The sequence below is a fragment of the Grus americana genome, chromosome 4 (assembly GCF_028858705.1).
Source record: "Grus americana isolate bGruAme1 chromosome 4, bGruAme1.mat, whole genome shotgun sequence".
In the NCBI taxonomy this organism is placed as follows: Eukaryota; Metazoa; Chordata; class Aves; order Gruiformes; family Gruidae; genus Grus; species Grus americana.
In genome coordinates, this window is record NC_072855.1 from 35,257,824 (window position 1) to 35,504,379 (window position 246,556).

General features: G+C 37.9%; 2 protein-coding genes and 1 pseudogene across 16 annotated transcripts; 2 read left to right on the plus strand and 1 right to left on the minus strand.

The window, feature by feature from the left end:
• The first annotated feature begins 24,797 nt into the window (after positions 1–24,797).
• Positions 24,798–194,041, plus strand: SORBS2 (sorbin and SH3 domain containing 2). 13 transcript variants are annotated; one of them, XM_054824383.1, is made up of 30 exons: positions 24,798–25,526; positions 49,313–49,433; positions 109,224–109,273; positions 116,788–116,880; positions 118,449–118,475; positions 119,453–119,577; positions 120,560–121,177; positions 128,388–128,867; positions 133,762–133,906; positions 136,205–136,380; positions 141,511–141,577; positions 142,669–142,713; positions 143,930–144,116; positions 147,237–147,351; positions 153,145–153,228; positions 155,337–155,393; positions 162,002–162,054; positions 162,745–162,932; positions 165,137–166,699; positions 169,756–169,844; positions 172,097–172,143; positions 173,468–173,582; positions 173,679–173,807; positions 174,796–174,999; positions 178,305–179,072; positions 180,166–180,276; positions 183,951–184,058; positions 187,663–187,712; positions 191,156–191,262; positions 192,009–194,041. In XM_054824383.1, the coding sequence occupies exons 3-30, from the start codon at positions 109,264–109,266 to the stop codon at positions 192,068–192,070; spliced, it is 5,823 nt and encodes a 1,940-aa protein (XP_054680358.1). In that variant the 5' UTR covers positions 24,798–25,526; positions 49,313–49,433; positions 109,224–109,263; the 3' UTR covers positions 192,071–194,041. The 13 variants fall into 13 exon arrangements, with proteins under 13 accessions (XP_054680358.1, XP_054680361.1, XP_054680359.1 ...); XM_054824384.1 differs by lacking the exons at positions 24,798–25,526; positions 49,313–49,433; positions 109,224–109,273; positions 165,137–166,699 and having other exon boundaries at positions 169,753–169,844; XM_054824385.1 differs by lacking the exons at positions 24,798–25,526; positions 49,313–49,433; positions 109,224–109,273; positions 165,137–166,699.
• On the minus strand, positions 40,463–40,980 carry LOC129206493 (histone H2B type 1-M-like; annotated as a pseudogene).
• A 15,752-nt stretch (positions 194,042–209,793) lies between the features above and the next one.
• Positions 209,794–233,311, plus strand: PDLIM3 (PDZ and LIM domain 3). Of its 3 annotated transcripts, XM_054824407.1 has the most exons (8): positions 209,794–210,204; positions 215,608–215,759; positions 217,493–217,577; positions 224,077–224,144; positions 227,423–227,686; positions 230,335–230,462; positions 231,552–231,663; positions 232,473–233,311. In XM_054824407.1, exons 1-8 carry the CDS (start codon positions 210,112–210,114, stop codon positions 232,660–232,662), a joined length of 1,092 nt encoding a protein of 363 aa, XP_054680382.1. In that variant the 5' UTR covers positions 209,794–210,111; the 3' UTR covers positions 232,663–233,311. The 3 variants fall into 3 exon arrangements, with proteins under 3 accessions (XP_054680382.1, XP_054680384.1, XP_054680383.1); XM_054824409.1 differs by lacking the exon at positions 227,423–227,686 and having other exon boundaries at positions 209,799–210,204; XM_054824408.1 differs by lacking the exons at positions 224,077–224,144; positions 227,423–227,686 and adding an exon at positions 223,445–223,632 and having other exon boundaries at positions 209,801–210,204.
• Positions 233,312–246,556: the final 13,245 nt, after the last annotated feature.

Sequence of the window (246,556 nt, forward strand, 5' to 3'; positions counted from 1 at the left end):
CTTGAATCATGAGATGAGTAAATTTGTGTTGATCTGCAGTATGTAATCTAAGCCTATTTTCTCTAAGGGTCAGTGGCAATTGGTAGCAATAAAGAATATCAGGATTTTTCACAGGGGTAAGGGATATCTCTGGTACCTAAGGCATCTTAAAACAGAGTTCACTAAAACAGGATACTTATCTGGCCCATGTATTTTATAAGCTGTGTGAACAGCTGACTGATTCTAGAACATTAAGACCCTTTTAAAATTTCCAAATATTTGCTTGGGTATGGGGGGGCAGAGCAAGAAAAAAAACCCTGAGGTTCACAAAAAAAAATCTTTTGCCTTTCAGTCATATTCTAAAGCTCTGTAGAGCATTGACATGGTGAAAACAAAGCATTTAAGCTCCCTTAGGAGGAAAACTCCTGTCTCTGGTTTCTAGAATTCAGGCATTGTCTTGTTTTTCTCTTTGCTCTTTCTTCTGTAAATTGGGATAAGGTAACTAGACCAAAACTTCTGTTGAGCTGAGTAGTTTCTTTATTGTGACAATACAGGAAGCACGTAAATGATGAAGATGCTGAGTGTCATATTCCCATACTCAGGAGTCACTTATGAGGACTTTAATATTAACGTGGATTCCTGTGGAGTAGTAATTGATACTACCAATTTCTAGTAGCATATGAGCATGAAAATAAGAATACTTTCAGGAAAGGCTACAGTTTTTAAAGGTTATAGTCTTTATTTTTGAGTCACAGGAGTGTTAAAGCCTAAGGAACTGTTTCTCTGAACTGGAATTATATTCCTACAATGAAGAATCCCTCTACTGAGGAAATAGCTATATGTTCTGTAATTATTCTGGGTATCCATTAGCCTGAAAAGTTATTTTAATTATGGTTGCTTAAATGCATTGAACACCTCTTCCTGTGCCTAAAACTTGGTCAGTACAACTTCATCTGTCTTCCTTGACATTTAGCAACAGCTTTCTGGTATAGTTGTCTAATTTGTCATGTGCGGTATCAAATTCAGAAACTAGTTTTATTAATTCAAGTGATGATTCCAGTAAAAAGTGGAGCTAGCAATTGCTCTCTGAACATACAGCAGAAATCTCACTTTATTCTAAACTACTTGGAATGCCTTCCTCCTGAGCAAGGGAGGGAGATGTGGCCCTATTGCTTGTGTTGTGTCTTGAAGTATCTTACTGTCTCACACAAAATTAACTAATTTCATCTTTCAAAAACTATGAAGGGCGAAAATGCTTGTTTGAATATCAAGCTTTGCCCCACATATGTGACTTGAGTACTTCATGTTCAGAATTATTAAAAAAAAAAGTAGTCCTTCAACATCAGGTGATCTGTTAAGGGTTTTTTCCCTTCAGCACATCCTATTTGCTATGTTAGGAACTGCATTTTTTCTTTTTAAAAGGCTTTTAACATACTTGTACAGATTAATCAAGTGTTTAAAACTTTGATACAAAAGAAGTTGTCAGCCCAACTGGTTAATACTGTGGTTTCTGGTTTAGTAGAAAGTGGAGAGAATCACTGTCTGAAACTTTCCATGACTTTCACCTATAGGCAATCTTAGCAAACATATTTCATTCTCTGAAAGAGGCCTATCTTTGGTTTTCTCTCTCATCTAAATTAAAATGGAAGTGTAAATAGCGTTAGCTTCACAGAAGCAGTTTTTAGTACTTAATATTGTAATAACTGGTTATGTAAAAAGAATCTGGCTAGGACTACTGTGGAATGTTAAAGGCAGTCTTAATGTTTTCTAGATTACCTCTGTGGAATATATGCTTGCTTTGGCAACTAAGATAACCACCTGCAGATCACAAATACTTGGAACAGATGTAATTTTAGTTTTTCTTTATTTATTATCAGTTTGGTTAAACTGCTGTCTGCTTCTTTTAAATATAAGTGCATTTCTTCCCCCACATCTCAAAACAGTTGTCTTAGAATACTTAACACTAAATAATGTGGTATTCATGTTTTGGAAAATCAGGAGTGCTTTTTGAGTGTTTACTAAGTCTGGTTTGTTTATTTCTTTATTTTTCTGGATAGAATATGGGTCAAACTTTATTATTGACTGGCTGGACTTGTTTGGTTGATTGCTTCTTAAAGGAAATGAGGAATTATTTTACTGTCAATAACATATAGTCACTCTGGTCTTTGTTGTGCTTTGTCTGCCCTCTTGCTTGCCCTTACAAAATGGCAGTCCATTAAGGCTATCACTGTTGTTGGGATACCAGTCATTCAGGGCTTTGGACATTCCATACAACTTGATTAGTACAGCAAATGCCAAAGTAACTTTTGTTTTTTCCGTCGGTGCTCCAGTAACCTAACCTGGAGAATCGCAGGATTGCAACATAACTGATGTTTAAAAGGACCTCTGGAGACTGTCCAGTCTGATCCACCCTGCTCAAAGCAGGTTGAGCTAAAGCTCAGAACGGTGTCTAGACAGATTTTAAGCATCTCCCAAGGCTGGAGATTCTACAACCTCTCTGGGCAACCTCCTCCAGTGTACAATCACAGTAAAGTTTTATTATGCTTAAGTGGAATTTCCTGTGTTTCAATTTGTGCCTATTACTTTATCATTCTTTCCCTGGATACCACTGAGAAGGCAAGAGGAAGGGAGACCGAGATGTCCTTCAGCCTCTGTGCTTTGACTAGCTATATTCTCTGCAACCACATACTCAGCCAAGTTAGCCTTGTTGTTTTTCAAAACTATGCTTGTTACATTTATGTATTGTAATGGTCATTTACAAAAATTATCTTTAATGTCTTAGATAACACTGCACTGGAAGTATTTGTCTTGTAGACTCAACTATTTTATCCCACTGATACGGGCTTCATCTTTATGATGAAATACCTGCTTAAATCTGGAAATGGTCTTCAGTTTTTATGAAGATCAATGCCTGTGCTGTAATGCAGAGGAATTCTTCCATCCACTGTCATAGCAAATACCATTACTATGTTTTCTAGTGCGATGTCTAGTATGTTGTGACATACTTTTGCATGTCATGAATCTGTTTTCTCATGGTGGAGTCGTGAACTGCAGAGTTCTTTACCATTAGCAAGATTGCAATGCTCATGTCTAGCTACCTGTAGGCATAAATGTAAAATAGGTTTTTATGCAAGCTTTGGCTGAATCCTGTAGTATGGAAATTGTGATCTGGAAGAGAACACTTCACGCAAATAAAAGTAAATGGTTAAAATTAATATGTATTTCTAACCTTCAAATTTTCTACAGTAATGAGTACACTTGAAAGCAGCAAATACTGCACACAGATGTAAATTAGTCACCTAAACTGTGTTCCTTTTAGCATGTGGCTAACATCTAAGTGGCTTCAGCATATTAAGAACCAACAGTAGAACAAAAGTCTAAGTGGAATACAAAATGCTATTAAAGTTCCTTTTAAAATTGAAAAACTGCATTTAGTAAACTGATCTCAAATTGTGTTAGCAAGAATATTAGATATATTTGGTTATGGTAGAGCTGGTGGACAGTCACAATGTTTTTTTTCTAGTGATGTTCAAGACAGACTGTAAGTTTAATGTATTTTTTGAGATTGCACACTGTATAGTAATAACAGGTAAAACCTAAAAGCAAACAGAAACCTTGTTATTACCACAGGAAACCTTAGAGATGGACCTAGCAGATAGTAAAATGGGCATGCTGATGTATTGATATATTTTGTTGCTGAAATCTGACTTGCTGCTTTGGTGCAAGTGAATGTTGTAATCATAGCCAATAACTAAGTAAAGAGAATTAAGATGCAATATATATGATAGTTGAAACAACAATGCAATTTAGCCTTCTGAAAAATGCAGTCCACTTGATTTTCTGTTATTCAAACTAACTTCATTGGATTTCTCACATTATCACTGAGGCAATCACATATAGAAATACACCCAAGTGTGTGGGTGGTGTTTTTAGGATCAGGAGTAGAGAACTGGAGTTGCTACCATACCAGTGACTACCTGCTGTGAAACCTGGCATGCACTTGCTTTCATTCTTGGAACTGCTTCTGCAAAAGCTGTGCTTCTGAGAATGGTAGGAATGAGCTGCTCAGCCAGGAATGCTGATTTGCCCAGCATAGTGATATACTCCCTAGAAAAGCTGCCTTTGTGTTTAAGGGATGCAGATTAACACAGATAAGAATTAGGCACTGTGTTCATGAGTCATTACTTGAGCATAAACAAACACAGATTTTAGTGCACTTAATATTTGTATTTCAGTGTTCAGAAATGTATATATTTAAAAACTAAGGTTTGAATGGTATAATGTGATTGTGTGGTAGTGATTATTGAAAGTCCTCAGGATTGCTTAATTTCCATGTGCATCTTGGCACTAATTAAGATTAGTGTGATTGGAAGGGAGCCACAGTGATCCATCTTGACTGAGGAAACTGCTCAACACCTGCTATGTCAGTATCTGGTTTATGATGCTAAGCCATAGTCAAATGAGTCTTGGCCATGATTTCTGATCACTGGTTAGAGCTACCTGTCATAAACTATGACTTCAGTAATCCAGTTACATGAGCAGAGATAAGAATCTGTGGTCAGGACAACTTCTAGCTGAGGAAAGGCTCTTCTAATTTTTATGGCTTTTGCTAATAATTCATTAATAAAAAAGACATCTATGTGATCAATTGTACCGGTGTATCAGTAATCACAATACCGGGAATCCTGTTGCCTCAAGTCTGTAGAATATGGAGCTTTCCTCTCCTGGGGAGGGGATGTGTGGTTGCCTTATACTTTACACTGGCAATACAGGACTTCTGAGGGGAGTTCCTGTTAAGGAGAACTAAGTTTAGCTACTCCAGGATTTTTTGTAGTGATATTTTACATGTATTTTTTTAACTTTCAGATTAAGATATTTTAACTCAGATTCTAGACTGGCTAGGTTGAAATAATCAGTGAGAGGGTGATATAACTTTATGCCGAAAGTTGTTCAAAGATCAAAGTTCTTTTGCTAGTCTTTCCTAAACATACTCTGATCCCTGAAGCACAGAAAGATACAGTGCATGTAAGAAATGCTATATATTAGTGATGCTCAGTAAAACCATTTGGTGTGCTAGAAATCATAACAGTAAAAGCTTTGTAGCATTTTAGTTTTCTGACCCTTAATAGCTGCTGTACTACAAAAAAAGGCAATTACAGTTCAAATTTTCTAATTTCTTACAGCTAAACATACTTGTCTTCTGTTAAGGCTTGAGTCCTACCTCTTGAGCAGGTGAGCAAGAAACTGAGGTAATTGCTTTAAAGAGTAAAATTCAGAGCTGAATGTTCATTTTCTGCTCATCCTGATTGTACAAGCTTTCCCAAAAATGAGGTGGCAATTCCTTATACAGCAGGTAAGTGATGAAAAATACAAATCCAAATTCACTCACTGATTTAAAGTTTTGTGATGTTTCAGTCTGTCATCATTGCTTTATTAATACATTTAGATTGAGTTCTTTCAGATAATCAAATGTATTAATACAGTACAGAGTGCAATGGCATCCTTTTTTTTTACAGCAGACTTAATATGCAATTGTTATATAGATTAAGTACTCTCCCATTTTACAGTTGTTCTTGAGCTACAAGTGTTGTGAGGGAGTGAATTTTTCTGCATTTTAATTGATGTATTTAACTGCAGTAATACCTAGGCCAACCCCACTACTTTAAATTGTACCTCTTGTTATATACTATTGAGAAAAAGGGTAAATGTTTGCACTGGCTAAGGACAGTGATTTTGCACAGATGGGGACTGGGATGATATTTAACCTGTAGGATGTTTTCAGTGATCATGCAAATCTGACTATAACTGTAGCTTTCAATTTCATTACAGCATAAGACCTGGCATTTTAGAAAAACAAATGTCTAGTAAAATGTGATGGAAGTAATCCAGAAGGAAAATGGAACCTTACAATATTACAAGTATTTTTCATTACTTCCACCTGTAGAATATTACCATTATGAATACTGGGTACCTAGTGAATGCTTTTCACTGTATTAATAATCTAGATTTTTTAATGGAACTAACTGTTTTGAGTGTGTATGTAAGGATATTTAAGAGAATTAAATTATGTGTTTGGAAAAGGTAAACTTATTTCTAAGTATGTTTTAGGATTGCATCAGCTTTCAGTTATGCCACAGCTTTTTATAGCTTGACTAGTGCTAATGATCTCATTCTCTTAACTTGATGATGGTAATAATGGAATCCCTTGATTAACTAGAATGGCAGCTCATAATTGATATGGTGGTTAAAATTAACAGCAGTGCAAGAAGTTGCCACCCTGTGCTTTGTCTTACTTCATACAACCAAATGACTAGAATAGGATGATGATATGATTTAAAAAAATCACTAGAGAATGTCATAATAAGGCTGTGTACAACTTCTTTAGAAAAAGTCTGCACTCTTTATTTTTCCATAACACTTAATGAGATGGATCCTATATGGACAATGTGACCAGAAACACCACCAGTATTTTGACTTCTCCATAGACCATACATAGTGCTTGCAAGAGAAGCACTGCTGCTTTCAAGGATAGCTGAGCTCCCCTGAGAGGGAAAAGACTGGACTAGTTTATTTGTAAAGGGAAATTTCAGAATTGGTACACTGAGATCTGGATAACTCCTTTTAAAGCAGGTAAATGGCTTTAGGGATCTTAGAAGTACTGTCTCTTTGGGTGACTGTTAGCTTAGTTTAAGTTAACATAGATGGGGAAAAGTTAGTGTGGTGTTACCAGTTCTTCAGGTTGACTGCTACTCTGAAGTCTGTCCTGTTTCATGCCCTGTTCCAACTGAGAGCAACCAACAGGCAAGACTTGTCAAATTGGTAAGGCACTTGGTTATATTTCTGTATTTGCTACAAGCTTTGCAATGCTGAAAAAGTTAAGTGTGATAATATAATTTTACAGACAGTTTATTAGGATGGAACCAAATTCTTGTTAAAACAGACAAGGATTTTTGTTACAGCTAAACTTTTTTAAAGCACTCTTCTGCACCTGCATTTACTTTTGACCATCAAATCACAATAAGAAGATGCCATTAAGGAGAGCAGAGGCTCTTCAATAGCTTCTAATAACTGGCAGAAGGGATCTTAACTGCATCATCAGTGATAATCTGAGCATCTTTATAGTGATATGTAAATCAGCATGAAATTATGAAAGCAGATATGATGGTACCCTTTTACAGTAACTGGAAGACTTACAGGTGAGTGTAAAGGAGACACTTCTCTTGCTGAAATGGTGCTGACACAAATTTTGAGAGGCTAATGATAAACATCAATTAACACAATTCTGAAGTGTATGAAACTTGAAGATGCTGAAACTAGTGCAGGACTTCTGCAGAAATTCAGAGTAGGTCCTTTTGAGTTTAGCATATCAAGTGCTGACTTCTCATCATAGTTTTCTATACACTGATCTAGCTACTTACCCAGTTAGGGCTCCTACCTACCACTTAACCAAATGTTAGTGCTAATTCTGTTGTCATCTGTAGGTGGGAGCCCTAGCAGTAGAAGAGGCTGAGTTGTTTTTCTGTTCTGTTCCAAAGTATGCTCTTAGCAAGCCAGTCTTTCAACAGACTATATCTAAATTAAGCTGGTGAGTCTCAGAATGTACATATCACTCTGTCTATAGACCTTTAATGAATGCTGAAGTGTGAAATTGTAGCTTTATGTTGAAAAAAAAAAAACCAAAAAAACCAACTGGGAGTCTGCTCATTTGTTTGGAATGCACAGTATGTGATTATATAACTTGCTGAACAGGTGACATCACTGACAATCAGAAAAACTACACTTCTGACTGATTTCTGTTTGTGGTATTCCAAATATCAAAGATGAGGGCTATACATTAGTGTTTTTATGGTAGTATTATCAACATAAACTTAGTGTTTTTGAATACTTCTGGCAGCAAAAGTACTATAAAGTTTTGACACTAAGTTCTGACTGTGGAAGAATTTCAAGAGGAAAAGGTAGAAAATCTTTCAAGAAGTAGCTATTGACTGGAGTCCAAGTGTTTGAGAGCAGTGGATATTTAGCTCAGCTGATTTAATGGACACATGTTCTTCAAGATGTGGCAAATAATGAATGGATGCCTTTCTTAAACAGCTAGAGTTCTACAAGAACATCAGTGTGAGGCAAGTTACAGTCAGTGATAAGAAAATAAATTATTCCATAAAGCTAGCTTTTCAAAAGCTTAGAATTTTGTTTGGCAGATTGGTTTCCTTGAAAATTCCTTATGATTATCACTAAACATCATGCTGCTGTCATTTGACCTTCTAAACACTAGAGCTTTCCATTTGTTCAAGGACCATGGTAACAGATTCAGAGTTCCTTACAAAGAGGGCGTGCATTATCACTCTGACTGCTTTCCCTTGTTGTAGAATGCTTTTCAGTGTTCTGAAAGTGTATGCATTGCTGTTGTGTAAATCTTCAAGTTATCAAAGCAGATGCTTATAGGAAGGCTTGGTCACTGGAGTCCTGCTGTTGGAACCTAGGGTACAATTGTATTATTGGTAGAATATGAAAAAGTAGAAATGCAATGGCTATATTCACACTCCATACATCTTGTGCAGGGTCTGCCAGCTGTTCCTCTTCAGGAAACAGGAAGCAAAGAGCTCATGTTAGGAAATAGTGATTTCCTTGCCCTTCCTATGAGTGCATCTGAGATAAAAAGCTTTATTTCCAGTAGAATTTATCTTCAACTTAATCTAGTTGTTTGGTACGTGATCTTTCTATCATTCACCTGTCGGATGTGATAGAATATGGCTAATCCATAGACAAACCACATTTTGATGTGGCTTTATCCTTAGCAATTTACATGCTTCAGGGTAGTAGCAAAAGAGTCCTGATAACTGTAGCACAATTGTCCAGAGGACAATTGCTTGCAACTGCCTCAAAGATAGACAACTGTCTTGTAAAATTTGGGTTTCAGTTATTGTACAAGAGTGAAGTGCAAGTTCTCAGCATTTTGAAAATAATCTTGCATCAGTATGGAATGCTAGACCAAGTTTTATTTGGAGCATGGGAACACACATACACCTGCCTACTACTCCTTTGAAAGGTGTTACATGTCCAGAATCAGAGTAACTGCTCTGTTCAGAGTTGTTATCAGTAATTCAGTTGTAGCTGCTCATTAAGATTAAAGGTTTTTATCATCAGCTATGGAAGTTCACACAGCTACTTTAGTTGAATGGAGGTTGTACTTACAGTACTCTTGGAACACAAATCCTGATGCCTTATGAAAACATCTGTAGTGCATAAGGTCTTGGCCTTGACATACATCAGGTATCACTGTCAGTGTAACTTATGTCTCTCAGTTCACCTATTTCTGCTGCCAGTTCTCATTAATAAAGATCTATAAAATCTAAAGCAAAATATAAAAAAAGGAGAAGAATCCTAAAAATCATGGCCTCTTCTAAATAATTTAATTTTTTTTGCATATCACTCTATAGTGAGATATGTATGTTTATGTGTTCACTTACTACCTGTAGCCACTTGGAAAATAAATGTCTATGATATTAGTAAAAGGGTTTGCTTAAACTTAAAATTTAGCTATGTGATTACTGAATGTTGTCCTGAGGTTTCTTGGCACTTTGAAAATTAGTTTTATTATTCAGGAGATCAAATTACTAGAACTTAATGAAAGGTTTTGGAAAACAAAAAAAAAGCCAAAATCAAGTCTGATTACTTGACAAGGTATCTTTTAAACCTTTGCAGCTTTAAATTTTTATTTCAGTAAGAGGACTTAATTTAAGGACCTGATGGCAGTGCACAGCTTTGGGATGATACCTTTTTCCTCAAACTTCTACCTAAATTCTAAATCTGCAAGAAGGAAACTTTCTGCTTTATACAGTGAACATCTACCTCCCACAGGCTTTTGGAAAATGCTTTTCTCATATGGGGGAAAACCCATCATACTATCACTTCAAGATGCTTCTCTATACTGTGAATCATGCTTTTCATACTCTTTTCATCTTAGAAAATTTTTTCCATTCAAAAAAAAAAATTCACCTACACTTACATTGGGGACTCCATGATTACAGTCAGAACAAAAACCCCAAGTGTACCTCAAGGTATACCTCAAGTATGTGTTAAAAATAAACTCTTAGTAATTAGCTGTAAGTGAACTTCTAGTGCAGAAGCACTGAAAATAATCATTGTGGAATGTGTTTTTCATTGCAATCTACAAAAATATACTGAACAATGGATGAAACTGAAATTCGTTTTTTGTTTTCTTAAGACTGACTCACTACCACTTATTGTCTTGATCCTGCAGTTCTTAAAAGTAAATTGTCTGATGAGAAACAATGTGTAAACAGGTAACAGATTTGTCTTTTTTCAAAGGCTGTGAGTCATTCTATAGGTGATAAAATTTTCATTCTCCTTGAATTTTCATATCTGTTTGAATCCCTCATTCTTCATAGCATTAATTATGAAGTCTCACTTTTCCAATCATGTATCAGATCATTCTAGTTGGAATACTAGTTCAGCCTCCATCACTGTCTTTTTATTCTGACAAAGCTGTGGCCACTCTGCACCAACAAGGCTACAAAAGCTTTTTTAAAAGCAAGAGAGTGTTTTAGTTTTCTGAACTCTTACGTCTTGTTTCATATGGCTGTAACCAGATCTTTTAAGTTGCAAATAAGTTCTAGATGAAGTAGGAGAGAAATAAGACATGCTTACAGGCCTTAGGCGTCAGCATTACTGTTCTGTAAATGTACGTAAATCAGATGATCTAGCCTGGCTTAGACCAATTTAATAGAGCAATGCTCAATAAGTGCAAAGAGATGAATAAGTCTGGGTAGAACATGTGCAGCCTTTAAGTGGGCTCTGGCTGTGGTCCCCAACTTTTAGGGCTTTCCTAGTGTAACAGTAAATGATCTGGAACCATACAGCTGTGGTTCAAGCCCTAAAGCTGTAATACGGCTGACAGCCTCCTAACTTGGTAATCACTCATGCCTTTGCAGTGAAAAGGTGGTAGTGTGATGGAGTACTGTCATGTACTTTGTTGCTGCCATTAACAGAAGAGTCAGGATTTGGGTTTGCATTCTGCTTCAAAGTGAAGGTTAGCAGTGACCGTACAATGCATTTTCTTCTCCTTGTGGAATACTGAGAAGGGGTGGAGAAAATAAGTGGTTCCTGTTTTCTGTGCCTGGGAAAAGGACTTTTACAGGTTAGAGGTGGAGAGAGGAGATATGCCCTATGTTTTCTTCTGTATCCTTGAATTTAGAGTCAGACTCTGGTAGTTTGAGGATTTCCACATTGGTATGGGAACTAGGAGTGTAGCCTACAGTTAACTGTATAAATACAAACTGGCTTGTGCTCCTACCTGGGAAACTGAATTCTGTTTGTTAGGACCAGTATGCTAAAAGCACTATAGTTCTGTCTCCTCATGCATTTTCAAAAGTCTAAGCTCTTATTTCATTTAGAAGCTTGAACATTTTTTCAGTTTTGACCTTGGCCAATGAAAAAAAACCCCAAATTTGGTTCTTGTAAATGTGATAGTGTATTCAGGGTTTCTCTAATTAAAAAAAAAAAAACCCAACAAAAATGCACTGGGAGGAGGAGGAGATAAGTCATCAAGCTTTCTGATAACTCACTAAATAAAAGGGAGGAAAATATTTGGAATTCTCCTCCAGACTAAAAAGTAATAAGATTTCTCCTGTCTGTATACTTTAGTCATGTTGAATATAAGGTCAGGTTTATTTATACACCTCTCTACATCAGAGTTTTCAGGCTGGAAGTTAAAATGCAAAGAGCTTCCAGTGGAAGCAGTGATGGCTTTAGAGGCAAGGAACTGGGGCTACTGATTAAGTTCCCCTATGGAGGGGCTTGAGGCTGGTATTGATTGGTATGTCAGATCACAGGGACTATCTGAGGAGGTGGACAGAAAAATGGTGAAAGATGCAGGAAGCTAAGATTTCTCAATGTGGCAGTCATAGACCGATGAGATGATTTTGGGCATATTACTTGTCTGTACTTGCTTACCTGCCTCAAAAGTGTCAGTATTTGTCTTTGAAGTGCTTCTCTGTTGTGCTGAAGATGCAAAGCACCTAAGGTGAAAACATTGTTCAGTTTTTTTCAGGTTCAGGTACTTTGAGGTTACTGAAAATCTCTAGAAATCTTGAGCTGTATTAATGCTAGCTAGCTACAATAACAGGCTGCATGCATGTTAAAATTGAGTTCTGATAGGTAGTCTGAAAATGGTATCTTAAGGTATATGTGTATTCTAGATACAATCATACAGCATGTACTTTCACACCTAGTGAAACCCTTACATAGGACTGGTGAGTTGAATAGACTTAAGTTTAGCCTGGCTCTGGTGAATTGCATACTTAACAGCTAGCTTTGCAATTTGAGAAATATTATAGAAACGTTATACCTTCATCTTGATTGTCATCTCTTGCCATAAAATTCAAAGTCAAGCTTTTTCTGTTCATTTTTGGCACTGAGACATCTTTCTGCTGAATGAAAGATAAGCTATTCAGAAAGGATACCAAATTTTCATCTTGCTTGTTCTGTTTTGTGACCCTGCTGTGAAGAGGAGGTGTAATAACTTCCTCCCTGTTCAGATACATTCAATAGAAACCAGATAACTCGATGCCAATTCCGTTTTTTTTATGGGTGAAGTTACAGGCCTGTCCCAAAATGGTAGTGCATGCTGTGCCACTGTCCTATAGTCAGGGCCAGAAAGAATTGTTAACCTTTCTGCCTTTTAATCTTTAATATTGCTACACTGGAATTAAAAGTAGTTACTCAACAAGCATGACAGTGCTGTAGCTTCTACTAAGCAATGAAAATGCTCTAGCCAAAGGTGGTCAGTTATAAATTAAAAAGAGCATAGGTTTTTTTTCTGTTTGCTTGTTGCAGTTATTGAGATTTGCACTTAAGAACGCTTGTAGATTGAGTCACAAATATCTTTGATTCTCTGCTGAGAACTAGAGAAGATGTAGTGTTTCCTTTCAGGAGTATCATTTTGCAGACTGCTGCTTACTGCCTTCTGCCAAAACAGGAGTTGGAGTTCAGTGTACTTTGTGAAGCTTGAGCAGCACAATTATGCAGTGTACTTGGGCAAGAAACAAAGGGAAGTTTTGACAACTGCTATGCACCAGGACTTTTAGTCTGCATAATTATTTTTCTCCCTGTTTTGCTAGCCTAAAGTCTTACTAATCAAAACTATGTTTATCTGGAGGGCCCAAGTCCTTGATTTTTGCTTAGCAAAATGTATTTTTAGAAATATGGCACTAAAATATTTGCAGAAACTAGAAATTTTCCCCAGAGCTGCTGCTCTGGCATGAAACTTTTGTAGTATTACTTAAAGAATTTCAGAGGATGGAAATGCCCAGATGGCTGTTACAATTCCCTGGACATGCCATTCCTCAGCATCAAGAAGAGTGGTGGAGTTGGGATTCTCTGCTGTTGTCTCTCAGTAGTGTTTGAGTACTGAATGCATGCATAGGTAAAAACTGGACCTGACAGCATTTAAACTACTGCAGAACTCCCTAGCATAACTGCAAATTAACTGTTCATGCTCCGAAACAAAAGCTGAAGGAAGGTTGATTTAGATTAGATGTTAGAAAGAAATTCTTTACTGTTAGGGTGGTGAGGTACTGGAGCAGGTTGCCCAGAGAGGTTGTGGAGGCCCCCCCCTCCCTGGAAGTGTTTAAGACCAGGTTGGATGGGGTTTTGGGCAACCTGGTCTAGTGGAGGGTGTCCCTGCCCATGGCAGGGGGAATGGAACTAGATGATCTTTGAGGTCCCTTCCAACCCAAACCATTCTATGATTGAAAATTCAGTCCGTACATAATCTTTCTACAGTATCTTAACTGACTAGAAAACTGTAAAAGACTCCATACAAAAATTCCATAATGAGAAATCCCAATTAATTTATTATGCTGTTCCATTTAAGGATTTTGTTAGAAAAAGCTAACTTGTTAAGTAGGGGGGATACGGGCATAGAGATTTCTTCCGTTCTTATAGTTCTGAGATTAAAATTGAAGCCAATGCTATTTGGAATTGAGTTGCCTCATTCTTGTAAATTCTACATTTGGGAAAGCCAGTAAGTGGATCTTGGGAGGTAGTATTTTCATTTCACCTAATGCACAGCAAACTTCTCAAGGGATGTACTAAATAACAAACAATTCTTTTTCTTGGAAAGCTAAGTATCCTGGTAACAAATTGGTTATCAAACAAGATGTATCAGATACCAGTTTTGGTTTTTCAGCAACAATAGTTAAACATATTGCAGTTTTATCTTTTAAAGGGGCGTTTCCTGAGACTCTGGCAAGCAAATTCCCACTTTTTTGAGGCACTTTAGTTTTTAAAAACTACACAGTTTGTACTGTTTTCCAGATATTGTCACAGCTGTCTGTCTTATGCTTTCTATCTGCAGTTTTTATTGAAACTGAGGTTTACTGTATCAAAAAATTTAAAATACATGCCTTCTAGAACCTGAAGAGTTTCTGAAGGAATTCAAAATCGAGTTGGAATTTTGTGATGTAGGTGCTCTTTTTTAGCTATTCAAATGCAGAGATCATTGTACTACCAAGTCACCTATTAGGTACTTAAACAGTAGTCTTTATTGATGATATTTTCAGGATTGCAGATATCTAGTGTTTCGGTATCTAATGTCTTACAATTTACCTATTTTAAAAAGACATCTGCTGTGCTGTGTTGTTGAACGCTGCCAAGCTTGATTGCTAGCCAAGGCCTGTTTGTCCTTTAGTCACTGACGGTTTCGTGACTATGCTCCAGAGATGTGACAGATAATCAGCTGCCTCATGCAGTTGGTAAAAGGTAACCCTGACCTTTCCTACAAATAATTAGTGTCAATTATACTCCCCACCTACATCCTTTTCTCCACAGTGGGGGAAAAAAGAACATGATGCTTTTCCTTATTATGTTCTGGTGACATAATTAAAATTAGCAACTCAGGGATAGAATTTTCTGTGTAAGTCCTGAGTACTGAACTGTATCAGCTGGGAAACTAGATTTTTTAAGGTATTTTACCTGTTGCATGAATGGCAGGGTACTGGTTTCTAAAAGGAACAGATACTTGAAAGAAATTAAAGGTGAGGAACAAATCAACTGTGAAGTGGTCTTGGGTAGATATGCCAATAATCAACAGAGAAAGTCAACAATGCTTGAAAATTATTATTACACAAAACAAAGTATTTGAAAATACTATACTCAACTTATTTCATTTCATAGACACTAAATCAGAGGGTTGTTATAAGTGGCACAGACTCTCGGAGGCCTGTAGCTAGTAGTGTGCCCCAGGGGTCAGTACTGGGTCCAGTCTTAGTCAACGTGTTCTTCAATGACCAGGACAAGGGGACAGAGTGTACCCTCAGCAAGTTTGCAGACAACATAAAGCTGGGAGGAGTGGCCGACATACTGGAAGGCTGTGCCGCCATTCAGTGACACTTGGACAGGTTAGAGAGTTAGGCAGAGAGGAACCTGATGTTCAACAAAGGCAAGTGTAGGGTCCTGCACCTAGGGAGGAATAACCCCAAGCACTAGTACAGGTTAGAGATTCATCTGCTGGGAAGCAGCTCTGCAGAGAAGGACCTGGGAGTCCTGGTGGACAACAAGTTCTCTACATGAGCCAGCAATGTGCCCTTGTGGCTAAGGCAGCCAATGATATCCTGGTGTGCATTAAGAAGAGCACAGCCAGCAGCTCGAGGGGGTTATCCTCCCCCTCTACTCTGCCCTGGTGAGACCACATCTGGAGTTCTGGGCTCCCCAGTTCAAGAAAGACAGGGAACTAGTGGAGAGAGTCCAGTGGAGGGCTACAAAGATGATGAGGGGACTGGAGCATCTCTCTTAGGGGGAAAGGCTGAGAGAGCTGGGTCTGTTTAACCTGGAGAAGAGAAGACTGAGGCAGGGAATCTGATCAATGCTTATAAATATCTAAAGGGCAGATGTCAGGAGGATGGGGCCAGACTCTTTTCAATGGTGTCTAGCGATAGGACAAGGGGCAATGGGCACAAACTGGAACCCAGGAAGTTCTGTCTAAATATGAGGAAAAATTTTACTTTGAGGGTGACAGAGCACTGGAGCACAGGCCCAGAGAGGTTGTGGAGTCTCCTTCTCTAGAGATATTCAAAACCTGCCTGGATGTGATCCTGTGCAACCTGCTGTAGGTGATCCTGCTCTAGCAGGGGGATTGGATTAGATGATCTCTAGAGGTCTCTTCCAACCCCTACCAGTCTGTGATTCTGTTTCTGGTGATCTGAGACTGATTCTATTTGGAGAAATCAAAAATCTAATTTTTATGCTGGAGAGGAATAAATACCAATAATAATTGAAAAGCAAAAACTTGGGCAATTATTTTTTTTTTGTTGTATCAGAGAATGGTTGAGGTTGGAAGGAACCTCCAGAGATTACCTGGTCCAACTTCACTGTTTAAGCAGGGCCACCTAGAGCCAATTGTCCAGGATGATGTCCAGAAGGCTTTTGAATATACCCTATGATAGAGACTCCACAATCTCTCTGGGCAACCTATGGCAGTGTTCAGTGACTCTCACAGTAAGAAGTGTTTCCTGATGTTTAGACAAACACTGTCATGTTTCAGTTTGTGCCTATTGTCTCTGGTCCCGTCACTGGGCACCACTGGAAGTAGCCTGGCTCAGTTGTCTTTATGCCTTCCTTTCAGGTATGTGTACACATTGTTGAGATTGCCTGCCCCCAAGCTTTCTCTGGATTAGACAGTCCTAGGTCTCTCAGCTGTTCCTTATAGGAGAGATGCTCCAGTCCCTTAGTCATCTTTCTACCCCTTGGTTGGACTCAAGTATGTCAATGCTTCTGTTGTACAGGGAAGCCCAGAACTGGACACAGTACTGCAGCAATGCAGGTGTGGCCTCATCAGCACTGCATAGAGGGGAAGATCACATTCCTGTTTGAATATTTCAGCTTCCCCTCTTTAGTGTTAAGTCTAGTTAAGTTTGTGGTAAATTATCTCCTTAAATGTAAGTGGGGTGCTTGATGGAAAACTGGCAGCAGACTTTTTGAAGTAACCCTGTTTCATAGTTTTATACCTACTGCTTTAACGCTGTTCAAGACCAAAAATTAAGACAGAGTTGAAAATTGCTTGAGGAAAAAAGTGGAGTGAATGTGAAGTTTAAGCAGCCCAATCATGGCTAAAGCTAGAAGGCAACTGGAATCTAGATGTATTGCCACAAAAAATTGATTTTCTTTCTAGGATAAAGGATGTATTTGGTAGGTGACTTGCTGAAGTTTCTAACGTGTTATTACACTAAAGAAAATAAGCTACCAGAAAAATACAAACTGTTAACCTCTAAGTGGAGGTAGATGCTGCTGTTATTTGTTTAAGCAGTTCTGGAATGCTTTGGCATTGTTTGACTTACTAGCACAAAAGAAGAAATGACCTCTTCATGAAAAGAATGCTGTGGATAAGCTGGTTGGTACCTTATCAACTTTGCTATTGTAGTTATGCCAGCCAGACATGCTAGTGTGACTTAGACATACTCTCCTACGGTATTTATACTTTGTCAGAGGTGTTCTGAGATTGATTTGTGACCTCATCTGGCATAGAGAGGTGCTGCCAAGTTCTCAGAATTGATAAAATGTAAGCCCGCTTCACAAGAGGTTTATTTAAAACTTCCTGGCTTCAAAGAACTTTGGAAAATATGATGGTTTACTAGCTTTATCATACCTATTTGCCACTGATGCTGTTACTCATCTGCTCTTCCCAAAATCTTGCTGCTTTCAACAAATGATAGCCTGCAGTATCATAGCTGATGGCATTTCTTTTTAGATGCTTTTGAGCTTAAGTTTTGAATAGTTATTTTTCCAAGAGGACTGGGTAGGAGAAGTAAAATCCTGCATGCAAGGTATAAGTTCTAGTCTGTAAGGGCAAGCTTTTAAAAGTACAGTGGTTAGCTCTAAGGAGTGTCAGAGGCAGATAAGGCTAGCCCAACAAGCTTTCTATGACTTAAGCCAATCTAATCAGGCAAGAACAACTTTGAGTTGAGAGCCAGAAGTATGGTTGTGTGTCTAGGGAAGTGTTCTCTATTTTTAGTCAGCTGGTTATCATCTGGCTCTCAGCATGATGTGATGTTGAAAGTGTGGGTTGGGGGAGCTAGAAAGAGATCAGTTGAGGCTCATTTTGTTACTTAATTTCTGCTTTGTTTTTCCTATGCCATTTTGAACAAAAGTAGATTGGTCAAAGTGGCATATTAAGGAACAGACTTATAGTTTGTTGGGTGGTAGTGCACGGGGTAGAAAAATAAAGGCATGCAGGTGGTTGAAAGAGATTGAGAGTATGTGAAAAAAAAGAATATAGATATGGACAAATGGATCTTAAAAAACCACCCACCCTAACTATTAGTGATGACTCAGCTATCCCTATATATTTCAAGTTGCAAGGAAATAGAATGGTTTGAATTTATTATTGGTTTGAGCCTTTGTTCTAAACAGGTCTGAGGTAGGATTGGTAAGGAGCTCCAGGTGTGGTGTAAAAGCCTTTTGCAAAGCATTTGTGCCAAGAACTGTGGGCAACTCTTGCAAATTCATGTTCCTGTTCCACTGGCAAACTCTTCTTCCTATCATTTTTTTATTTCTCACAGCTGTTATTCTATAAATGTGTAGTAATTAAAGTTAAGAATTTTCTCAAATGGGAGAAAAGGAATGCATGTCCCAATTACTAGAGTATGAAAGAGTAATCTATAAATGTAGTGGTAATAAGGTGCAAAGAAATGATATGAAGCAGGCTTTTGAAATGAAGCGACAACAGTAGATTGCCAAACAGGGATGGATACATAGGTTTGAGCCTTTCTGGCAGCTAGTCTCAAGGATTTGCAAATCTGAAGCAGGGAGAGAGTCCAGAGGAGGGCCACGAAGCTGATCAGAGGGCTGGAGCACCTCTCCTGTGAGGACAGGCTGAGAGAGTTGGGATTGTTCAGCCTGGAGAAAAGAAGGCTCCAGGGAGATCTAATTGCAGTTTACCAGTACCTGAAGGGGCCTACAGGAAAGATGGTGAGGGACTGTTTATGAGGGAGTGTAGTGACAGGACAAGGGGTAATGGGTTTAAGCTAAAAGAGGGTCGATTTAGATTAGATGTTAGAAAGAAATTCTTTACTGTGAGAGTGGTGAGGCATTGGAACAGGTTGCCCAGAGAGGTTGTGGAGGCCCCATCCCTGGAAGTGTTCAAGGCCAGGTTGGATGGGGCTTTGGGCAATGTGGTCTAGTGGAGGGTGTCCCTGCCCATGGCAGGGGGGTTGGAACTAGATGATCTTTGAGGTCCCTTCCAACCCAAACCATTCTATGATTTAAGGAACAGGAAGTGGTGCTGGTGAGAAGCTGCAGTTCAGCAGAACATGGGAAATAAGTCAGGGATGTGGCTTTAAGTTACAAGTAAGGAGAAGGTGATGAAGGCTAAAAATAGAGAAGGTCAAAGTTTTGGATTTACATATTATTAATGGAGGAAAGAAGGCTTGGAGACTAAGTGACAAACTCATCTTTCTAAATATCTTAACAGTGATGTTTGAGAAATACCTACTTTCAGTCTAGAGGGGTTGACAGTGTCCAAGCAGGGGGAAGAAGTTTTAGTCTTGGGTATTTGTCTATATGCTTCCCCTGTAAATTGCAATATGTGAGGAACCTATCACCGAGAAGTTCATAAAATTTTCACTTTAGAATTCTAATTGTCCTACTCCTGTAGAAAAGATGGGAAAACATTTCCTTTTTGTTATGGTAGCTGTCAATCTCATATTTGTACTTTTATACACAAGCACAGAATATACTGTCAGACTTGATAATATATGCTACCATGTGTGTTTCTCCAATAAATTGGGAAGCAGAAAATTTGTTGTAAAATTCCAAATTTCTTGCTCTAATAAAATTCTGGCACTGTTAGCATGAGCTCAGGCCTCTATCCATTTTGACAGAGCATTACTGCTCAGGCTGACCTTTGACATTCACAGGAACTCAGGCTTGTAGGGATCTGCAGTTCAGAATGGACACAAAACTTGATTTTTGGGGCGTGTTGGAAACTAGGTAGGCCTGGGATGTTCTTCAGTACTTAAATTTATCTGAATTCTTGCTTATGACTGTGAATTAATGTAGCTGTTTAATGGAGCTTGTCAGTATGTGACACAATCAGGACTGGAAAACTTTCAAGTGCAAATTGACCAGATAAACTATTAATTGTCTTGGCAATATTCTTGACATACTCTGAAAGCAGAGTATTTCAGTAGCAGCTTTTCATTTTTTGTTTTACTTCAGGTTACAGTTGATGTCTTTGTGATATTTCAAGAATTGGGAGGATAACCTTTAAGATGCTTATCTCTGTTAGTTTTGTTTTGAAGGTTTGCTATTTTCTGTTAAAACTGGACACTTAAGCACTCATTTTTGGGACAACCAAAATGTTATGTCTTTATGAGCTCAAGTTCACCTTTTTCTCTGAATTATTGTCCCAAAGACCTGAAAACAGAACACTCATCCATATGATAGCTCACATGAATTAATGTCTGCTCAATATATCATAAGATTTAAGAAGTTTCTTGGGATAAGTGAAAACAAAGTAATAGGTGTTATATGATATGCTAAATATGTTAATGAATCCAATTAGTAACCAAGCAAGTAGAAAAGGAAAATGAGTCTCTATTTCAGGCTCTTTTTCATCTTTACTTAAGATGCAGCTAAAATGAATCTATACATACAGTTGTAAACAGCAAAAAAAGTAGCTTAATATAGTTTTAATAAGGTTTCATATTTGAGATTAGGTAGTGATACCTTCACTATTGCTTTTTTACTAAATTATATTGGAAAGTAAAATACTAAATATGGGATGGGAAATAGTGTGGAAATTGCTCTAGGAATTCAGTAGCATCTTTAATACTGCTGTAAAACATAAGGGATCTAGTCTTGTTAGGTTAAGATACTTTCATCTCTAATTAGAAAAGGGCTTCAGGGTTTCCTTTTAAATTTTTTAAATATTTGCTTTTTAAAAAAATCATACTTACTTTTCTCATCTTTTCTATCCAATTTTATGGCTGTACTACTTGTAACGAGTAACATCTCGAAGGTCAGCTGTGCAAAAAGGATATATACTTCCTGTGATAAAACTTTCCAAAACACCTTTAAAAATGTTTCTGAAATGCTTTTGTGATTGTTTCATTTAAATGCATGCCACACCTTAAATCACCTTATTACTCTATGTAAATTGTATGGAGTTCTCTCTATTTGATTGAATCCACAGCACAGAAAATTGATCAGACTTGTTATTGGTGAGAACCTGAAAATACAAAGCCAATAGCTGGATTTGTTATAAGTCCTCAGTAGCTGGAGGAGCTACAAATAAGTTTGACTCTGGATAAAATTAACTCTTTATGTTTGAATTCCTGTTCACTCTTCTGCAGGTTGTTGTGGGTCATTAATGATAATGATGTCTTGGGAATCGGACATCAGTGTTTTTTCTCTGGACTTGTGATCACCTGGAACCTTGGAAAAATGATGCTGACTAGTCTATACTTCAGCATACTCACCTACAAATATTCATTCTGTTTATCTACTGCTTTACATTTAAGCAGGTTGACTAATATTTAAAAAAAATAGTCTTTTTAAATTGGAGACCTTATAGTGGTTTTTATTGATAGATGCTTACTTTATGATTAGAGCAGTCCAATTTGCCTTCATAATAGAGCCTTTTTCATTTATATATACCATGAAGTGACTACAGAAGTTGAATGAGGATCAGAAAGATCTGTGATTGTTAATGATATTCAGGATTGCTGAACAATAGGTGGTTTCCTATTTGGATAGTCAGATATATCTAGGAACAATTACAACACAACACAGAAAATAAAATGATTATTTTAATATAGTAATTGCTTCTTAACTAGGATCTGGTCTTTTGACATTTCCTGTCCATGGATGCCAATATCTTTTAATATTTGTTCATAGTTCATGCTTTTAAAACAATTTTAGAATGCAAATTTATTTTTCATGAAACAATGAATTTTAATGAAATGTATGCAAATAACAGTTCTTGAGTTGAAGTCCTAAGAATGAAATGTTGCTTTAATGGAGGTATATGTTTTATATTCTGTAGAGCTGGTTTGAGACAGCTGGAAACTAGTTTGTGAAGGAAAAGAGCAGGGATGGCTAAATTACAATGGAGAATATGTTGATCCAATATTTCTCTATAGATAAGGCTGACAATGCTTGTTACTTCTGTCTTAAAACTGAGGATTGTTAGCAATATTTTGGTGAAGGATGGATGAGTGCTAGTTTTTTTTCCACCTCTGATGGTTTTTGATGTGAGCACCTGTCCTCCAGGTACTACAGTGAGATCAGGAAGCTTATTTTAATTAATGTGGGAGTAGGATTTGAGCAAAGATACTAAGTAATGTGTTCTATTTTCAGCTCTGTTCTAACACAGCAGGCAAGTGCTTATCATCAAGCACTTAAATACTCATTGTAGGGTCACTATGACTCTGACTTGCACTTAAATTTTTATATAAGGAGAGTAGAGTAGCAGCCACCATTTCAGCTGCCTGATTCTGGACTTTTCTTAGACATGCAGACATACCAGTGTAACTGAGCTTTGAGGGACCTGTCAAGAGGGCTATTCAGTCTCTGGCAGCTGCACTGTGGGTCAGATTCCCATCCTTGATGTTGTGATTTCAGTGGATTTTGCCAGGAGAAATTTTATGACTGTGCAGAGCATGTGGCAGAAATTGTTTCTAAGGACTTCTATGGAGCTTTTAGGTAATCTCAGGTTCTCACACTTTCTGCTTTAATTGTTTGCTGAATTGAACCATAATCTGTGCTTGTGTTAAGCCTCTGTTAATTTCTACCTAATTGCTTATGTTACTGAAGGAGAAGGAAAGGTTGTATGTATATCAAGTCCCATGTGTGTACTGCAGGCAAAAACTCCATTGCTCTTTTAACTGGATGGAAGTGTGCCTGCATTATATATGTAGTTTTAGATCCCTAGAAATAGAAATATGAAGTTGTAGTCTTCAAACAGGTTTTTTATTTAAAAAAAAATCAGGAACATTTTTATGAAAATACTGTGCTTCTACTATGTATTAAGATACTTCTATAGGTATAGATACATAGTTACAGACAAACATCTTGAAACTTTTCCAAGCTCTAACCTATTGATTAAAAACTCATGAACTCTACTTTTTCAAAAGCTAGTTTTAGTCTGTCTGTAGAGAGTATTATAATAGTAACCATAATAGGTTAGTACAGTCAAGTGATAGAAAAACCTACTTGTGTCTTCACTTACTGAAGATTTTTTTTGTAGAGTCAGTGACTGTAGCAATGTATTAGGAAGCAAGGGACTGGATGTGCAGTTTTTCATGTTGCTTATTAACAAGAAAGTGAACTAATCGTGGTGACATGGTATACTTGTACTGCAGACTGGTTTTGTTTTTATACTTTGTGTGTAAATTATTACTTTAGTAGTTTAATGTTTTCTAGCCAAAAGCTACAGAATCAGGTTGTCAAATCAGCAGATGTCCTTTTTTGATCAAAAAGTAGTGTTGGACAGTAATCATAGCACAGAAAGTGTGAGTCATGGAAGCTGGGGTACTTTTGCCTGATACTGGCACAGACTCTTAGCCCTAACTGCAGTTTGAGAGATGTGGACATCCATCCCTCTTTTTGAAGAAGGCTAAGTGAGGAAGAAACCAGACTAAATTAGTGTTACTGTTGAGACATCTTTTTAAGTGTACTGGAATGTTTCAGCTCTATGTCAGAAATCTAAACAGAATTTACTTGTTTCCTGGTGAGTCCTGTCCTGTGTCCTGTACTGTCTCCCTCCCTGCCCTGGCCACTTCCCTCTTGTAATACTTTCAGAGAAACTAGTGCTTATATGATGGGAGGAGGGTAGAGATGCTGAGAGGAAGAAACATGTAAAGTCCACCACAGTGGACCTTAGTTCTTTGCCTGGGACTCCACTGAGACACCACTGCCCTTGGACCCTGAGAGCAGAACTTACACTTGGACTGCTGAGCAGCAGAGCTTTGCAAGCTGTGCTCAGAGGCAAAAAACCTGCTGTAGCCCTGGAAAAGTACAATACTGAACAAGGAAATGCCACAATTTGTTATACGTACTAAGCCAGTTGCTGTTTATGACTACAAATGGATAGAAAAATGTTTCTCAAACCAATTCTCAATACAATTTTTGTGTATGGAATGCAGCATGCTCAGTTTGAAAATCATTTAGAAACATTAAATATATCTGCAACCTAAAGTCCTTAGAGTGCTGTGTTTGCTTTCTAGCTTTTATTCCTGACTCCTTAGGTGATTGAGATGTGAGATAATGACAGCTCTTGAAGAGTGGGGTTTTTTCTAAGCAGTTTTAAATTGTTCACAAATGTCTCCTTTGCTTCCTACTCCTAATTGAAATGAAAAATTGTGTTAAGTAGGATAAAATTGGTGTGCATGGTGATTGCAATGTCTTTGAAACTTACCTAATAAACAAGAACCTTTAACTCTTCAAGATCAAGAAATGTGTTTATAAATGCTGGGATAATTGTGATAATGTCAGGGGTTAGCTTTTTGTAAACGAGTGGGGGTTTGGGCTTTATTGTTGGAAAACTAGCTGACTTGTATAATGGTTAACCCCGTTTCCTAAATGGAGATGATTACCCTGAGTGCTTATACTGTGCCCTGTCAAATAGTTTCTACCCTTAAATTTAGCCCATCAAAAGGGTGGTTTGCAGTACATGTTCGTTATGTTAATTTGCAACCTATTGGCCCGGATTGCTCGCAGCGGGCACTCATCGCTGCTACACCCTTGTAGATACGCTCCAAACTCAGTGTGCCCCACAGCCCGGGAGCAGGGCTGCAGACGGCCGAGGCCGGTTTCTGTCCCCTCGGCTGCAGGCAGCGCTGGGAGAGGGAGAACGGGGCGCGGGTGGCGGAGCCGCCCCTGCCGCCGCGCTGGCGGGGCAGCCCGGCTGTTGGCTGTTGCCATGGCTCCGGAAAGCCGGGGGAGCCCAATGAGCTGTCTGCGGCAGTGCTGAAAGGACCAGCCATTTTGCTTATGGAAAACAATGTGACACATTCTGCTGTGCTTTACCGGGGAATAAACAAAAATCTCGTCGGAGGAAGCAGGAGAAACGGGCGTATTAGTGAGTAATTACAGTGGCTTAGCGTGCTTACAAGCTGCCATTTTGACAAGCTGGTGACTGCCGTTCCTGCTAGCTGATCAGAGGAGGTGGAATGCAGGGTGATAATGCTGCATATCTGCTGTCAAGCAGCGGAGCGGGGTTTTGTCTTGTAAAGGCAAGGTTTCTCTGCAACGTTATCTCAGCAGCTCGCTCGCTAGCAACTCCGAGTGAAAGCCTGTGATCCAGGAGAAGGGTGTTGCCCTTCCTTCTGCTGCTCTTGTGTGCTGCTGCCTCCAGGAAACAGGCACTACCGAAAAAGCAGGTGTGCAGTTCATCTGGGCTCTGTGCTGCAGGCTGGGCAGAAACCCCTTCTCAGGCTTACGTGCTGCTTATTAGCAGATTGGCTTAGGAGCTTTTGCCTCTGGACTCTTCCACAAAAGGAAGCTGCTGTGCATCTCGGCTTGTGAGAGAGGTATGCCTTTGCATGCACTATTTCGGTTTTGTAAAATAAAACTGAGCAAAACTTCATGCAAGGTATATAAGCTTCTTTAGGTATCTTTGCATTTAAAGGTTGACTTTGGTCAGTGGCTTATTTAAAGTGGCTGCTGAATTAATTGTTCTGATTGCATTTTTGTTAAACATTTCAATGTGATGTTCCATATGGTTACTGATTCAGAAAGGTGTTTCCAATAGTTGATAAAATTTTATGCTTGCATTTCCTACTAAAAGAGAAGGATTTTTTCTTACTGTCCAGATAGCATGGGTGAAATAAAACATGATAGAGCTCACAAGCATATTTGAAAAGCCTTACATCATTGAGTTCATTAGTGGAATTCATGCATTGTGTTCAGCCTGAATGTAACTGGATTTAAATTGTCCAACTGCTGCTGTGCCGTGTATGTAGGTCATAATAAAAAGCAGCTTTTTCACCAGCTTTCAACGTACTGCATGCCCCAGTGCTGTGGTTGATTAGTTTGCGGTACTTCTACTGTTAAGAGTAGTGCTATTACAGCCAGCTCACACCTCCTTTTTAAAGATATTGCACATACCGTGCTAGACAGAGCACAACACACCCATTGTGTCCCTCTCTTTGGCCTTCAGTAAAAGGAAGGAAACCAGCACTCCACATGGAGCACAAGCACATTAATAGCACAAGATGGTTAAACTTTTATTGAACAATCTCAGTGATTGAAATAGGCTAGAGAAGGTAGAGAAAATAAAAACATGAAGACAAATGTAAGGGAATAATTGAAATGTGAGAAGTCTTCTAATTGGGACTATATGTTAATGCTATAGCTTTTTCAGTGCAAAATGAATTGTTCTGAATAGTTATTAATTGTATCTGCTTTAGAGATGAAAGCTGTTGTTAGTCCTAGGTCAATAAAACCACATTCTCTCAGTACTGATAATGTTTGTATTAAAAGAAGCATTTTATGAACTACCAACTGTATTCTCACCAAGTAATACAATTTCTGAAGTAGCTAATACTGAAATGCATTAAATTTTTCTAACTGAACCAAATGTGATTCACCTTATGTCTATAGGAAATGGAATAATATTTTGGTGTTAACTCTTATTAAATAATAACAACGTGGATTTAAATCACACTGAGAATGTGCCATTTGTTTGGACACTTGAGTGGGCATGAAATCAAGAATTTGAGGTCTGGTATCTTTATAGTTAAATTAGTAACCAGTGCTCTGTAATTAGGAGCCAAATTCCAATGTCTTATGTGTGTATATATATCCTGCAAGGGTATTTGGACAAGCATGTTCAGTAACTGTCCCCCAAATGAGAAGTTGCATTTGGAAACAGCAATATATAAATGGATTGCTACTATGCATTGTCTCCATCAGAAAAGCTCCATCTTACTTGAATCATTCTAGTATTTTATTTGGTGAATGCACATCCCAACTTCTTCTTGTATGCCTCTGTGTCAGTCACACAGTAAGTTGTTTAGAGAACTGCTAGCATCTGCTTTCTATGAAGTGGAATGCACATTTAGTGTGGTACTACATGAATGTTTATGATTAAGTCTGTAATTATGATGAAAATGATAAACAAGCAGAGCTGGCATTTCCTTTAAGGTGTTTGTAAGTTTTTAACAAGGAGTTAGAGAGCTTTTGTTATGACAATAAGAAATATGGATATAGCACTATGCAAGAAGTGAAGGATCTTGCAGTTCAAGGTGGACATACTCCTGTTATGAAGAATTTATGGCGTAAGAAAGCAAGTGAAGACTAGCTATGACTAATCACTGAACAGTGTGGACACATCAGGTGCTGATAGATGCTTTTTGTTAGTCTTTATTATTCAAAGCAATATTCTTTACTCCTTCCATTGTGCTTTTCTCCCTTTGTCTCTTTTCTCATATCAATTCCCAGCTTCCCTCTGTTTCCTTACTGTCTCTTTGGCAACATCTGATCCTCTCTGAGCTATTTGTAAATCAAATCGGTGACTGTCAGTAATGGTCATGGAAGTGCTGCAATAGAATCTGGTGTGGAGGAAGAATTTAAATCAGTTAGAGGTAAGAAACAGCAGCTAAGTAAAGAACGTATCCAGTATGAACTAACTCCACATAATGTGAGGTATAGAAGCATAGAATTGGGTCACTGATGTAGAAATTAAATGGGCAAGGAGGGATAAAAACATTTTTCACCTCATGATGAGCTGAAGTGTACTTAAAAACAGAAGGCTTACAAGAAGACCTTGACAATAACATGACACAAACCAATTTGGATGTTTCTGTGATGGAAGGGAAGACATCAAGGTCCAATTGAAGTCTAGAAGTTTTTCATGTTTTAGTGGAGCCACAGTTTCTATCCAAGAGATGATTATACATGCTTTTGGAAGGTCTGTAGATTATGTGAAGTCAGGTGCTCTCTTGGTCAGCAGGGATGTAAATAAGATCAGCTGTCATGCTTTAACATTATGGTCCCTTTGAACAGGAGTTTGGTTTTTTTGAGGCAGATGACCTTCAAAGGTGACTCTGGGCCCATGTGTTGTGCTCATAAACAGGATACTAACAAAGCAAAAGCAGGCAGATGAATCCTAAAATGCAGTATCATAGTAGCAGGTGCAAATAGTAATAGAAATGAGAGAACAGGATGATGAAAGAAGATAGAATCAAGTGGTGTAACAGTTTTTTTGGTATGTTGTTTGTTTAAAATAATCAGCTTTGAGCAAACAGTGATAGGCATCAACCAACCATGTGGTCTGTGGAACACAATAACCTTATGAGAGGGATAGTGTGGAAGTTCATTTACCCTCAGCCTATGGCCTGTTCTCTGTATATTTACAAATATGACCAGTCTGCAAGTAACAATGCAGATGGCATGTGCCCAGGGAACATGCTCAGATATTGAATTAGGGTACATCATATAATGTTACACTGCAGACAGCTGAATGTCACTTTCGTATTGGAAGGATCAGGTATTGAATATAATAGACCAATGATGAGGTTGCAGCTGGAGTGGGCAAATTGCATCAGATGTGACTGTGGAACAATATTTCTGTTCCAGTGAGGCTGTCTGCGCAAACATGGAAATAAAAGTTGGCAATTCCTGCTTGTTTGTAAACTAGAATTTTAGAAATGTATAGTTTGGTATTGTGTTCTACTCTGACATTGATCGTTTCCTATGTCACTATTTCAGTGTTGTATTAAGCATGTTACTTATTGTCCATTTTTTTCTTCCTTTGCTGTTGCATGTAGTGTATAGGTTCCTATTTGAGAGATGGCTGTACCATATATATTCGGTGCTCATTTTTCTTCAAATAGTGTGGCATCATTTCATGAAAGTGTTTTAACAAAAGTTGACCTTTCTGAAATTATGAAGCTTCTTAACATTCTAAGGCTACAACCAAAGCTAAAAAGACTTTCAAAGGCATTGATGTAACAGAAAACTTGTGTATGGGAGGGAGAATGGAGACAAGTAAATACTTTAAATGGCAGCATGTATCTTTGAGTAAAGGTATGCTGGATGACCACATTCTAGATGTACTCCTACTTTCAGTTTTTTTGAAGCATGAAATGTATTTTCTGTTCAGATGTATTGTTCCATAATGGTGATACATCATAGCTAATGCTGCTGTAAAGCAGGAAATTCCAAAGATGGAGCCTTTACTTCTGTTATTTCTAACTTCTTTCCCTAAATAGATTGATTTTTTTCCCCCATCTTTCTGTACTGAATAAAGATAGTGTTCTGATTCATCCACCCTTAAAAACCTCACCAACCACCATCAGGGGGTTGAATAGCACAGATGTGGTTCTGTGTTCTTAAGTAACCTGAGTAACATAGTACAGTTTTTAAGAGTTGATGCTGAAGATCCTAAGCGTCAAAGGATGGGGGAAAAAATATGATGGCAGGAAAAGCAACCCTTTCTCCTCTCAATCTTTACTTTGATCAAACTATACAGTAAATGTTTGTTAGCCTTTTCAGAAAACCGTTCATTATTCTATGTCTCAGCATTAAAGCTTTACTTATTTTATGACACTTATCTTGCATTTTATATAGAAGTGTTAAAGTAGTGTACAACTGAACTGTTTGATGGGTAACTAAAGCTATCCCTAGTTCTAGCTAATCAGCAACTGCTGCTAATTTGTCAACAAGCATAGCAGTTTTACTCTTTTGCTTCTTCAGGACCCAAAAGAAAAGGCAGAGATGCATGAGGAAACCCAAGGGAAATGGAATCAGTAACTAAAATTCTCATAGCTGAAAATCACATTTGTTGAGGCTTATAAAAACAGTAACATGCATTGATTTCTAAAGGTTGCATTTATTTATAGGATCAACAGTTATGCTAATAAGAATTCAGTAGCTGTGACTGAAGGTCAAAATAGGTGGAAGGGTCTCTGGTTTTTCAAGCAGTTTAAGGAACTGGACCCTTTTTTTACTGATTTTTTTTTTTAAGCAATGTCAATAGATAAGATCCCAGTTCAACTGCAGCAAGGCTGAAAGGTGGCTGTAATGCTTCCTGAGAGGCTTAAGGTTGGATGGTGTAGCCTATGATGAGAATGGAATAGGGACTGTGTCAACAGCAGGATGGCTATACTGTTCTTTTCAGTGTGTTGCCATGTTGTCTGAGGACTCATTAGCTGTAGCCTGAATGTAAAGCTTCATCACCATAGCATACCCTGAGTGTTATGTTTAATAAAACTACATATTCCTTACTAGGATAGGCACAAGTATGTGAAGCCACAGAAAGCATAGGTTGCCACCTTGCAGAAAGGCATAGATATTGTTTAAACATCATGGCAGTAGTAAGTGATGAATGTGTGGAAGATGCAACAAATTTTCCTGTGTCAATAGCTTATAAATATTGGTACTTGAGGTAAGACTTTGAAAGACAAATTAGCTTATTGTAGAGATCTGACAGGTGTTCTTGATGAAATATAGTGACTGGTCTCTAGGTTTAGTAATAAGGAATACCAGTAAGGAATAAAAATAGTGATTTTTGGAATGTAAATTGTAGAAGAAATATTAGTATTTGAGTTTATCGTATATAGAAAAGTCAGAATGAGTTATGAAAACAGAATGGTCAGATTTGTATTTTTACTATGATTAATTATAGATTAAGTGCAAAACAGAGTATGCTATACCACAAAATTTGTGAAAGTACAAATTCAATTCATAACTGTTAGGATTAAGACTGCTTTTTTGGTCTTTTGATTGGAATAAAATGCAAATATAAACAAAACATCTCATGGCTGTTTACAGCTGATCTCATAAACTGTTTTGACTTTGTGACTGGAAGAAGGATATCCAGTAGGACAGACTTCCTAAAAGCCAATACTTTGCCAAAGTTTAGTTTTAGGAAATGAGCACAGGGAGGCTGTCTATGATTCAGTTATCTAGACCAATTCTGACATCTGAAAAAATTATGAACTAGAAATTACACTTTACTACAGAGGTGTCTCTGCATATGAACAGTATTTTCGCTATTTTAAGTGACCACGAGGGAAAAGTAGTGATTCAGGGCAGTAGAACAAAGTGTGAGGTAGACAGTTAAATTGGGATACTTGAATGTTGTCTGCCTTTGTTCATTGTCTCTTAATGTTAAAAAAATTAGATATTATTATAAAACCAAAAATATTTCCTTTTTTGTAAGCATAAACATAATCTGAAATCAGGATACTGCTGGCACCAAGTTTTCAAGCAGGTGCAAAATGATATCTGTAAGGTACAAAATAGCTGTTTCTCACTGAACTTCGTGTTCATTTGAGAATCTCAAGTTCTGTATTGTTATGCAGATAATTAGAGCTTTTGCAGTTCCTTGAACTATGATAAATAAGGACAAATAAATAATTGGTATGATGTGATTATTAATTGGTGAGATTTACAAAGAATTGTATTTTAGGAAGGCTATTTAGTAAATCCTTAACACAGAATGTTTTCCTTTCTCAGATGAAGCAGCCAATATTGGGACATTGTAAGGGGTAGGTTAATGGATTAGAAGGCCTGAGCTTTAGCTTGGTATTTCAGCTGCTGTTTTTAAACATTATGAAACATCTATGGAAGTTTTGAATTTCCAAAAAGACTAGCTTTTGAGGCAATCCTAAACCGTAGTGATTGGCCTGGATGAAGTATATAATAATTCCCTTTTGAACATAGAGGTCACACTACTGACTTATGTGATTTGTGCTTTACACTTAATATCTTAAGCAGCTCTTGTCTGATTTAGGCATCAAGCTTGTATTTTTTCCTACTAATGGTAAGGATTTTTGAGACAAGCAAGCAGTAACAACACAATGGGATGCCAGTGGAAAACACTCAGTATGTATCACTTAAGTCACAGATTGATCATGTGCTTCACACTACTCCTGCTAGCCAGTTATACATTTTATACATTTTAATAAGCAAATTCTGTCAGAAGCCAGCAGTTGCCAGCATATTTTTAATTTAATTTAGTTTCCAGTGAATTTTTAATGAACAGGGAACTCTAAGCAGTGACATCCTCGCAGATAATCAAATTCACTGTTTTTCTTTTGAAGAAATCTGTATTTGTTGGGAATCTTGAGGAAATAATAATTTCTATGGGGCTACAATCAAATGGTTTCCTTTGAATAAGTAAAATATAAAAGGGGCTAATCAAATGAAGTGCTACTGTATGAGAGCTAAGTGAGATGGTGACAGGTTTGACAGCAGAATAAAGACTAAACCAAAGACTTTGTTTTGACATACATGCAAATAATCAGGCAAATTCAAGTCTTTTAACAGACTTCTTCTATAAGGGTCACTTTACTGATATGGATCGTGTAATCTGAGCCTTGCAGGTTATCATTCTACTTTTAAACAAGTTCAAGAGAGGTTTTTAATTCCTTATTTGCATAGCTGTAGATTTACAAGTTCACATGCTTTTGACGATGGCATTTGATTCACAGATGACTGATTTATGGTCTTGAGCAAAGGCCAGATTCAGGGCATGCCTTATTGTCAGGACTGCAAACTCTATAAAAGATTTTCTAGTTAACACATACTATAGTTAAGCATTAGGACGACACCTTCCAGCTTGAAGCAATGGTTTTATTGTGAGCAAGACAAAAATAATTGTAGAGATGTTATGCTAAATTAATCCATGTGTGAATTTGTTTAGATTTTTTAATATTTAGTGGTGTAATTATCTTAAAAATAATTTTCTGAAATGCAAATAAGTTACTGCTTAACTAAAAACCACAAATGAAAATAAACACATTAGTATAACTAAGAGCTACAAAAGGAACAACAGCAAATAGATGTTACACTATTTTTATGTAGATGCATTCTACTTCCAGTTCTGGCAGTCATTGTATCATTAGCCAGCAGAAGAGAAAGGGCAGATGAAGTATTTCCTGATGAAAGGATAAAAAGACTGTCATCTGAGTTCCTATTTGAAAGGAAACTATTTATGTAATTGTTTCTATCAATATTTAGATCATCACTATGCAAAGAAAGGATTGGGGTTGAGTTCCCTTTGCAATAGATGCTGAACATAAAATAGTTGCAAAGGTAAACTGAAGAGCAAGTTTATTAACAGGTGGCTTTGACCACTACTTGACCATGATGCTAGTGGTTTCCAGATTTCTTACAGCAGAAACGAAAAATTAAAAGTAGCTTGAGAAACAAGCAAATAATGGCTTTGTAGATACAAACTTGGGAAGTGTTCTTATGATAAAAGCCTACTGTTTCTTATGTGTAGATGAAACTTTTGTGGGTAAACCTGAGCAGATAGTGACCAAAGTTGTGGTGAGAGTTGTAAGAGGAGACAAGAAGAGAATTATGAAAGTGCTTGAGAGGGAAGAGTAAAAAGATATAATTGTTGCAGTGAGAAGACAAGGAGCCAACTGTATGTGCCCACTGTTCTGGGGCAGGACAGGTACGATGGCTTCAAAGCAAAAATCTGGACTGTGGTCTCATGGGGTGCATTTTGCATAGATCAGAAAGCATTACCGAAAACTGAGAGCCTTAGATACTCTTGTTAAATTGTGTGATGACAGAGGCCTAAACAATAGCATTCCTAATGGGGGACAAAAAAAACCCCCAACATCAGACTTTCAAAAGTGCAGTGGAGAAATCAATCCTCTCAGGAAAAGTTACAACGCACTGCTTAGGGGAGAGCAAAGGGGAAGCAGGTGTGAGGAAAAATGAGTCAGGTCCTTGAGGATTTCACATGCTTTGAGTATTCAAGGTCTTTTGTGTTTAAAAAAAAATACTATATTTGCATTGTAGTCAAATTTCTAACCTATGCACAATTTGTCAGGGCACCTGCAGATTTTCTTATTTTTTTAGTCTTCATATGTACACTTAAGAATTCCAGTCCCAATTTGCAGATTTGAAAACAATTTATCCCCTCCTGTGGTTTTATTCTGTGTTGCATTTTATTCTTGGGAGACCCAAATGGTCAAGTCTTGGCTGTCTGTAAGTACTTTAGATGAAGCATTATAAGTTTGATCCATGTTTTGAAATAGATATTTATGTGAATATCCAGTGCGGAAATGGGATGGACTCTCTCTAGCTGCCCTCCACCAGTGATGGAATAGCGCGATCCTGAGGGTAGGAGTCAGGCAGTGGGTAGTTCAGAGAGAAGTGAAACACTTTATAAAAGAACTTGCTGTGATGCTCAGTTCAGCTGGCTGTTGTTAGAGGGAACTTGATTCTCTGATTCTGAAGTCAGTAATTCCTAAACACCTATTTATACTCTGAGCGATCTGCTCCTTCTGCTGTGTCTGTGTATTTGCTGACAATTTTCCATTCTGGTTCCTGTCCAATGGTTTTGTACCAAATTATTTTAGCTGGGGCAAATCGTGTTAAAACATTAATGGGACATTTTGTGCATTTTGCTTTATATACCTGCACGTTAGGACTGCAAATTCTTTACGGAATATGTGTTTTTCTCATTGTGCATACTTGGTTTTCAAATCATTACTTGAGCTGGAAGTTTGAAGGTAGCTTGAATTCAAACATGGCTTAAAAGAATAATTATTTTGTAAGCTTTCTTGTGTGTAGTCCTCTCAGAAATCTATGTAATTCTACTGTTATCTTCAGTATTCTATAAATTTTGGTCAGATTTCTACAGACTTTATTGTCCAGTATGTTCAGGAACAGATTTTCTTTATGTTCATTAAAAGCATGTTTTTCTTAACTAATTGCAGATAATATTGTGAAAGCTTCAGATTTGATACCTAAAATTGTAAAAACATTCTAATCATATGTAAATTAAATCTTCTTAAAAGAAGCCACTCCTTTTGTTACTGGACTTATTTTCTGTAGCGTTGGCATGGGGGTAGTTTTTACTGAGGACCTTTTTAAAGAGCTGAAAGTTTGGGCGTTTATAGCTCTTCAGTGCCCAACAGCAAATAGTTTTGTTAATGAACTTTTTTAGGGATAAGTTTGGAACTATACTGTGAGGCCCCTACCCACTTTTGGTGGGTACAGTACATGACTGTAAAAATTATACCCTTAGATTTGCAAAGCTGTGAAATGTTATTTTCTCTTTATCATAATCCTAAATTAGTCTCTTCTGGCTGCAAGTGCTGAAAGTAAGATTCAAGTTTAGGCTTGTAAGAATCTAGTCTGAGGAAGACTCTGAAAAGCAAGGTCATGACTTCAAGGTAGTTGTTCTTCTGTGACTTACCTCAAACCTGGGTGTATATAGTATCCTTTTCAAAGACACATTCTAAACAAGGAACTTAAAATTTATTTAAATATTTCTTTGAAGAAGGCAGAGATAAGTTGAGCAAGATGAAACTTACAAATGGAATATTGGAAAGATTTAAATAAAAGATGAAAAAAAAAGTGTTGCACTTGTGTCTGTCACTTGAAATAATGATTATTTTTTAAAAATTCACATAGACATTTAAGTCTCATCAGTAAGATCTGTGTTGAAAAGGTTGGAGCTATCTGAATGAATTTGCTAATCTTATTTACAGTATGTTTATTACTGGAAATGGCTTTATGTGTATATATACACATAGTTTATCATATTTTTTGATGGCCTGGAAGATACATAATTATGCTTCCTAAAACTTGATGAACATCAGAAATTACTTCCAAATTATGCTGTGCATTTCAAGCCGGGATCCTACAAGTGCTAACCAGACTTGAAAATTGAGGTCAGTGTGGTTTTGGTGTTTTATCATGCTTAACTTTGTCCTGCCTGTACCAGACACACCTGAAAGTTTGAAATGTCACCATTGAAATCAAGGTAAGGGGTCACCTTAGTTTCATGAAGAGGATGAATCAGGAAATAAGATGTCATGTTGTTGTTACAAAGGCAGTAATGTTTCAATATTGTATCCTAAGATTTTGTAAGTTCTTTAGGTATGGATCACAACAGTTGTTAGCATAGAGTTTTGTTTGTAGTTCAATGTTATTTCTATTTTTAAAAATACTGTAAAATTGAAGTACTTAGGAACAGTTTAGAGTTTGATCTTGACACATTTTTAGTTCATGCCACCAGTTTATCATAAACTGATTTTGTTATAAATAACAAAAAGCTGCATAGATACTATGTAAAACTATTAGTGACTTCCCCCACTCTATTGTGGTACTCTGGTTTCAAGCTATAGTTTTCAGATAACTGTTGATCATATGTCATCTCTTTTCACTGTGCTAATCAGAATGCAAAGGCTACAAAATTAACATAAAATGCTTTTTTGATGTTTTCTTTATGAGCAATTTGTTTAATTGCTGTAGGAATCAAATGTGCCTGAGCTTAAATTGCAAGTCGAGGGGTTCATAGCAGAAGTCAAGGAAATGCAAGGAGCTTTATGTGTTCTGGACACTAAATTTGTAATAATTAAGCTTCTGCTAAGAAGTCTAATATGTCTACTTTTAATGTTTTTATGTACAACATTGTAATTTGACAATTTTTTTATATCTACATTCTCTTTCAGGATAAGATAGAAAACTAGGATGTTAAATTATCTTGTAAAAACTTAGTAAAAAAATTTACCTTTCAACATCTCAGTTTTATTTTTCTGTGTATGTAAACTTTCAAGCCATTTTAGAAGCAGAGAATAGCAGAAGTCACTGGCTTGATCTTCTAGTTTTCTTAAGTGCAAACATTCATTAGTCTGTTGTTGCTTGTAGTGATCTTTGTCTAAGGATGAGAGAATTGAGAATTTCTCTTTTGAACAGGACCAAGCTGATGAAAAATTGAAAAGCCTTGAGGCAAAAAAGGGGCTTTTGAGCTTTTATTATTAATAGATGGATGACTTTGAAAAACAGATGATGTTAAAGTTCCGAGGAAGTAAACAATTTCTAGGAAGGGAAATCTGCCTTTCCCATATGTGGTGGGGTTTATTGTTTTTGGGTTGGTTTGTTTTTTTTTTTAAAGAGAGGAAACTGCCCAATAAGTATAAAACTTCAGGGTTACAAAATAGTATATTGACTTCAAATTATATTACCTTTTGACTTCCAGTTCTCACATAGCTTAAGGTCTGCCTGACCGTGATTGTGATATTTTCATTTCTCCTCTTCAAGCCTTCTATGTAACTTAACTGCCATGGGTTTAGGTTTATGGTATGAACACAGGTGCTGCTTCCTTTACCCAATGTGCAAAATACATATAGTCATATTGTTCCAACTGTCAGTTTGTTGCTGTTGAGAGTATTTTTGAGGACTTTTCTGTCCACCTTCCTAGTTTGCATTGGCCTCTGTTACATGAATTGGGGTCTCTTAAAAGGTCTGATTTTTCATAAGAAGTATACGCTACATCTCTCAAAGTGTGCGTAGCCCTTCAATGTGCATCATACTGGTTACCAAAAATGGACATAGCAAGGAAGCATTGTTTTAGAGTTGTGTTATGTAGCCTTATGTGTGGAAGAAATTTTCTATGCAAGGAGAAAGCCTTTGGTGGAAAACATAGCTACAGTTTTGGATTCTCTATTAATTAATGATGCTCACTGATCAGTAATGAAACTGTATTGAGGGAGGAGAATTAGGAAATTTTGCTAAAAATCAGTGTTACCCACAACAACTTCTGTCTTGTTGCTACTGTATTTGCCACTGAAATGAGAGTCTAGTTCTGTTAACTGAAAAATTAGTTCTGGCCTGCAAATATGTCAATATAGAGCAATTAACTGGCAAAACAGCTGTAACATCCTGTGTTGCCTTAAAAACAGCAAACATCAGCTTGTCTTGCCCCTGCTAGGGAAAAGCATGAATGTAGCTCAAACAAGTGTTTCAAACTAATAGCCTGTTCTGCAATTAATGGTGCTGTAGAGAACACAAATAGCAAACAAAAACTGTAAAAGAGCTTTCATTTTCACTTAGCTGAAGCAATACATGATAAATGACTACATATTAATATGCTTCTGTTAACAAGAAGGTAAAACAAATGGAAGCTCAGCACTGATTTCCTGAGCTGTTCTCCTAGTGGGCTAGGGCTACTTTGGGTGTAGAGTGTCCTTTGGGCAATGTTGACATTGTGCTAAAACTTCACCTTTGGAACCTGAAGCTGAAGAACTTTCTGGAAGCCAAGTCATCCTTTCCTTCCAAGCTACTAGTGTGAAGAACTGTCAAATTTCTGGGGACATTATGATCTTCAGATATAGAGAGATTTGAACAGGAAGGGATCAATTTTCTGCTTTAGGGACTTCCTGTTAATCATGATACATCATACTGCAGAAGAGGAGATTGCCCAGGTGATTTGCTGTCAGCAAAAAAAAAAAAATCATAACAGCTTCCTGCTGCTATATCATTCCCCTTCTCTAACATATTTAGGTAACTTACCTGCCCTCAAAGTTACAACAGTCTCTATTTGGATTGTCTGGAAAGCATTGGTTTCAGTAATACTGTAACTGGGGTGTCAAGATTTTCTAATTCAAAAAAAATCAGTTGCAGGTTCTCCAGGGTATGAAACTTTCTTGTACAATTATGAGCCAAATGTATGCAGCTAACAAGATACTGTACCTTTGGCCTTTCAAGACAGTATGAACATGCTGCTATTTAATAATATCTGGCTGTATACATCCAGTGATGATATTGTTCTGACCGATTGTAGGTGAACTTACGTGTTGAGTCCTTACATTTATCTCCTGATGTGTGAGTGGGAAAGAAAACATGAGGCAGCTACTGTCTGTGTCTCTCTGGGAATCACCAACAATTTGGTACATATTAAAGCTTATTTTTGGGGTCACGCTCAATTTCATAAAGCCTTGAGAGCCTTGATGTTTCTAGCTAAGGTGTATGTTGATACTGATCACGCTCTACCCTGAGTTTTCCATTCCAGCTCTTGCAGCCCTTAGAGCTTTTTTGAACTTCTCTACAGGAATCGTACATTCTCTACAGTTCATGCTGTGTATAATTTATCTATTGTCTTTATTGTGTAGGCCTAATGTTATAAATTAAGTCTGTGCCTGCCAATAGCATGAAGCCACAAGCTTGACAGGCTAGTTATTGGCTTATTAGAAGTAGAAGGGTGAGAAATGGCTTCACTGAGCTGCATATAGAGAGGGGTCCATGCTACCTTTAAAGAAAGCAGTGATTCAACTGTAGTCTCGAATAAGGTGATTTTGAGCTGGGTCCCAATCTAACATAGTGTTTTCTTTAAGACATATTATTTCCTTTAATGCTATATATTGGCTAAGCCTCACTGACATCTATGGCAGGCCCTCAAATTTGCTGTGCTGTCTGTGTGCAATGCAATATAAAGAAGGTGTGGTGTAGGCTGGCAGTTGGGCAGCTCTGGTCCTGCTTTTGACTTGTGTATGTGTGGAATTTGAGCTTGATTCTGTATATCTAAATCACCTGAACTTCTACATTTCAGGCTTAAATTACATGAAAGGACACTTTGGTTAGAGCTAAAAAAAAAAATAAAATAATGCTAAGGATAACTAAGTACTACAGTGTCTAAAGAAGTTGGGATATCTTTCTTGCTGGGATGTCTTCTGAAACAGGCTGATGAAGTATCTGTCATGAACGATACACTTACTCTGGGTTTTGCTGTTATGAAGCAGATGGACCAGATGACCTGGAGATCCCTTCTCTTTGATATGAGGGATTGTAGGAAAAATGACTCAAATTTAGTGTGCTGCTGTTTATGTTGCCCAAAGTCAGAATGGTTTGTGACTTCGTACAAGCTGACATGGCTTGGTTTGTAGCCAGATCTATTTTCACACCCTTCATGAATAACCAGCCTGTCACTGCTATCCTATCAAAAATTCCTTTAGAATCAGTCCATAGAAACAACTCCAGCAAAGGCATAAGAATGTGTGGCTTGGGGTAAAAGCATGTGATCATAAGGAGAGCTGAAGTTGACTTCAAGTTCTGCCGGAATGTGGTGCAGATAGAATCATAGAATGGTGTGAGTTGGAAGGGACCTTTTAAAGGTCATCTAGTCCAACACTCCTGCAGTGAGCAGGGACATCTTCAATGTGATCAGGTTTCCCAAAGCCCCATCCAACCTGACATTGAATGTTTCTCGGGATGGGGCATCTGCAACCTGTTCCAGTGTTTCACCACCCTCATAAAAAATTTCTTCTTTATATCTAGTCTAGATCTATCCTCTTTTAGTTTAAAACCATTACCCTTTATCCTATTGCAATAGGCCCCACTAAAAAGTCTGTCCCCAGCTTTCTTGTAGGCCCCCTTTAAGTATTGAAAGGCTGCAATAAGATCTCCCCAGAGCCTTCTCTTCTCCAGGCTGAGCAGCACCCCCAACTCTCTCAGCCTGTCCTCATAGGAGAGGTATTCCATTTCTCTGATCATTTTTGTGGCCCTCCTCTGGACTCACTCCAACAGCTCCATGTCTTTCCTATGCTGAGGACCCCAGAGCTGGATGCAGTACTCCAGGTGGGGTCTCACTAGAGCTAAGTATGGAGGTAGAATCACCTGCCTCAGTCTGCTGACCACACTTCTTTTTATGCAGCCCAGAATACAGTTGGCTTGCAGGGCTGCAAGCACAGATTGCTATTTTATGTCCAGTTTTTCATCCACCGTTATCTTCAAGCCCTTGGACAAAAGCACAGTTTAGGTCTTGGAGCTGCAGTATTTGCCCAATAGCTTTGGTGCCTTCAGACATGGCACTCTTGGTTAGGTCTCTGGGCAGCTCCTAGTGCGTGACAGACTCCACCTCTGAGGAACTGATGGTCAAGCATTCCTTGTGATATGCCAGACAACTTGCTTTTCCAGTGATACATTCAATGATGTCATTAACAAAGGAGTTCATGATCTCCACGGCCTTGATTAGGATACTGGTGTCAGGATGGATCTGCGTTAGCACCTTGTACTGATGGATGCAGCAGCTCTCCTTTCTACTATTCTTATCTTACTTGTACTCTCCTTTCAGATTTTGGTGACAGCATTTTTGGAGTCCTTGTTGGGAGCAGGAGCTGGCTTGGTAGGCTCAAGTATTTTAGCAGCATCTTTTTTCGCCAGTAAGCAATGTGAAGGTGAGCAAAGGTGGAGGCAGCGTAGCTGAGAATGGCTTGAGTCCAGTGGTGGCATGTACCTGAGCTCTTGAAATAACTACCTTCTTTGCAGCCTGAAGGACTGATAACTGTCACAATTGTATGAAACTGTGCACAGCAAGCTTGAAAGTTTGCTGAGGCAATTGTGTCTCAATGAGCTTTGGCTGACTTTAGCTGGTCTTATGATGTTAATATGCTATGGTGTAATTAGAGATAGGAAACCCAAATGCACATGTTGGGTCTTGTTGAAAACCAGATAATGCCTTTGACCTCAGTTTCTTGAAAACAAAGAAAAAATATTACTCCGCCAGTATTAGCTAGTATTCTAAAATGCTGCAGTATTATCTGCCCATAGCTGGGAAGCCTTCAAAGCTTTGCACAGTTGCTGATGCCTTTAGGTTGTGCTTTCAGTTAAGTGGATTATAGTATCGAAATGCATAAACTGAAGGAAAATTTAAGGAAAGACAGTTCTCTAAACTGCTTTTACCTGTTATTTGACTTCTAGTGAGAGGTTTTTACTCAGTTGAGTTGACAAGTATCATTCTCTTCATCCTAGTGTTTATTTCCTGAAATCTTCAGTTGCAGTAGGTCTGCTGTCCCCTGTCCCCTATCCCCTATGTTATGAGTAGCAGAAAACGTTAAAATTACTTGATTGGTAAAGCTAAGGACTGTTTTTCATACAAGTCCCTTATTGTTTTCTTTACTGAATTGGCAGCTTAGCAAATTGGCTGAACACCATTGTGTTAATTATTGAGAAGCCTAAATTCCTTTGTGGATTTAGTCATGGTAATTGGAATAGAAACTCAATACAGAATGCGGAGGTGTAAAGCTGGCCTGGCTGTAATCTGGTGGTTTAAGAAAGAACAGAATGGTATTAGTATTAGGCATTATTTGCTCTGTAACATAAATCTTTGTGAAGTGAAAGGAGGGAACTGGGACTTGTGTGTGTTCTGTGAATTTGTTTTGCTTTGCATGGACCAGCTAGCTTGAGACTGAGGGCAGCTGTGCACAGGAGCATGCATGCCTTCAGAGCCTAGTGATGGCAATTCTCCCTTGAGAAGAGGGCGCAGTCTTGTCCATGGCCAACTGTCTGAAGGTGTTAATATTTCAGACTGTATTGTTCAGGTGGTAATATTTCAGAGTAACTGGGGGAGTAACTCAAATTTTCCTTTCTCCTAGGTAAATTCTCTTTATTAAGCTAAAGAGACAAAGGTTTTTGCTGTGTAAGCCATGTGAAGTCTGTTATTACACTATGAAAGATGGACCAGTGTCCTCAAAAGACCAGACAGTAGCTTGATGCTTACTATTGTGTCAGCAAAGTGGGAGATGTGACTGTAAATCCTTCTGGAAATCTAATCCCACTTTCCAGTATCTGTGGCAGGTGTTTTAAAGACCATCAGTACAGTGGTTTGTTGGTTTTTTTTTTAAAAAAAAAAAAAAAATGGTGGGTTAACACCATCTTCTGTAGTTTTTATGAAGAGTGAACGTAAACTGAGAAAGTCTTATGGATGTTTGCACCTCAGAGGCGAGGTTGATAAAACACAATTTTGTAAATGACAGTTGATACCAAAGTGGTTTCTTCAAGATGACACACCACTCCCAGTTACCTAACGTGCTCCTGCTGGACACCAAGGAAGTTTACTGTTAAAAGAGATATAGATGCTTAGGAATTTGGGTATATGTAAAATAGATTTGGGCTCAGAAATCCTTGTAAGCAGCTAATTCAAGAAACCCAGTCATTTCAGTTGGTAAGTCGCAATGAGCATTGCAAGTTTAGAGTCCTAGCTTGTTTACTTCTCTGAGGTCTAGGCCTTTAGGGAAACCCTGCTCCCTAATGCCCCCAGCACCCTCCCAAAAAAACCTCCACAATCATACACAGTAGTTGAACACATTCTAGCAGAAAATTAGTCTGAAAGACAAATAACCTTGGACAAAGTTCTTGAAACAATGGACTAGAAGTGTGTATCAAGAGCAAGATAAACAATAAGCTTCTGTTCTCCATTTCCTGAAAAGGCCTTTTCATATTTATTTCCCATATGTCTTTAACTGTTTACTGTTGAAACAGAGGAAGTTAGTCTTACTAGTAAATTAGTGCTCTTGGCATATCAGTGTCTTTATCTAGTTTCATAGTGGTAACAGCAGTGACTTTTCGTATCATTAGGATAGCAGTTATATGGTTTGCTGCTGGTTATGTGAAATTGGCCAAAGTACTGGAATTGGTTGATGAGCAAGAGGCTCTAAATCTTTAGATAAATATGTGTTTAAGAGTGGTTTGTGGTTGGTTGTCTTTTAAGGCATTTGATTTCACTTCAGGCTGGAGAGTCTCTTTTATGTTTTAATGTATTTATTTGGTGCTCAGTTAAAGGTGTAATTTTTAAAGGATTCTGTGTTATATAATGCTGCTATTAAAAACATTAAAAATTATAACAGTTTCAATGACGGACAAAATGTTGGGTTTGAGTCCTTAGATATCAAACTGAAGCTGCAGCAGTGAAATTCAATCTGGTTTTGCCAAAGGTGACTGGCAGAAAATCTGGTGCTAGCCATGTTTCCTGCTTCTATTTAGAGAACAGATTAATTTTCCAGAGATGCATTGTCTTGATAAGCATCTTAGGTTGTTTTGCTTTTAGTGTATTAGATCTCAAAGAAGTGTAAAGAAGGTCACAAATTTGTGGACACTGACTCTGTATCAAAGCCTTTTACATCTTGAGAATGTCTATAAAGACAGTCAGTGACACTTTCTAGCTCTTTTAAAAGTTCTCAAATATGACAAGATTCCTGAAAAGCAAATTTTAAGTTGTATAGAAAGCTCAACTTACTGTGATAGCAGAGCTGCTTGTTTACAAAACTACTTTCACAAAAATCTGTCTAGTGATTTCAGTCACTTTTTTTATCACTAGACAAAATTTCATTATAATTGGAGGGGGCGGGGAGGAGCAGACTTAAATTCCAAACTCAAAAATGAGAACTGAATATAGCTAAAGACAGATGGTGTCTTTTAAAGAGAACACAGATCTGCTGTCTAGAGAACAACAGCAGAGGCAACTCTTCATCAAACATCTGCCATTTTGCACAAACATCAGTTGGTGTTAACGAGGTGAGAGCATGATTCTTTGTACTTGATGTCTTGATCCATGTCTTTCAAATGTGTGAGTTATTGGTAAAACACTTCTGTAACAAATTCAGTAGACTTCCTCGATTCTCTGCTGGATCAGAGATTTCGTGATAACTCATGGCTGGCTCTTGAGCGCTTTCTGAGAAGCACAAGCCAAAAAACCCCACAAATCCAAGTTGCTGCTTTTTTGGTCTTCCTTCCCAGTTTCCAGCTTTTCTAAAGAGTTATATAGGGATGAAACACTCTTATACCAAACCTGGAGAGAGAAGTTTAATAACTTTATTATTACCTAATGATATTAGTGAGGTGGGCCATCCACCATTAATTGTTTTAAGGAAGTGATGGAAAAAATTCTTTAGTCGGAGAGGGGTGCTCAGCTTTTTTTAATGTGGAGAGCTATTTGGGGAACACTGAGATACTGGAGAATAGACTTGATACACAGGAAACAAATGTGCTAACAGAGCGATTAAAAAAAATAATTCCATTGTATGGACTTCATAAACTTCACTCTCCTTTGAAAGTTTTGTTAAAGATGAGAGGTCTCTAAGCAGAGCTTCATTCAGTATGGGGATTATGAAAGTGGTGATAAATGCTACGTGTGTCACTTCTGCACTATCCATACAGGTTACAATTCATTGTCCCTGAGGGATGTAGAGTGTTTCCTGCCTCTTGAAATGTCTTGACAGAAGATTCTATTACTGGTTGTTCTGGAACAGGTACCTATGTAAGAGTAAGACTGCTTTGTAGCCATGCTGGAAGAAACTTTGAAGTATTTTAATGTTGTGACCATGGGTAGTTCATTGAGGTAACTTATTTTCTTTAGGGTTAGGAAAAAGTGTGAGATGTAACTATCACAGTAACTTGGCTGTCTACGTGTTCTGTCTTGCAATGTTGACTCCGATGTTCTGAAAGCTTGAGTCAATTTGTCTTTCAATAGATGATCAATCTTTTTCAATGTGTAGCTCAAATGAAACTGGTAGAGATTGAAATTCAGGATTTGTTGTTTATGTAGGGTTTTTAATGTTGAAGGTTTTTCAGAAGTTCTTTTTCATATGATGGTCTAGAAAATTTCCAAAATTACCTTTTTAAACATATTTAACTGAAGAAAACTGCATGTTTATTTGTATTTATTGTTCTATGTAGCATCAATCTAATATGACCATTCTTAAGCTACTGCTGCTACATGAGGCTGAGGCATGCACAATGACATAAGGCATCAAGATGTATTTAGTAGTAACCGGGCTAGAATGTCAAGTGCATAGATTTGTCCTAGTGAGAATTTAAGAAGCTTTTATGGTTAACGAGGCCCTATAAATTTTGGAGTAGAAGAAAGGAGCCGATGTAACTTTTTTTTATGCTTTTCTGAAGAAGTTTATATATAAAAATGAAGCTCTCATTACTGGGACATTTATACCAGGTTTCCTATGCTAATATATAATCCTAATACTCTAAATAGGAGAAAAAGTATAAATTGATCATTGATAAATAACTTAGTAGTAATTTCATGATAATTGTAAATGTTATGTCATAGAGCAGAAATGTCCTAAAAAATGAACCTCACACCAATTCTTAAGAAACAGACTTCTCAGGTACATGTTCTGATCGACTCTTGACTGTTGTCACCCTTTCATTCCTGAGCACATTCCTACTGAGCATAGGCGAAGGCCAATTACAACTCATCTGATGATGCCAAACCTAATGTACTAACATCTAGCTGAACTTCAGAAATTGAAGTGATGTCACTGGAGATTAATCATTTCCCATCTAGTTTCATCCTTTGGCTTTATAGGCATATGATGTATTTGTCTAAAGACACACATCCCTGGCAGTAGGTTTAGTTAATCTGTGTCTGTAATTTTTTGGTTTATTTTACATTATGTAGAAACAACTACAAGTAATCGTTTATATGATCCATGTGTAACTAGATATTCCATCCTGTCCAGGAGAATGGCCATGCTTCTTCGTAGCTCCATTGCTTTTTCAGCAGAAGAAGTTACTGAGAGCACACCTGAGATGTTGAAAAAAGGTTCATTCTTATCTGTAAGATCTGTCAGGATTGTATGTGTCTAAGACATTTGCAAGACTAGCTGAAGTCTAGGACAAAGCATGTTGTTCATACCTTCCATCCTGTTGTTCTGTAGATTATTTTTTTTCTGTAATCTGGGAAACACTCATTTCAGAGATTGAAATGGTCAATTTTATGAATGAATTCTTTTAAGAGACTTCTGCAAATTCACAGGGCATGCATTGTGAACGCATTCTCTAATGTTAAATGCATTTAATGTCAACTGTCACAGTTCAGTTCAAATTCAAGAAATGTGATTATTTGGAAAAAAAAAAACAACCGAACTTATCCGTGCTCCTTGTTTCTTCCTGGGGCAGATAACATACAATTCATTTAGACACGTTATGTTACTAGAAGGTATTCCACTACTATTAAAAGATCTGAATAGAAACTTATATAGAATAATACAAAGAAAAAAGTCATTACACATGGTTGTGCAGTGTTTATCTACGTAGTCTGAAATGTATGCAGGGAGACTTCTCAAAAGGGGGATTCTTCTTCAGCCATTCCATGTGAAACTTAATTATTCAACTGTGTTTGAAAGGTTAGATCTAGAAAAATCAAGTTTTCCCTTATATGAATCTGTGCAGTGAAGCAGATAGGCAGCTCTTTTTTTCTCTTAGCATGCTGAACAATTTTCTGTATCTTTCCTCTATCAAGATTCTTTCTTCTGGTTTATCAGAACTCTGTCCTGTAGTGTCTGGTCAGGGAGCTCTTGGAGACTTGCACCAAGTACCTACTTTAGCAGTATGAACTGTACACTTCTTGGTCATGTTTAAATTGTTTAATACCAACTGTTGATTAAATCACATTGCAGTGTGCCACTAAAGAAATTAGATGCTTGATTTTAATGTTCCTGATAGCCACAAAATGGCTATCAAAATGACGATTATCATCAGTCTCTGAAAAGTATAAGGTGATAATCTTGGTAGTAGTGACATATTTGTTTTACTAATAAATATACAGATATTTCTCTTTGAGACTTAGATGGTATGTATGTTATTTATAGCATCTAATGTTTACTGTAGACAAAGATCATCTGATTTATATCCAGTAGTGTTAAACCACATCTCAATATATACCAAAACAGTGCATTTGTCATGTTCAGTAAATGCTATAAATACTAACAGGTAGATTGTTATAGACTCTCTGCAACTGGTTTTTGTGTAAATGAAGCAACAAGGTACCAAAAACAGGTTAAGCGCTGATGGTAAATCAGCTATTGGTAAATCTGCCTTCTGAGAAAATGCTTCAGAAAAGAAATGTCGTGCTGCAAAGCAGTGTGTATTGTATTACTTCAGTAGTAAATTGATACTGCTAATAATGACAGTCTTCTATTTTCATATTTGCATGGTATTAGGCATACAGAATATTTGTTGATTTGGCTTGTAAGCATCAGATGAAAGGACTATGGATGAGCAAGGTAACGTAGCATCTGACACTAACGGCCTGGTATGCACAGGTCTTGTATTTATTTACAAACCATATTGCATGTTCCACCTGACCATTGCACCTCTCAGGCTGGCTATAATTCACGCATTCATATGTTGGCTGAAACATGAGTTACTGGAGTCCTTTAAATTTCTTTGTGGATCTCAAGTGAAACTGAGCTTTTTAACTTCTGTGAACAAGTTTTGTGGTAAAAATAATAGCCCTAAAGTAGCCATTTGGACTGGAGCAGCAATGATGATTAATTTAACCGATTGGTATTTGGAGTTTGTGGGGTTGTGGGGTTTTTGTAGCTGCTTTTAGCTACAGTAACACTAAAAATAGTTGGGATCAAATGGGAAGGGATGCTTTTCAGCTAATCCAGAAAGAATTTATGCTATATTTTCACACTTGGCAGCTTTTTCATTATTGTTATAAATGCATTGTAGCTAATGATTTTTATATGAGTCTTCAAGAACAAATGCTTTTGTTTTTAACAATGAGCATTGCTTTACTATTTTAATAGTTTACTAAGTAGCTTGTGTGTCTGGCATCCTGTTTCATGTATCAGTATAACTTTCAGATAGTTACTGTTCACAACTAAATGAGAAATTATGGTGATCCATGGTGTTCCAAAACACTTTCAAATGAGTGTGCTTATGAAGACTTGATTGGAAATTTTATAGATACTGAAAGATTTTGTGATTTTACTATGTCAGCCTGGTTTAGGTTTTGAGTAGAAAGTAACTTCAAGTCTTGCAACTTTTCCTTGAACAAAAGTAACAAGTTTTTCAGTGGCAGTGTCTAACAGTGTGGACATGTATGAAAAGTTGTTCTGGTGAAGCAAAGTACATTGTGTCCATCCGAATTGCTGAGATATATAGAGGAACATCTTGGAAGCTTCTTCCTGTACCAGAAGAAGCTGCAAAAAGTTAAATAGCAATGGTGGTTTTCCACTGACTTTACTTACCTGTGGTGTCTGAAACTTCAGAGTAACTAGCTTTTATGTACCCATCAAGATATTTTGGGGTCTTTTCCTATAGCCGTTAATTTGTATTGACACTTTACCTTTCCAGGTATTTTTACATGATGGGAGGGTAAACTAACTGGTTGGGGATGTGGCAGAAGAGGGCAGGGAGATCTTTATCATGTCACTGAATAATGGTGCTGGTAGAAAAAATGGAGTGCCGGCAGCTTCAGGTCACTAAGCTTCCAAAATAGCACTGGTGCTGAAACTGGAAACATAAGATGCAAGCTAGAAACAAACTACTGGCTTCAATCTTGGTAAACTGATTTGTCCTGTTCTCAGATACCTATACCAGCCAGATATGGTGCACTTAAATGCAAATAGAAGTACTTCCATCTCAGATGAGTCCTTGTGTAAAGAAGTCAAAGCATCTTCAGAAATGACTGAACTCAAAATGTGTTTTTCACATTAAAAATATCAGTGGTGGTTCATTTCCTCAGGTGCAGGTAATAGTCTTCAAAGTTCTAGATTTCCTTTTAACAGTATTTTCGTTCATCATCCACAGTGCTTGTTCCTGGCTCTTTCTGTTTTTTTAAATAAAAATGTGGACAATGAACAAAGGGTTTTTTTGCTATGGATTTCCTGATTTTTTTTTAGCTTGACTTGGGAGTCTGGTTATTCTGTATTGCATTTTCATTTTGATTGTAGGCAAGCCCGTTGCTGCCGAAAATAGCTTAAATGCACTTAGAACAAAAACATCACCCAGCAGCTCAGACTCTTTCTCTTTTTTGCAGACTCTTGTATGTGAGTTAAATTAATTTCTTGAGAGAAACCTTCATAAAGGGCTAAATAAACAAGATCTACGTATACAGAAAGTTCTTCTGCACTTGAGACACAGCTAAGCTCATCTGTCTGGTAAGTCATATTTTTCTTAAGTGTTTTTATTTCTTCCTCTTCTTAGAACTTGCATTCTTGAGTTTCTAATTAGAGTTCAGAGAAAACCATCTTCTGTTTGCTAGTAATTCTGCTGCGTACTCTGTATGAAGTAGGAAGACTAATCTGCAAAGGCGTTATTGTGCTGCTTTTGCAAACCTTAAAATAGTACCTATGATTCTGTATGATACTTTGGTATAAGTGGGGTTTTAATTGTTTATCTAGTAGTTTGTTCTCAGTTTGCTGTCATGAAATCATTAAATGTTTTAAAGCAAAACTGGTGATTGTTCTGTCTTGAAACTATTTACCTGTTTGTTCTGAATTTTGTGAAATAACTCCAGAATTTGTATTACAAAGTATATTCTGTGTTGAGTCAGAGTTTTAAAAATAAACTTTGCCAGCAGTTCATTCATGTTTCACTGCTTGCTGGTTTCATCTTGTGTAGATAAAATAGGTTCATGGTGTTCATGCAATGGTGTATTTTTCTTGCTGATGTGTATATTTCGTAGGGCAGTAAGCATGCTTGTCAGTAGTCTTAAATTTGCTAATATAATTCTGTAACAGTTCTGTTAAAGATATTTGTGGCTTACAGAATTTCTTCAGGTTTTGATTGTACTGTTTGAAACAAATCTTTTTTCTTTGATTATGAAGTATTAACTGAGTACAACCCAAACAAAAGAAAGTTTGTCCCCTACCTTCTATTTTTATTCTTTATTGTGATTAAAACGAAGAAAATCTCTGAAGAGCAGAAGATTTTTACTGTCCTTTGGCTTTTGTAAGCAGTTGGCTAGCATTAAACAGCAGCCTTTATATATACCTAGTCCATCTGATTACATATGCTGTGGCGCTTGTGCTTACCACAATTACTGTGTACTTACGTACTGCGTGCCCTGGTTCTGCATAGTTCATTGTGCAGGCTTTGCTATAGCCCTAACGTTAGTTTATTTTAAAAATATATTGAAAACTCATGCCATATTTTAAAAATAGTATGTTTAATATAGAACAGTAGTTATGCATTATATTTTCATAGGGAAAAAATAGATTAGTTGCTTTTACATAAAAGCTGTTTGGGAGCTTTCCAATTTGTTTAAATGTTAGTAAGAAGCTTTCCAGCTTGGGGGGGGGGGGATGGGGATAAAAAGAAAAAATCTGAAGTCTATGGTATACATTTCATATAACATATCTTTTTGTTAAAAATACAGAATTTTTATAAAAATCAGGAATTTTCTTTAGCAGTTTTTCAGAAAAAGTAGAAGCGAGTCTGGTTCAGTTGTAATGTTCGCAGTAATGTTGTATTCTGATATTTGAGAATGATAGATCTAATTCTACTTGTTCATTACAACAGCAGATATTGATAATGTAATATAGGTATCCACTTGAAACCAAGGGAATTTTGGTACCAGGCATGCTTTGTTTCAAATGAAACAGTTTCTATTCTTTTTCCTTCTTATTTTTAATTGAATTATGTTCTTTTTTCTTTTTTTAAGATCTTCCCTATTCCTGTCTTGCTGTCACATATAAAGCTGCTTCTCTGGTCCTGCAGATCAGTCACCCTCTCCTTTACTTCCTAAGTTCTTTTGTCCACACTCTGGTGAATACATCTTACATTGATGGTTTTCATATAAAAAGAATTTGTCACCTGGGACATAGTTCTGAAGAAGCTCAAGCTTCTGAAGGAACTTAAGACACTTCAGAGGCCATGCTGTAGTTACTGTTTGAGCAATGTAGAAATTTGTGATCCCTTAACACATCCAAAAGACATAGCTGGAGGAGAAATTAGGCTGCATAATAGACAAAATATTTACCAAGTATTTTCAATTAAAAGCAGTGCTTGAATTCTCTAAATGGCCACGGATGATCTATTAATGGTTATTTTTTAATTCATGTAACTTTGAAATTACAATGTAAGACCAAGTTTTTGCTTGGCACTTAATTTTTGATTAACAGACCTGACTTAGATGAACTTTTATCTGGCATCCTAACACAACACCAACATTAGCTGAGTGAACTTGGCTCTAAATTCAACTGAAGGGAGGAAATCTCAGGAGAGCAGTGGAATTTCTGTCTTTGAGTAAGTATACCTCTGCAATCATGGGGAATAAACAGTAACATTTTATGCAGGTTTCTGCTTTTGACAGTGTGTCTTTGTTCACTTCCCAAAGGTGGTGTCAAATACATTGGGGGGAAAAAAAACTTTATTTGGATTTTTCCGTAATGATGTGGTCCCAAGGAACCCATTAAGTCTGGAATGGCATAACACTGTTGTTTGTAATTCTTTGTGTGTGAAGAATAAAGGCTCACTCAGAACAATTCAGGTTACATAAATAAACATGCCCCCTCTTTATTATCTTTATGAACTCAGAGAGGGGGGAGGCAAGTGGATCTATAAGCTTTTTATGATGGAATTATTTGATTGGAATGCTCAGAAAATATTTCCTTCTTGCCAGTATAAGCATTTTCCAAACAATGTACAGTATTACTGAACTGTTACTTTGAGAAACAATAGATTGTGATAGCTTGGATTTCTTGTCAAGTAAGAGCTTCATGCTGATGAAGATCTTAAATTAATATGCTGGTTAGTGACAGTGCATCAGTGTTGTTTCACTGCGTGGTCTAAGTTCAATTCACTTAATGATGGCAACAAGGTTTTACGGAATCTGTTCCATATGGGATTCCAATCCATGAACAAAATTCCAAAGTGACAGGAATATATCAGCAGGTCATAGTAATATGTTGAAACTGCATGGGTTTCGTATTTGATGATGCCGGGGGAAAAAAAGGTGTTTTGAAAACTGGAGAGTAAGACCTGGTGATAGAGGAAATTAATCTGAGTGAAGGGCTGTCATGCAGGTCCCTCTTCCTTGCATTAACCTCAGGTAGGGGATACACCAAATTACACACGCTCTCAGCACCTCCGTTCTTACGTGAGACCTATGAGTTGTGTCTGTTACCTGGCAATGTGCTGTTCTGAGGTGGCAATAGATAGCTCTGGGCGAAGTTCATGATGTGATTCTGATATAACTTAGCTGCTTTAGAGAGGTGTTATTTTTGTGGCACCCTGGTTAGCTCGTGTCTGCAGTAACAAAAGATGGCAATGCCCTGTTACTGGTTCTGGGGCTTAGGCTGTACTCTGACCTTCTGAAAGATCCAAATAAACTAGGAACTGGCAGGATTCCCAGATTCTCACAGTAGTGTTTGCTCATCATCATTGACCTGCAGTTTGGAGGAAGAGGATAAAATTAATCACTTGACTAATAATCAAGTATAGCAGCGAGCATCTTCTGTCAGGATTACTAATTTTAACTCTAATGTTTAAACTTTTAGTTGCTTAACCTTTCTCAAAAACCCCTGTCTTGAGATAAATGTTTTTTAGATTCTGCAACCTCAAAAGTATTCAATTTCATCTTTTAAAAAACCAATGTAAAAGTTGACAGTCAAAAGCAGTTATTTTTTGCATATGAAACATACAGGAGTAGTTTTATTTTCACTTCTACCTCAAGCTTTAAGTTTCATTTGACTCTAACTTGTGTTTGAGTTTGAAAAATACTGATTTGGTAATCAGGTTGCATGATCATGATACATAGAGAATTTTCCTGTTTATCTACCTGTGTGCTTGTGCTTTAAAGAGAAAAGCGTGCTTATGCACTATCTCTTCCTACATAAGCACTTAACCGTACATCTAATAAGTACGCTTTAATTTATTTTCAAGGTGGCTCACGTAAGGCATTACCTGCTTATGTTTGTATGTAGGACTGCATTTGTCTCCATATATTAGTGGCTTAAGAATTAGTGTGTTTCATTAGTGGCTTATATGTCCCTAATGTGTGATGCTGTTTAGAAGGCTGTGTCATCTTTACTGCTGGAGCACTTAGGTTGCTTCCACACTTGAGACGGCTAATGACTTGTTCCACAGAAAGGTTTTTTTGTTCCCCATAAAAAAATCATTTAATATAAATGCATTTAAAAAGGAACTAACCTGATGCAAAGGAGGCTCTTAATGTTCTTATCTTCCCTAGTCTGTGCAAAACCAGCAGGTGACAAATACAGTAGCAGCTGCATCCTGTGGAAGCCAAAAGTGTGAGCAATAAGTTCCGGTGTGCAAGAAGCCTCTCAACTTTGGAAGTGCTCCATGAGGCGCCTGTATAGGATTTACTCACTTGTGTGATTCATCTCAATAGATCTAAGTGAACTAAGAGGTGAGATGCAACTGGATGTAGCAGAACTGTCTGTGTGACCCTGAATCTCTATCAGGTCTCTGGATCTTCTGGAAAGCAGCGAATTTCTTTTCCACAGTCAAAAGAAGTAGAAGTGACAACAGTGGAGATAAATAGTGTGTATCTAATAAGATACTATTATCTTATTTGCTTCCTGGGGGGAAGGAAGCAGAGGAGGTGAGAATGGGAAGCTAAGCTATGTTGCTATGTGAAGGAACAGTTGATTTGGAAAGCCGGTTCCTCAATCTTGATAGTCTTTCAGTACAGTTGAGTTCTTATCAGTAGAAGGAATTTTTCAATAGTTTTCATAGCCTTCAGTATATAGAATTAGCTAGCCGATCTTTCCACAGTGATGGTTAGCCAAATAAAGGCGGTTGGAACTTGCAGTCAGAGGTCTATTGGATCTCCAAATGGTGTAAAATCACCTTTTTGTTTCTACTTCTCCAGGTCCTGTACAAAGCTTTCTAGTGCTGAAAAGGGAAGCTGTGATAGTTGATTTTTTGAATGTTACAGCTCAGGCCCAAAGTAACAGTTTAAAAGTGAGAATAAAACTTATGCAAGACTTTGTTAAAAATGAGAATATGAAATGTGTGTTAGACAAAAAACTTAGATGCTATGGCTTAATGTCTGGGGACATTCTGGTGTACTGAAAGATTCTGCTTTTGCTTGTGACAGAAAGTGATTAAAAATGACCTTAGTCTTCTGAAACCAGAATTAAGCTAATACTGAAAGCTTTTTGAAAAATCTTCTTTAAAGTATGTCCCAACTGTATATGTAGGCAGGTTCCTAAAACGCTACCTGTGACATAAGAATTGAATGTTTAAAGCTCGATCACCAATTTGTACTGTTACCTCTTGGAGTAGCTGACAGTAATATATTCACACAAAACATTTTACAGTAATGGCTTTGAAATGAAAGATACTTTATTAAAATTGAGCAGATGTACAGGTTAATCTACTATTTGAACTGGAATTCAATTTTTTTTTAAGGGTGATGCTTCTGAAAAGCACCATCATCAGCTGCCCATTTAAAAAAAAAAAAGCTTGGAATTCAAAGGCTCAAAAAATGCAATTATGCGAACACGTCTGAATTCCTAAAGAGTGTATAGGTGTACTGCAAATGGACTGTGCTGAATTAGTGCGAACTCCAGAACTTGATGTCCTGTGAAGTTTGTATATGTTAATGGTTAAGGTTGCTAATAAGCTGGCCTCCCCACCCCTATCTGGATTTCCCTCCTTTATGGTAAATAGGATAAACATAAATCCACTGACTTGGAAATAATTGTTGTTTCTTGCTTAGTAGCAGCTGACTGCATGGTGGTTTTCTAGCAAAACGCTTAAGTGACAGGCGGCAGGTCAGCATGGTGTTGATCTGTCTTCCTGTGATCTTGGAAGTCTCATCCAAATGACTTACAATGCCTAGATTTCTGCAGTGAGATGTGCCAAATATTTGCTTGTAAAACCTAATGATTTGTCAAGAAATATTTGTATCTGTCTGGATATGTATTAAAATATATATAGTAGTAATAAGGAATGGGTAGAACAGCTGAAATGAACAAGAGCTGACTGCTTATCAGAATTTGAACAAAACCCGTTAACTTATTTCAGATTGAAAATACTGTTGTTAGATGACATTGGTAAGGAACATGCTTCTGTTAAATTTTCAGATCTTTTTATGCCTTGGGTCCAGGTAGAATGAAAATCAGTAGTGTCAAAATAAAGCTCTAAACTTTGAAGTCTGTTCCACTCTTAGCAATAGTATATGCTTGACCAAAACATTTATTTAAAGTTGGAGAACTGTTTCCAGTGGAAATCTGGGCTCCTTTAAGTTAGGTCCTTTACAGGCCAGCAAACAGAACAGTGCAGGTTTGAAAGACCTTTGAGTCAACTGGTTGAACTATTTATTACAAAATGTTATTTCATAACTTGTCTGTCAATTATCTGGCAAACCAGAGTGACCTGGACAAAAGTAATTCCTATTCTTACGGCTTTAAAAGATTCATGTATGTCTCTGGGCATATCAAACTGTCACAAACAGTTGCTACTCTGCACTTGCAGAATACTTGAGTATTCAGTGTTACAAATTCTGTCTGCCTGTCTGATCACAAATTGCATGACCCAATGTTTAGTTTGATCTTTGAGGATAAATAAACACTGACAAAATCAATAGAACACGGACAAAATATTTGTTGGGAGAGAATCACACTAAGTGATAGGTAGTGTAAGCATTTTAAGTTATTTTAAATGTTATTCCTTTTGTTTTGTATGAACTCAAAATACCAGCTTTAAGCTTTTGCATAAATTGCCACATCTAGATTGAGAAAAAAGTTTAGACTGATTAAGAAATTATAAATTTTTTGTTATTTTTGTTTCAGCAAAGATGTGCTTTCTTTGATCACATCCTCCTCAGCAAATAGAAATGAGGCATGTTTTACCATCAGTATCTCTTTCTGCAAAAAGAACATCTTTCCTATCTGTTATACAACTGTAATAATATTGGCATGAACCACTTAATTTAAAAACCTGAATCCTTCACAAATAACACCTCTGATTCTAGCATGGTAGGCACTGAATACTACTTTGTGTTTTGTGGAACTGATGGAGTTCTTATCCTCAGTTTTGTTCGTTTCCTCTCCCTTTCAGTTTCACACTTGGTGCTCTCATGCATCCATTTGAATTACATGAAAGCTGTTACAGCCAAGTGCGTTATCATGCAGCATAGCGGTAGGCTGTGTTCTATGCTGAACAGAAGACAAAATCTCAACAGAATTAAAAGTGCAACATCCTGCATGAAGTGTGTGCACCTCATCTATGCATTGATTTTTCTGGCAGTAACCTTTCTGTGTGTAAACGTTACCATTTTCTTTTCCCTTTGTAACTACAGCATCTTAAACAGGGGTGTTTGATGTATAGTTCTTCCTCTGTTGTTATCACTGTGTAATTTCACAATTGCTAACAACTTTCATGTTCCATTGCATGAGTTACTGTAATACTTCATGCTTGTAAATTCCTTTCTGAAAACTCACAGCAGTAACTTTCTTCCTCAAGTGAGGAAGAAAAAACAATTGCATGGATTAACTTTTCATTAAATTGTTTAATAAGCAATTTTGATAATATCCCCTAAATGCACTTCTAAGTCAATGGAAATGCATTGATTCTGGTACAGTTATTCAAATGATACAGAAATTTTCATATCACTTATGTGAAACTGATAGAAATTATTCCTGGAAATTTGTTGTAATACGCAATTAAGGAAAAGTCCATCCTATTTGTCACTGCTATAAAGGTGACGAAGAAAAAGAACTGGTATGCTCTTGTTTGGACAGTAATAAGTGTAATGAAGCAGTGATGGTAGCCCAGGCACTGAGAGTTACCTACTACTAATAATCAATGCCAGGATTGCTAGCATAACCATGCAAATTGCTGTCCTGCTTTGGGCAAGTGGACAAATAAAGAAAAGCTCAAAGTTCAATCAAACCTTAGTTTTTCATTCAGTTCTTTGGCAATTTATTCCATTTTACGCTGTTACTGGCTGTCATTGTCTCTCACACTGACACTGATAAAAGTCACTATGATTGTTTTCTGTGTAATGTTTGTGTACTGTATAGTAGAATTGTTCTATTCCACATAGAAGCAAGGAATGACAAATCATGTTACTTTGAATTAGAGACTAAGGGAATTACTAACCATAGATTGCTGCATTTTAATAAATGTTTTGACTCTAAACAACGTGTGGGGAAGTGATCAGGCCAAAAAATAGATAATAGCATATATAGGCCTAGGTTGCTAGTTTCAGTCTAATCCAGGCAAGTAATGAGCATGCAGGGTTTATGATAGCGTAGCAATTTGGTCTATGTGAAGTCAGTTAAACACTTTAGTCTATTTGACACAGGCACTTCTCTGCTGACAAAGCAGTATCTCCTGAGATGAGAGCTCATGGTGTTCTAGTCTGGCCATGGCCCCTTCTGTGTCTGGAATAAGCAAAGCATTTAAACCACTTTATCTCTATGTCCCTACAGGGTCAGCCCAAGGTATATTTATCAAGGGAAGCTAGGATGAGTTTGTTTTTACTATTCATTCCAAATGTTTTATGTGGAATAAATACAGCACTTATTTTTTTTTTTCTAGGCAATGTATGAGGCATAATTACATTTCAAAATCCAAGTGCATATTTACAAGACACATGTTGGGCTAATTGTGATTAAGTGAAGCTTCACACTGGATTTGCACACAACTGGAAGAGGTGTAGGTATAGTCAGATTATGGAGAATTAAGCTGATGTGTCACACCTCAATCTGCAATATAAAGACCTACTTTTGAACCGAATATCTTTAGATTTTTGTCAATAGGCTTTTTTCTGACCATAATGACCTGCGTGAGAATCATCTGATTTCTGAATTAGGGCACAGTTTTAGCTATGGGTATGGATTTATGGGAAGAGAAAAGGACAACAAGCTATAACAACAACAAAAAAATCTATTTCTCCATAAGAATGGGCTTATTTTGACACTTCAATTCAGGCTGCTCATCAAATATCTTTTTAGAATAGTTGTGCCTTGACAGCTGCAATAGATACAAAACTGAAATACTGGGGGTTTTTTTTTTTCTTGCTTTCAAATGGACTCCAGAACTTGATGACCTTTGCTGAAAATAACTTGACTAGCTGGAGCCATAACAAGACAGAACTATTTGAGGGCATGTGGTGAAGGTTCAGCTGTTTGGACAGTGTTTATCATTCCATGGATATGATAGCTAGACAAATAGAGGAAGCAGAAAATTGGTCATGAGGGTGAAATATAAAACTAAAAAAAAGTCTTCTCTAAATCATTATTTTTTTCTAACTACTGATGAACTTAAGAAATATTTCCACTATTAAAATATTGTTACTCAAATGCATGCTGCATTTCCTCATCTATATTGCAGGTGCATATAGCAATGTTGATAATTTGTGCTCATGCTGATGGCTGAGAGAGGTCAAACTAGGTCTCTAGATTTTTCCAGTCTAGAGGCAAGTCAGTGCCCTAACTTTAGCGCTGACTTCATCATTTTCTCTCAACATTACCATTATTGGTCAATGTTCAGTGACAGTTTCAGTCCTTGGGTTACAAGTACATTACCTGCTGAGAAAGCCTACCATAGATCTTTGCTTGTTAATAATTGACTTTTTGTAACTCAACCACCAGTGAGAACATGTTTAGCATTCTTTTGATCGCGTAAAGGGTTTCCTTCACTTTTGTATTTGCTGTGCCTGCCTACTAAGATTCTGGTGAAAAAACAGTTTTTTCGTAATCAAGAAAAATATACTGTTCTAATAAAGAATTTTACCAGAGATGTTACTGCTAGCTGCTTTATTTAAATGTGGTAGAGTGCTGCAGAACCAGGTGAGTAGGGAGCTGGATCCCAAAATTTTTATTCAGCAATGGTATACTTAGCTAGTAGTTAATTTCCGTCAGTGTTGGATTATCACAGGAGAGGTGGTAGCAATGACAGTAAACTTAATCTGTTGTAGGTCACATTTTCTAAATATGCATTATCTCTAATGCTTGAACTGGCTAATTAAGAGAGCTGACAATGATACTGCTTATTAGCAGGTGATTTTTTGGAATCTGTGTCTGTGCTCTTTTTGTTCATCCAATACATGAATTTCATTCTGTTTGTGAGGGAAAATGCACAAGTGCAAAATCTGCTTTTTGCTTAAATGCTAAAAATTCCATGTACTTTTTATCAAAATAAAGGTGGATTCAGACTCTTTTGAAATACATATATTTGTAACAAGAGGGTCCTATAAGAACTAGGAAATCTTTCCTCAAGATTGACTTAATTTTTAGTAAAAACTGTTTCCTATACTTCAGTGTGATTTGACAGACTTAATTGATACTGATGAAGTTATGAAGTAGGATGAATGTTGATCAAGATTGTAAGAAACTTTTAGCTGGTCTTGTGGCAGAGGATGTTTCTGCATCTTAGACCATTTGAGGTTTTGGGTTAAATCATCTTTAATTTTGGCATGATCCATTGTTTCTGTAATGGAAGCCTGCCCTAGAAAATACTAAACTACACTTTTGTGGTACTGTCAAATGTTCTGCTCGTTAATTGCCAGGATGCAATTTCACTGCCTGAAGAAAGGGTGGAGAACTTCACTAGCTTCATTAAGACCTTTGGTACAGTCATTTGTTTTTCTGAGCTGATGTTCTGCCTGTCAGCTTGAAAGTTTGAGTGACTTTCCAGAGCTGTGCCTTGCAGAATACTGGGATGCTACAAACTGCTCTGCAGAGGCGCGGAAAGGGCTGCTCCCTCAGCAGCTGTGGTGTGGCAGCCGCTGGTGTGCCTCAGGATATGAGCATATCCTCAAAGGTAACCTGGTAGCAAAACCAAGAGCAAGTCCTACAAAAACCATGCGTAAGTTTAAAGGGTAAAGTTAGTTATGTGTGTGGAAAGCCTAACTGAAGGGAAGGAAGGAAGCAGGAAGTTGTCTTGTACTTTTTAGTGGTGCGAATGTTTCAGTATTTCTCAAATGGACGCTTACCTATATATCTGAACACAAGCCTTTGCACATGCCAAAGAGATTCTCATAATATTGATGCAGTGTGACTTTTTTATTTCCTCCTCCCCACCATGGCTGCAGCACAGAGGGCCAGCTTTAAACTTGATTGAGTTTGCTTTTCTGAAAATAAGGGGGTTTTAACCTTACAGTGGATGTGGTATCTCATCTCTGAAGGAATTTGTCAGATGCTTCAGGGATACTTGGGTGAAGAGAGACACAGTTGCAAAGTAGACTTTGTCAGTTAAAGCTTTCATTTGCTTGATTCTTGCAGGTGCAGTATTCCAATATTCCAATTTTCTGCCATGTTTGTGTATTGTGCTGTGGGTACCCTGGTACTCAGTTTAGAAAAACTGACCCTATATTAGTCAGCATTTATTTTTCTCTTTCATGTCAACACATACCTAATACTGAGAATTAAAATAGTCCTTGTGGGGATTCATACTGCTAACTCTGCAACTTTGTTTTGAGTTACTATTTAAACTGGACTTTATTTGGTAACTTGTTAGGTTTCTTGTTACTGTATTTCAGAGATTGGGAGTAACTTTAATGCAGCAATGACACATCTTCAGTCAATACCAACAATAAAAACTGGTTTTTAAAACTGGTACTTTTTGGGGCTTCGTACTGCCCTTTTCATACAGAGCATAGGGTTTGTAATAAATGGACAGACTGTTCTTCTTTGGAAGTGCCAGGTGGATATTTCTTCTGAGTATGGCTCAGCAATGTAGTTTATCCCTGTTCTTAATGTCAGAATTTATTTAAATACCTTCATTCACCTTTGTGCCCATTTCCTGTTCTCCTTCCTTTGCTGTTACGGAGCAGTTAGGAATATTATTGAAGTCAGTGTCTAGAGCAGCATAAAGGCTGTATAGCTAAGAGCAGACTAAGACCAGGGATGAGTTGAACATTGTTATGATAAATTGCTAAAGACACTAAGAAACTACTCCTCCCATTCCTGCCTGTTGTTTTATGCACTTTCTTGATCCTGCTTAAAAAATTCAACATAATCTAGAGAAGGAAACTGCTTAGATTCTGAGACTGATACCCTGGCTTTGCTATGGGAATTTTATCAATTTTTCTAAATACGTGCATAAATTGCTTGTGATAATTGCTGGTTTGTGACGTTTCTTTGCCATGAATCATTATTAAATTCAATAGTCCTTACAGCGAACAGGGCAGATGTCTTCCTAGGTATGTTTCTGTTCCTTTTCCAAATTACTTGTTCATTACACATCTGTGATTGTGGTTAAAGGGTAACAAAGCAAAAACAATTAAAAAAGGCAAAAAACTGAGTTTCCTGACGCTGTAAAAGGTGGTCATCCAAGCACGTTAATGAGCTTGATTTGCTTTATACCTTATGAAACAAAATACTGTCAAGTTCTGCCACTTTCATACTGAGAATACTTTTCTTTCAAAAAGAGCCCACTGATTTAATGGCAAATGTGTAAATCTAAGGGAAGAATGATAGCAATTACACTGGGCTGATCTTGGTAGTCTCATTGCTATGTTTTTATACCGAAGTAGGTGTTTAAATCAAGTCGTGACTTGAAGGTAGGCTTTAGCTTGCTGGAATGTTTAATTTGAAATTGGTATAACTTGTAAAAATATTACAGGTTTATTTCTGGAACAGTATTTTATTAATTGTAATGTTTTATGTAGTAGTGTTTCACTGCACCATTACAGCAGGTGTGCAGAAAATGAGTTATCCAGATGACTCAGCCCTGCTTCAGATGATCTTCAATTGCAAACCCAGCTTATTGCTTTCTGATACTCTGTAAATACCAGGTGATGGTAGGCATTTGTCACCTTTTTTTATTACTGTTTGAAGCTGCAAGCTACAGAGCATTATATTAAAAAACAAAATTAGAATATTCTGACAGGAGATGGTATTATTTGGAATATAAAGGAAAGCTGCCTTTGAAAAATTTTCAGTGCTATATCACTGTATGATGCAACTGATGTGGCTAATCAGTTGTCCTTCCTAGAATTCCTTAGCTTGCCAGCTCTTTGGAATGATGAAGTCCTGACCTAGACAGAAATACTAGGCGGGTGGCTGACACCGAGGTGTCAGACAAGGTCTGCTGTCCAAGTGGTTGTGTGTTTTCAGTGGTGTAATTAAGCACGTTAGGCTAAAGATGTAGTGAACTCCTAGTCTTTGTAAATGACCAGCTTGAATATGAGGTCCATATGAACTACAGGCCACTACTGCTGCATTTTCACAATCAGTTTTAAGTCAGTATGACACTTATCTAACTGAAAATGTATATGCAAAAACAGGTGTTAGTTTTTAGTCTTAGTCACAGGATTAGTTCTCATTTGGACCAGTAGATGTGTTCAACTCACCCTACATCAAGCGATCAGTAGACCTGACACAGGAGAAGCAGAAGCGATAGAGAAAGGATATGCACCTTTCCTGTGGTGAAGGCATGATCCCAGATTGAGTTGAACCAACTTTAGAACTAGGTAACTTTTCCTACAAAGGCTACTGAGGACACAGAAAAAGGCCTTTTTTGTTCACAGCCTTCAGACTTAATATACCCTACTAGTGCATATTGTATACACGTGGAGTGTCCATTGTAAGAATCCTCAGATGTACAGTTTAACAGAATCTGCATCCTGAGGAATAAGAATTACATTCAGTAGTATTTTTTTAAACACTTCATACTCTAACTTTTATAGCAGAAGAGAAGGGTCGTATTAACAAATGATAACTCTAGCCCGCTTTGGGCCATTCTCCCTAGGTGGCTGCTTTTAATGTGTGAAAAAGCAGTGCTGTCAAAGGGCCAGGCAGGCTCTGATGTTTACCCATGGTTGCCCTCTGAAGAAGGCTTTGTTGGTCTCTTTCCATAGATGGGGAGAAACCTGGCTGTCCTCACCAGAAGTTAGCCTGAGTTACTTCTCTTTGTGCCACTGCATGGCCCACACAAACCTTTTTCCCTTTACGTCAGAAAGGACAGATAACCTAAAGATTCAAAGAAGTCCCTGTGGCATATTCTACCATGACTGTCGTGCAGAAAATAGCACATTTGCCTGGGCCCAAGCAACCACATGAAGTTAAAATACGCAATATGAAACCTCCTTGCGCCTATGTAGAGTAGTTTTCTTGTATATTTTACAATCTGGACTTTTTTACTACTTAGACATTGAGAGGCTTTTTCTAGAATGTGGGGCGGGGTACTTACTGCATGAGGTGCTTCATGGCTGGCACATGGATCTGCAGCCTGGTGGTGGGTCTTGCCTTGTCCCACCATGTGCACATCTCTGGATGACTTGGGGACCAGGGCATTTCATGGAGAATATGCTCTGTGCTGTAGTTAGATACACAGTAACTTGGAGGCCAAACTCTTCACTTTTCTTGAGCTGTGGAATACCTCTCACCTGAAGTCATTAATGACTTGCAATTAGTCCCAGAATGTTGGGGGGTTTTTTGGTGGTTTTGTTGGGTTTTGGGGGTTTTTTAAATAAAAGCTGTTACAAGGTTATATTTTATTTTTCTTTCCTCCTATCCTCCAATTTTTTCACTCTTATGTTTCAAAAGTAATCATTCTTAATGTTGTTAAAGTTTTAGTGGTAAAAGCTGGTTTTGCACACTGTAGCTGCTTGTGCGGTAATTTGAATGCTGCTCACTTCAGTGATAAGTTTATAACCTGATTTCATAAAAAGCTGTGTTACACCAATTAAGATGATGATGAACACTGGAATGGGAATGACTGTGAAGGCAGACACCTCTTCAGTAGTTTTTCTGCCAAAACAAGTCCATTATTTAACTATATCTTTTTTTTATTCCACTGGGAGACGTTTTTCCTAAAGGATTGTATTTAAGGAAAGATAGCTTAAGTTGGTTTTATATAGGATGCATTTATTCCTTTGTTCTCCTCAGGTGGGATCTAGTTGGGTGCTGATGACCTCTACTACTTGACCTACACATAAATAAAATTGCCAGCACAACTCCTTTCTCTGTTTCAGCACAGGCAGCACAAGAGCAGTGCACAGATAAAAACAGTCATGAGGCACAGGATTACAGAAAGTCAATAAAAGCACACTGGAGTAAGTCAAGAAGTCCCTCAAACTCCATTGTTAGTGCCCTGTTTTTTCTGCTGTAATTGTAAATTGAGAGTGATCGAAGTGATTGTGTTTAATACAAAGTGCCTTTTTTAAGCTGCTCAGGTGAAGTAATATGATGGAAGAAAGCCTGGTCTAAACAGTCATTTTACATCACTGCACATTATAAATTAGTAGACATGTGGTAAGCAACGGGATATTCATCACACTAGACAGCAGATGATTGTCAGCTTTCCCAGTCCCCTGAGCAGAGACAAGTATCCATTTATTCTTCTGTCAAGGCAACTGTACTACCCCTATACTAGGGTAGTTACAAAGCTGCTATTTAGTCATAAATGTAGTCATTCTTATTCTGCTTCCTTAACAACATAGTTTTAGCCTGCTTTTGTTGCAAATGATAAAATAGTGATGTAAAAACAGTCTTTAGCTGTTAGTTACTTGATATGTAACTCACTAATGCAATAGTAGGTTGGCTGTTGTTTTCTTAAAAAAAAAAATCACTACTGTGCCTTCTACCACCTTAAAAAGTGGAATGGGTTAAATATGGAATTCAAAAATAGAGATAGCAGTACATTTCAAACCCCAAATTAAATTTTAATATGCAGGAAATACTGAAGAACAAACAGATCCAAATTACTGTTTTAATAATTTTGCACTGGAGTTTTAAAAATCAAGAGTGTTCCTAGAATATAAAATATCCATAGCTTCTGTGGATATTTTGGAATCCCTTACACAAATCAGATACGTACTCCAGCATGTTCATTAAACGTTAAAGTCACTTCATATATTAACTTCACCAATCATCTTTAAAGTAGTGTCAGATATCAAAAATCAAAACTTTTTAGACTTGTACTGTGCATGCTGAATTTGCTTATTGATATCAATCATAGTAGTGTTTTCTGCTGCAGACTTCAATCCTGGTGAGTTAAGAAATTTCAGATGAAACAAGAAAGAAATCTAGCATGTTCTGCAATAGGTGAAAGACTTAACATGAGCAATGACAGGAAAAATATATACTGAAAATTTATTAATAAATGTAGAACATCTGAAAACCAGCAAAGTAGAAGCAGTTTGGCAGTGTTGATTTTGTTAAACCACAGCATGGTACTAAAGATAGTGAAGAGAATTCCTCCAGTGTTGTTCCTGTTGTTTCTTTAAGTTCTGCACAGGGCGGTATCCATGCTGAATTTTATCCCATCAGCTTTAGTGGACCTCAGGTGCATCTAGCAAGAGGGAATCTGTTAGTAGTTGTTGGGGAGGGTGTTTTTAGTGAAAACTAGCTTTAATTTTCAATTTTGGGGAACAAAGAGGGGAAAAAAAAGTGCAACTCTGTAGTGCAGGCACCTATATTATTAATATCCTGAAGGAGGCCTGTTTTCTTACGTGTTCCAGCATAGAAACACATACACTTAAACTATTGTCCAACAGATGGTCTCAGCCATTCTCTCTAAAAAAAAAAAAGTCTTATAAAATTAAAGATCTATTTTTTGTTAGATCCTGTGTTGCCATCTCTTGCCATTTCTTACACAAGTGTCTACTTGTGTCCCATGAAGTCTTATTTTTATATCTTCTGGTATTACCTGAGAATTGCAGCTTTGTTTAGATTTGAAATATCTAGCCAAAGCTCGAAAAGACATTCCAGTTGTTCCCTAATCAGAAATTAGGTTAGCTCCAGATACAGAAGATAAAGTATTTCATTTTAATTGATTTTTAATTTTTTTTAAGTTTTTAAATGCTTTTGCCTAAATAGCTGATATTGGTAATACTGCTGAAATGTGCTGTTTCTGGAATTGCTAGATGTATGCCTTAAAATAAATTAGAACTCCTGCAGGTGTCTGATGAAACAATTTAGAATGTTTAGTTTAAAGTAGGTTTTAGCACCATTCTTGCAAGTATTACTTTACGTAAGTGATTTAGGTTCTAATTTTCATCTATGGACTCACCTTGAGGGAGGAATGTTTGCCTCTGACTTTCTTCCTTGATTGGCTGGAGGAAAATGTGCAAAATGTACCCTCTTAGAAGGGTACAGGATTAAGTCCCCAAAATAAAAGTTCTCTGAGGCAGCAGCAGCAGTCACAGAAGCGTATGATGCTTCTCTCTTGGCATGACACCACTATGGAGCATGTCTCAGGGGAAACTCTCTAGGCAAGCGTGCAAATCCCTTCTGTGCTGGGGCTGCTGATTAAGATGGCAATTTTTAATTTTTTTTGATAGCTAGGAAATAAGGTGTGTACAGACAAATCCATTCCACAGTTTGAAGAACTGTGAATATTTTTGTGAAGTGGGGAAGTTGTCAGTTACTGTTCAATATGAAAGATTCTGAACCTGAGTGTGAGGTGTGGACAGAGAGGTGGGTAGAGAACTGGCTGAATGGCAGATCCCAGAGGGTTGTGAATAAGCAGCACAGAGTCTAGTTGGAGGCCTGTAGCTAGTGGTGTGCCCCAAGGGTCAGTGCTTGGTCCGATCTTACTCAACATATTCATCAATGACCTGGATGAGGGGACAGAGCGTACCCTGTGCAAACTTGCCGATGATATTAAACTGGGAGTAGTGGCCAACACACCAGAAGGCTGTGCTGCCATTCAACGAGACCTGGACAGACTAGAGAACTGGGCAAAGAGAAACCATATGAAATTCAGTAAGGGCAAGTGTAGGGTCCCACACCTAGGGAAGAACCACCCCTGGTACCAGTGCAGGTTAGGGGTTGACCTGCTGGGAAGCAGTTCTGTGGAGAAGGACCTGGGAGTCCTGGTGGACAACAAGCTCTCCATATGAGCCAGAAATGTGCCCTTGTGGCTAGGAAGGCCAATGGTATCCTGGTGTGCATTAAGAAGAGCACAGCCAGCAGCTCGAGGGGGTTATCCTCCCCCTCTACTCTGCCCTGGTGAGGCCACATCTGGAGTTCTGGGCTCCCCAGTTCAAGAAAGACAGGGAACTACTGGAGAGAGTCCAGTGGAAGGCTACAAAGATGATGAGGGGACTGGAGCATCTCTCTTAGGGGGAAAGGCTGAGAGAGCTGGGTCTGTTTAGCCTGGAGAAAAGACTGAGAGAGGATCTTACAAACACTTATAAATATCTAAGGGTGGATGTCTAGAGGAAGGGGCCAGACTATTCTCTGTGGTGCCCAGTGACAGGACAAGGGGCAATGGGCACAAACTGGAACCCAGGAAGTTCTGTCTGAACATGAGGAAGAACTTCTTTACTCTGAGGACGGCAGAGCACTGGAACAGGCTGCCCAGAGAGGCTGTGGAGTCTCCTCTGAAGATATTCGGAACACGCCTGGATGTGATCCTGTGCAACCTGTTGTAGGTGATGCTGCTTTAGCAGGGGGGTTGGAATAAATGATCTCTAGAGGTCCCTTCCAACCCCTACCAGTCTGTGAATCTGTGTAAAATAACAGCAAAGGAACAGCTGTGAAATTAGCTTAATACTTGACAATACTTGTTGCAATGTATTTGTCACCCCTCAGCCTCTTTCTCTCCAAACTAGACAAACCCGAAGGCCTTAGCTGCCCCTCCTAGGACATGCCTTCCTGCCCTTTCACCAGCTTTGTTGCCCTGCCTCTGGACACATTCAATATCTTCACGTCCTTCTTAAATGGTGGGCCCAGAACTGCACACAGTATTCAAAGGCTGCACCAACATTGAATACAGCAGGATAATCCCTTCTTTTGACTGGCTGGTTACGCTGTGTTTGATGCACCCCAGCATGGGGTTTGCCCTCATGGCTGCCAGGGCACACTGCTGGCTCATGCCAGCACCCCCAGATCCCTTTCTGCAGGGCTGCTCTCCAGCCACTCCTCTCCCAATTTATTATTGTGCCCTGCATTACTCCGTCCTAGGTGCAGGATTTAGCATTTCAACTTGTTAAATTTAATTCCATTAATCATAGCCCAATGCTTCAGTCTATCTAGATCCCTCTGCAATGCCTCTTGTCCCATGAGAGAGTCAACAGCACCTCACAGTTTGATATCATCAGAATTTCTTCCTTAATAAAAAAATAACCTGGCAAAACAGCTTAAAGTTAACAAGCTATCTCTTCAGTTCTAAATGTGAAATGAAGTACAGAGTATGTTGAGAAAGTATTTTATGTATGAATATTTAGATCTCATTTCAAGTGGCCCAAGGGCATTGAGTGGCTTTTGGTTGTCAGTTACAGGTTTTTGGTGACAGGGATGTATCTAATAGTCTTCTGGAAAGCAACATGGTTTGCATAATTAACTTTCCTCTTTTAGAATCTCTTGATAGAGAAGGCACATTTTTTCCATGCTCACTTATCTTTAAACAGAATTCACACCAGATTCTCAGAATTTTGTTTTTAAATCAAGTTTTGTGCTAAAAAAACCTCTCTTGTTCTGCAGCAGCATCTCAGAAGCAGAGAAAATCATTAGGTTTAATTAGGATCAAATACTTATTAAGCACTGGTAGATGAATTGCGTGTATTCAGTAACAGAGAAATTGTTTGTGGGTAATGTACTGTTGTGGTAACATGTGAGGCATGCATGATTGAATAAATCTGCACAGATTTTTTCCTTGTGGATTGTTTTTCATCTAGAGTAGCAGTTTTATTTACATAGTATATAATTTTTCCATCATTCTTAGGTATCTGAATCAAAATTTAGTTTGAAGACTATCCTATTAAATTGGTAGATTAAGGTGCCTTAAGGGTATTATATTTCCTCATACGTTCTTCAGTGTCTTTTTTCACTTGTAGTAAATGCAAGTATGGGGAAAGTGAGATGATGAGAAATGAGTTTACCCATGAAGAGATTGTGCACTGCATCTTTAGTGTCTGAGTGTAGTAGTCTGTGATAATGAACAAAACAAGAAGTATCTAAGAATCCACGTAAGAAAACTAAATATGAATTATAACCTAGACTTTTTGTATTATAACCTGTTGGCTAAATTCTGTCCCTTAATGTTAAGACGTGCTTCTTGTTGATTTACTAAAATTCTGTCACTAATAGAACCAAGTCTTATTCTCAAAACTTCAAGATGTGACCTTGAGTGTTTACAGCAAACACTGTTGTTCTCTTCTTATTGAGGGCTGGAACTATCACTCTGGTTCAGAATTGTCTCGTTTTCAAGCTACAATATTTTATTGCATCTTTAGTAGAGACAAATAGATAAAACTAAGTGTAATGGAACAAGATGGTATGGATAAGCTAATGGAGGAAATACTTCAGCCAGAAGTGGCCTGGACTTACTCTTCAGCTCTATAACATTCTCTGGACAGATGTCAAAACTTTACCTATGTTACAAGATTTCACAAGGAAGCCTTGCAATCAATTTTTTGTGTCAAATCTGAGTTCTGGATTAGTATCTCTAGATTCAGTGAGCAGTGATCATAGGGTGATCTGACTTCTTTTTAAAAAGAAATTTCAAAATTAGGGCTTTTTCCAAAAACCAAGCAGCACTGCTCAAAGGGAGTTGGTTTCTGTGCTTAGTCTCCAAACCTCAAATAAATTATCTTTGCAAACTAATGAAGATAAAATTAAGCGTTGCAGCCTGTGCCACCCTCAATACAATACTTTGTGGTTCCTGGTGTCATAGTCAAGATTACTTTTTTTTATGGCCAAAACGTACAGAAATGCAAATTTATTCATAGGATCATAAATGGTTTGAGTTGGAAGGTCATCTAGTCCAACCTCCTTGCAATGAGCAGGGACATCTTCAATTTCATCAGGTTGCTCAGAGTCCTGCCCAACCTGGCCTTGAATGTTTCCAGGGATGGGGCATCTACCACCTCTCTGGGCAGCCTGTTCTAGTGTTTCACCACCCTCATTGTAAAAAATTTCTTCCTTGTATCTAGTCTAGATCTATCTTCTTTTAGTTTAAACCCATTACCCCTTGTCCTGTCACTACAGAGGCTACTAAAAAGCCTGTCCCCAGCTTTTTTATAAGCTCCCTTTAAGTATTGAAAGGCTCCAATAAGGTCTCACCAGAGCCTTCTCTAGGCTGAACAACACCCCCAACTCTCTCAGCCTGTCCTCATAGAAGAGGTGCTCCAGCCCTCTGATCATCTTTGTGGCCCTCCTCTGGACTCACTCCAACAGGTCCATGTCTGTCTTCTACTGGGGCCCCCAGAGCTGGACGCAGTACTCCAGGTGGGGTCTCACCAGCACTAAGTACAGAAGCAGGATCACCTCCCTTGACCTGCTGGTCATGCTTCTTTTTATGCAGCCCATATTGTTAGTTTGTCAATGTGTTTTAAGTTCAGTCAAAACAGGTCAGTGCAAAGCCTGTTGCTTTTTGCTAGTACTGGCAAGAATTTTTATTTATTGAGCCACCAAGGACCTGGCAAGATAGGCATAGAAATGTGAAGTTTCCTGTGGCTTGTCTACCATCTTCAGTTTTGGGATGAAGAGCTTATTAGGAGATGCCTCAAATCTGAGAATTTCTTGTGTGCATCTGGAAGCTACTGATTTTGGTGGTGTTGGCTGCCTAATGCTATATACAACCAGATTCCCTTTGCCTTCATGTTTACCAAAGTGAATCTCATGAGATACTTTTTGTGGAGTGTGTTTATTACTAGTTTCCTAATTCCTTCTTATCAATATTTGGTTATGAGGTCTCCAGTTCTCTCAGTGGTTTTGGAAACAGTTCATTTCTAATTAACCTTTCAGTTGAAACTTATTCTCTTTATAGCAAACTTCAGATTGCTGCAATCGGCAAGAAGATTGCTGTTTGGGACAGTAATTTTGAGGGAGGCTTAGTTACAGACCTTACGCACTTACTTTCAAAGCTGGCTTACAGGATACCATGCTGTATTAACCTTTAAAGAGAAGTTAAAGATCTACAGTTTTTACCAAAGAGGGGGGAAAAATATGAAATACTATTCCAAAGCAACTTCTAGGTAGAGTTATGTACAGGTAAATAACATTTGAGATTGTTATGGTGAAAGTACCCTTTAATAGATAACAGTAATAAGTTTTCTTTCACCATTTAAAAAAAAAACCCCAAACATACTGGAACCACACAGTCTGTCAAACAAACACTGTATGCCTGTGTAAAGTTGAGGAAATTGTTTTCTCCACATTTGTGAACATACTTTTCTATGTGAGAAGACTGTCTTTCTGACGTTGCAGCCTTAAGACCAGAAAAATGTGAGAACTAAGACCTCTGTAAAACTGAAAGCATACTTGTCAATTTTTCCTCCAGGAATGTCTTTTCTGTTAGAAACATAGACTTAATATCATCACTGCTCAACAGCTGCTGCTTAAAAACTCCACACTGAGGGCAACAGCTGAACCACTCATACTCTGTGGACTAGATTGGAATAAGTGTTTGATGAGCCTCTGAGAATGATAGCTGGAAGGCAAAACTCATGACAGCTGGACCAGTGAATATAAAGACACTCAGACACTTATGCGTAGTGTTCTGCAAAGAGCAGCGCTTGAGGTCCTGGTGGGAGCATAGAGGCATACAGAATGTTTGTCAAGACACAGGATGCATTTTCAAACATGGCCTATAATTACACGCACCATTTCATGTATGTGATACTGATTGCACACATAATTTCTGGCATGCTGGTCCTCATGTTTACCCAAGTACGGAATTTACATGTGACTTTTGTATGTACACAAATTTTATCACTTTCACACACAATCATCTGAAAAACACTGAGGACACATTGTTTTATGTCCCAGGGTGTGTACTCATTTATGTGCTGGGTCAAGGCTGTTCCAAAATCATACCCTGCTGTTACAGCCTGTGAAGGGTATGTGTTTTGGTTATGAAAGAAATTATTGGACAAAATATTTAGCATGGTTAAATTATTTTTCTCAGTTCTTGTGTATTCCAGAAAGAGTATCTCAGATACTGCATTGATTTAAAGCAGATTCTTCAACTAGATATTGGTGATATTCTGTACAACAATGTGGCTAATGAAGCACTGCATGCTACCTTCAGGGCTATAGTTTGGCATAAAAACATGACCTTGACATGCTTTGAGCTGCACAATGAACTAGTCAATAGGAAATGACTACAGTTTGTAATCCTACGTAGTCACAGAAACACTATGTTCCCAAATACAGAGAGGAATAAAAACTGGAGAGTAAAGTGACTTATCACTCTTAAAATGTCTAGGTAAACTCTACATTTCCATTTGCTACTGTACAAAATACCCTTTCTTCGCAAGTTACGTATAAATGGAGATGATCGGACAGTCCTTTCAAGTGATTAATGGAATAGAGTCATATGCTAGCTCTTCTGATAAGACTTGGTTCTGGCAAGATACAGTTCAATTGAAATGCCTTGGTGGTATAACTTCCTGGTCATATCTGTATTGGGTCTGGCTGAGATGGAGTTAATTTTCCCCATAGCAGCTCTCATTGTGCTGTGCGTTGGTAGTTCGCAAGGTGCTGATAACACACCAGTGTTTTGGCTACTGCTGAGCAGTGCTGGGCGGGGGGAAAAGTTACAAGAGCAATTGCAGCCGGAAAGAGGAGTGAGAATATGTGAGAGGAAAAACTCTGCAGACACCCAGGTCAGAAAAGGAGGTGGGGCAGGAGGTGCTCCAGGCACTGGAGCAGAGATTCCCTTGCAGCCCCTGGAGAAGACCATGGTGAGGCTGGCTGTCCCCCTGCAGCCCATGGAGGTTGATGGTGGAGCAGATAGCTACCTGTGGGAGGACCCCACCCAGATGCCTGAAAGAGGCTGTGACCTTGTGGGAAGGCCACACTGGAGCAGGCTTCTGACAGGACCTGTGGCCCCATGAAGAGAGGAGCCCACACTGGAGCAGGTTTGCTGGCAGGACTTGTGACCCTGTGGGGTACCCATGCTGGAGCAGTCTGTTCCTGAAGGACTGCACCCCATGGAAGGGACCCACACTGGAGCAGTTGGTGAGGAACTGCAGCCCCTGGGAAGGACTCACATTGGAGAAGTTGGTGGAGGACTGTCTCCTGTGGGAGGGACCCCACGCTGGAGCAGAGGCAGAGTGTGAGGAGTCCTCCCGCTGAGGAGGAAGGAGCAGCAGAGACAATGTGCGATGAACTGACCACAACCCCCATTGCCCGTCCCCTTGTGCCACTGGAGGTGAGAAGGTAGAGAAATTTGGAAGTACAGTTGGGTCCGGGAAGAAGGGAAGGGTGGGGGGAAGATGTTTTTAAGATTTGGTTTTATTTCTCATTCCCTACTCTGGTAATAAATGAGATTAATTTTCCCCAAGTCGAGGCTGTTTTGCCTGTGACCGTAATTGGTGAGTGATCTCTCCCTGTCCTTACCTTGACCTAGGAGCCTTTTGTTATATTTTCTCTCCCCTATGCAGCTGAGGAGTGATAGAGTGGCTTTGGTGGGCACCTGGTGTATCTTTCACACACTCCAGGAACCTCCTAGACTGTTTCCTCCCTGCTGTAGTGTATTTCCAGCAGGCATCTGGTTAAGTTGAAGTCCCCCATGAGAACATGGGCTAGCAATCATGGGACTTCTCCCAGCTGCTTATAGAATATTTTGTCTACTTCATCCTGGTTGCGTGGTCTGTAACAGACTCCCACTCTGCGATCTGCCTTACTGGCTTTCCCCGATTCTTACCCATAAACACTCAACCCTGTTGTCACCATCATTAAGCTCTAAACAATCAAAATGTTCCTTAACATACAGGGCTGCCCCATTGTGGTGCCTTCCTTGCCTATTTCTTCCGAAGAGTTTATAGCCATCCGTTGCAGCACTCCAGTTGTGCAAGTCATCCCACCATGTTTCTGTGATGCCAACTATATCGTAGTTTTGCTGCTGTACAGTGGCTTCCAGCTCCCCATTTGTTGCCTGTGCTGTGTGCATTAGTGTAGATGCACTTCAGTTGGGCTACTGATCCTGCCACCTTTTTGAGGGGAGAAGCCCTAATTCCTACCTGACCATTCTCAGGTGCTTCCATGGTTTCTAACCCATCAGTAAATAACCCCTGTGCCTTTGCTGTTGCATGGCTCTCCATCTCCTACCTCCACTGAGATGTCAGGCTGAAGGACCTCACTAGCACACCGTGAGCTAGTGTGCTGGTTTTAGCAAGCCTGGTTTTACCCCCTTCCCTCTTCAAATCTAGTTTAAAGCTCTGTCCATGAGCCCTGCTAACTCCTGTGCAAAAATTTTTCCCCCTTTGAGACAGGTGTATCCTGTTTGTTGTAGTTTTGTTCATAACTTACAATAAACAGTGGGAACAACTCTGGAGTAGTGCATTAACTTTTCATTTCTGTTTGTCATGTGAAATGGCTGACTCATTGTAAAACTTTAAAAGTGCTTGAAACAGTCTTTTTACAAGTTAATTTCTGAGATGCTTTTGCAAATAATATGGATAGTTTTGAAATAGATTAATCTTTTTAAGTATGCCTCTGTTCTTAGAATGACAGGGTAATACATTAATTGTGATGAAAATGTCATTTTAAACAAAAGTATTGATACCACAGTACAATTTATAGCTGAATTAACTTTAAATTCTTAGCACTCAAAAGTAATGCCTATGGGTTTTGCTGCTATTTTAAGTGTGTTACTCCTCACTGCCCTTTTGGGTGGAAGCTTTAGATCTGTGCTTTTTCTTGGCAGACATTGACTTTAACTCTTCTGCCCAACTGGATGCATGTGAGGAGCTCTCAGGAGTAACTGTTGACTATGTGTACTCTTTTATTTTCTCAGAGTGCTTACAGCAGCAGAGCTGTAGCAAGGCTTTCAGTATACTGCTATACTTATATCCCATTATGTGAAGTTAAATATGCTATTAAATGTTTCCTGGTCTCAACAGGGTGCAGAGCTAGCCAAAGAATATACAAATTTGTTCAAAACGTCTACAGGCCTGGTCTCTTCATCAGCTCTTTCCCCGGTCTCTTTTTTGTTGTAGATGAGTCTTGATGTCTGGAATCCCCCTTTTGTAACAATCTGGTTTTCCCAATTTGTGATTTCTTTCACTCTTTAGCAAACTTTTTACTCCTCCTCTTTCTGAGATCTTTTTTCTAAAATAGCAACTGAAAGTGATTCTCAGTTACTCTTTTTACCAGTTCACTAGGTGACCTATGACTCTGATGTTTTTCCACCACTTTTATATCTCAGCATTTTGGAGGCAGAAGAGAGGTTAATCCTGAGCTTAAGCATCCCATGAGATTTGATTGCTCTCACCCAGGAGCCATCAAATGTTAGAGTATGTGTGTTGTCCCTGGTCTAGAACCTATGTGACATGGTAACTTATTCTGTGCTGTAAAAGTGTTAAAACCTCAATTAAGAGTTCATAAGTGTATACAGAGATTTCCCTGTGGTGATTGGAGAGTTTTATATGTGGCTTTGTCTTCTGAATACAAATACCATGTACATTGTAATAAGTAAATCATGACCATGGTCCTGATCTTTCATGCGAGTCTGATGTCGCTATGCTGTGTATAGATTTATTATACTGCTTATATGCACATTTCCCTCAGAAAATGTTTATAAATGTTTTATTTACTTAAAGTTGTAGGCTGCATGTAGATACTGTAGTCTTACAGTTAACTACTTTGAATGTTACATATAGTTGTTAAAAAAACTAGTTTCATTTATACTTTTTAAGAAGTCCAGATTCAAAACCTGAAGAGGAAATCTTGCTGTTATGAGTCCATGGACTCATCCATTAGCGTTTGTTTACATTCCCACACATTTTGGTGTTTGTGCTGTATGCAGGGAGATGCATAATTTTCCCTGGCTTCAAAAAGTCATGTAGTGCAAGAAGATGGGTGAGCTGCAGATTTTGTTTGTTTTAAAAACACTTTTCCAAACTCATAGCTTTGCCTTTGATTCTACAATCTTAGTAAAGAATTTGGCTAGACATTGAACATCTACATCTTTAGCCTTAGCAAAAAAATGTAAATAAAGAGGAAAAGGAGCTCTACAATTTAGCTGTGACGCATTTGCGTGCTTTTTCCCCTTAGGCTGCTCTGTTTAGAGTACAGAGGTACTCTTCCCTGTATGACATAGGCTAAATGGCTTCCAATATGTTACAGAGTCAGGCTCCCAGTCACTGCTGCCATAATTTACTTCAGTATAGAAGGCCAGCCTCTGCTGTATTCTATAGGGAACCTAGATGGAACAGTGAGCTTGAAGTTTCTGAAATTCCTTAAGGGCCTATGGAAGAAAAGTGTATGTGCAGCGAGGACTCGGATATCTGAACGAGCAGTGTGGAAGTGTGCTAGTTCTAGAACAGTCAACGTGTAAAGATGGCACCATACCTAAGCTAGTAAAATGTTGGAGCTATGCTACTTTTAAGATTAAGTTGTCTTTTGTGCTGTAGTATGCTTTAGAAACCTGGGAGTTTGGAGTGATGCCAGCTTGAGGTTTCTGTGCCATAGGCAATTGCATGTTACAAACATACACTCAGAAAGCTAGATGCACTGAACTCAGCAGTACAATTATTATATGTCCGGGTTTTTCAGGCGACTTAGAATCCAAGTCTAAAGATTGTGTATCCCAGTTCTGTTGTTTCTGTACTTATGTGCTTGACCTCCCTGAGAATTCTGCAAGAAATCGGATCGCAGGCATCGGCACTCACACATACATCTCTTGTTAAAGAGAATTTACCTGTGTGTGCTCGATCTTGTTGACAGCACTGTATCTTTTACTATTAGTAAAGGTTTAGTCAAATATTTGTTTACTCTTATTGGTTATTGTGTTCTGAATTTTATTTTATTCAGCACGAGTTTTTTCAGTGGTCTGTGTATTTGTTTGTCTTCGTTTCTCTTGTAAGCCTATCTGATATTCATGACATTGATCAATTATAGAAAGCAGTACCAAAAGAAGATACATAAAAGCTCGAGCCACCCCCTACATAGTTTTAAAAGCTGACATAAGGAATTGTCCATTACTTAATTTTATAGATAAATATTTCATTTCCTTTTTTAAAAATTAACAATCCTTTTTGTTTGATTTCTTTGAGTAGCTAGTGAAATACTTGTATGCAATACAAAAATACTAAATATACATAATGAGCTGTGTTTATGTGCATTCTTCCCACAAATACTATGTGTGCTGAACATGATGCCATCATCTTGTTCTCTCAAGGGCTTGAGTTCTCCGTCATCTATATTTTATAAGTGTTGTTACTTAACCCTTTGCAGAGGGTTAAGGGGGAGGGTCTGTTCTTGCAGACATCAGGATGCTTGCTTACCTCATGAAATGTATACTGCTAACATTTAAAAAATGTAAAAAGCAGTCAGCATACAGTTAAGTGTCTATAAGAGCATGACATTTAAAAGTATAATGAGCAAATCCAATACGTAAGATAGGAAGAACAAATTAAGAGGCTGGATAAAAGTGAATGTATCAACAAAATCTGGCATTTGGAATTTATCAAAGACAGAATATTAAACCTTAGCAAGCAATCTCTGTTCAGCCTTGAGGTTTTGTCATCTTGTCATTGATGTTGCAAGTTTCTTGATATGGCAGATACTTTGTGTGTGAAATGAGGTGGGGGAAGAATCTGAATAAAATTATTTTTGTCAGGTCTTCAAATGAGCCAGGCACCCTGATCTACATCTGCTGTTGTCTTTTCCTATTACCATAAAAACAACCTTTAATGTACTTTGTAAAGACAGAAGTGAGGCAGAACCATGCAGACAGGTAGCAAAGGGTTCTGTGTTTGAGAGCCCTTGGGCAAAAATATACTAATAAGAGTCTACGTAGTATTTGGTATAATTTTCCTTTATTGTGTATGTTAAATGCTTCATTTCCAAAACTACTAGTAGTATTTGACTGTCAGCAGAGAATAGCTATAAGCACATAAGTAGCCCACAATATGCATGATGTCCATCTTTAGAAACCATTTGTTAGGCTGTGCTGTGTGACAAATGTTTAATAGCATTGAAATAAATTTTTAATGCATAACGCTTTTATTACCCTAAGAGGAAGACTGTTGCACCCTTCTGAATTCAGAGGTGCATTAGGCTTGTATTAGGGGGTTTAATTACTTATATTTTGCAATAGATGCGAACAGTTTTTCAACATTAACATAATTTAATCTTTACCATAAGGCATGATCAGTAATGCAGTATCAAATAGTAACTACCAGCTTCTTAAATTACTATTCTTTTTATTCAATTTGACAACTAATTTGCAAGCTCCCCCCCACCTCATGTAATGCTACAACTTCTAATGTTCTCATGGCTGAATCCTCTGACTCCAGCTGGAAATGCACATTTAATATGGTATCAACAGGATTCTTTTGCATAAGTAACCATATTCAGTATATTAGGGGTCAAAGATATGAATGAGTTCTCATTTAATGCAAATAGGAAAAGAGAGAAAAGCAAAGTAAAAAAATAAGCTAGTTATTTCCACTGGGAATTTCTGTAAGTATGACCAATCAGATATGTAGGGAAATCTGACTTTATAGGTTCCCACCTAACAGGGCTGCCCCTTTGTAGCCACATACCAGACAAGGCGGCTTTGGATGCTTTTACTATATAAAGATATGTTCATGTCAAGGAGTTTGACTGACGTTTTTGTAAACTGCAATATTGTTTATTCTTAGAAAAGAAACAACATCTTGTGGCTAGATATGGAAAAAATATTTGGAGTGGACATTTTTGGAATGAATTAAAGAAAAGAAATAGTGTGTATAAAATGCTTGACAAAGCAGAAAGTATTAAAATGTCCCTGAGCCTGTTCCATTGCAAAACTGCAGAGTTAAAGCTGCTTTTCCAGTTCCTACAGTAGCCAAAAGTTGTTTAGGCTGCTTTTAAGATAAGCTGACTGTGCTCAGTTAACTGTTTGCAAGAAGAAAATGTCTGCTTTCTGGTATGTAAAATCAGTACTGGAAATCTGTTTAACAGGAGGTTTTTTTTTTTCCTTAGGCCTAAATCTAGCGGATTTCTACAGTGCACGCTTACTTTTAGCTTGGGAATAATCCCATCTTTATACAGAAAAGCATGTGCTTATATCTCACAGACAACCATGGATTTTATAAGAGTATAGTAAGAACTTTAAATCAGATCCCTAATATTTTTCAATGAGAAGGCTATGAGTGGAAACCTACTACAGGTCTGGTATTAGCCAGTATTACAACCTTAGATATTTGAATCAGAAAATTGAATTCTCTACAGTATGCACAGCATCTGTGTCTACTAAATACACCATAGTAATATCTGTAACAGGGAATACATCAACACAGTTGTTAATAGAAATAAAAATTATGCAAAGGCAGTAGTTTTTCTTTGCCTTGATTTTCTTAATTTCTCAACTTCTTGGAGATCTGTCTCATGTTGGAAAACTGCTGTGTCATATGGAATAATTATTCTTATTTCACTCTAAGCTTTTTTAATTGGGCTAAAATTGATAAGTAGGCAGTTCTTAGGCTGCTAATTCTATTTACCACTTTAGGAACAAAGTTCACCCTTGGCCGCCTTATCCTGCGTGCAAATTCCACATATTGTGCCTGAACAATTGGCAGCCACAGTGGGACCACAAGATGCCTAACAGAGGGTGCACAAAGCCTGACACAGTACTCCATTGCTTCCGAATAGATGCAGCCTCAGTACTGTGGTGGTACTGTAATGTAATGCAGCAGCATGACATAGTATTAGTACAAAGCCTTGAAGCTAGTTCTCATTTGAGAACCTGTGGAATTCAAAGGTTATTTTGGGACCTTTGTGTCCTTCGGATATGGCTTTATAAGATGTATAACAGCCTCATCTGTCTTAAGACAGCAAAGGAAACTTGCTTCAGGCTTTTCCATCATCCAGTTCTCAAGTACCTTCTTTGCCTACCTATCCTATTAGGGAAGGGTGGATTTTCAGCACAGATGACCGTAGTCAGAGCACTAAGATCAGCTGAGGTGGCCTTGCCTTTGGAAGGAGATAATCTGCCTAGGTAGTGTGCTGCCTGAGCCGCGTGTGCTGCAGCAAGGCAGGAGCAGTGTTTTGCTGCCTTTCCCTTCTGCTCGCCTCTCTGGTGCCATGTCAGAAAGCATTGTGTTGTTTGTCTAGTGCTTATGGAAAATGTCTGGTAAAGTGACTATGAACCAAAAAAGTCTGGAAATTGCTACAATAGTCATAAATTATTCCATCATTTGAGGCAAAGTCAGATGATGCTGTAGAGTTTCTGTAGTACTTGGAATTTAATACCTTTTCTGTGATTCAGTATTTGCTCTGGGAAGGAAAGCAAATTATAAAATAATAAGTGTCCATATCTTAGCATGGCTACTAATCTTGCTTCTGGTGCCTTGTGGCCTTTCTCTACATTGACTTAATTTCTTCTTTCATGAGACAGTAAAAATTCAAAAAACGTGCTTCCCTGCTTTTTCATTTAAGAGTCTTACTTTTAAAATTGCATGGGACTAGGACTTTCTGATACACCTTCTCGAGTATGATCTGAACATTTCCTCCTAGTACATGCAGGATGAAAAGATTTTAATGAAAGGGTTTAATGAATCTCATGAAACAATTGTTTACATGCAAAAAGTGATTTGCACGTATGCGGGCTGGGGATGTTTCTGAATAGGACCCACAGTCATCTAATTAGACACGCATGGTATTAGTAGGCATTTGTAGTACTCGCAGGACTAGTCCAAGGACAAGGGATCCCTGCTGAAAATTTTCCATTAAAAAGATAATTGCATAGCACACAACCTTTCTAAGAAGCCTGCCTAAAATTTTTCTTGTTTTTAATTAGGTACTGAGATCTAGATCTAAAAAGGCTGGAAATGGGGCGGGGGAGATTTTCTTTCCTGTGTAGTAGAACTAATTGTGCTGGCAGTGACTGTGGAATTGTGAAAAATTCAAAACAGAGGTGCTTTGCTTATAGTTTTATGACATGTTTTATGATCTGATGATCCTGGTAGAATTGAATGTTTGGTATATACTGATGAATTATTTCATATTTTACATTGCAATATGACAGAACTACATCTGGTGAGTTAATAAATACAGTACCTAGGTGTATGTTACCAGTACCAGGAGGTTCCAAACATCATTCTTTTTTTAAGATAAGATTTCTGGGAATCTTAATTCTCCACCAATGCCCTATTGGGCTCTGCTGTGTGAAAACATGTTAATTCGTGTTAAATGAATTAAAATATTGTCATCACTGTGACTGGTAACATCAGTGTGAGTTACTAAAACTGGATAAATAGTTTAAGAGGAGTTTGCACATTTTCAGTCAGACTTGGAGAACAACCAAAGGAGTGATTACGGGGGTGCTTTTGCCATGAAATTTAGATAGGACCTAAAAGAAGTACAGTGAATTTCAGGAAAGTCAGAGGGGCTCAGTGTAGGGCATACAGGCTGCTTATGAGAATTTTGATGATGTTGAAATAATCATATTACTCTGTCAGCATAACGAAGGAAGAGACGTAAAGATTTAGCTGTAGCCTAGTTATGAAGGGATTGAGAGAAAGATAGTGTGCACAGGTGTTATTATTCCATTAGAAGCCTTACATGATTGTGAGATGGTAGTGGCAACACACGATAATACCAGGAAGAAGGGAGGAGTTGTAAAGAATACAAAATATGCTTTGGCTCTTTATATTGTCTTTCTGCTCCGTGTGTAGCATGCTTACTGAAATAGTAGCTTTTAATTTTTGATGGGGAAAGCACCTCCAGATTTAGGAACAGCAATGGATCTCAAAGTATGTTCAGCAGAATTGTAGGATGGAAACTAAAATTGCTTCTCAAGGCCTTAGCAAGGACTGGAAGAGAAGAACAAAGTACATGTGATGTGGTATTGTATGGGTTCTCATTTGTTGCAAGTTGGACCTAGCAAAGATAAGTGGTTCTCTCATCTCTGGCCAGTACAAGAATGGCAAGGTACAGTCATAATACTGTTCCCCTTGGGCAGGGGTTGGGGAATCAGAAAGACAGTCTCTGGACTTAGGAGCCCCTGGTCCTTGCAGAGGGAATGGCAGACAGCTGATGATTCCTGCCATGTGCACGGCGCTGCATATACATCTGTGCACATGTGTCAAGTATCATTTTGTGCTTGTTAGGGGAGACCAATTCAGAAGACAGCACAAGCACAGAATAAAACTTTGGAGAATTAGTGATAGTCTCCTGTGGTATATTTGACGCTTCACCAAAGGTTTATTCTATGAATGCACAGGGACTACTATTTCAAGATAGGTAGTTAGCTACAGATGCAGATAGCCACACTATGGGATGTTCGAAAGGTGCCTATCCTTCTAGCTGCCGTTCATGTCCATGAGCTTTTGAAAATCCTAGGAAGGTACTTGAGTAACCCTTAAGTCATAAGAAGCAGATTAATATACATACGTATCAATTTTTACATATTGGAATGTAGTTCCTTGCAATAGTTGGCTCTTCCACCAATTTTTAGATAGCTGGGTATAGATACAGAAATAGAGATGTCAGGAAGAATTGCAGTAGCTTTTGGATGTTAATTTTTTTCTCTCAGAATAGAGATAACCTTAGTCACAACAAAAGAATGCAAATACAAAGGCTGAACATATGGCAATGAATAGAGAACTGTGAGTTAAAGCATTTGACAATTCTACTGAGAAAAGGAAAAATAGTTAAACTACCTATTTCTGTCTTTACGGCTTGCAAATGTATGTGGTAACCTGTGATGTGTTTAGTCTTCCCCTAATCTTAATTGGAGCATTGTTTCAGCAGACTGAAAAAAGGTGATTCCCCCCAATAAAACAAGGCTTACTGTTCTCTTTTAAAAGTGAGACAAAATTAGCTTCCTAATTAATAAGTGCTTTAAATGTTTTTACTGGAATGAAGGAAACAACTTCAGGCCTGTGTTTTAGTCATGTTTTGCCTTGACTCAAACCTCGTATCTGTTTTCAGCTACCAATTTGTGGGTGGGGTTTTTTTGCTACTTATGTTAAGAAACTGAGAAAATAGTCACTGTCAAAAATCAGTCAAGCTCCTTCCATCACAAATGCCCAGTGAAGGTGTATAGTGAAAGGCTAGCTAGGACAGTTGTTATATCCCTGGCCATTTGCCTTGCTGTGTTATTACTTGCATCGTGAGTGGTTTACATGATGTGGTAGCTTTGGCAGGTGATAAATTAGCTATAGCTGTTGAACATGAGTCTCAAAAGCTATTTACCAATGTGTAAGCATGGCCAATGTATTTATGTATCTTTACTGGGGAGAATGGGAATCTTTATGAATTTACTCTGACTGGACACATCTGTGTGGCCTGTCAAGCTGGTATACTAAAATTCCTATAATGCTCAGACTGGTCCAGGTAGGATTGTATATGGTGGCAGAGGCCAGTAATCATTTATTGAAAAGATAGTCTGTAATCACAGATTTTGAGTCTTTCGTTTCATGATTTTTTTCATGGATATCTCTGTAGGAACTTTTGTTGGCTAATGCAAAAACAGCTCTAAAAAAACCCACCACTGTCTTACATACAGTAGACTTAAGCTTGTACCAAAAATGGGCTTGTGCATATTAAAATTTTGTGTAAACACAGTATAAACAGATCCCAGTACAGTTTATTATAGATGAAACATGGGAGTTATATTCTAAAGCTGAGCTACAGAAAATGGAATTCTCCCGTACATCTGCAGTGTTCACTCTCACTCTACTGATGATACACAATGCAGTAGTTTGGGATGCACTCTAGGGAATGGCTAATCCCATTCTTCTTCACAAGCTCCTTTATTTCTGGCTGCCATTTTCTTGCTGAGATGGTCACAGTCATTTTATGCAATTTCTTATTGTACTGCAGTCTGTCTGGGGTGTTGTCTTTTTTTTGTCTTTCTCTTTTTTTTTTTTTTTTTAAATACAAAGCAGAAGAGCCACCCTTGGTTTTAACACTGTGTTCTCTTGATATGTGGAGTAATGCTATTCAAAGCTCTGGAACATCCTGAGTTCAGACAGGCTGCCCGCCTGTGTTTCCCAAGCACAGAGACAGAATGTGTGGAAGAGTTAAGATGTGGCTGCAGACCCAACCTGTAACTGATCTCCTCAAGCCCCATGATTTTAAAAGGCTACTTGGAAGATGTTGGTTAAGTTCACTTAATGGCTGGTGAAATCAAAGGGTTTTTTCAAAAGGTTTTTCTTTGTGAAGAGGGCTGAAGTATAATTGAAACTGACCTATACACTTAGGGTACTTACTGATAGTGTCATAATCATGCATCTAAAATTGAGGTAAGAACAACAATAAAAAATGTTTCACTATTGTACTTTAATGGGCTTCCTTCTATGTGCTTAATAAGATTAAACTCTCTTGGACTCCATGTCTTAAATAAAAGGTGAAACTCAATGGTAGTAACATGTTTCACTAGAATCATGAAGAGAATCACATCAATCATAGAGCGAATTAGGTCATGTGGTACCTCTGGAGATCATGTAGTCCAATCTTCTGCATAAAGCATTGACAAATCTTGAAGTTGGATCAGGTTGCACGAGACTTTGTGTGGCTTAGCTTTGACAGTCCCTAAGGATGGAGGCTGCACGGCTGGGCCTATTCTGGTGCTTGACTACACTTATGAAGCTCACTTTTCCAAGCACAAGATTCCTTGTTGCCTGTGTTGCAATGCCTGTTGCACCTTATCCTTTCACTTGCCTTTGCAAGAAGAAATCTGGCTCTTGTGTTCCCTCTGGCTCTTCTTTAAGTGTTTGAAGACAGCAGTTAGATCTCCTGGGCTTTCTTTCTTCAAGGCTGAACATCCACAGTTCCCTCAGCCTTTTCTGCATGTGTTGTGTGCTTTGTGCCCTAAGCTGGTTAGTCCAGGCTCTGCTAGACTCATTACAGTTTTTCAATATCTATCTAGTACTAGGGTGGTCAAAATTAGATGGAGTACTGCAGATGTGGCCTCACCCCAGGACATGATACAAGGGAAATGGCTGCTTCCCTTGACCTGCTTGTGATGCTTTTGCTAGTGTAGCTCATATGCAGGTAGGTAGTCCTCATTGCTCCAATAGCATGCAGCCAACCTGTGTTCAACTTGATGTCCATCCATGGTTCCTGGATCCTATTTTGCAGAGCTGCTCCTCAGGCTGTATATGCTGCATGGAGTTATTCCATCTCTGGTGCAGGACTTGGTCTTGAATTTCATGAGGTTCCTATCAGCCTATTCTTCCAGCATTGAGGGGTCCCTCCACTGTAACGCCAACTTTCCAAGTCTGGTGATCTCCATGAACTTGAATTTATTTGGTACTATTGCCAAGATGCCTAATGACCCATAAAAAACCAGCTGCGCTCAGTTTCAAGGAATGTTTGGGGTTTTTAATAGAGAGCCAAATTTATAAGACTGGTAACCTGTCTTTTTGTGCCAAATATGTACATAAAATTCCAGAAAGTTCAATACAAATTTCTGGCAAGTGTTTTTTCTTGCTCCCTTGCAGAGTATTTTGTTTCTTATATTTAACAAAATGACACTTTGCCAGAGTTCATATTGATTCTTTGTTCTCAAGTTGAGAAATGGGTCCAGGTACCCTGAGGTGCAGCGCAGTACCTAAAACCATATGGTTAATTTACTCTGAGATACTTTATAGATGATTTGTTTAAAGGAAGCCTTAGCAGTCTAAATTAATACAGTGAAAAGTTCATTAGCATGTGCTCTACATTGTCCCTCGTGGCTACTGCCAGTTAGTTCATGTCTCAAAATTACCACTTTTTTTCCTCTGGGAAGAATTTTCCAGGCTCCTCTCAAATGCCTTTTAAAAAGTCTCATCAAAAGCAGTGCAGAGAAGATGACTCTTATAAAACCACTGCTTGCCTTCTGTTATTAAACACTTCCCATGTCTGTCTGCCTGGAAACAGCTACAAGAGCTGCAAAGATGAATCAAAGATGCAATAGAGTAGCACTACTGAGCTAGTGGGAAGCTGTGATGGCTCTGACCTCTGAATGACTTGCTCACTCTGCAGCCAGTGGAAGCTCGAAACAATGAGTGCCTGTCCAGCTACACCCAGTTTTGTTTCCTGCTGTCAAACTTCAAGGAAATCTGCTCTGTGTGGGACAGCGGCTTCCAAAACGTTCTACAGCAGCCAAACGGTAGTGGCTGAAAACAGCACGACTTATCGGTGTTAATGCCCATCCTCTTTGTGTATGAGTCATACATGCAAAACTGTGTGAAATGAAATAGTTGCTAAACATAGTTAGCTGAGAGGCGTTGGAGTGTGGCACTTCACTATAATTTAGGTTTATGTTCACCCAGCCTAGCATTCTTGGAGAAAGAAGCAAGTGTCTTGATACCATTCTCACCACTGTGGGGATGAATTACCAACTCAAAGTCCTGTGGTGCGTAACTTTTTGTAAGAAAAATTTCAAAAGTATTGTTTTGGCAAAGGTAGGACTGCTTTTTTGTGACTCTCTGCATCTCAAGTTTCCTAGAGTCCTGTAGCTTGGCAGATGATGTGAGGCTTTTTGACGTAGCAACTTTCTTAAATAGCTTATCAGCTCATGTATAGTATAAAAATTCTCACAGATAAGAGATTGAAATCAGTGGAGGGAGAGGCTCTTCATCCTCATGTCATGGAACAAGGCTTGAAAGAAAAATAAGTGCTATTTACTTGCGTATGTGGTGGCATTTATGTAACAGGTGACAAGACCATTCTTGGTTGCTTCAGTGAAATAATGGTTTTGGCAGTGAAGTCCTCAAGACCTGGTTCAGATTTATAGATACACCAATAATAGTTAGCTCTTGGAAAGAATGAGTTTATATATTAAAAGTGTAGGTGAAGTTCTTAAAATAAGCTGTTATGGTTAGGTTTTCAGAGCACAGAAGCTGACGGAGCACAGCAATGCAGGAGCCTTGCTCATTCGTTTCAGGTACCTACTTCTACAACTGTGCTCATTGCATTCAGTTAAAAACTGCATCGTTTGCTCTTTCATGTGGAATTAAGTATTTAGTGGGCAAAAGGGAGTGATATGTTTTGTTGCCCTGATATAGCACAAACAAAAATAGTTTGCCTCTGAATCAGGCTGTGTTCATGTTGTGAAGTTGGGAAGCCATTAGATATACTTGGCGGTATGGAAATAGTTTTTCTGTAATGGGGAAAAGATTAAACCAGCATAAGAAATTTGCATGGATTTCATAATCCTTGATATGTACAATGTATTTTGCTCTTGTAAACTGTACTAAAAACTTGATGCATGGGGAGAAAAGGTGACAACGTTGCTTTCTGATGGTGCTAGATTTATCACAAACCAGGATTGTGAATTGTCTGAAATGACAAAACCCAAAAACTATTTTAGAACTTGTGAACAGCTTGCATCTGCTTTGTGGTGCTTCTACAAGCAAGTCGTCATATGGCTGCATTCAAAATATCTCACGTATGTCTTGTATCTGCTTTCTATGAGCAGAAAGGTAGAACTTATATATCATAATAGTTGTTCTGTCACCTTCTATTTGCTGTATGGTAACACAACAATATATATCGTTCTCCATTAATGTTGACAGGCCACTACAAATTGTGATTTATCCTAGAACGTTAAGTGTAGCCATGTAGTTCCATGGGTATTCGTAGGTGACTTACTGATGTGTAGGAGTATTTTGTATTTCCATAGTCTCTTAAGGCTTAAATTAAAAAATAAGAAAGCCTGTTATATGTTCGGTGTCATAAATGGTGAAAGACATTTTGTAGTATGTAATGTCTGTTTACACAGGGCTTTTTTGTCTGAAACATTTTTTAATAAATGTGCAATGATTAAGGGGTTGGATCCTAAACTAGAGTGAAGAGGCAGCATTGACCTCAGTTGAACTGCACTGGTTTATAATAGCTGAGGAAATAGCAGGAAGTGTTTACATTCTTCACTGTTTCTAAGACTAGAAGATAGGGAAAAGGGCTGTGACTGGAGGACAAACAGAAAAATTTATAGGAGTGTTAAAGAAAATAGTTCATTTTAGTTTGGGGTAGCACTCTTTCTTATTGCTAATATTATCCAAATAGGCATTTATTAACTCTGACTCACTTTTTACTCTCAATTTGCTTAAGCATTGATTGGGTACCTTTTAAACAAGGCTGATACACTACTCTTCTGCAAAACTTTTGAGACTATCAAGTTTAAGCACAGTTTCCTTACTTTGTTAGCAAAAAGTAGAGGACTTGACGCTGCATGCTTACACTAAGTGGAAAGTTTCTAACATGCAGCATTTAGTTCTATATGCTTATGGAAATGAACAATTTTTATGCATGAATGGGCAGCTTTTGTCCAAGTGCAGGTTTGCCTGATGTTCACTAGAAATGGAGTACATAATAGCTGCCTTCTGCAGCCACTTAATTGTGGTGGAGGATATGACTGATGTATGTATTTGTGTCTGTCTTGCTCATTAACTAGGTCATAACTTCATCTGGTATCAATACATCTAAAATCTACCGAACTGAAGCAAATCACCCAGTCTCTAAAGATGCTGAGTGGAGCGGAAGGATGAATTGTATTTGCCAACCAGCACTGAGGCTGTGAGAGACAATAGGATATTTAATACAAAATAGGAGTGCCAAAGGCACAGGGGAGCAGATAACCAGAACTGTAGGCTTCAAGAATGATTCACTTAATATTCAGAAGCATTTGCTGTTTCAGCATTTGTGCACTTCATAAAAAATTAAGTGGTTTTTGGATGGCATGGCCTTAGTTAATAACTCACTGCTGATATATTCATAAGGCTTTATCTGCCACTCTATTTTTATTTATGCTGATGTCACTCAGCTGAAGACAGTATGGAGGAGTCCTAGAGCAGAGATTCAGCTTATAACTTTCCTTAGACATCCGCAAGGTTGTAACCACATCTCCTACCACATCTAGTAATGGAGTGTTCTTGAACGTGACTTTTGTTTGAGAATTGCAGGCTTTCTTACTGGGAGAATAAATAATAAATCAAAACATGTTGAACTGGTGCTAAATAAATGCTGGCATTAGGAAGGGGAAGGGTTTGTTTACATAAAGACTGTCTTCACTAAAACAATTTATGTAAAACTTGATTTTGTGGCCTTTTTTTTAAATTGACTGACTGACTGGTTCACTTCCTGAAAGCTCAGGATGTGCAGGAAGTTCACTGACCTGATCACTAAAGAGCATTTTATGAAGCAGTCATTCTTGAGAATGCCTGCTTTCCATTGTCATAGGTTCTAGGTAGTCTTGCCTGTTGTTGCCTTCATTTACTTACTACAAAGGAGAGCTCTAAGTTTCTCAGATTCTCTGCTGCATCTTTTCAAGGGTGATACGGGTATTCAATGTGCGTGATCCTTTTGCTTGAAGCTATGTGAATCAATTTTGTAATCTGTAACAGGGATCTGTGCTGCAGCTGTATTTCACCTAGGATCAAGAGAAGTTTAAAATGAAAAGACACGGGAGGAGAACATTGAGAAAGACTTGAGAACTTAGTATAACTTCCACAGTCACCTCTTCCCCTACCCCAAATAAAAGTGTAAAACCAAATTTATCGTGTGCTATCATTGCAGTGCAACAGCTTGCTTCCATCCTAGAATACTGAAGGGTGAAATGGAAATACAAACTTTTCCATCCTTTTCATTGTGAGGAAGGTATAGGACTTAACTCCAAACAAGCATCAATGTATGCAAAACAAGAATGGTGGTGCTTTGGATCAATTCCATCTAATCACATACTGTGTCTGTGACTTTGCTTAGGAGCGAGTGCTTTAGTTAGGCATAAGACTTTTCACCAGTACTTCCTCTGAAGTTCCGATTACCAGTAGCTTAGGAGCCTCTTATAGTGGGTTTTGCATCTTGGATAGTCATTTCAATAGCTGCTGATGATTTCATTTTCCAGTGTGTACTTGTAGTGACGCACGGAAAACAGACTCCACAACCTGTGAAGTTGTAAAGTAGGTATGTTTATTCAGCGCTGGGCAGCACGGGGGGTCGTCCCACCAAAATCGTGCGCGCCTTGCAGCAATTCCCTTTGAGTTTTATACGATAGAATGTTACATATTCAAAAAGCACCTATACATATTCATGATCTTTCTGCGGAAAGGTGGTCTTATTACAATGAGTTCATTTCCATTGTCTCCGCCTTTAACTCCTCTCAGCTGCGCACGCGCAGTGCCTCTTGGTGGTCGTGGGCCGGGGTCTCAGGGATGAAGGCCGTATGTCTTCCTCACTGTGCACTTTTCACCTTCACCACAAAACTTACTCACACCGGTTCCTAATTAGCAGAGAATCCTCTGTCTTCATTCCATTCTGATTTACTACCTCCTTATCTTGTGATTGGTTACAAAAATGCAAGCAGAGCGAAGGGTCATCTTGACCCTTCCTTACACTAGTTCTTGTTAAAACATCTTACGTAAGGGTTAAGATTACTAGATATGTGGCTTAAGCTAGTTAATGGTCCTGCCATTTCCTTTAAGTGTTAGTTCTCTCTATCAGTAGTTTATGTAAATTTGAAACGAATTATTACCCTCTGCTCAGTTTTTACCCACTTCTTATTTTTACAGTTCTGTGGTCCAATTTAGTACACAAAATGTTTGTGTATAACCCAGAAGTTTGACAATATTGATTTGGTTGTACAGTATACTTCTTTACCACCACAATAAGTTTTTGAGCAATTGTAAACATGGAAGTATTATTCTGTTTATCTGACGCATATTCTAATGTCTTAAGTAAGATGGAATGTTTTTAAATACCAAGGCATCATACCACAGTAAGAATTTTATGTAGCAGTGTCATTTGCTTCTACAGTATGACTAATGGATCAAATCTGATGACAGTCGTCAAAGCAAACTAAGGCGGCATGTATTCCCCCTTTTTTTCCCCTCTTTAGTTCAGAGTGACACTGTTGATTTTCAAAATACTTGCTGTTTTGTGGTATTAGCGTTGGCTTACCATGCAATATAAAAATTTCTAGCAAGAATAATTTATCTGTTGTACTGTCTTTCATTGTAGTGGTTGTGTTGAGACAGCCAATTTTGTATTGTTATGTAAAGTAGTGAGTGCATGTGTCTCTTTAGTAAGAAATAATAAAATAATTACACTGAAAAACAGTGTGACAGACATAAATGAGTTAGAAAATGCGTAGAAAGTAGATGTCCCTTCCCCAAGCAACTAATGAGTTAAATTAGATGACTGTGCTCTATCAGAAAATACCAAATTTAAAATTATATACCACAGGTGGAAGCAGTGAAGAAGGCCTTCAAAAATGAAGTATGATCATAAAAAAAATCTGAAACAGCTGGTTTCAAGGAGGTAGAAATTATTATAAAAGGTATTGAGCAGAAGTGAGTAGGAGAAAAATACAGAGCTTATCTTCACTTTAAATCTGGTGTTTGCCTTGTGGTTTCTTCAAGGTAACTAATGCTACATTAAAACATGCTTGAAGGCAAGGTACTGTTGTTGGATCAGTATTTAAATTGAGGTGAATAATAGGGCACAGCTACAGAGCTGAGTGGAGTTGCATGGGAAATTGTTACCTTGCTTTACAGGACTTGTTTTGAAATATCAGGAAGTCTTCCTGACTTCCTAAGCAAAACAAAACCTTAATGTCAAATTTTTGTGAATGGAAAGACCAGATTAAGATTTTTTTTTTCAAATGCTTAGTTGCTCTTCTGGGACAATTTACTGTAAACTAACTTATTTCTAAATAAAAACTTAGACTAGCCTAAAAATTGAACAAGTCATTTGAGGGTGGGGGGGGAGTCAAAACAATCTCTAAACAATTTTGCAACTTACATGCAAAAACATTTTCCAGAATTGCTATACTTTCTTGCAATAATTTTTCTATGAAACAGCATTTTTCTAGAAAACATTGGTTTCAAATGGTAATTCTGACCTTATCAAGTTTACAAGAGAAATACACGTAGTGTTCATTAGCAGTAATCTCAAAAACAAGAAACTTCCATTCTTTAGCAACAGAGGTGATGCTTAAGAAAGGGATTCTGAGTAAGAGAGGGAGGCTTCCAAGGGGTAGAGCAGAATGGGATGAAATTATAGCCAAAATACCACAAAGTAGGCAGGTCTTCACAATCATACCTTTGAGATGAAAGGACTTTAGGAACTGCTGAACTCATGCCATTGATGGTACTTAGAGCAAGTGGAGGAGAGGAAAAAATTATGAGGTCACTTCAGAAATGAGGATAAGGTGTCAGGAAGGCGAGATAGAATGGGGTTAGAGGCATTGCTGAAAACTGAGCATGAAAAGGATTATAGCACTGAAGGGAAGTATTTCAGCAAGAGTGTAGAATAGGAAGAAACAACTAGACATGCATCAGCGATAATACAGATCATTTATTCTCTAAAACTGTTAGTTTCTCAAGAAGTAGATCAGTTCATTTTTAATTATTTGAAAAAGAAATCAGAACATTAATCTGTCTTGGTCTAAAATTTTCTCTCAGAAGCAAATTGATTCCTACTTGCTTATGCATGGACTTTCAGAATTAGCTCATTTTTTGATTGGAAGTGCTCTGATTCCATTTTATTTAAGTATGGGAGAGAACATCTTACTACCTCAAATGTCACTGATCTTTAGATGAAGTATGTACATCACCTGGACCAGTTGTAAGGTGACAGCTTTGTGGAGACATTAAAATAGCTTTTTACATTAAAAAAAATCCTTTTTTTAGGCTTCCGGATTCTTGTATGCTGTGTCTAGTGTGCAGCACCAGCAACTGCTGTAAGGAATGAAAAAGCAGTTGTGTTTTCAGTTCATTAACTTTATTATTTTGGCAGCTTTTCAGATAGCCATTTCATGACTTCAGAAAACTTCAAGGCTAGTTAGAATAATTTCTTTACTGGAGGAAAAAGATGTGTTTTGAAAAAATAAGTACCATGTGGTTTTAAACCCTCTTCCCTTTCCCTCAGAAAGTTTAGGTGAAATATCAGTAACTTAAGTCGCTCTAAATTCCTTACATCTGATTTAATGTTAGTCCTTTAAATGTTGAGTGATTGATTTTGGTCCTTTAAGAAAGGAGAAGCTTACTTCTCTGTCCATCTGCTATATAGTTCTTACTGTTTCATGTGAATATTTATGTTTAAAATGTCTCATTTTCATACAGTTGGGTGTGAAAGCATCAGAAAGGTCACAGTCTTACCCATCTTCTCAGTCTCTCTCATTTGTTGATAATGAGATTTGTTTACAGTTAAATTTCCATTTTTCAAGCTATTTGATGTAGCTCTTCAGAGGAAAAATTACTGTGACTTTTTATGCCACTTTAAAACCAGTGTATTAATTAAAATCATGGAATGTCATTTACTTAATGATAGTTTTTTCTGAACATTCCTAAACAAAATCAATGTGCCAACACATTAGCTTGTACACATTCATGTGAAATACATCTGTTCAGGTTGAAGCCTGTCTCCTTGTCATGTGAGTATGGGTTAGCATACAGCTGAAATCAGTTGTATTTAATAAACAAGTAATAGTGGTTTTTAAAATGACACACTGCAGTGCACTGTATGGTAAGTGACTGTAGTTATAAAACTATCATTAATTGTGTGGGAACTGAGAACATCTTCTAAGGGAAGGGCACTTAGTGTAGCCAATTAAAAAAAAACCAAACCTAGTGCTGTAAAAATAGCATTAAAATATCACATACACCAGATTAAGCTGAGGACATAATTTTAATAAAGTAAACTGACAGGTTGTTCATGAAGGAAGATATTCTGTGGTGCTCTGTTATGTTATCTGTCCTCTTTTTGTTATTCCCACTGCACTTGATGAGGTTGAATAGCTGGTATTGCAGCAAGGTAGGTAACTGATCTACACATTTTCATGAAACAGATACCATCTCATGTGCTAGCACACCATGAATTAGTTGTGACGCTTACAGCGCTGAACAGAGCCCTGAATAATACTTGTGGTGGCATCAGAACTGTCGCTGCTGCAGGTACGTTTAAACTTATCTGATAACCTCGAAGTAACATTTTATGAAGGACCAGTATTAAACCCACCCAGTCAATTAACAATTCCTATTGGCGTCAGCACTCCTGGGGACGTACCCTTGGCAAAATTTCAGTAGGTGGTTTAGAAAGCAAAATAGTCAATATATCGTGATACTAATGAAACAAACCCTGTCTTAAACCTTCAAAATATTCAAGCATTTTGTTTAGAACTGCATTATTAAACTCTGGAAACTAGCTGGCATGTGCTGATAGTACCTGTTCATTAATGAAGTCATTTGTCATTTCCTGGTTTAAGATCCTGTTTCAAGTTTCTCTTCAAAAGCTAGAGGCCATGATTCTACAATGTAATTGTTTTGTTCACATTAAAAATTCTGGCCACCTATAGCTTAACAAGATTAGGACTTGATGGGTGAAATACAGTCGTAAACTTTAACACAGCTTTGTTAGGAATGTGACTTTTACTTCCCATTACAAAAGTTGCGTGCCTCTGAAAAATCTGTTTGCAGATGCTCAGTAGAGATTTGGCAAAAGCAAAATATCTGAAAATCCATTCCCGTTGCATGTGAACAGAAAATTATGAGTACTTGAATGCTTCCAAGTGCCAGGGGTAGTACAGGGAATGAGTGAGACTATTTGTGTGATTGCTACTGCAGTGAGTGCTAGAGCAAGCTGAAAATAAGGTGACAGTGTTTGCTATTCTTTCAGACCTGCTATAGGCCAATCTTTGAAGACGAAAAGGCTGCCTGGCTTGAAGACTGAGGGAATAAGGGCAGTGACAAATTGCCTCTGACAGGGGGAGGGGGAGTTCAGTTTGGAGGGCAGTGGCAGGAAAACTCGGATTAAAGTGAGTTAAACAGAGGTAAGACTGGTTAGGAAGGAATCTGGCTGAGGGCCGCAAGCTGACTGCAGCTGCCTAACTCTGTTAGCTGGAAAAGGTGGAGGTTTGCCTGGTGACTCTAGAAAAGTGATTCAGTGTCCCTGTGGTGCGAGCTCATGAGACTCCAGTATTTCCCCTTCCTTTCAGAAGGAAAGAAAATCTAGAAGATGATGGGAGAAAGAATTGCATTAGTGTTGTGAAGGCTGCGTGTAGGAGATGCCAGAATTAAAGCTACCTTTGCAGCTTCAGTTTGTTCCCTCTGTGTGGGTGCGGTTAGTTCAATAGATTTATATCTGCTTGTTTCTGCTAATCTGTGACCTCACCCATAGCACAGGCTGGATCTCCTCATGGGATGCGGGAGCAGGTTTGGGGAAAGAACAGAGTCACTTGTAGACTTTTCAGGATCCTTCTTCCACTGGTTGACCCGGTTTGTATCGTAGTAGGGAATGAAGCAGGAGACTGAATACTGGCCCTGGTTTGTGCCCCTGCCACTTTGTTCCTGTGGTGGTGGGTGTTGTGCGTTGTTGTGGAAGAGCACGGCAAGCTCCCACCTGTGCCTGGCTGGCAGGCGCCCTGCATTGCACTGCGGAGCCCAGCCGCCTCTCAGGTAATTCCTAACTTTGTTCCGTGTTGGCTGCATGCCTGGCACAAACATCCGATTTGTGAAAGTGATAAGCACACAGTTGTGATGAAGGGGCGGGTTAGATTAACTTTTATTAATGTTCAAAGTATTCTGACCAGTTTGACCCAAAGTACCTTCAGTTCAGTTACCCAGAGTTACTGAAATCTTCATCCTTGGTCTGTCACTTCAGTGAGGGTACAGTGGCTTTCTGACCCAAAGTTAATTTGTTTGACATGCATAGCTGTTACAATGGTGAAAGTTTAAGGCAAACCTTGAGGAAAACTAACAGTTACAAATAAGGTTCAAGGCTGCATGCTGGGTAATGGTCAAACATGGCTTAGCTCTTCACAGGAAGAACATTGTTCTTTCTGTACACAGGCAAATTAAATGTGGTTGGTGTTTTTTTTTTTTTTAAACAATCAGAAGTTTTATATTACACCATTAAAATTCTTTATAGTTTAAAAGTTACATGTATGTGTAGATTGCAGGGGAAAGATACAGGTATGTAGGTACACATACAGGCACTTTCTCTATGTGTTTTCCCTGAGCACATTTTCTCACTAAGAAATACTGAGGGTTATGCTAGGTTCAAAAAAAGACTTAGAAATATTTCTTAGAAATGGGTCTTTTAATTTTGCAGAGTGTGTGTGGTCAGTGCAATTATGGCCTCTTTGAGCTGAATGAGAATTCCATTTAAATGTTCTTGGGGTTGTTATGAATATATGATATGGTTCATAGAATTATCTATTATTCATCCTATTGTTATTATACGGTCAGAACTGAGAAGAGGCAATCTTGTGTTGATAAAGGATGATCTTGTCTCTCACCTTCACTGTCTGAAATGCTGAACCAATGCACTGAGTGATTTCTTTCTCATCTAAGAACAGGAAGAATAACAAGAGTGAGTGTCACATGTTAATGCCTTAGCCCCACACTGGAAAATCAGATATTGGAGTTATATATTCAGATAGGTACATGAACTGAGCAAGGGGTAATAAAATAGCATGATGAGTGATTAACGTATTTAACCAAAGGATTTAGTATTTTATCCCATCAGTAATATATTCTCTGTGATTCCTGGAGAAAACTGAGAGAGGGGAAATCAATCCTCTGATTACTGAAGTTAAACATGGTAATTGTAGATTTGGCTTCTACAGAAATGAGTGCTGCTTGTAGGCAGAAAATGCAATCTTTATAAATTCTAAGACATAGCACTTGTATGGTTATATTGATAACAGTTTCTGTACCATATGCTGTATAGGTAATGGTTAGATTAATTTTTATCTAAAGAATTGTAATAGAATCTTGGGAAATATTTAAAAAAGTTTACAACAAAGTTTTATTTCAATAATGTTGGCACAGTTTTGTGGTTGTAGAATTTTGCAGTGATTTTTATTAACAGCTTTCTCATGTCTTCTCTTAGCAGCTGCTATTTATCCAGAGATCAAAATAGTGAGCAGGTTTAGTTAATGAAATTTCAGACATTTCCTTTCTATTTGATCAGCATTTTTTAAAAAAAATCTGTCTATAGTTTACTGGTTTTCTTTGTTTTCTTGACCACCATTGCAAATATCTGGAACTCATGTTCTCTGGTTAAAGAATCTCTCTTGGTTTGGCTGATCTTTTGAAATCTCCTAACTTAACATTGTTTGCTTACTTACATCATCCTAACATTTTTTTTTACTGTGCCTTATTATATATGCTGTCACAGTATATAAGGACCTCGAATCAAGGACCAGCATCCCATTTTTCTATAAGGCATACAGAGACACATCTGAATTAGCCTCCTTTCCCAAGAATTTATAATCTAAAATGAAAAAGTCACAGATAAAGGCAACAACTGAAATACAAGGAATCAATGTTTATTAGAACAAAGCAGCCTCCAGCCATCGAGAAAGGGCTACATCTTAGCAGAGACTGGGATCTCATCCTGGTATGTCTGTGGAAACAGCTGTGTGGAGACAGTCCCTCTCCAAAAGTGGCAAAGGAAGGGTAAGAGAAAACTGAACTCACAAAGGTGAAATGATCTGTCGAAAATCAATGGCAGAGCCAAGTGTAGGAACCACATGTTAATGCCCTATTACAGGGGATAATCTGCTATACCATATGGTACCTGGCCTAAAGAAGCCTCAGAGCACGTAAGACTGCATGAAAAAATAGTTCAGTTTTGTCCTTGAAATGTCACTGAAAAAGTGACAGGAAAATGGTTAGCATTCATAAAAATAAGCAAGTCCAATGCTGATTCTTTTAAGTATATGAGTAGATTTGATTGGCATGTGCAGCCATGAGAATGGCTGTAAGTTTAATAGGTTTAATAGTGCACCCATTTCATGAACCCCCCCCTCCACAAACAGATCTTAACTTGCAGCAAATGGGAACATAAATATCCTTTGTTTTCCTGATCTTATTGCTTAGCGGATTATTGGACAGTTCTGAGAAGATGGGCCCTTTTCCCATGCGTGGTTTTCAGCAGCAGGATTTGATAACCATCAGTCAAGGGCCTGATAGTCTCTTTCCCACTGTATAGGCAAATTCCATTTCCCTTCAAAGCCTGATTATTTTATTTTTTTTTCCCCCAAGGTCCTCAGGTTTTCCAGGTTATCTCAGTGACTCCTGCTTCGTGATCAGAACCAAGAATGCTAGAGCAGTCTACCTTTGGAATTAAAATTGCCAGACAACTGGCTGTCAGTAATAGAAATTTCTCCAATATATTTTAATAAACTATATTGACAATTTAATATAATTTCAAGGTGTAATTGCATGAAAGGCACGTGGAAAAGAGCTATTATATTTTTTCCTTCATCATCCTAAGTGTGTTCTGAGTTGCTTTGTAGATTCACATTTGCCTTTGAGTCATTTGTCAGCCCCTCAGATACTAGGCAGTATCGTTCAGGTTTCTCCTGTGCTTGCTTGTTCTCTTTCTAGCTGTTTCTGTCAACTGCTGTTGGTTTTTTCCTAATTTAAAAATTATTTAGTTTTTTCCCCACGTATCTGTAAAGACTGAGCTTTTTTTTTTCCTCTCCTAATTGTTCCTATACCACTCTTAACCTGTGTGAGTTTTAATGTGATATTGTTTCTGACTTGCTCTAGGATCAGTAAAGGATAAGCTCAGTAGCAGAAATCTTAAATGAGCTGGTGGACAATTAAGAAGTGAGAGGGGGAGAGAAAGATGAGCGTCCAATCTTTAAAAATTAACCAAACCTCTAGACTTTTGAAATTCAGTTAGCAGGTAGAGGTAGCTGATATTAACAGTTCTTAATCAACTGTTTAACTGTGATCCCAATTATAATTGTTAGTAGTTTTTTCTTTGGCTATTTATATTAGGAAAAATTGTAGGTTTTTTGCTGTATATAGCATTGAGACACGTTGGACTTCATTAGGTATGAAGCCAACTGAGAGTACAGTGTGTGTACTAGTGTTGTAAACAGTAGAAGTTGCATTATTTTGTGTATTATATGGCGAAGGGGAGCAAAGCTATTTGAAATGAAAATTGGTGATTGCACGCCTTGGGAAAGGGCAAAATATAGTATCAGCAAAACATGCAAATGCAAGCTTGCAAAGCTGATTATTATGTTTTTCATGTGTTGTGCATAAGGAGTTTTCCTTTGTTTTGAGAGCATATAGTATTGCTGCTGCTATATATCTTCTTTCCTGTAAACAGTTAAATCTCTAATGGGACTACAGTTATGCAAAGCAATGCTAAGATTTTTCAGAAATGGCAAAATGTGCTAAGAGTTAACGAGATAAACAGTGTAGTATAAGGCAGGCTTTATAGCAGGGAGGGAAGATAGAAATTTATAGCTTTTAACTTGCTTTGAAGCATCTAAATGCTGAGTCATTTAGGTATCAAGGTATTGTAGTCTTAATGTTAACAGAAGCTGAAAGAACTTACTCTTTGAAAAGGCAGCTGTGACTCTTGCTGAGTCTTACAGGTTTTTATTTAAGCACAGTGCCACTTAACTGTTACTTGATCTTTCTGTCACTAAAGTCTGATATATGTCACTATGAAGATTAAAAGGCTACAAGTAGTTCATTGAGCAGCAGAACTGAAGAAACCTTACGTCTGTTCAGATCACCAATGAATAAATCTACTCTAGCTTTTGCTTCACAACTGTGCTCCTTAATCTGAACTAAAATCTTCAGATCATTCCCCATTTTATTGCTCTTTGGTTCATGTCGTTGTGGGTTTACAGAGTAGATCTGCATACCCACTGACAAAGCTAAGCTGAAAGATGGGCTCAAGGAAAGTGCCTGACACGCTTCCTCTGCCGAGAGGCACCCAGTTTGCAGGGCTGATCTGAAGTCAAGCCCTTCGGTGGATGTCAGGCTGCAACACCTACTCCTTTGCTGTAGAAAGTCACTCGCACTCCTACTTGCAAATGTTGATGCACCCTTTGGAACTGAATCTCACCAAGGCTGTTCTGTGAGTTCAAACTGGATTAGTCATCAGAGAATCCATGCAGAGCTTGACATGAATGCTTTCATCATGGGAAAGGCTTGGGTTCAAGTCTGTACATTTTTAGACAGCAGAAATCTTTTGGTTATTTTTGTTGGTTGCCTGGTATCTAACAAGGCAAAATACGTTTGGGGGCTGGGGGAGTTTAGTGGCTGGGGTCATAATGTATGTGCATTTATCCATGCATGGTTTCTAACCTGTCCTGTATTAATTCACTTATGTCTAGTAATGCTAGGTGGTATTGCCTGTTTGGCTTTGATAAGGTCTATATTCTCCATGGGAATTCCTCATGGAACTTGTAAGCCTTCAGTGTTATTGAGACCTCTGCATATCAGTCAAACTTAGCCAATATTGGCCAAAAGTTTTAAGTATTTAGTAGAGGTACTGCAAGTTTCACCGTGGGATCCCCTCAAAATTTTATCTTAGAAAATGACTAAAATATACCTGTGAATGTCATCTTAGTTACTCTTTTAAGTTACAGGTATTTTTTTTTGTCTTTATAAGCATGTCACAAGAAGTTCAAAACCAAATCGTGCTGCTTCAGCATACTTACTAAGACTATATTAAGGAGTCTTATATCACCTCACACATTGGTCTGACTCTGTTAGCTAGATGTTACATTACCTAACTGTAGTTCAGGGAATCATATTTTTATATTTAAGACAAAACCAATGGAAGGAAACAAAAAAGGATTTTTCTGTCATGAATGAACACTATTCCCACTGATTATATTGGGAATGGTATTAACTTACACCAAAAAAAAATACTAATTGGAAGGAATTAAGGTGGAGATTTATGCATATTTAGTCTCAAATTGGTACATGTTACATACCTACTTGAGAGGAGCAGGAATGCATTGTTTGTCATACTGTATAAACATGGAAAATTTGATACTTGAAGTATTCAAGTGACCAGTAATTTGCAAAGTCCTGGAAATAAGTGATGAAACTAAAATTTGCTTATGCACCCAGTGTCTTTTGGTAGTTACTGAAGACTAGTGAACCTGATATTAACCCTCAAATGATGTATTTTAAACAGGAACATAGTTCTAATGATACTTGTGGTTCATGTCTTAAGAAGAATGGAGAAATAGTTGGATAATGCGTGTTCCATTTGGATCTTCTGGGAAATAAAAGTGTGAGGTAAAATTCTAAACAATGTCTAAGAGATTGACAGTAAGGTGAATTCTGGGTACCAATGCTAAATATTGTATTTACTAAAAGATAGATACTTCATCATGGTGAAAGGATTGGCACTTCCTAATCAGGCTTCTTTTCTGGTTACCAGTTTCTACATTTCCAAAGAGTGATCCAGAAAGCTGGTGTATTGCTAGTGCTACATAGTTCCCTGTTCTTCTATGGAGGAAACTGGGCAGGCTGTGTATCCGGAGTACCGGGGGTACAATGAACACCATCTTCTGGGGTTCCAGATGCTGAAATCTCTTCCTGAGCATCTTTCTGAGATGCCTTGCTACCCATCCCAAAGTGAAGTAACATATAAATGAATGCCACGGGCACCCATCTCCTGTATGGGCTCTGGCTACCTGACAAGGGCTCATTTGTGCACCTGTAACACATAAATGTACCTGACAAGGGAACCTTCGGAAGGACTGAGAAGATAAGATGCATAATGTGTTTTAGGCACTCTGTCTTGAAGGTGGAGGGTTTTGTAATTATCCCTGTGCACACTAATCTACTGCATATCTACTTCAGTGACATGCTCTCATACAGTAATCTTGAATCATTTCCAGCTGACAGAATGAGTTGATTTGAAGAAACGCAGTTCCTGTAAAACAGCAGCGAAGGAAGAAGCCAAAAGCAGAGAATGAAGATAACTACCCCTAAAGGCTAGAAATTTAAAATTTTATATTATTAAAAACAGTAGTAGATGCCTGAAGAAGAGGGTAAGAAATGTGAATTGCAGTCAGCAGTTAATGGGACTTTTTTTCTTTAAGTAATAGAGATAATGAAAAAAATCAAACACGACAAGCACGACTGGAATTATTAATAAAATTTCCTCTAGTGGTAGAGCTCTAAGGAGATGCAGAATATAAAAGCAGCAGTTTGTCCTCCTCCTTCCTTTTGCAGCTGTAAAAATAACTAGTAGAATGTACAGAATGTTGTCAGCTTGAACAACTTTCTTGGTATCCTCTTACACTTGCAGTTATGTTTTAGGAAAATGTTCTAATATTGAAGCATTTGGGATGACAGCAAGTACCTATTTAGAACTAAGTGTATAAGTTTGACTTCAGTTTGTTTTTCAGTAGTCAAAAGAATCCATATCTAGTAAAAATCATGCTACAACAGGAGAAATTTTAAGCTTCACACTTTTCCTCTAGAGAGAAAGTCTTTTAAGTTGATACTGATTTAAATACAAGTGTTTGAACAACTTCTACTGATGTTGTATGCAATAACAATTGCTTTAAAGAACCTTCGGTTTAGAAACATGTAGTCCTTGCTTTTCTCTCTCATCAGATATTTAGTTCATTTTCTCAGCTTCATGAAGAAACAGAGGAAAAGGAGGAGATAATACCAGTTTCTCTTAATCTTACATTTATGGCATTTTCAGAAAAATGACATTAGGATAAGAGTCCAAGGTCTGGAAAGCATTTCCTGTGTCGTCAGATTTATTCCCCTGCCTTCAGACAGGCATGTTTTTCACATACATTTGTCAAGTTCAGGCTCTTGGGTTTGACCACAGCACTGATAAAAGTGCTCCAGACCTTAATGACTGTCATGAATAGAAACTACCTTAGGATATTCAACTTAAATGTAAGATAAATGAAATGGTTAATAGTAGTCCTTGTGCCAACATTGTTCCTTTACTTCCTTCAGTTATGTCCAATCCCTTGATGTGTTCATAGAGAATGATCAGCCACAGACTCGTATGACGGATTTTCCTGTACCTGATGCTCTTTGAACTCTTACTCATGGGAAATAGAATTGCTTGTGATTTTCAAGACAAGATCTTACCGGTGCCTTGAATAACAATGTTAGTATTGTATTTGCTAGGGGAAGTAGGCTTCTAGGTCTGATATGTTGTAAGTTAAATATCCACCTAAGTTTGTTAGTAATACTGTAGGCAGTTGGAATATCTTCAAGTTTTTATTCATAATTACAACTTGGCAAACACAGCAAAAATCATAAATCCAACTTCCATGTCTTTTCTGCTGCCTTTCCGCGCTGCTTACAAATCACCTGTTTTCTACTAGAACATCACTCATAACTAAAATTTCTTGACAGCTTTAGCAGGGTAACTACCCATCCACTTCCTACCTCTGAAAGAACCTCTGCAAACAGAGATCTCCTCAGCTTCTCCTAGTCAGTTAAACCAATTCATGCTCTTTGCGGCCCAGACATGTCTCCTATTATTTTGTCTCTATATGATCCAGTAAACAGAGCTTTTGTATGTACAAATTTCCCTGATCATGTACTTACTGCTGCTGATGACAATGTGACCTATCTATTGCACTCCGGTAGAAGTTCATGGCCATGTACAAATTATTCAGACATCCCAGTTGTTTAATGACCTGATCAATACATTTGCAGATGATGTGCATAAGTAACACATGTACAATAACACTGCATTTAACTTGAAGATGTCTTCACAATCCTGTGAGCAAAATTTAAAAGGTAAAATTACAGAAACTATGATGGCAGTTGTTGGCCTGTGTTTTGTTCTTTGATTGTCTGTCTAAAAATACTTTAGAATTGGAGTATTCAGCTCCTCGCAGGGTGAGGCAACGTGATCTAGGGCAAACAGTATTTATGCTTATGTTTAAAATTAAGCATAGAAATAGGTCTGTGGGACCTACATAAAGCATATGCTTACTCATATGCTCAGTACATGCCTTGCTGGGTTGGATCTTAGTACAGGGTCCCTGCAATTTTGTTGTCTTCTTGTTGCACATTAATGAAATTGAAACATGGTGGAAGCTTCTGCAGTACCTTCTCAATTTTTTATTATAAGCACCATCTACCTATGCTCCATCAAATGTTTTTTCATGCAAACAATACATTTGCATATACACCTTCCTTCTGCTTAGGGGCTCAGCAGGAGAGACCTCTGCTCCCAAGTTGTTTCTTCGTGTGAGTCGCTGTTGACACAAGCTAAACATTTTGTATTCTGTCAAGCTCTTACTGCATTCTCATTGCCGTAGTCATCCTGCTACGGCTAAACATAGAATCATTTTGGTTGGAAAAGACCTTTAAGATCATCAAGTCCAACCATTAACCTAGCACTGCCAAGGCCACCACTAAACCATGTCCCTCAGCACCACATCTACACGTCTTTTAAATACCTTCAGGGATGGCGACTCAACCACTTCCCTGGGTAGCCTGTAACAGTGATTGGTAATCCTTTTGGCAAAGAAATTTTTCCTGGTATCTAATCTATAACATCTAACATCTGAACCAATTTCTTTTAAAAACTGAGAGAAATAAAATAGCTTCACTATTTTCAAGAACTAATACTTCATACTTTTTTTCCTCTCCATCACTGAATGTATGAGTTGGCATATAACGTATATTGGCCCATTGCAGAAATGAGAGTGGGAATGCTCTGTAGAGTCTTAATGATTTATGTTAAAAGAGTTTACTACCATATGCAAATTAGGATGTAGAATCCTGCCTGGTAATAAATATGTGTTTGTAGATCACCTTCCATGTTTGACTGAATAAACAATCCTTGAAGTAAAATCACCAACTGATTTGGCTCCTTAATTTTGCAGATACTTTGTCAAATAGATTACTGTCTCTAGCTCAAGCTGTGACACTGGCAAACAACATTAACGCAAGCCTGACACTCCTCATACAAATCTGGAAAGCTCCTGTTCTCTCCAAATATTTGAGCACTGCTGTCGACCTAAGACAATGAAAATCTATCATTTTCCAGCCAGATCTTACACATCTATCCTGCTGTTGATCCATCTGCACTCTGTATTGCAAGCCAATTACTCCTCTCACCAAAGGTCCTTGGGGTGTGGAATTAATTACAAAGGATGATAACTATAAAAGAGCACATACTAGAATTAGCTTTAAAATTAATATAAATACTGTATTAGCAAGCACATTTTCAAACCTGCTTTTCACAATATATTTTGTGAAATGGCAAGGAGTAAATAACAGGTAACTTAGAAGCTGTTAAAAAAAAAGTCATTAGTCCATTAACACTGTCTGGTTGATCTCTGTCATCTTCTAAAAGTTGTTTTGAATACCTTGGTGGAAAATATTTAGTTGATTCAAGTCAATCAAACTCACAATTTGCCCTCCAGTGCTCAGCACCAAGAATGCCTGTAATGTAACTGTAGGGGCTGCTGTTGGTGGAGAAGGGGGGTTGTAATAATATTTTGTCTTTGAGCCTCTTTCATGCTCTGACTATATTAAGTAGAATAGGTCAAAAATATTTTCAGACCCTATCTATGTGGAAGCTGCCAGCTAGTTTTGAAACAGCAATAGAGTCCGTATGCTCTGATTCAAAACATACCAAACAAGGTTATTTACTACCTTGCTCTTCAAAAGCCTTTCAAAAGCTGTGTTAAGCCAGCAGGCAACCAGCATTCTGGAGTTGCGCCCCCCCTGCCCCCCCCCCGCCACACACACACACAACTAGCAAGCCTGGGATTTCAAGGGGGTCTAGATTCCATGGCTACAGAGCAGGAGGCAAAAAGACCCTGAAAGTTACCCACAAGCTTGGATAGCTTTGATCTGATACTCCTATTTAGGACTTTGCAATATATTAAGTTATTAATATAGCTGTAAAGATAATTTTTAGAGTTTCTATATGTGCTTCCAAAAAAAATTTAAAACTCTTCTTCCCTTTTTACCTCCCACTTCATTCCAGAATTTTATGTGGAAAGGATATTCTAACTTCTGATGGTCTTTATCCTTAAGTAGTTATGGATTATGGTTATTAACAGTGATTAACTTAATTCTTTGAATGAGGTACAAGCAGATAATAGCATGTTAGTACTCATTTAGGCTTTGATTCACAAAGCACTTGCTCACGTTTATGTAGTTGATGTTTGGTTGGATTTTAGAGGTCCTACCTTATGGCTGTAGGCGCTCTAACATCTGATCAATAATGGAATTAAACCTCAAAGAGTAAAGACATGTGTCTTGTATTCATGAATAAACTGAGGGCGGGGAAACCTTTCTTGACTTCTCACTAACCCTTTTTATAGCTCTATATAATCAAGGAACAGGAGGGGTGACAGAATGGCTCCCTGCAGCACCCCACACTTGAGAATTTATCAGGAACAGAAGCAGCAATCGCAACTAGCTATCAGGGTCTCTTGGAGAAAATAGAGCAGGTGTCAATGAGATTCCCACAAGTCTCTTCAGTAGTGCCTCTCAGTGCAGAGTATTGCTGAGCTGAGGTAATCTTTGTAGTGTTAGCAAGAAATATAGGCAGTTATCAAGAAATAACACAGCAATATATATTATGTATTTAGTGAAACTGTAGTAATGGGTAACTGCAGCTGTATTCAACCTGACAGACCTATTTTTGTGCATCAGCGCAGTCATTCATTTCCTACTGCTACTTCTGCCAGATGAAGCCAACTGTAGAAGAATGCTATGAAGACTAATCCTGGATCTCCCTCTGCAAAAGTTAGGCATGCTACTGTGGTTGAACTTAGTGTCCTTTTACTTCAGCATCTAAGATCAGGTGTGAGCTCAGTAGAAAACCTGCCTGATCTAGGTGACTGAACAGCAGTCTCTGATTTTGCAAAATCATACATTCCAGTAGTGCTTAGTGTCTGCACAATAATTACAGGCATTCCTTCCGTTGCAGCATCAGCTAAGAGTAGCTTAGCTGATTATTGGGCATCCTTTTTGGCAGTGAAGAGTGTCTGATACTTCCAGTGGAACATCCATCTTGCCTCTGTCAGGGGCCTGTATCAGAGCTACTTACAAACCCATTCACAAAGAACAATTTTCAGGAGGCAATGAAGCAGGAACAGAAGTACAAAGCAAAGAAAGCCCTTTGCTCCCTTTTCCCACCTCTTTCTTGAAGTAAGGATCTTAAAGACTGCTTGAAATAAGTAAAATGCTAACAGCATTGGATCCTACTGCTAGTATCATTAAGTATTTGAATGCTACTTTAGCTCCCTAGTAGCAAAAAATTCCAAATAATTTTAGGTGAGCTCTGGCAGTTTATTAAATGCAAAGTCTTCTGTTTGCATGAGTGTGATTTATATTGCCTTATTTACACACGTACTTTTCAGGTATGCAAGACTAATTTGTTCTTCAGCAAAATGAGGTTAATGTGGAAATACTAGTGATTTGTATACAATCCCTTGCTGAGAGTCAGCAGCGCAGCCTGAGTTGTTCAGATAGAAAAACTCTTAGGAGGACAAAGCTGTAGTGCTAAAATTGAGTGATGTCTGTTAAAACTTGAGTAAGAGTTAAGCACGCTTTATGTAAATATATCAAAGCCACCTGCTAGAAATCACTTTGGCTCTGCAATGTTCCAAGAGTTCTGTACTTGTTGGGTCTGAAAATAAATATCATGTTGTATTTTGTAGCTTTGGTGACGTACCATTAGTGATTTAGTTCCAAGCTAAAAGAAGATTTGAAAATGGTGTCTCCTCTAGCAGCCTGAAAACACTGTAGGAATTTGAGGTTTTAAGAATATTATGTAACTGTTATGGAAATCCAAAAGTTCAGTAAAAGATAATTTATCAAAAAATTAATAAAATAATTTGCCTTAATTTTTAAAAGATCTTTTAGAAATTCTCAGAGGTAGTTTGCTGATAGCTGCAGCATAAAAGGAATGTAATAAAACTTTACTCACTGCCACGTTTCTGTTTCCGTAGTTCTCAAGAAGTTTAACGTGCATCTTTTTGTCACAAAACTGACTGAATAATAGCAACAGAGTTCAAATAGTTTCTGAAAAACAGTAAGTGTTTCAAGCAGTGGAGAACCTTGCCTTGTTATGAATACAAGAGAATACAGCAGTATACATGTTACCTCAGAGGTACAGTTAATTCAGGTTTCCTGTTCAGTTGAGCTGGAACTCTGTTTTGGTATTTTGTTTACTTGTATTAATTAGTATCTTGAATCTCCCATTATAAAAAGGGTCCTTCATGCATACCTTCCAACATAGTTGGGCGGTTTATATTTTTAATTTATTTTTTGAAGCTGTATTGCCTTAAAAGTACTGATTTTCTCTGTGTTTTACCCTGAATTTGATGTGGGAACAGTGCAGAGGGAGAATGACTTTTTTTAGCCCTCAGAATTTTGGCCTCCAGTGTGTCTGTGCACTCAGTAAATTACAGTGGGCAAAATATCTGTAACACTACAGCTGGGATTAGCTAGTATTCAGAATGCCATTGGAAACATTTTCTGCATTTATCTTTTTATCTCTGAAAGAACCTGAATAGAAGAGGTATTAAAGCTCTTGATCTGAAGATGAATCTAGGACGTAAACTGGCAGTAAATGGAAAATATGTCTAGTTTGTCCTCTGACGTACCATCAGTAGGTTAAAGTCCTCTGCTAATGTAGGATGCTGTGCTTTTTCTACACTTGTAGTTTGGTTTTGTGGGGTTTCACTGTTTGCTTGTTTGTAAGTACTGCATAGAGTTGGGATATCTAAATAGAGATTCAACCTTTGTATGCATTTTATGTTATTTTGGTGCAAATTATTACCTTTAAAAAGCACATTAATGTATAGTGACTTGATTCCCTACCTATTGACTCCATTGGGAGTTTTGAAATGGATTCCTGTGGGTGCCAAGAGACGTGCCCTGATTCTGTGCATAGCAATACAGTGAGCAACATCAAGAGTGTCAGTGTTGTCTGTAAAGACACATTAAATCACTGAATGAAAACAGATGCATCTCCTGCTTATAAACTGTTGAAAAAGACCTGGTAACTGACTGCTTAAAAAATATTCAGAGAAACCTACTCTTTATATCTTGCAGTTTGCACAAAGGAGTGAATAAAGCTTATAAGCAGCTCTTAAAAATGTTTCCCCATTCCTGCACAGGAATAATTTTTAGTTTATAGTTTCAAGACCAGAAGTCAATCACTAGTTTTTTTACCCCAGAGCAAGTGTTTACAACAGAGATACTAAACACTTGAAAATAGACTAGCTTATAATGGAAGTGACAGCTCATCTTTAACTTTGGAAGGACGAGCAGTACCAATTTAATTAAAGCTGTGTTAAAATAGGACTGTCATTTGTATCACAGTGATTCTCCACCCCTCCAAGAAGTCCTGCTGGCATTTTCTACCACACATTCTTGTCTTGTGCAAATTAATAGATCGTTTTATTTTCTGCAGGAAATCTGAAGACTTTTATAGCAAATCCTCCAGTGTCAAAATGAACACAGGTATGCTGCTTCTGTGAGATTTCTCTTTACTCTTCTGTGTTGTTCAGTAAGCAGAGAAGGTCCCAAATTTATTTACATTTTTATGAACCAACTGTACTTGAGTTGGTGCTGAACTCAAATTAAGCAAGATATTTTAATAGTATGTCTGCTTATGTGCATTTGTATTCCATATATAAAATCTACATACATTTTTTTCTATGTATGGATATATATGGAGATGTGAAATATACATGCATGTTTAGCTTTCTGTGCTTAAGTTATAAGTATCAGTTTTATATGTGTATGTTTTATGTACAAATATGTAGTATGAGGATATAACAACTATGGAAAAGTGGTGTTAAAGCATCACATTTTCCTAAGAAAATGCACATGCTTTAAAAATGCTTTGTTTTCATTCTCTACTGCCATTAAATTAAGGGGCATATAAATGCTACCCTTTATTATTAGCTACACTTGCATAATCAGATGAGGATAATTATTTTGTACTTAGGGGGATTTGTATTTTCTCTCAATTGCTGTGATAGGTGTATTGGACCAAATGAAGTACTCTATAGGAAGTTATCTTCATGATCTGTAACAGCATATTAATACTTGCTCCTGAAACACTGAAGTCAATAGGTAGTGCTGCTGGGTTTGCTAGAACTGGGAACAGGCCTCTTGAAAGCAGACTGGTCAAATCCTGGTCTCACTTGTGTCGGGTAAATTTTCAGTTGCAGTCAACTCTTTGTACTCCATAAGTGAACCGTCTGGTTTGCAGAGTAACTGTGGCACAAGGATAGACATACCCATCCTTTCTAAACCAGCTGGTTTTATCATTGACAGTAGCGCTGCACTGTGACAACTGCCATGACAACTTGAAATAAGCAAAATGTGTTATGTGGGACCCTAGGACCTGAAATACCTATGAAGCCAGTTTGGGTGCTTCAGCTCTAAGTCGAAGGGATTAGCTTTTCCATTATCTAGACCACTGAATTAATCAGGCTTCCTGGCTTCCCTTTGTCTCAGACAATGTCTGGAGCTCAGTGGGACCAGGTTCTTGGACAGATTTTAATACAAAGTTAAAATGTATTGGCTGACTTGAAACCACTACATTTGTAAATGTACGAAGCAGGAGAAACTAAATTTCTCAGTTGAGTTCATAGGGTTTTTTCACAGACACTAACCAGAGTGGTGTGCTTTTCATTTATGGGAATACTATTTGAAATTTGTACTATCCTCATGCATTTTTAGTGAAGACATCTTTCCTAAACATGTCAGTCTGTATAATTAAGGTAGTACTGAAATACTGCTTGCTTCATAGAACTGTAATTTCAGAAGTAACTCAGCTAATCATCATACATTTGACTGTGATTACATTGTGCATTGCAATCATATGAGTTAAATCATGTCATAGATGTTATTTTATAGCTTCCACTTTCAAAAATGTGGATAGTCTCAGAGCGGTAAATTGCCAGTTTGTGCTACTGCAGCTCTGAAGTACAACTTTGCTCTATGTTGTACTAAAATTTTTCACGTAAGCTAGAAATTCTCAAGGGAAGTAGATGTGAGATTTAAGTAATCTATGTGGCTGAATGACTTCTGTTGGGGATTGGGAGTCTTCTGATCACACAGGAGCCTTGAAAACTGACTTAAAAGACCTGAACATACCTGAAATTCTTTCCAGTTACCTAAGGATATAATGATTGTAAGCTGAACTTGAATCTACTCTGCATTTACACAGTGAAAACATTTTTCATCTTGTATATGCTTGATATTAATGTGCATGTTATTACCTGCACTAAAAGGAGATATTGACAAAAAATGTTGTATCTCTTATTAGTTCTACTGATCTAGATTATTTCCTGACTTAAAAAAAAATTCCAATGAGTAGGGTTTAAAAGTGAACATCTTGCACCTATCTATTGATAAAGCATCACTTTACTAAGGAAGAGAGTGACTGAGGTGAAAGCTGTTCTGCATGGTGTTCTGGTCTAGTTGTTTCTTTTTTCTTTTTTTAATGTTATATGTGTTTGAACATAAAAGGAGTCCTGCAGTTTTGATTTTTGAGGGTTTTTTCACTGCTTTTTAACTGGAATTTGTGCATCATGCAATTGGAGGTTATCAGATATTAGTGATTTGCCCCTAGTTTGTTTTAAAAATATGCATTTTATTAATTACTCCTACAGATAAACGAGCACTCTAGATTGGTGTCAGTAACTGCTAAGTGGCAAAGCTAGCTTATATGCAACTTTAAAAAGAAAAAAGTAAATGTACTGTGTAGAGCATGCTCCTCTAATCCAGTGTTCCCTGTGGCTGCAGACTTGGCAGTCTGTGTCAGCGAACCCTGTGGAAGATATTTTTGTCCACAGAGAAAATGTTTTGAAGAGCTTTGGTTTTCAATACTCTACCATATATGGGAGGGATTTTTTAGTATTTGATGTTAATTCTGTACCACATGTTAGGAAGGAATATTCGACATAAGGCAATGAAACATGTTTGCAAAAGCAAAGAAATAGACGTAAGATATAGGGGAGGTTTTCAGAAGTACCAAAGGTACTTTGGCACATAGTTCCCTTTGGTGTTCAAATGCTGTCATAATTTAAAAATAGTAGTCTAACAGAATGTGTGCCTTTTTAAACCCAGACTAAGCAATCATCAACAAAATAATATTTTAAACTATATATAGGGGTTTTCATCAACAAGTCTTCAAGTACTTTACATATTTGATGAGTATCATTAACTTCATGAGACATTCTGAGAAACTAAGTCAAAGAAAGCCTGAGCTACCTATGAAGCTCACATTGGATTCAAACACAGGATAAATGTATATATTGTTCATACACTATATGTGCATACATAGCTAATGTTGGGGGAGAGATAATTGCATTGAGGAATAACAAGTAGATACAAGTTAATATGCTAAAGCAGATTGTTAGTGTCTATCTGTAAATATTCTGGCAGAGTTTCACACAGATAATTCTTGGTAAATGCATCTAATTTTAAAATTATTAAACAAGTTAGCTGTTTGCAGTAGATGAAGTACATAAAGAGCAGCCAAGAGTGACAAAGTATGCAGTTCTGGAAGACTGCAAATATTTTGTGTTTGTTAAAATTATTAATGGAAGTCATCACATGGACTAATCTCTTACATTTTGTCTGGGAGACAAGAATAGAAATTCTTGGATCCCTGCAGAGTTCCTGAATAGATTGTGAAGCCACTTTTAGATCACTAAAGTAAATTAGGTGGGCTTGAGCATTTCAGGCATTCTACAAAAAAATTACTTCTTTAATCAGTATTTGTTGTAATTTAGCAGCATCAAAGAACTGAATAACAGTAGGTTTGCCTGTGTACTCAATGTTAGGTTATGTGATAAAGGCTCAGGAGCTCGGAGAAACAGTGGCAGGAGGGAAGCCCAAATAATAGCCTGCCCTGCCAGGCTGCTCCCGGACCCGTCACAGGCGCCAGCAAAGGCCCATCTCCACAAGCAGAAGGGCAGGCAGGAACCCAAACGAAGGACTCCCAAGGAATGAAGGGAGGCACAAGGGCCTCCCTTGCCCAGGCCTCTCCCAGGACTGTCCCAGGAATCCAGACATGGAATGAATGGCAAACTCAATGTCTGAGCCCAGTTGCTGGAAGGATCCACCTTGTACACGTGTACGTATATATTCTCGCTAGCGGACCTTTGTCCTGCTCAGCCAGAGAGGGGAGGGGGCTGAGGCCGTTGTACTGTCTGTGCTAGTGTGAGTGATCAATGTGGCCAGCCGCGTATGTATGTGGTGTATACGTGTGCTCTTGTGCATGTGTCTGCTGGGAACACATCTCCAGACTCACTACTGGTTGGACCTGGGGACATAGAGAAGCAGCAGCTTTGACTGTCTTGGACTGTTGGATCTAGCACTATATATTTCTCTCAGATCAGAATGCAGACAGGGAGTAAGAATCCCTGGTTAAAGACTTCTAAACTTGAATTCTCTGTGCAGACAAAGGGGAAAATGATACCATTCACAAGTACAGTGGATAGAATAATGATCAGCAAACATTATGTTTGGGTGCTTATTAAAAATTTCCTGCCCCCTGGCTGCTGTCTCTCACCTCTTCACAAGAGATCACCATCCCTTCATCTTTGCCAACCTGGTTTATGCCACTGCTTTTACTGACTCTCTGAGGCAGTCTTTCAAAAAAAAAAAAAAAAAAAACCACCATGTTCCTAAATGAAAGTGGTGGTGGTGGTGTTTTGAATTGGCTCCATTCTGCTTTGGAGCAGAACCAGACCAATAGACTATTTGTCAAATAGAGATACAGCTCACTTAAGGTGGTGCTGTCTGTCATAGGAGCAGTTGTTGGGATTGTGGATTTAGGGAGAAAGGGTTAAAGTACTTATTTGTGGAAAGAAACAGAATTAAGGGAGGGAGAGAGAAGGAAGTAAGGAAAGGTGAGGAATGGAGAAAGGCTGAAGAGAAAAATTGTACGGTGGGGGGGGAAGTTGGCAAAGGGAAAGGAACAGAGTGGTGAACGGACAAGAGGAAGAGAGCATCCAGAGCCCCACTGTGGAAAGCATTAGGATACATATACAAATACACATGTCCTCCTAGCTGGAGGACAAGCCACCACCTCATCTGTCTTTTCCAGTCAGTGGATGGCTCTTTCTTTTTCTCTCTTTAAGGGCAAGTCTGCAACATTGATCCTAGCATTCAGGAGTTCATTCCTATATGGTCCTTGCTCTGCAAGATATTGTCAGAAACATGTCTCATCACATAATCCCTACCTTTTCTTTCTCCTTTGCTTTCTGCAGTACCTGCTAAGGATGCTTATTTGTCTTTTCCAGATTTGATGGGAGTATGTAGGGCTTGCAAAAGAATATATAGGCACCCACTCTGCTATGTCCTGATTTGAGCTGGACATGCATTTTAGGTAGCTGTTTTGATTGTGAATTATTGTCCAATTTCATATTCTATTATTGCCTGCAGAACTTAGCTGATTCAGGTCTCCTTTGCTTCAATGTTAAAACAAAACCTAGGAAGACAGGACTCTTGCTCCTGAAGAATTTATCATGTCAAAAGCATAGAGAATTGTGCATAAGCGTATACATATTTGCAACATTTAATTTTTTATGTATGTGTACATTTTGTATAGATTGTTTCGCATATCCTCATTTGTTCCTTGAGTAACAGCTGTGCAGTATGAATTGCTTGTAGTTTGCAAGTGAAATGAGCAGATGATCATTAATTCAGCCTCCCTTACTATTTTTTAATTCTCTGTTCTCTAAACCTAGAACTTTTTTGGTGTTATTTGGACTTCAAGAATCTGGGTGGATGTAGTTAGTAGTTGCTGGAAATTTGATGGAGTTATGAAAAAGGAATACAGGCTGGAATAAGTCTCTTGAAATTCAACTGTGTAAGGCCATGCAGATAAGGGAAGCAGTTTGAAAACTGCCTGTTCCGAGGCAGCGTGCAGATACTTCTGATCTTCATTCAGATATGATGCCCTTGATTTAATGGGAGCCTGGCCTGAACAAAGGTGGGAAGATGGAGTCCATCGTGCATAAATATGTGCTTGCCCACGCATGTTTGTATTTTATTAGAAATTTTGCACAACTCAATATGGTATATTTGTGCAGCTGTGTCTTAATCGAGTGCTAATTGACTTATTTTGTACAGATACTGAGAATGTTATTGCAGGTACAGACTTGCATATGGGCTTCTATACGTAGGGGTAAATGTTGTATGCATTTATGTATATAGTCAGTTAGAACATCTATTTTGGCTATCTTATATGAAGCCATGTCAAACACTTTGTGAGATAATAGGTCCACTAAGAATAAAACTCTGAATTTCTTGAAATTACAATGATGAAATATTTGTAGTCAGTTTTCTCATTGTCTTCCTTTCCTCCCCCTTTAGTTTCTCTATGCTGAAATTCAGGAAGGTAGCTCTTGAAAAAATACAAATAAAGCATCACTTTGTTTGAATAAAAGATGTGACAGTATAACATATTGTTTGCCTGTTAGCTTGTATAAATCATGAAATATCCTTGGAATTACTTCTGGTATATGGGGGGGGGAATACAAGAATGGAAAATGTGATTGTAATTACTATTGTCATTCTATATTTATGTAAACGAACTAAACCAAATGTGCAGATTTGATAACCATTGTCTTTGTTTCACATGTACGACACCAATAATTAATTTGGGGTAACGTATTGCTTTCGACTATTGCTGACTGAAATCATCTGGCCCTTTGCCTTGAGACTTGGAATTGGCAATGAGTCCTTGGAACCGCTTACACCTGGGGCAGTGGCTCTGATGTTTGCCAATGTTAACAACTGCTTAATGCGTATCCTGCAAGACCTGTGGCCAGAGGGCTCTGCTATTTCGGGGGAATATTGGAATGAGCGAAGAAATACCAGGAGCTCACTTCTCTTGCAGACATGGGTTAAAGATGTCTCTCAGGCTCAAATTACTGCTATCATAGGAAATACTTTCTACTAATAGGTTGCAGGCCTTCCTTAAGCATAATTTTATAAAACTCCCTGTCACAGGACACAGATATAAAAAACGTTAGGGCCTCTATTGTAGTTGTGGTTCTTCTTGACTTCAGTGGGGCCCTGTATGAAATTTCACTAATATCAAATATGAAAATTAAAAGAATTACTATATTGAAGGGCAGAAAAATAGTCTACTTGAATATAATCAGGAAGAACGTTTATTAACTGGTTTTTACAACTATGATAGAGTTGCTAAAAAGCTAAGTTATGGAAAAGCTACCTTCTAATAATAACAGAGTATTTATAAAGACAGAATGACAGTTCCAACTGAGAGAGGAGCAATGAGTAAGAAAAGAAAGGAGTCACACAAGATCCAGAAGAAAGGTTTTTTCCACTCCTGGTTGTTCAGAATGATGATTTTAGATTTCTTGTTGTTCCCTTGGGATGTTATTGGGTTTCAGACATATATTTTTCTGTCTTCCGTTAGCTAAAAACAAAGAGGCAGGAGGGAGAACAAGGATGTTCCACGAAAATAAAAAAAAAAAAATTATGCCATCCTTAGTAATTTTGTTTCTTGAGCTTAAAGGATCCAAAAGATTGAACAAAAGCACTTCATCAGCTGATCAAACATAAGCTTAGTTTATGAATGGTGTCTTTCTAATGCTTACAATGAAATGATTTTACAGTGCATTATTGATTAATATTACTCTGGAATGCTTAATCCTTCATCTTGATTACTTGTTTGTTTTTACTAATTAGCTATAATTAAGCAGTCTTTCAGGTAACAGAATGTATATATTTCCCTAGTGGATTAAGTACTAAATATTGCTTTCTTTACTTATTTTGTGTGAGGTTCATTGTTGTTTAAAGCTTGTGAAATTTTATGTATTCTGCTAATCTGCAAAACTTGCAAATTTACATGTTCCTGCAGCAGTTCCCTAACTGCATGCTTATTTTCATGTATGTTTGATGTATCTCACACTGCGATATGTTGCATGTGCTTGCTCCCTTTGTCTGGGGCTGCTGTCTGTATTGTTTTGTGCTTCCAGATAGCGGTGGGTGTGCTCGCAAACGTGCTGCAATGTCTGTCACATTAACAGCTGTGAAGAGAGTTCAGAGTTCTCCAAACCTATTGGCCTCAGGTATAACGGCTAACCAGTGAGATCCTACTCCTGAATGGCTTTTCTATAGTGTTACGCATTCCTGCAATATTACTCTGCAAGGAGGAGAAGGGTAACCGTATTTTCTATCCTGCTGACAGGTCTGTTACTTCTACAATGCTCTTTAAAAAGTAGACTTAATTTCTCTCTGCCTATGCTTAGTAGCCATTAATGAAAAAAATTAGGAAGACTTAAGAAAAAATAGTTATTAATTTTGCCTTTGAGATATATATTTTGGGTCTCACATCTCCTGTTTTTTTCGAGATAATATGCCATGAAAAGTAGGTTTTGTTTATTACAAACTTTGTTTATTGCAACTTGCTTTAAACACTCTTCTCAAAGGAAAAGAATCTGAATGTTTTTGTAAAATGATTGTCAGAAGCCAGATTAAATTTAAAAATATGATTTATTAAGCATGTTTTCCTAAAAATATTTAAAATTATAAAAACATGCAGAATATTCAGTAGACAGGCAGAACTGCTTCTTAGCAATATTCATGTCTGGTATTGCAAAATTAAATCTTAATGGGTATCAGTTGCTCAGGTTCACTGGTGAGTTAAGTAGTTGTAGATATAAATAGAATCGTGAGTGATGTAGACTAATTTACACCAATCCGAACATGCAGCATTCACACCAAACAACTATAAAAGCTGAATAAAGAATGAGACAGAAAATAATTGCAAGATAGTCTTTGTTTTGTAGATCTTTTCAAATATAAGACTAATCCCTAGGAATAAGAACAGTTAGAATTTATGAAGCAAATTAAAAATTTGGTTGCAACTCTTTGTAAGGGTAGTGGAAGGGTTATTTGGATTACTGTGCATATGTAAATTTAAGAAAACATTGGGTTCTTCTTAGCAACCTTCTAACAATTTTTTATCATTTAAGCATGCAATACAGGTCTCTGAATGTCTTGCTTTATTGCACTCAATTAGTAATGAGTTCTCTTAGCACTATAATTATTGGACATTAAAAATATTTTTGTTTAGAGATGTCATAATTCTAGTTTCTTTAGGAGAAAAAACACTAATGTATCTACAAGTAATCCAAAAAACCACCAGAATTTCAAATCTGTTCTGTGCTGGCATTATATATGTATCAGTTTCTGTGTTTTGCTTTGAAGTGATGAAGAAAGCATCACACATTCTGGTGTGAAGGGGGAGAGAAAATCCTGACAGAATCTGTAGGCGTCCTTCTTAGTTTTGAATTAAACCTTTCCAGCTCATTTTAAAGGAATGATATTTCTTTTGATACCTAGATTTTAGGTGGTAGTATATGACAGTATTTATTGGGGGAAAAAAAACCCACAGCAAATGTTTGTTCATTATTTGCCGTCTGAAATAGCAGTGATTAACTCCTAGCACACTATAACCTTCTGTAGAACTTGTGCAATAAACATTGCTCAGTTACCTATGATCCAATATTCTGGGGTGTGCTTAGGTAAGAGGAGGGAATTAGGTAACTGAACAAAAAGACTCCTACATATTTTTTGTTATGTCATCATGTTTTTATTTCTTTACACAAATTAATACTGGATGTTTCTTTTTCAGGGTCTGATTCTCAGTCTCCAGATTCAGGTAAATAAAACGCTGTGTTATTTATGCATCAGTGTAATACAATGTAAGTGGATGAATTATAACAATCTTCCATTTATTTTATTTCATTACTCCATACATCCACATTCTTTAAGGAAAGCACCACTGAAATTGTAATAATAATTGCAAGTGGCTAAGACCTCAAATTCAGATCTTATTTGGGAAACAGTGTATGTTGTCAGAAAATGAATTGTGTGGGAGAATGCAAAATGCTTATTTGCCACCTTTAGCTTCAGTGGCACTTGCTATTTCATTTTTAGTCCCTTACTCAGGATTGCAAGCTCTGCCCACCCCACTTAGCAGCCTGCTCACATAATGTGTTACTTTTCCCAGCCTTTTACAATATTTTGTCTTCAAATCTGTAACTTGTTGAGGCAGGGATAGTATCTCCCTCTGTGTTTGGACAATGCCTTGATGGCTTTTCAGCTCTGAGGATAGAGACAAAACATGGTTGGTTGGATGGAAAATCAAGGTGTCATTCAGATTTGGAAATAAGATACATTATTGGAACAACTAATTGGGTGTTCTGGTGAAATTTGGTGAAACCAACTAACTTTACATGAGCTGGGATGTTTTTCAAAATCTGACGCAGCTGTGAAGTTCAAGAACCTGATCTGCGAAAGTAGTTCAGCCTGCTTTATACAAGGGCTGAAGCACCAACATCTCAAAAGGACTCACAAGGTTAAAATCCATAATCTGTGTGAATATTGTGGGCGGATATCAAACTGCTGCCAGCAGTATTGTTGATGCTCGAGTTATCTAAATTTTAAAGATAAATATTTTGTAAAGTGGCGGCTTTAGCCCTGTTCTTATAACTTCCATGGTGATAACAGCAGCAATGTCAGTTGTGTAGTAGCTAAACTTTTCCACAGTTTGTTTAATAGCTGGGTTGCTATGATGATAGCGGTATAGAGATCTACTAATAAAAAAATGGTTTGATTCTTCTTTCCTTACAAAAGCTTGGAGATCTTACAATGATGGAAGTAGAGAGACACTGAATGGAGATGCTAGCAGTTCATCTCTTACAGCAAAAGGTTTTAGGAGTGTGCGGCCAAATCTACAGGATAAAAGATCACCAACTCAGGTAAAACGGATCACACCAAGTTTCATGCTTTGGCATTTGTGTCTGGGTTATTCCTGGGGCATAATGTATATAGATGGCATACCCCTATGGAACATTGTCCTGATGTCTTACCGATAGTGTGAAGTACCTGTTCATATGGGTCGTTACAGACTGGTTTACTCCATAGATAAAGTATACTTCACACAAGATGCATGCCTTCAGGTTAATTACCAGAAATTGCTTTCAATGAACAAGACAGCCAGCTAAATAAAAGTAGGTCACACATAAATAAAAGCTTTCTAGGAGTGTTCCCAGACTTCAAAGAATATTTATTAATATTTTACGCTCTGAGAAATGCATCGGTCATCAAAATAATATCTGAGGATAAAGGTTTATTAATTATAAGATAGACAATGTTTCTGCCTGTTTTGCAGAACGATTTAATTAGAGCACACTAAAAAAAAAAAAAAAAAGACTTGACTTGGAAACATATTCATCTGTCCAAAAAAGATCAACATACCAATGTCAATACTGTCTCTGTTACTATTGTAATTCAAAGGTTTAAGAGGCTCAGTGTGTTTTATGTATGTCTGTTACCTGTGAATAATAGCTTGTTACCTGAGATCATGGAGTACATTCTGGAGATTACTTACATATCTGAACAATTTCACAGTAATAATTCTTATTCAGTGTAATAATTGTTTTTTTAAAAGAAAATGGATTTATTGCGGGCTCCCTTCTGACCCCAGTTCACTCTGAGCAAATGGAACATCTGGCTTTCTAAACACAAGCTGTACAGCCCGGCATGGCAAAAGGTGGTGGGAACCTGACCAATTCAATTGTCCATTGAATTGAGCAATGTTGGGATGCAGCCCCTTAAGTTGCTAGTTCCTTTACTTAAAAATAAAAGTCAAACTGAGTTATATCTCCTGCTAACATTTACTTTCTTTCTGTTTCTTCTTCAATGTTATTTTGCTGTGTGTGGATGCTTTTGGCAAATAAGGCACCTCTGCCACCCCCTAGAAAAGAAAGTTTTCGGAAAGCAAGAGTAACTAATCACAAGAACGAAATTAATCTCCAGGCAGTAACAACTGGTCCAGCCAAACGCCTTCCCACAGATATTGCCTATTACACTAATGAGAAGTCTGTCCAGAAGACAATGTCTTCTCAAACATCTAACACAAGTGTGTCCTATGCACAAAAAATCATTAAACCACTGACCTCGATCTCCAGTGCAGGCACAAGCACAGTAGCTGGTATTAGTACTGCTCTCCATCAAGGCCAAAGGCAACAGTCTCAAAAACGTAGGGTATCTACCCTGAAATTAACCCGGACACGTGACCCAGCGAGTAGCATTCAGTGTAATACACCACAACAGCTCAAGCCTGTTGAAGTGCCAGTATTTCCACAAAGGCCTGTCTCACCTGCCTGTAACCCCGTGCCTGAGATACACACAGCATCTCTTTCCATTCAGATAGCTCCCATCCCTGACAATAAAGCAGAGCCTGAAATCCAAGAACATCCACCTAGTACTTCTCCAGACACTTCAAAGATGTCTTCAAAGGATTTGGGACAAAAGTCTACAGTTCTTCCTTCTTCACAGGCTGCAGAATACCATGTGGTATATTTAATTTTTCCACCTTTTATTTTAGATCATTCCTGAATCACTTAATAACCCTCTGTTTAGCGATACTTACATTATCAAAATTAGACCTTGTATTTTCTGGGTAAAACTACCTGTGACATGGATCAAAACAGATCTGAACAAAACCTGAAGTTTTTCGAAGTGTATTAAAAAAAAAAAAGAAATTAACCCAGCTGAGCTGGAAGGTAGACTTCTTTGTTCCTCTGTGAGTACTTTATGGAGTGCAAATGCACAACAGGAAATTAGTGAATTGTAGGTGATGCATCTACTTAAGTGGCTCTTCCTAGAGGTGTTGCATTAAAGCGTTATGTTGCCGTAGGTGCTGGAAGGATCAAATATGGATAGAAGAGGGTTGGGTTGGGGGGCTTCTACAAATGCAGCTCTGCCAGTTTGCTAGGGCCACCAAAAAATATATTTTCTCAGTTGATGCTTTCTGCAAGACTAGTCACTGCTTTCTCCTGTGTGTCCTGTACAATGGCACTTTTTAAAGAAAATGGATTCATAAAATCTTTTGTCAGCCACCTCTACATGAAGCACAAGGCACTGAACTTTTAAGTCCCTCTGTTTCCCTTATACCCTGTGCCTACTGAGGTGAAAATTCTTTGCTAGGAGAAATGGGAGTATCAGGCACAGAGTATAGGACCAGAGGAGTCTGAGTAGGGTTTATCGCCATTCAGAAAGTTACCAAGTCAAATAAAACAAGCCTGGGAGCAGTAATAAAGCAGCAGCGAATACATACTAGGCAAAAGGAGAGCTCTGAATAAACTTATTTCTACTGTACTTTACCTAGTCATGTTAAGATTTTTCTATTTAAAAAGTTAATTATTCTAATGTATCTACCAATATACCGGCTTATCTGAGTTTGAAAGCCCTTCAGTTGGAGGTAGGGATTGCTATAGGTCTAGGCACATCTGCCTCAAAGCTTTGTCTGAGCAAGGATCCCATCATGGTGAATTTGTGTTCATCTAGTTCTGCTGAAATCGGTGCGGGCTACTCTGAAGTGAATACAGCACAATCTTAAAGTCCATTGACAGCCCCATTCTTGTCAGTAATAGTAACACATCTGCTCTCTGACTGTGGTTCTTTCAGAGCATCAGATTCAACCAGTATATCTGCATAAGCTACAGGGTAGTTTTACAAGCTGTAATATGTCAATTCCTCCCTTCAGCTGCCAAGCAAAAATTTTGATCAGAATAAAGCTCTCTGAAATCGTATGGTGACAATTTGCAATGCTCCTTTTGAAGTCACTCCATTAACAAATGGGTCCGCAGAAGAATTAATCACATTTATCCATCTCAAGATTAGAGACAAAACTATCATCTTAAACCCTTTGACTAGGCTACATATAATTTAGAACATTTTGAGAAAAACAAGTTGCTTTACCCTTGAGAAAAACCAGCTTGCTACTTAGTAATTTTTGTCAAGTAGAACAGGTCAGTTCAAACAAGAGCCACAGGAAAGAAATCATGTCAGAAACAGTAACAAAGGCTGAGCAAGAGCTTTTTCTGGTAGATAGGGTAAGTATGAAGGTTATAGGAGGGGCAGGCTTGCAAGCCTTTTAAATATGGGCATCAAGGGATACTGTCAGACAGTAGAAGAGGTGTAGGTGTGGCCAATACGTCTTATGCATCTATGTTTTCTTTTCACTGTTCAGCCTGTTAGCAATATGATGCATTATATATGCTCAGATAAAGCAAAGTGTTCTCTCAAATGGAAAGTAGTTTTATGACAGCTAAGAATCAGGGGAAATACCTTTTTTTATCATCCAGAACAATAATCAAACTCTAATCAGAATGACTAAAAATAATTTATCTTCTAACTACTTTTTTTTTTTTTTTAGAATTTTAAAAGTCAAAAATGCATTTTGCAATTTCTTTTTATTTTAGAATCTGTTTTAATTTCACTATGAGCTGACAAAAGTCAGAAAAGGAGCTATGACTTGTTTGGCAATTCTACACTTTTCTGCCTTTTCCTTGGTTTCAGTGTGTGGGAAGAATGATCAGAAATTTGGCAGCTGGGTTTCTTTGAATAAAATGATAAAAATTTCAGTTGATCATAGGGATCATTAAGGAATGTAGCCAGCTTTTCAAACTGTATCCATTTATTGAACTCTTGCCTGAAAAATTCAGCTGACATTCTCCCTGATGTTCAACTTTGAAATAAATTCTGAACATTAGTATGAGGAGGTGTATCTGGCATCACAATTGAGTCAGAGCTAGTGGGTTTTTCTAGCTCTGTGTAAAAATACACACCTAAAACTAGAGTACAAATCAGCGTGAGGTGGTGTAAAATTCTGCATCAGGTGAGGTCCCAAAGCCAAGATGCCGTGGGCTACAGTTAGAAATAAAGGCTACAGCTGTATGTCCAGAAAGATTTATTTTCTCTCTCAAATCTCTGGTTGAAATCTTGGAACTAACTATTGCAAAAATTATGATCCCCTTTAGTGCTATATCTCATGGTATTTGCAAAGTTCATAATTTCTCACACAGAGGCAAGTTAACTTTCAGTATACTATGCATGATAGTACTTTCATTTTGAAAATTGTTTTAAATTTGCAAGCTCTACAGGACTTTGTACAATGGTTAAAATACTTTTGTATATGCAGATCATAGTTTTTTATGTTAAGCTATATCTAGGGATATAGCTCTAGGGATGCTCTCAGAGTATAGATTAGGCCCACCAGCAATGTTCAAAGCTGCCACAGAAACTCTTAAAAGCCAAATACATTTAGGAAGGCACTGTAAAAACAAACAGCTCAAATTGAGGTAAGATTGGCCAATCATCACTTCTTAAGAGGTGGTGAATGAGAAATAATGTGCATGTGTGGGTATCTATGTGTGTAGAGTACATGTAGAACTATATTATGTCACAAAGTATGGAAAAATACAGCCAAGAGAGAGCTTGTAAGGTCCAAGTTCAGGCACAACAATTTTGCAGTATTCTTTAATGTATTTGCACTTCATCTTAGAGTTTATCTGCTGAAACTTTAGGAACAAGCAGAAGTGTGGTATGACTCATGAAGCGACATTTTGTAAACACTCCTACTCAGAGAAAGGTTAAACCCCTTAAAAGTATATATGGAAAGAGAAGCATTCAAGTTACTCAATATTAGGGGTTTTTTACATTATTACAGTCTCAGGAGATGTTGCTGCTCTGTACCATACTGCAGATATGAGAGAAACAACCTAATCTATTTCAACAGAGAAATTAGTATTTGTCAGTATGAGATGAAGGAGGTAAATTCTGTTGTCCAGATTTCTTGTAAGCAAAAGTTCTAAACTTTATAAAGAATTCCGAGCTGCACCTTAGTATTTTTATATTCATTTTGTTCCTGGGTTCATAAGTGTCCTCTTGTTCTAGATACTGCTCTCTAAAACTGAGGATGCAAAACATTTGTCCTGTTTGCTTGAATTCCATGGATGAGTGAACACTTCGTTTAGTCCTGGTATCCCGGAGGAATAAAAACTATTATACTAGGTGCTTATGAAATTGTTTCTTTTGCCAGCCTTATACCTGTAGACAAGTGAATCAAGGAAAATAAGCTTGGAATTCAAAAAACTCTGAATCAGTTTATCTAATACAGACATTACTGTTTGTTGGGTATTGACAACGTATTGAGTGATGCAGAAGGGTAAGGAGACAGGTTTCAATGTTTTGGGGACAGATGGCAAGCAAAGAAAATCAAGCACGTAATTTTCATTTTAAGTATCACTAGTGTGGTTTTGCATGAGGGCTGAACTCCACCTCCTTATACTGAGTTTAGAATGAGAGGGCTAAGTAGTAAAAACGGGCATAGGAATATAACTTGCAGCATCATTTTGGAGATTTTGACATGAGCTTTTAACAATTAAAAATAGAGGTATTTTTACCCATTTGTGCAAGCGTATGGGTGTAATTTGATTGTTGACTACTAAACTCTACTATATATTAACCAAATGAGTTTATTCACTTATCTCTGAGTCTCCTTATCTGTGTCTTGACTGTTGAAGCAAGGCCAGCACTTTGGTGTCATTGGTAATCTCACACCACTCCCCACAGATCTTGCGTTAAAATGATAGATGGCTGGTTTAAAACCCATACTAGGGTCACCTGTCTACCTCATGTGAATTGGGCAGAAACTGTATTCTTCAGGCCTGACATTTTACTATTTGATGGAAGGTGAACATTTCCAAGGACCAGCAGAAAGCTGTGCTTGAGACCTTCAATTTACTTCAAGACTGTGTTGACATTTATTTCTCTCTCTCAAGCATTGCTCCACAACCCAAGATAATTATGTAGTCTAACTAGTTTTTCATCATTCTAATTGATTAAGTATTTGTTTGGCATTTAGTCCCCCTGACTTCTGCTAGCGTTTCTTGTGCTATAACAATAACAAACCTAATCTGAAGCACGCTGAATGGAACTGGTATTAAAAGTTTTCTGGAATGCATTCTGCCTTATCCTTCTCGTATTTTTCACAGTGATGAAAAACATGGGTTTGTAGTAGCCAAACATATCTGTTTAGAATTTATCAACTATCCATGTTGAGAGAGATAGTTTTTTAAATTATTTAATCAGTTTTTTAAAATAATGCTGGTTTAAATCACCATTTCAGCCACTCTTTCCCAGAGTGATTGTTGCACCTATGACAGAATTCTAGAACCAGGCAGAATGTTCAAGTTTTACTCTACAAAGCTGAGAAACTTCATGTAGGGAATCAGTACCTAGAATTGTTGCATTCCTTCTACCCGCATTGTAAGAATGATAACTTTATATTCTTCTTAAGAATTTGGCTTGATGAAATCAGCTGTTATTTGCCAAACACAATTAACTTAATTCTTTAAGAATTCAATTTCACTAGCTCTCTGGATGCACCCTGACTATCTGTTCCTGTGTTGTCCATCCCTTCTTTTCTCAAGCATGCAGGAAATCTGTCAAAGCCAGGAGGCTTACGAGGTTTCTTAACTCTCCAAAATTTCCTGTTGCTTTAACAATTTAGAAATCAATTTACATATTTTGGCTCAGTCATATGTTATTTTTCTGAGAGGATATCTGGTCTCAAGAACTTCAGAGCTTCGTATTGGCTGTGCCTCATAGTTGCATTGTGATCTCCTGGTTTGTGTTTTTTGCTGGAGATCTTGAATTATGACATGGATGATGTTCATCATGAATGATGGATCTGTCTTCCCTTTATGTGTGAGGTGAAATTACTGTTTCTTGTATGTCTGTAAATGCACACATCTTAACACCCCGATATACTATGCTGTATAACCAGCTGTTTCACATCTGCATATGATTGCGTTTCATAAAGTTATTTTAATAGTATTCCGTTATTCTTTTGAAGCTTCCATTGGCAAATTAGTTATTTCTAAAAAGTCATATCTCCTTTTACAGTCAGGCACTCTAGTATTGATTTTCAGATTTACTCGATGGAAAGATTGTTTTGTGGGGTATTTTTTCAATTGTAGATTTGAAACATTGCTGTGAATAAGATTTGGATTTTACGCTGTTTAACTAAGTTTCTTCACTGTTTTAACTGCAGATTTTAACAGCAGCTTCTGGCTATTTTTGTGTACCCCAGAGGTCCAGTAATGCTGAAGAGTTCTTTTGAACCATTTGGAACAAGTGATGGATAACTGTTCACATGCATAAGATTCTTTTCTGAAATGCTTATTCATAGGGATGGTCCCACTGACCTCTGTAAGGTTATTTGTGTAAATTCTAGTTGATCTCAGCAAGAATTACAGAACTGGACCCCTAGTGACCTCTCATAAGTAGCACAGTCTGGGTTGTGTTCCAAGTCTTCCATAAGGGCTTTAGAAGATATTTTCAGATTTTGGATTAAAATGCCATTTTGGCATTTTAATCTGATGGCTTAAAACATTTTTGAATGATTAAAGACATCTGCATATTCTGAGCATAGGAAATAACCATAATATTTATTGGTAACAATGTGATATCTATGACTAAATGTTGTTTTTTTTAGTAGTAATTACTGCATATGGTATCTTACTGTCCTCTATTTTACAAAAATTTAAAATCCCAAACGCACTTTCCCTGCAGCTATTCCAGGGTTCCTCAGTCCTATCAAAAGTGAAACCATTAGTGCTGAAGTAGGCGGTATTTTGACATACTTCAGGAACTGATTGGAAGTTTGTGGCTAATAGGCAGTTGAGAAGGATCTGCGCAGCTGTTTAACAAAGATTTGATGCCAACATGCTTTTCATGTATCTTTAATTAAAAAAGAAGTTGCAGGTGCAAAAAGCCAGTTTCAGGACTAGTTTAAACCCAGTGTCCTGTGACTGATTTGAAATAACAGAACACAAAGCTCATACATTGTGGGACAGTTTCCAGAAGCGCTCTCATGAGGACTTTCCCTTATACTTTTAAGGAATTATGCCAAAGCCAAACAACTAGTGTGTTTTGTTTCAGTACGAAGTCATCCCTGTCCTGTTGTTGTGCTCCCAATCTTTGTTGTTCCTCAGATTTATACTAGTTACCCTCACAATCCTTGTGTCCTCTAATGTTGAAAAGACTCCTATGTGTACACCTTATCCAGTAGGCTGACAGGGTGCTTCCAGGGTGCTTGGAAATTCTAAGATCATCCAAACATTTTTAGTAGCGAGGCAGTGGAGATGATGTATTCAGTCACAAGAGGTAAAAAAAGTCCACAACCTACTGCTTGCAGGTCATATGAACATTCAATGTTAGTGGTTCCATTTAGCTTACAGTCCTGCCCCTCTGTGTAGTACAATTAATTTCAAAATGATACCTGTCCTTTCACAAAAAAGCAATCGACATTTACAGAGATCAGACTTGCAGATCCTTTTTTCCTTTTCCAAACAAAACGAACGTGATGTTCTCTGGCCTCATATTTATGTAAAGTATAAATAGTGTGAACCTTCTCGATGCACAACTGAGACCATTAATATATGCAGTATACTATGAATATTCATCCCCAGCACACTATGGTTTCTGGCATTGCTTCCACTAGTATTTGATGCATTCATTTCTGTCATGTTTTCCTACTTTAATATAGAGCGTGGTTGATTTATTTCCTAATCCATGTGAATGTGAACTTCCTAGGGCTGCTGAAAAACTTACACTTTTGTAATTCTCCTACACACAGCAAGAGGCAAAGGGAAAAGTTTTTTATTCATTTGGTAATCTGTTTCTTTTCTTATTTTTTTTTTTCCTCAAATCTCAGCTTGGAAACCAGAAAGTAACTGCCCCTGTGATGGAGGTAAATGCTTCACAGACACACAGACAAACAGCAACAGAAGCTTCTCCACTGCCTCTTCCTCCTCCTGTGGTACCAGTTAACAGAGCCTCTTTCTCACCAGACAGTGGCACCCATCTAGTACCATATTCTTTGGCAACGCTTGATGATTTTTTGCCTTCACGCTTTTATAAAACCCCAGCCCTTTCACAATTTTCATATAAGTGCCCATACCTAGCTTCTGAAAGTATTATCCACAGGAACGAAACAGCCTCTGTAAGCACAGATTCTGCCATGAGTGAGTGCTCCTCCCGCACAGTGAGTGAGTCCTCCACAGCCATTCTAGATGAGCTGCAGACTTGTAGCTATGATACTACTGACTGCTCTGAAACACCTTCCCCAACCTTGAGCCAGATGTCTGCTGTGTCAGATGGCACCACCTTAACCAACACTGCTGCCACCTCTCATGTAATTATCCTTCCTTTTTTCCTCCTCCATTTTGTTCAAACAGGTTGTCAAAGGGGAAAAGAATTCAAACTTGTCTGTTATCCCATTACACAGACAAGTATTCTGTTAGTAGTTTTCTGTGTTCACAGTCTGACAGTATGTTTTGCAACAGTTGTTTAAAAAAAAATCATTGGCTTAGCAGATTTGGTAATAGGAAAATAATACTAAGTTGTTGCACAGTTGTATGGTCAGCTAAGGTGTATCACTTTGCTTAAATGAAAAATTCAATAAATATCTGTTCCAAATGCATTAAAAGGAAGTGGTATGTAGAGTTTGAAGAGATTTGTTTAAAATATTGTTAGCAACATACAGGTTTATGGAGTTTGTAGGCTCTGGGCTACCACTGGTTTTGGTTTATATTGAGATACACATTTCAATAATATAACTTGTAAATTCATAGTAAATGTCGGCAATATTTAACACAGTTTTTTCCCCAGCCATGACCACTGACTGCACGGAATTGTTTTTCTCTCCTTTAACTAATCTTTTCCTCTCCTAAGCACAGTTTCTTACAGGAGTGAACTTCATAAATAATCTTGTAGTACCCAGGTGTCCTGTTACTTTTCTCTTGGTTAAGTCAGGGGGAAAAAACAGTGTCCAATTGGATATTTTATACGTACATTCACTTTTCTGTACCTTAGTATGGTCATATATGGATAGAAAGAAGATAGGGAATTTGGGTCAAATCCAGATCACTTCTGATTTCTTTTGAGATTATCTGCATGATTAAAATGAGCCAGAACAAAACCTTCATTTAAATTGAGCAATTCATTGCTGAATTACAAAACCGAGATGTTCCGAGACCAAAGTTTTTACTGGGTCACGACAGTGTTCAAACTTTGTACAAATACTTCAGCATGCTATCATTTTCAAGTCTGAAAAGAACAAACAGTGTATATATTTTTAAAGTTTCATGTATATTTTATGAAAAGTATTTTGAGCCCAAATTTGCACATGGTCACCTGGAAAGTAAACGATCTGTTGTCAGTGCTCTGGATGCTGTTAAAAAAAAAAAAAAAAAAAAGGCCTGTAAAAGCTGTCATTTCTAACTCTTGTAACACAGTTCTGAAACTTTTTTTTTTTTTAAGACTTAGTACTGTGAATCTGCATACAGCCGAGTAGTTGTAACCAAAGATTCCATAATCGATATGACTGGTACTTGTAAATAAGGCACAATCACTGCATGACTGTTTACTAACTATGGAAAGCACACAGCTAACTGTATTTGTTTTCTTTGAGCACCATTTTTGTAAGCTAAAGTGAACAGTCCTTCCTCCTTCCATTTTTTGGTAGTCTCCCTGTAGAGGGGTATGATATGGTCAGGTCTGACAATCGCTGCTTCTTAGACATGACAGGTATGAGCATAACAGTTATTCACCATTAGTGGACAAAGAGAAAGCATGAGTCTCCTACCAAAGGACAAAAATCCCCAAACAGTCCTAAGAGCCCTGCAGAAATTAAACTGCTGGCAAGACCCACCTCTGCAGTGCAGAAAAGTCTTTGTCCCCTATCCTCTATAGAGGAGGGCCAGATGACTATAAATGTATCCCCAAAATGAGAAAATGATGGGGAAGCTGGTGGCACACACAACATCTGCTGCTATAGACTCTACTCCTGTAATGATCTTCATTCTCAAAGGAGAGTCCTGTTGGTTTTATATAGATAGTTTTATAGATAAAAACTGCTGAGGAAACATAAAAGTAATACAGCATTGTGCCATCCAGCACCGTGCCTGCATAAGACAGAACCACTCTTTCAAAGACATTATGTCAACATTGGGGATGTTTGTTTATTCTTGAAGTCCGTAGTGAGAGCTTAGGCAAAAAGGTTTTACAGCGGATCTTCTGAGAAGGAAAAAACAGCATTAGGAAGAGCTGAATCAACAAGTTTGTGAAATATTCCAGGCAAAAGGCAGAGCTAAACGTAAGACTTGTGGTCAGTTGACCATACTTTTAGTCACAGATTACAGTTTATTTGAAAACTTGAAGTATGAGAATTGTAATTCTTATTTGGGCTTATGCTAGAATTGGAGTTATGATCAGAGCTTTGGAAACTATTTTTTCTGATTCTATTCCAGTTATGAACACTTCCCTTATAAAGTAGTTTTCATAGGTTCTTTTTTAAATGTTGTTTAAAATTGTCTAATCTAATGGAAACTTGGAAATGGAAGTACACATTAGATTTTTGCCTTTTCCAAAGTTCAGGGACTGTCTCGAGCTTCAAGAATTGTCCCTGAGTATTTCAGCCTAATTCAGTGTCTTGAGGCCAGGGGCTGCTCTGCAGCATCGCTGCACAAAACTGCTCAGACATCTCTAATGGGACCTCTTTCCCTTTGCTGCCTGTCTCAGCAGAAAGTTAGAAAGCAGCTCCAGTCCCAAATAGATGCTTTTCTTTGCTCTGATTCAGAAGTTGAGAGAGGTTCCCCTTCTGATGCTCAGGCAAATTAAAGTTTAAACTTCGTACCTAGGAAGAATTTTTGCAAGAGTTTAATTACCTAGCAGCAGAAGTAGGTGGCTCTGCCAGTAGTGGAGCATAGGTAAAGTATACCAGAGGAAAAAAAAAAAAATAAATGGAGGAGCCTAGGGAAATGAACAGCATGAAAGAAATGAGGGTTATCTTCCCACAGCTGGAAAATAGGTGCATTTTGGTGAAGTAGGTAGTTATTTTCTGTATCGTTACCTAGGAAACTAAAAGGTCTAATTCATGAATAGGAATCTTAAAGATTTCACTTCCTTGTAAAAACTGGGAACAAACTCTGTCACCTGGAACTAAAGCATCACATTCTCACATTGAAATATCAATAGCTCCTAAATGACTCCATGGGCAGGGAAAGGCCCTTGGAACTTGAAACTTCACAAAACTATCCTTTATAGCTAACACTCTCATCAGTGCAAGAAGTATCAGATAAACAAATGCAATAGCCACCTTCACAGAAACTTTCCTTAGAGAAAGTTACTGGGAACCAAGAAATTATGGCTGAGCTGATGTCCTCTCTAAAACCTTTAGAAGCAAACCTAAAAATGTTATATATAGACATGCCACATATACGTTTATGACTGATGTCCATCAGCTACTTGTGTGGATCCTTTTTTCATAATATTGCGTACTACTTAGTCTATGAACCTTACTGTCTAATCCAGCTATTTGGTAATGCCCATCACAGGAGTATCTTAATTTTTGTTACCAAAATTCATAGGAGTAGCTTTCCAGTCTACAAAGAACTCGCACAAGTTCTGCTCCTCTCTGCAGAGAAACAAAAGCCATAGTAAGAAGGTGTAAGGTTCTGGACATAGTTGCACCCTGCTTTCTCTAGAAACAGTCTTTCCCAGAAAGACAGCATGCAGAAACAGAGAATGGGTGAACCCCTGAAGTAGGGTAGAGATGGCTGGCCTCATCTAGGAACCTCACCTGAAAACATGGCTTCGTACCTCCTGAAATGCTTTCTTTGGGCTCTTGTAGCTTTTGTATTCTTATAGTTGCAAGTTCTTTAAGAGGGAGTGGTGTGAGAAAAGCCAACTTAGTTTACATTTTACTTCTTTATTAAGAGAGGAAACATTTAAACACAGAAGTTTTAATGGAGACATCACCACAACACAACTTTTTCAACTCAATTCTGAAAACAGGCATCCTTAAAAATGTCAAACCCCTGAATGCATCTAGGAGTTCACATGATGTCTGCATAGGAGGCAGAATTTGTTTTGCGCTCAGCTGTTGGAGGCCAAGGAGTTAAAAATTTCAAATCAAATCAGTAGTCTCCAAAATACAAACATATACAAGAGGTCGTGAACCATTTCATTTTTAAATGTAAAAATAATATGCCTTTAAATATGGTTTTTATTTATGATTTTCTGCTTCAAATGGTTTCATGTTTTACATTTACAGCATGTTTTAGTTCTTTTGTTATATAAAATTGAGCAAAGTTTGTAGCACTTCTGATTTTGTTCAGATTTAAAGAAGAGTTCTGCATTAAAAGAGATGTTACAGAGAGCTTCCCTCCCTTTTTTGCTGAAATATTCACTACCCTCCCATTTCATTCGATGCTTTCTCAGTTTCTCTGTTTTGATCCTTGCAATACTCCCCATAAAAGTGCTACAGCCCAGATGTGGGGATTCTAAACCTGGGGTCAGGGAAGCAGATTGTTTCAGAAGTACCTCTTGTGACTAAAGCCTAAATGGCTTGTGATGCAGCTATGCTGCCAGTTTCCTTAGCTTTCCCATTTTATTGATTTGATTTTGTTCTGTTGTTTTGTGGTTGTGGGGTTTTTTTATGGTTGCTATTTATTTTTATTGTGATAGATTACATATCAGCATCCCATAGTCACTCCAGCTGGCTTCCATTTTTTAAAGAATTTTTGGCTAACTCTCTTTAGCTAGTCTTAATGAGACTTTTCCCTTCGCTCTGCACAGAAGTTCCCAGTAATATCAATAGGGCTTGAGCATGTGCATTAAGGGACTATGTCTCTTGGAGTGATCTGTGGCAGGCAGCCTTTGTCACACAGTGAGAGGAACTTTTACTGCTATCTTCATTTTATATTGCTGTCAGACCTCTGCGGACCTTGTTTGTGCTATCTTCGTTACCTTGACGGTGGTCTTTCTGTCACCTTCCCATGACTTCAGCATGCCTCACAGACAGCACGTACGAGGGGAGAAGGGGGGAGGTACAAGGTATATAAGGAACATGTTCTGTCTCCCTTGCGATGAGTTTTGTATTTCAGTGAATGCAGATGCCATTACAGCTAGGTACCTGACAACTGGTAATTGTTGTGTGGATGACAGTCTTGCATCACTCTTTGTTTGGGATGGCAGTTGGAGAGCTTTGTGTGTAGTTTAATGGGATATTGTTTTGTTTCTCTCAGGCTCAGATCACAGTGAATGGGAACTCTGGCACTGCTGCCAGCCCAGTGAGTCACTTTCAAAGGCCTTTTTCCCCTTCTTCAGCTTACCCTCCACCAACTTCGCTCAATTCGAACATTGTTATCATGCAGCATGGCAGGATGATGGGTAAGCCTCGCACAGAATGTTTGCTTTATACATTACGCAACATATTCCAATTCACGTGGCAAAGATTGCAAACAATTGCAGAGTACTTCTATAATGAAGGTATTGTCTATTCATCTACCTTGGGCAGTAAATGCAAAAAAATAATAGCATTTATTGTTAGATACAGTAGTGATCCTGAACTGGAGTTACTGTTAAGTGTTATTACGTGTGTGTGTGTGAGAGTGATCTCTTGCCACCTTTCTAGTAGCTTTGCTGTGGAAAGACCACGTATCAGAATGACTCAACCTGTGCAGCCCCTTTAGGTTTTGCCGCCTTTAAGAAACCATGGGCCAACTTTGTACGTTGGTTCTCCCCACAACTTCCGTAATCTTCAGTAGCAATACTGCCGACAAGGGGTGGGGCTCTGGAATTTTAAACACCTGAAGACATGCTAATCTTTAATTTGTTCATGTATTTTCTGTAAGGCATTGTTAATTTTTATTTTTTTAAATACACGATCAGCCTTAGAAAGGTGTTTTGCCAGTATAATCCAATTTTGCCAATACAATCATTTGCTTGCTGCTTTTTCTACCAGTGTTTTGCATATTCAGATAAGACTATACATGCAAAATAATTTAAACATAATGCTGGAGTTTACTTTTTTGTTGTGCATGCAGGGACATTAGGTGACAGTTCTCACCCTGAGACTTACAGGTTAGACAAACACTGCTATCCCTCTCCTAGTTCTAAGTACAAAAACTATACATGGGCTTCCAGTTTGCTGAGCTAGAGGCCTGTCAATTCTGGTTTGGATATACCTGAAATAGGTATTTTCCTGTGACTTTTACTCTTGTATGAATCTGAAGTTCTGTGTTCCACAGTAACAGCCTGATTTAAGTCTCCTTGCTCATGTAAAAATCCCACTGACGGCCTCAGTTTGAGGCCTACAAAGAATGAAGGATCAAATCCAAAATATTTTCTAAATTTAACATGCATTTTGGGAAGAAGGCCTAAATATTCAGACATTTGCCACACAGAGTTGCCCCTCACCATATATGTGTAGCACTGAATTATTTACAGGATTTCGAACTTGAGTAAATAGCTGAAACAGCTATGCTAAATCCAGCTCTCTGCAGTAGGAGCAGAAATATTCAAATTAAAATTAGAGCTTTTAGTCACCAGAGCTCCCTTTGCTGATTTATATTACAATTCAAATATTTTGCTTCAGAAGAATCAACAGATGTTAATGTTACACAACCACAATTGTAATCTTCACTAGTAGTGTTAGAATATTTATTTTTACTTTCTACATTCATTTATTTTGTGATGGAATTGTCTCACAAACACTATACCTGCTCTTGCAAAAAAAGATGCTCTGTCATAGCAGCCCACTAATTTACTGAAGCATGCTGCCTCAAGAAGTAGGGCTCTTTTTCCTGCATGCACAAGAGAAGTACATCATCTGCAGCAGTACAAATTTTCACATGACATATCCTAGCAGTGAGGTGGTTTTGGTTGAATAATTGACTCTGTTAGTGGGAAATGGTAATAGTGATGTATCAATTTCATTAATTATAAAGGAAGATTTGGGGACGGGTAGAAATATTGCGAGTCACCACAGACCAGTAACAGCCTCCGCAGTTCACCTGAAGTACTGTAGGTGGATCATCGGATTGCTCTATGGATGCGAAGTTACTGACGTTCATTTTTATGGATTATATGTAGAGGCACTGAAACATACCAACGTAACTTTAAGGGGTGAAAATTGTACATCCAAATTTGTTTTTTTAAAAATATTAATGCATCAAAACTTAATGTTTCTAAACACATATCACACAAGTCTTTGGAGGGCTGTTTGGATTCTGTTGCTGTGCTTACAGAAGAGTAATTTTCTATACTTGGCTAGATTGGGGGGGGAAGAAGTTTTGAAATTATATCACTAGTTTCAAAGACTGACAGGAAAGGTGCAAGAGTTTGATTTATAGGAAAAAGGCTGCTGCCACTATTTCTCAATAGATTTTTGCTGGGGTTGTGGGGTTTTTTCCTTTTTTTTTTTTTTTTTTTTTGTAAGTAAGATGCTGTGAAAACGTGCCTCTAAGAAGATGTGAGTTGAATAGCCTGTCTAGTCCTTAAATTTCTGTTAATTTAACATTAAGTAGGGCAAAGCCCCAGCTAAAATGGTATTTTTTTAAGTGTTGTATATGTATGCGGTTAAGATTGTCAGTCTTTGTATAGCATACTGAAATGGGGAAGCGTGTTATAACTGCCAAGTATAATTATTGTATTGTTATACAATACTCTGCTATGTTATCTTTACAGAGTCCACAGAGACATACTCACAGCATGTTCAGACTGTTGGCAGCACCACCACCACCAGTACAATACCTATCTGTAGATCCTCAGAAGAAGAAAAAAAAATTACAGTCATTAAAGCTCCACATTATGCAGGGATTGGCCCGGTAGATGAATCTGGAATCCCTACAGCAATTAGAACGGTAGGAAATTCTGGGGAATCTGTGTATGAACTCATACAATGAATTGATTGTTGGTAATGGGTTTTTCACATTCTTCTAGTCTTATATAATGTGGAATACAGCGTGCGTAATCAGCGAGCTCATGAATATAATATTGTGTGTTGACGGAAAGGGAGAATGCTGATGGGAGCATAATTGGGCAACCTCATGTTTCTAGTTTTAATTAGAAGTAGCCAAAACTTTGTGCCTCTTTCTTGCTTCTCTTGTAGTTCTTGCCCTTTGGAGATATACAGTAATTAAATTTGTTTTGTTATTTTTAAAATGAAGTTTATACATACTACATATATGCAATGCATGCAAGTATGAATGTATACGTATATGTGTGTATATTTAAAAATCTCACACTTCTGCATTTTGGAGGGCAGTAATTCTCATGTCATCAAGGTAGCATAGAAATGAATAGTTTTGTTCTGATAATAATCTAAGTGACTAGCGTTTTTGTGGAAGTGCAGTATATAATCATTGTGCCCTTGAGTGACATGTAAACAAATAGCGTGGAAGCCCTTTCATTGTGACTAGCCCAATTTTATCATCCGCCACTAGTCACTGCTTGAGTGGTCCGAGGATGTCGAACTGAAGAGTTTTGTTTTCACTATGCTGAAAGCATTCTGTCGTCCGCTGTCAGGGCAGCCTCTTCTGGCTGGTCCAGAGAGCACAGTGGCAGCTGCGCTAGGTCTGTAAAGGAAATGCTTACTGGCCTTCCCAGCCGGAGAAGAAGTGCTGTGCTAGACGGAGAAAGAGTAAGAAGAGTGGGAGCCGGGATGAAAGCGGCAGAGCCCTTGCAGGTGAAGTCTTTGTGAGGTGCAAGGATGTAGCAGCTGTTGGATGTATCCTCTCTGCCAATACTGACATATGGGGCTGTGTTGTATTGCCAAGAACTGCTTCAATGGATTGAAAAATTAGGGGGAAAATCAGGAATTGGTGGAGAAAAGCAATAGGAAAAATTCAGAATAAGTGGTAAGACGGGGACAATTTTTTATAAGAATGGGGGGAAACTCTGGCATTTCTTGCTTTATTTTTGATGTTAAAAGTAATACCATCAGAATCTTTTAAAAATGAAGAAATTTCTTTGCAACAATGCTCTAGCTTCCTACCCCCTTTTTAAGTAAATATGTCCCGATGGTTTATATAGGATAAAGTAATTATTCTTGTTCTTTTTTTTTAATAGCCAATTGATCTAATAGGGTGCGTATCAGTTATATAAGATTATAACAGAAATCCCCCTCAAGTGCGCTTAACAGAGTTGGCAATCTGCCAACCTATATTTAACTTTTGGATCATATGGTCTGAGTCTCTTAGATTTTCTCCTAAAAACATCATGTAATTTGAATTAGGACATTTTTCAGCTGGATTTGCTCTGGGTTTTGGTTTGTTTCAATTTCAAAATATAGCTTGCAAGCTTGTTGTTATAGAAATTATTCTCACAATGTCCTATGAGTTAAAAGATTAAGCTAGCATGTGTGTGTGACTGTGCCACTTTCTGTCCTTATTCTGCCTCCTTAGTACTTAGCTGGAATTGAGATTGTTTTCAAGATACTGATTTGAGATTACATTTTAAATGTGCACAAGTATATTTGAGCCCCGTGTACCCCAGTCATGTGGAATAAAAGCGATACAGTTGTCAGCAAAAGACTCAAATATGCTGCACCTTGACACCTCTCAGAAGTGCAGTACTATGCAGAAACATGCAAAAGTGCTATAACTGCATTTCCCATGAACAGTAGAAGGTTGGATATATCACTCGCTCTTTCTCCGAGGTCAGTGAGCAATCCAAATAGGCGTCTTCTCCCAGAAAGTTCAGTCTCACTCCATCTGGAGGGAGGAAGAAGTTTTCAAATTAATTGAGTTTATCATTGCAGGCAAAGTTTAAAAGTTGCTTATTTTTCCATCTTTATGAAAATGGCAACAGTCTATCAAAAAAGCAGTAAATGCAGATTCATGGGTGATAGGTAATATACACACTGTGTTCTGAAACACTGCTACCCAAAGGTAAGCTTGTAAAGAAGAACTGAGGAGTATCCGTATTCCAGATTTGGGATGCTTTTCAGGAGTAGAGATTTTTCAAGCTGTGGGTATCTCCTCCAAGTCTGTCTTTACTCTCAGAACATGGTTTGCAACAGCTGTCTAGCCAAGGAAAGCAGAGTGATCTCCTCTCCTCTCCGTTCCTATTCCTGCAAACCCTCTCTGTCCAAAGCTGCTGAGAGGGGAAGGAATCCAATAAAGCTTTCCATTCCCTCAGAACCTTCATCCCATGTTAGCATATTCTCTCCATACCACTTGAGCTCCTGCCAGCTCTGAGAAGTGCAAGTCAGAAGCCTGAAAATTCAGATCATTGTTAAGTTCTGCTACCATGCCAAGGCCTGCCCTCAAAGATGGTGAAGTTCCGAGGCATTAAAAATGAAGTCTTTGGAAAAGAAAGGGTAAAATGCTGTTCACGCAGAAAAGCATTCAGTCAAATGGCACCACCGGAGTTTGCCACTGACAGGGCCTTAGGAGAGGAAAAAACAGATTAATGGAAAGAAGTGTGACTGCGCTGTTTTAGACTATTCAAAATGATTGCTTCATGCGTAACTATCAAAATTAATCTGTAGACTGAAAATGCCTCTATTTACTAAGAATGAAAATTAAAAAAATTTGAGTCCCACCAGATTTCCATACGTAGTGATGTAATATTTCAGCTTGAAGGGAAACCCACGGAAGGTCCACTGAAATTCATAAATGCCTCCTTTAATTGCATACTTTCGGATGGATTATTAAAATACTGCAATGATTATGGACTCTCCTAAGGACCAACTGCAGATACTTCTTATGTCCTCTTCACGCTATTTGGCTGATTGTTCATTTACATATGATGATATAGCATGTTCCAACATTTAATTGCAACAACTATAATGTATGCAAAGCAGGATGGCATCCGAATGGCTTGGTGTGTTGTGAATACTGGTAATTGCTCAAACAAATATCAGTATGTGAGATTAGTGAATATAAATTGAGAAAATATATTTTAAAATTAATTTATTCTATTCCTTAACTAATCTTATCTGGCTTATAATGTAAAGCCAAATTATTGGCTCAGGCTTTAAACCCCAGGGTGGGGGTTGAGGGGGAGATGATGAGAGAAAAACGTTCAAACGTCCAGAAAGATGTGGGCAGACTTTCTTCTCTGGTCACATGGGAGCTTCTCCATACCCGATCTCTGTGTAGAAGCCTCCTGTTGATCTGTGGAGGTCCTGACTGATAAGGAGGGTCCAGCAAAGAGATACCTATGCACCTTTGTCCCTTGACACACAGTAGAGCCATAGCAGTAACACTTATGCACTGTTTTCAATCTATTCACCTATCACTGATGCAAGCTCTATTGGAAGACTCTTCTTGGCCCAATACAGTCAGAAAGGCAGTTGTGGTATCATGGGACCATTGCAGGTTTGTAGCGCTGTGGGCAATGAGGTACTACCATGGAGGTTATACCCATCAGCATGAATTCTTTCAGACCATCTGGACTTCCTTATAAACCTTTGAACATACATGATCTTAGCACATCAAACTACATACTTGTTTCAAATCCAGCTAAATTATTCTTACCAGAGTTCCTCTAGTATAGATTTTAATACCTTTTAGGAAACAACGTTAAAAAGGTCCAAATCTTCTTCTGAATATCTTCTCTTTGCCAGAAGTCAGGAATGTTGGTAGGTGGGGGAAGGGACCTGATCTTGATATGAAACTATATCTCCTTCATTTCTTGCAAGCAGGTCTGAGTAAAAAACATAACTTGGCGCTGAAATTTCTTTCTTCCCCAGCAGATCCCTGAGTTCTTCAGTTGACTGTCAGCTCTTCTTTTAAGCATTTTTTTTCAAATGCCATTTAGTAGCAATTTTATGAGAACTCGTATTGATTCCTCAAAATATGGGAGCATTTTCTGCTTAGTCTCTTACAGTGAGAGCTCACCATTGTTAACAAAACAGATTAATTATGTGCAGTAACAAGTATTTAGGGCAAAAGTGTGATTCACTAAAGATGGCATGGAGCCAGGTGAACACACTCAGATCTGTTGGTTATTTTATAGAGAAGAATTAATTGGTGGATTTTCACTTTTCATGGTAAAGAGGAGTGGGCATAGTGATTCCAGATTTAGTATTAGCTAATGCAAGATAATGCACATCAAGAGGGGTCTTTTGAATTATTCCTGCACACCATGGGGTTTGAAGATAATTTTGTACATCTGCATTAAAACTTCTGCTTTTCTGACTACTGTGGAACAAGTAAAATTTTAGGACCTAAGGATAATAATACTATAAACATGTTTGACTTTGTGCTATCTCCTTTTCTGAAATCTTATCATCCTATCTCAAAGAAAAATTGCAGCAAAAGGGAAAATACAGAAGGGTAAGAGATAAAAATAATTAGAAACACAAGCAAATGTTGGTATGAGGAGAGTTTGAGAACTTTGGGATTGCTTATTTTACAAAAATAAGGACAAGTATAATTTAATGAGTGGTTATTGAAAGGTTATGTTTTATTCACTTTTCTCAAAATAGAAAAATAAGTTTAAGTTGCCTGGAAGGGGAATTTAAAACTGATAAAAGGAAATACTGTTTGGTTACAATCCAAACAGTAACTCTTAAATATAGTGTTGTCTTAATTCTTTTCTCAGTAGTATTCCAAAGTTTTTCTGCATTATTTAACAATTACATTTTGAAGATAAAATTTAAGTTGGAAATTGCCAGCAGTTCAAAAGAAGGTCTTCTTACACGCTTGTAATTGCTGAGGTGTTTATTTTCCTGTAAAGTATCTAGCATTCATCATTATCAAATATAGGGCCCTAAGAAGATAAACTCTTGATCTGGCACTAATTTCTGTGTTCCTAACCATTGTACCCTCCAAGATCAGAGTCCAAAACTGACTCAGTCTTCAGTGTCTTCCAGAACTTGTTACAGGAATTCCTACGTGACAGGCATAAATACACCATTTGAAATAGATGGTATGAAAATTATTATATTAAATAGGGGACAAAACATAATAGACTTTGTACAGATCTGTACACACAGGTATTTTTATTTTTTTGTTAATTTTTTAAAACTGTATTTTATTTAGACAGTTGACAGGCCAAAGGATTGGTACAAGACAATGTTCAAGCAAATCCATATGGTTCATAAGCCTGGTAAGTATGCTTATGTCTTGGGTGGGTGGTTCTCAGTGGTATTTAAAAAACCCATTCTGATGGTCTGCTATGTGAAAATACAATTGTTCACCAAGTGTCAGATAGTGAATCAAATCAAATGGGTAAATTGGATGATAGATTTTACTGCAGAGCGCACTATTTTCCTCTGCTAGAGGCTGAAAATTTCTAATTTATTGTTTTATTTATTTTATTACTAAAACTAAATAAGAATTAAAGTGATTAAAATAGGTGTGCAACCAGTATGATTCCACATCACTGAGGAGCTCAGTGAAGTGATCCTCATCTCCAGTTTAAGGGACGAGAAATTGGCCACTGTAAACCTCCTACAGCTTTCTTTTGGAGAGTGCGTGTGTTAGAACATCATGGGCTAGTAAACAGCCTGTTTTGAGCATACATTTTCTGTCTGAATTGCATTTTTTTTCATAGAATGTCTTATTTGGTTTTGCTGAAATGGAGCTTTGGTGACGTTACTAGTTTTAGCGTTAACGCCCTTTATCATGATTGTCACCAAGGATGTCAAGAAATTGTATAAACAGCAATTTTGCTCATTACACCTCTGGAAGGAAGGAGACTTTATTCGCCTGAAGTAAAGCTTGCGTTCAGCATGGTCATGCAGAACATTAGTGGGAGAATAAGAAATGTAAGCAGGAAAATTTTGGCTTACAAGATCTATTTTGAACATTAGTCACATAGTAGATATTTGAGGCTGCTTTTTGTGGTAGGAACAACAACTTCATAGTCTCTAGTAGAAGAGAGCTGACAAAAAGAAGAAACTGAGTTTGGGGAAGGGAGAACAACAGACAAAAAGCTATGATACGCAATTGGGTGCTAACCAGTAAGTGCACAATATGGGTGACACCACAAGAAGATACCATTTTACCAATAAGATGGTAAAAATAGCTTATGGTAAGTATAATGGGAAAAGAGGGTCAGAAAACACCTATGAGGTGAAGAAATACAGCACCTGATTGCCTACCAATCTTCTGTTTGTATTTGCAAAAGCAAAGCTGTGTTGCTGTGATAAAGTGGCAGGTATTGCACTACAGTAACATGTATATTTCTTTTTGTAGATGACGACACAGACATGTATAATACTGCATATGCATACAGTACTGGTAGGAATTATTCCCTCGCTTCAAAATGAGTCTTTTGTTAATGTCAGCAAGTAACAGGAGCGGTTAACTATATGTGCTTGCTTTTGTAATGCTTATGTAAACACTTTTTATCATCTTGTTTGATCTCGGTGTTTTTCCCTGCCTTTTTTCCCAAATGAAACAAAGTTTAATTTTGGTTTCATTCTTACCACAGAAATGAATTGCAGGTGTGGGCCTCTTACTGCAGATGGGATACATTGTAATACTGTAATTTCTGAATACATTGCATTTATTTTCAATAGTGATTGTGAGTAACGCGGCCTTTCCTTATCAAAATGAAAAGGGAACTACTGTGTGAAAGTACAAATGCTAATTACATAGATAGGGAGACAAAAAGGTTGTACTGAAAACACCTTTTTAAAATATGCAGTAAGAGCGCCTAATAAAGATGACTCTGTTTTATGATCTTGTTCATTTTTGCTATAGGCACTGATGTTGGTATTATTTAGCGGCAAGTAAGACACACTCATCTAACAGATATGTAATTGTTGTGTATTTCAGAAGATTATAACCTTGTGGTAAATTATTTACAAGAACAAAAGTGAAAGTGTGAATAGACTATATGTGGGAGAAAAACAACATACATAGTGCCTTGTGCAAAAATGCCATTCCAAATTCTTCCATTTCAGTGTTTATTGCATTCGACATGCTCTCATACTGCCTTTTTCCGTACTGCTGAGAGCATTTGTTGTGTGTCAGTTGTTCAAGATCTGTTTGGGCTCTTGCGATCCTCTTCAAGATAGGCTACTGCCCAGTTGTCCCAGACTAACAGTAACTATTGAAACAATGAAAAAAAAAAAAATGCATTTCCTGCCTCTTCTCCTCCTTCTGAACACAACAACTGAGAGGCAGGATGAGCCTGGGGATTAATAACAGGTTGTCATTGACAGCTCTGATGGATACATACAGCTATTAACCTCTCCCCTTCTCAAATTAATCATTAATTTATTTTAACTTTACTGAACTTTACCTGTGTGTTTGTAGTTTTATATAGAAATATAAAAAGTATTCTGATGAGCTACATAGTATACAGCAATGTACATTTTAAAATGCATTTACACATATTTGTAACCTTGCAGCTTTTCTGAGTAACTGTGGGTTCTTGTAGCATTCCATGTGGTGTTTTATTAAAACTCATTCTCATGCCGTGACTACTTCTGGTTTTGTTTTATGTTAGGTAGCTACAGCCAATCCTTCTCTGCTCAGGCACACCCAGCTGTAAAGACGCAGACTTACAGACCATTGTCCAAAAGCGCTTCTGACAGTAGCTCCGATGCCTTTAAGGTCTCATCCCCTTTACCACCTCCTCATGTGCCACCTCCAGTACCACCACATCGTCTGAGGGAAAGGTCTACAACAGAAAAGTAAGTTAGCATATTCTCAAAGAGTGGTTTTGGTATGGACAGTAATCCAGTTACAGGATATCCCAAAGGATTGAACAGCAGCTGTAGAATAACATGACTTTCAAGGTCTTCATTCAAGAGACAGTCAGGTGATGAGGGGTAATCATCAGTAGTGTGGGCATCATGCTTGGTGCTACCATTTCTTCAACATGCTAAAGAAGCGCTTATTGTTACAAGTGATGCCACCATGAGAATTTAAGATTTTCATTCTCATTAGTGGGATTGTCCTGTTTGTGGTGTTTCAGTACAATCCATCCTCTAGCAGCTGTCTTGAATAGTTAGTCTCTGAGTAGGAAAGGATATTTATGGTATCCAGTACCAAAGAGAATGGATCTAAATGATGTTGCAAATTGAAATTCAAGGAAGAGCAAAACTGTAAGAGTGTGGTAGTCAACTCACATTTCCCTGGAGCTCAGAAGTACTTTATATCTCCTTTTTTTTTTTTTTTTTTTTTTTTTTTTTTTTTAAATCTCCATCTCCATTTTGGTAGACCAAGGCAATGTTTACAGATTAAAGGGACATTTTAGATTTCTCATGTTTTTTCCACCTTCAAACTTGGTGCACAAAACCATGTCCCAGTGGTTGGAGTCCAGTCTGGAAGAGGTTAATACTTAATAACTCAGGAAAGAAATGCTTATCCTTCTGATAAAAACATGTAAAGTACCTTGCAGACAACCTATACTTTCTCCAGTACATCTATAGCTACTAGCTCAAGCCAAAAGCTTTTTCTTTTGTGTTTACCTTCATGAATACTACGTGTTAATATAATATTATGTGATTATACATTTATGTGTATATGTGTATGTACATGTGTATATATTTTGTATATGAAAAAGGTTGGGTTTTTTTTCCATTTGTGGCTACAAGCCCCCCCCTCTTGGTTACACTCAAGCAACAAAATAGAATTTGCCCATTTTGTCAGCTTGGACATTGTAAACATTTTTATATGTAGAAATTGAATGATATTAAACAGTTTCAAATAATTTGCAGTTTGCATAAAATATGAGAAAAGAGCATACTAAGTGTTTTAAATTATGACTATGGCTATTTGAAATATTTGTAGGTGGCAATCCAAAAGGTAATCCAGCAGATACGGATATTGCAGAGGAAAATGAGATGGCTCAATGGTTACAGATTTCGGCTATTCCCATTGCTGAGGGCAGGTTGTCAAGGGGAAATGCTAGTGGTTAGAGTTGGGCTGCCTCCGAAAGGCTATGAGGTTTGAATTTTGTTAGCAAGTCATACAGAAGTTGTAGATTCTGTTAGCAAGGCACAAAAATGTGGATCTGCTTCGCTTTGATCTCTGAAGTTATGTGAGTCATTGTCATCCTGTGCTAGGCCAAATGCCTTGGTCACAGACGCTGAGGCCTGTTACAGTTCCTTTTGTCAAGCTTGAAAATAACTGCTTCAGCACTGAATTTGGATGTTTAGCCTCTCTCTTTAATCTCCTGCATGATAAGACAGGCAGTGGAAATCTATGTTCTTCAGGCCAGGGGATGCCAAACATGTTAGTTATGCTTTGCCTGCTGCTGACAGCTACAGCTCGTCAATCTTTTCCTGCCAATGGGAGGGGGGTTTTTTAATTGCCTATAAAGCCAGAGTATTTAAAATCTCACATAAGAGGCTTAGGTCCACATGTATCACAGTTTTATAGCTGGGAGGCAAGATATGGTTTGCATTAACAGTTGGGCTCAAAAATATAGTCCATAAGGGATTACAGGCTAACCGTTGTAAATTAAGTGAACTGAGTGTGAATCAGAATTTCAGTAGCATCCTTTTTTCTTCAGTGACTTGCAGTGTAATGCAACTTGATCAGAACATTTCCATTTTCCTGTTCATTCTCAAAAAATACAACCTTTTCTGCTCTGAAACTAATTTTTTTCCTCAGTGAAAATAAACAATACAGCCATGTAGAACTACTTCCCTTGAAATGTAGGGTGTTTTATAAATAGAGGTGTCTGTGTTTCAGAAATTGCATTCACAAAGATACTGTAAACAAAAGCTACTCCATAGATTTTTTTTTTTTTTAAAGCATGTGACATGTGCCTTATTATGTCAGGTCACATCAAACCAAGTCACATCAGAAAGGCCGATAGAACTGATAGAATTTAATCAGTGTATGCTCTTTCTGATTGTAAATACCAGGCAGTAGTTGATAGGATTTCTCCTTTTCTTTCCCCCATTCTTTGAGTTACTAGTGGATCATCTGCCACAGAGCTAAATAAAAAGATGTGTGAGCTACAGTTTTCCAAATGCAATGTAAGTAATGACTACAAAAACTGCCATGAGAAGGTAGCTCCCACTGTGATAGTAACTAGCTACCTATCCCCCAAAAATGTGTGGGTAGCTATTAATATAACACAGTAAATGACTGAAAAAATAAAGTAGTAGAGGGGTTACTTTTTATTCTTTGCATAGTACTATTAAATTGAAAGCAGATTTATTATTATAGAGAAAATGGATAAATTTCTGTCCCAAAGTCAACTGCCAAATTCTTGTTCTGGTTAATCTATTCAAATTTCCAAGGAAACAGTATACTGCTTGCAAGGACATTCAGGAGCAGTTCTACTGCAGTTCAGGATAAAGAGCATCTATTAGGTTTTCACACTGTCTTTTAAAACTATTCCTCATTTTTTGTCTTAGAAAATTTTGTAACTTTTTCAATATGGACTTAATATCATGTTCTGTGATAACAAAAATATTTACCACTTGCCTATATTAGTATAGTGCATAAAACAAGTATAGTAAATTTGCAGCTGGAGAAGGCATGACGTGGTATTTTGACACAGTATTTTAGGGAAGTTTTTAAACTGGTCTACTAGTTATAACAAAGTATGAGTGATCACATAGGCTGGACATCTCTAGTATTTTTCCTGCTGTACTGAGTATACTTGCTGTAAACAGATTAAGGTGATACAGTGGTTAAAACATGGGGATGCTAGGCCAGACATTTCACAACTGACATCTGGAAAGAGAAACCATGCTGAAATTCATTTGGGTTTGCATGTTTCTCTTGCACAGAGCTGTAAAGCAGATGGCTATGACAGTAAATTAACTCAATTGCTCATATTTGTTATTTAGAAATGACTGGGATCCCCCTGACAGAAAGGTAGATACCCGCAAGTTCCGTTCTGAACCAAGAAGTATTTTTGAATATGAGCCGGGAAAGTCATCAATCCTTGAACATGAAAGACCGGTAAGACACATAAGTGAAATGGGTAATACAGTAAAAGGTTTGGTGAGAAGTCATCTTTTAATTATTTACTATTGATTATAACTATTTAGATGAATATTGAAGGTCCTTTTTCAAATATGATTTTGCAGCAATTTGTCTTTACTCTTTCCTGATGGTTGTGTTGAAAAATTGGGTTTGACTTATTTGCTAAACTTAGATCTTCTGGTATTTCCAAGAACTCAAACCACCACTGTGCAAACTTAATGGCTGATGAGCAGAACTGTGAATTAATGGCAACTGCTTTTTCTAATCAATATGCATCTCCAGCACTCAGTAGTAGTAACAGCACGTATGATATCTGATAACTAATACATAAAAATAAGCTATTTGCATTTTCAGGATGTGCCTAATTCTACACGCAAGGAGATTTTGGTCAAATACTGGTCAAGGTTGCTCAGAGAGGCTGTGGAATCCCCATTTCTGGAGGTGTTCAAGGCTCACCTGGACACAGCCCTGAGCAACCTGATCTGATTAGACCTGCTTTTAGCAGGAGATTGGACTAGATGACCTCTGGAAGTCCTTTCCAGCCTCGATTACTCTCTGATTATGGAGTGTACGTTAATGTGTAATTAGAAATCTTTATTACTGCTTTCTGAATAATGATTGCAATTGTGGAATTTTTCACAAGCATGTCTGATAAAGCTATGCTTAATGCATGCAAAATGACCATTAACTGACTTTTTCATTTGCTGAAAGACACGTTCTCCCAGCATTTCTAATCTACCTTTGTGATATCTCAATATTTTCTTATTTTAGGAAAGCTGTTATGTATCAATGATAATATTTTCTTTTCTTGGTCTTTTACTTTGAGGTTGAAATGGTTGAGGGAGTCCAGTTTTAAAGAAGGGGTTTATGTAATCAATACTGGATTATTATTAGCTTCTATATTACATGCTTGCTCACAGAATTTATTTTACTAATTTAAAATAAATTAAGCAAATAATTGAATTCCAGACTATGTAGTATGTTAACAGCGTGAAACACCTGTACTAAGCACCTTTCCCTTGTGTTTTTGTAGTCTTTGCAGGAATATAATTTTTGTTAGCTAGAAAATACTAAGCTGTGTTTCTGTGAAATTAAGTTCTTGCAGAACTGATGCATTATTCAAAGAGGAAATGGGCATTTCTACAAGAACTGCAAATTAATCAATATAACTAAATAGGATTTAGTATTTATTGTGAAGATGAATTTAACAATATTATTTAAAAGGTGATGGCATTTGCTCTGAGCACTTTTTTGATTGCCGTGGCTGCATTATACACACTGAAATAATTTACTAGCTTTCCCAATACCAAAGAATAACAGCAGATTCAAGTTAAAAATAAGAAAATTACAGTGATGTTTAAGAATGGCCTCACTTTTCTAATCAATTACATTTTCTACTAATGTAATGTGAAAAAGAAATTCATATAGGGATTGTGGTCCTGATGCATGTGATCATAAATACAATTTTTCAGTTTTGGCAAAGTAATGAAATGACAAGTGAGCTTTGCTTGACTGTGCCTGAATCCTTTTTTTTTTAAACTTACTTAGGCATTTTGGTTTTTATGTTCTCAATCAAGAGGTTGCATTTTGAGCTTTGTTTGGTCCTTAAAATATTTTCATGCAGAAAAGCTGTAGTCACATTGTACTTACTGAGCAGCATCAGTCAGGGGCAAGATCACAATTAACAGTCATCTGAAGCTTAGACTAGAAGTTTAGACTTAGCTGCAGCAAATACAAGGAAACTTCTTTGTAGAATAAATTTTAAAAGCTGAGGAAATAATATTCATGGACAGAATGGAGAGATTTTCTGTTTATATGATTCAACACTGTAAAAGGTTGGAATTAATGTAGAATACAAGAGGTGAAAGTTGTGCTGACACTGGTGCAACATTATTAACTGATATAAAGTGAGTTGAAGTGAGCTATCACAGTTTTATCAGTCTGGAATTTCTGCTGTTGATAAAGATGATGTTTAGCTTTATGTATTTGGATACTTCCTTTGGACCATGTTACAAAAGGAAAAAGATTTGATTTCACTAAAGCATTTGTTTTCCTTGTGTTCATTAAATGGGATATGGAAAGCAAAACTTGTGACTTCTTAAAGGATGATCAGCAGAGCTGGTCAAAAGACTTTTGGGGAGGAGGGAGGGGGAAGCTGAGATCTGAAAACAATGCATTCATTCCAAATTCAGATGAAAACTCCAAATTCTCAACTCTGTCAGTATTGCATGAGTTAAGCCTTCCATCCTGATAATCTCAAAAGATTTTAATGTCTGAAAAATTGTTCTGATGGTACTGAAAGAAAATATTAATCAAAATATGGAATAAAAAATATAGTTCATTAATATTGTAAAAAATGGACATTTATAGCATCTGAACCAGAAGTTCTTATTTTATCAGTTTTGCCAAAACCAAAAACGTCCAAGGGAGTTTCTCCAACAATCCAAATCTTAAAATTTTTTCCTGACATTAAATCATGTCTACAAGATTGCAGTTTTGATGACAAAATGATCTGGGGAGGAAAAAAAAAAAGGGATATTTACAGCTACCTTATATGATGATAAACAGGGGAGGTGAGGTTTGAAAGACCAGCATTCCCTTTATTGATGTAGGTACTATGTTGGAACCAGTTGTGATTAATGTGATTAGAAACATGGGAAGAATATAATAAAATGAGATTCAGTGTAAAACTAACATTTAGTGGGAAATGTTATTCAGCAGATCCTCATTCAGTAGGTCAAAAGAATGTGAGAAATAATAAACCTAAAAAAGATGACCTAGTAATAAACATTAAATGGATAGGTTGGTTAGGGATAGATGATTATCTTTGTTGTGGATATAAAAAGATGAGTGTATGTTCAAGCTGCAGTATCATGTAGCAGCCTTCTCTCATTAAACTAGAAATTAATGGTTTTTCTTCTGTAATTTGAATTTGTAAGAGTATAAAAGAACAACAAAAAGGAGAGGCTTGGGATTGGTCCTTTGAGATTACAACTAAAAGTGACATTAAGCTGTTGAATAGTCTTCCAAGCAATGGCAGCTCCTTTTTTCTTATTTCAGTAAGCCCATAAAACGTTACCACTTCTTCTAATTGAATCTTAAAGCCAAGTAAAATCAGTTGCCTGTGTATTGATCTTGGTAGCACAGGGGATGCAGAGTCCTCTCTAGAACTGCCAGGCAGCAGTGAACTTGCAGACTTCAGAGCTCCATTTCTTTTTGTTTGCTGCCCTCTGCAGTTCAAGCTGTAAATAAAAGTAGGATTTGTGTGCACGGAGTTAGCTTTACACACTTTCTTATGCTCTCATTTTATTTACGCACTACTACATGAGGAGAACTCAAAAACTTAGAAACTACATAACATACACTATTTCTAGGTTTTCCCTTACAAGCGGAAACACGGTGTGTGTGCGTGTGTGTGTTAAGCTTTCACCTATTCACAAGAGTATTTGAAGACAAAAGGGGAGCCAACTCCCATTCTCATTTTTATCTCCTTGGCTAGCTGCGTGGAAGTCATACAGACAATATAATTGTCTGACAGCATGTTCTGGCTCTCTGCAAGAAGGGACACCGGTCTATCAATGTGTCGGTGTGGGGCTGCTGCTATCCTGGGCACCTTGAGGCTCACAAGGCAGATGCTCTCTACCCGAGCAAGTCGTGTCAGTAGGCCTGGATTTGTGGTGCCAACAGCTCCACAACTTCAACACCGTAGGCATTTCAACAGATTCATTTATTCATTGTATGTAGATGCACCCAATTGTTGATATCAACATTTCTGTGAAAATTAATTCATTGATATAAAGCTGAAAACATGCCTATAAATATTTCAACATACCGTAACTTAGTTTGGAGAAATGATAAAAAAGTAATTGTTTAGTAGTCTTCTCAGATTATCCAGATGTAATTTGTGGATTTATTTTTTTTTAAGGTAAGCAAAAAACTCTGAATACTCCAAGCATTCTCTGCAATGGGAATCAAGTTGATATGTAATGAAGTTATCTTCTGTGTTGTGAATCTGTCATTTTTTGCCCTCACACCTTCATCTCTCTGTAGAAGAGAGCCATGTGTTTTTTCTTAAATCAGTTATAGTCTCTATCAGGGCCACAAATCTTTACTGGCCAGTTCATGAAACTAATTTCAGTGGTGTTTTTCTACTAAAGACTTGGGTATGTGTAGTTGAGTTGAAACAGTTGTCATTAGTAGTGCTGAATTATGGCTGTGGCTGGTGGAAAGGTAAGGGCAAAACTCCAGAGCAGCTTCTCTTCCTAACCCTGCTGTGGAGCGCAGCACGTTCATCACTGGCATTCACTTCCCACTCTGTTCACAGGAATAATACTTCCCTTACTTGAAAGGGACGTTGTGAAGATAGATCTATAAAACAACAGTTGGTGTCCAGATATTGCATGAAGAGCTCCAAGGTAGTTCAAAAGAGTTGTTGATCTTTCAATAGAGCAAAGTTGGCAGTCTGTTCCAGTAACATCAAAGGCAGCAAGAAAAGTGCTGCAAGATGTTTAATTACCTGAAATGGTCAAGAGCACAGTGTTATCTCTTGCAGGAAACAGAAATAGCTGTATGTGATTGCTCTGGTGTATTGGTGACAGCTTGACTCGGGAGGAAAAAGTGCTACATACTTAATCACCAGTATCATTCTTTATGCAGGACCCTGTCGTCTTCTTTGAGGATTGCTTTTTAGGTCACACCACAATTAGTGTCTAAGTTTGATAATTACCGTTGTGGAGGACCACATTTTAAATTCAGAAATATCTCTAACGAGAGGCTTTCTTTGTAAGCCAACAGTTCACTGTAATTCTGTGCTGCATGACAGCTTACATCAGATCCTACAAAGGAACTGGAGCTATTTAGAAAATAATTAATGCAGCCAAATTTACAGTTGATTAGATATCCCTTTGAGAGCTCTACTGTTTTGCACTGTCATGTTTTCATGCTATTTGAATAAATCTGTCACTTACTCTTCCGTTCATTGAAAAATTTTCTTAACGCTATCTTCAATTGCTACTTTATCCCTTTGCTGTGAGAGTTTTCAGATGAAAACAATGTATTTCACTATGGAAAAAGATGCTTCATTATGTCAGCAAGGCTGTGTGAGATAAAGCATTACAAAATACTGCTAAAACTAATATTATGGAATGCATAATTTTTGTTCCCTTTTTTTTGACCATAGGATTTAAAATATACCAGTTCCATTTCATACGGTGAAGTGGCTTTTTAATAGTCATGCCTGCATGATGCATACTGATAATCTCTGCTCCGCACTTGCTTCAAGACAGCAAGATCCCGAATTAATGTGCTTTGTGAGAAGACAAGGAATGACCAAAACCAATACTGATAAAATTATGTTTGTTGATCAGATGGGCAATTTCTTGCCTATGCTGAAGATTACAATCATTTAAACCATCTTCTTAACAAGGAACCTTCAGTAGCATTAAATGTACTTAAGTAATGCAGTGATGTTTACACAAGTGGTCAAAGAGCCGTCTTAGCTTCAAAAGGGTAATTTTAAAATGTTTAACATCTTCCAGTTGTTGGAAGAACAGCGACAAAAAGAAAAGTATTAAAGCTACCAGTCAATGACAGCTCTTGAACAAGAATATTCTCTATCTTAAATACCATCTTCATTCTTTGATTTTATTCCTTTCCGTTCCCCATATTTGTTTTGTGTTTGTGTGTGTGTGTTGTTAAAGTGACATGGCATTTCTAGCACTTTGCTCAGTGTGTGCCTTTTCCTTCCCTTTTCCTTCACAACTGCTCCAGACTGATCGCATAAACCCAGATGACATAGATTTAGAAAACGAACCCTGGTATAAATTCTTTTCAGAACTGGAGTTTGGACGCCCGGTAAGTGAGGACAGAATATTAATATGTAAACATTAGGAAAAATATTTTTATAATGAGGAATTTACAAATTACCAAATTCAGCAAACATATGCCAGTAAAATTTTTTGAGAAAGGTCAATAAAGTCATCTCATGCATATAACTATTATTTTTCAAGTCAACCCTTAACTTGCCAGAGCAGTAGCTTTAATAGCTTTAATATGAACTACATATTAGACAAATAGTAGTTTGTAAATATTTAAGAACAAGACAAATTGCTTGTTAAACAGGGATGTTTGTTAGTCTCCCTATATCTTTTGTATTCGGCTGCATTATTTTTGAACAATCTTTCAGAATAGTAAAAAAATGTCAGTTTGCATTAGGGATGCTAAGTTACAAATCATGTGTTTTATGTGAAGAAACATGTCTAAATTTAAATGCACACGGCTGTATACAAATTGCTTATGGCAGTAAATACCGAGATTTTGGGGGTTTTTTTCCTCTGTCATATGCATACATGCAGAATATGTATTTTGTACCTGAACACAGAGATACAGGTTTGCTCTGTTTTGAAGCTGGACACCTGCTTGAACAGACTTCAATTCTGCTCCGATTTTCACAAATAGCCAGGTCCAAAAAAAGGACTCAAGCAAACAGATGCTACCTTAGTCCTACTGCAAGCATTTATGTTTAAAATTATAAACTTGAAAAGCTCCATTTGGTTGAAACAAACATCAGAGATACCTCAGTTTTTCACCTTTGGTTGCCTAGGCACTCGCAATTCTCCTGCAAATAACACAGGCATAATTGGATGTAAGCGCCAGAGGCTGCTTATATATTTTATACAAGGATAAAACAGTAACGTTGTCCTTGAAGCAAGACTGAGAACTAGGTTTCACTTCCTCCCTGCACAGTGCCTTAATGACTAGGTTGGAGATGCACCTGCTCTTGCTTTTGCACACACCCTCTCTGGCTTCGTGGAGCTCAAATTCTTTCCTGCACACTCTAACATCTTTAGGAAGAAGGATAGCAAATATCTTCATCCCAGGAGAATGTCTAACGTAGTGGTTAGAGTACTTTCCAGACAGGTGGAAGATGTGAATTCAGATCACTTCAGAAGAAGGAGGGAAGTTAACCCAAGCATTCCCTCAGTCTGGTTAAGTATTCTTATGGCTCCCTGGGCAGCTTGGGGAAAAAAAACAAGAGCACCAGGCCACAGGCAGGAAATCCCAAATAGACACGGCATTTGAGCTCGAGAGTATCAGGACTTCAAACATTCCCGTTCTTACCTTTCCCTGTTAGCTAGCAGTTCTCTGGAGTCCCCCTCAGCCTGCTAATTACTGACCTGCTGGGCTACATGAGGAGCCTGAGCAATTGACACAGGCCTGGAGGGCACTCTGGGAGCTCCCAGGTGTGTTAGTCCCTTTTTTAGCTAGCCATAAGCCGAATCAGAACTCCCAGCTACTTCAGTGACAGCAGAAGAGAAAGGAAACCACATATGTTCTTTTATAAGTTTAAATTTTTAATCATAACATTTTTAAAAAATACCCATTGAATACCACCTGAAAATAAAAAAAAGAAAAAAAAAGTTAAATATATCTGGGTTTAATTTGTTGTCCAGTGATCTATAATGTATCACATTTTCACTGATTACCTTTTATCTTGTTTTATCTAGCCATTCAAGCTGTTTTGTCATTCCTCCCTCTAGGTGGGCAGAAGCAGTCCAGATACATTCTCCTGATGAACTATATGTCAACAATATTTTACTGATAATGATAACCTGAGAATAGTGTCTCCTGTAAGATAAAGTATATTGAGATTTTCCCCAGCAGAATGTAACTGTGATGCTTTACACTCTTCTGTCTCATCAGTGTTAAAAACTGCTAGTATTGATTCAACCATTCCAGTTGTAAATTTTACCGCCTAAAGTTACTAACATTTTATTAAGATGCTTATAATTTAAAAAATATTGTAACCCATTCTTCCTTCCATTCTACCCATATGTGTCACTCTTTGTATCTGACATTGTCAGCACTTAGTTTCTAACTGTGTCACCTTCTCCACATGTTTCACTCCTTGCTGCCATTGATTCTACTCCATTTCATCTCTACACTTCTCCTTTATGATGCAGCCACCTAAAAAGCTTTTGGACTATGTTCAAGACAGTTCTTCTGGTGTTTCCAATGAGGTAAATGAATGATTCTTGTTCAGATGATTCTCTTGGGAAGAAGGGTTGGAGTGCTCACCATTTATGTCTTAAATTTGTTAAAATTTAGTGGTTTCCTTCTGATAGCTATGAGGTGTTTCTAATTCACAATCATTGTATCTTTGTCTTCATATCTTTCCAGATCACTAGTGCATTTGGATGTTGATCTTATTATCCTAGGAACTGTGAGTCCTTATCCCAAAACTTCTCAGAGATTAACTCTCAGAATTACACAACAGCCCATATGTCTCTAACGCTTTGACAAATTCCCACTTCTTCAGAGTTGGGCAAGTGCGTTACTTTCAGACACAATACATCAACACAGTAGCTTTTCTTTATTAAAATATCTGACTGCAAAGTCTGTATGTCAAGTGGAAGCCTTTGTGGCTAAGCTATCATTTCTCCGATTAAGTATTTGTGACTAAGGCGCTAATCAGGAAATACAGCAATTAATAATTCTGTTGTAAATTTATAACGGCAGGACTGACAATCGCTGTCATTGCTCCAAATAAAATGCATCAAGATCAGGTAGTGGGTTGTCATTGCCCTACTCTGAGTGGGAGAGATTCAGGCTTTCATTCCTTCTCCCTTCCTTCCCTCCCTGGTTTTAGAGTGTTAGGGCAAAGGTCAGTGAATCCCATAATGAAAACTTCATATGGTGGCTTTACTTCATTCATATTTGTGATTCACTCTCATCTTCTGTAGTCTCTCCAAAAATTAAATGCAAATCGTGGCCTTGAGTTGCTAATTGTTTGCAAGTTACTCTGATTTGGTTTTAAGCTCTGTAAGTCTGGAAAAATCTCATGGTTCTGAAATTTGGGCCCAGTTCTCCAAGACAGACAGCCTTCACTAATACTTGAGAGCACGCTATATATCGGAGAAGAAAATTCAGAAGCCCTAGCATGATTATTTGAAATATTTTCGTGTTCAGTAGGTCTGGGTAAAATGGCTATTAAGTAATACTGGTTTTCTCTTTGTTTAATTTACAAAGACATTTTTATTTTATTTCTAAACTTTTGAAATCTTTGAGTATGATAAATCATGTTCACAAACTACAGCAAATTAAATATTTTTTTCCAGGGGGAATATTTCAAAATAACTTGTTAAAGTATTAGAACCGTCATGCAAACAGGCCTCTCTGTTGTTTACAACTTTTGCCTACTTTTCCTAACTTAAGTCACCACTAAAGTCTTGATGCATGAAAACAGCTAAAACATTGGCTTAATTGTAAACATATATCTGGTTTTCAACAAAGTCTGTATTTGGTAGTTTGGGGTGGTTGTCTCCGATATTTAATTTTTTTTTTCAGGCAGCCTTTATCCATATAGGGCAGTGTTGAATATTCTGGAAGATGCCTAATGAGCTTTGGAGGTGGGGGAGTGTGGGCGATGTGTTCTGCCAGGCCACCTGGAAGTGGCATGGAGGGATCATGGGTCAATAAGTGCCCCAGAGCTGACAGGACAGCTACAATCAATGGTACCCACTCCTGGCAGCAAAAAACAACTGTATCCCCTGTTTGCTTCCACCTTTCACCTGTATGCTGTATCAGCACAGCTCTACCTGTGGGTAAAACGTATAAACTCCACACAGGCTATCTATAATAACGTATGCCTGTGGTAAAAATTAGTATTGTAGAAGGTGCAACATGCAGTATCTTTCACATAGAAAAACCTTCAAAGAAGGCATCAAAGGGCAAAAGGGCAAGTTACATTCAAGGTGCTAAGAGTGTCTTAAAGGACGGAAAGCAAAAGCCATATAGTAACCCAGCAGTCAATTTTGGCATAACACATGCTTCTTGCTGTCTTAGGCTGATCACTCACTCGCTATTTATGGCCTGGGGAGTGCTGGGGATAAAGAAGTTCTCAGTGGTTTGGTTTCAGTTGTGTGATTTACTCGTTGCCTTCCTTAGGAGGCAATGGGGATCTACATCGCCCTTGGGATTTACATCATAGTTCGTATAGCCCTGGAGCCATTACAAGTGGTGGAAAATACTCACTGCCTCATGGCTCTTTGGCCAGTATCAAGGGACAGATGGTCTCGGTCCAGTCTATAGTGGAAGGGATTGGCATCTGTGCAAGAAACCCGCAGTGACAATTTATCTGCAATGTTTGTATCACCTCATGCAACAGTTGTAACAGAGATCACCTGTGAGCACCAGTTTCCTTCCTCTGCTGGTACCGGACCAGTGACTGGTCAGCAAAGATAAGGTTGATAATTGTGGCCAGTTTTGAAACACGACTCTGATGTTTTCCAGCACGCAGACCTGAGGCCTTTTCTTCACTCTGTTGTGTAGAGGTGTGAGAACTGTGTTTATGCTAGCTGTTGGTGTGAGCAACTCTGCTGCTGGCTTTTATGGTTTTATTGCAGACAGACCTCGTAATATTAGATATTTATCTTAAAATCATTGAAGTTGGATAGCGGTGGGAGAATTGTCATAGTTTTCAGCTTTCAGAGGATGTAAAGAAAAACTTGAAAATGTGAACTGCATGAACAGTACAGACCGGTGAATAGATACCTTCTTCAGAATATATTTTAAAAATCAAACACCGTGATATTTTGTATAGACAGAATGGGTTAACAGTAATGCACTCATCATGAGCCCCGTGCACACTCCAAATATTGAGAAATAAAATAAAGATAGTTTCCTAAGTGCTAGTATCAGGTTTATTGTCTGTCTGAGAATATCTGACAATCATCAGCACACCTCCATAACAGAACTGGCTCCAAAACACAGGCTTCTATTTAATCTGCCTGTGGAAAGGAGGTTTGAGTCTTTACTGCTTTCCTAGAGCAGATGGAATGGTTTTGTTTCACAGTACCCCTTCTCTCTAATGTTTAAGTCCATTGACTTGATGAGCTAGGTTACAGTACTTAAAATACTTCGGTCAACAATTAATCTGTTTCTGTTCTTCACATTCAAATCCACAAGTCAGTTTTTATTTTACAATGTCATACATAGTTTATCACCTAAGAACAATGCAATGACAGATGATTTAAAAAAACCCAAACCTTAAAATCTGTGTTTTGCTAGGAAAATGAAACTTGTAAGAAATAACTTCACATTAGTTTGCAGAAAAATAGGTTGGTTTTAGCAAATCTAGCAAAGAAAAATCAGATGCTGTGATAAAACTCGATTGTATTCCGCAGTCTTGTGTACTCTTCATCATGGAAAAAAGCACATGTGGAGCACCACTGCACAGAAAGCCACCTGGGAAAGGGTTACATCATTGCATGAGGCAAACCTTCACTGATGGAAACACCTAACACTGGGAGAAGCTGGGCACATAATCGGTAATGTTGGTAGTCATCTTCCAACAGGCCGTTGCTACAGCAGACCTGCCCCACTGAGAGCACCATCCTCCTGACATCACTGACGCGCATTTCCCTGTTCCTTGAGAACATGGGCTGTGTCCCACTACCTCACCTTGCTCCTCTCGGTAACAGCTTAATTCCCACATCATGTCAAGATCTCTCATATGCAGGCTGCAAATTGCAGATGAGTGTTGCTGGAGGTCATGTTAATTTACAAAGAATAAAGACAATAGTAATTCATCGCAGGTGGACGCAGTACCATTGATACTTTTTTAATGCCACTTTCTCCTTTCTACTGTAGTGCACACTCCGGAGGTTGCATGCATGTCATTCTGTACTGTAATGATGAATAGAGGAGATCATGTCTCCTCTAATGTGTCTGGAGGTTATATTGGATGAGCTGAAAATGACTGCAGGACAAGTAGCACTTTTTTTTTTAGCATAGCACTAAAGTAATTTTTGGAGCTTTTATTTCTAGCTCCCCTCTTTCATCCGTAGCATAAGTCACTGGAGCAGAGTTAAATGTTGCCAGACCTTGAGCATCAGTTTCCACAACCTGAGAATCCATCATGCAGTGCAGCAGTGGAAGGATAAGGATGAGAAAAAGAGGAAATCTATTCTTTTTGTTTCCCATTTTATTATAAAACAAAGTATGTCATACACACAATGCAGCACGTTACAAGAGAATCACATTTCTTGTTTGGAATCAGTTTCAGAGGTTTTGGGCTAATACAATTTAACAGTATCCATCAGGTAAGAATTGCAGCAGCAGCAAACTGCTGCAGCTTTGCCTCTAATGTGGTTTCAGAATATTAAAAAAGAGACTTTAAAATCTTGCAAAGATGCATTGCTTCTAGAGCACATGACTCTTAGAGGTATTACTGGAGTCTTGCATTGCTTCCATTCTGAACAGATGCAAAGACTAGCAAATTTAAACACACAAATTACTAAAACAATGAAGTGGAATCAAGATTTCATGATTTAGTCCAGTAGTCTATTTCATTTCAAAAGAAATTGGAAGAAAACAGAGAAGTAGTTATAACCAAAACCTTGGGTTTCCTTTTTTCCTAGATGTGCTTACTTGAGATTTCCCCCAAAATGAAAAGCACGTGAGAGTTTGTCGGATGAAAACATGCCATGTTGAATGTCCAACCAAAAAAGCCTTGAAATAGGCCAGAAACTAAATTTCTTGAATTACAGGCCAGTTCCTATGCTGTCTCTTGGAGAAACATCAGAGTTGCCATAACCCTGTTTGCCAACGTTACAACCCAATGTTGTTTTCAAAATTTGTTGCCTTCAAAATTTCTGTCGAAATCAAGAGGAACAAGAGCTGTGTGCAAACACTACTAATTGGATAGGGCTCATATTCATAATGCTTGATCTAATAGAAATCCATGTTCGAGCTACTTCTGCCACAGCCTTGTACAAGTTAAGCCAAGTGTGACTTGAGAGAAGTATTGGGAACCTAGTTCTGCCATTTCTAGTGGTCAGGTTTATCTTACTGGTTTTTTACTGGGAGCGATTCTACTGTTGTGTTTATACAGTAAGCAACTCTGATCCAACGTGGAGCTTATGAACATAACAGTATTTAACAGCGAGAATAATAGTAGTAATAAGTAGAACACAGAAGAAATATCTGAATACTTGTCCACAAAGCAATGAACTTTCTTTTCAGAAAAAGAATAAACATTTTGAAACCCTGTGCAGAAAACACCTTAAGTTATTAAGGACTTATTTTACCTGGAAAGTAACTTTAAAGTCTTTGAATTATTAATATCTTTTAACCATTTACATCTCAGCTGCTATTGTTACCAAAAGCCAGAAGGGTTTTTTACCTGATTTTTAATGTGATTTAAATTAAACTACAGTTAAAAATTACTGAGAAAATCAGAATGATTTTATGTTTAGATAACGTTTGATCCGTATTGTATCATGTTTGTGTGGTTCTCCCTGCCTCACAGTATAATAAATTGCAGTATAATCCAGAAATCAAAACTTCAGTTAGTGTCCTGATGGGATCATTTGGTATGTGATGCAGGTCTTAAATAGCAAAGCCTACTGGCAAAAGAACTCTTAACTGAACAGTCGTATTGTCTTTATAGTACCCCACCTGTATAAGTAGTTTCAACAGTAACTCTAGAATGTCATTTAGAGTATACAGTGCCATGAAATACAGTTCCCAAATATTCTTAGACTACTGGTGATTTCTCAAAGTATATATGTCAGTTAACAAATCTGGGTGAAGTCCTATTCACAAACTTGCAACCGGGGAAAAAAAAAAATCTAACAAAAAAAGCACTTACACTGGCCATGAGTGCTATTACTTCTGCAGTTCTTCTGTACAGAGAAAAGTCTGTAAAGATTTCTCCATACAGAGAGAAAGTCTAGAAGGCTCTGTAGAGAGAAAAATAGTTCCTGCAGCTTACAAATATGTATGATAGTTCTACTTCCGTTCTATCCATCGGGTTAGCTCTGAAGTGACGTGCCAGGAACCTGAAACAACTTTAACTTCTGAACCACACTGCTTTGTGCCCGTGAAGAAATACCCCAGGGACCGTGCAGTTCGTTCTAGATTCATACTTAGTTACCAGAATTGTAGTATTACTTAATTCTGACTGCAGGCTTGAAATGTATGAAATAATTGGTGTAAAATTAGAGGTTGTTGACTTTGTATTAATAATAAAATTATGGAGCAGTAGTCCATTGCATCTTCCAGGGTTTGTGCAGTAGCTACTTCAGGAACGCCATAAACAACAGCTAACGTTCTGTGATAAGAACTGTTCTTACCAGGAAAATAAGGTGGTCAGCAACTGGCCACAAACATCATGGGATTTACAAAAGTTTCTGGCTATAATTGATCGTGGGATTTTTGTGAGAAACTGGGCGAGGCAGAGCAGCTCTGCAGACCTCACTGGCACATGAAGGATTTATTTTCAGGTTTTTACAGTAAAAGTTTCTTTCAGCTGTTCTGTATCTATTTTTGAAAAAGGCATAGACAAGCAATGACTTTTCATCATTATTTAGTAGTGCTTTAAAAGAAAAAACATTACTGAAGTAAAATATGAAATGAAATCTAGTGAAGCTTTTTAAAAATTGCATAACTATTCTCATGAAATATTGCAGTAGCCATGCTGCAGTGCCTGGGATCTTAATCATCATAGTGTGTTTTTACAGGATGCGTCACAGAATAACAAAGCATAATCAAACATGATAAGCAGAAATTGTTACCCTTTTTTCAAATACAGACATGTAACAGATTCACGTATTTGTTTTCACAGACTTCCTTATATCATCACTATTCAACAGACAAAGGCCTGGACAGGCCCTCTAGGTAAGAAATACAATGTGTGATTTCCATAGACGCAGATTATACAGCCTGAGGTTTTCCTTTGTGACCTGAAGCCAGCAGATGTTGTGAAGAGTCAGATTTTAACATTCACCTTGTGAGCTACCGACAAAACGGAGAGATGCATGAGGAGGATGTTCATATTTTGATACTGAAGCGCGCTTTTTTTTTTTTACAAGGACTTGCTGTTTACATTCAAAATAAGCCATGCTGTATTCTGAGTCTTTCCACTAACATCCCTGTGCTTCTCTCTCAACTGCAGCGATCTATCATTTAAACTTACTGCCTGCAGCACTTTCAGAGCTCTTTCCCTGAGCATGCTACCTCATTTGTTCTCGGTCTCTGTCTTTTTCCTATCTTTGTACTGAATTTCTAGTACCAAAAAATAGTCTAAAAAAAACTTGATGCATTTATTTCAAAGCCTTCACTGTGAAAATGAGATAGCAATTTTGTATAAAACTTTGAAACAACCAAGTGAAGAAGAAATTCAGCTTTTCTCTGTGAAATATGCTGTAAGATATCTGAGACCGGTGCTTCTCCCTTTACATGTTTTTGATGTATTTGTTCTGGCATTGTTTAATGTATAAACCAATAATATAAGTGCGAGTTTACTTTTTAAATTCCCGAATTTAGATCTCAGAATTGAACTGCTGCTAATACTGCTTATTTCTGTAGTTCTGCAAGTACCGCAAGTGACTACAGAAAAAGGAGGAAGTCGGAACCTGCTGTAAGTCATCAGAGGGTGCACAGCGATCAGAATGCAAACAGGCCCAGCCTGGGCCGCCCAGATACGCAAGGCCCATATACCACCCTTAGAAAGCCTTTAACTAGCTCGTCTCCTTCTTCTCCGTCAAGAGCAAAAGGTAAGAGGAGAGACTATTTGTTAGCAGAAAACTATTGATGGTATGTTGTACAGTACGTTGGTAGTAAATGCAACTGTCTGCTGGCGCTTAGCGCGCTTCACTGGGAGATGATTTACTATATGAAGCAACAGCTTGGGGTGTTTCGCGAAAGGCTAACTTGTTTATTCTTACGTGTGTAATTTTAAGCTGAAAAGCTGGATTTGTAACAAGGATTTTCCAGTTTCAACTGCTTATTCTAACAAAAGAAAATTGACTAAATAAAGACTATGATTTGTGCCACAACATATAAACCCATAGAGTTTATTAACTCCACTGTTTTTGCATTAGATTATTGTATTTTTAAAACTGTTTTCAGTATATACAGAAAGTAAATCAAGTCAAATAGCATACAAGATTAAGGATCTGTTTCCAGAATAGTAGACCTTTCAAATCTGTAGCTGATGTCTTAGACATTTTCAGTTATCAGGACCTAATTTAATCAAGCAAATATCCATAGTCTGATTTTTGATTTTGTAAATCCTTGAAGTATGTAGTACAGCATATACAATCTAATTAGCTGCTTCTTCCAAGTAACCCACCATTCCGTTACTGTTCTCCATGCCCCTCCGGAGCAGAGATAATTGAATCAGTTGTTGCTTTGGGGTTTTGGGGGGGGTTTTTTTAGCAGGCAGTAAAACATATGATGGAAGTAATATACAGAGTAATATCATATACATGTCTCCACCTGTTTAAGTTATTATTTAATTGCTGTATTTTGTAGCTATACTTTCTAAACAGGCTATAGCTGTATTGGGGACTGTATAAACCTTTGTTGTAAAAGTCATTTCCCACCGAAAAGAACATAATATCCAGGCTGCAACAAAGAAAAGCAGTAAGGCACATTAAGAGTGAAGAGATGGAAAAGCAAATGTATTTTAAACCCAGTGTTACAGCAGTAATTTAAAAAGTGGGTAACTCACCCCTGTGGCGTACCAGGCCAGGCACTGAAAAGTTAGTAAACTCCATTTACCTGCATTTACCCTTGACTATGCCACTGATAATGAGCACTTACCATGACCTAAACACTTCTGTGTTTGAAAGTCCTTCCCTTAAGAACATCTACCACAGCTAACTAACTTTTGGAAGGTGACCTAGCTGTGTCACTCTGTTCTCTCCCAGCATTAGGCAACCTACTAAGATGTTAATTTTTCTTGAAATTAACATTTTATGAAAGAAGCAGCACATTATGAGCTGTTTTATCGGCATGGATTTTGAACTGAAAAGTTTCAGTTTCTGATCCAGATTCAAGTTGTTGTTCTAGAAAGCAGATTGAGCTGTTTGAAGCGTGTGTCCTGAAGTGAATGTTGCCACTTGAGACAGCTTTTGAAAGTTCAGTGCAAGTATGAGAGACCAATTTTGTCTCCTAGTGACTTCTGCACCTAGCGTGCGTGTACATATATGTCTTACAACTTGCTTGAAAACTCAGGCTTTGTTATGGAAGTCAAGCTTAAGGGTGGTCGTTTCTTCTACATGCTGGTTAGGCTCAGTAACCTGTTACATCTTCCTTTACACCTGTATAGCAGTTCCTGAGCTGCTTGGTTCTACCCTCCATAAGCTGTAGCAACCACTCCCTTCAGTCCTACCACACAGGGGAAGAGTGGGGTACCTATGCTACCTGTGAACAACTCGGAGAAATTTCCCATTTGATCTTATACAGAGATTTATCTTTATCTTAATTATCTTAGAATATGCAGTTGCTGTGAACTCCCTGAGCATTATTCTGCTCAAAAATTCTGAACAGCTTCTTTCAGAATGCGCAGCTGGAAAAGTCAATAGTTGACTGAGGTCTAGATTTGTTGTTTGGCTTCATCTTTAAATCCTTTGCAGTTTTTATTGTCTGTTGACCTCCTTCAAAATCAATGTTAATCCTTGTTTTCTTATATTGCTTTGGCGGGGTGGAGGGGGTAACGTGTCCATAATTCATAAGGAATTCTTTCTGATGTTCAAATTACCATGAGTACATTTTTACAGCTGGAAAATAACTTAATTATTAGCTCTGCTGCCCCAGGCTTAGCAACCTATGTACTGACCTAAGTTGATAGATGAATTAATTGCTGTCTCTTTTCTAGTCTTTCTAATACTTACTGATGTTAATTCCAACTTTCTGAATCTTTTAATTTCTGGCAATGTCTCTTTTTTACCATGCTGCTCTATGGATTATAAAGGTGGGGATATTAGCAAAGTATATCCATCCCTTTTAAGTTATTCAGTGCACAACCACAACACCTCAAATGAATTAGATTACTGTAGCACTTACAGACAACACTTAGCTGTTCCAAACGATTCAAGAAGGGCAATCAGCCACAAGAATGGCTGGCAAATGACTCGTCAAAATGCAGAAGTCTGGAGCAGCACAGAAGAAACCACTTCTCCAAAGAGAAAATCTCGTAGCTGTGATGATCTGTTAACAGATGATCGGGATAGCTTTCCCGATGCCCAGGCCAAGTCTGAAAGCATGGGCTCTCTGCTGTGTGAGGAGGACTCCAAAGAAGTTTGCTCAATGAACTGGGCCTCTCCTTATGTTCCTGAGGGCCGTGGTAGTGGTAGGGCAAGAGTTCGTCACAGATCTGCACACGATGCCCCAGGTTTCCTAAAAATGTACAAAAAGATGCACCGCATCAATCGCAAGGACTTGATGAATTCTGAGGTGATTTGTTCTGTGAAGTCCAGAATACTGCAATATGAAAAAGAACAGCACAAAGGTATTCTTCAAGGCTGGAGAGAGTCTTCTACTGAAGAGGTGCCCAGAGACATGGTGCCAACCAGAATATCTGAATTTGAAAAATTAATCCAGAAGTCAAAATCAATGCCAAACCTAGGTGATGAAATGTTGTCAACTGTTACACTAGAGCCTCCTAAAAATGGCTTATGTCCAAAGAGGCGCTTTTCTATCGAATCCTTGCTGGAAGAAGAAAATCAAGGCAGACATCCCTCTCAGGTACAACGGAGCTACAAGTCTAAAACCCTGGTGCCAATTCATATTGAAGTGACCAGTGATGAGCCACAGCGATCGCATATGGATTTTTCAGACAGCGATCAGGATGGAGTGGTTTCTGACCTCAGTGACTTTATCCAGATAGAAGGTTCATCCTTTTGTAGTGAAAGTGACTTTGACCACTTTTCCTTCACATCATCGGAAAGCTTTTACGGATCAGGCCATCACCACCACCACCACCACCACCACCACAGGCATCTCATCAGCTCCTGCAAAGGGCGATGCCCAGCATCCTACACCCGCTTCACCACCATGCTAAAACATGAAAGGGCTAAACAAGAAACCACGGAAGATCCAAGGAGACAGGAAGCGGAATCTGGCCTCTCTAAGATAGCATTCCTAGTCAGTCCAGTGCCTTTCCGGAGGAAAAAAAGTGCAGCTCCGAAAAAACAAACTGAAAAGAAAAAATGCAAGTCATCTGTATTCGAAGCACTAGATTCTGCACTTAAAGACATCTGTGACCAAATTAAAGCTGAAAAAAGAAGGGGAAGCTTGCCCGACAACAGTATATTACACAGACTTATTACTGAGCTGCTTCCAGACATTCCAGAAAGGAATTCATCTCTTAAAGCTCTGAAAAAGAGTCCCATGCACCAGCCTTTTCATCCACTGCCTCAAGATGGTGCTATCCATTGCCCACTGTACCAGAATGATTGTGGAAGATTACCTCTTAGTGCCTCTTTTCCAGACATGGATGCAACTAACAACAATGATAGTGCACTGTGTTTCCAAGGTGGATTAACTTTCTTCCTCTATCCTCGTCATTTCCTTATCCAACCTTACTCCCTGTATTTCCCACCCTTTCTCATTCCATTTTGGTGTCATCTATAAGAAGCTTTCATCCCACAATGTTCTTAATGAAGGATGTCATTTTTACATAGGTGATGAGGATAGATAAATTTGCTGTCTATTCACAAAATACAGTAATCTGGACAACTGGACTAACAGTGTATTTCAACTAATAGATTATTAGTCCTATAAATTACAGTGGTGTTATTAAATTAAGCAATATGAGTTTTTTCCCCAAGAAAAAGACCTTACAGAAAGTGAATGCATGCATCAAAAGATGCTGGTCAAACAGAAAACAATATGCAGATAGCAGTTCCTTTATTATTAAAAAAAAAAAAAATCTGCATCTAAAATGTGTTGTACTGTATAGTTTTGTTACACGTAAGTGATAAAAATGCTGTTAATTCTGCCAATATCATATAAAGTTGGTTCTGTTTTCTTATGAAAATACACTGATTCTGCTGCTTAATATTACTTTTTGTGAATAGACCCTAAGGTCATTTTAGGAAGTTTCTATTTCCACTGTTCAAACCATACAATTTCCAATTTCTGTGGCAGCAAAACTAGTTCTTTGCGTACAATTTTAGTATATCTACAAAGTTTTGAGAAATTTCCTATCCTCTTAGAAGGGAAATTCTCAATAATCAACACTTGAATAAAATTGTCAGGGTGAGTAAAACTTTTTAAAAAGTCTGTCTTGACAGTGATCTGGCTTTAAAGTTACTACTTTGTGTTGTTCGTTGCTCTGCTTCTCTTTTTCTCAAAAAAATTGCTTGACCTTAAAATGTTTTTAAAGCTTAACCTCACAATATTAAAAGAAGCAAACTAGATTCATAGCAGGAGTGTACAAAGGTATATCCCAGATGATTTAGATTAATGTCTTTGGCAAGTCTGTAATTTATCTCTTTTTAAATGGTAACATTTCTGTGTTAAAGAATTCTGCTTCTAGACATACAGTCCTCTGGGACAGAGCATCTCTGAGAATTTAATGACATTACAAAGCTATTCTTGAAATCACAAACGAATGTGAGAGAGAATCTCTTTAATATATCAATTATGTAATATTTGATTAAACCCATCTTATCTTTAATCTCACATCTTCTTCTGTAACTTTTGCAACTAACACGCTAGTAAATATGTCTTTCAAGAGAAATCAGAATTAAAGCTGTTACCATCTCTTCTTAACTAGTTAAAACACACGTATTGGGAGCAGAGATTTTGGTAAAGAACAGGTAGAAAACGCAGTTCAGAATTCAGTTAGTCATACTTAAGGCCTGATCGTGATTAACCCTGGCAGGCAGTACTACACGATGAGGCTGAAGTTGCTGGAAATTGCGCTGGTCGCATATCACAGTTGTTAAATGAGACTTTTCCAGTCCTCAAAAATAAGGAAATCCACGGTGCAGAGTCAAACATGGATTCCTAATAGCTTCTGCAGCTATGAAGGAGCCTGGCATGGGGGAAGTGTTACGCTCTTGTCAACTTTAATTTCCCTAAAGTGGCATGGAGAATGAGTACAGCAGAATATTCCACTGACTTCCATCAGCAGCAGTCATGGCCAAGCTCTACTGGTAATGAAGCTTCATGTTTTGTTGGATCTGTGTGTGTCTCTTACAGCCACCATGCACACGGAGACCCCAAGGTCATAGCAAAAAACACTGAAAACTACCAATATTGACTGCATAAGGAGCTGTACAGAAATAAAGGAAATTGTTCTTCCTAAAGCTTCTGCATTTTCACTGATTCCCTCCCATGTCCTTCTCTGTCTGCTAGAGTTTAAATTAAAAAAGAATAGATGTGTTTGGAGGCATTATATCTTTAGGTTTATGCAGTGAGCATAGATCCTCCTTCACAGACACTTGCCATATCAAAAAATCTGTCCAGAACTGGGACATACTTGTTGGTGATGACATGCTTGTAACCAATGACATAAATAATACAATTATCTCTCTCTTTTTTTTTTTTTTTTTTTCCTCCAGTGTACTTATCAATAGCCTCAAGTTTTTGTGGCTTAGCCAGCAGCCCACTGGAGATAATTTACATCTTTCTTCTGTAAGACCCCAACATAATGGATGAGATGCTTTCAATTCTTTATTTTCCACTTGTACTTTTTTAGAAATATATGGGCTTGGTAGGAACAGGTTGTGTGAATGAAGTCAAAGGAAGACAAACATCCATCATATGTCTCCACTAGCAAGTATCACTGTGGCAAGTAGGAGACTAAAATAGTAAATCTCAGAAGTCAAGAGGCAGTTCATTTCATCCTCTGGTCTGAAAAAATTCCATTATATTTTCATTTCACATTGGCAACTTGCAGAGCTATAAAGAGTGCAAGATTTTTATTTTACTTTTATTAAAACATGAAAAGATGTATTCACCATCCTATAATAAACACTGGTAAACTGTGCTTTAGAGAAAAGCTGCCACATAGATTGGTGAGTAATGATTTGTACTCCATCTCTTAAAACAGTCGTTTTTATGAAATAACATCCTTTTAAATTCCCTTGTGCTGCCTAACACATGTCCCTGGTAAAGTAGAAATGCATCTTAGGTCACTTAGGAGGCAATAATTTTTCTTCACTATTTTCTCACTGAAGCATGCTTTAATCACGTTTTGTGCATGTCGTTATGTGTTTATGTTGTTGGCATTCCATAACAGTTCCTTGCAACCTGATGAAGTCCTGGTACTGCTGTCATACCTTCTATTTGGTCCAGTAGGGCTGCATCCCTTGGTACACTGAGGCATAATTTTGCTCTCTTGATCCTCTATCGTATATTCTTCTGCTGTGGATCAGAGGACAGCCTTTGCTTGAGAGTTAGTGTCTTTGTTTTCTTTAAAGGTGCACGTTAGCCATCATATCACGTGCTTTTCTTTCTATTAAAGGTAAAATAATAGATTTCAATATCTCTTCGCCCCCCTAAATGAAACCAAGCAGCATCATAGATTTGAATGGTTTTGTTTAATTTACCATAGTTTCACATAATTTCTGTTTTCAGTAGACCAGGAGTCTCCTGGAACCTATTCTTCTGCTTTCACTGATGTGGGACAATGTGCTACAAGGGAGAGAAGAGGAGCTACAGACAAGGAGGTAATGAAACAAGCCTAAATAATGCAGCAATATCCATATGGAAATGGTAATAGATCCAAGTCAAGATTTGTGTTGGTTTTAAGACACTCTAATGATACAGACCAAAGGAACAGTTACTTATCGTATCATCAGATGGGACAGCGTCTTCCTTTTTCATTAAGGAAATTGCTACTTCAAGAAAGTATCAATATCAAGCTTTGTAAGATAAACTGCTGCTTCTGTTTATGTTTAAATAGATATGGACATAAGTTTACTAGTCATTGATAGGCTCTGTGAAAGTTGACCAGAGTGGGTGTTTGTTTGGGACAGAGAAGACTAGCAGATGTGACTGGGGAAAGGCTCTGTTGAGAAATGGAGCATTACACAAAGAAACTGCCTCAGTAGTTTCAAAAAAGCTGTATTTCACCATTATTTTTGTTTAGAAAAAGCAAAAACACTGCTGTTAGTGTGTTAGACAAAACCGCTTATCCCAAAAGCAACCTCTAATTTCTGTAGTGGTTGGTGATTGTAATTATATACAGATTGCTTATATTAATGCTCTGGAAGAGGAAATGGAAGCAGGTGTACAACCTTTAAAGTAACACAAGTTTCACTGAAAAGAATACACAAAATAATGGAGTATATCATTCAGTATCTTAAGAATATTTCTAGATTTAGAACTGTAAATGTTCTTCAAACAAGCTTCAGGGGTTTTATTCAATCATAAAGTACATTTATATTAACCAACACCTACAGACCATGGGTTATTAATATTTTCCATTGATTTTTATAAAATATTGCACAAAATAATGGCAGCATAAGAGAATACTGTATTTTAATTTGCTAATATTTAAGTTTTTGCTCTAGACCATCTACCTTGTTAAATGGTGGTACATGTTAGAACTGGTTACAGGATCTGAATTCAAATCCACTTACACCCCACTGACATGGTTATATTGCTGCAATTCAGTTAAGAGTCTGGTTTCAAAAAGACTGCTCATTACAAAATGAAGGTTAAAAAAGTTCCAGGAGCCATATTGTGTGTTCCTGTTAAAGAATTCTGTGAAATCAAAAGTCGTCTTTCAGTTTGAAAATACATAAAATACACTACCAGCCATTCAAGCAAAGACAATGCTGTAGGTATGCTAAATTTGCTAGTCTTTAGATGGTAAGAATGGAGAGAACCCAGTCAAGAACATCTGGCCTGGAAGAATGGTAACATGCAAAACTTACAAGTGTCTCTTTTTATTCCTCTTATAAAAAGGTGTGCACCCTTACATCATTACAAATAACATCTCTCAGAAATAGCGTCATCAGGTCATTCTAATCACTAATATATCATAGAGAGAGACTTTTTTAAATGCAGCAAGCTGATCTGCGCAAGGACTTGCAGAGAAAGAGTAAATCACTTTACCAAATATCCTCACGTAATACTGCTCATCACTTCTTGCACCTTCCTCTGAAGTATCTCACGCTGGTTATCCGTCAGAGGCAGACACTAGATGAGGGAGGCTCTTGGATCAGATTACAGTTTGTGTTTTCAGCACAGCTTTGAAAACAGTGAAAGTATTGGTGTCAGCCACACAGGTGAGGAGAGGTAGGGATAGTTTACAGTTTTATTTTTGAAACAATATTTAGCTTACAGATACTTGGTGACCGAACATGATAAATACACGAAAGGAATGATATGATGTGATTGCCTGTGATAGCAAGAGAGCTGCACAGATGATTCACATCACTTCCAGTGCTGTGTTTCTCAGACTTTCTTAAAACAATGAATGTGATTATAGAAATGTAAAATATTCCCAACCTTTTCCAGCTGTCAGAGTGACTTTTCCTTTTTATATATAAGATGCCATGCAGTATTTGCAGTTGAAATTAGCCTAAAGATAACAAGTTTAACAAGACAGACATCTAAAGTATAAGAGAATATTAAGCATGTGAATTGCCGTTGTACCTAGAGATCTAGTTGCCTACAAGTCACGTAGGCATTTAGTTAACTTTTTTTACTTTTGTAGTTCTCTGAAACATAAAATTGCAAAGCAGTCTGTATTAAAATTTAGCTGCTATTTCTATTTTTAAAACACTAAGTCCCAAACACCTAGCTGCCTTAAAAAAAGGAAGCTGTGTATTTAATTGCCTGTTACTGCAAGAACTACTATAAGGCACATGTTCTTTTCTTTTTGGATCTTGGTCACCTGTTTAAAAGCTGAAACATGTTTACCATATAGTAATACTACCTGAATGTATTAATCACTTTGCCTGCTTTTCAGAAACTGCCAGCTAGAGCTGTATATGACTTTAAAGCTCAGACTCCTAAGTAAGTACTAGACTTTTGTTCATTTAAGAATTCATAATTCAAGAAAACTCACTCTAGCGCTTGTGGCAATTAACTGGTATTTTAGCCTGTTTCAACAGCAAATGCCATGGAAGCAGAGGACCCTGCTTGCCATCCCAGTAGTCTCTGCATTAGCAAACTGTGAGAAGTTATTTTGTAATAAAAATATCTTTAATTATTATATTCTCCATTGTATTTATTTGAACATGTAAATGGGTGTGCATCTTTTAGAGCATGGGTCCTGAGGGTCACCCACTGAACACTCTTCATTTGTTGTGAGTTGTGTTTATGTTATGCAAGGTACAGTGCTTAAAATACTGTCATAGATAGTGTGCTTATCAAAATTCTGTATAATGCTTCAGCATCTTCCTGTCTGTCTTAACATACACAGGCTCTCTGCAGGATGTGACTTGTCCCATACCAAGACAAACCACTGTGGTCCATAAGAAAAACAGAATCAGGATACACTGTTTTAGGACATGAGAGTGTCAAAGTAGGGTGCCTCTGTATTTCATTCCTGCTGTTGTTCTGATGATCCAGGGCATTCAAATGATCTTTAGATATGGCCAAACATTGACACTTGAATTACATTAGCTGTGTCTGGTAGAAAACTCACAACTTGAATTATCAGAACAGCAGATTAGCTCTTGAAAAACGAAATGGATGACACAGCAAAGAACTCCCAGGCCAGGATCTGAAAATGTTCTTACTGATTTGGATAATTCTCTTTTTTTGGTATCTAACATTAAGCATATCACAGGCCCTGAGTAGAGAAATGTTGAGATCATAACCCTGCATTCTCTGTGCTTCTGAACAGCTGTCTTGAAAGAAAAATGCATAGAGAGCGCAGAAGCATGCCAAGCTGTGCTGCTGCAAAAAGGTAGTAATAGGCCATAGAGACATTGATATATTCTATACTTTTCCCTACTGATTTCATAAAGAACACCAAATACCCCTCAGGTGCCTGTCATAAAAGCAGCATCTAAATAGGTGATCTAAAAGACAGCATAGGGTCTGCATGCAAGTATGACAAGTGCTCTGGTAATAGCTAGCAATACTTCCTTGGAATCACAGTGTAAAACAGGCCTATATAAAATACGGAGAGTACCTGGGATCATAAGTGGGATTCATTTTATTTTATATGGTATAATCAACTGGTAAATGCACTGCAGCTGTGACACTTTTTCTTCAAATGTTCGGTTGGTACACTCTGTTTCGGTTCCAAACTGCAAAGATCTCAGAAACTCTGTAGGTAGAGAAGTTAAATGTAAAGCTTAAACATCTGATCTGAATAAATTTGTTACAGAGAGCTGTCCTTTAAGAAAGGAGATACTGTCTGTATCCTCAGGAAAATTGATCAAAACTGGTATGAGGGTGAGCACCATGGAAGAGTTGGAATATTCCCGATTTCTTATGTTGAGGTTTGTTCTCTGTTTTAATTCCTTGAATTAGTTTGGGTAATATGTCCAAAAACTGCATGGGGATGATGACAACCTGTATTTTTTCTTTTTCCTTAGAAACTTTCTCCCCCAGAAAAAGCACAACCGGCCAGGCCACCTCCCCCTGCACAGATTGGAGAGATTGGAGAAGCTATTGCCAAATACAATTTCAGTGCAGACACAAATGTGGAGTTATCACTTAGAAAGGTACAGTATAGAACTATCTTTATCAAAAGTGTCTGCTGCTACACAGAATTAATCTATAGGTACATACTGTACTTCAGTGCACTCTGCATTCAAACCTGGGAGTAGTTTGATGATTTATTTTTTTAAAATTCCCTTTTCTGCTTATTATGGTGGTGATAATCTTGAAACCCCAATTTTGGTTTGTTTTTAAAAGTTAACTTGCACTGGTTTTCTTTTGTTCCATCCCACTAAAGATAATTCTAGGGTACTCCACAAATCAACTACAGAAACAAAATTACAGAAACCCAAGAGAATGCAAAACTAATAGGGAAGGATTTGTTGTAAAAAGCATATCATGTAAACCAAAGGAGGGGGTAGTTCATGAAGTTTGTCCACAGAGAAAAGTTTGAATAGAAAGTTGGTATTTTCCATTTCAGTGGCTAAGCTGTCTAAAAACTGTAAGGGAGCCACTGCCCATCTTTTTTACACAGGAAAGAAGGCACTTCTTTCGCTCATCTTTTCCATAAATTCATTTTTTAACTTTCTACCTCCACTTATTCCAATTTTACTGCTAACAAAGCACTTGTATGGATTTCATTGTTTAACTTTTATCACTTTTTTAAGGAAAAATGGGCATAGCAGTCCCTATTGCATATTACAGTTAGGGTGTTAGCTAGTAGTTTGGCCAACACTTAAAACAGGTTGTGTTCCAAAGAAAAGTGTAAATGTTAATCCCCCAATCAAGAGTAGGAGATTACATGAGATTCCCCTCTGACAAAAGAATAGCATTTGCAGTCCGTGACTAGCCCCCCATTTTGCTGGAATGGTAGTTGTATACATAATGGTTATCATAAATGGGGGGAGAAATGTGAAAATGGAGACGATTCTCAAGACTGATGGGAAACAGCACTGCAGGGAAAATAATACTATGTGTTAAAATAATATCTGCTATTAAAATAATTAACTTGCAATGTATCTGCTGATAACTCATTTTCATAATGCATTTCAGGGTGACAGAGTAATTCTTCTTAAGCAAGTTGATCAAAACTGGTATGAAGGTAAAATACCAGGAACCAACAGACAAGGCATCTTCCCTGTTTCCTATGTAGAAGTCATCAAAAAGAACGCTTCAAAAAGTGTTGATGACTACCCTGATCCTCCGATACCCCAAAGCTATTCTAGTGACAGAATACACCATTTAAGTTCAACTAAGGTAAGGATTTTTTTAATCTTTGCTATCACCTCTAGAGTGGGTTTAGAAAGGACTTTTTTGAATTTCAGAATTTTTTTGTTAAGATAATACATAATTTATGCATCAAGTACACTACCTTTTCTTTCCCCCATAGTTAGAATTGCGTTACTAACTTGCTATTAAAGTATTTTAATAGCTGAGCGTGTCTTACATTCTGCCAGGTTTTTTACTCTTTTCTTTATTAGCTATTACATTATTGAGAGTAGGGCCAGGCAAAATTTGGGCAGAAAAATCAAGCCAACAGAACAAAATTTATTTGAGAATTTTAGGCAGAATTTGAGCATTAAGGATATGTCTAGCAGACTTTTCATAGTGCAGCATGAAGACATTCCCATAACACAGCTGTCCTAAAAGCCTGCAGGTCCATAAGTACGCAGAGGGCAAAAGAGGGCAGCTTGCATGGGGACACAGCTTGCCAAGACCAGTTCTGTGCCTTTCAAAGTGAAGGAGAACAGCTAATGGTTCTGTACGATAACCTTCCTCCTTTGGCCATTCACACTCTAGAAGGAGGCTGTTGGTAGAACAGAGGTTCTTTGGAGTGGTACGACAACAGTGACAGTATTGTTTCATTTAGTAGTGAGGGAAATGTCATCACATGGTCAACGAGCTTGGATTCAGACCTTTGTAGTTGTAATTTTTCACGCCAAATATCTGTCATAGGATCTGAAATCTTTTCCTTCCTAGTCTGTATAACCACTACAAATCATACTACATGATGTTGCAAAAATATTCCTGTATTCTGATTTATCATTCACTCGTGAGATTTCAGTCACCTGTCCAGGGAACATAACCTCTTTGGTAGTGATAGACACTTAGAAAGTCTCTGCAGGCAAACTGTGGTTAGCATTAATGTATTACTGATGATTTTGAATGCTCAAGATGGAAACTTTTCTAAATCTTCCTCTTTATCTTTGTTGTTTATCTCTTCAGCATGGGCAGTGGGTTTTGTGTGTAATTACAAACATCTTATCCTGCTATTAATCTTTATTTGTTTCAGTTGGTTTTGCCCCCTTTTCTACTTTAATATACTTGCATACTGGTGCTCATTTAGGTGCTTCAACTTTGAGATAAGTTAAGTTCCACATTTACTTGCAGCTTTGGGGACAGCTAACAAAAGGTGTCATTTATAGACAACAGTGGCCTCTGAAAATACCACTTACAACTAAATAGTATTAGCTGGTTTTGGATAGTTGCTAGAACAGGTCTTGTCTGGTTTTCCAGGATGTGTTACAGCAGAGAACGAGCTCCTCTCTCTTCAATTGTTGAATTGAAGCAGCATCAAATTCTGTAGCTGCAGACTGAGGTCCTCATAAGCTACAGCCCCTTATTTTTACAGGAATCCAGAGGTCCCTGAAGCAACTTAGGTACTATGTGTTATGGAGCTGTGTCTCTATATTTTGAGGTGCCTCTCTCCCCATTTTCTATGGAGCTGGCTTCTCTCTAAGGCATCCTGCAGCTAAAGCTGGTGTTTGTGTATCCCCTATAACCCTCGTTGAGCATAGGTGATGGTTCAGAGCATTTACATTCAGATTACAAAACTGTCCTGCCACTATTGTTAAGTTGGTTATTATTAAATTAGTTGGGGGGGGGGGGGGGAGTGGAAGAAGCCTTCTTTGTAACATAGGAAACTTTTGCAGTCATCTGGTTCTAGCATAAGTAAGAAAAAAAAAATTTAAAAAGAGCCTCTAGTGACACTGTTAAACAGACATATTGTTTCTTAATACAACTGTATTCAGGAATGGCAATACCATGTAAGACGACATCTTGTTGCTGACTACCTAAAAGGAGTTTAGCAGTCCTGAATGTGTTCTGGAGTTTACCACAATTACAGATGCCACTTTTCTTATTCCTTTGGGGTTTTTTAGTGTGTATCACTCCTTGTTGCTAGAGCAATTGCGCTAAACTTCTCTGGCCTAATGGCAATAAAAATCAGTAAGCTGTACAAGTCGGGAGCAAGCTTTGCTCTCCTTAACTTGGCCTAGACCATCTATATCTTTAGCTCTAATGCAGCCACAGGAAACTAAAAATGGCCATGTCTCCTCGGCAGTATTATTGGCCTTAAAACCACAGGTTAGAGGCCCTTGTTCAAGAGGAAAGATGAGGGAAAGAGACTGAGTATTGCTTATAACAGCCTAGCTCTGTTTTAGCAGACTGCATTGTTATCAGTCTATAGACTATAACAAAGGTTTGTCTAACTATAAAATAAAGCTGTTTGCCTCAAGAAAACTCAAGCAGAAGGTAAGTAAATTAACCTTCCTATTCTGTGGCATTAATTTAGGATTTTGAAATTATTTTCTTATTCTAGAGTAATACTTAAAGTCTAAAGTAGTCCAGATGCATCTAATTACTCTGGATAATTCTAACAATGAGATCAAAATATTTTTCATTCCATTTTAATTTTGAGGATTGATAGTAACAAAAATGCATTTTCAGTATTTACTGAAGCAATGGATATCTACTGATGCTGTGTACGTATGACTCACCAGTCTCTCATTCTTACAAAAGGACATTTCTTTTATGAGAAGGATACTTCAATCAATGTTATGTAACGGTACTCAAAATATACTGCTGTGTACTGTGCTGTTACTATTTTAAGAGCATTGTTGACTGCCTACATTCAATTAGAATTGAATGTACCTTTCACAGATGTTGATGTCATTTTGAACTAATAGGATTACTTTTGAAGAAAAATGCATTCTGTAGCTGCTCATGCCTTAATAAAAGTATGCTATGTATTAAAGATGTTTCTTAAGCATGTCCGCAGAAGTACTAAGTAGAAGTAGTAACATTAAGATAATTAGAAATCACCTCAGTTGTTTTAGTTTAAAAGAAAGAAATACTTAATGGCACCTGAAGTGTACTTCTGAAAATACTATTCTCAAAATAACAGCAATGGTTTGGGGAAAATTACATTAATATTAATTGTATGATTTAATGACCTGTGACAGGTTCGCTAACAGTGCCATAAGTAACATAACTTCAGCAGATCAAGTGCAGGTTGTCTTCATGAATGTAATGATTCAGATCTGTCTTAATGTTTGACATTTAAGCCCCAAGCCAGAACCTGATACAGCTTCATTTTTCACATGTCTTTCCTGCTGTTCTGATTCATGTAGTAATGATTTCAGACACCCGTGCTCACTGAAATGATACCCTGTAATCCAGATGATGGCACAGACACTTTTCTTTTCCAGTCTACCCATACCCTACTTCTCTGTCATGCTTATTTATTATTTAAATTCCCATGTTTTTCTTATTTTTTGAAGTTGCCTTCCCAAGCACTGTCCCCACTTTCCAGACACCTTTCCTCCTCTTGGTCACACATTGATCAAAAGATTCTCCAGGCTGCCACTAGTGACTGGTTTTCAAGGACTGTTGGTTTTTCACCTTCAAGCGTGCGCATCTTACCTCCTTCACCATCTCCAGACAGTTTTCTTTGTGACTTAGAAGAACTCAATTCTTTGGCATTAACAACATCCCAATCTGTAGCAATCTCCCCAAGTAATAGCATTCACCGAGTTACGGCTGATCACCTTATTCCAAATACAGAGATCTCTCTCAACTCTCCTACAGCTCTTCCTCTGCCCTTTCTTGTATCTACCTCTGTCTCATCTTCAGCCAGTTCATCTCATGACATAGCATGTAAGCATACCAGCAGCAGTACCAAACCAGGAAAAGATAAAGGCTCTTCAGTTACCGAAGTACCCAGAGACTTGTCAGATACTACGAGAGAAGGTGAACAGGTTGGCACTACCATCCCTTTGCCACGTGAAGGTGGCTCCATCTCTGGAGTGCTATGTGCAATTGCTGAAAATGAAGAGGAAATCCATACTGCAGATCTGTCAGTTAATATAGGGGACCAGTCAAAGTCTCAAGAATCAGATTTCTATGGAGAAGCACAAGACACAACAGAAGAACTGATAGGACTCTATATAGAGGAGGATCTGGGACATGACAATTTAGAATCCCCAATAGCAAGTGGAGGAGACTCCATGGTATGTTATGAAGGATGCACTTCACCAAATATCGATAAGGTATTTTAATTTCTGAAAAACCTGGCTTTTGTGTTCAGATAGCTTAGTCTAATTATTCTCTGCCTTGTCTTGTGGTTACATGTTTGTATTGTGCACAGGCACAGTTTTATACTATTGCATTAGATAAAAGTTGTCAGTGTCAGGGGATAGTCCCTTCTCAGACGCAGGTGTAGACACCAGTGTAAGTTCTATGGTGTATGAATTCTGCTGGTCCTTTCCCTTCTGTCCTTGTTAGCTGCCATCGAGCTTGTGATGCGAAAAGCCAGTGAACCATTTTCCTCACTGGCCTGTTACATGCCGCCCTTTTGGGCCAGAGGCCCCAGCAAGCAAATGCTATCAGCAGCCCTCAGAGGGAGGGACGTGCCTCCTGCAGAGACTCAGCGGTTTGTACTTCACATGTGTCACATTCTCGTAACTGAGTCTACTATAAATATATCAGCTGGTGAATGTGACTAGTAATAACAGATCAGATTGTGTTTGGCAGTTCAACAAATGCTCCCCCCAGTTCCTCTTTGGGACAGTAAAACATTGAACTCTTCCAAATGTGCCGTAGCCATTAAATGCCACGATAGTGCTACACAGTTTGTGTGGTTTCTAGGCAAAGTTTTACAACAGATTTTTTTTCTGTCCAGCATTTATTTCTGTTCAGGCAGTTGCTTTGGCTGGCACATGCAAACATGTAAATCAGATACTTAGGACAATATGTTTTAGGCCAAATGTGAAACTAGTTAATTAGAAGGATTTTGCAGGCTGCCTCTACCCTTACTTGACCAGAAAAACACAGGAGAAAACCATAAGAATAGAGGTGAAATCCACTGCCACAAATAGAAACTTGTTTTCATTTCTAAGGGAAGAATTTTCTTCCAGAATAGTAGACTGACTGATAACAAAATTAGCATCACGTTTCTGACTGTTCAGGTTAGTTACGTGACTCCTTATTGGGCGCATTATATCCTTCACAGCTAGTTTTATAGCACAATTACGTCTCATTTTTTCTTAAACATTTAAGCCAGCTCTACTTTCTGTGGGACTATCAGGAGACACTGATCCGCCTTTCCATCTTTCTTCTAATCTTCCATTTCACTCGGCCAAGGCAACAACTTCTCCCTCTGTTCCTACAACATCCCCATCTACTGCTTCTCTCTCACCTCCTCTCCTTTCTAAACCCTTACATCAGCAGGAGAGAGACTCACCAAAGTTAAAGGTAACTGCACCTCTTGAGTATGGATTGTTGCAAATCTTTATGTATGTTTAACTGCAAGGCTAACACTGAGTTTGATCTTTTCAGATGTATTGTTTCCTTTACTAATATTAAATAACATAGCGCATGGAGTATTAAGCTAGGCCTTCTTCAAATGAAACACAAGGTAAAACTATAACCATTATGATACGATAAAATAGCTTAAGGAGATAATAGTGACAGGAAAGTAGAAAGCCTTCAACTCAATTTCAAGTCATTACCAGGACATTTACTTAATGGAAAGAAACTGAATCATATCCAAGTACACTGAAACCAAGTAACATTTGTAGTTAAAAATTGTTTTCAGTTTTGTAGTGGGTTGACCCTGGCTGGAGGCCACTCTGTCACCCCCCTCCTCAGCTGCACAGGGGAGAGAAAATATAACGAAAGACTCCTGGGTTGAGATAAGGACAGGGAGAGATCACACACCAATTATTGTCACAGGCAAAACAGGCTTAACTTGGGAAAATTAATTTATTACCAATCAAATCAGAGTAGGGTAATGAGAAATAAAGCCAAATCTTAAAACACCTCCCCCCACCCCTCCCTTCTTCCCAGGCTCAACTTCACTCCTGATTTTTCTCTACCTCCTCCCCGCCCAGCAGCACAGGGGGACAGGGAATGGGGGTTGTGGTCAGTTCATCACATGTTGTCTCTGCTGCTCCTTCCTCCTCAGGGGGAGGACTCCTCACACTCTGCCCCTGCTCCAGCATGGGGTCCCTTCCACAGGAGACAGTCCTCCACCAACTTCTCCAACATGAGTCCTTCCCAGGGGCTGCAGCTCCTCACCAGCTGCTCCAGTGTGGGTCCCCCACGGGGTCACAAGTCCTGCCAGCAAACCTGCTCCAGCCTGGGCTCCTCTCTCCATGGGGCCACAGGTCCTGCCAGGAGCTTGCTCCAGCGTGGGCTTCCCCCAGCATGGGCTTCCCACAGGGTCACAGCCTCCGTCAGGTGCCTCCACCTGCTCTGGCATGGGGTCCTCCATGGGCTGCAGGTGGAATCTCTGCTCTAGTGCCTGGAGCACCTCCTGCCCCTCCTTCCTCACTGACCTTAGTGGCTGCAGAGTTGTTCCTGTCATATATTCTCACTCCTGTCTCCGGCTATAATTGCTCTTGTTGTTTTTTTCCCCACCTTCTTAACGCTGTTATCCCAGAGGTGCTACCACCATCACTGGTGGGCTTGGGCTTGGCCTTGGCCAGCAGCAGGTCCATTTTGGAGCCAGCTGGCATTGGCTCTGTCGGACATGGGGGAAGCTTCTAGCCCCTGCTACCAAAACCTTGCCATGCAAAATTCAAATACAAAATACAAATTTCAATCCAAACCCTGGGAGAAGAGTCATAAATTTCACAATAAAGCACCACTGCAGAGGATCATGTTCTAAATACCAATTCTGTTAGTCAAGGACTGGACAAAGATCATCCCCTCGTCAAGACAGCACTTTGTATCAGCATTGCAGCTCTGTGGCAGAAAAATGAAATCTGGAAAGTTGCTCTAAGGCAAAGTCAATTCCCAGTGCAGTTTAAACCCCAAGTCAGCTTCCAGTGCTGACTTCCAGAGAGTCCATTTGGTCATGAAAAGGAGAAAAAGTAACGTAAAAAGTTTGAGAAACTGTCCTAGAAAAAGTGATCATCTATGGCAAAAAAAAAAAAAAAATTTTTTTAAATCTACCATGTCTTAAAAGGCGTATTCATGGAAAACCCTGACATGATGGACCTAAAGAAGTCTTAAAGCCCACCAGATCTGTTTGGGTTTTTTCTGAAGTAGTGAAGAGACATAAGGATTCTTTCTAGGGCATGAACCTGTCACAGGCTTGGGTATGTTTCACCTCAAAGAAGGGTTAAAACACAGTATTGCATTTGTTTCTGCAACTTTGAATAATTTTTCAGTTGTGCAGTGCTTTTGATGAGTACTTTTTGCTTAGCCTAACTGACAAAATTCAGCAAATTCCTCATCTACACTGAAATTCTTTTTAGGTGACCTGCTATTCCTTGCCCTTGTTTGAGCAAGGCATGTTAATCCCAGCTGAAAAGAAATAGAAGGAATATCTGTTTTGAGAGTTAAAAGATCCACTCCTGGGAACCTCCTAGACAGTGTGCTGCTCTTCACCAGGCATGGCAGGAAGCAAGACACCAAGTAACCAAGGGAGGTGATGCCATCTGACAGCCAAGGGTCTGAGTACTGAGAAGAACCAGAGGTCTGGGGGCTGTTACAGAGTTCTACCTCTTAATTATGGTTTTCAAACCATTTCAAATCTAGATTATTCCTTTAGAAACTTAATCACTGTAGACTTACCTATTTGAAAAATTATCAAAATTATTAGATACACTCCTACCAACAACAGATTTATTTGCAGAATATTTCCAAAAATGAGATGAAGATTTGTTTCCTACCAAAGGTAGGCAAACTTTTTTCAGCAGTCAACACTGACTACATTGCCAGGAATAGAGAGTTGCATTAAAATAAGCGTAGCCCGGTTTTGGCTGTCATCATTTCTTGCTACTTAGTCTACAGGCTGTACTTGAGAAGGACAGACAGTTCCATCCTCTTCTCTTTGTGCCTATTGTCCATGCTTAAAGTCTCCTCTCAACTGCTACAGCTGAAAGAACATGAGACATTTCCAGGACTCAAATATCACAAGTGAAGGGAGGTTCTTCAAAGAATTATTGAAACTGTACACTGATACTTTGCTAATTTTTGTTGATGTAAAAATACATACGGATACGTGTGTATATAGATATTTAGGATGTGGCTCAAATCTAAAGCATGACCAGGGATTTGGGCAGTAGAGTACAAGGAGCATGGGTGGGAAGCATCACTTTGCTCCATGGTGGTGAGAGGGATGTGTCCTCCAAAGGAAAAACTGCTGAAGAGACTTCACACAGAGAAATGCTGATGTGTTCCTGCCCCCTTGGCCTCCCTTGGTATCTTTTTTTGTGTGATGCACCCTCTCAGCTCCTAAGAGGGGGCTGTTGTTCTGTCTTGCCACATTCTACTGGCAAACAGTCACAAATAGCAAAGAAAAGGTTTCTAGTGTCAGTGCTCCTCTCACATTTCCCCCCCCCCCCCCCACGACTCACCCCTGCTCCTAAGAATTCACATTTGCTGCACACACACCCCCTTAAGAGCTGAATTCTAACAAATACTTAGCTGATTTATAGCGATGTTAACAAAATGAGTATTTTTCCTTGAAGTACTTTCCATCAAGTATTTACTTGCTTTCTAAATGCAGATTTAAAGTCCATGTTCTATTTAACAGCAAGGAATTACAACATTTGTCATTAGTATTTCTAAGATAGTATTTCTGCTCTGTGCTGTTGAGCTTTTCTGTTAACTGAGCTACTTCAGTGGCTACACATGCAGTAACTGTTCTTACTCCAACTGCATACACTGTGCGTGATTAATCTTTTAACTGTAATGTGTAAGGGCATGTGCCAGGGCATCAGAACCTTGGAAAAAAGATACAGTGGCAACAATGAAAGTACCAGATACTTACAGTACCATTGTTTGCACCTGTAATACACTTGCTTTTTGTTATCCAGAAAAGCATGTCCAGTTTGCATGTCTGAACGAAGCAACAAAAACCCCAAGCTGCTTCATTCTTAAGCTCTCACTTGACACAGTTTTTGTGGTTTTTCTAGGCTAATTTAAAGAGAGAGATATTTGTTATGGGTAAACCTCCTCGTAGCCCAGTGATGACTAAGAGATCCTGCAGCTCACCGGTCAGAGGTCACAGCTATTCACACAGGGTATGGTACTGGATGCCCAGTGTGCAGTAATAGCATTTCCATAGAAAAGGAGCTCAGTGTCTAGTCTTTCAGTATTTTGCTTTTGCCCGAGTGTCTCAGTACTATCAGTATGCCGTGTTTTCTTCCTGTTGTGTTTCTGTGCTATGGCTGAGTAAAGCCAACAGGTCTGTGTGTGTGCCAAAACTTGTTGTATAAATCCATTAGTGTATTGTATCTCTGCAGTACTGCATAGTATTTCCAGTGCTACAAGATATAAGAGACCAAAGTTCTTTAGATTTAGCCTGTTTTCTTCTAAATTACTCCTCTTGTTTCAAAGCATTGCTAGTTTATTAAAATTACAGCTTCTAAGAGTCAAAAACATATACTTCATTGCATGTATGCAGGCTTTTGTATACAGGCAGAGTTCTTGGGTTTGAATCCATGTCCTTTTCAAAATGTTTTGTTGCTACTATCTTATGTTCACTCAATACTGTCAACTTGCCAATTTATCCAAGCCCTGTTATTCCTGTCATGCTCTATAGCCTTTCCCTTCATATCTGTAATACAACAGTAACATAACTGTAACAATTTTACCTAGCCAGAAAGGCTGATTGTTTAGAGTTTGCATGTGTATGGCTCAAAAAGGTGATCTAAATTGGGGGGGTGTTTTAAAAAAAACCCTAAACTATATGAGAGTAGGAATTTATGGGTTATATTTTACTTTCGGTTTAGCACTAAATTATTCTCTGCATCAGATTCTTAACATTTGGCTCTTAAAACTGATAACAAGATGAACTATTTTCCATGCTGTTGCTGCTGATTTTAGGTTATCATCTTTCTGGTGGGTCCCTTTTTAAAATTTGAACTTTAATTGAAGATATGCAGGTGTGCGCAACTTTCAAAGTCTTGGGTTTTTGGCACATCTCTGGTTACTATCAGATATGGGACGGTGGTTTCTTCATCACCGAAGACAGACAGTTCAATCATAGGAAGGCCAGGATTCTTGTAGCAGCAGACCAATGCCATGCCAAAGAAAAATCCAACTGGGAATAAGATCCATGGATTAAGCCTTGTTTCAATTTTGCATGTTACTCCAAATGAGTGGCATGTTATCAATATATGAGAGGACTGTATTGGTTAATGTTTAGTGCATTTATGACTTTAATCCCAAAACTACAAGAGCACACATTGTACACTTAATTTGCATGCTCAGGACTATATAAAACTATATGCAAGCGCATATCAATCATGCATGATAATTAGGTGTACAACAGGGACCATTGACTTGACTGCACACTTTTTAATGTTTTGGGGATCAGGTCCTACAATTTTTCACATCAAACAGGATAGTGTAGTGCACTGAGTTGTAGTTGAAAACTAGAAATCCTGAGCACCAAGAGCTACCGATAGGGTGATGCATTTCGTGATCTCTCTTGAGCACAATTAGCCAGACCTTGCAACAGTCCATTCCAACCAATGCCACTCTATGTGGGAATGAGAGCTTAGGGAAAGAAGATGGGGAGAAAGCTTCTTGATGTCAGCTGGGGTACTACTGAGGAACACCTTCAGATAGAGAGCAAGCACCAAGGTCCCCATGTTCAGACATAGCACAATTACTACTTCACCTTAGTTTTCCCAGATTCTAATTCCATCCAAGTTTTCTCTGTAGCAATAACAGAGTTGAAAATCTTCACTCACCTTGATTTTCTATCATCTGTTTCTACAGTAGTTAGTTAGCAATAAAATGTTTTAAAACATTGAAGCATATGCAGAAAAAGAAGATAATACTGACCTAATTTTTTCCTGGCTCAAAGCATTAAATCATTTTTAGTATTGTTTAGGACATTGACTTTTATTGTTTGCAAGCAAAATCCTTAACTTAGGTTGAATTCTCGTGCATCTCTGACTACCTTTGGCATTCAGCTCAGTTACGGACCTGATGAAAGGTTAACAGAGAATAAGGTCAGATTCCAATCCAAACACCAAGCAATCTGCCCAGTGGAATATTCTCTTCTTGCTTGACAAGCCAGCTGTTGAAGAGGGCTTACTGAGAACTGAAATGTCTAATTTGCAATCTTTATTGTTGGATTCTTAGTAAAAATTATCCGTCTGTCTTGTACACTGGCAGAGGAAAGTTAAATGAGGGAGCGAAGGGAGTCAAAGAGTATAAACATGTTTTTGGACTTCGAAAACCTCTTTCCCACCTAGCTGTCATTCATATGACTAAAGTTCTGTAATCTACCTGCCTGCATCTTTAGGCAGGTTTTTAAAATTACACTCTACACTGTAAAGATAAAGAATGTTCACAATATTTTCTGCATGTACACAAACAAACACGATGAAAAGAAATTTAACAACTTCAATTTCATCTGGAGATACTGGGAGGGGCGGAAGAAAAAAAAAAGAAAAACATAACGTGATTTAACATTCAATTAATATCATCAGGCTGTGTGATGTTTACCACGGCCTTCCTCATGAAAGATTGTGTCATCCTCAAGAGTAAACCGAGGCAAGATGAACTGAAATAGTGAAACCTGGTACAGAGAAAACCATGGAGCAATAAGACAAATCCCATGGCTTCAAGATCAGGTTGCAGTTTACTCAATTCAGGAAAGAAAGTGCTGTGAGCCGTGTCTGATACCCACACTCCCAAAACAAATATGGTTCCCAGACTTCTATCAGACTGTCGGTCTCTACAGCACAACCATAGGGCATCCTCAGTCAACAGCGAATATGATCACTGCTCACATCAAGAGCTCTCCCAAGCAGCTGTTCCTGTGCTGTTCCTGGCCCCAGCCAGATTCTAATCGGTACAAGTCAATGTCTTTCTAAGCAGAATATGGTTTCTGTAGGAGGTTAATATTTTTCATTTCCATTGCGTCCAGATTTTTTGGATATTAGTAATGAGTATTGCTCTGTTAAGAAGGAAAGTAGTTCCTTTCATAAAGTTTTGCACTGGAAATACAAACTACTTTTTTCTCTGAAGTAGAAGTGTTAATTGTTATTTTCACACAATTACATGCATTCTTTCAAAAATTCTTTCTGCTCTTTGCCTCCCAACAGCCTGCATGGCTTTGTGCTCCCACTTGAGATGAAACAGAATTAATTAAAGCATGGCATGTTATGCCTGCCAAGTTAGTACTCTGTGTGTGTGTAATGTAAATTGGTATGGTGTTTGTCTATGAATATTCTGAATTCTGCCATTGCTTATAGGAGATTTTATTTCTGCTTGTCTAAAAATATACTTCACCCAAGGAATGTATAATGTTCATCAGTTGCATCTGATTTTTCTAATGCTGTTTCTGTTTCACAGCAAAGAGGCAACAGGGTTCTATTCCAACTTTCTACTCTACTATAAATAGAATGGACTGTTGATAAAGTTAACAGTTTTGGTTTAGTTTTTATTATGTCCTCCAAAAATTAGATCTTTAAACCTGCCAAGATTCTGTTGCTTACCATGTCTCTTAAAAATGTATTATGAGTTGCGGGGGGGGGGGGGGGACGACACGGTGTTGTTTTACGCAAGGTAAAACATGAACTCAAGCAGCTACATATCGTGCCCCTGTCCAACTATTTGGGCCTTAGACTATAAATCTTTATTACATTTCATATCATTTCATTTCAGCCACAGCGCCCTGTGCTTGCTCATGAAAACATACACAGTGGGGGGGAACCGTAAGTATACTTCTTGTCTACTAAACCAAACCCTAACATTTAAGTAATAGCCAGCACATCGTCAAATGATTTGTTAACCTGCCAAGTACAATTATGAAGAGATTTCAGAAATTTACAGATAACCACAGGATGTAGGAAGATAGCCAAGAATGTCCCAGAGGGCAAAGCCTTAGTTGTTTAATTTACATTGAAGTCAGGCAGACGTGCCAACTTACAGTTCTCCATCATTTATACTTAAAAGGGATAATAATTTTGTAAAAATAGTTTGACTTTTTTTTTCCCCTCTCCATTTTTACATCTCAGCAGAATGCCAGTTCAAGATTTAACATTGATTCAACTCATCTGCTTTACTGACTTGACACAAATTATTCAGAAACAGTTCTGGATGTGAATAGAGAGAAAAAAAAATAAATGACAGCGTTGATCACAGGAACAAAGGCTCACACTTTTTGGTGTAATTTACATGTGCAATTTAAAAATCAGATACAAGAGAACCTTTCTGAAAACTAAAGAAGAACCTAAATCTCAAGTCTTATTTTCACAAACGCTGCAAGCACTTGGGATAAAATATGTAAGGCATATAAGACCATTTCAGTGCTGACTATTAAAATGCAACTTCCATGCAAGATCGATTCCACCCCCCACCCCCCCGTCTTGCACTCTGGTCCTGCTTCAGGGATCATTGAAACCAGTCGCCATTCTCCCTCAAGTATCAGAGCGCTTAGGAGAATTCATCTAATAGGGCATACTCCAAAGTGTAACCAAGTCTTAGCATCTAAAAATATTTTGCCTGTTAGTCACTTGAAGAAAGGGCAAGAGATAAGAGAGAGACAAAAAGTTACCAAATAACTCTACCACAGATAATATATAATGAAAACTGGACATTTTGGTTTCAATCTCACTAAACCCATTTTTCTCAATCTCCTGTTGGTTTTGTTGAGCACACTGAAGCACCTAACTCTGTTTTGTAAGCAATTATCTAATTAATTTTGTTCAATATAGTTTAAGTAGTTCATGGCTAAAGTAATTTATTCCTAAAATTAAAAATACAAATATATTTAAATTGCCAACCAACCATTCTTTGTCTTCAATGTGTATTCTGTTAGTGTTGTAAATGGTGGTAGAGTTTTCATATTTAAGAAATTCCTAGATTAGCAAAGACAGAATGAAATGAGTACAGAGGAGTTATTAAAAAGGATTATCTCGAAATGACTAAAATTAGATTTCTAAAGTACAAAGAGTGCTAATTGGAAAGTTCTTGTTAGTGTATTTGAGTAAGTAATTGGCTTGAATCCTGTTCATGACACATGACATCTGCAACTCCTGTACCTTTGGAAGCAGCATTTAATCAGTTTTGGAATATCATCATAGCTCTGCTTTCCTGGAATAGCAATAAGCATGACAGAAAATGTTATTGCCATTTAATTTTTTTTGCACAGATTGTTCTTACTCCTGCTACACAAATTACCAGAGGTAATTGCTTAAATAACCAGTCCCATTCCATTTTGTTAGTACAATTAAAATACAAAATTAGACTTTTCAGATTTGGGGAGATAACTGCCAGTCACGAGAAATTAAGTTGAAATCATTTTTTTCTTGGAACAGTGTGGGGTTTTTTTTTTTTTTCCCTCTAAACCAGCAATATGAAAAATGTGTGGTTTATTCAAAGAGACCATCATTAGCCTAAGCATAGCACCAGTCTGTATATAAGATTTTCAAATGGGACTTTCAGGAGCAGGAATTTTTCACTGAAATAAACATCTCATTTAAGCCATGGAAACTTGGCCTGAATCATACAGAGCTAATGGAAATATTTAGTACCAACACATCAAAGGGGGAGTTACTTTGTTTTTATTGGGGAAAGTGTAATGGCATTAAGGTTTTAAAGTCAGTGAACTGTTGTTAAGAGGGAAAAATGGACATGATTATGTTTTGCTTCAACATTTTGAAATTAAAACTATTTCATTTGTACAATTTCTGCAGTTGTACCCTGCTCCTTTACACACAGTCAGTCATAGCTGGGGCACAGATGGTTAGAAAAAAAAAAAAGATTCTGACTGCAGGACTCATGGGCTTTTGCGGCAATCTTCCCGTGGGCTGTCAGCCCGAGCACCTGCAGTTCCCCCTATTAAGAGTTTATTACCATTGTTTCAATTCCAGGAAACTCAATTAAAAGCTGACAAGGAATGAAGGATAATAAATTTAGTAATCTCATACCTCTTTCTATTTATCCACCTCAGATCCTTCAATCTGCAGCCCCTGGCGGGGGTGGAGGTACAAGTCAGTGTCTGAATACTGTTTGAGTTTCCATCCTTATGTCGCCTGATTTGATTCAAGCCTCTCCCTCACACTCAGAGATATTTCTGGTTTTTATATATATATAAAATAATTAGGGAGACCTAGTTGCAGCCTTCCAATACCTAAAAGGGGCCTACAGAAAAGATGGGGAGGGACTGTTTATCAGGGAGTGTAGTGACAGGACAAGGGGTCATGGGTTTAAGCTAAAGGAGGGTCGATTTAGATTAGATATTAGGAAGAAATTCTTTACTGTGAGAGTGGTGAGGCACTGGAACAGGTTGCCCAGAGAGGCTGTGGAGGCCCCATCCCTGGAAGTGTTCAAGGCCAGGTTGGATGGGGCTTTGGGCAACGTGGTCTAGTGGAGGGTGTCCCTGCCTGCAGCAGGAGAGGTTGGAACTAGATGGTCTTTGAGGTCCCTTCCAACCCAAACCATTCTATGATAAAAAAAACGGGTAGTTTTAACCAGGGAAGGTGTTATTGCTGCATGTTTTCAAATAGCAATTCCTCCACACCTTCTCCACAGAGGTAGGCACTTCTTTTACCTGCAGAACTCCTGTCATGCCAAGTTAGGAGCCCAGGGAGGGGGGGTCTCCAGTGACAGCGGAGGGTGATGTGAGCTGCTCTCCTGGGCACCCTCCTGCACTGACTACAGGCAGCCTCTGCCAGGCACCTTGCTTTGGCCAGGTGCCCCGTGTGCTCTGCGCTAGGTTCACCTCTCCAGAGCTCAAAGGCAGAGCCACAGTTCTAGGTGCAGATCGTGGGGGGCTAAGGGGCTAGCACATCTATAGACTCCCCTCTAGAAGTCCTCTGTTTTGGTAATTCAACTGTAAAATAATGCTTAAAAAAAAAAAGCACCTGGAATTCTGGGTTCAAAGCAGCTGATTAAATAAACTGGTTGAGGAGCCATCAAGCTTGCCTTGAGTCACTGGTCTTTAGTGTCTGATGAGTTACCCTTCCGATAAAGTTTTCTTTATTTACTGTAATATATTCCTAGCCCTGAAGTCCATTAGGCAAAATAAACCCTTTTCCCCTATATTTGCAAGAAGTGTTACTTATTAGTTAATGTTTAAAACAGCTCCTTTACTTCAGCAAAGGTGCAAAGAACTCCTACTTCTTTTTAAAATGCATCATTTGTCCTATTTAAGGTTTCAGGCTCTATATAACTATACTCCTAGGAACGAAGATGAATTGGAGCTCAGAGAGGGAGATGTCATTGATGTGATGGAAAAATGTGATGATGGATGGTTTGTGGGTATGTTTTAATTCAGTTGCTTTTTCTTTTCTGGGTTTTTTTTTTTCCTTGACCTCTTTGCTTGGTGTCTTTTAAACAAATTAATTTTTTTGTATTCAGTGTAGTAACCCTGAACCTGGCTTTATCAGGAGAATTCCCAACCAAAATCCACTGAAATTAGTGGGCAATTTTTCACTTGTGTCTTTTGGAATTGATGGACACAAATTGACATGTGCCTCCAGTTTGTTATACAGCACTGTTGTCATTCTCATGTGACACAAAATGGACTATGCATTATTGCTCTCTTCATAAAGACCAGGTAATGTAAAACTTACTCACATGAATACATCTACAGAATTGATTGCTTGTGAGAATCAAGAATTACTGAACAGAGATGTCATAACTAGGCCTATATAAGGTGGCTTAATCATTCCATAAACCCTCATGCACACAGTGGCTAACAATCATCTAACTAGTCCTCAGCATTTAAAAAAAATCAAGTTATTTAAATAGACCTGATGATGTTGAAATTATTTTTATGTACTGAATCAAAATTTTAGTACAGCTTTTAATCCAGCCTAACAATTTAATCAAATATGCCTCTTAATTTGCTTTTTCCTTCCTGCAGTTACAATTGAAATTCAAAAGTTATAAGAATTGTAGTTATTTCTGTTTGTGTGATATTAAACATGCAGACATGAAGGCCATGCTTACGTAGTGATTTCTTGTTGTTATTCCCATCTTTCATCTATTGCTTCTAATTTCAGGAACCTCGAGAAGAACCAAATTCTTTGGTACTTTCCCTGGAAACTATGTGAAGAGGCTGTGAATTTTTTTTCCTACTTATTTATGCTACATCTCTGCAACACATCTGCATAAAGCTGCTAGAAAACATGCTACACTGGCCTTCTGTTTTCTTGCTTGCAGTCTCGAATAGAGGCCATCTAGTTCATCCTCATCCCATCTCACCAGCCAAACCGTTCCAGCAGTATTACAGCAACAACCACAGTGTGAATAACTAAGCTTTTTCCGAAACAAGAGGAAACATTTCAACATTTAAATGCTCCCAGCTTTAAAGTCTTTTTGTTTGAAATGCAGTAGGAAAAACCTGATGACAGGTACACAGATGAATTTCCATGGGGAGGGTGGGGAGAAACTGCTCTTGGTTTGGACATTTGCAGTGCTGTCATGAAGTCTGATGGGATTTTTTCAGCATGCTGTAATACAGGGGGAAGTTGCTGTTTACTCTTTTTTAAAAAATTGTTTGAGTTTCCACATTCTTACTAGCTTGGCAGCTTTTGTTGCTTTCACTTTGCCGTATCACAGGTTTGCCTATTGTACTGGTTTACAATGTATGACAAATTATAATATAGATATTTTGCCTGCACTTGTATGTTGTAACATGCACAGTGATTGTAAAATCTCAAGCAAGCATAGTGGAAAAAATGGAAGAACTGCAAGTGTTCTGAACGGGTGCAATGGTATTGGCTAAACCTTTTTTTTCCTTTTTCTGTAATAAAGCTGTAATGTTTTCTGTTAAAAGGTAAGAAGTGCAAGAGGCCATAAAACCTCAAGAAAGCGAATCTAAGGAAGAGACAGATAATGATATAAGCATAGACAATAATAACCTGCTACTGCTGTCTGACATTAAATGGTTGTAATCAAAATGTTGTAATAGTAAGCAACATGAAATTTGAGAGGTTAGTGTTTTTACGTATCGCAGGAATTTTAAGAAGCAGGAAGTAAACAGTGTTAGTGCAAAGGGTTGTTGGTTGGGTTGGTTTTTTTTCCTCTAACATAGCCACCTGAAAAATATTCACAAGTATCATGCACTGATTTACTTCACTCTCTCTATATATGTGTGTATGTTAACAAAACCCGAGTTACACGTTCTTTTTAGGAATTTAGTACAGGAAAAAAAAAAGTCGCAAGTATTAAAACAGATACATGTTGGGGGGGGGGGGGTGGGAGGGGGGCAGTTCCTGAATGAAACAAGTATTTGAAAACATACATTTTCCATAAGCAAAGGTAAGCATAAATAGCAAATGAAATTAAGGCACAGGATGATAATGACTATGGCTTTATAAAAATAAAAATCCAGATTTGGTTTCTTCAGCACCTTATAGATGGCAAAAGCTTCTAGTGCATTTCTCATGGGTAAAGGATTGAAATTATCAAAATGTATGTAGTCTCTGTAGCATTTTGTACATATGTTCGCTTTTTTGTACAGAGCCATTTGATTGTTGATTTTAAAACAAAAATTAAGTTCCTTATTTGATCTTTGCCCTCTTTACATACAGAACATTTCAATGCATTTTTCTTTTCTTGCTCTATTTACCATAAGCACATCTGGATAGTGCAATTCTGTAAGATAGCATTTTATGCAAAATTTTATTAATTAAAATATGGTTTACCAGCCAAATCAAAATGTACATATGTCTTTATTACTGAGAAATGTCATTAAGACAAAGGTAAAGAAACATCTTTGTGCAGCATACCTTTATTATTGCAGATTTCATGGCAAAAGCTTTATATTCAAAGGCTTTCAATTTTAAACTAGATCTGCATGTAGCTTTGCTGTGAGATTAATACCTATCTTTGATGCCATTTATGATTGAAGACTTAAATATCTGTTGCCTGTGATATTTAAAAAGTACTGTTTCTACTCTGTAACTGATTTTAGAAGATTACAGGTTTTTCATACCTGGCTTTCAGGTAACTGGCTTTGAATTCCTACAAGCAAAAGGTCTCTGTGGTTTTTGTCTTGAATAGACTTCTAATAAATTTTGCTTGGAGTACACAACTGTTTCCTCCATCATTTCTCAAAATACAGGTAACATTACTTGTTGCAAAGTGCTTAACTCCTCAAGCTTATATGCAAATAGTGTTGCCTTGTACAGAGATGGGGTTCCCCCCCCCCCAAGCCTACACTGGTTGTATATGTGGGCAACTGGCATTGCCCACCCAGCTCTCAGTTGGTCCACTTCAGTATCATCCCTAAAACACTTGAATGCAAAAGCAATGTTACGGACTTTCTCCATTGACTGTGCTAATTTGAGATAATTTCTGTCTTGCCAGAGCCACCCTTCACTCCAGAAGCACAAGGGTAAAACACACAATGGTAAATCCTTTATACCTGGCAGAAGTTCCAACACCCTAAACCTTCAAGAAAAGCAAAACAAGAACTCCTCTGTAAAGTGACAGATAGAAGCAAGATTTAAGGAATCTTTTGGGGGGGGGGGGGGGGGGGAGGAGGAGGAATCTTACACTAGGGACTTTGCCTGCCAAACTGAATTAACCCATACTAATGTCTCTGTCTAGCAAGGAACAGCTGTTCAAACAAAAACAAAACCTGCAACAAGAAGCAAACTCAGCAAGCAGCTGCCTCCCCCCCCCCCCCCCCCCCCCAACTCTCCTCCAGGCTGGTAACACAGTTGCTTCTAGTGCCAGAGTAGCTCTTTGGTCCCACTTCCCCAAGCCACTCTGACTGCATTGCTGGGCTGCCTCCTCCCAAACACTGTGCATACTGTACTTCCACCACTGAAGAATGCAGCACAACAGTAACCTGCATTTGGCCAGGAATAACCTATTTCTTCAAGTTTGATTCATGCTCAGTTTTATTTTTACAATAGCTAGGCTGGAAAATGCAAGACCACTGACACCTCTAAATAAACACGAATACATAGCTTAACCTTCCCATAGACAAAAGTAACATTTTCAGGCCGGGGACTACTGTTAAAACTCCAGCAGATAAACTCCTTTGTCGGTATAAACAGTGTCGGCGCTGAGAGTGCTTCCAATTTGGACAAGGCTTAATTTAGTCAGTGCTTTTATCACAGACATAAACGTGCCCTTCCAGTGCTAAACTGGCTTAAACCCGCCTCCTGCATCTCTTCTTACAGCCCTATAGCCAAATACTGGACTATACAATCAAATGTCTGGTTTGTCCTTTGTTTGCTGGGTGACCCAGTGTGGCATCACTGAACCACTGCTTTGGACCACATACCTGTAAAAAAGTAGGAAGTACTGGGTTTTTTTAGTAATCTTTTCCTATAAAAGATAAAAGCTAGCCTAATAACATCAACTGGTTGCTGTAGTCTCACTAATAAAAAAAAAAAAAACAAACCACCAAACACCACCACACAACAACAAACCTGGATGGTTAAGGATCTGAGTAGTTAGGGTGAAATAGCATCCTCTGCTAATTGCAAAGAGGATTGAAAAAAGAGAGGTCATTGTAATAAGGATAGCAAGTTATTGGCACTTTGGGAAAAACCATAGTGTTAGTGTTTTAGTCAAAAACAAGAAAAAAGTAGAGAAATATTAAAGTTATACCTAGGTAAACTGAATACATTCAAATTGGCTGAAGTCCCACCTATAGTATTGAAGGAACAGACTGAAGGATTTTTTGAGCTTTCTTGTATACTCCCTATAATTTCATGAAGGAGACCTCACAGGCCTACGCAGTGCTTTGTCCTTAAGGCCAGGAGGAAAGATAACTGGGGAATTAGAGGGCAGCCAGTTTAATATCTAGGAAGAATCCAGAACAAATCAATTAAGAGCCTCAAATATTCACAGATTTTTCTAGAAAATTACATATCAAACCAATTTCCTTTTATCTTGTCAGGATATGTAGCGTACATCATGATTTCTGTTAGGATTTTCTTTTAATGCTATGACACAGCAGCTGCCTTAGCAGACTAAGAAAAGTCTATGTGAGTCCATATGAAATCAAGTTCGTTGCAGAGTTGCGATACATTATGGATAAATAGATTATGTAACCAAAGTGTCCCTAAAACCCCAATAGATTCCACTGCCTACACTGCAGCAGCCGTACGTTTGCTGTTGAGGCAAAGGCCTCTCAAAACAGGAAAACCCACAGAACACCAATAAGCCAGGGAGACCAATGCATGAACAGTTCAGGGTAATGATCTATATCCCAAACTAAGTGAAGGGTCACCCCAGCAGGTTTAACATTCCGTCACCTGTGCCAAAGCAAAGCATGTTGTCATTCTGCAATGCCTGCTATTTACTAGTTGCCTTTTAAATGCTGATATACGGACCCGGACAAGAACACGAGGTGCTCCCTGTGCATTTGAAAAAGCAGTGCAATAGCCAATGGGAGGCTTAGAAACATGAAGTCAGTAGTTCTAGAAGGACCTTAGGTCACTGCTAAGTATATTCCCTTACGGCATTTATAGTTACATGGTGAAACCCTGCCTTTGCTCCAGTTAAGAGCAAACTCCATTGAAGTCAACAGATCCCACAGTATTGGTAATACAGTTTCTCTGTTAGCTTGAAAAGACAATCACCCAAGAGAAGCACTGAAGTAACTGAATGTCCAGTTTGGCTTGGTTTTATTATATTGAAACGCGTGAGTGCGGGCAGAGACCAGAAACCGCTCCTTTGACTGCTCCCACTACGCAGCACAGCAGGTAGTTCCCTGCCCTAGTACCTACCAGCAAGTTAACTTAAAGTCAAGTCACATGTGGATCCAAAGTTGCCAAAGCATATTGAAAGGGCCCATAGCTCAATTTCTGAACATGTTTATACAGGAGAACCCCTTGTTACATCCAGCAAATATCAGAACGACACCTGAATCCACCCATTTTACAAAGCAGGGGACTTGCCAGACAACATGTACAAATCAGTACCTTGGCCAGGCACAGTAAGCAGGGAAGATGGGTTTAAGTAAGGCTTTCTTCTGCAACTCTACAGGTAATCAAATCAACAGCATGCTATTTATTTGACTGGATTTAAAAAAAAAAAAAAAAAAAAAAAAAAGCTTTTTAACTTTTATCCTCCCCCCACTAGCCAGATAGTTAATTTCCTAAGTCTTAGCTAAAAATTTTATTCTCATCAATATAGTGAAGTCACATTCCTTTGAAAATTAAAAATATTCTTTATACATATATATCTCTCTCTATGCAGAATATGGCAGAAATCCACTGAAAGGGAAAAAAAGAATGAATTACTTCCTAGTTGCACTACCCCAAGTCAGATACTATTTAGGCCAAAGTGATACTGGTGACACATAGGCTCTTATTCATGTATTTTGTGTCACCTCTGAAACACGAAGAGTAACAGAAGTTTCTAGGTTAATATGCAGTGATGAAACCAGGGAAAAGCCTGAACAATCCTGCAGGTACAATTTTCAGTGTAAGCCTGCTGGTTGGTTACACTGTGCACTGTAGTTCTTCAGCGGCTCTGCACCCAAAGCTCCCAGCTCCTGTTTCATTTTTATCAATGTGAATCTCATACATAAAAAATTACAGAATTATGCCTTCTAGTATTTAAACATCTGTTTCTTCAAGAGTCATAGAGACGGAGCAAGGATCTGTGTTAATGGACTATTTAATATTATGAGAAAGTAGAAAGCATTCTTACTAAAATAGCTCTAATGCCTATAATAACTATCCCATAGCAATTTTTCAAGCAGCCTTTGTATAGTGATGTCACATCTAATTACAGATCTGGTACACAGAGGGTTCCGCTTCAGCGGAATGGCATTACATCACAAGTGACACCATAGGAAAGAGGAAGAAAAAAAAAAAAGAAAAAGAAAAAGTGTTGACTGACAACCAGAAATGCGTTGCTAGGTTTATCCTCAGTACAGATATTCACATCTCAACAATTTATGTTTCTTGCTGCCAACACAAATAACAAACTTGGAAGCCATTATTTCGTCACCCACATACATGCATAGCAAAGTAATCCTCCTACATTTTCCATCCATCAGAGAAATCAGTAAACCACTTTAAAAAAATACCCCAAGAATAATGTAATTATTTATTTCTACCAGTGAAGAATTACTGGAGAGTTAAACACAGTGACTCTTGATACTACCCTCCAAAAAGGGAGATCACTTCTCTCTTACAGGCCACTGTTTCCCTTTGCAAGAGAGGGTCCTGTACTCATGTGGGCCCACTTCTGGTGCCTAGCTCTAGCTCCAACTGATTTGAAGAGTAGTTTGCTATTTAGGTATCTTAAAGGACCTGGTCCTTTAAGACTTTTTTGGCTGCCTTACATTAAAATAAAATGGAGGCATTTTATTTCAAGACATTCTACAAGTGCCACTTAAGAACCAAGGAAATGGACTCTCACATTAAAATAATAATCAAACCTTCAGTCATTTGCATCAAGATTTTTTTTCTCAACACAGGGTTGAGCACACAACTGAAACCAGCACTGCAGACAGGGAACGCTGAAGAGATGGAACATGTCATTCTAAGTGGGTCATCGCACTGCTTCTGTCACTGTGATTTGCTAGATAAACCCCGAGCATGCAACAACCCAACTCATGCTTCCCTGGGTTAACACTCCAAACTGTAACATGAAACACGTACAAATACTGGCTGGCTCAAGACCTGCTAAAGGCTTTTCTTACACTACCACTGATTCATCTGTTATAGATAGGGGTTTTTTTTCACATGTAACTGGAAATATTTGAACAGGTGAGAATCAGCCCCTCCCTCCCTAAACCATAAAAGAGAACGAATGTGTGCAGTATGCCTGAGGTAGTAGAGGGCGATACTTACATGCCACCAAAGAGCTCTGGGAACTATTTATAGATTCACTACTTCTGCTCCTGCAGCCGACTCTGAGGTGCAAGGCACAAAGCAGCACTACACACAATCTGAAGCAGAAAGTATGAAAGCCATATGCCATCAAAACCACAGGGAAACATCTAGGACACACAAAAACCCCCTCTGCTAGCCACCAATCCATACCTACGTTCTGAAACAAGCAGACTGCTATAGAGGAGCGCAAAATTTTTGTACCTACCATTCAGGTCAAAAGAGGAGTGGTCAGAAAAATAAATTAGCCCAAACCTATGTCAGCATCAGATAATAATTTCTGATCATCACAGTTTTAATTACAGAACTGCTGAGTTTTAAGCTGTTGCAGAAAACTGACTCTTCAGTAGCACACATCACTGATAAATGGCAGCATCCTGAAACTACTGCTTACTATCCAAGCCCTCTTCATTTTTTGCAACACATACTTCCTTTGTTTATCTATTTCATTGCGTGACCATAAACAGTGTAGGCTTCGAGACAGGAATCAGCAGCTTATTCATAGAGCTCTCATCCTAAGAGACCTTGGTCCTTTAAGGTCTTAACCATTGCTTTAATACGGGGGGGGGGGGGGGGGGTAGTCACTAGATTAAAATAAATTTTGTCACTTACTTATAGACATATATTCATTCACAGGCACATCCTGTACCTTAGATACAGAAACAACAGATGTTTCAGAAATATAGGTTGTTAGTCTACCAACTAAAAAAAAGAAAAAAAAAAACAAAAACAAACACAAACCCAGAGAGGCAGGGCAATTACCGGTGGAGAAAGAGCAGTCTATTTGGGACATCGGAGGCAAATGAGACCACGGAGAGCTGTTTCAAGCCTTGGAAACAGGATACTTAGCCTATTTCATGGAGCCAGCCTTGCCAACCTTCTTCCTTTACCACATACACCCTGTGCTTCCATGAATGTTATCTCCCCAGGAAGCCTTAGAAAGGCAACTGTTCAAGTCAGACCAGGCTAGGAAGAGAAATAGCGAGATCAGCGGGGGAAGATGCAAACTGCGATGGCAAACTTGTCAGAAGTGAAGGCATTTCTGAAATTCTTCAGGTTCTATAGGCCTCTTCCTGCCCGCCCTGAAGGGCGGCCTGTCCCACTTTTCCCTGCTGTCCTACCGTTCCTTCTCTTCCTGTCAGCCCCAGAGGCAAGAGTACTACTGAAGGAATGGCAGCCTGCCAAGGCAACATGAAACATTTTACAACTGAAAAACGCTGCAATTCCATTTTAACCTACTCAAGGTCTTGCACTCTGGCTCTTGCCTTGCATTATCCAGATGTCTACCAAAAGCATTACCTGCGGCATTTTGATCATCATTACTGAAAATCCAGAACTTCCAAAGACAGAAGAGCTGTCCTGCATCAGGCCATAAAATCTTGGCCAACAGCTCCCACAGCACATGACTGTCCTGACTTTAAACATCCTGACATTCCCTCACCTGAGGAGACTTTGACAAGTCTCTTTTAAGCTCTAGGAAGTGCAAAACAGAAATTGCTAAAATGCAATGGACAAGCAAGAGAAAAACTCAAGCTTCAGGGAGACTTTATTTTGCATTTCTGAATGGGTTTTTGGTTTTCAGGTTTTTTGGTGGGTTTTTTTATTTTTTGAGGAAGGTGGTGGTAAGGATTGTAAGCAAGACAGTTTCTGGGTCTTTATTTTCAGAGAGGTTTTTTTCAGGAGAGGCTTACTCACATTTCAAAGCACTAGCTGTATATACCATGATTTACCTGTCTTCACATTGCAAAGAGAGGATTATCCTTTGAAAAGCCATGGAGGGATTACACGCAAATTCTGGCCTGGATTTCTACTAGAAAACTTCAAGTGCAAAAGTTCCCAGCTATGGTATGAATTATATTAACTCCCCCGCATGCTGGAGTACAGCAATATTGCATGTATGAATACCAGTTTTAAGACTGTTTGTGTATATACATATCTGACAGTTTTCACATTGACCATTTCAGATCCAGTAATTCATGTCCATAAAACTGAGAAGTTTGTCCTAGTTAAGTTTCTGCTGGTTTTGTCCGTGCTGCAGTTGTATTCTTTCTCATGATACAGCCAGCTTTTGCAAATGTTTTCTCAAACCTGTGCACTTCCTCCTACATTCACTGAACAAAAGTAAGCAAAAAAGTGCAATCAGGGCAAGGTGTGAAATGCATTGTTATTTACTTCCATTCAGTATCTTCTTTTGCTGTTAAGAAACTAATTCATGGGCATGGACAAGTTGACAGTGTCCTTTTAAAATACTTAAAGTATAAGCTAAATCTAAGTGTTACGCCTGAGTGACTACAGTGTGCGTCAGGACCCTAGGATCCAGCTTTGTGGCTAGCTGCATTCTGAAGCTGCTGATCTCTGGCTCAGGGCCCACCTTATACTTAAAACAGAATACCATATTTGTCTTTCAGCTGTTGCGGTTTGTCATAACCCAACAAACATGGCTAACTCTTCCATAGCAACTGCTGTTAAAATGCTAAACCCAAGCCACAAGGTAAAAGAAAAATAGATATTGAATACACCACTTTATGGAACGTAAGACAACTATTATATATTAAAAGAAATTCTGATGTCTGCTTCTTAGAGAAAAATACTCAGAAGGTTTGGCACTTGGGCTACAAATGACTGTGGCCTCATATGTGATCTCATCATTTGTTTGTGTATGAAGTCTTATCTCTTGGGAGACCACAAAATAGATCAAGGCATTGATCTAAAAGTTTGACATATGCTTTGGAGAAACACTGGACTGCTCTGTATGCAGAAAAATCTGTGTATTCTTTCAGGCTTAAGGCAGAATAAACTTTTTTCCCCCCTTATTTCTAAGCTTCCCAGATAGAGGTTTTGCATCAGTAGACTAATACAAAACAATTGTATGGGAAAACCTGTCAATTTCTGTGATACAGAAGAAGTCCCCACGGCCTATACTCCAAGTCCTTATGGTCTTCTATTGCCTACACACCTCCAAAACCTGCAGCAAGACCAAGGGAAACACCAGGCACACACTTTCAATGACATTCACGCTGTTGGAGTACTGTTGTATATAAGCACTTTGCTCTGCTAAATCTGAAGAGCCCTATCAAAGAGCACGATTTTACAGATGAGGATAAAGACATGGACTAGAAAGAACTACTTAGAATGAAAACTGGGAGAAACTTCAGAAGTCCCAGACAGGATGGGCAGCTTTGCCTCCTACCTTACTTCCGTCTTCCATAAATGTACTTTGTAGATTGTAGTAGCATCCCCAGACTTTTATTATCTGATATTTACAATGGGAGGCACTCTCAATAAGTCAAAAGTAGGATAATAATTTTAAAATTGTGGACAGAAAATTTAAAAAATGCTTTAAAGATCATCTGGAGGAAGGCTAAAGCTTAGACCAGGTATAAAGTAGAAACCACAACGATACAAGCATGAACGTTTTCTTCTTTACCAAGAAATCACTGTTCTGTTCTTGACACTTCAGATCTTTTTCCAGATATAAACTTTCACTTACAAAAATAAACTAGAAGAAGGGAGAAAACATACACACATAGAAATGTTTCCATGGGGAGAGACATACCACTACACACAGGATCTTGAGCTGACAGTTTTACCACTCCAAGAAGGACAAGCTTTCTCTTATCATCTGGTAAGACTAGAAGAAATGTTAATATCTTCAGAAAGCTACTACCTCCTGCCTGAGAAGTTTCTCTCAAATTATACTATGGATCTGTTCTTAAAGTCTTGAACTTTGCAAAATTCTCTGAAATTTTTGTCACATCAACTACTAATGAATAAAATCAGCTCCTTTTCCAGTGGCAGCATAGGCAATCGCCACACAAACATTCCTTTTCCTGTAATTTACCTCTTATCTTGATTAGTTAAGGGGAAGAAGGCTAATTCTGCAGGTCTTGTAGCCATTCCACATTAAAGATCACACTTTACAATTACAGCATATATTCCTATAAACTGACATAGCAGGGACATACCACAGCATTCTGTACCAGTTTTAGTCTCTGAACAGTGTGGATATGGTAATTCACATCCCATGACTGAGACTTGGATAGCAACAACAAAACGCATGTCCAAAAAGAAAAGATGCAGTGTCCAAGCAAGATGTACACAGCAGAAGCTGACTGGGCCACATCTGAAACAGAGTCAGCCAACAGCTTCTAACATACCCCCCCGAAGAGCAGATGTTACCTCCATCACGTCCACTGCCTGTTTCCCTGATCCTCATCACCTTACTTCCTCCAGAAGGACTGTCAGATAGCCTCTTCTCCTCTGTGCATTGCCAATATTTGACTTGTATCATGTAACCCAGCACAAGAAAAGATGTCTGGTTAGCTACCACTGGCATACTAAAAGCACTCATACATTTATTTTGGCCTACACAGACACAGGCACTCTTCCTTGATGTGTGGGCTGAAAATGGGAGAAGCTTTATACAGTGCTCTACAGTCTCTGCCCTCCCAGGATGTCTGGGGTGGAGAAACTACCCCAACTACTGCAAAGTGTCTCAGACAAACAGTAATAAAGCCACCAAAAAGCACTCCCATCCACTTTTACCAGGGCCTGGCAGGCAAGCCAGCAGCATTTGCTTGTTAGCAGTATACAGGGCAATAAGCTGTCAGAACACATATTCATGCCCGTTTATAGCCACTACCAGAGAAAAGCTCATTTGCAAGAATCACCACCAACCACTGAGAATAATCTAGTGGTAACATTCACATTTTAGCCCTATAGGCTGGAAAGAACAGGAGATAAGTCTCTTGATCCCACTTGATCTCTTCACTATCCCTTTAATAAATATGATAAGCTTTTCTCCAAAAAAGACAAGGAGGTTAAATTTCCATGTAGCAAAAAAAGATTAAATGTTTACTAAATGCATACAATCACAGATGAAATCAAGAAATAGGACTAATTACTGCAGAAATACAAAACAGACTTTGTTTTTATTAGAGGCAATGCCGGGTGTCTGAAGAGTTATGTTATGGCTATTGTAGATACATGTCATTACACACCTAATGAAGTATTTCAACTGTTTCCTGAATGCTGCTCTGTAAATATGTATCATGAAAGAGATTTTGTAAATCTAACAATTTCTACGCATTATTTGTTCAGGTAATGTTGAATGGCAAGTACATCAGGCATTTAACAGCACTGTTTAAAAAAAACTATGTAAGTGTCAGTATGTTAATTTATGAAGGATACTGGACTTATCTGCTGGCCCAGAGCCTTGCTAACTTTCTTCCAACTTTACTCTTTTGGAATGAGCTTATTCAGTTTCCAGTGCCAAAATGGGTTTTAACTTTAAACCAAATAAGGCATCAGCTTACCAGATTCGGAGGTGACATTTGACTGTAGCTATTAAAGGGAGCAAAACCACTGATGAGTGAATGAGCTGAAAAGAAAAACTCCTTCCTCACAGTCAGCTTTAAGATTCTCCATCAGAACTTCTACAGGCTGTCAGAACAGAAGGGCAAACCCTTTTCCAACAGAACACACATCCTCTCAGAAAGCATTCAACTCTCATAAAAGTAATTAAGCATGAAATTTGAGGAGTGCAGCAATTAAGCACAAAATTTGAGAAGTGCTTGGCAACTTTTTGGCTAGGAACCATAATTAAAATATGAACCGACATTGCATCAGGCTCACAAAGAAACCAACAAGGGATAACAAATTCCTTCCTTAGTCACAACAATATCTAACCCCTGTAAAATAGGCAAACTCACAGTAGAAATACTATGACAGAAGCAACACTTCAGGTAACCAATGCACTAATCAGAATCTTAGCAACACAGATGGAAAGTCAATACACACGTATGTCTGCAAACAAATTACAGACATGAGTGTTCAAAATGAAGGTGAACAGTGCTTCAATGCCTTAATGTGACTTAAGCATCTCCATTCAAGATTTTAGATTTTTTTTTTAACACCAGTCGCTATTTTATATATGGCCCCAACTCCTCCTTTACATTTTTTGAAAACTAAAAGGAAAACAAGAAAAATCAGTGCACAAATTTCAAATAAGAAAACTCAAAAGAAAACAGGCACATCTGTAATTAGTGAAACAATTAAAAAAAATAGAAGATTCCAGTTTCTACTTTCAACTTGCTTAGAAGCTTATGAAACAGTTCTGAAATGTACCATTTCACTAAAAAAACAATAAAAATTACTTTTCACTTATTTGCTTGTTGATTTAGACCAAGTCCTTCATATAGACTTATCCTTTTAAGGCTAAGATACCTACTCCTCACTTGCTAAGTTGGAAGCTTCTTGGAGAAGGTGAGTAGGCTTAAGTCTTTAGTTTCTGCAGTATTTTCAGAACAAATTTATAACCCTTCAAAGATTAATGAGGAAAAAAAAAATACAAGACAGGACATTCCTGGGTTCCTGAGCCTGCAGACAGAAAATTTAAGATGCTTATCAGTTGCAATTTGCTGCTCAGAACATAAACAGCAGGGAAAAGTATCAGAGCTCTGAAAATGATAACCAAAAGTTTAAAATGAGAGGACAGTCGAGTGAAATCACTGTTTCAAAACAACCACAAAGCTGGGACAGGTGGGGAAGAGTTGTAGGAATGTCCTTCTCCACCTCACATGTATTTCCAGCCTAGAAATTTCTAATGCCTGGGAGAGGGGTACCACCATACCAGAGCCCCACTCCTCCTCTCTTTGCCAGGTGCATGGGAAGGATACCAGAGCTGCTTGTCATACCAGCTAGGAAGAGGAAAGAGGATTTCTCCTTTGCCAGGAAAAACTAAGGGTACTGCTAATTTATCAGACATCCACTAACCAAAAGCTGATATGAAAAGTTCACCAGGATCCAAGTTATTAACCATTCCTACTCCCTGACTGTGCAATTAGGAAAAACTTAAAACTGTATATAAACAGTCATAGCTTATTGTTTTGGGAAATTGTTTTAAAATAAGTAGCATTTATTATAAGAAGATTTCCCATATACCCATGTGTTTTGAAATAGAAAACAGGCTGTGCAGTAGGGAATACTCTGGCCTTTCACCTCTGGAGAACCAGCTTAAGTACATACTGTTCCACATGTGCAAGTAATTTTCAAGCTCCCTTTAGCATCCTAGGCTGTTACTATCTAAACTTCACAAACAGTGGCCTAGTCTAGTACAGTTTATCATGACAGAGACTAAGCTCTGAAATAGGACAGGAGGTTTATGGCTTAAAGCGCACACTCTGAAGAGGCTTTTTTGCTTCTGCCTCTGCCAGGGTTTATTCTAGTTCTGTAGCCTGCAACAGAGCACTCCATGAGTTTATAGAAGGGTGAATTGGTTTTAAACATTTGCTACTTATAACTTATTTTTCAACCCTGGGTCTGCCAAATTGTCAGGAAAACAACATTTCCTTCCATCAAGACAGAGACATACTGGGAGAGAAAATAGGAAACTGACGTCCAAAAATATTCTGACACGAGTTAGGAAGTGTGCCTTCCACTAACGCCAGGGAAAAATGATGCCATGCTGCGGGCACAGCAGTTTGGTTGTCCAAAGCTCATGAGGTGACATAGTATGCAATAATGGATTTGTGCACTCTGATGCCTAATTTGTGCCCCCACCCCCCCAGATCTCAAAAACTTGAGTGATATGAAGAAAGTTGACACAGCTTCCCCCCCACCTCCAGTTCAGTAAAAAAAGCGGTTGTACTCTTTCAGATTACGTTGGGTAGAAAGATACTATTTGGCACAAACATCAAATGAAATACCAATCTAGAGCAAGAGCCTGCATCAAGCATTATGGCTAGTCATACTACAAACCAAAATACTGTATTCTGATTCTAAGGAGGCTACTTTATAGATAAATTCCTAGCACAGCCATTACATTCGGAGAATATATATTTGCAGGTAAGAAAAGTTGTGACACCAATGATCTTATAGTACAACAAAACAAGAAATCTAATAAAACTAATTGTTTTCTTATATGGAAGCTTCAATAGCACAAAAAAACCCCCAACTTAAATTGTCACAATGTTACATATTTACAAAAATACATTTTCATAGCTAGAACTATTATGAAAGCTAAAACGATGAGTAGAGAAAGCTATAGCTAAGTATGTAATTTGAAATCTGTACTATCATTATCTTAGAAGACTCCTCTTACTCTGTTTCATATTGTTTCATTACAATGAATTTTTAATTTCAAGATTTGCTTATTTATAAGCTGCTCAGTATGTCAAGTCTGTCCTAGGACACTATTCTTACATGTAAGATGCCTTAAAGACAGCCAGAAGAAAAGAAAATAGCCTTTACTTCACTGACAGGAATATATCTTTATTAAGTGGATAAAAGGCTCTAGCTTCAATCCTGCTCAGCTGGTCATTTCGGTCTAGTATGAAAAAAACAAAGGGCTTTAGGGAGATTAAAAAAATGTACACATGCTCTGTAAACAAGTGAAAGAATTTCTTAAAAGCAGTCACTGAAAAGAAACTAGGAAACAGCTTTATGTCACAATTATTAATTCAGTATTACCTGTGACTTTTTTTTTTTTGAGAATTATAAGGGGGGGGGGGGGGGAGGAAGTGACTTAAAGCTCAACCCATGATACATCAATAAAACAGGATCTAGCAATTGCTGCCCAGAACAACAGCACCTTGGAGAGCAAGTTGCCCTTCCAGTGAACCAGACAGAAAGAAATGTTTGATCCAGGGCTCAGTTACATATAAGCATATGACTTCCACTGAAATTAAGAGCAATCACCTGCATAGAAATAGGTTAAGCCTGCCCTCCGCCTACATGTAGCTAACAAGATTAGAAGGGACCTATGAGCAGATCTCAATAGACATGAAGAAACTTTAAAAAAAAAAAAAACAAAAACACAACACACACACCCCCAAAGTGCAATACTATGATATAAACTTACTAATAGGAATTTGGAAGAAATCTCCCAAGTGAGAAAGTTATAATGCAAGTATCTAATTTTTGACACTGGAAACTCCGAGTCTGATCGTGGGTTTGACCTAATACAAAAATTCTTATATTTTTGAATCCTCTCCTATTGAAGAGTGAAGGATTCACTATTTGAGATTGCCAGTACTCAGTGAAAAAGAAAATGCAAACTGCACATGAAGAAACAAACTACCACCCTAAACACCACAACCCAAAAAACCCAACCAAACACCACCAAAACTCTGGATATCTTACTGAGGACTTTACAGAGACATTAGCAACAGACACAGCTAAAGACATTCAATAAGTCAGAGTAAGATGTGGAAGGCAATTTTATATTGAAATCTACAGATAAACGTATTACTCATACCAGAAATTATATGAATGGTATGAACCTGCATTTTATTCTTCCATCTCACTGCTCTTTCTTGTCCATCAGAGACTCTTCTAAGCAGGCTACAGCTAGCAAGAAAGGAAAGTGCACAGAGTGAACAAAAGAGGGTGTCCTGGTTTTGGCTAGCATAGAGTTAATTTTCTTCATAGTAGCTGGTATGGGGCTGTGTTTTGGATTTGTGCTGAAAACAGTGTTGATAACACAAGGATGTTTCAGTTATTGTCAAGCAGTGCTTACACAGAGCCAAGGCCTTTGCTGCTCCTTACACCACCCCACCAGCGAGTAGGCTGGGGGTGCACAAGGAGTTGGGAGGGTACACAGCCAGCACAGCTGACCCCAACTGACCAAAGGGATATTCCATACCATATAACATCACGCTCAGCATATAAACTGGAGGAAGGAAAAGGAAGAGGAGGATGTTCAGAGTGATGGCATTTGTCTTCTTAAGTACCTGTTACACATGATGGAGCCCTGCTTTCCTGGGAATGGCTGAACACCTGCCTGCTGATGGGAAGCGGTGAATGAATTCCTTGGTTTGCTTTGCTTGTGTGGCTTTTGTTTTACCTATTAAACTGTCTTCTATCTCAACCCACAAGTTTTCTCACTTTTACCCTTCTGATTCTCTCCCCCATCCCACTGCGGGGGGAGTGAGTGAGCAGCTGCGTGGGGCTTAGTTGCCAGCTGGGGTTAAACCATAACAGTGGTTAAATCCTCTGCCATAAGGAACAAAGAAAACCCCACAAAAACCCCAAACCAAAAAAACCCCACCCAAACCCCCCAAAAAACCAAAACAACAACAAAGTGCACAAAACACCACCAGCAAAACCACAAAACACACAAAAACACCAGCCAGAAACTTTCCTCAAAGGTAGAAAAATTATGTGTACTGTTATTATACCTAAATATATACCCTCATCAGTCTTTATTCTTTCCAAGCTCTCACTGACTTGCTGTTGACTCATTGGGGTGGGGGGGTGAAGGAAATAACCACGACATTGCCTGATGAGAGCTGTAGATACTGTCCTAAAACAGGCCAAACTTTGGGCAAAGAGATACTTAAAGAACATTACCCATGCACATATTAACTTCACTAATACCATAAATAAAGAGAAATAAGTGAACACGTACGCCATTACTGAAAAATTCTCCCTATCTTTTTGAACACAATATAAGGGATACAGAAGTCAGCATAAAGCTGATCAAGCTGATGCAAGAAAACCAAAAGGAACACAAAGTGTTTATTCAGTAACACCAGCAGAAGGTATCTGCAACTACCTTACAATAGCTAAGATGTCTACAAAAAGAAGAAATATCATCAACTAATACTCCATTCTCTTCCTCAGTATGAGAAATATACATGACATCAGTCCAGATTTTTCAAGCCATTAGAGTTGGTGCATGCCATGGTCTCAAGTGACTGTAGCCAAAAAAACTCAGCTGAAGGGCCGGAAGGACTTTTTAGTGTAATAAACTATTACATTACAAATAAGACAAGATGTAAAACAAGAGTTTGAGATGTAAGTCTCCTTATCAATATTTCTGTTTACATGAAATAGAATCACGTGCAAAGTCAGAGCAGTGAGTTGCAGAGTTGAAACAAGCACCAGCAACGTAATCAGCATGATATCAAATGAGCAACAGGGTTGCTTTAAGAAACCAGAACAACACTGCATCCCGAGGCTTACTGATTGTCGGGCTGAGGGGGATGCCAAAGCAGCAGATAAAGCTGATGTATTTGTTGTAAACTTTCCAGCATTCAGGCTTTATTTGTCCGAGTTTGATACTCCCCTCTGTGGGTGGAGAAGCCGAGGGACTGGCTGACGTCACCCAAAGAGCAGGGATAAAGTGCAGTGCTGGCAGCTGCGGGATGAGTAAAACTTCCGAAGAGGTAATACACAAGGTCAGCTGCCCTGTCCGGCAGGTGCTCTACTGACAGCACCCTTCCTCCTACAGCTCGGCTCCTCACACAGACCCAAGGAAAAAAGAACAGTAACCAAGAAAAAACTGTCCACAATGCCACAAAACGTTATTCTCCAAGGACCAGCACCTTGGGGATTCAGGCTCTCCGGAGGAATAGATTTTAACCAACCCTTAATCATAACCAGGGTATGTATTCTTTCCATTTCTTTTCTATTTATTACATTTATTAGTTACTGCAGATTTTTGCCATTTACTTTTCTGGAGTTCAGAGGCAGACAAAGCTGTGAGTAGATTAACAAGTAGCTGGTAGTTCTGAAGAGAGCCAGCTGAATGCTAACAGTTTTTACAAGTTTTGTGTGACGTGTTTCAGGGACTGCTTTGTTGCTCTAAGAGACTTAACTTTCTACTTATGCCCCAAAAGCTGAATTTAAGTGCCTTAGTGGCAGACAAACTCTGGCATGATTTCCCCAGGCATACAGATGAGAAAGTTAGTTTTGAGCCTACTAAAGGCCAGACCCCACTTTTATCATTTTCACGACTAGCCTCTGTGATTACTGGGGGAGAAGACTGCTTGGCAGCAGCTCCTCATGTCTGGAAGTCTGTGCTTTGCAAACTCCCTGCCAACTTTACAAGATTAATCTGACTCTCTTAATTAAATCAAATTGTGATTATTGCCAGAAAAGGCAACAGCACCTAGTTTTACATATGTAAAGGTTTCCATTTTCATGAATGTTAAATCAATGAATTATTAGAAAGTTATCTAGTCCTGAATAGGAAGGAGATAGTTCTTTGGTGTTTTCTGCCATATTTAGAAACAGACAGTTTACCTTACCCCCCCTAATAAAGGGCAAGAATCCAAGGCTTCATTTTTTCATGGATTTTGAGCTAATAATTGCAATTTACTCGATGAACAGAGCATATAAAACACTATCAGCTGCCCTGCATCTACAGACATTGATCTATTCAAAATACAGGATATGTAATTTGATAACTTGTATATTTTGAACATTGTGTTCAATGCACATCAGACTAGAATTAGTTGACCTTATATTTTTGCTGCTTTTCAGAACTTCAGACACACCAAGTATATGTTCCATGAGCCTCCAAATCACCAAAGCATTTGTATTTAAAAAAAAAAAAAAGAGCCCTGTACTATGACTCAATATATCCACTATGCCTGGTATTAAATAAACGTCAAGAGCCTTGAAGGATGGATACCACTGGTGATGCCTCGCAGTAAATATGCTTCTAAAACAAGAGTCTGTAGAAAGTTTAAGGACCAACCTTTTGCATATTATACTAGTAAAACTTAGTTTAATCACTTATTCCAGATTTATATAAACATAAAAGATTTTACTTATTTTAAACAAAAGTAAACCTGAATGCTATTATTTGACTGTTATGAAGCCATATACAAATACTCATAGAATATAGCAAACCCTTTGGAGAAACAGGAGATAAAAACATTGAATAAAAAAAGAAAAAAAATCTCTAGATGTTTTGGGGCCTTCATTGCCTTTTATGGGCCTCCAAAAGAAAAATAGTTTCCATTATCTCTAATGAAAAATATTTTAGCAGTGTCTGGTTTGTATTTTCTTTGTGTTTAGATTAAGTGCAATGGAGTTTAAAACTACAATAACAAAGGATGTTACTATTAATGTAACTTTCTAAAGAGTAAATTATTTTGCAATTGACTCATACCTACCAAACGCCTCACAAGACATAAGCCATCAGTTTCTAGCATATTACAGAAATGCTCAAAATCACATTTGAAGTAGAACTATGAAATAAAATACACACAGAGAAAAATGACATGTTTACGTTTGCTTACCTCAAGTTCAAGGAGGTTAACGGTAGATTTGCTTAAAATTTTTATGTTACCACAGCATACATTTAGAAGAGTCCCTAAATAAGTAGTCATGCAGTACCCCTTAAGTAGTAGTGAATATTTCACAAGATTGTGTCTTGCTTTTTGGGGCCTAGGTGTAACGCATTTTGAATAAAATAATTGGACAGGTGTTAAGTTTGGTTGTCTATAGGCCTTGTTTGACAAGAGAAAGCTTTTACCAGAAATTGTCAAGAGAGACAGACAACCTAAGAGATCATCATCAATCTGTCTACAGAACAGATGTCATCTCAAAAACCCATCTGCGATTTCCCAAGCAAGGCAATTCTCTTGACTGTTTCAAGCAAATGCAAAAACCACAGATCACGATCACCAGGAGAGTAAGAAGAACGGGAGGGGAATAAAAATAGACATATTCAGACTCTATTAGGGTCAGAAATAACAAATAAACTAGAAATAATGAAAACATTTCCTGAAATCACTGGAACTTTACATAGATGCAAAGAAATTACATAGTGAAACTGATCAAAACCCTAGTCTTAATGAAACTGGATAATTTCAGTTTATTCTGACCAGAAGATAACACTTTGTGTTAAGCATTTAGAGGAATGCAATCCTACAATTTAAGTCCTATTGAATAAAGCATTACAGAAACAATTAAAACTTGTAGAGATTGGAGGGAATGGTGAAATATCAACTCTAGATTTAAGTTCTGCTTTAATATAAACCTTTAGAGATCACAACACAAGTATTTATATTAACTCAATTTTATATTTAGCCACTCTGTCTGCAGACATTCATAACTCTCTTCAGAAAACACAGAGCCCGAAATATTTATGAAGGCATGCCATGATGAGCTTCACAAGACAGAGTGAACAGATGCAGAGAGGTTTTCTTCAAAGTTTCATAGGAGACATTGCCCCTCATGTCTTAAATAGTTATCTAGTCTCTGACAACACCCAAATGCTCAATACATATCCTTGTATTTATCCAAATCTGAGATACCTAGGATACAGGAGCAATAGGCATGGTATACAGACATGTCCTGAAGAGCAAGGCAAAAATTTTCCTAAAACACCAGTAGAATCTACCTCATGAAGCAACAACATGTGAGCAAGCAACAAACACTACAGTCATAATACAATTCTAAGTGTTCACAGTACATATTTAATGCATCTCAAGTAAGTTCCTTAAGAAACAGTACTACTTACGTTATTGAAGTACCCACAATACCAATATTAATCCCATGACATGGTGTAATCTTGCAATGCACAACCTGGTCCCTTTCTATAAAATGTAGGCTGCAGTACTTTTGTCCATCCCCCTTCCCCATAAGCAACGGTCAAGACTTCCCCCCCCGAAATACTGAAGGGACAGAAGAGCTGGCACCCAGCCATATTCCTCCTACCCCATCCTAGAGGGGCTGTCCAGCTCTTTCCATCAAATGAAAGAGCAGATGAGGGAAAGGATTATACAAGGGCAGGTAGGTCTGTACCCAGAAGGCCTGGGCAAGTAGAGCTCAGCACCCCCGTCAAGGTGTTAAGGTCCAACAGACACGTCCCAGAAGCCTGGCAATAAGCAATTCAGCTAAGGAACAGGAAATACAGACTCCTTGCCCTTTCCCTTGCTCCCATCAAACTATGGTAACCTTATCCAACCACATAGCGGAATCACTGCAGCTGGTGACAATATGTTAAGAAAATCCAAGAGATTGTGCATTATTACCAGCAACACAGAGTGGGTTAGGTCCTATTAGCAACACAGCTGCAGGGGAACATACCCCACTAGACAGAAATGCTACTTTATAAGGCAGGATCTTTATCTCAGTACATTGCTGCAGTATGCCACAGATACAGCAGATGATTTGTTGTTTCATGTAAAAAGCATAATCTACCAAGTAATCTATATAAGGGTTATTAAAGCAAGCTTACTCTGGAGAGGGAACTAAGAATGGCTGATTTTGCCCATTTGGGGTATAAGAGCATCGACAGTCACACTCGATCGCTAGGAATTCTGCTGCAGTTTGTCATTGCGCGCGCATCCACAACATGCTAAGCAAAGTCAGGAGCCATTCCAGGTTAAAGGGAGAAGCATGATCCTACCTCTACCCCTGTCTTATTATAGTAATGTAAGTAGTCTCAGTGTAATTCACTTACACTTACAGCTGTTGAAGTCTGAGAAACAGACAATTTTGGAGACTTCAGCCTTCGAATTTATAAGCAACTTCCTCGAGTCATACTCATATTATTCAGGCACCTTAAGACCATTAAGCACACAATACATGAGTCCATTCTTTAGGAGGGTGAACGGGGTAAAATCCTCCAGGTGGCCACAAGTACCCATTTGGAAAGTTTGCCTGACTTGATAAATAGCACACACATTGCAGTTTGTTACAGTGAAATCAAAAATAAGTTTGCATGCTGGAATGCAGAAAAATGCCCACAAAACAAACTAACTTCTTTGAGCATTCAGACCCACCTAACAGAGATGGACAATTGGAAAGAGGAGAGAATAACTCAGTTTAGCTGATTTTTGCCATTGTTTCAATACTAATACAGTGCAACACATGTCAAAAAGAATATTTCTATTTGGCTTTTATGCTGACAGTATCACCTTCAGAGGCAACAAGTCTGCCAGGTTCCCCATAGCTAGGGTTCAGAACATACTGGAGGCACACTGGGCAGCTTATTCTCTTCCTCTGCTGGGAAACACTGGAATTGAAGAACATCTCCATAGCATGTTTTCCAGTCTTCAATAACACTTAATTACTTTTAAGTAATTAAGACCAAAGACCTGTTTAAATGGTGTGGAGGTATGAGAAGTCACCTAGTTGCAAATAAAGGCCTCCAGTTCTAGAACAAACTTTAGTAGGTTCTAAGGTCTCTACAATAGTTACTTTAAAACAGAATTATGTTGCATTTCAATTATTTTAACCATGATGTAGAAGATTATCAACAAGACAAAAAAAAAAACCCATAAAAGATAAGCTCAGGGTTATTTCTATCAACGTCACTGATGTTGGTATATTTCCATGAAGTATGAATTGCACCACACAGATCACCTGGAAGGATCAGAGCCACTGTTATTCAAATGGAATGGGACTTAAAGTTAAGCGCTTTAAGGAGTTCAGGGTCTGGATTACACATGAATAAAGAGACAAATGTCATTTCAGTATTATTAGCATATTTCTGATTACTTAGCAATACAACATGAGAGGCCAGGCTAGCAGAAAACACAGTAACTGTTGTATTAGTCCTTCTCTGTGGTAAGGCCACAAGTGCCTTTCTAGATTATCCAGTCAATGGCACATCATGCACATGAACATTAAGTAGCACAATTTCTTAACAGATCTATTATTCAGCTATTGCCTGGAGTTGTAAGGGAAAAACTGTGTGGTTTTTTTCAAGCAAATTCCAAAATGGTAACTGAGTTGGAAAATTCAAAGACAAGTTACAGTAACTACGGAAATCAGAGTGGAAAGAAGTGTGAAGATAATTTCCATCTAATTTAAAGTTATGATGAATAAAGCATTTATATGGTGATCAGACAATAGAAATACAGAGGGTCTGGCAGAATTAAGAACTCACTTTTTTTTTTTATAAGCAATCATATAGTTGTTTACAGGCCAACTCCCTCCCTCCCCAACACAACAGGAAACAGGGAAGCATAGCGAAGTTTATTTTCTCTATCAATTTTCAGGTATGCATGGTGCTTAAGCAGTTAAATTTTGTGTTCTTTTTCAGATTACACCTGGAAGCAAGGCTTCAGCTGCCAACCTGTGCCCTGGTGATGTTATTGTAGCTATTGATGGTCTAAGCACAGAAAGCATGACACATAATGATGCCCAGGAGAGAATTAAAGCAGCTGCACATCAGCTTTGTTTGAAAATAGAGAGGTACGTATATATGTCTGCTTACTTCTGAAGGAAGATGCTACCCAACCAACTGATTATACAGCACAACTATTATATAGTGTAACTATTTTAAATAGTTTTAAGAATTTCAGAAAACCTTTAAAATTACAAGCACCAAGACCTACCTCACCAACTCCAGATCAGGCAAGACTCCCCAGAGTGTGTCTTTATGGGCACAAGAAGAATAGCTTCCCTCAAACTACTCACCACATTTACTGAGCTGTGAACTGTACCACCTACTGTCTCTGCTGACTCCACAAGTCCTGTGTTTGCTGTCAGCAATCAAACAGTTCATCATGTTTTTGGGAAATAATAAAACCCTCAGGTTGGTGTCACTTGTTCAGTTACCTCCCTGCTCTGACACTGCCTCAGCCACAGATGGTTATCATTGCTTCCTGCTCCCAATCAGACAAAGCTGCTAGCATATCCTCACAGTTAAGGAAAGCAACAACATGTCAGACTTTCATAAGGGGTGGCAAGGGAAGGGATTGAAAGCCAACCTCTTTGGTCACAATATATTAAACCAAATACAGGATTCTCAAAGCAATGTTAAAAACAAAGCAAAACTAAAAAAAAACTCTCTTACCTAAAATGCAGGAGTCCAGAAACCTTTTTGCATTCATTTCTCTCAACCAAAGCCAGCAGAGAAACAACCTGCATCTTCACATCTCCTAACTGAGTTTGCTCAGCCTTTAATCACAATCACCTAGCACACTCTTTCAGCTGTCTCCAAGAATCAGACAGCTGTGACTTACCTGAGGCCCTCAAGGAGGCACAGCACTTCATTACAGCTGACCACAATATTTCTTTCCAAATACAGAAGGTGGTATGGGTTTGGGGGTTGGTTTTTTGTTTCATTTTGGTTTTTGAAAGGAGTATTGTCTAATTACTAGAGCATACACCATGGTTCAAAATTCCTACAGTTAGTTCTAGGTTCTGTTACAGGCTGATATATGCCATTTAGCAACTCTCTTAGGAAGCAATTTTCAAAATATGGTGTCATTGTGCCTAGGAAATATGTGCATATTTTAAAAATGCTAAATATTTGTATTTATGTAACAAACAGTGCTAGACCAATATTTAACATTAATATTACATTATTTTAAAATTAGCTGCCAAATTTCACTTTGTCAATGAAAACAGAATTGTAACCGATATTTGCATGGTTGTTATCTCTGCCTAGGTGACTGAAGGAATCACCTGTGCAATTTCTATTTACAATTACACATACACATACACTTTGCATACCTAGATTGTACTCCTACATTGAAAAGCAGGCTCCGCATGGACACTGTGGTCATAAGAAATTCATGTTGTTCTGGTTTAGGATTATTACTAATATATTCACTTATTTGTGCAAAATATTCTGAGGACCCAACATTCATTCTATCAACCATTAAAAAACCAAAACTGTAAAAATTTTGGTCAACTCAGGTCAGAAAGGCACTGATTACCCTTTCTCTTTGCATTTGGTAACTATTAACAAATTATTTCCCATTGGTCATAGTATATGTAATTTTTTAAAAAGAAAATACGCTTTTTCTATATCGTTTACATATAGTACACATTATGTATCATTGAAGTATTTTTATGTCAAAACATTAAAAAAAGCATAGAACAAACTGTAAATTTTCAAGCTGCATTATATTTTACAGGGACATATACAACTCTGTAGGGAGTCAAATTATTTAAATTCTGCCTGCCTTTCTTTCTAGGGCAGGAACTAAATTATGGTCTCCACAAGTTTCAGAGGATGGCAAAGCACATCCCTTCAAGATAAATCTGGAAGCAGAACCACAGGTATGAATTGTTAAAAGTTACCTAACCATTTCCATTCGCCTTTTTACACTCTAAATAATCTCCCTTGTGGTCATTAAAATTCTTTGAATAGCACTTCATGCATTATCTGCCAGTTTAAGCTAATACGAACTATTATGATTATGATATATATGAACATCATCTTATCTTATTTTGATTTTACAGCTATAACTGAAACAAAACATTAACAAGTTACAACACATTCTCATTTTTCTTTAAAACCGTACATATCACCATAGTCGTCTTATGGAAAGAAAACACCTCCTTTTATTCTGATACAGTTTAAGTTGCTTTAACTCTTTTAGAGATTCTTAATCATATGAGGAAGTTCTTCAATCAGGAATAAACGTCAAGTACCAAAGCAACGCACTCATCACATCACAAAAGTCATTTTGATGTAAGAGTCAGTTAAATAGAGCTCCCTTAACGCTGGGTCTCTCTACTTCGATACATTTTTATGCTACAACACAGAACTGAAAGTTACAAATTTGTACAAAACCCATGTACTGGTCAATAAGCAAACGATTCACAACTTCTGACAAGATCCTTGTATATGACCAAAGCAAATCCAATTCACTGAAATCCTCCTCTCTCTTCAAACTCACACCCAGTCCCTTGTGCAAAGCCATGAGCTGAAGTCTCCATATTCTTAACAGCTAATTAGCTAGCTACTGTCTACAACTAGTGCTTTATTCCTTTCTCATTCCTCTTTAACCTACGTGAACATTTGCTGTTCTCTCAAGAGGGAGGAAGGAAGAGTATTCTGCTGATCCTGGAAGGCCAGGATCAAAGCAAGTATGTCAAAGTATTTGTTCTGTGCTATCCTAGAAAAAAATGTAAGTGCAGATTCCATTTCAATAAATCCTGTGCAATAAATACTTCCACCAATTCTGTTTTCACAGAGACACTCCCAAACATGAATATGGCATTTCAGTGTTCCAGTTCTCTCTCTTCTTTCCAATCTAAAGACTTGCATTAAGTGATACAGCAAACTTCATCAGAAATAACATAGGCTCTTCAGCAGTAGGAGAGAGTATAGTGAAGAAACAAAACAATTTTAAATCCATATTTTTTCTGGAATAGCTAGGATACCCACAAAATAAATAGCAATGGAACCAATTCACTAAAAAAGCTATAGAGAAAACGTGTAGGCATGTATGACAGGAGACTAATCCCTTTGCATGAAAGCTGCATTCCTATAAAGAATAATTACTTAAAAGAACTCACAAGGTTTCACTAAGTGCTATTTGGCAGACTATTGAAAAGCAGTCTCCACTGGGCAATCAGAAAAACTGTTTCTCCTAGATTAAATAGCCAGCCTCTTCATTTTAGATATCTCTCTCTTTCCTTCCTAGGAAAATCAGGAGTATCGAGTATATTCTATAAATAGCAGGCCCCAGAAAAGTAGCAATGCTTGTAAACAAATATGCTAAACCATTCTAGGGACGATTTACATTTTAGATTAAATTCTTCCATCCAAGAACATCCATCGCTCTGATCTCCTTGTGGAAAAAAATCAGCCTTTTTTTCTACAATTGCTGAAATTTTAAACTAAATTTTACTGCATATTTAGTCACAATACACAAGACCCAGCAATGTGTATACCAGTAGTGAAAACAGTACAACATCACAGTTTCTTCAACCTCAGATGACAAATTATTGCATAACTATAACCTGTGCTGTTTAGGTCATACTAGAGTTTGCTGAAGTCTAACAATAAATAAAGGCATTGAAGCCCAGATGAATGGAGAAAAATCCAAAAGCAGTACAGTGTTACTTCAAATGTAAAATCCTTTTATCCAACAGTATTGTACACATTGATTGCTGTGCAGAAATGGAAAATCATTTAATTCTATGAAAAGCATTTCCTCCATTTATACAATAATTAAAATTACTCAAAAGGTCATAGATGTTATAAATGTAGTCAGATTTTTTCACTCTTGCTAGATAGACATTTTCAAGTTCACTAAGAAAGTTCCACAAAGGGAAGTCAATAATTTAAAATACATTATAACCCAACTAAATAACAATAATAGAGGAAGACTCATACAATCTTCTTAGTAAGTACCTAATTTCTATTTGCAACCTAATAAAAGATAGCTACAGATGAAAGTAGAACATATTTTAAATTGTTCAAGAGTTTGGCCAAATATTTGGCTCCAATGAATGCAAATGATTCTACAGATGCTTGAAGATGGTTATGTGAAAACCAATAAAAACCTAAATACTGTGCCTACTTGCAGCTATAGAACAAGGAACCTTTACACCATAGCAAACTTTTGCATTAGTCTGAGCATCTCCAAAGAGTCATTTGGAGATTGATATAGGCAATTGTCATAGCACAATGAAAGCTCTCACTATTTTTATCTCTGGGAAAGGGAACCGAGGCAACAATTCTAGTAAATAACCTACAGCAATAAGCGGCTGACTAAGAGCCACTCTGGAAAGCTACATATAAAAACCAGCCACCTAATTTTGTTAGTCTGGAGCAACCTATAGCATGATGGATACATAATAGGAAATAATAGACTACTTGAAGTATTACTAATGCAATCACATCATATTCTGTATAAAAGCAATTTAGAACCTAGGGTTCTCAAAGAATATAATTAAGAGGAGAAAATAAAACAATCTAAATGGCAAACTTTATCTTGAAAAAATTATTTTTAAAATCCTTTCTGCTGAATTGTCAGTGTAAAACAATACTGTGACCTGTAATTTTTTTCTCAGTTACAATCCCTTTAACCTCATCTAAAATTTCTTGAATTGTTTTTATTTGGGCTTTTCTTTTTTGCCTTTGAAAATTTTGTTCAGTGTGACTAGGCTTTTGGCCATGAAAGACATTATACATTCCTGAGAGAGATAAATATACTATACACGCAGATAAGTATAAAAATCTGAAACAAACAAACAAAACAAAAAAACCCTCCACTATTCTAAAAAGTAAATTTATAGTCTATTACCACTTACAATCAAATTTTGAAACAATGCAATTGTGCTTGTCTAGTTTTGAGGACGTCCCCCCCTTCCATAACAGCATTCAGACATAAAGACTTTAGTCACATGGTACCTCCAAAATGTAAACATCTGTGTACTGCCATAGCAATTATCCCCAAGGAATGCCATCATATGATCCGTGTTGGATGCATTTCTACAGATTTGGGGGCTACATTCATTCTATTCCTGATATGTATATCAATGCAAAATGTAGTTAGCCCTGCTAAAAGGGCATCAGTCAGCTGGAAAAAAATTAAGAAATTAAATACTGTAATTCTCAACTATTCCTGATTAGGAATTTCAACAACCTCCAGTTCTCATTTAGCTTTTGAACTAAAGGAGGACTTTTCACAGATTCAATGTGATCCAATAAACACAAGAGCTGGACTATTTTTGCTGCTGTATGTTCTGTCACTGACATTTTATATGAATAGATGAGTTAAAAAGAAAACAGAATTTAAGTCTAACTAACTGCAAATACTTGTTTCACAACTGTTACACTGTAAACATGCTCTTATGGTGTCACATGTCTTCTGTGATGTTCATTTGTCAACAAGAAATAAAAAAGGGGATGAAATTCCAATGTTGATGGTTGTTTTTGTTCATTTTGTATCATACATGGATTTAAATCAATTTTAAATACTTTGACATTAATATCTTTCATTAAGTAGACATGATCCTAAATACTAGTAGATTATCTCCATCTACTAACACATTTTGTTAATTGCAACCCAGTTCTATCAGACAGAAGCAAGGAATTGCAAGAAAAATCTTTGTGCTCATTTATCTGATTGCTGCTTTCAGTAGCCTCTTATAGTGTAATGCTGCTAAACATTTTCATTTAATAAAACTGCTTTTTACTGTTTGCATTTTCTGGTTGCACATTTTATATATCCATGACTTTTCTTTAGGTCTGTTCCTAAATATATTTCTGAAACTGTTGTTTCAAATGAAAACAAAGGGCCAAGTCACACTCAGGTTTTCATAATTTTTATAAATTATTCACCAAAATTTTCAGCAGAAACTTGATACTGTCTGAGAAAGGAAATAATGCACTGAGGAATCAATAAAAATCTACAGATGTCAAAATGTGTCCATGCTTACCTAATCTGCTCTTATTATCTTGATTTTTTTCTGTGGATTTGAGTATTCAAATATCTATTTTGGTTTTTGGTAATATGTTGTATTTGTACTAACTGGATTTTTGTCTAGCATTCCTAAAGGCTAAGGTAATCTAAAAAAAGGCATTTCTGCATCAAAAAAACACTTTGTTTAGAGTTTTAGTTAGCAGAACAAGGAGACTAGTTTGTACAGCTTGCAAGACATAAGTGAATGACCACAATTGCATCTGAATAATTTTAAAGCTGAAGATGTCAGGTGTGTCACCATTAAAAATATGTGATAGCAAATACCAGACAGTATAGACTGCACACAGTGATTAAGCCAAAAACTCTGGTACCTAAGACACAAGCTTCAACAATTTGAAATAAATCTCATTCAGCAGTATCAGAACTTAGACTGTCTATAGGTCATACAACACAGTGGGATAGCAACATAAATACAAAAATGGTCTACAGTATTGTAGACTTATTCCTAGTACACCAGTCACACTCAAAACCAAAACCAAATCAGAGAACTGGTAAACATTTCTATGAAAATTGAAGTATTAATGACCTCTGCTATCTTAACACTGCAAGTTCCAGTCTCTAAAGAAGAGAACAATTCAGATTGTAGAAACCTATTTGTTAGGAACAAGAGCTTTTTATTCCATATGGATGGAAGTTCAAGTGCTCTCACAGCACTGTCTCCAAAGAGCGCTGCAGGACCTCAGACCAAGGTGCTGGACTACAGCACCAAATGTTCTTCACCCACTAGTGCAGAAGGTAGGAAAAAAAAATCCTCAGCAGATGACAACACTATTTTTTCCAAAGTCCATATTTCTGTGGATTAGGGATGGACCTGAGCTGACAGGAACTCAAAAGAGACTGTACTAAATATGCACAATACAAATAAGTGAATTTTCACACAGTCAACTGTGTTTATCATTCCTGGCCAATCACTACAGAAGAACATTGTAAGTTATCTGAAAGGTCATCAGAGATTTTGTTTTCAGATCTTATCCCTATGAATTCCACAACTGGGCCAACAATAAACAAAATCATATTCCAGAAATAACCAAACATAGGCAGAATGATTTCCAATTTACCCATTTCTGGGTTTTACTTATTTATGATGATTTCACATTATCTCTAAATTATACAGCATCACAATTTTTGATGCACAGATATGCTTCAAAGTATGGGATAAGTTCAGAGAATGTCCTCAATCTGATGTATAGCAAGACTATTGCCATTAAAAGAAGTGTTAAAAATTACATGTTTTCTAGGCAAGACATTTACAATAAAATCTTCACACTTTTGCAAGTCCCTCCATTAGTATGTGACAAAAATGCAGAAGCCAGAGATTAGCACTACAGCAAAGCAATTAAGCTAACTATACATTAAATGTTTCTAAAAGAAGAAGGTAAACATTGCAAAATTTAGAGAACAATACAACAAGTTACTATAATATTCATTATTCCCATTTCTTCTTAAAGTTGCACACTGTTTACAAATGTGGAATGCCTTCTGTTTGCCCTGATACAGGAAAACAACAGTCTCTGAATGTGTATGGCTTAAGTATCATATAGAAAATTCATGGAAAAATATAGCATGCTTGCACCAGTTAAAAAATAACAAAGTCGCAAAAGTAAAAAATGCAGAGATTAACAATACTGATGTTGTCAGTTTTACTCATTACTAGCTTTGGTGTGCATTGTAGCTTTGTGTATTTTGTCTGCCTATCACGTACAGGAATTCAAGCCTATTGGTACAGCTCACAACAGAAGGGCCCAGCCTTTTGTTGCGGCAGCAAATATTGATGACAAAAGACAGGTAGTGAGCTCCTCCTATAATTCTCCAATTGGGCTGTATTCATCTGGCAATATTCAAGACGCACTTCATGGACAACTGAGGGGTCTCATTCCTAACTCATCGCAAAAGTGAGTACTGGTATTTACTTATAATACATGGTCATTTGTGGTATATCACTATCTGTTCTGTTTTCAATTAAAAAGTCCAGCTCTTGCTGTTTTTTCTGATAATCAGGAGTTTATTGATTATCCAAAAACAATGGTGATAAATGAAGCAATTCTTTCCAACACAGAAAACTATCCATTCGGCTCTGTAGTAGCAATGCCGCAGGTAGCTAAAATTTGCCCTCTCTGTTGGGCTGCAACACTACCTACCATCCTTCTCTCTTAATGACCGCACTTCACTCTGAATGTTTCTGCACACTAAAGTGATTGTATTTTGAGTAGCAGGCATGTACAAACTAAACAGGGTTACTTCATGGTTACAATTTTAAAACTTTGTTAGCTACTTTTTAACTAGAAATAAGCACTTGTAGGCCAAAGAAAGTTATTTTAACCCTCTTTTCTTTACAGGATATGAACTACTTTGAACACAAGCATAATATTCGGCCCAAACCTTTCATAGTCTCAGGCCGAAGCAGGTTATAAACTCTGAGTGCTGTGCTGGATTTGGATGCATGGTGTTATTTTTAAATGGATACTGACTGTTCACATTAACAGAGCATACTGATGCATTTGAAATTTACTCGTAGTAGTATATAGCCTAACACTGAAATTAAAAAAAAAAAACCAAAACACTGAAATGGTTGACTTGCAGAGATCAGGCTTGAAATTCAAATTTCTATTTCCAAAAGAAAGCAGGTCCACACTCCCATCTCAGTTATACTGATAAGAGTCTGAAGTAATTGTATTCATTAATCTGATTCAGTTTACAGCATAGCACCAGATGTTGTATTCTTATAAATCTACAGCGCTCTGAAATCTTTCTGCCCAAATGCAAATACATGTAATTTGTTAACTTGCTAAATAAAAGATAGCTAGTTATATAAGTTATCATCTAGGGCATTCAGAGCTTTTAAGTTTGCTTTGCAGCAGACCTCTGTTCAGAAGGCAACCTAATGCAGAGCTAAAATAGGAGAACTACTGATGCCACAGACATGCTCTAAAATGTAGAAAAGCTTATATATTTACATCCACCATTTTAGTGTAATATTCTTCTACCATAACTGGGGATGAAATGCCTCACTGTTATTTACATTATTAAATACAGAGGGGGAAAAGCAATGCAAACTCTGTGGCTAAAAACACAAGGAAGTTCAGAAGTGCCTGAGTGATGCAATATATTGTGATGCTACCTGTTATCCTTTCTAGCAGTAGCAGTTTTTACCAGTGGACTTAGTGTTCCGCATTTCACTCCGAAAGTTTAAAATGCTTGTATTTCAATTATACTAATTTAAGTCTGACAAACTAGACCAGAAAAACAGGATGATAATTGATTCCTGTGTGCAAAGGACAATCTCATATGGACTATCAGTTTTGTGAGATGTCTTAAATTTTTCAACCACCTGAGTGATAAAGAGGAGACTGTAGAAGATGGGTAGAGTCCCACTCTTCTGTGAACAAGAACTATCAATGTAGAACACCACCGCAGTCGAGAAAAGGTGCCCATGTCCCCTTGCAGTCTGATGCTGACCCAGGATAAATGGCAAAACAGTCCTTAGCAAACACGCATGGCCTCTAACCATAGGCAGCACTTGCATACTGTACCTAAACTGACTTTTGGACCACTAGGTACCATTTACAGGTACCTAATCGGATATATGGAGATTCAAATGAGTGTATCAAGAGCCTAATCTCCTAATTCAGAAACCTCAAATATTCTGTGAAAATATTGAAGTAAATGGCCATTTCCCAGCATGTCAGATGGGGAAAAAACCTGCAAAAATTAACTTGACAGCAATGCAGCAAGTTTTAGAACTTTACTTGGGCAAGGTCTGTCAGGTGTTCTAGCTGGAGAAGTCTGTGTTTGCAAACTGCAGAATCTCTGATGCAGGGTGTTACATCGACAAAACGTTGGTTGTCACACTGTTTGTCTGCTACTTTTTCATCAGTTTGGCTCAATATATATCCTCTGCTAAACACCACAAAAACTAAACCGCCATCTTGACTGTAAATATCCTTTTAGGACTTTGACTAAAAGAAGAGCTGATTCTGGACTGTGGGTTTGAGCTAACAGATTGGACATTAGCTACAATTTTGGACTTTACTCTGGCAAAACTAACTGGAAAATATATTTAATATATAATTACATTTTATTTATACTTATAATTTATTCTGTTTTAACATTACTTTGGCTGCTCATAGCAACAGTTGTGCTTTTTCTAGCCTTTTCCTGCTACTTTCCATTTACTAACACTATCAGCACTGACAAAACTTATTCTACGGCAGGATCTAAAGGTGGTTTTGATTATTCTAAAAGAAAAGACTGTAAATTTGTAAGTTGCCCTCGTGTGAATTTTTTGGCTGGCTCATGCTAGGCGATGATGCAGAACAGTACTTTTGCTTTAAGGCTTGCCTACCATTTCTGGAATTACCTTTCTTTTGATATGTCTTTGATGGTAGAGTATATATTTCCTTTTAGATTTTTGAGAAAGTGGTCCTACACAAATTCCCATCTGAATCAAAGGGAGATTTTTGGGTCATCTTCTCTGCCCAAGAGTAGCTTCTGGGTAGAGTACTCTACTATCAAACTGGGAAATAAGAGTATTTCAGCTTGGAAAGAACTAACCACAACCCTGATATGCAGGTTGGAGGAAAAAGACTAAGTATTTATCATCTTATAACTCTGAATATCATGTAAATGGTAACCAATGACTGTGGAAAGCCTGGGTTATGTGCTGTTACACGGCAATAGCAAAGAAATATCCTATAACAAAGAAAACCTCCAAGGTGCTGTGGAGAAAAGACTGAAGTGTTCAAAATAGTGACACTGAAAAATACTTTGGGCTCAATGTTCACATTATTTTACTAATCCTTTTCCATAGATATCAAATTGGTGTGCAGTAACTTCAGTAACATCAAGCAACATTGATATTTCTAAAAAACTGTACATCTTTTTTTATCATATATAAATTATATGTAAAATCTACTTCAAAAGCAGTAAAATTAATTCTCTGAATACCTATCCATTGTTCTTGTGAAGGACCACTTTATATTCTACTGGAAAGACTGTAATTTAGAAATGCAAAAGTATGCCTGGCTGTTTTAGTATCTTTTCTTCTTTGAAATGTTAAAAAAAAACAAATTTAAATGAAATATATTGTTAAACTAATTTTAAAATATTAACAAATATCTTATTGTAGAATTTAAGGAAATCTAAGAAATGTCACATTCATTATTTTATAGTAGTCTCTTCAACTGTGGACTGAGATGGTTGTGAGGTACAGGACTGGAATGATGTGTCTAGGATTCCAGTACTCCAGGTGTTTATTCTGTCACTGACATGGATATAACCTTTGTATGTTACCCTTTAGTAGGTGTTAAGAATAACTCACCTAGAAGAAACAATTTTAGGGAGGCTTAATTAATCCTCAATAAAATCTAGCATTAAAAATGTAAAGTAATATTATGTTCTGAAATATTCAATCTATTAAAGAAATTTTACTGTCTTTAAAGAAAATGCATGCCGGAATTTTAAGGACTGCTTTGTAACTGTCATTGATACTTTTTAGGGGAATATACTTTTCAATGAATACATATACTTTTGCTTTTGTCTACTTTCTGTACTTTTGCTTTCCTGTATCTGTTCTATTTACGCTTTTCAGCCCTGTTAACCTCACCGTATTCCTGTACTTTTGTCTCTATTCTCTATAATCTGATACGCATTGCACACTCTTCTGTAATCTGGCTATTAACACAGTGGATGCAGCACTCCTTCGGGGATTGACTGTGGCAGTGGACGCAGTACCCCCTCTTCAATTAGCACGGTTAGCTCTATCTGCCCTACCGAGCTGAAAGCAGTGTCTAAGATGGCCCCTAACATTCCCTTGGAAATGGAGCTTCCCGGTGTCAAGATTGTACATGCTCAGTTTAACACACCTATGCAGTTGTACTCAGATGAAAATATCATGGAAACACTGCAAGGCCAAGTTTCTACAGCTCTGGGGGAAACACCTGTAATAAGGTAATTAGCGCAGTATCTTTAATATTTACAAATATACAAATTTAGAATATACCAAAAATCATGAGCTTTAATAATATCACACTGTTTCTATGATAATGGGTAAAGGGGCTAGAGAGAACCTGAGTAATTGCAAGTCATTCAGCATTTTCATTAAAATATTAGTAATTTATGATTTTTAACCCAAAGTATTAAAGGAGTCTTTCAGAATTTACAAATTAGTATTTCATGGGAAATAATCTTATATTTGTAGCTAATAAATAAAAACTGATGATACTATCTGGACTATTAGCTGACTGACCATTCCAAAGCAAGATCCCGACTCCCTCCAAAATTCAAAACTATTTATTATTATTATTATAATTATTTAATAACCATTTAATAACTTGTTTTTATTAATAATTAAATATTATCATTAACTCATATTTATTTCAGCTGTTGAAACTGAAGTTATGAAGCTTAGGAAATCTTGTAGATGTTTATACTGTTTGAGATATTTAACTCCCATTCAGGACAACTCATTCAGTATGACTAGCTCTTGTCCAAAAAGAGCCAGAATTTACTTTGTAGGCCTACTAATTCATCTCTGACTTATGAATTTTATCCATTGCAACAACTAAAAGTCAGGTAGGAACTTTATGTATCTGGATAACAATGATGATTAAACAATAAAAAGTTTTAAAGCACTATTCATTTTTTTCAAGGGACAATTAATCATTCACATTGCTTTATCTTTACTTTTGCATAATAGAAACTTATTTTTCTGCTTTACGACAGTATTTAATAATTCATAGTATGTATGGTATAAACTAAAGCTAATTACTAATATCTTGAATAAGCAATAATCACTGGCACCAATAGCCTTTTTCAACACCTTGCACAATTGGGCTGTTACTAACCATAAAAATCATATTTATATAGAAGTATTGAAGTTCACCCTATCTGATTAAAAAAACCCTGTAGTTCACGACATCTTCGCAGAGTGATGTTACTTGACTGCATGAATATTTATCCTCAATCACAACAATTAGAGAACAATAAAATAAACATTTGCTTTTTCTTTATTCTGTAATCATGGATGAAGCCCAGAGTAACTGGATTTCACAAATGCCTGTGGCATTCCCAGTTTGAGAACTGACTCTCTATAGTGGTTCGAAATGTCTCTTTTGTTGTGGGATTGGTTTTCACTATGTATTCATTTAGAAATGTTATCTCACACCTTTGTGTCTGGTTTTTTGCCATCTGTAAGAAATCGTATTATCACTTGTTTGATGTTTAGAAATATTTTAGTAAAAAGCAGAGAATCAAGGGTTTAATTAGCCATTGGTGAGAATTGTTAAAAAGAAGCTCCTTCAATGGAAAAGCTTGTGACAAGAGAAGAAGGTGGTATTTTCTTCATCAGCTTAAAGATGGCTCTGAGAAATCTGATTGATGAAGATGCAAACAATTAACATAAGCAACAGGGGTCACTGCCCAACTGCGGCTGCTCTTACTGTGCCATTTGACAGCTTAGATGCTGCCCTGGGAAATAAATCAAACAATATAAAGCAAAACCCCGTCTAATTCCTTGTGGAATTAGTTGCTTGTTTCCAGTGGAACCTTACCTAAGGTTCAACAGACAGCAGGAGGCCAGTTGTAACAGGAAATTTAAACTGGATGTTTATGTATATGTCAGCGAGATAACAGACTTCATCAAAGTAAACTTGCACCTTCTAATTAGTCCCAGTAGCAGTTTGAAATTTACAGATGCCACACATTCAGCCTAATTCCTGTCAGTGCATATAGTCATCTGCTCTTCCTCTCAACTATTTAGGATGTTAGGTATCATGATCCATTTAAAACATTTAGCATAGTTTAAAATACCATGAAATATTCTTGGTAAAATCATTGGCTCATGGGTCATTGGAAATTCAACCTTCAACTGTTGTTTGGACAACAATTTACTTTATATTTTTATCGCAAAATTGGCATTACAGAAATTAAGCCATGTCCCATTCTAATTAAACTAAAAAATATAATTTCCCTTCATCAATGTTCACCTTACAATGCTTTCTACTATGCAATAACTGCTTCACTCTTTTTTGTCATCTCCATAAGTTAAATAAGTAACAATTATCTTAGCAAAATAATCACTACATTAACTAGTGATTGAGCCAACTTTGAAAAGTAAGAACACCTTCACGTCATGACACTCTCCCAAAAGATTCGTTTGCTTAGGTTTTGGCTGACTTTATGTAAAGATATGAGCTGTGGTTTTAACAACATTCTTGAGGCCAGTTGCTGTGAAAATAGAACTTCTGGATACCATAACAAAGAGCACCTGGTAATACAGCACTTGATTACACGAATGCAACCACTTTGAGGTTAAATACAGGTACCAGCCTAGAGTCAGAACAGAAATTATGGAAATACTTTCTTGAGTTTGTAGATTTTTTTTTATAACAATTGCAGATATTTTTTTCAGCACTTTTTAGGTCAAGAGAAGGCTATATAAAGCAATGCTACCTGGAAAAAAAAGAGTCTTTCAGTAGTTGTAGAAACACATTGTCTTTATATTTCTTTCCTGAATCATATTCTATGCCTGGTAGAGCTATTGCTTTAAAGTTATGTTTGTTAAATTGCTTTATCTGCTCTTCCTCCCTGTGATACAGTGACCCATCTCCAAACTCAGTGCCTCAGTCCGACGTGTACAAGATGCTGCATGACAACCAGGAGGAGCCCAGTCAACCTCGCCAGTCTGGCTCCTTTAAGGTGCTCCAGAATTTAGTCTCCGAGGAAGGTGGTTAATAATGACATATTCTACCTGTTCAAAGTATTTTTAAATGTTTGTGGGAAGGGAGAATCTGAGAAGAAAATATGAGAGATCAGAGCTATAAAAATTTCTGAAAGTCCAAGTCATTCTGAATCTTATAGATAGCACACCAGCCTCCTTATTACATTTCCCTCCTTGCTTTTATAGCTAGCAGTCTCCTGTGTGACTGAAATTGGGGTGTTAATCACATTTCTCAGAATCTCTTCTCAGATTTCAAGATCGTTAATGTACAAAGTTGACTTTAACTGAATGATTAAAAGTTTTATATGAGAGAACTTTTGGGACAAGATGCATATACTCATCACACCAAGAAAGAAAACACTCTCTTCCACATCCAGGAAAAGAGAAATTTAAATCAACTGCTAAAATAATTTTCACCCATCCCCTCTTCACTCTAAATAAAAATTGAAGAGGAGAATATAATTTATAGTCATATTTCCTTCAAATGAAGAAGTTTTGAAAATAACATTACTAAAGGCTGCAAGTTTGTTATATTTACAGTAATAAAGAATAAAATACAACCAAAATTAACCTAAAAAGTTAAATATTTAAAATTTTAAATTTTATATCTCAATATTTACCAGAGAGGGGATAAATACATCTAATGGTCTATATATATCTTGTGGGATTTTGCTTGACATTTTCCTGGATTTTGCTATATTTTTGTATTCATATCATGTGACTAATCTTTCCGAATTCATTGTATGGTAAGTTATATAGATATGAATCTTTCTAACATAGATCTTGACTATGTTGTGTTGCTGTGTTAAAATCGTCCTCCCTCTCCTGCTATACCCAATGCCTACTATCAGAGAATTAGATGATGTCTATGAGGCACTATATATATAATGCATGCTTCTTGGCTACAGCTACACAATGTTGTTCCCAATTCTAAAGAGGTAGAACCTGGCCACTAAACTTGTATAGAGAAACTTCATTGTTGATATAAATGAAAGCCTGTAAATATATCCAGAAGTGTATATACAGGAAAAGTATTTAACTGCATCAGATGCTTTTATATTAGCCTGTACATAAGAGGATTGTTTTGGTTCTCAGATGGACGCCCCATGGGTACAAGAAGTGTGAAAGCGCCTGTAACAAAGATACCAACTGCCATGCCTGGTGTCCAGAAAGTGCCACTGTGTGACAAGTGTGGGAGTGGGATTCTGTAAGTTGTTTCTTTTTGGTTTTAGAAATCTCTAGTTCAAGCACATGTCCTCAAACACCACCACAGGCTACACTTGCCAAGTGATGGTCTTGGTCTCTGTCTGCACTAGTAGAAAAATACTTCTTGACAACATAGATATAAAAATATATTGTTCTAAACCCCAAATTATTAACCTGTACCTTAGATACTTTCGATACAGATTATTTCAGTTTTCATCATGTACGGTCAAGGCTTTAATTAAGATTTTTCAGGACCTGTTGCGAGTCAGTCATTAACACATACATAATGAAACCAGCAGGTAACTGTGCTGCATTGTCCCAAGCTGTGAATTCTCAAAAGTTTCTTAGTACTGTAAAGCATCCTTCTCCCAACCCTGCAGGAGTATTCAGAAAGCTCTATGGGCCTATTTTAAAACTACCAGATTTCTATCTGAATGACATCACTAATTTCAGCAAAGAACACAGATAATGATGAGCTCAGAGAACACAGTCACTGAGGAAAAGAAATGTGGTTTTTAAACTCGTTTTGTCACGTAGTTTCTGTGTTGTAGCCAAACTAACATGTTTCTTCAAACTCTGGTTTTCCAATGAACTATTCAACTACGTGATCAACTCTACAGCATTTTATGTCACTTACTCAAACTCAGCTTCCAACCTGAAATTATATAGTAGTTGGCAAAACGACTAGACAAACAACCTAAAAGCCTTAAGATAAATACCTAGAACTTACGTTGTGCCATACTGTAGTTTCTTCTCACTTTAAATTCATTTTAATTAATTGGGTTTTTTCTTTTCCTTGTTTCCATATAGAGGAACAGTGGTGAAGGCACGTGATAAATACCGGCACCCAGAATGTTTTGTGTGCTCTGACTGCAATCTCAACCTGAAACAAAAAGGCTACTTCTTTGTGGAGGGCCAACTATACTGTGAAACTCATGCACGAGCTCGCATGAGGCCACCAGAGGGATATGAAGCAGTTACCGTTTACCCAAAATGCTAGTCTTACGTTGACACACAAATACATGCATGCACACAAAAAGCCATTAACAGCTTAGAACTGCAATACAAGTGTCAGGACTTCTGCCTGATTCCAAAGTAGCAGCTTTTAAACCTTTTCTTGTGGGATTCTGAGGAAGGTGGAAGTCCCTATTAGCCAGCAGTAGCATATTATACCAGTAAAATTCTGCTAAAATATTATCTTTGAAGTTGCCATTATAAGTCAATGAAGTATAAACTAAGACAGCTGTACTGGAATAAAAAAAGTGAAACAGCTGAGAGATTACACAATTACTACAGCATATACATAAATGCTGTAAGCAAGACATTATTTTTAATATAAACTAAGTGTGCAAACACCAAAGCCATCAAAGTGTTACAGGCTGGGCCCTAACAAATGTAGAAACTTGACAGATCATTAGAAAAGCGGCTATTTTACATGCATAGTAAAACAAGCAGTTGTTTATGTATGCTTCCACCATCTATTATTCAACTACCATTAATGTATGCCAAAAATAGATTTTGCTTACTTTGCTTTGAATTTGAGGTTATATTGACTTAATTTTCTGATGCAGCAACTGTGATATGGAATAAATATCAAGTCATAAAATAAAATGGCTAGTATAATAAAGACTGTTTAGTAAGAAGCAAAACAGAAGTTATACGTTGTTTTAATGATTTGCAATGGAATCAGCTTTCACATCACTTAGCAGAAAATTGTTCTGAGGCATGCACACACATACATTGTTTTTTGGAAAAAAATCCCCCACACTCTAATAGGAACTCACTGCAAAATGAAAATGAAGTAAATTTCAAAACATTTCTGCAGAAAATAGTACTGGGTTTTTGCATCTATAAACAATGGGGAAATATCATCATCATATCTTTATTGTCAGTAAATTAAAACTTGGACAACTTTTTAAATAAATGTTAATAAAACTATGCAAAGGAAAGATCTTTTATAAAAACCCTACTGAAGTCCTAAGGGGAAAAAAAAAAAAGCTGAAAGCATACAGTTTTTAAATCAATTTCTGAAACTTTTTAAGGGCTACACTGCTTTCAGGTAGGTGCCAGCTGCATATACACATCTGAATGACAAACCGAACCTTAGCATTTTCAAAAAATATCAACACAATTCATAAATGATTTATTGTGGTATTTTGAACCCACTTTAAAGTAGAAAAATCTACAAAATTTTATATCCTCCACAAGACTAGCACAAATTAACAACTCAGTGGCAAACAATCTTATATACCGTTCCCATTCTACAATACAAGAAGCTCAAAATGTAGAAGAATATGGAATCAAAATAAGGAGCTGTACATACTTTAAATTTATTTTTTAAATTCAGATGAGTCCTAAAGCTTGAAATACAATGTCCACATACTCAAAGACTTTTCGAAATGTCTTAAACTATTATTTCAGATTTTAAATGTTTTTAAAATGTGCGTGTCATTGCATTTATAATTTATGTCTGCATATCAAAAGCAGACATAAAAAAAGCATTGCACCCTTTTAAAGGTTACTTCCTGAATTGTTTTTGGGCACAAAACATAATTCAGCCTCTATGATACATGAGGAGCAATGTGTAGCATTTATATCTTTCCACTAATAAAGCCCATAAAATAAATATGAAAATCCTTTGAAAGTGAGAGTGCACATAATGTCTGTTTTTACAAACCTAAAATGTCATCGGTATTTTAAAATATTTGCCTAATGTTCATTTCTTTGTGGAGTAACTGAAGGTAAAAATAAATCTACTACATATGATAAAGATTCTGTATGTCTTTTCAACTGGTATGAAAAATGAGAAAGTGTGAGTGTCAAGTAACTTGACAATAATAGAAGTTTGGCATTTTCTGTCTGACAGGAGTATGCTTCAGATTTATCAAACCGCTGGCAAGAATGAAACACAATTTTTGTATTGGACATATGAGTATGTAATCTGGGCAAAATTAGCTTTTTAAAACTGAATGAGATCATGTTCTTTCAAAACCAAAGACCCAAAACTACTCTCTCTTTAGCAGGCCCAACATACCAATTGTAAATGTGGGGAAACTCTCAGAAATGTAGATACGAGAACCATTAGGTTAAAAGAAAGTCATAGAACATGACCTGATGCCAAAACTTTGGTGAAAGCTTAGTGATATTGCATCATCACATGGTGCTATTTTGAGAGGTTTGAGGTTGGACATGGCTTTGATGGAATTAGAAGGTAAGCCTATCTAATTGCAAGTACTGACCTATGTGAAAACCTTTACACTAATACAACATAAAGGAAACAAGGATTTTCAGTTAATGCAGATTCTAAAATCCTTGATCCTGACAGAGGAGAAAAATAGGAAATCTTATCCTACAGTCACTTCAGTCTGGAGGAATTGAATATAGAGATTCAAATGTGAGAGAAAGCTATAGCAATTGCGTGCTCAAGGCCGAATTCTTTATCTCAATAGCACATCAGTGGTTCCTGGCACAAATTCTTTACAAAATGTCCAGCTAAAGAACTATCCACTTTATCTTCTGGCTTAAGAATGGCGTAGCTAGTAAATCATGAGAGCTTAATGCCACTATGCATCTCAGCTGCATTCAGACTTTTATGTATATATATTACAAGGCAAAGAGAGCCATGGCATTTATTTTTAGATGGAGAGAAAGATAGTAAGTGTGACTTCACATGCTTGTTATCTTGACTCTTCAGATGTTGATCAACAGGTGTGAAAAGCTTTCCTCAGCTATGCTCCTGCTGCATAAACGGGGGCTGTTTTGGGAAATGTTAAAAACTTATATGAAACTGTAATTCTTCAAATCAGTAACCCAAGAATTGCATCTGCAAATACACAGATTAATTTATATGGTACTTTTGTATCAATTGTTCCAATACAAATGCTTTTGGTCTTTTAAGTAATGCTGAAGTGTTGCCAACAATCTGAAATCTAAAAAGTTCTCTAAAGTACTTAAAAGAAACTATGATATTTCCATCAACTCAACTTTTTTTCAGTTTTTCAACCATATTTCGTCACTTAAAAAATTCGACTAACACTTTCGATCAGATCAGAAGTATGCTGCTGAAAGTAAACCCTCCCTCACTCCCACTTCCTGAATTTTAGTTCACATCACATAACAGCTTCAGAGTGAACAAAGCGGTTTCCTTTATGATGAAATTCAACCAGAAGATGATCTCTGGGAGCACTGCTAATGCACACCAACCACTAAAGGGAATTCAGTCCATAGAATCAAATTAGAGCTAAACAGCCCCTCCCTGAAACATGTATTAAGTAGGATGCCAGGTCCTCAATACCAACTGATCTGCTCCTACTGCACGATGCTGCCTGCTAAAGCAGACATAGCTGGAAGTATTTCTTGCAACTTTCATAGAGAAAAAGTTTCTTAACAGAAATTAAATTACTGACTGTTTAAAACTAGAGATATATCCAATCTCAGAATTTGGATCTGGCTTCAGATGTTCCAAAGCTCAGAGGTGTTTGATCAAGAATTTTGGTTCAAATTTCTATAAACCTTATAAAAGGGAACAACTGTGCCATTGGGTATAGATCTGACTTGCATATAAAATGCATGCATTTGATTTAAACTCTATTTTATGGGAGGGGTTTCAAGGACAAGATTATTATTTACCTAGTGGGTTCATACATTTATAAATAAAATGGTGGGAAATAAAACATGTTTGTTGGCATACATCCAGCAAATTTTATCTCCAAAGGCTCTGCAGATTTGTCCTTTTGTGTTTCTTTTTTTTTCTCCTCTCATCCAAGCAAGCTATTCAGATAGCTTCTTTTGAAATTGCTAACAAGAAACTTCCACAAGCAGATTATTCCTTTTTTCTTAATACATGAAGTTTTAAAATAAAATGCATACAAAAAGTCTTCAGCATATGCTCAGTACCACCAACTAAAATCTTTGCCTCCACAGCATATGCTTGATAAGTAATATTATCTACACAATGTCCAAGTTCACAAAGGATTTTGTTTCTATATATGGCAAACGACACATTTGTTTTAGCATACTGAGTGAGTGTTTTTAGTTACACTCAGTCTACCTAATCCTGCCTCTCCCCACACCAGGACAGGATCCAAAGACCAGTAAAGCTTTTAGGAGAGTCTTGAAAGTTTGTATATTATATTACTCTGAAAAAAATGCTCTCTTTTGCACAGGCTAGGACAGTTGTCCAAAACAAAACTTTAGAGAAACACTGTTTCATACAGTTCATGTGCTGACAAAATTACAGCTGTGTTGGAGTGACAAACCCAGAAACACAGAAACTGTAGAGTACTTAAATATTATTATTTCTCAGAAAACAAAATATTCAATAAATACCAAGAGGATTCTGAGCAAGAGGAAAAATCTCTTGCAAGCTTTTCACAGTCTTTCTTTTCCAGACACTGTTCAAAACCAGATTTTTATAGATGTCTCATTCTCTGTATAATGATTTTGTTAAAAAAATTTTTTTCAGTATATTCTTGATTTAAGAAGGTTTTAATTATTCTGCTAAACCAGTAGCCTATAAAAAATTAAATATTAATTAGGCCAGATATATGAAAGAGATATGACTGGAACAATATGTTCAATGGGAAAAAAAAAAAGAACAACAAAAAAGGTAATATATGCAGCCAAATTGTCTCAACACATTCAGGCCAAAAACAAGTGTCCATATTACAACAAAGAGCAATGTCGTTTATGACTTTACGCAAAATCTGCAGGGTGTCAGTACCAACACCTTACATGCCTGCCACAAGGCACAGAAATATTCAGTCCATTTGCATATAGAAAAGAACCTAAGTTTCCCAGCACCAGCTTTGTAGCCAGTGTAGTTACAAGGTGCTTGCAGGTCATGCAGACACACAAAGCACAGGCATAGGTAGTTTTCTTTGAGCAAGTGTAAATCCCAAAGAGAATCTATGATTGCACAAATTACAATAGGTCTTTCAGTCTACTTACAGGTAAAATGTCCTTTTCACATATTGACTATTCAATTTGTGTATAGAACTCATTCAACCTATTAATTATAAATTAATGCTATCTATTTAGTAATCATATTTCTGACTGAAATTTCTCTAATTGGCAGTGCCACAAATAATTCTCACCACTGCTATACTTTGCAGAGGCTGGACTCGTAACATTTTTACTTCTACAGCTTGCACAGTTAAGAAAGTTGGAGTGGATTTAGTTTCTCGTATTTGACAGTTTGAACTAAGACACTTTTATTTTGGCTTTCTAATATTTTCCAAGAATTGCCTCCCTTTCTGCTGTTTTACTCTTGCAAATTTCCTCAATTTCATTTTACTTTCACTGCAAGGATCCCCCTACCTTCCAAACCACAGTCACTTTTACGGAGACCTCCTGTTCACTGCTCTAGATCTCTTGCACCTCTTTGAGCAAGCCAGTTCAAAACTATACACAAGTAGGATATATGAGGTGAAAAGTATAATTGTTTCAAAGTGAGATTCTTCCTCTATCTTGTCTCATTTTATTATTTATAAGAAAAGCATATATTACAAGAACACTCAGATGTAAACATGGCCCAACTGCATCAGCCACTGTATAGAGAATAAGAAATAATTGGTATACTACAGTTTAAAACGCAGACTAAGCAGACAAGGCAGTTACAGCATGGAAGGGAAAAGACACAATATGAAGGACAAATGGAATGACAATTTATAAACATTTTGATTTTTTTCACATAAGGTTGGTGGACAGAGGTTGAAATAAAGAAGCTGTAAGAGTTACAAAGTGAGAGAGAAAGGCACAAATAACCATTCAGCACAAAGAAAGAACACAGACAGTAAGATGTGTAAAACCTAGTCATACACCAAAATGCCAGCAAGATCTTTTATCAGCTGATCCAGTTGCTGGCTGGCACATAACAATTTCTCTCTTCCCTAAACTCAAATGAATTGGAAAAATAAGAGACCAGGTAAGGTTCTTGCACTGTGTTAACAGGACTAGTTCTTTACACCTCTGTTTGAGTACAAATTTATGACTACACAATTTCAGGGATTTCAAGAGATTCTTTGATTCTAACACAAGATTATAATTCTAAAAATGATCACTTATTTCTTCTCTGACTCATAATTCATCTATCCTTTTCCATTCTCACTACGACTTGTTATGACATTCTTCTCTATGTATACATACACCACGCAGCTCTGTTAATTGCCCTTCCTACATACTTCTTATTCACTGCTACTCTCACCAGACAGTACCAAAGTGTAGTGTTTCAGAAATGATGCAGAGATACAGTGATGTCTTTCCTTACAGGTCCACAAAAATGCTAATGAGGTAAGTCCCTTTATTAAGTGCAGAGTTCTAATGATCCTGTGACATGAAGGCTGTTCTTTGAAAGTCACACCTCAACGCAGATGTAGCTTTTGATGTCTTTTAGCAAAAAATCTATCAGCTATTACCCTGCTCTAGGCAGAAGTAAGGATTGGGTAAAATATGCTTTACAGTGGTAGCATCCGGGCAAATAATGAGCTGTCAAATCAATCATGGTTCTACTGTGGCATGTAGGGAAAAAGGCAAAACCTTTGAGGCATTCAGACTGCAGTGTTGCACTGGATCTCACTTCTGTTTGCCAAAAGGCTTTTCATGGCAATTAAGTTTCCTGAAAACAACGCCTCCTCCTGAATGCTGAAAGGGCTCAAACTCATGTTCTCTCCACAATACAAAAGATAATATAGTAATCTGAAAGTAGGACAATCTCTTTTTTCCCCAAATTCCAAGGTCAGACAAAACTGTTAAGTGTCAAACCTTATAGCTTAAGTTCCAATAACAGAGCATACTGGATCCATGGTAAAAATGAATTAGTAGAGTAGAACAATATAATAGTTACACTCATACAGATTCCAACACATAAAAGTGGGCAAGTTTGCCACAATGGTGATAAAAGAATCCTCTTTTGAATTTGTATCTTAAACAACTCTGTGTTTGATATTTCAGACCTCCCTGAAAGACGTCAATTTATGTAAACTGACAGTAGCTCTAACTTAAACATTGCCTCTCAAGTTAAAGAACCAAACTGACAACTCCAAATATTCAACGTATTCTGTCTCTGTGATCACCCTGTCAGATCCCAATGCCTCACATACTTGTATACTTACTGCTATCATATTTTAATAAACCTGTCTAGGTTGCACCTGTTCAAAGGTTCGTGGAACATGTCCACTCATCGTCTCACAATAATCAAGAGGTGACAGCTGTCCCTGTAGCTGATTCTAACATTACTATCATATTTAGGGACACAGACAAATTTAATTAGCTGTTCGTATTTAGCCTACATTTCCCTAGGAAGATTCATGGGGCTATAAAGACCTGAGCCATGCAGTCTTAAGACAGGTTGGCATCTGATACTGCAAGTTATGAGAACAATGGACTGTTTCCAGATATGTCTCTCTCTTTTTTTTTTTTTTAATAAAAACACTTAGTGAATACTGTTGCTGACTTTTTCTGTGAAAACTTTCTTTAAGGAAAAGACAATCAATGTCAAATACCGGTTAAGGAAAATACTAGTAATCCTTGGCATTTCTTGCACCCTCATATTAAAATAGTAATGCCTGGCATTTTTCTAAAGTTTTGCATTAGTTTTGTAAAATAAATCAGTATTTTTGCAATCTTTTTAAGGGTGGGGAATGTATTCAGCATCAGTTTTTAAAAATATACTAGTTCTGATTTTATTCAAATTATTAGCCTCTAATCATACCTGCTTATTGGAATCATTAAAAAAAAAAAAAAGAAAGAAAAGCAGAATTCTCCTCAGATCCTCATGAAGAAACAATCTACCTTCATCTTCAGAGAATGTCCCTTCCATCTTAAAATGACTACCTGTAAGAGGTAAGAGAAAGCCTTAACTCATAAGATGAAATGATACTTCACATCACCAGCTATTAGCAAGCTCTTCCAAAGGTTTTTTTTTCCTGCTTAGCTCAGCAACTCAAGACAAGGGACAAGCAAGCACAGGAGTTTTCCCAGGCAAAATATTCACTCAAAATATATCACTTTCACTTCCCCCAAAGAAGAATTTTTTAATCCAATACAGATACACATTTTTCTAAGTTTCACAGCTAAACAAGTGTAGTTGCAAGAAGTTGGTATGTAAAGGATGCTTGCTTTCTGCTCCTTTGAGATGAGACCTAAAAACTTCTCCCATGCCTTCCCTCTATCTGCTTTTGCCTAGTAAACCCACCAAAGGAGCAACTACCTGACAAACAACTGACTACTTTATACATATATTTATCCAAAAAAGACAATTTAAAATTGGTCTTCCTCATTTGTTGGAACTTGTTCTACAGTTCATATACTCTTCCTGAGGCCTGGAATAGGTACTCTTTGTCAAAAAAGTTACTTACTTTCTCTTTTCAAGATCAGGTTTTACCTGCACATCCAATTCACCTACCCACAAAGCAGAAATTATTTTCCTGTGATGTGAGCAAGCAATTACGTACTTTCATCCCACAACTCTTTTTTTTTCCCAACAAAACCTTTAACATTAGGTTTCACATTCACCTGTTGTAGCACTTCCCAGCTTAAAAAGAATCCAGTCAGCAGCCCTCAGGTTTTAAGGCAAACAGTGGGGAATGAGGTGAGTAGGCCACCCTAGGTATGACACAACCACCACAGCATCCTCACAGTTCCATTCAGAAACTAATGTCAAAACCATCTTCTGGGGCACAAAGGGAATGTCCACCACTTGTACATGGAGAGTGAGACTGTGCAACAAGAGTTCTGCTGAGAGATTTCTTCCCTGTTGCTGCTTTGGTGGCCACAGAAGTCCTGGTCCGGCAAGCTCTCTGAAGAGCCTCCATGTCCCAAGCTGTGAGAACACAGGCAGCTGGTAGGTCTTGAAAATTACCCTTGAAATACTCTTCATCGCACAAGGTGCTGAACATTGTTTCTTTATAGGTTTGTACTGTCCCTGTTTGCTGGCTTTGTTAAGATGTTTTCTGCTGTTGTACATACCAACTGGTCACTGCATTTGTTCATTTACTTCCATTAAGTGCAAGCCTAGCTCTTCACTACAATGTAACTGCTTGCATCATATCATCTCCTCCTTACATTTTTTACTTTGCTTCAGCCCTGCATATTTCAGCCGATTTTCTTCTCTGTTTTCTTTGCCAAGATTGCAATCTGATAAATTACTGATTAACTTAATTTATGAAGCCTAGCAAATTCCAAAATATCATCTTTAAAGTGAACTTTAGGCTGCTTCTAGCAGAGTTTTTGGGTGTTTTTTAATAAGAAGCCTGTTGTGTTGAAGCTGCAATTTAGATGAGTCTTTATCTTAACAACAGGTAACTAAAATATTATGGAAAAGAGCTCATGAGATAAGGAGTAACAGCTACATATCTCTCCATGGACTGCTAACACAGAACTAACTCAAACTGGCTAAACCAATTCTTCATTTGCAGCCAGTCACCTAGTGGCTGTTTTCTGTGATTTTGTGCAGTGTTTAACTTCCTGGCACTTCTTTCTGCACTGGAACATTTTCCTGTACATTGCATAAGAAATCCAAAAAGAACATTCTGTTATTTTTCACTGTTTTTCTTGCTGGAGAAATACAGAGGACCTCTTGGGTCAATTTCCAGACATGTGTTTATATAAAATGAAGTGCATAATATAGTTTATTTCTACACAAAACAAGGTAATGGTCCTTTTTCAGATAAACATGTACATCAGAATTTTACAATGATCGTATTGTTTTCAGGCCAAGACTTTCATATATTTTCAGGTCAAGACTTCCATATCCATTGTCTGTTTGTCTCAAATTTGGGACTAGACGCTTCTGTCTATTTAGGAAGCTGTTTTATTTTCAGTTTTCAAATAGCTGATCTTGTTTATTTAACTGCAACCAGGAGCTGGCAACTCCAGAAGGCTTTTGTCATTGTCCTTGCTGTTCTTACTGGCTTTCCAGGAATCCAGAAAGATCACAATGCAGATATACTAAGAACAGTCTCTATAGCGCAGACACCCTCTGATGGCACAAACAGGCAGCAGAATACCATGAAGAAACTTCCAAGTAAATGTTCTTTTTCAGGGTAGATTTATAGTTTCATTATTTAGAAACTTTCTTTAGTCTTTAAACTGGTAGTACACCACAGGATTTACTCTCCCCTGACTGAGATTCACACACACAGACTCCTGGTAATACAAACTTGATGTATTGTGTGTATGTCAGTTCCTACATGTATCAGTGGCAGAACTCACTGGTCTTCATGGTTCTATCTTCACTGACAAAGAAGATGCAATATTCTGAGAAATTTCCATAATTTGGATGGCTTATACCAGAATCATGAAGGAGATGAGCCTGAAAATTATTTTTACACTTATTCAAATAGTGACATTTTCTTGCATCATTAGTTTATTCTTCTTCCTCTTGCACTGCTTGGCAGTAAAGCCTTCTGCTATCTCCCAGCTCTTTCATGGTTTAATATGGTCTTTTACAATTTACAAGCATTTTGTAAGTTATCTTTGACAAAACAGCCCAATGTAAAAAAAAAAAAAAAAGTCATACTTGATTTGCTAGCATAGCTTAAGGACAACCTGAAATGCCTGATTCAAATATCAAAAACATTAACTGTTAAAAAGCCATTCCCGAAACTTTAAGGGCAAATTTTTCCATCAGTGACTCCCAGTAAAATGTTCTGATTCTAGTTCATGGAAGAATACTGAAGAAACACCTCTGGAGACAACATCGTCACCGATGTTAGAACAGGATCCAAAAAAAATCCTCAGAAATTGTAAGCAGGGGACAGACTACAGTGACAGATTTTATGTTCTCTTAATTATGGAATGCAAACATAAGCCAAAACTTGTTTTTCCCCTAATGATGCCACAAAAATGAAAAAAAAAAAAAATTCTGTGTTGGAAAGTAAGTAGCTAAATATAAAACTAATGTTCGTTGGTGTTGTGTAATACTGCTGGGCAAATTCCAGCCACTAAACTCTTCAGCTGTCCCTCGACAGGTGTGAAGTGGTTTCACTAACTTTGTACTTCCGTAAAAACACATTAGAACTATTTGGAGAGCCTGAAAACCTTGAATATTATAGCTATGCCATTCTTAAGGACTGAGCGCCATGATCCAAACTTAGCTCTTCTATCTACGTAATTGCAAACTAACCTTCCAAAATGATAATCAAGTGTACCACTATCAAAGTCTTTGTTAGTCTATGGAACTACAATCTTCTGATGCTATAAGCATGCGTAAACTTTTAGCATAAGCAGTGAATGACAAGCCCCTGACTGAATATTAAAGAACACAAATTTCATAGAATCACAGAATCATAGAATATCCTGAGTTGGAAGGGACCCATAAGGATCATCGAGTCCAATTCCTGGCTCCACACAGGACCAGCCGAATCAGAACATATGACTGAGACCGTTATCCAGACGCTTCTTGAACTCAGTCAAGCTCGGTGCTGTGACCACTTCCCTGGGGAGCCTGTTCCAGTGCCCAACCACCCTCTCAGTGAAGAACCTGTTCCTGATATCCAACCTAAACCTCCCCTGTCACAGCTTCATTCTGTTCCCTCGGGTTCTATCACTGGTCACCAGAGGGAGGAGATCAGTGCCTGCCCCTTTGCTCCCCCTTGTGAGGAAGTTGTAGGCCGCGATGAGGTCTCCCCTCAGTCTCCTCTTCTCTAGGCTGAACAAACTAAGGGACTTCAGTCTCTCCTCATACATCTTCCCTTCTAGACTCTTCACCATCTTTGTTGCCCTCCTTTGGACACTTTCCAATAGTTTTATGTCCTTTTTGTACTGTGGCGCCCAAAGCTGCACGCAGTACTCGAGGTGAGGCTGCACCAGCACAGTGTAGAGTGGGACAATCACTTCCCTAGACCAGCTAGCAATGCCGTGCTTGATGCACCCCAGGATACGGTTGGCCTTCCTGGCAGCCTGGGCACACTGTTGACTCATATTTCAACTTGCTGTCGACCAAGACCCCCAAGTCCCTTTCAGCATGGCTGGTCTCCAGCGTCTCATCACCCAGTCTGTATGTACAGCCAGGGTTGCCCCTTCCCAGATGCAGAATCCAGCACTTGCCCCTATTAAACCTCATGTGGTTGGTGATTGCCCAGTTCTCCAATCTATCCAGATCTCTCTGCAAGGCCTCTCCACCCTCGACAGAATCCACAATTTCTTCAACATCTCCCACCACTAAACTAGTTAACCAATTATATCATAGATTTCATCCTCTTTCTCTCTTCCTATTAAAAAAAAAAATTAAAAGAAATAACTACACACACTTTGAATATGACATAAAGAGGTTGAATTTGTTCTTTCAAGAACAAATCCCACCAGATCTTTAGCTTTTATGTAATATTGGATTCAATTCCACCAATTAACTGTTATACAAGCTTTATCTTAAAAACCTGACACAGATCAAAATTAAAATAAAATTTAAAAAAAACACAAACCACTTTACCTTTGGTAGTACTGCTTTCCAAAACGATGTCAATGATGTATGTTAGCAATCGCTTTTCCAACCAAAGGTTCCCTGTGTATGTCAGCCTTACAGGTGCTTTACAAGCAGCGATCAGGCTTAACAGCCTGTGTCTAATATTACAGACTTTATTCACCTGAGCGCCCTAGTTACATGAGGAGTTTTTCAGTGAGTCTACTCACGCAAACACAAGTTACTCATAGTGAACGTTTGCTTTTGTACTTCAAGCACAGAAAACACTAACAACTAATATTATTCATACGTGTTTTAGGAGCTCCAGATATTTTGGTAGGGAAACTTTTTTCTTTTTTTTTTTTTTTTCCTGGGAGGATGAAACTACACTCATGCAATCTGTTTAAATTTAAACAACATATGGCAGACTATTACTTTTAAAATGTAAATGACAAAACCACGTATCACAGATGTGACTGCACTGTAGAGCAAGCTCACCCATAATGACAACCCACGGAGGTGTGTGCAATAGAAAAGTTAAAAAAACAAGCGAACAAAACCAAAAACCTCCAAACCCCCCCAAACAACAAGAACAGAAGGAAGGAGGTGGCATTTGGCGCACAGGCGCTCTGCCCTCAGGGCTGCCAGGGCTGGTTCTGCGCAGGCAGCTGGGCCAGGGCCCTCAGCGACGGGCAGCATTGCCAAGCGGGCCGCCGCGCCGAAGGGGCTGCCGCCACCACGGGGGGCGGCGGGGCAGGAACACCGACCGCGGCACTTATTTCCCGGCCTTCCTCCGCCACCCTGAGGGCTCTGCGGGCCGCAAGCGGGGAGCTCACGCCCCGCGGCCCGGGCTCCCGGCGGGGAGAACGGTGTGGGGCAGCGCCACCGCGCGGGGGCGGCCGGACTCGGGACCGTTGGGGCGCGAGCGACGGCACGGGCGGGTCCCTTCCGCGCGGGCGGCGCGAGGGGCGGTGTCGCCGCAAACCGATATGTCGTTTTTACAGGAGGGGGCAGCACGCCTCGCTGCATCAGTGCGATATCTCGCCTGCTCTTCAGGGAAGTCTGGGGTGGTGCGGCCAAAGCAGCGCAGCATCGGTGGGAGGAACACAGTGCAGAGGAGAGGCAGTGCTGGAATGACGGGCTATCCCGCCTTCTCCCGGCGTGGCGGTGACAGATGTCCCTCGAGGTCCATGTTTTACCACGGTTGCTTCATCTCTTTCAAAGAGATAATCGCTCTTGACGGAAGCCTGGGCTGCTTCCTCAGAGACCTTTCAGGCGCTAATTCTGTCGCAGATGATCCTGTCCTGAGCCAGGAACTGCAGCAGGGCTCCAACAATCCAGAGCGGGAGAAATAAACAATTATGTCCTTCCTCAGGCTGAATAGCAAGGCTGAATTCTCTTAGTTTTCCCTTGTTAGGTCTGAAATCACTCTTCCTGTGAACTTCAAGCTCTGCTAATTGTAGAAGTGTCATTTTTATTTGCAGGTAATCACACA

Bases quoted from the DNA above. Each gene is read 5' to 3' on its own strand.
- SORBS2 (XM_054824383.1), top strand. The intron at 119,578-120,559 runs GTAAAACGGATC...TTGGCAAATAAG, and splicing joins ATAAAAGATCACCAACTCAG to GCACCTCTGCCACCCCCTAG. The intron at 191,263-192,008 runs GTATGTTTTAAT...TTCTAATTTCAG, and splicing joins TGATGATGGATGGTTTGTGG to GAACCTCGAGAAGAACCAAA.
- PDLIM3 (XM_054824407.1), top strand. From the start codon at position 210,112: ATGCCACAAAACGTTATTCTCCAAGGACCAGCACCTTGGGGATTCAGG. The intron at 210,205-215,607 runs GTATGTATTCTT...GTTCTTTTTCAG, and splicing joins AACCCTTAATCATAACCAGG to ATTACACCTGGAAGCAAGGC. The intron at 227,687-230,334 runs GTAATTAGCGCA...CCTGTGATACAG, and splicing joins GGGGAAACACCTGTAATAAG to TGACCCATCTCCAAACTCAG.